Source organism: Ischnura elegans, chromosome 1 (assembly GCF_921293095.1).
Source record: "Ischnura elegans chromosome 1, ioIscEleg1.1, whole genome shotgun sequence".
In the NCBI taxonomy this organism is placed as follows: domain Eukaryota; kingdom Metazoa; phylum Arthropoda; class Insecta; order Odonata; family Coenagrionidae; genus Ischnura; species Ischnura elegans.
The window spans coordinates 159,378,306-159,594,879 of record NC_060246.1 but is presented as its reverse complement, the minus strand read 5'-3'; the positions used below and the strand labels follow the sequence as shown (position 1 = coordinate 159,594,879).

At 38.9% G+C, this 216,574-nt stretch overlaps 2 protein-coding genes and 1 long non-coding RNA gene across 3 annotated transcripts; 2 read left to right on the top strand and 1 right to left on the bottom strand.

The window, feature by feature from the left end:
• Positions 1 to 11,356: 11,356 nt before the first annotated feature.
• On the bottom strand, positions 11,357 to 60,666 carry LOC124172686. Its single transcript, XM_046552148.1, has 6 exons — positions 60,339 to 60,666; positions 44,336 to 44,518; positions 33,679 to 33,778; positions 31,483 to 31,590; positions 26,940 to 27,216; positions 11,357 to 11,868 (listed from the first exon to the last, which is right to left on the bottom strand). The coding sequence occupies exons 1-6, from the start codon at positions 60,532 to 60,534 to the stop codon at positions 11,695 to 11,697; spliced, it is 1,038 nt and encodes a 345-aa protein (XP_046408104.1). The 5' UTR covers positions 60,535 to 60,666; the 3' UTR covers positions 11,357 to 11,694.
• Positions 60,667 to 81,016: 20,350 nt separating this feature from the next.
• LOC124172678 (glutamate [NMDA] receptor subunit 1) lies at positions 81,017 to 147,518 on the top strand. Its single transcript, XM_046552138.1, has 22 exons — positions 81,017 to 81,129; positions 95,862 to 96,042; positions 101,249 to 101,371; positions 102,223 to 102,351; positions 104,485 to 104,793; positions 106,870 to 106,970; positions 108,213 to 108,386; positions 110,947 to 111,060; positions 113,489 to 113,636; positions 114,389 to 114,490; positions 118,096 to 118,333; positions 119,814 to 119,957; positions 128,497 to 128,654; positions 131,956 to 132,133; positions 132,519 to 132,665; positions 133,941 to 134,089; positions 136,380 to 136,537; positions 138,785 to 138,957; positions 141,072 to 141,196; positions 143,297 to 143,452; positions 143,832 to 143,981; positions 147,018 to 147,518. The coding sequence occupies exons 2-22, from the start codon at positions 95,878 to 95,880 to the stop codon at positions 147,195 to 147,197; spliced, it is 3,321 nt and encodes a 1,106-aa protein (XP_046408094.1). The 5' UTR covers positions 81,017 to 81,129; positions 95,862 to 95,877; the 3' UTR covers positions 147,198 to 147,518.
• A 12,807-nt stretch (positions 147,519 to 160,325) lies between these two features.
• Positions 160,326 to 168,813, top strand: LOC124172673. The gene is made up of 4 exons (XR_006868242.1): positions 160,326 to 160,720; positions 163,793 to 164,046; positions 164,132 to 164,323; positions 165,728 to 168,813. It is a non-coding gene; the product is annotated as an uncharacterized LOC124172673 (long non-coding RNA).
• The last annotated feature ends 47,761 nt before the right edge of the window (positions 168,814 to 216,574 follow it).

Here is a 216,574-nt window from a genome sequence, read left to right as displayed (position 1 = left end):
AAGTATACAGGGACTAGCCACAGTGATAACTTATATGGGAGTCACCCGCAATGCACAATCGTGTGAAGACTCAACCGGAAATCGGGGGATCCGGGTTCGTATCCCGGTCAAGGCAGGTGATTTTTTCTCTGTGGATCTTCGTGCGATTGTGAATTGTGGGTGACTCCCGTAAAAGTTATCACCGTGGCTAGTCCCGGTATACTTTAAATGAGAAGACCATTTGCCTATCAGTCCACCCCCTCTAGAAAAAATCCTGGATCCGCCCTTGTGCATAGTACTGCAATCCTAAGATTGATAAATGTACTGCAGACCTCTATTTCTCCCTATCTATCCCAAGATAGTTCTTTTACCTACCTATCCTTTTACCTACCTGAATATCGTATTCCTATTCTCCATTTATTTATTCTGTGGTTCTCTTTTAAATGGTAGGTAATGAAATGATATTTTGTAATTTGTAATCAACGTAGAACCGTGAAATAAAATGTTATTATTAAACATGGAGAACACAGCTATCGCTACTCAATCATTTTAATCCTTCCAAAGCATCATGTTTCATGAAGTATGAATTATTTATGTATACTATGAATGTTTAAACATTGTTAAGCTTTCAAAATACAAAATTATATTGTTCCTCAAAATAGTGCTAAACTTATGAAAATCCGATGACGAGATACACTCGCCATTGCGCGGTTTGGCATCGAAAGTTCATGATGAGCTAGACTTGTAATTACAGCACAAGGGGTTAAGAGAAAACAAAATATTGAAAAATCATGATTTTTGCTAAAGATTTCTTTGACAAATGAAGTTTTTTTGGAAATAAAGGAATAAAACTTTGTATGTACTGTTACATTAATATGGAAGGTAGCAGTGTCTCTGAAGGTAGCTCTCGTCTCCTCACCCACTTTAACCCTGCCCTCCCCTCGCTGGTCAGATACCTATCCTCACAGGAAACACCCTCGTCCCAAATCAAGGATGCCCCTTCCCTCCCTTCCATTCCCTGCTTAACCCCCACCCTATCAACCAGTCGATTCCCTTCCGATAGATGTCCTCACTGTCATGTGTGTGTAGTAATCTAACGATTTGATCGTTGGATCATTCTTCCTCATAGAATGATCCTCCAAAGTCGTTAGAACATTAATGGTTTTGCCTGGTTTCGCTGGTGGTAGGACCCGCCTGCCTCTGTGACAGTGCAGGATTCCTCGTCCCTTCCCTTCCTCCCCTATCCTGACCCAGGAGGTGCCGTCGGGCTCCTATCGTGGCGGTGCCTCCTTCCTTTCTCCTTCCAGTCCTCCCCCTCCTGCAGTGCAGAGGTGATAAGCTTATAGCTTGAGACCTCGGCTGAGGTTGTAACCCCACGAGCCCGCCCTAGGGTTTCGTATCCATAGTCATGTGTGTGTATAAATATAAGATGCATGTAAGATCAGTCACCTGACGATGTAACTACGTTACGATACCCATATTAATATAATATAATAGTAATATTAATAAAATATAATAGTGAACCTTATAACAATTATAAGGTTCACTATTATATACCTTATAATAATAATTATTATTCCTTTATTTCCAATATGGAGAGGTTTCACAAAGTCAAGCCTTCAGTTATCAGTTAGAAGTTTTTTTTGATTGTGAAAAGTGTTAAAACCCTCTATTTAGAACAAAGTTTTTCAAAAATTTTCCCCCTGATTTTGAACGCCCCCTTCAAACAAAATTCCTTGCTACCCTACTGCTCCGTGATTATGGTACTGTTGCTCAATTGAAAAAAACTGTACAATAGAAGGAAAACTATCAGAAGGCAGTGAATTACAGTCAACACAATTCTTTGATAGTTAACTATCGTGTCTTGGTTAGCTAGATTTTAAACTTAAGGTAGTACAATAGATTTAGTGGACTCAAATAATATTTGAAGCAATTGAAAGTAAGATTATTTTTATCATGAATTAAAATTTTTGTTCAATATGAGAATATGTCGTGAAATTAATTCCTGGAGGCTTATAACTTGACGTTAACATTTGATACTACATATGATAGCTTTTGAGGGTGGCAATAATGGTTGGCAAATTGTTCACCATTGTTGATGTTGGAGTTGAAAATGCTGATGTAATTCTGATCCAAGTTATCTGGTGAAGTCAATGTCTGATCTGAAAAAATGCTGATGAAATTCTGATCCACGTTATCTGGTGAAGTCCAATGTCCTTATAAATATATACATATTTTTAAAGAGTCATGACTCAATTAAATGAAATAGTCTACATACACTTCATTTGAGAAAACATGGGAAAAAATTTTTTGATCTTAGGTTTTCCCAGCATATCAGCTGCAGAAAAGTTTCTTGGGTTTTTAACCAGTTGATGTTTTCCATGTCTCCAGACGTTTCAAGCAGCAACTTGTTGGTCATCCTTATGGGATCTTCTGAAGATCCCCTAAGGATGAACAGCAAGTTGCTGCGGGAAACGTCTGGAGGCATGGAAAACATCAATCGGTGGAAAACCCGAGAAAATTTTCTTCATGGGAAAAAATCTTGACAAGCAGCCCAAATTGTTAGACGAAGAAATGAACAATGCTTTAAAATTAGACTTCTAGAAAAGAAAAAAAATTCTTGAGAAATAAAATTATCAGCTGAATCTCCATTATCAAACTAGATTCTCTTAACTTGTGGCTCTCATCTTGGAAGAGTGGAACTTGCTTGGAAAATTGGCTACCAACAGAATTCTGTAACTAGGGTAGATTTCTGAGAAAGATTTGGATTTATTTGAGAGATTAAAAAAAAAAACTACTTTTACAAATGCCAGGTTTAGAATCAATATAATTGTTCATCTCATGATAGAAACCATTTGGAAGTCATACTCAACTGAAATCTGCTTCAAGTTGAAATCACCGTACTTTGTAAATAATGACAGACTATGCTCCATCAGCTCTTACTATTGAAGAAATTGCAATAAAGATTTTTATTAGGCTATTGGGATATATGTTAATCCAATGGTTTCTTTACTATGAGGTGATGCACACTACAAGAGGGTGGTTTCCTATTTTTTTTAATTGCCTAAATCAAAAGATTGTATGTATGACACGCTTTTAAGATTTTTAAATGACGATATTTTTTTTTGCTGTTGAATGAAAAGTGAAAATTTTCAAGCGCATGCATACGCGACGGCTAAGTATGTATGAATGCTGGGAAAAGCCCGTGTGACGTCATTCTGGTTCCAGCTGCCTCCGTGTGAGATGACTTTGGGGCGAGGATATGTGCGCCGCTGCAATGCAGGCTGCTAGCAGGTAGGAGAGTATCCTACTAGCTGGTACCGCTTGGCTTAAATAAGGATTATTAATACCTTATCAAATGAAGGAAACTTTCCGACCGTAGGCAGTTTTAATAGGTGATTATTGAGAAATGTTTCCCTGAGCTCTGTGCCTCATGCATGCATTGGTAATCTCAGACGATGTACAACTCCTATCTACTCGTACAGAAACTAGGTCCGTTTGACGTCACATGGAGTGGCATCGCATGGGTGCCAATCTGGCCTTTTTCAAATGAGGTTAAAATTGACCATTAAGATTCGTCTAAACTGGGATTTCTAAAGCCAAATAATTTGTATGTTATGGGTATACTAATTTTTGGTAATGAATCGCAATCAATGCCTTTTGTTTTCTTTGATGAGGGAAACTACCCTATTGAAACGATTAGGTCTTAAAGGAAGAAAATAGCATGGAAAAGGGTAATAAAACAAATAAATCTGTCACTTACAGCTCTAAAACTGAAAACAAAACATCAGATTTAGGAAAAGTGAGTGCAGTGAAACACTCAAGTGCTAATAGGCCATAAAATATTGAGATGCCAAGTAGTAATTTTTTTAAGGGTAAACTTATTTGGGAGCAGTCACTCTGAGGAATATTTTATTTTAATCACCTCGCACTAGTGATGTGTATTTGTAAGAAGAACTCAAAGATAATGCCAAAATAGTTATCATTTCATATCTTACTCAATTTCAAAATGCAATGCACAATAGCAAGATAAAATTTACAAAATAGAAAAAAACAGAGCAAATGGGCCATAGCCAACATCAAACATGGTCGAATGACAAGTGGCAAGTTGGAAACAGATAAAAACATGATGCAAGTTGGATCCAACTTGTTTCAGCTTGAATTTTATGCAGGATCAAGGACTGAATGGAATGAATCAGTCATGCAGTAAATGCAGATCTAAATGCAGCTTTCAGAATCTGGTGTTACAGAAGAGTGATGAGGAACAAATGAATGATCTGCTTGAGTAGTTTGGAAGTTCTAAGATGAGTAGGAGAGAAGAGAAATCTCTTGGGTAGGAGATAGGACAGTTTAATCGGCCTCATTATACAACACAAGGGTGTAAGGTGAGGTGGGGTAAGTGCAACTTCGGGGTAAGTGCGACCTTCCATAAGGAAAAAGGTATTTCCGTTCTCGAAGTAGGTGGCGGTCGTGCAACATATTCCATACATTTTAATGGAAACAGAGCCAATGACTTTGTTATACATATCCCTTAAGTTCTCATTCCACATGCTTAGGAAATACCCGTCCATTCATCTCGTAGTCTTATTTGGTTGTGAGGAGAGGGTACACCGCATTTCCCTCTGAATCAACGCGTCGGAGGTGTTAGATAAGAACTTTATCTTGTTTTCTCTTCTTCATAGATTGGTTTTTCTTGCTTTACTTTAAATTTTGGAACTCGGGTAATTATATTTAGTTTAAATGGGGGGTCGCACTTTCCCCGTCATAACCATTCATTCCTACCTTCCGGGGCAAGTGCGACCCCGTTGCCTGGGGTAAGTGCGATCCCCTGTCACACTTACCACAGGCAACGGGTTAGTAGTATGGATTAAATTTTTAGTTTCTGTCTAACAGTTCTTGCGTTAAACTTTTAGTTTCTGTCTGGCAGTTCTTGCGTTAACTTTCTTGAATAAATATTGCAAAACACCGAGGTTTATAAAACTGGGTATTTTAATTCTCCACCTCACATCAACTTTTATTTTGAAGGTTTATTAGATAAAGATAGCTTTAGATTGTTGATTGATTATAATAGGGCATTGGATATCATATCTTCTGACGAGGAGGATGTAGATGACATGGTATTAATGCCTGAAACAAGTTAGCATGAGTCAAAAAAGCCTAACAAATTTGGTGACTAACATTCAAAGTGGAGATTGGATTCTGGCTACATTCAGCAGCAAAAAGTCAGTTGCTCATTATGTAGGGAAAATTCTGGAGATTAATGAATCAGGTGATCCCGTGGTTTGCTTTCTTTTCTTTCTGTTTTGGTACTGAAATAAGTTTCACCTATCCACAAAATGAAGATGCTAGCGAAATACCTAGGGAACATGTTGTAAAAATATTACCCAAGCCCTCTGTCGTCCGTCGAGGAAAGTTAATGTTTTGCTGATGCACAAAGGCTAAGAAAAAGACTTCGCTGTTTCACAAAATAAAATATATTTGCGACCGGTTTCGATACAGCGTATCATCATCTGCCGTATCGAAACCGGTCACAAATATATTTTATTTTGTGAAACAGCGAAGTCTTTTTCTTAACCTTTGTGCATCATGAAGGAGTTTCACCATGTTATGCCAACCACCATCGCATTTAATGTTTTGCCTATCTTTCTCAGGGTACAACTTAAAATACACAAATAAATATTCAATGTTCAATTGGTTGAAGACCATGAGTGTTCCTTCATTTTGCTTTTTTATATTAATAACGTAAGTTAGATTAGAGAAGCAGTTATTTGTTCACTGCAATCAAGTTTCTATTCAGATTTGTTGTCATGTGCAAGATTTATACTATTTTTATTATTATTTATTCCACTTTTATGCACACTAGCTATTTTGAATACACCTTTGAATTAATGTGTAACAGCCGAATACTGTTACTCTCATTAAAAAACACATTTAACAACAATTCCATATTGTGTCATAATTATAAAAAAATCTACTTACATAATCTAAGATAAAAGTTGATTTCTCAAGAATGGTTAAACATAATTTGGTAATTTAAAAAGCAATGTACAGCTGAATTTCTGGGCAAATCGTACTTACCCCATGTGCTGCGTAATGTGGAAATATATTGCACATCAGCCATGGGACGCACTTGTCCCTTGACAAGATTGTAAAAAAAAATTATAAAAATTACCACTTTACAGAGAGAGGATTTTTAATCTAATTATCTTTTTCAGTGATTCACATGTAAACTATACTTACATTGAATTTCATGTTTTTAGCAAGCCTAGAAAATTTTCCTAAGCTAGTTAAAATTGATATATGCTATTTAGGGGTCGCACTTACCCCACCTTACATTAATTAAAGTTATCATTGAAGGGCAGGTAAAAGTTAGGAATGGAAGAGCAGGTAAGTCTTGGATGAGTTAGTGATTGGGTATATAAAGCTGAGGAATCATGAAGGTATTAAAAGATTAACCAAGGGGAGAATAGGGTAGTTTCCTTCATCTAAGAAAACGAAATGCATTGAATTTGATTCCTTACCCACCATTAGAGTATTTATAATATACAAATTGTTTGGTTTTAGAAATACCTGTTTCGACGAATGGCAATGGTCAATTTTAACCTCATTTGAAAAAGGCCAGATTGGTGCCTATGCGATTCCACTCCACGTGACGTTACAGGGACCTAGTTTCTATACGAAAGGATAGGAGTTTTACATCGTCTGAGGTTACCAATGCATGCATGAGTCACAGAGCTCAGGGAAACATCTCTTAATAATCACTTATTAAAATTGTCTAAGGTCGGAAAGTTTCCTTCGTTTGATAAGGTATTAATAATCCTTATTTAAGCTAAGCGCTACCTGCTAGCAGCCTGTGTCATATCAGCACTCGAGCCTCACCCCAAGGTCACCTCACACGCCGACAGCTGGAACCAGAAATACGTCACACGGACTTTTCCCATCGTTCCTACTTAGCAGTCGCGTTTTCGCGCACTTGAAAATTTTCACTTTTCAAGTGCACGAAAATTTTCACTTTTCACAGAAAAATAGATATCGTCATTCGAAAATCTAAGAGCGTGAAGTGCGCACTCCAGGAGTAATAATTTTTCAATTTAGGCAATAAAAAATAATAGGAAACCACCGTATTGAGTGGAGGCCTGCATCAAACCAATCCTAGGATTGTTGACCTGTGATGACGATGATTATTTTACCATTTAACTGAATACCTTAAGTGGACCCACGCTACTGTGTGTCATTGTCGCAAGGAGGTGCTTCTGGTCATCTGCCAAGGCATTGGGGCATAGCCACGGGGGGGTTTTCTGGATTACAACCCTCCTTTTCCCTCTGGTGTTTTCCATACACCCTGGAAAGGCCCTGAAATCTCCGGCAAATCCCCCCCTATTTCAAAATCCTGGCCTGCCACTGATTGGGGCCAAGGCCTGATTGGAGGGCAGGGGCTGCTCAGGCGGACAATGAAGTGGATACCACTTCATGGGATACGATCACGGAATAATCAAAGTTATCATGGAAGGCCAGGTGGAAGGGAAGAATGAAAGAGAGAGGAGACATGGGAGTGCTAAAAGTATTGCAGATGGAAGAATTGAGTGCTTATGCATCATAGTAATCGGTTGAATCTTCCATGCAAGGATAAAATCAACTCTCAAGTCCATGGAATCAACATCATTCTATCAAATATGCATTTGAATCCCAGCCCAATTTACTAAAACTGGTACCAATGAGGATGTTCTCAATGATATTCTAGGACTATGACTATGGATTTATTAGAACTTAGAAGTCAGCATACAACATTGCATTGGTGTGGTTTACTTTCCAGCCTTGATTTCTGCACTGATGATGTGTTATATTTAAATATAAAGGAATAATAATAAAATTTTGAATGACAGAGACAGGGCATTAATGAATGCTGTGGCCATCCCCATCTGCTTGACTCATTAACACATTCAATGCGGGCCCCATTTTCATTAAAGTATTCAAAATCGGCCATTAAAACAAGAAAGAAAAATAGATGGAGGTTTTCACGCCATAACTTCCGTTCAAATACTGCTTTTTACAAATGGCGCACATGGTTTGAAAGAGGGAAGCTTGCTGCAGGCCATGCACACAATCGGAAGACTCGGAAGTGGATTCTAGTGATGTACAGAGGCGGAGAAAGTGCTCCTGGCCCGACTGGCAGTGCACGTCAATTGACATGCTCAGCAGTGAGTGTGTTAAACTACATAATTCAGGTGGCGGTATTTAAATTTGTCTTTGGTTTCTGCATTTTTGGAGGACACTTTCCCCTCAGCCCCCTTTTATTTGAACATTAAAAATATGAATATAATTTTGTATAATAACAAACTATATAACCTCGTAAAACATAAAAGGTATGTCTTATCAATTTTCTTAATTTGCATTTTAATGAACTCCCCTCGTATTTATTGTGCCTCTCATCCTGTCATATGTGAGGGTTGCACCATAGCTGTAAGGTTCCCAATGAGCTACAATGTTGCAGAGGGAGGGTGCTCGGCTAAATCCTACAACAGTACTCAGTGGTTCCCCTTCCCTCGAGTCCATCAGTCCACAATTCACTATGTCGCTCAGTATTGGCTTCGCAACCATCAACAATGGAAGAGCGAAAGATCCACAGAGAAAAAATCATCTGCCTTGAGCGGGATTCGAACCCGGATTCCCCCGATTTCCGGTCGAGTCCTTTAGCCAGTTAAGCTACCGAGGCGTCATTCTTCCCTGTGGATATTTGTGGACACTACCGGACAAGGTTTTGCTGGACTGCTGAGCATATGATGCCACAAGCAGTCGTCAAATCGTGCGCACAGCGCCACAGCCGGAGAGCAGGCCCGGGCATAGAACACACAGAGGTGTTCGCTCTTGACTAATTTAAAGCATACCGGGACTAGCCACGGTGATAACTTATTACGGGAGTCACCCGCAATGCACAATCGTGCGTAAGATCCACAGAGAAAAAATCATCCGCCTTGACCGGTAGTGTTCAAAACCATCCACAGGGATTAGTTCGTGCCAAGTGTGAGGTTCGAGCAGATTTCTCCAAACAAGGAAGTTACTGCCCGTGGAGATTCATCGGCAACTGGCTGAAGTTTATGGGGAAGAGCGCATGCCCGTTCAGCACATCCGAAAATGGTGCATGGCTTTTGCTTAGGGTCGCATGGAATTTCACAATGAAGAATGGAGTGGAACAGAGGCGCAGTGAGGGGGGGGGGGTTTTGGGGGATAAAACTCCCCCAGAGCTCGGAGAATTTTGTAATTCTAATCCATTTTACTTAATGGATTTGTATTACTTATAGAATAGTGTTAGGATTAATAAAATATCCCTCAGAAAGCCGTAACACTCGCCATTTTGAACCATTAATCTTAAAATTTTTCTGGTGGAGGGCCCCCGCAACTCCCACTTACCCTGGCAGGTATGCAATACCCCCGCACCGATAAGTATTCGTTTCACCTAAAACCCCCACTAGCCTTCATTCTTAGCTGCGCCCCTGGAGTGGAAGATTGCCGGTTTCAGATGCGATTGTCCAGATGATCAACAGTGAGTCGCTCAAAGATCGGAGGGTCATTGTCCGTGAACTTGTTGAACGAATTCCTGAAGCTTCCCGTGACACAATTGAAAGAACTTTAACAGAAACGTTGAGTTATCAGAAGGTGTGTGCTCGCTGAGTCCCTTGGATGCTGACTGACGGACACAAGGAGCAACGCCTTGACTGTGCTCACATATTTCTGCAACAAAGTGAGCAGGGAGGCAACCAGGAGAAGTTTGACGAAGGCACGGGATATGAAACGTGGGTGTTTCATTAGACTCCTGAAATAAAACACTTAGGTGGTAAATACTTCAAGAGTGACGATGAAGTCCGAGCAGAGGTCACATGCTTCCTCAACACGAGACTTCTTCAACTTAAGGATAGAAAAGCTGGAGTCTTCAAAAGTGTGTCAGTTGAAATACGTTAAAAAATGGGCAAAAGTGTATTTTTGCATGTTTTTCCTACTTTTTCAATGTATGCGATTGAAAAAACATCTTGGTTAATAAATGTGTAATTACAATGGAATGGGTGTTTAATTTTTTTTCCTTTTTCAAATCTTTGGGAGGGGTGGCATCCAAGAGTCCTTATTGGCAAGCCGACACTGGTTTCCAGGTGTTGCAGAGGGAGTAACCGCCATCTCTATTGGTATTATTGTCTGCTAGCCGAATCTATTTTTCCTCCTTTGTAATCCTTTCCCAGTATTTTTCATCCCAGGAGATTATCTTCACATCTTTCCAATGGATGGTTTTCTTTGATGATCTGTTCGGGCACAGCAGATTTTTGAGGTTGACATAGCCTGAAATGCTTTGATTATTGTGGCAGTCGGCAGCCATGGAGGAGATTACCCCGTGGAGTACCCAAGCAGCCTTATATGCCAGGGAAAGCATCAGATCTTTTTTCACTGAGGTCATGTTGATTTATTGCTGAAAATCCTGTTAGCATTCCTAAAGTAAGTCATCGTGCCTTAGTCTGCTGGCTAGTTTCAACAGGTTTTTTTTCCTATCTTCAGGCCATAAATTAATTGCAAAATTTTTGATAGCATTTGATAAACAAGGAGGGTGAGGAAGGGCCATGATACGGTCATGCCCTGTCAACAATTTTACTCATTAATTCATATATGACTCACTCATTTTCATCACAATGTCAAATGCTTGTTAATAGTGTGTCCAAGATCAACGAATTAATGTTTGTTTCTGCTTGGAGAGCAGTCATTGTTTTTTGTAAAAAGCATGTGTCTTTTGTTAAGCAAGTATAATGCAGTAAGTTTTCTCCTGTCGTATTAAGAGCTAGTTGTTATCTTGCTTTTGTGTGCTAAGTCGTAATAAGGGTGTGCATAAGTACCATTCAGAAGTTGTCATTGTGTAAGGACAGAGCCATGCTCACATGCAACATGCATGATAATTTCTGGAGAAAGAATCCAAATCCTGAAGCACTTATTAGTTATAAAATCTGTTCACTGAATAGAAACATATTTTAATATTTACAAGTCAATATATGTACATACATACTTTATACTTCAACAATACATATTTTCAAATATTAACCTTATAAATACTGTATATGGTGTTATGATATCCCTCAATTAGCACTATGGATATGTTACCAAAAAGTGTGGTGATAAGCAATTTTGTGCTTATTGTTAGTGAGAGGTGTGCTTAATGCAGTATAATGTACACTTTCTGTATCTTCTTCTGCTGACTCTTCTATTTAACATACATGGGCATCAATACAATTAATATGGCAACAGAGATTGAAAAATCAAAGTGATTCCTATCTTTTGTAGAGCCAATCGCCTACTTCATGAATAAATTAGGATAAGTCATGTTCTTCTTTGTTTTTCCCATGCCTATAAAAGGAACAGATATGAGAGTTTTTGGCAAGTTTCTTAGTTGAGGTACACCATAAAGATTGCTTGAACAAATAGAGGGAAATCTTGCGACTCAGTCATGTTATAGCAAAAACCATGTTGACTGAATTCGTGTTAAGTGAGAGCTACCTGTATGATCTTGTGGGGAGCTATTTACATATTATACTCATTACATATAATATCTGTGTCTATAACTTAGAAAAGGAAGAATATTTAAATAGTTAGAACATTGGCATATATTATTTACAAGTATTTTCTTCATACGATCAATTTGTGAATGCTGGCTGCATCCAGTCTCCTGAAGACTTTTGAGCAAATTCACAAGTGAAGTTCATAAATTTCACGGACAAATGCTGAATTGTCTATCCCCTCAGATTCATCATCAGGAATTGTTCTGCTAGGAGCAGAAGCACCGCCTGATGCTGAGCATTGTGAATCAGTTACCGCAGCAACTGTTTGTTCTGGAATATCACTGGCATTTCTTCCACTAGCCTGTAAAGAAACATGATAGGTATTAACGTTCCACATAGAGAGTACCTATTTTAAACACATTCATCACAAAATGTAATGCACCCATAGTCTGTTAACTGGAAACTGTATTTTTATGAGCCATTTTATATTATATGTATCTACCATTTGTATCAGAAGACTTTTGAGTAAATTCACAAGTGAAGTTACATAAGTGTGATGTAACTTAAGTTGTGACACCTGGGTCGTGCCTGTTTCAGTGCATATTCAAAGTATCATTCATCATATATCTTGTATGATGTGAGGCACAATGTGGTGGAAGTTCTTAATATCAGTAAAATTGGACATTGCAATATTTTAAAATGTCATAAACCTAGTCCAACAAATTTCCTCACCTCACTTACAATCTCTCCTCTTACCTTGCTCAAAGCCATACATTGATTTGCATGACCATGAACAGAAGTTCAAAAATGCATGTACTAATTGGATTTAAAAGATATGCTAGGTGAATCATCAAGAAACAGCTAGATTGAGAAGAAGTGGCTATGTAAGGGCTGCAGTGGCGGTACTCTCTTTCCCAAGTTGCACTCAGCCTCCTTTCTCTTGGGAGCATTGGCCTTTCTGAGTGCCACTCAATCAGGGCCGGCCCTAGCAGGTGCGGGGCTAGGGGCGAACCTTCAGTGGGGGGCCCTTCACTTAAAATATTAAACTCTATACCCCATCTACAAACTCGAGCATTTTGAATCCCTACCACTCTCTGGCTAAGTATGTGTTCCCCTCCCAAATTCAGACTTCGTAATTACGCCGTTATGATACCATCATGCAGTTGAGTTCAAAATAGTATAATACAAATAAAATTTATAATTATATTTTTGGGTTAGGAACTTCGGAACTGTTGACTTTGTCAATGTCAGTATCACTTATCGTCTTCATTTTCGTACTCATGCTCAACTGTTATTTTTGAAGATGAAGGTTGAAGATATTTTTCGAAAGCACCTTTTTGTGCATTATTATTCCTTACTTGAAATTACTGCATTATTATTCCTTTTTCAAAATATTATTTTTTGTCTTGCACGGACTTAACAATACAGTAATAGTTGAAATTGCTTTTTCAAAACTATCGTATATTTTAATTTTTTTTTCACGAACACGGGGCCCCCCAAAGTGCGGGGCCCGGGGCGGTCGCCCTGGTCGCCCCGCCCTAAGGCCGGCCCTGCACTCAATAATCATGCGCAAAGCAGTTGCGCAGCTAGGAATTAAGGCTGGGGGGGTTTAGGTGCAACTAATACTGGGGTGTGTGGGGGTATGGTATACCCACCAGGATAAGCAGTAGGTGCGAGAATAATAAATTTTAAGATAAATGGTTCAAAACGGTGAGTTTTACGGCTTTCTGAGGGATACATATTTTATTAATCATTACACTATTCTATGAGCAATATCTATCCCATTAAGTAAAATGGATTAAGCTTAAAAATTTCTCTGTGCTCTGGGGGGGGGGGGTTTATCCCCCAAAACCCCCCTTGCTGCGCCACTGGCGCAAAGTACATACTAAAATCTTCTAGTCATTGATATGGTCCAGGGACTCAGGGAGAAGGTAACTCCCCTTTTAACAGTGGATGTTATCTAACATCTACATGATACCCTGCGGACCACCTCTAGGGTGTTAGGCAGGGGGTGACCAATCACCAGAATGCAAGTTAATTCCCACATACACATCGCATGATCATAGAAATATTCCGCATAGTAACAAAAAATACGTGCACCTTCTTGCAAAGGCAAAACTTGCCAACAGTTAGTAATTCTGATCAGTGCAGGCACAGCGAGGGGGGGGGGGGGGTTTGGGGGATAAAACCCTTCCCCAGAGCTCAGAGAAATTTTTAAGTTTAATCCATTTTACTTAATTGGATTGATATTACTAATAGAAATGTGTAATTATTAATAAAATATCCCTCAGAAAGCCGTAAAGCTCACCATTTTGAACTACTTATCTTAAAATTTTGCAATTTATTAATGTCGCACGTAGCTCTTATCCTGGAGGGTATTCCATACCTCCACACACCCCGATATTAGTTGCACCTAAACCCCCCTCAGCCTTAATTCCTATTTGCACCCCTGATTATGATTGCAAATCCATGCAAGGCTAGAACAATGAAAAAATACAAACATGCAAGGAGTTGTCCCTGCGAGTAAAACCACCAACCATATTAAATCAAGACACTCTCACCATCCCTAATACTACAAGGAGAGAATAAAATCCCTCGTCTGCTCAGTGGTGGTGCTAGGGGTGGGCCAGGGAGGGTATTACGATACATTCATGTACAATATCAACCAGCCCCACCAAAATTTTTTTTGGCGCACCTTCTGGCCCACCCAAATATGACGGACAAATTTCTAAAATCAAAGTCCAGAGTTAAACTTTATTTTATGAAATTAAAATAAATTGTATACAGTTATAGGCATATATGGAAAACCACTCTGTTAATATACTGAACAATTTTGCTTTGTCCATATTAACTCCATGAAATAAGAGAAATACAATCTGATTCGATTTTATGATGACAAGGCCCAGAGGCGCAGCAAGGAATTAAAGTTGGGGGGAGTTTAGGTGCAACTAATACCGGGGTGTATGGGGGTGTGAAATACCCACCAGGATAGTTGGTTAGTGTGAGATTAATACAAGGCGGAATTGTAAGATAAATGATTCATAATGGTGAGTTTTACGGCTTTCTGAGGATTTTATTAATCCTTACACTATTCTATAAGTAACACTGATCCAATTAAGTAAAATGGATTAAACTTAAAAATTTCTCTGAGCTCTGGGGGGGTTATGTTCTCTTATGTTTTAACTCCCAAAACCCCCCCTTACTGTTCCACTGACAAGGCCCACCCATTTTATAATAGTGTCCCACCCATGTGATGCGTGTTAGAGCTACTGCTAAATCTGCTGCTTTCCCTTTATTTTCCTCTCATGCCACTCCCTTCTGACAGCAAATGAATTGGTTTAATATGCAATGCATTCCTGTATGATTTCACCTGGTGTTGTAACTAATTGTAAGTTGTGACACTCAGGTCGGGCCTGTTAACCCTTTCCTGCCAGTGCCTACTTGGAAAACGTTTTCGTGCTACGAGTAGCATAAGAATATTTTAAACCTCTCTGTACAGAGCTCTTTTTTGGGGGTGAGTTGCCTGGGTATTTTCATCCCTTAGATTTGGGGCTCTTTGGGGCGCCCGTCCCTTATCCCGGCCACTGGACTTCACCCTCCAACCCTATCATAGCACGAATCCACAGTCAACTTATTGCGTTACCAGTGTTTTTTTCAACCAATGTTTTTTTTAAGCATTGTGGAATTTTAAACAGGTTTATAGCGTTAATAACAACAAAGTTAGTAAATATGAGGTAATAAGACTATTAAGTCAGGAAGTCCGTTATTTTTAATGCTAAAATTCCATTTAAAAATTGCTTGGGCACAGAACAAAATGAAGAATTCATTTCAAAGTATAAAAACATAGTACATAGTATGCAATAAAACACATCACTGAAAAAACTATTGAAAACGTAACTACTATGCAACGGAGTCCTGCAGTGAGGATGGTCTTAAATGAGTGGGAGGGTCGGGCTTTATTGCCTACGAGTGCCCCTAAGGACTCGCTAAGCTGGGTCTCAGGCCGGGCCTGAATGCATCGGACAATTGCTACCTCAGCAGTCACTTCCCTTCTCTCATGTCGGCCAGAGTCGACGTATCAGTCGTCTGCATTGAAAAATCTGCGACAGCTATACACGACGTCAGTTGTTATGTGTATGAAAATGCTCATCGGCTCCACCCGACGTCTGGTGCGAAAGGGTTAAATTTCAGTACATTTTCAAAGTATCATTCTTCAATTTCAATTGTACTAATTTTCACTAGAATTTCATGTGGGTCCCACTCAGTGACATCATGGCAAAATTAGCTGTGCCGGAACGCTCTTTCCTGGACTTTCTTTAGAAGTGAAATAGGTGTTACTCCGTCTTTTTTTTTTCATTACCAGTCATTATATTTACCTTTTATTACCAAATTTTTTTGTTTTGGTTAGGAATGCATAAATTAGAAATTTAGAGGCAACAAAATTGATCAAAGTGTTACTTGACTACTATGTATTTTGTAAACCCATGCCGGAACAGCGTTCCGGCACCATGACACCTCTAGTCCCACATCAACTCTGGCTTTGCTTCTCCACTTAAAGGCTTTTTATGAGACGATTCCCACACAGAAAATAGATACCTATATATTGTCTATTTTCATTATGAATAGATATATATCTAATAGAGGCCTATCAGACATCTATTAGATATATCTCTCTCTGTTAGACATCTATTAGATGCACAGGTGAAGAGGGGCGGTTTTGGGAAGTCCTCCAAAAGTGTCTTTTAAAATGCAATTCATGAGCTATGGAACTGATTAAACGTTTGATTAAGGGACAAATTTTTCGGTTCCTTACTCGAGCGATGGCGGACTTAAAAAATTTTGCTACGCATCAAACGAAGCCTGGCGACATGACAGTGGCAAAGCCAGGAATTTCGTTCGAGAAGGGCTCCAAAAACAAGGGGGAAAATTTTTGGAAAACCGGGCGCCAAGTAATGGGTTTTAAACTAATTTCATCACTTTTCATAATCGAAAAAACTTAATTTTTGAAAGAAACATTTCGTAAATTCCTGATTTCTCAATATTTTGTTTTCTTTAATGAAGGACAATAATTGCGTTTTTATATTTTGGGGGGATGGGGGGGCATCCGGACCCCCTAAAACCCCCTGGCTATGCAACTGCCTGGCGACTATGCCAACTATATCTGTATATTGTCTATTTTCATCTATGAATGGATGTATATCTAATAGATGTCTATAACACATCTATTAGATGTGCTGTTGACGAGGGGCTGTTTTGGATACATCTCCGAAAGTGTCTTTTAAAATGCGATTCATGAGATATGGAAGAGATTTAACATTTGATTAAGGGACAAATTTTTTTGGTTCCTTACTCGAGTGATGGCAGACTTAAAAAATTATGTCACGCGTCGAACGATGCCAACTGCATGACGTCAGCAATCATCCGTTCCCCCTAGCTGCCATTCCCTTCGCTGCCGTTCCCCCTATTAGAATTATGGTGATTAGTACTAAAACCATAATTATTATAATTACATAAGATTGTTCCTCCCTTAACTGACAAGGGGAGACCACGTACCTTGCTCCGCCTTTTTCAATGCCGTATTTTTAATGGCATTCGGAATGGCGAACACATCTCTGAACTGATAGTGGTTCCATTGAATGGGCCTTAGTTTGGCTGTAATTTATCAATTTCCGAGCGGTATTTTTAACAAGCATTACATAGTTCCTAAATAGCTCCCTCTCCAAATCAGGATCAGTTGGTCTAGTGATGGGTGCGTGCGGCTATCACATGGGGGGCCCGGGTTTTATACAGTGTTATATGGCATTTTGCAGTTTTCATTTTGATCATACGGCGACAAGTTTTTCACTAATGTTAATTGCAGCAAGCATAGGCAAGAGGAAAAATTTTTATAGACACAGATAAGTATAAAACATATGGATAAGTAGTTATCTAATAGACATCTACCGTAGATATCTATTAGACATGCTGCTGTTTTGACAATAATATATCTAATAGATATCTATGATAGATGTCTATTAGATAACTATTTATCTATCTGTAGATATCTATTAGATATCTAATAGATGTTTATTTTCTGTGTGGGTTGTATTGGTCTTCATCAAATGCGTATGTATCCAGTTATGTAGAGACAAATAAAAACCACCTTGTATTTCCAACAAAATCTTCTCCAGGTACTGTCGGTGAAGACTCCATCAACTTGTTCTTACAGGAATACAGTCATGCATTGAAATTTTAAATGAGAGATTGGAGGCCATGATGATTCAAATGAGAAATGTGTACATGTCATTTCTATACTGCAAGTCATTATGATTGCCTTGTGGTAGTTTTCTTAATGTGATGAAAACTTTTGTTTCGGGCATTTAATGTTTATTTTGTCTACTTAATGCTCTAGTATTATTCAAAAAGACACGCATGCTTTGAGAAAGAGTGCTTCTACTTGATTATTGAAATTTCTTTATCTTCACGTTTGAAATGGGGTCAATCAATCAGACTGCAAATCACAATTAATCCATTGAAATGATTTTGAAGATGCATGGGTAAGGTGAATGAAGACGAAAGAAATCGTCACCATCATGACATTTTATCATAATTTTTAAATGAAAAATATGAAGTTGCAGCAGCCCACTTTTCACGAGTTAGCGAAGTAATTACTCAAGCAGCAATCAGTGGGTATCCCAACAATATGCAGACAACATATTCGGCATTAACATATAACATCCACGCAATATCCATGTTAATCCAATCAATATTGCATGGATATCTGTCTTATATCCAAAGGACCAAGCAAACAACATTGCAGCGATGTCCAACAGTTGACATGGATGGACAGTGTACATATCACAATATCTCTAAGATAAATTCACAATATCTAATGACAAGGGCGTACCCGGGATCATAACTAGGGGGGGACAAGCCAAGTTGTGACATTAGTTTATGTGATTGTTTCCTTGAAAAAATAGTTTTATTTTAGTTACATATCATTTTTCATGGGTTTAAAGAAAGTTTGTTGTATAATTTTGTTCCTATTCAGTACTGATTTTTCTTTAAGACTTTTGCAATTTCTGCTTCTAGGGGGAGGGGCGGCTGCCCCTCGCTGGGTACGCCCATGCCTAATGAGTAGGTGATTAGTGTTGTTATTATGATTTTTGGTACTCCCCAGGCAGTGGAGTAGCCAGGGAGGGAGGGTTTGGGGGATCCAAATCCCCCCAAAACATAAAAACAATAATTTTCCTTCATAAAAAAAAACAAAATATTTTGTTAACAAATGAAGTTTTTTCGACAATGAAAAGTGTTAAAATTAGTTTCAAACCCTCTACTCAGTACCCAGTTTTTTCAAAAAATTTTCCCCCTGGTTTTGGACCCCCCGCCCTGAACAAAATGCCTGGCTATGCCACTGTCCCGAGGCATGCAAACAAAGCATTTGTACCTCCAATTCTATACAGAACATATGCTACCTGTGGATGCTAATTGGAATAACAATTTTTTTATATCACGGATATTACAACTTGGATATTTGCGTAATGTTATTTTTGCTACTAACTGTGGCTGTTAAAAATAGGATATCCATGCAACGTTGTCAAAATATCCATGGTGTAATGGCAATGTCTTTTAGATATTTGCATCAACCTCATTTAAATATGCGATGGATATCATCTGGAGCTTGGGTATATATTTGGCTCACTCACTCATTCTGAGAAAATGGCTCATTGAAGGGAGGAAACCTTCAGAAGAGCAGAAGCAACTACAGGAGGTTGATGAACGCAGACCAGATGGAGCTGAGGTGAGGTGGCAGGACATCATCAAAGAAAACGAAAGGCATTGATTGCGATTCGTTACCCACTATTAGTGTATTCATAATATGCAAATTATTTGGTTTTAGAACTACCGGTTTAGATGAATGGCAATGGTCAATTTTAACTGCATTTGAAAAAGGCCAGATTCGCGCCCATGCGATGCCACTCCACGTGACGTCACAGGGACCTAGTTTCTATATGGGTGGATGGGAGTTTTACATCGTCTGAGATTGCCAACGCATGCATGAGGCACAGAGCTCAGGGAAACATGTCTTAATAATCACTTATTAGAACTGGCTAAGGTCGGAAAGTTTTCTCCGTTTGATAAGGTATTAATAATCCTTATTTAAGCCAAGCGCTACCAGCTAGCAGGGTACTCTGCTACCTGATAGCATCCTGCGTCGTATCAGCACTCAAAGCCTTGCCTCAAGGTCACCTCACACGCCGACAGCGGGAACCAGAATGACGTCCCACGGCGTTTTACCAGCATTCATACCCAGCCGTCGCGTTTTAGTGTGCTTGAAATTTTTCACTTTTCATTTGATCGCAAAAAAAATATATCGTCATTTAAAAATCTATAAGCGTGAAATACGTACTCCAGGAGTAATAATCCTTCGATTTAGGCAATAAAAAAATAAAAGGAAACCACCCTATTATGCACAATGGGATGTGGGCCACAGGGATTGGTTTGGAGTGCTGGCAAGAATGCTGCCTTCACACCCTGTGGGTTTAGGGTTCAAATCCCCCTGCTGGTGGCTGAGAATTTTCAGAGGTTACCTGATCCCTACTTTAGTTGTATACAACAAGTTAAAATTTTGCCACGAAAAAATCATTTGTCTCATCCGAGATTCGAACCCAGACTTCCCGATTGCCGGTCAATTATGTTAACAGTTACACCACCAAGCTATTTCCTTCCAGGGTGAATCTGAGGCTGGGTTTGCCGAAGATGGTGTTGATTTCATAAGTCCACACTAAGGCACAGGATACGGAGGTAGTGCTTACAAAGCCAGTGTCGGATAAAAACCCAATTTAGTAGCTATTCCACGGAGGACCTGTGTTACCCAGATGTTAAGACTGTGTTACCCAGATGTTAAGCGAATTAGGCTGGGAGCCGCTGGTGACTTGGAAGTTGCACGCTAGGCTTAGATTGCTTGAACAATTGAGAATAGATTTCTTTAAGATCGACACAGAGAACATAATATTAGAGCCCCACTATATTTCCAGGTCCAATGGAAGTGATAAATTAAGAGAGATGTTTTGCTGAACGGATAGATATACGAATTCCTTTTTCCCCCGAACCATAAAAGACTTTAATAAACGCTAGTCCCAACTTCGTTAGAGCACTTCATTTTTTTTTAAAGCTGTAAATGGCTGGTGTCCTAGCACCCCCTGCCACACGCCTTTTAGGCGGCTTGCGGGGTATTATGTTGATGTAGACCTTTTCCAAAGCACTGCAAAGAACAAGTAATATGATGTGCTAGGGTGCACCAAGGATGTAATTCACCATGAAAAAAAATCATTTTGCTTAGCTGGGATTCGAATGTGGATCTCCCAATTGCTGGCCAGGTATGCTACCAGTTACGCCACCAAGGCGAATTTCAGACTGGGATTAACGGAAGGAGGCGTTGATGTCCCAAGTCCACACAAAGGAACAGGAGACGGAGGCCGTGCTTACTAAGCCTCTGTCAGAGAATAAAGACCAATTTGTTGCTATCCATGAAGGGTTTGCACCCATACTGAAGTAACTGTACTGAAATTCACCCTCTGACAAAATGGCTTGGAGGTGTAACATTTAAAGTTTTTAGGTGCTAACATTCCCGACCGGTAAGTGGAAGATCTGGGTTCCAAGCCTGGCCGAACCAAATGATTTTTTCATGGAAAATTTCATTCTTGGTGTAAATGTATAATTTTGCAACCACGCACGGGACTACATACAAAGTCACTTTTTCTATGTAGTGCTTTGGCCCTGCTGGAGTGTTATCTACATCTACATGATACCCTGCAAGCCACCTAAAAGGCGTGTGGCAGGGGGTGTTAGGACACCAGCCATTAAGACACAGATAAAAAAAATGAAGCGAAGTTGGGACTAGCGTTTATTGAAGTGCTTTATGGTTTGGGAGAAAAACGAATTCCCACATCTCTCTGTTTGACATAAAATCTCTCTGATTTTATCGCTTCTATTGGACCTGAAAATATAGTGTGGCTCAAATATTATGTTATCTGTGTCGCTCTTAAAGATATCCATTCTCAATCGTTCGAGCAATCTAAGCCTAGTGTGCAGCCTCCGAGTCTCCAGTGGCTCCCAGCCTAATTCGTATAACATCTGAGTAACGCTGACTGTATGCCTGTAACGGTTTTTGAGAAACTGTGCAACATTTCTTTGTATTTCATTCAGTTTGTGGATTAAGTCTTTCTGCACCAGATCCCATACGCTCGCTGCATATTCAAGGTGCGGTCGGACGAGTCTGAAATAGCACCTTTCTTTTACTTGCTCATCTGAAAATCTTCCCACAATAAGCTTGTAAAACTCCTATCTACTCGTATAGAAACTAGGTCCCTGTGACGTCACGTGGAATGGCATCGCATGGGCGTCAATCTGGCCTTTTTCAAATGAGGTTAACATTGACCATTAACATTCGTCTAAACTGGGATTTCTAAAACCAAATAATTTGTATATTATGAATAGGTACACTAATGATGGGTAACGAATCGCAACCAATGCATTTCGTTTTCTTTGATGAAGGGAACTACCCTACTACAAGCACATATAGTGTCTTATGTGACAAGAAAAAATTGATTTGCTCAATTTCATTGCAATAACTTGTTTATTATTATTATTACTTGTGCCTTTCCTGAATGCCTTGTCGCTCCCCTTCCTTCACATCCCTACTTAAATCCTCCACTTCTACTCACCGATTCCCGATGATGAAAGGATAACACTTGCAACAAGTGCATTATGGACACCAAGTAAATATCCTGAGGGAATCACACCCTTCTCCCAATTCCCTTTTTCTCATCTTCCCTCTTCCGTGTGCAAATGGAAGGATTCCTACCCTGACCCTTCTCACATTGGCACCCAAAATTCCATTTTATTTTTCTCCACTTACATCTAATCAAAACACCAATGAGAAGGACGATCAGACGGAAGCAAGGGCACTTGCAGTAATTCTGTTTGCATCGGGCACCTCAGAGATGATTGCTAGGATACTACGTCAGCACAACGTCCTAACAAGATTCACTTGTGTCACCATGACTGGAGATGTCCTACTGGGTTCAAAAGACGTTTTGCCGCACGACATTCAAGAAGGTGTCTACAAAGTGCCATGTTCATGCGGCAAAGACTACGTAGGAGAGACGTGTAAATCAATGAAAGTGCACATCAAGGAACACAGAAGAGCCACAAGAAATAAGCAATTTCAGCTCTCCGCCATTACGGAGCATGCATGGAGTGACCTCGGACACCAGATATTGTTTGACGAGGCAACAGTTGTATCAAAAGAAAATAGATATTATCCCAGGCTAATAAAGGAGGCTATCGAAATATTCAAGACACCTTAAAACATGAATAGAGAAGACGATTACCCTCTCCACAACTCGTGGAAGAGGGTCATACGAGAAAAAAGGCGACCAATCAGCCGCCAGCATGAAAAATTGGCGCCAAGAATGTACTATATAAGTCACCAAAAATTGAATCCCGACATCGACCTGAAGACGCCAGTTGGAACACCGGAGATACTGTCGTCGCAAAGAAAATGCACGCAGTGAAACCCAGAAGCATGGAGACATTTTCTCTACTTACATATACCCATAGCTCAGGCTACCCTTATGGAAGGGATACTTTCAATCTCCATTGTAATGGCCGTGGGAGTACCCGCTAAGTTGACGTCTACACAGGCAGGCCCAGGAGTGATTCAATGTGACAAACCTGGGCATGATTTTCATGCATCTATCCATTCCAGTTGCCGCATTGCAAGATTGGGAGCAGGATCAAAAGAGATAGGATGAGGAATGAGATAGTAAGGGATAGTAAGGGTAGGAGTGGTTGAGATCTCATAGGGAAGGTGCGAGAGGGATCGGTTACTGGGGTGCTGACTTGTGAAAAATATTGGGGGGCCCATATTGGGGGTCTTGTACCGGGAAATTTTATAAATATGTAGTTAGTTTTAAAGTTTTTTCTAAGTACTTTAGAAGAGTCATATGATCAACATTAGAACCCTGAAAACTCGATTCTCGATGACTCGACACTCTTGAGGAAAATTGACAAGCCTGACACATCTTTTCCTTCCCCTATAAAAAATGCTTTGAGGGGGCTCGGGCCTCAAATGGAGATGGCGCCACAGTTCAGTCGTTAAGAAGGGATGAGGATTATGTGGGGAAGTGATTTCGAAATTTGCTGATAGATGGGAAGGGAATGGGGGAAATACTAAAGGGAAGACTGGAGTGGACTTTGCAGAGAATGATTTAAGGGATAAGGGTTTCACTTAAATGTATACCGTGGTTCAAGTGACTTGGAAGCGACTATGTAGTTAACCCTTTCTAACCCAGAGCTATTTCTGGAAGAAATCAAATTTCAAGACTTTTCATTTTGAAAATTGAAAATTTTGGACCCAATCATAATTATTGTGGCAGCTGAATATTTCGTCATTACAATTTTCACCACAAAATAATGCGTAGTTTTGATATTTCCTGAATAGATCAAAAAACTTATACTTTTTTGATGTTGCTTAGAGGCAACATTGGTTTATAATGGTTTAAGAACAGCGTCCCCTAACGGGAACAGCTGCAGAGAAGGAAGAAGATCCATTCCATAAGGAGTGCACTGACGGGAATTAAGGGAATTTGTTAAAAAATTGGGGATCAAGAGGTCATTAAAAAAATTTCTTTCGGAAAATAAGGGACAGACTATAATGTAGATGAGTGAAGGGTCAGATGGCTAGGTCAATAAGAAATCGAGTCTAGGCTATCAAGGCCACAGTGAGAGATATTTTTTTGGGGAAGGGGACTTTACTTGGGTGGGGGAAATAAAGGGTTTGAGGGGGGAGTTTGAACCCCTAGGCCCCCCTATGGCCTGGTAGGCAATGAATGAGTTTATCAGGCAGTGGGTCATTACATCACAGAGTTGGTTTCACCACATTTTTATTAAGTCACTTTTTTGTCTGCTTGTTAGTCCTTCCGGACAAATTGTTACAACACAAATTCAATCCACTTCCTTATTGGCCATTGACTAAAAATTTTCAGGAACAAACGATAAAGCAGTGAAAATGCAATCACACCCAGGGCCGGCCTTAGGGCGGGGCGACCGCCCCGGGCCCCTCGCTTTGGGGGGCCCCACGTTCGTGAAAAAAATTAAAATATACGATAGTTTTGAAAATGCAATTTCAACTGTTACTGTATTGTTAAGTCCGTGCTAGACAAAGAATAATATTATGAAAAAGGAATAATAATGCCGTAATTTTTATTGTGCAATTGCGTTTGTCACATACTTAGCCAGAGAGTGGTAGGGATTCAAAATGCTTGAGTTTGTAGATGGGTCATAGAGTTTAATATTTTAAGTGAAGGGCCCCGCAATGAAGGTTCGCCCCTAGCCCCGCACCTGCTAGGGCCGGCCCTGATCATACCCATATTTATAGTTTTTTAGAAGCAGAGTATGAGGCACCAATTTCAACAGTTAACATTTGCATTAATCATTCAGCAAAAGTTTTAATGATTTCTGATTATTCATATTATATACTCCTCTATGATATGAATTATCGGACTTATATAATGTATTCAAATTATATGTTAAGTTTGTAGCGTGTCAGTCTGTCTGCATTTTGCACAGTCACTCTTTAGGGTCTACCTCAGCCTTATCAAGTGCTATGGGGATGCGGTTTGGTGCGTCCGATGCAGGATTTCAACACACCCATTATTGACTTGGTCCCAGCCTATAGTAGCTCAGCATTGTATAAAGTTGTGGGCAAACAAACTCGCAAAAACGGACAAAAAACAGCCTGGTCACAAAACGGGAGACAAAACAGTGGCAAGCCACAATTAATTCCTGTCTCCCCACTCCAGTGGTTCTCCTTTTCAAAACTCTAGTTGACTCAGGAGAGGGCAAAATGTAACGTTAGAAGGCACGCGGGGTGGCTCTCCAAAGAAAATCTTTTTTTTTCTCTTTACTTGGAATGATGCTGCTACGTTGGGTTCTTTATTAAAATGAGTCCACCAAATTAGACTGATAATAAATATTTACTTTTATACTATTTTTGACACTCAGCAACATATTTGATATTAACTTTACAACTTTGGGTTTCAAGGCATGAAATATCTTATTAAGCATGCTGAATGTAATGTTCTACTTGGTAAAAGAGAAAAAAAAATAATTAGCTCTCATGGAAGGAAAAAGCTCAGAGGAAGTCCTATGGCTTGGAGGTGGAATGTGGAAGGGCTCGTGGGGAGTAGGTGACACCCCAAAAACCCTTTAACTCGTTCCGATCCCGAAGTGGAATGAAAATTTTATGGGATACTGGCAGTATTTTGTCAAAATGTATGAGACTTGAAGGTGTAAGAACTAACAACGCTGTAGATACCACGATGTACGTTACAATATGGGTCAAAGAAGAACCATGGCGTGTCATTCACAACCTGCGTGCCCTTTCCCACGTTAAAGAGAGCCAGGCACTGGCATGCCACAAGGAATTCCATGTTTTCCCAAGCCCCCCGTGACCATTTCTCAATATTGGCCTATGATTCTCGCCAGTGGCATAACTATGGTGGGATGAGAGGGATATATCCCCCCCAAAGCCTCGGAGAAATAAAAATAATATTCAAAACTATTGTCTAGTTTGGACACAGTAAATTTTAACGTAACATTTTAATGAAACACAAATTTTAAGTGCCAAAATTATGTAAAATGTATTTGCAGGCATGTCATTTTTACGAAATTTTCCCAAACGGAGGGGGGGGGGGTTCGCCCTTCCTCATCCCCCCTCTTCTCACCCCCCAAAGCATATTCCTAGTTACTCCACTAATTATCGCGACTGGGTCGTGACAAGCAACAAGGTAACAACCGGAGCCCAGCAAGGTCAACCTGGAGCCCTATCCACTAAGCCAATCTCTCGGATAGTTCGTGGTCGGTTTTCGATTTTCGGAAAGACGTCATAATATCGGAATGAGCTATCAACTAACAATAAGATCTATCCGAACTTTCCGTCACGGAAACTCGTCCGAGAGCGGTCGAAATGACGGAGGGTCTCGGAAAATGATTTTCCGTTTCTCGGAATCGGAAAGTGATATGCCAGCCGGGAATTTAGAATATTTTTAACGCGAATGTGGTGTTGCAGAAACTGGTAAGAAGTCACAAGTAATTTTCGCGGTATGTGTACTAAAAATTATGGGGAATGAATGATTATGTACGGAGTTTTGAATTACATAAAGTTAGAGGCAAAACCAGTAGCTATCAAAGGCATTAACGCTTTTCAACAATATTGTAAATTTAGCCGAGTGACGGAAAGTTCGATTCCGAAATCTCGGAAACGAGGATATGTATTTACTGGATAGGGCTCCTGGGCGGAAAGCACTCAGGTGAGGTTGATGGTTGAGGGTAGTGGTGTTGGTTATTTTGTTAGCCTGAGTTCCTATTAGATCCACCCACACCCACCTGTGCGCTGTCGTCGTACGGAGGTGCTTCTCCCGTCGTCCGCCAGAGCGGCGCAGGCGTCGGGGCCGAGGCTTGCTCGTAGGGTGGCGGCTGTTCGGGCGGAGCGTCTTCGTACCTGGGGGGGCGGTCGCGCATCTTGCTGATCACGAAGTTCTGGATGCTGTTGGTGGTGCTCCCGTCGTCCGCGCTGCCCCTGGCCCCTGCCCCCCGCCCCAGGAAGGGCCGGCCCCCGTCGCCGCCCCTGCGCCGCACGCCCCACAAGCTGCTTCCGACGCCCCTGGGCCCCACCGAAATAAAATATTCTCATCAATGCTCTCATAAGAATGGGGTCGTTCGCCCATTTTCTCCTCGTTCTCAAATTTATTTATTTATTTATCAAATTGCCCTCATACAGCATAGTTTGCCATTTTATTGTGGCACAGTATAACAAACTTAAAAAGCACAAACACAATCAAACATTATAATTTAAAATAAATAACAACACATTGAAAGTAAACTTATTGACCTTAAGAGTTTCTATTAAGGTAGGAAAGAGCGCGGTTTGTAAAGGAGTGGTTTGGAGAGGAGAACGGGTCAATGTGATGTGGAAGGGAATTTATGAGGGAAGAGAGGCGGGAGAGGGCGGTAGGTTTGGTTAGTGACAATATGGGAATGGGCGAATATATGGAGAAGCGAATGCGTACGAGTGGGTCTGCATGGAACTTTAAAAGTTAGAGTGGATACGAGGTCGGGACAGTCTATGGCAGAGTTTAGAAGGCTATGTATTAGTTTTAAATCGGATTTGAGGATTTAATTTGGAATATTAGATATAGATAGAGTGTGCAAAACAGTATCAGCGGACATATTACGAAGATGAGGGACTCTGCACTTAACTATATTAGTGAAAATATTTGTCACCCTTTTAAGAGCCAGAATATTGGATGGGGCTGAGATTTTCCAAATGGGGGAGCAATACATTATAACGGGAATGACAATAGTTGAAAAATATGCGCGTAATGCTATCGGGTCTGCAATTTTTGAGAAGCGGTAGAGGAGGCCAAGGAGAGACATAGCTTTGTTTTTAATTTTTGTAATATGCTCACAGTAATTTAATTTTTGATCCATTAAAACGCCTAAGTCTTTGATGATGGAGACTCGTCTGAGGGAAAGGGAGTTTAAACAATACCTGATATCATAAGGGGACTTTTTTTAGCGAAATGGAAATTATGTTGCGTTGATTAGCGTTTAGGGGGAGTTTCCAGGTGTTGCACCACTCTGATACCTTGTTCAATGCATCCTCTAGGTTATGGCAGTCTGCGACGTTGTTGATTTGCTTAAAAATTATGTGATGAAGGAGGCTGGTTTATAAGAAGAGATAGGTTGGATGCCATAAAGATAAGTTACCGGTTTCAGTTGGAGTTACTTTAAAAAAATTAGTAATCAGTTACAAGTACTCGTTACAATTTCAAAAAGTAACTAGTTACAGTAACAAGAATAGTTGTAGTCACTTTAATCTACGGAAAATCGTAGTGTTTCTCTTCCTCATCTTTTCTTCTTGTAGAAACAGCAAATCGTGGTTTTGCTCGTAGTAGTGGGACCCGCCGCCCCAATGACTGGCTGGCTGGAGAAACTGGCTTCGCCGCTAAAAAGGACTACGCGGAGGAACACCCTAAAGCCGTTACCAGTGTGGAGAAACGCCGCGTAAACCTCAGATTCAATTAACAGAGGAAGCCTGTTTGCGTGTTCACTATGAGTTTCCATACGGCCGCATGACTAGGGACCAAAGTTATCCATGGATAAAACACAAATGGCAATTTCCAGACTATATTTAATTTAACACATAACGACCGACCATGGTTTCGACTCCTTGTGTCATTTTCAAGGTAATCCAACAAAAACTCTCTCGGTATATATACCCAGGCCAAAGGTAGGAGGTGGGGGGCATATGGAATTGGAGTGTGGGGAGTGGGAGGGGGAAACAGTTTAGGTGAACAAATGAGTGAAGGCCGAAACCAGAAGACATATCTACAACAAGAGGAGCGTGAGTGAAGGTCAGAGTTTTGACGTCTGAAACGATTTTATGCGACCAAAGTTAGTTCACTGGGGCATCTAATGGTCGCGAAGCCGGTAGTTCTACTTCTGGTTGCGACCTTTGCGTCGTTTTCTTATTACCTTTCGTTAAATCAGGTAATAGAACTTCTGCGGCAGTACATCCTGCAAGTTAGGCATACCTCTTGACACTGTCAAAGTGAAAACATAACTCAAAGGATACTACATTTAACTATTAGGGTGCCTTCACAGTTCGGCGTTGCGTTGACGCCGCGGCTAGCGAGCCAATCAGACCCCGTCTTTGAGAATTGATGACGTCACGTCTCCAGCTCGTTGCGTCGTCGCAGAAAAACTGAACCTGTCGGATTTTCTCTGCGTGAAGGCGGCAGGAAATTCGTTCGTTCGGTACACCGACGATTTCGAATTGGTGTTTGTTTATGGGAAGCTTAGGTATACAAATATGCAAGATTAGCTCTAATGGGAGTGACAAATGCTGTTTATTTCATTATTTACTATTATTTTGAAGTGTTAAGCTTAGATATTTCGTACTTTTCCTAAACATAGGATAAATGTTAACCCTGAATTAGATTACAATCACCGAGGAGCGTAGATTAACATTAACATACCCGTCATTGGTATCAAAAGCTAAATACAGCGTGAGAGCTTCTTGTTGGTGACTACGGTCGTTTAAATTCCAATTGATATCTAATTATTGTTCCCTCATGATCTACTCAGTTAGAGCTATTTAGATAACGTGACTAGGACAATCTGTTTGAACAACAGTTATCATTAATAAATATACCTGATAACATTCCACGTTACTCATGTTCACTGAGTGTATGTAATTTGTTATTTTTTTAATATTATTCCGAGTTAGGAAATAAAATATAAAGGTCATAATAATGCATAGGCAAGGGCCATCATTAAATGCATGATTATCGACATTATGGTCGCCATATTAACTTCAAATGCTATTTATAGTTAAGAAGAATATTTTAAGAAATGAAATTGCGTAAAAATACACAAAACAACACATGTATTGTGCGTTTGGCTCGAAATCATACGATGATATGCTCCCAGGCCGATTTTTAGGAGGCAACGCTTTTTGCCTTTCATTTGTTTTCGCAACGCAGAGCTGTGAAGGGCTCCAACTTGCTGCGATGAGTTAGCTCCGCCCCCAAGTATGCAACGCCGAGCTATGAAGGCACCCTTAACCGGTGAAAACTATTACTTAACTAACTAATGAACAAACCTTCGGTTCAAACCTTTTTGCTGGGGTACGTGTTCACAAGACGTTTTCGGTCTATACGCAGCCAGTCTCTCCACCCACGCCGTCGTTGGGGCTATTGGTTCCCACTACTACGAGAAAAACCACGATTTACTGTTTCTACTGAAAGGAAATATTCACCTAAGAGGAAGAGAAACACTGCGACTTTCCGTAGATTAAAGTGACTGCAACTGTGCTTGTTACAGTATCTATAATTAATTTTTGAAATCGTAACGATAAATGGTGTGTAGCGGGGTATGAGCTGATCCCGTGCGCGGTAAACGGAAATCGTTTTTCCATTGTTTTCTGCTCAGGGTCTTCCGCTCACCGTCATTAGTGATGAGCGATATATCGCTAACTGTGATTGAATAACCGTTACTGAAAAGTAGCAATCACCGCTGGTGACTTGATACTCGAAATCACCGTGACTGAGATTCGGTGAAGATAGCCCTGCTGGTGATAGACTGCTACCTAGTGATCAGCGATGCATCGCTACCTGTGATTGAAGAGAAGTAGCCGATCACTGCTGGTGACTAACTCACTGAATACCTACTATAAATCACTGCGACTGCGAATGCGGTGGAGATAGCTTAGGCTGCTACCACTGCTACCAACATTATAATAAGGATGTCTTATTCATCTTTTATGATGAATAAGATATACTTTACGAAATATCGCTAACGGTTTGAATATATGATATGTTTAAAAAATGCCGACGGGATTTCAATGATTGCCCCTTCTCATTTCCTCTACCAGATCAAATTTACTCAATTATCGTAATATAAACTCAGAATCAGATATTTTCCCTCAAATAAAATATTATGCCTAATTTTCCAATTTTCAATAAGTTTATTCGTTCATTCCTTGGAATTGGACAAAGTAGCAGGAAAGCAGCGCCACAAATCACCGCTGACTTTTAAGAGTGATTCTCGTCGGTGATCGCAATCACAGTTAAGAATCACCGTTACTGATGAGTAGCAGTCACAGGTAACGAAGTGATTGGAAAATCACAGTTCCGCTCATCACAAACAGTCATACTTCTCCTTTGGAGCCAATCGTGGGACACATTTGGCGGGTTGGGAGGGGGGTGTCGCGATTAATATAGAACCATATCACCATACCTGCTTTGCTCTTTTACCTAAAAATCCTGCCATGAATTTCAAGTTTATTTCTGCATGTATCTTTTGACAATGTGAATTGTGATTTACATCATTTAAGGACAAAAAAACTGATTGATTCATTTCTCACCTGTAACACATTTTCCAGACGAGCACGGCTAGCGCCATGACAGCGACCACTAGCGCCGCCCCAAGCGCAATCTGCGCCGCCGTCATGAACTGCATCCGAATTTCCTCCCTGTACGGAAAGCATGATAAAAAGTGACATCACTGTGGCATTTTTTAGTGTCTCCCCCCCCCCCCAAAATTTCTGGTAACCCCCCCCCCCCCCCAGAAATTCCTCGGACTTCCTCCGAACTTATCCGCAGAACTTAGCGCGATAAGTCCTTAGCGGGAAAAGTCCGCGCGCATTCCGCATTGCAAAATTGAAAGGGAGGAAATAATCCTGTCTTTGTATTCTGTGCTGTAAGGTTTTCGATGATTCAGTCGTCTTAAATCCCTTCTCAAACATTATGATGCCAATGCCGATGGGACTGAATGCAATAGGGTAGCTTCCTTCATCAAAGAAAACGAAAGGCATTGATTGCGATTCGTTACCCACCATTACTGTATTCATAACATACAAATTATTTGGCTTTAGAATTCCCAGTTTAGACGAATGGCAATGGTCAATTTTATTCTCATTTGAAAAAGGCCAGATTGGCGCCCATGCGATGCCACTCCACGTGACGTCACACGGACCTAGTTTCTGTACGAGTAGATAGGAGTTTTACATCGTCTGAGATTACCAATGCATGCATGAGGCACAGAGCTCAGGGAAACATGTCTTAATAATCACCTATTAAAACTAGCTAAGGTCGGAAAGTCGGTCGGTTCGTTTGATAAGGTATTAAATAATCCTTATTTAAGCCAAGCGCTACCAGCTAGCAGGGTACTCTGCTACCTGCTAGCATCCTGAGTCGTATCAGCGCTCAAAGCCTCGCCCCAAGGTCACCTCACTTGCGGCAGCGGGTACCAGAACGACGTCACACGGGATTTAACCCAGCATTCATATTTAGCCGTCGCGTTTTCGCACGCTTGAAAATTTTCACATTTCATTTGATCGTGAAAAATAGATATCGTCATTTAAAAATCTAAGAGCGTGAAATGCGTACTCCAGGAATAATAATCTTTCGATTTAGGCAATAAAAACTAATAATAAACCACCCTATTCCAGCATCATGTATACCGACCTCAACAAGTCATTCTGGTATGAGTATATCCTATGTGTTTACTTCTTACAATTTTAAGAAACGTATGTTTAAAAAAACTCACGTTTGCAATAGGCTCACACGAGAATCATAAATAAATAAATTAAACTTCTTCTTGCTCTAGTGTGGGAACACAGAAACACCTAGTCATACAGGAAAAATAAACGTTCTAGCTTGAGAAAGATGTGCTGCGTCCCATGGAAAATTCGAAGTAACTGTTCCCCGTAGGTTCCCTCCTTTTATTTTTCTTTTTTTTCCTGCAAAACTAAGTGTTTCTGTGTACCCACCCTAGGGCAAGAAGAAGTTTAATTTATTTATTCAAATAAAAAATACAAAATATAAAAATTGTGAGAACAAAAATTGTGAAAATAATATTTAATTATAAAATTACTTTTATTAGGTTTGTGGAAATATGCATAAAAATACAAAATATGAAAAAAATAAGAAAAATAACATTGCTTAATAGAATTGCTCTTTCGAAGAGAAAAAAGCCTTGAAATGTAAAAATTGGAAAATTGCATATAATTACTTTTTCTCCGAATCAAAGTTTTATAATAAACGTAATCGTTTAGTTTATAAGTTTCTGCGATCACAAACAACACACTGCCCATGCGACACAAACAGATGAGTGCAAATATTTGTTTACTGGCTGTTTTACCGGTACAGTGGTAATCCGCCTACAGATAATGTGTGTAATTAAGCGATGGTAAAAGGGACGATGGAAATGAATCAGAAAATGATTTATCGAGCGATCACTCTTTGGAAGCCCTGGAAACCTCTGGAAAGAGCTATCACTCTTAAGGCCGTTTTACACGGTACACGGAATTGTGCAATCTGACGCACGTGCGAAGGCGCAATCAAAATTGCGTCGTTTAAAGCGGTGAATTGCTAGAACACATGCGAGAATGCGTGGATGCGAGACGGCAAAATAGCCCCTGTTCTAATTTCGTTCATGCATTCGCGCAATTCCACGCCATTTTAGAAATTAATGCAGCTCTAACCTGCGCAATTCCGTGCCCCGTGTGAAACGGCCTTTAGAAACGGAAATAAATGATGTTGTGATTACATTGGCTCACCCGCAATAGCTGCCTCCATCTTGCGAGCTGCACGAGCAGTGTCCATCGGAGCAGTAGAGGCCGAACTCGCCGCAGTCGAATCGGCAATATTTGGCAATACCTTCGAAGCAAAACGAGCGCAATTTAGAAAAGCGATGAGAAAAAACCAGCGATTTGGATCCTCACTTTTGATTGGGAATATTTAGGCACCTCGGTAGGGGGCCAGAAGCCGATGAGTAGCTAAACCAGCGTGGATGATGGTTCGTTTAATCGCACTAACGGGACAAATGGCACAACGAGTGTAAAGGGACCAGTGTCATTGGCGCAGCGAGGGGGTGTTTTAGGGGTTAAACCTCCCCCCCACAGCTCAGAGAAATGCTTAAATTTAATCCATTTTACTTAATTGGATTGATATTACTAATAGAATAGTGTAAGGATTAATAAAATATCCATCAGAAAGCCGTAAAACTCACCGTTTTGAACCATTTATCTTAAAAATCTGGAATTTATTAATCTCGCACCTACCGCTTATCCTGGTGGGTATTCCACACCCCAAACACCCCGGATTTAGTTGCATCTAACCCCCCCCCCCCCCCTCCCCAGCCTTAATTCCTGACTGCGCCCATGACCAGTGTAGCCACTCCAGCGTAAAGACCTGGTTTCGCGGTACCCGTATGAATTGATGTCTGTCTGCGTGAATGACTTCTGTGGATCGGAACGGGACATTTACGAATACATGAACAAAATTAAAACAGGCTCCATTTTCCGTTCATGCATTCGCTCAAGTTGGGTTGGTTGCACACGGCGCATTTTCTTGCTCATTCACGCGTTCATACATTTAGACATTAACTCGTACGGAGGGGCGGTCATGCCAGATCGGCTGGTCGGCGATCGCCGAGGGCCCCGAGCTCAGGGGGCCCCCAGAGTAGCCTGGATTGTCGATAATACACTACATAGTTCATTACCCTCGTAATCCCATGAGGGAGTAGCGTAGAGAACAGCCATTCAGATGACTGTGGGGGCCACGAGCTTCGGGGGCCCCCCACAACGCTCGCGTATGTCATGAAGCGGCCGGCATGCGCTGGGGCGCTTATCGCGTCTCATCTCTCTCTCTCTCTCACTCTCTCTCCTGTCCCACGCTCAGACCAAATACGACGACGAATTCGTGTGAAACTCGCTCGTGAGAAGAGACCACGGTGGCAACCGCAAGTGCGACCGTGCACACATCAATATAATTTTGGGAACTGATACGGATCATGTGACATTCCATTTTCGCCTCCGTCCACTCTTCCCAAAGTCTCGAGTTCCGTAGCGAAACCCGATATCCCCGCAGGTGTTTCTGGGTAGTCGATACTTCCAATCCATTCATTAAGAAAAAATATCAGATTACAATGTCTGGGTTTAGTTACTCATCTCACTCCTCTGAGCTTTTGACCAAGGGGTGTCTATTACCGTGGGACTCAGTGCCACGGACTGGAAGTAGAGATGGAAGCGTTGTTGGAGGGGGAAAGTTGCCTCGTGCAGCACAATACATATTCTCTATTTTTCCTCAAACAGATCGCGAAATCCTAAGTAGTTCAGTGAATGCTGGTTTGGTTAGTGAGAGACTTTCATCCTCTTTAAAGTGTTTATGTGAAACGTGCTTACAAAAGCGGAGAGCAGAAAAGAAATGAGAGGAAGAAAAAACTCTTTTATGTTAATAATATCTCAAAAAACTTCACTGCTTGGCTGAACAAGAACAGTGGTTCCTATATCGATTTACTACACAATGAGAGTCTACATACTTCAGATACATTGGGATATTCGTATTTTCATTTTAATAGTTTAAAAAATACCGTCTTGTGACGTGCTTCGAGTCAACTTGCAGTGCGGTTCTTCCTTATCTCCATATTCACGTTTATTTTTTAGTTCGTTTTGTGCATATATTTTTATTTTTTTGTGCGATTAGTTTCTATTTTCAACATATTGCGCCAAACGCAAGGAATAGAAAGAAACGATCTACTTTTGCAAAACCTGCAGTGATACGCCTGATGCCAGAGGCGAATCTAAATTTGGACCAAAGGGAATTCTCTCCTGCCGAAAGGGGATTCGGGGATACAGGATATTTGGGATTTTCAAGACTCAAAAACGGCTGTTTTTGACTAATTCTTTGATAAATATAGACACTACTGCGCGCACGTAGAAGGTCGTTTTGTTAGTGAAAGTTTTAAGGTGGTCATCTACATCTACACACTACCCCGCAAGCTGCCTCAATAGGCGTGTGGCGGGGGATGTCACGACACCCGCCCGCGCCGCATTCATATAAAAAGAAATGTTCTAACGAAATTACGCCTAGCATTTATCAAAGTCCTTCGTCGTGCGCGGGAGATCTAGATCCGCGCCTATCCGTTCGCCTGAATATCTCTCTTATTTTATCGTTTTTGTCGTTCCTGGAAATGTAGCGGGGTTCTAATAAGATGATCTCAGTTTCGCTCTCAAAGATATCCATTCTCCGAGTTTCTAGCGGCTCCCAACCCAATTCATTTTACACCTTTATAACGCTTTCTGTTCGCCTCGTAGCAGTTCTTGACGAATCACGAATCTTGATAGGTTGGAGGGAATGAGGCCTTCAAGAGGAAGGACTCCACGGAAACCTCTGCTATCTATCTAATATCTATCTCTGAAATATAATGATCCAAAAAAGGTAAGACATTCATCTCCTGAAATATTCTTCTGGATTGTCAGCAGGCGCATTGCTTCCGTTTCTTTGACGTAGGTATGCATGTTCTCTGTGTTGATATTTCAAACCCCATCTGCTCAAGCTCATCTGCCACTCGAGGGAAGTTTTCGGTAACACTGCTGAATTCCAGTTCGGCTTCGAGTCAAATATAGGCGATAATTAATGAACTTCAATAGTTTAGAGTTGACCTTAATTGCTTATTTTGTATTTGTTACCTTAAGTGCGTAGATGCTGGGAGTATTACATAGTATAGTATACAGTTTTCATAATATATTTTCATATACTTAATACAGTATTTTTTACGAGTCCCTGAACACATAATCACTTCGAAGGAAAGCACAAAAATAATTGAATTATTGATTGGGTTTAATAATATTTGGCAGTTACTGATAAAACTACATTTTTAATTACAGCTTCTCTAATATAAAGAACAAAATCAATATAAATATAAATATTTCCTAATATTTTACCTGATATTTTCTTCTCTATCCGACATTTTTAATTGGTGAGCTAATTTATATGGACGAAACGAATTGTCAAACTTGATCCTTAAAAAATAGTTTGAGATATGCTAGTTAATTCAGGCTTAAATTTTTGTACAAAATTAGTAAGTACTTACTTCATTTTTTGCTCGAGTTTTTATCTACACTTTAAAACAATAACCAGCGAGCATGGATAAAAGCTACGTACTCGTGACTTTACCTATTAGCCATGCAAATATTAATTAGACATAGTTATTACATATCAACCAAAAGTCTTTATCTGGCCCCAAAATGTGTTTCGTAATATTTTGCATTTTTACTTTTGCTTTTTAAATGGGTTATTTGAAAAGGTTATTTTGGAGGTTTATTAAATTTCAGAGCATTTTCAGGGAACAAATTCACTACATAGATAGTAGATCCATGATGCATAATCAAATGTTATAAGCTGTTAAGTTCTCACTTACAGAATTCTTACAGAATTTTATTATTTTTATTTTATCACTTTTTTTTAAGAGCCAAAATAGCGTCAAAATCCATTTCCGAGCATGCCCATTGCACATTCCTATAATTTTACGATTGGGGGGTGGGGCGGATCGTCCGTTGAGGGGGGATCCATCATGAGCTCCAGCCGAGGGCCCCCAATCTACAGTGCTGTGCGAGAGTCTCCCCTTAGTGGTCGAGACGAGAATTTCATTTCTCGGCATTGTCGGGACGAGACTCTCGGCGCGGCGAGAGTCTTTAAATGATCGACCGACTGCAGGACTTCTTAAGAATACTGAATCAGTAAACTCTGAATCAGCTGTAGTCAAGGGGGATGGCTCGTCAAATTCAATTTCATGTTCTGCTTGCCAGATGAATTTGCATTATTCAGTAGTTTTGTCGGGGACATGTCTTGCACTTGCAAAGAGCAAGTCAGGAACGTTCATTCCTATTCGTGCTCTAATTGATCCTGCTTCTCAAGCAAGCTTCATTGCAACGGACTGTCAGCAACGACTAGGTATTCCTCGCAGATCATCGCTGGTCAATTGTTTTGGTTTAGCCGCTACTCCGATTACGTCCACCAAGGGCACTGCCTCTGTTGTTATTCGACCGCGTCAACGGGGTCCTGAGCTTCAAGTAAATGCCATTGTTATACCAAAGATAAGCTCAACACAACCCACGGAGCAAGTCCCGGATAGAGTACGCCATCATTTTGAATTCTTAGAATTGGCCGATCCGGAGTATTATAAATCAGGGCCAGTTGATATTTTGCTCGGCGCAGATATGTATTCCGATATTATGTTGGATAAGCCAGTGATTCGTTACGACTTTTACGGATTTATTCAAATTATAAATTTTTTAAGGATTAATGGCATTAAATAAAAGTAAAAAGAGTAAAGAGTTGATAATTCTATTAGAGGTGCTAGTTGCCTTCGTCGGGGGGAGGAAAGGGACGGGCGAACGGACCCGACAGCTACCTGTGTCTGTCGGTCCCATCATCATCATCATCATTGGTCAACAATCCTACGATTGGTTTGACGCAGCTCTCCACTCTATTCTCCTATCACCTAATCTTTTCACACCCACGTATTTCTTCTCTTTCACATCTCTCTTTACAGTCGGTCCAAACAGCTTTTTTTTGGCGGTCCTTTCCTCCCCTCTTTTGCTCGCGGCTCAGGTACTTCGCGGGTCCTTGCGCCAACTTACGGTATACACACTATAAGCCTGGCTTCACGGCAGAGAATTCATGCCCCCTCCATTCACCTAAATGCGATTCACGGTGTTATTCTGTGCTTCCACCCTTCGCGGTACAATTTCCTTCAAGATACGTACAATCCAGTGGCGGCTCGTGAGTCAAATGCTGGGAGGGGCACACTCCACCGCGGGGTCAAAATTTTTGAATATTTTGTGTATTTTAGTGAGTTTTTTTAGGCAATCTAGAGACCACTAATACACAAAACAATCGCTAACACTAACTCGATTAACTCAACTACAACTAGGCCTATTTACATTAAAACAATTTATACATAATAAGTGAAATGGTCACAGAAACAAGGTATTCTGCAACACTGCAACACCAAGATTATACGGACACCGGGTGGCGCGGCGATGTCAACTCACTAGATAAGTCGTTCTGCGCATGCTCGGGCTGCGCACAGTGGTCCCATATCGAAAAAAGCTGGCCAAAAGTCATTTTTTCGACTTTTTACGGGGAAGTTTTCAATTGTGTATTCGGATTCAGGATATGGCCTACAATATTTCATACCTGATAGGTCTGTGTGATTATTATGTTGATCTGTATAACCCGTCAAACATGGGCATGTTCAGCCAAAAACGCCCGACGCGTAGAAATAGTCGATTTTAGGGAAATTCAACTTAATAAATGACTATTTTAATTTCATTAGATTCATCTGTCAATTTTAATTCAGTAATTTTGTATATTTTTGCACAATATCATGGTAAGTTTTGTTCGTTTCAGAATTTCTTATAACAATATTTAATTATTTATAATGATAGGCTTCGCTGAGGGCGGCTGGCCGGCGGCCGGCGGAAGACCGAATGGCATTATCGCTCAAATATTCCTGTATCGGTAGTCGAACTCGCATGGTGTATACTTAGCATAATTCTATATCCTATGAGATTACATACATCAAGTGTTTCACGCCTATCGTATGCAAACTTTACGTTTGTGCACTCACCTTCAAATATTCATGAAACCGATGAGGGCCGGTTTTCATGCTCTTAATGAGAAACATTATGAGTGATCAAAAGCGACTAGTTAAGTCCTTATGCGAGAACCTTACAGTTATCACTAGATGCTTTTCTCTGTAAAACTTTCCTCATATTTTTATAGAGAAGAGATCCCTTACATGCTGTACAGCGTTGTCAGCACGTTATTCCGGAATAAGGTCTTGGCTCCAAGAAAAATAAATGCTCCCTAACCCTCCCTTGCCGACCCAGTTCCGCCAAGAATTGTTCACAGGATCATTTCAACAGCCCGTAGACATAGCTAGGATGGAATGCGGAGGGAAAAACTCGTCTGAACCCACCAAGGGTGCGTGCATCTTGCAAGTGAATTTTTTCCTCATATAATAATGGAATGAGGATATCGGCCTCCCTCACTCTGACCATAGCATGGAATTGGTGACTATTTCCCACTCAGTTTTATTTAATGATTTTCTTAGTATACAAGTGCTGTGCTCCGAACTGTGTTAACACTGCTAACTCGAGAATCCTCTCATGTCCAGATAATTAAAGCACTTGGTTTGCCAATGTTTGGCATTCAAATTTCAGGATTCGGCGGAAACTCAGAGGCAAGTCTATATAAGCTTGAATGTCTTTTATTCAATGTCAAATCATAATTTCCGGTTTTTTATTGGTTAAAAAAAGACACTTTTAAAAATCTCATTCATAGTTTCAGCCGTAAATGCACCTGTTAAATGTGAATTATGGGTGCAGCAAATTTTTCGTACCTTCCGGTGTACAATAAAAATACAGAGAGAAAAGAATATTCATAAGAGAAGAAGAAATATGTCGTGGAATATTTGGAAACAGGATTTCGACTGAATGAAATCAAGCATGCCAAAAATATTCTGACGCGCTTTATGCGAAGAATTTTTTTCCCGAAATACGTGAGAAAGTGGAATCTAAGCTCGAGGACAGATGAGCATTTCAGAGAGACGTTCAAAAGCTGGTTGGAGAAGGAATTGAAATTCCCTCTAGAAGTATATCAATATCTCCCTCTCACATCTAGTGAGTGAAAATGATTACCGTGCATGCACAGTCGGCGAATAATGAGAAACTTGCATGGGTCGTAAATTGCTCTAAAAACTATTTTGAATAAGTCAAATGGATACATTAGCTCGCAAAAATACCTTCAGTTTCTCCATTCAACATCAAAAGAAATAAAAAAATTGCATTCAAAATCGAGAAAAATTTCTGAGCCGACCACTGCGCGAAGACACCCGAGCGTTGCCGAGGCCAGGCGAGACGTCATAGGTGCCTAAACAACCGTAGGGAGTTGGGAAATACGCTGAGCGCATGGTGTAAAATTTGTTTTGAGGGAGTATTTAGCCGCTCATCGTCACTTTATTTTGTTCTGTTATTGTTGGGCAAGTTTTCCTATTGCTATTGTGCCTAGATTATTACTTGGGATATTAATAATGCGGCATCGGGATGATGAAGTACAAGCGTTTCACTTCGTATGTTTTAGTTATCAGAAAAATGGATGATAACGTTGCCACTCGTTCGAAAAGTACACCTGAAATACATCTACATAATACCCTGCAAGCCGCCTAAAAGGCGTGTGGCATGGGGTGTTAGGACACCAGCCTTTTTTTAGGACACCAAAAATTGATGCCACGACCCTCATGGAATTTGTTAAGACAAATTATTGCTATACGTCGGCGGCAAATCGAGATGTAAAAGAAACTTGTAATACTAGAGGATAACGATCGTAAGCTGTGCTGTTGACATTAGAGTATGCTGTGCTGTTGAATTTTGCAACGCCGAATTAGCGGAGAAGGTAGTCCTATCCGTCCTACGGTACGAATTCACAGCAAAACAGTCTGCACACAATCCACATGTGAGATCGCGAATCGGTTCCGCTGCCAACACACACACAAGCTACAACCTATTTCAATAATATTGGTAAATCCATAAACAACATACTAGCATATACCATAAAAATATAGTGGGAAATAGGCAAATACTCTTATCAAAACTGGAAGTCACTGTCACATTCTTATATTCATCACGTACAACTTACAATAACAGAACTCGTTATGATGAAAACAACTATTTATTCACTGATTTAAACCCTTAAATTAGCCCACACAAGTGACACAGGTGACTTTTCTCACTACTCTTTGTTGGAATAATGGAATAACAAACTTCACACACAGTTTTTATTTCAATAGCGTGATCGTGAAATGTCATATCTACGGTGAACAACGGAGACTAGCACGCCACTGACAATTGTTACACCACTGTTAGACATTTATCGATAGCGTAATAGCACTTTTTACAATTCAATCACGATGGAGCACTGATATCTCTTGGCCGATATTTTTCAACCTTGTCAAACTTTGTGCATTACAACCACTGGCACTGTGATTATTAGCAGTAGCTTAACGGGAGATGTCACGTTGAAAATAACACTATTTTGGCGCAAAAATGTTCCTAGATGTCTCCAATCAGCGAGCAAAAGTTGCATTGACTGAACTCTACCCCATAATACAAGCACAGAGAGTCCTAAATGACGAATTCTCCTGTACCTACGAATAAATGGATTAAGTTATTGTATATAAAAGCTAAGCGGACATTAGTAGACTTCAAATACGTTCTAATTACATACTTAAATGAATGATATGCCGTCGATAACATCAACTTACAATTAACGTATCCCCCTTCCAATGGTCGTGGCTCAGACTCCTACAACGATGTTATTTAGGTATTATAAAATTTTTGGTTTAACTGCTCCAGTTTTATATGTTATGCCCTTACTCAGATATTAATATTATAAATAATGCAAAATATGAGGGCTTCGAAGCCTCTATCGTCGGATATTTATCTTAAAAGATAAAATAATCAACACGTCTAACAAACGAAGCTCTCACAACTGCAGGCAACTATTACAAACAATCACAACGATAGCTTCGCGTGATGTTTAGGCACCTTTGACGTCATCGAGGCTTCGTCGGCAGTGGCTTGGGGGGTGGGGGAGTTTTTCCCGCGCTTTAAAATTCGTTATATTTATCATTAAATATCTCGAGAAGGAAAACTCAGATAAACATGCGGTTTTCTTTGTTGTATTCAGAGAATAATTTTCTGTCCGCCTGTGAAATTAAAAAAAATCATGCAAGTTCCCCATTGCAGTATGTAAAAATACTCATTCATTAATTTGAATCATCATATTTTAAAAAGTGGAGGTTTAATTCAGGATTTCATTTCAGATAAGATGAAATTACATGTCAATATAAAATTATAATCAATAAGTAAGAAATATTGGACCCGTTTCCATAATTTTGAAAAATCTACGAACAGATGCTTTATATTCATGAAATGTTATAATTAATGTGAGTTGCAATTTTCATGACAGGTATCGATGAAAGACTTATCCATCGACTTTCAGCGATGTTAAAATCCCTATCCTGCGGCTATGAAATAAACAACGAAGGCTTCAGCCAATGTTGCATTAAAATAGCTGAGCTGTACATTGGGCTTTATGGTTGGTATTACATGCTGCTCATGGTACATAAAGTGCTGATACATGGAACAGCAATTGCTGAAGAATCCTTTCTTACAATTGAATCTTTAACGGAGGAAGCATTGGAGGCCAGGAACATAAACATGAGGAAATTCCGAGAGCAGCTTACAAGAAAATCCTCAAGACTGTTAAATTATGACGATATCTTTCGAAGACTCCTTTTAATACATGAATCATACATTTTTATTACACCAGGAGTTCCAAAAAAACGAGGTCAGCCTATCAGTTGAGGTGAAAATTTGCTAATTTTAAGTGATTCGCAGAGCGGCAATGAGTCCGATGGGGTGACATCGGACGACGAGTGTTATAAAATTCGTTTTTTGTGATACATGAATGCAATTCTATTGAAATTCAAACATATTCTCCTCAATGTTCTTAATATCAGTTATATTATTTCATCTAATGTGACTTATCAAATACATGGAAGCCAAAAATGAATGTGTGAGTATTTTTTCCGATTTTGGTATCTTACCGACTATGCTGATGGTCGCGGGTTCGAATCTTACCAATTTCATGTCGTAAATTCTATAATGGGTTTTAACTACAATTTATACATATTTTACCTTTAAATTATACTATTTTAAGCTCTCCATGAACATCAAGTTATCGCCAATCGCAATGACATAAATATCGAGATTTTCCAAAAAATTGTTTAAATAATAACAGCTCAAAAAAGCTCAAATGAAGAGATAGCGTAAAAATAATGCCAAAATCAGATTCAGACGATCAAAATCAGTGAGTGACTCCCACTTTTGTTGCTATTTTAGGTAAAATTACGACGCTATTAATGTTGGCCAGCTTTTTTCGATTTGGGACCACTGCGCGGCGTCCCAAGACTTACATAGGGCACAAGCTTAGACGCGTCATACCACCAGCAGCCCCCACCACTACCACCCTTCACATAACTGCATGGTGATGGATTGGGACGTTCTGGCCAGCGCCCCACGGCTACAGATACGAACTTCTCGCGCTATTTTTGCGTGTTTTTTCCTACATTTTCGATGCATGCGATTGAAAAAAACACTTTGGTTAATTAGATGCATTATTATATTTGAATGGGTATTTCATTTTTTTTCATTTTTCAAATCTTTGGGAGGGGCGGCGTCCGAGAGTCCTTTCGGGCAAGCCGCCACTGGTATAATCATTACTTTTTGAACAGCCTTCGTACATTTTCATACGTATTCGTCTCTCTTGGAAACAGTGGACGGTATGACTTGGAAGATGACTCACTTAAGCACTGGTTGTAATCAGCGGCGACTGTTTCGAGATCGCCATTATTCCACCACTGAAGTTCTTCTTGAGAGTCCTGAGAGCAAGTGCAGTTCCTTCCGTTCGGCGCCTCAGCCTCGCTGCAGTGGATCGCCTCTTTCCTGTATATCGGACATGGGCACGTAACCTTACTGCCTGCCTCGCCTGGAATGGAAAAGAGTCAGATAAAAATTTACTTTCCAGTGGCGTAACTAGGAATATGCTTTGGGGGTGATGTGGGGGCTTTTGTGATAAAAAAGTTAAGGAGGGCACAGGGAAATGAAACAGGTCTGTTCATGTTGCGAGCAGGAGAAAGACTGACTTTTATTACTGAGTCAGACGAACATCAAAAATACAAAACAAAAGAACTGCGTAATTAACAAAAATATTCTTAATCTTAACACACCCCCTTTAATTCAGCAGTTATTGCATTCCCAATAATTCTACCAAAGACTTAAAGCGTGATCCCACAAGTGGCTTAGTAAAAATGTCCGCAATCATGTTTTCACCTGGAACATGCTCTATTAACACCCTTTTTCTTTCCACCAAGTCTCTCACAACATGATAACTCAAATCTATTTGTTTTGTCCTCCTTTTGTAGGCAGCATTCATAGACAAAAATACAGCTGACTTATTATCACAAAACATAGTCACAACAAAATCCTTTTTAACAAGTTCTTTTAACAAGTTTTGCAGGTATATGGCCTCATTGGAGGCCTGACTGAGTGCAATGTATTCAGCTTCTGTTGTTGATTGTGCTACCACAGACTGCTTTTTGCACTGCCAAGAAATTGGTCCACCAGAAAATGCAAAGAAGTACCCTGAGTAGGATTTTCTATCAACAGTGTCACTTCCCCAATCTGCATCACTGTAACCACACAATTCATTGTTACCCTTTTTAAATATTAAACCCAATTCTTTGGTTCCTTGCAAGTATCGAAGTAGTCTTTTAGCACAATTCCAATGTTGAGCCCCATAATAAGCATTAAATTGACTTAGGTAATTTACTGCTTGCACAATATCTGGCCTAGTCCATACACTTAAGTACATTAACGAACCTATTAGAGATTGATAGGGTACATTTGGTTTAGGACCAGCATTTCTTTCCAGACAAATGCCCTTTTCCATTGGTGTTCTAACAGGATTACAGTCCTTCATATTAAACCTTTCTAGGATCTTATTTAAATAAGATCTTTGAGAAAGCTTGACTTTCCCATCTTCACAATATTCCACTTCAATACCTAGAAAATTTGAAAGTTTTCCCAAATATCTGCAATCAAAATTCTTTTGAAATGTCAATTTTACAGTTTTCGCTTCATCCTGATCATTAGAAATAATAAATACATCATCCACATGCACAGCAATAATAGTTATAACATGATGAGTCTTATGCTTCATGTAAACACAAGGGTCACCCTTTGATCTGACATAGTTTAAACACATTAATATCTCATGTAACTTGGCATTCCAACATCTAGATGACTGTTTCAATCCATAGATAGCCTTTTTTAATAAACATACCTTTTCCTGATTGTCAAGATCAACATAACCCTCTGGCTGTTCCATGTACACTTTTTCTTCTAATTCACCATTTAGAAAAGCCGTACATACATCAATATGTTTTATAAATAAATTCATATTTACAGCTAAAGACAGAATTAACCTTAAGCTTTCAGCTCTAACAACAGGAGAGAATGTGTCGATATAATCTAAGCCCTGCATCTGAGTATATCCTTTTGCCACCAAACGAGCCTTATATCTATCAATTGTACCGTCAGGACCAGTTTTTAATTTGAATACCCACCTATTTTGTACAACATTCACATTTGTAGGTCTAGGAACTAAAGTAAATACCTAATTCTTTGTTAAGGACGACATTTCCTCATCCATTGCATTTTTCCAATGAGCTTTATCCCATTTAGCTAACGCTTGTTCTCGCGTTTCGGGTTCATCATTCATGCTCTCCAGTTCAGCTTTGTACACCAAATAGTCAGAGTAATCACAGGGTTTTCTGTCTCTTAATGGATATCTACGTTCTCTTAATTCCACAGAATTTTCAGTATTGTCATTAGAGGTCTGTGATCCCCCCGAATTGTCATCTTCGAGGTCTCTCTGGATTTCTATATCTATCTCTTTAGGCTTAGTTGGGACATGAATTAATATCTCCGAGGTATCAGGAGACCCAACAGCACCCTCATTATCGCCTAGTAGATTTTTCATTGGAAATCTTTTTTCGTGAAACAATACACTTCTTTCCAACACTATTTGATAAGGATTTTTGGGATCAATTAAACGGTATCCTTTCTTCTCACTATCGTACCCCACAAATATACACTCTCTACTTCTATCACCAAGTTTCTTACTTTTTTCTTTTGGAATATGAACATAAGCACTGCATCCAAAAACTTTAAGATGACCAACATTGACTTTCCTTCCTGTCCATGCTTCAAATGGAACCTTTCCTTTTAATGCCACTGTAGGAGACAGATTTTTAAGATAAACTGCAGTATTAACTGCTTCCCCCCAGTACCTGTTATCAAGACCAGCTTGTTTTAGCATAGCCCTACTCTTTTCTAAAATTGTTCTGTTAGCCCTCTCCGCTACTCCATTCTGCTCAGGTGTTCCAGGGATAGTAGACTGCCGTTGGATGCCTTCATTGTTTAGAAATTCAGAAAACACTTTGGAAAAGTATTCCCCTCCATTATCAGACCTTAAATATTTGATAGCTTTTCCTGTTTGCTTCTCCACCAGTTTTTTATACAACTTAAATTTTTCAAATACCTCACCTTTCGTTTTAAGTAAGGCTACAAATGTGAATCGTGTCTTATCGTCAATGAAGGTTGAAAAATATCGATGCCCTCCAAAGGATGTTTGGTCTAGTGGGCCACAAACATCTGAGTGTATAAGGTCTAAAGTGTTTTTTGCTCTTTGAGCCCTTCCCCTTAGAAATGGAGCTCTTATTTGTTTGGCCCTTATGCAGCTATCACATTCAATGTCTATGCACTCTGGATTCAGGACAAGACCATTTACTAGACCCTTTGACATGCGGATCATGTTACTCCTACTTAAATGAGCTAACCTTTGATGCCACAGATTAAAATCACAATTTTTGCATCTTCTACTAGCATGGCTACTGGATTTACATCGAAATCTATTTTGTAAGTTCCACCCGATTCAGGGACTTTAAGCAGGGGGACACCCTTGATATAGACATCATGTTTATTATATACACTACAACTATCTGGAGAGAAAACAGGAATCAGGCCATTCTTAACCATTGCACTAACAGACAGTAAGTTAGTTGAAAGTTTGGGGACATAAACAACATCTTTAATGGCACCTAAGCCGTTGATACCCTTAACACTAATACTACCAATACCAGCTGTTTTCAGTGTTTCATTGCCAGCGCAACTCACAGCTTTACTATCTGTTTCAATATACCAATTGAACCAACTTTTATTGCCACTCATATGCGTTGAAGCACCCGAGTCAATGTACCAGCAATTTTTGTTACTCACAGCACTCATAGCAGCTATAAGGCTCCAGGGTGATGTGCCTGAACCCTCTTCTCCACCACCATCATTACTGCATCCTCTCTTATCTTCTCCTTTAAACCAGCACCTGGCAGCTATGTGGCCAGGTCTCTTACAACGATAGCAGGTCACACCATGTTGGCTGCCACGATGATACTGGTTCTGGTGCCGTTTTGTCGCCTGCTGGGCCGCTCCTGGTGAAGTTGCCATTGCACTCCCGCATGCTACTTCACCTCTTCCACTGAACTTTACTCTGGATGACGAACCGCGACGCTGGTTCCTACTTGTGCCGGCTAGGAGCGCCTGATTGGTTGCACCCCCTGTCTCCGCCGCTTCTTTCTGTCCTTCTCGCACAAGCTCATTGCAAACCGCTATTGGCGTCAAGTCCTCTTCTTTCTGAACACTCTTTTCTATAAGCTGACGAAGCCATTTGTAGTCAGGCCTCAAATTTTTTAACATTACGAAGGCCGCAAACTCATCATCAACAGGTTTCCCGGTTTCGGCAATTTTATAGATGATATTCTTCATGGCCATAGCACAATCTAAGAGTGAACTAAAATTGTCGTGTTTAGTGTCCAACAATTCATCAAACAGACAAATGCGCCTGAATGCCCCTCTGTTCTCAAACACGTCACACAGGTTATTCCATGCTTCGTAGGCGGTTTTGGCCGACCTCACGTGAATTATGAGATGAGGTTGCACCATGAGAGAGATTTTCGAGCGGGCTCTATTGTCTTTCTTCATTTCAGGAGATGAGGGATTATTTCTGACTGATTCGGGTGGCTGCTTCAACACGCACTCGTAAAGATCGTCCAATCCCAAGTAAAGCTCCATTAAATATTTCCAATTTTCCCAATTTTTCTCTCCTTCAAGTTTGTCTATTGGAGGCAGGTGGTTGGAAGCCACGGTTAACACATTTGTCCCCTGATCGCTCGCCATTCTTAACTCGTTAAGTTTAAAATTTAAACTATCGTATCTGGGCCCATAACCTGATAAAAAAGTTAAAGAGGGCACAGGGAAATGAAACAGGTCTGTTCATGTTGCGAGCAGAAGAAAGACTGACTTTTATTACTGAGTCAGACGAACATCAAAAATACAAAACAAAAGAACTGCGTAATTAACAAAAATGTTCTTAATCTTAACATTTTGGGGGGGGGGATGAGGGGATTAGTGGAGGCAACCCCCCTTGGAAACGGGGATTCAAGGAAAAATTTTTAAAAATAACATGACTGAAAATGCATTTTACATCATTTTGGCGCTTAAAATTTAGCTTTAAGCAGACGCAGTTAGTATATATCAAATCCAGACAAGAAATTTTAATTATTTTTTTATTTCTCTGAGGCTTTTTTGGGGGGGGGATACATCCCCTCACCCCCCCCCCCCTTTGTTACGCCATTGTTACTTTCGCTCGCTATGTGTTTCAAACCAAAGATTGGTTGGGTAATGTGAGAGCAGAGCTTATACCCGCTCAAGGCGCAGGCAAGTGATTATGGCAGACAATCAGAAAATCAAACAATGGAGTCCTTCCCAAAACCCAATGCATTCCAAGAATCCACCCAATGTGTGGGAAGCCGAAAAAAACGTTACACCTCACTCGCAGGACAAAAAACGGTGCACCCATTCACTCGTGGGTTTAAAACTAAATATTTATTTAAAAAAAACGGAGGTTGCTACTCACTTGTCGCGAGTTGGTGACGTGGGCTGATATCGAATAGAAAATTGAACAAATTTATGTATCGATGTTTTGCGACGTATGTGCCTGAAACTTCGCCACAATATTACGAAATAAACGGTTGGAAATCAATGAGATGGATGCCAATCGCCATGTAAACATGTCATTGTCTATGAAGTAAAATCTGATGCTTTCCCGGCGAATAGGTTCAAAAAAGGCTATTCGGGCTTCCAGCCGGGTGGTCTCCCTCCATTCTGCCGACGTTTCGGAACACGAGTCGGGTTCCATCCTCAGGGCTAATGGTGAGTGGATGCCATTGTCTAGTTTCAGGCCTGCGGACGTGACCAAAACACGAATGTTAAATAAGAGGATTCTCAAGTCTGACGCTAGAATTGTTGTCGTTCCGCGCGCATTTAAATCAGATATCAAAATCGCCACTCGCGGCGCCACCAGTCATCGATATCCACTTTTTACGAGGAACTTCAAGGCCAACTGAGCAACAACCATAAGTATGTAACTGAACCATTATATTATATAAACCACACATTAGGGCGGATCGGAAAAATCGATTTGTTTTCACCATCTGGCCCATTGAAAAAAGTTGTGGGAGTGATCAAAAATAAGGCCTAAAAAGTTTGAGACATCTAGGTGAACCCCTGACCCTTACTCAAATGCCGTTTAGGGGGGGGGGGATTGTCAACAATCAAATAAATTAATATTTTACGGTCATTCCCTACAGATTTTGCCGAGTTACTGCCTAAGAGAACAAATATTTCGTGCTTTTTAACGTATCTGCCACCGTTAAGCCACAAAATGCCAAATTTGAGTCCGTGGCCGCGAAGAAAATATTCCAACGCCCACGCAGCGTCGCGGATAGAGGAGCGGCAGGCCGCTCCCGTCCCCTCCCCGTACGTCTATCCCCTTCCCACGCCTCGAATACAGCAAAATTCATCCTGCGTGTGCTGCTAGGAAGGCGCTAATCTTTGTTAATATAAATCGGAATATGGTAGAAGGTAAAAAGGGATGCGTAGCGAGACGACTTGTCCCATTTTTGGCGCCTCGTCGGCGTTAAACAAATCGACGTTTCCAACTTTTAGAGAAGTGATGAAATATTCTTGTAATTTTGGCGATATTTTTAGATCCGAGAACGCACGCAAGGAACCTATGGTCTATGAAGAGGCCTCTCGAGTCGCTATAAATGTATGCGAGCTTTGGAGACGCGCTTCTCGTCCATAATGTCTGTGACTAAATGAATTTTGCGGTACCGTACGAAGTACTACGGGAAAAATGTGAATATGCCAAAAGAAGGATAATATCGAAAAACAATACTCAAACACTTTTAAAGGAAAAATTGAAGCGATTGGGTTATGAAAAAGGCTTTTTCAGCCAATGAAATGCCTTCTAGGCGAATGGCCGCTACATCGTACCAATACGTAAACAATAGCCATCATGTCTTCTCCGTATTCAAGGAGAGGGAAACAGAATAGGAATGAATAGCAAATCTCCTTCCCACACTCAAACGGGCTGTTTCAAACCCAAGAATTCAGTATGACTTTCAGATAACAAGTCGTTGAGTTCTCTGTATTTTTGTGCACCAAAGTTATGTTCTTTAAGTTCGGAGGATTTTTAGTGTGATAGCAGCACTGAAGTTGTTAAAACTTTAGCGGTCCATTTGTTGTCAATTAATTACAACTTTCGGGTTGGCCCGCGTCTTGTGGTTTAAAAGTCGACGTTTCTTCCCCTCTACCGGGGACCTTCTTCAGGACTAATGTGGTTTGGAAAGGTTGTGCATCTGTTTATATATCGTCACGGTGGGGGGATGGAAGGGGGCGCGGAACATTCTGGTATTTTCTTCTTTATTTCGATATATTAGTGGGAGCCATGCATTGCTAATCGCCTGTCCTTGGTCCCTGTGGAAATAAAGGAAGGAAATGTCAGAATATTCCATTCCAATTCCCCTATACTGCAGCTGGGACGCCATAGATGTATATACTTTCGTCATTGAAGCGCGTGTAACCGTGTTGCTTTGCGCTTTGCTCGAGTTATCAATCTTAAGGCACGAGTGGCTAACTTTATAATGTTGTAGCATATATTTTGCCAATAACGGGCCACCGAAATCTTTTTAGGTACAACGGTTATGGCGGCGCACGTGTACTGTTGTGGGTGTATTGTGTTGTCTGTGTGAAATAGAAACTTATAACTAATATTTACAACAGGAAAATTGGCTTTTTGATAGCCATCACATTGTTAACAATCAATTTAATTAAATTATAACTATTATTTTTAATATTTTTTTTGGTTGTTTATTAGTGTATATTATTTATTATTATTTTATACTAGCTGACCCGGCGAACTTCGTACCGCCTAACAATCAATGAACTTACAGTTTAGTTACACCATTTATAAATCAAGAGCGGCTATATCGTTTTTAATCAAGTTTAATTTATTATAATAAAATAAGGATACAAATTCAATAGAACTACGCAAATGAGTACCAATATTGCTTGTCAGAAAGACATTTTCTTTATTGAATCTACATAGGGTGGATCGGAGCACGTTTACGCGGATTTTTTTCAACAAATTTTATAACGTTTTAGCTTAAGAAATTTTGGGCATTGTGGTTTAATAAAGCAGTTCATGAAATAAAAATTATACACATTCAGTTGTTGGTTATTTGCGTTATTAGCTGTAAAAAAATGTTTTTTGGTCGAAGTCTGTTGCATACACTTGGCCTATTCAGGGGGCAGGTTGACACAACCCTAGACCGACGCTTGACTGATGCTCAAAATCGTGCAAGAAAAGCCCCTATGAAGCAGCATTCGCATTAAAGGACTTAAGGCGCGCCAGTTTTAGTATCTCTGTTTGGAAAAAATGCACTGCGTACACGCACGCACGCACGAATAAACGCACCACGGTGAGCCCTATACATTCGGGTTTAATGTCTTGCGTCAAGCACATTCTGAGAAACAACAGTTTGTGTTTTGTTATCAGGCGCAAGATGAAGCGGATGAAGCTAAATAAATATAGCGAAGCAAAGCAGTGACGCAGCGAGGGGAGGTTTTGGGGGATAAACCCCCCCCAAGAGCTTAGAGAATTTTTTATGAAAGATTTTGTTATTAATATTAGGGGGACGGATGACTAACAAACAAAACATACTTAACTATTCACACAGCAACAAAACCCACTATTTTGAACCATTTATCTTAAAAAAATGTCTGGGGAAAGTGCCCCCACACTTCCCGCTTACCTTAGCGAGTTTTCTATACCCTACAGACCCGTGGTATTAGCTGCGCCCAAAACCCCCTATCCTACGCACTTGAAGCGAAGCAAGAAATACAGAGGTTGGTTTATCGACTCGTGAACATAGCACGCTAAATTGACCATGAGAAAATCATGGGTTTTCATTAGCACATGAGCACAAACAACACAAAAACTGAAAGAATGACCATGCGATTTTTTAATCGTTATCACGAATGCAACACTAATTGTAAATCGAATACGTTTAAGCTCAAAAGGGCATATGAGTTGAGATCATGGAATCTACGGAATGAGAACTTCCTAACCTTTGAATTTTCCTTTGAGTAAAGTTGCGTGAATCACATTCATCACCAATTTTTTAATGATCAAACACGTTCCGTTGTATAGTTATGGTTGGTTTAGGCTTCGAAAGATCATGAGCACAGAAACTACATTTTTCTGTAAATCGTGCCTTGGTAAGCCAGGTACGTCCAAGGACTTAAAATATTCAGATAGATAGTTGGTGATTTCGTCTTCGTTTGTTACACATTTAAAAGATTCGTATCCATGCAGAGTACGAACTATTTGAATTTACCTCGTTTTAGTCATCCACATCTTCGTTCTTGCTCGCTAAATCAACCATCTTTGATTCTTTTGGTGATCAATCATATGCTGGAACTCTTTGTTGATGAGCTCACTGAAACTAATTTGCAATCATTCCAAGGAAATGAGTTAAAACTACTCGATTCCTCGACAGGAACACGGACATTACCGTTTGTCAACAATTGCTTGGAGATTTGTTTTCAAACACGGTAGTGAAGGGTCAACTCGAGCTGGGCCACGGCTGGGCTTACAATCAGCTCGAATTAAATTTAAAAAATGTAATTTCAATTTAATTAATATTTTGAGTATATTTAGTAATTAAAATGTTATATTGTTACTAAATTCAGTTATTAAAGTGGTAAAAACAAAACAAATTATTTAATTTGTAGTTATGACCGAATTATCAATTGTTGTGTTACTATAACTCCTAAAAGCATGTTCATAGGAAAGAGATGAATTTTTTTGTGAAGTTATCCTTTTTTAATGGCCTATATGTTAACCCCGCCTGAGACGAATCCAAAGAACCAAATCTCATTGAAATCGGTGCTGCCGTTCTCGAGTTCTAAGTGTTCTAACTAACACGATTTTCGACTTTCTTTTATATATATAGATTAATCATTTTTCATAAATATTTTATTATTTTTTTGCCAATTCTTTTTGGTCTTTTTTAAGTATTTTTTTAATTTTTTAAAATTTCAAAATTTTTAAATTAAATGCATTAGCAAAGGGATTTTCAATTTTTTTAATTAAATCTTTTATTCAAACAAATATAAACCCTTGAAAAGTGAATTTATGAATATTAAAACCTATGATTAGAAGGAGGTCAAGACATAGTAAAGACTCATAGAAGAGTAACTTGATGAGGCAGTGTATGTGGCAGGTTTGAATGATGAGGCTAAAGAATATCCGTCCTCCATATTAAAGTTCTTTTGATGACTCGCTATTTCTATCGCCTCCCTTATCAGCCGAGGGAAATATTTATTTTCCCTGGCGATGATTTTTGATTCTTTGAAAAGTATGACGTGCCCAGGTTCCGACCATGCATGCTCTGCAACCGCAGAAAGACGGAAATTTTTCTTTTCGGTTGCCTGAAGATGTTCATTTATTCTGCATTTGAGGGATCTAGATGTTTGCCCGATGTATGATAGACCACAGGGACACGCTACTCCATACACTCCTTCATAAATATCGGATGGGTGACGATCTTTTTCACTCCAGAGGAGGTCAGAGGTCTCCTTCAAACTTTTAAATCTCGCCAAAACGTCATATTTGGCGAGAACTCTAGCGATTCTCTCCGAAGTCCCTGCAACGTATGGCAAGAGAGCATGTGCCTTTGCCTTTTGCTGGTCTTGCCTTGCAGTGTCCAAGGCCACGTCCCGTTTCTCTTCTTCCTTAAGCGCGATTTTCCGAATCAGCTCTCGATCGTAGCCATTCTCTTGGAGTGTGGTGAGGAGGTGTTGTTTCTCTCTAGCGAGCGAATCTGCATCCGAGACGGCATATGCCCTATGATATAGGATTTTGATGACTGATGCTTTTTCCCTACGATGATGGTGTGATTTGGCATTCAAATAGCGATCAGTATGCTTTTTCTTACGATAAACTGAATGTCCCAACGAGCCATCTGATTTCTTCTTGACGAGAACGTCCAAGAATGGAAGCTGGTTATTTTCTTCCATTTCCATAGTGAACTGAATGGAAAGAGTTTCAGCTTCGTAGGGAAGGAATCCATGGCTTTTCGTTCAAATTCTTCCATGTAAAGATCTGCGAAGACAGGTGAAAAATGTTTCCCTAGAAACGTTACGAAGCGATTGCCAGAATAGGGTACTATCATAACAAAAACTGCCCCGATGAAGCGAAACGTTTCAAAGGATATAGTTTAAGAAATAGTGTATACAATAATAGCCAAATGCCGAGAATCAAGGTCGTACATTATCCAGTATGATCACGGGGGCAAATACCGAAGAAATATAACCTCTCTATAATATAATATCTCTCCTAACCGAAGCAAACCAGTCCTTAAAACTAATTAATCAGCGCATGGCCTTTGAATTTTACATGTGTTTGAATGCATTGCACTGTGTGCGGTTAGAATAATTGTATATTTTATGTATTTTGTTTAGCGCGAATACTTTGCGTAAATTAAGAATTGAAGATAGATGAATAATTTGCTCGTTTGTGCTTAAAACAGGAATTTGGCATGAATTTGAACTGTAATTTGGAGTTTAATTTGGTTCACGCTATTTGATTTGTTGAAGTTTTTTCAAACTTTTTTATAGAGTCGCTTTCTTGTTCATCATCTTGTCCGGGTAAAATCTTGCAATCACAATTTTAACCCACTTTCCGATTAGCTATCAAGCTGAAATGTTCAGAATAACCTAGAGCCAGATGACAATGCAATATTCTAAAATTTTATCATGATTTTAACTGTATCTTGATTGTCATTCAGAATTTTAAATGAAATATTAAGAAAAGTTCAAGAAAATGGCTACCAAAATCCGATGGCGGCGCTGCGATAATTTAAAGGAACGAGAATGATGGAGATAGATAGAGAATAATAACAACAGTTATGTTTGCATAAAAGCTCGTTGAAAAACTGGTGGAAGAAAATTTTATTAACAAGAGAGTAAGATGAAACTAAAACATATAGAGGAGACGGATACGATAGGAAGTTACATTTTAACTTTTGAAGAATCAAATTTTTCATCGCCTGTGCACACATGAACGCTGAAATTTTTTTGTTGAAATCACTTTAAACGCTATATTCCTTTTGTTTCGCAATCATTACTTACTGAAACTATACTCCCGTACACACTCCGTCGGCAGCTATCTAAATTAAGCAGCTATAAGATGGATAAATAACGTGTATTTCTCGGAGGGTTTATTTGCCAAAACCTCACCCACTTACATCTCTCGGTTACGAATGATTTTTTCTAGAGCGTTTCTATCTTTACCGTAATTTGAAATATACGATACAACGTTTGAAAAGTTAAATTCTTCATGGATTGTTTGCATATGATCAATTGCACGCTGAAACTGTTGTTGTTGCAATCCCTTCAATTTTGATATTATCTTTTTATCGCATTTAAATTAGTGAAACTATACTAGCGTATACATTTCGCTTAATACTGTCTAAATTTAGCAGCTGAATGGATAAATGATGTGTTTTTCTGTAGATATTTATGAATCAAGACCATTTTCACCCTTATCGAAAATTGTCAAACAAAAAAATCAATATTTCTTATCAATGACTCACGTTGAAATATCTGCTTTAATTATCATTAGTCTTTAGACTATTGCATTGTATATTATGCCTCCCTTATGTTCTGTATATTAGAAATTGATCGTTTACAAGATTTTATCTAAATATAAAAAGGATTAGAATAAAAAATACAAAATAAAGTAATGTTTTTTATAAACAGCGACGCTTTATAGCAAACTTTAAAGAAAACAATAAATTTTCTGTCAACCTGGCCGAGTAAAATATAGTTAGCTGTAGTTCACTGTATTTCGCACTTCCATTATGCTATGATGCAAAGCATTAAGTGACTGTGGAACATGCACCCAGCGTTTTTCGTTGTATATGAAGCATAATTATTTTTAGAGACTCTGTCAGGCTCATAAAAAATCTATTGTATTCTTTTGTGATCGTCTTGAGAGACGAGTCGCAAAACATTGGTCGCGTTCAGGCGAGTATTGCGGTGAGTCACCGGTGCCTCACTGGTAAGCGGTGCGCGCTACTATCGGCTGAACGGGAAAATCAGCAACCGGTACAAATTCTGGCTGACGTGACTTGTAGCAGACGGGCATCCGAAAATGGGCGCCAACGATGTAGTGAGAGATTTGGCTCTATTTATCACCGTCGACGACGATTTCATGCCAAATATATTAAACATGATTCAGCATGAAGTTTCTGGGCTATCTTCAAGTGAATGGTCAACCAATTGTAAATATAAACATAAGTTATATTTTCACCAGAAGAAGTCATGGGCGCAGCCATATTGATTCTCAACATGTTACCAATTCGCACCGGAGATGAATCCCGGCGGAAAAAATGGCGTCTGATCTGCAACATGTTGACTCACCGGTGGCTAACCGGTGAGCGTTCAGGAGATAATTTCCACCGGTGCCGCAACTGTTGAGTCGCCTGAACGCGACCATTAATTAGTGTCTTATTACGGAGGTTTCCGCAGTGATTAAATTGATAATTATTTTTCGGATTAATTCCAGCTCCCGTCTTCGGAACGCGCCCGAAACTGTCGTCCGCAAAAAATGAGTCGACGCGGTATTAACCCGGATAATAATTATCCTTAATTAGTGTCTATTTATGCAAACTAAGCAGGCAGTGTTAGGTATTTGAGTAGAATTAATTATTACATTTTACAATCATGAATGTATTCAACTCTTCAAGGAATGCTTAGTTAACCACTTGAACGTCCCCTAATGCCGAGAATTTGTTTCGATGGCAAGGTTAATAAAAGCGCACTTAAACTTATACTCCCGAGATATTAGAGCTGTCTGAAGGGCAAATTAATGCGAATAATAATGTCATTCTCTCCCGGTGTTGTCGACGTGAAGGAGAGGGCGCCAAGGGGAACTTAGGGTAATAGGGTAGTTTCCTTCATCAAAGAAAATGAAAGGCATTAATTGCGATTCGTTACCCACCATTAATGTATTCATAACATACAAATTATTTGGTTTTAGAAATCCTAGTTTAGACGAATGTTTATGTCCAATTTTAACCTCATTCGAAAAAGGCCAGATTGGCGCCCATGCAATGCCACTCGACGTGACGTCACAGGGACCTAGTTTCTTTACGAGTAGATAGACATCGTCTGAGATTACCAATGCATGCATGCGCTTGAAAATTTCCACTTTTCTTTTAATCGCTAAAAATATATATCGTCTTTTAAAAATCTAAAAGCGTGAATTACGTACCTACTCGAGGAGGAATAATCTTTCGATTCAGGCAATAGAAAAATAACAGGAAACCACCCTATTGGTATAGTGAAATTTAACATGTTTGTCACATTCTAAGATTTTTTTTTCGAGTTGTCAAAATTAATTTTTCTCAAATATTAATTTTTAACAATCAACCTTATTTATTAAGAATATGGATTGCATTCCATGCTGTAGCATGTTTTGGGAGGTTGAAATTCGAGCAATTTACAAGAATAGTCCTCATCCTAACGTAAGTGCGAGTCGCAAACGTAATTCCCATCAACAATAAATATGGGATTACCGTACACTACCACGTGACAGCTTATTTTTCACAATTCAGAATATTTTTATTTTCTTAACTGTAATTGAACATATCATAACATTAGGCTAATTAAAAATAACGGCAACCCACCCTTCAAAGGTCCTAAATACCGTGAGCCCAAAATTGGAATATTTAGGAGCTAACATGATTCTATTTACGTGAAAAACGTGGATAAACTATAAGGTTGGTTTCAAAGGCGAGGATGGAGTTTTCACTCCGTTCTAAGCCAAAGGCGTATCTGTAAATATTACGCACTCCAGCTAGATGGGCACAGTTCCTCTCTTTCGATCACCTCGCGCTTGGAAGATTTTTTTAGAGGTGTCCGAAATCTTCACCCGGGATTTGAATCCAGGACCAACCGAAAAGTGCTCGACCCGCAGGACTAACACTCTCTCCTGTATTTTTTCTTCTACATACAATATCAGTTGATATCATAAAAAATCTATTGTATTTTAGATAAGACATTTGTTTTATTTTCACCGATTATACTTCTTATCCGAGCTAGATTGCGACAATATGCACCGTCATTATCAAGGTAAGGAAATGTTAGTGGTTCTCCAAATCCGCTCAAAACATGTTGATAAATGTAAGCAGGTTGATTTTCGTGAGATTTTGCCTTGATAATGACAGAGTATATTGTCGGAAGCTAGGTCGGTTAAAAATTAAATATGCAGAAAAAAAGAAATGTTTTATCTTAATCATGGCATCGATTCTCGATTTCCATAAGGTATCGCTTAAGACGTTCAAAATATTAGTATTTAAAATTTCGCAGAAATATCAAAATACGCAATAATTGTACATGTGTTTCGCGAAATTAGCCACCCATTCGAAGAAACCTTGAGATGGAGTTTTCATCAATTGAATGTTCAGTGCTCGATATTAATTTTTTTATGGGTACTAATAGTGAGGTACTCCATCTGCTAGGCTACCGCGCTCCCTTCGTGCCATGACTACAGCCTGTGAATATTCCCGCTGTTGTTCGACCGCACAAGAGTTTAGTCAACCGCAATCAACTAACCCATTACTGCCCACAATAGCCATATGGATACATTCCACCATTCTGAACATATGAGGCTCTTAATGAAAACCCGGACTCCTATTTGCTGTCTTAATGTCTCAAATATGCTGTCGAAGGCTGCAATAACTTATCCATTTATTAGTTCATTATTGAAGCCGGTCGAAATAAGCCAACATAAAGAAAGAGACAGGTGCAAAACGAAACTTCAATATGGACACCGACTGCTTGTAAATAACATGCAAGTATCACGAAAATAAAAAGGAATGACATTGTATGCATATTATTTTAACTGTCCTTTATCCAAAAATATGCCTGCCCTGAAGATTCATCCTTTCGTATCAAGGCCACCCGCAGAAATTGAGCATTTCTTATCAATTCAATTCAATTGAACAATCAAATAGATTCTGACCTCGTTCACCCGCCTAGTGTAGCTGTAATGACTACGGGTCATCCCGATGAAAAAAGCTGATGGATAGCCAAAATATTTCACTGGATTACATAAGAAGACCAAAGAAGTATATAGACAAAGAAGACCTAAGTATATTATGTCATAAGTTTTCTGGGGGGATATGAATTAATGGAATGTAGCCATTGTAGCATTGGATGTTGCAAAATGTGGCCGTTCACCATTTCCCACGACTGCAATGGATCTGATTGCTCACCCGCTGTGCTCCTGGTGTCCACGGCGACCACCCTCCAAGGGTCCCTCTGGGGGCCGATGGGGCCCTCCACCACCACGGAGGCGCACTGCCCCCACACGAGGGCCAACGCCAGCAGCGCCCAAGGGGCGAGCAGTGGCCAGGATCGAGGCCCGGCACTCGGAGAGTAGGCCCCGGGTTCGATGTTCGGCCTGATCATTTGGCAGGTATTACAGTGGTTAGCCCACGACCAGTTCGACTGGCCTCCGAGCAAAACTTCCTATCGCCTTATCTCGCGGTATCTTGCATCCCACCTCCGCCGATCACCTGGGCGACGCTGATACTGAAGGGAGGACACGGAACCGTTATCTTGGCAGACAGATTACGAGAAGTAGGGGAAGAAGGTTTTTTAAGGGAGTGGGATTATCCGTCAATTGCTTTCTGCGCCTGGCCACAGTCATTCTGAGCTGGCGGCTACCCAAGCCACAGTGATTTCAAGAAAAGGCTATACCTCTATATACCTCTTACCATACCTATACCTCTTACAATAGTGAAGAGAGGGGACTCCATGCTATTCTAACTCGGGGAGGAGCCAGGGGCGCAGCTAGGAAGGCTGGGGGGGTTTAGGTGCAACTATACTCTGTTCATTTTATCTCTGCGGGTGAGCTGGTGTGGCCAAAGCAACTAGAGATGAGGGGAGGGAAAGTTCCTCGACACGTGACTTTCCCTTCGCCAATCAGCAAACAGTAGGCGTGGCCTCAGTGAGTCGCTCTCAGACCTCCGCCGAGTGAACATCGTTAACCTGCTCGTGGAGCAGTGTTGCCAAACCTCACGCGTTCTTCTTGTATTTGACTAAGTGTGCCTTTCACCAATGGGGCCTCATTTAGCCCGGTAGCTTACAATGCCATGGGCTTTTGTAATAGGATTATCCCCAATGCCTTCCAAATGAGTAGGTATATTGTCTCGGCCAATATACCTGTGGCCACCTATGACTCGCACGTTTTCAGTGACAAAGTATGGCGGCTATGTACATTTGGCAACGTTACGTTCGCTCCTCCTCTCTCTCTCGGTACTACCCCTCCCCTATCAGCGAAGCCATCCGATAGTGTCCGGGCTCTCGCGAAAGCTCACCCGCAGACATAAAGTGAATAGACAATAATACCGGGCTGTGTGAGGGGTATGGTATACCCACCAGGAGAAGCGGTAGGTGCGAGATTAATAAATTGCGGAATTTTAACACCTCGCGTGCCATGGGCGTAATATTACGTCCTGTTAATCTTTCTGAAGGGGTCCATGGACGTAATGTTACATCTTTCTATTTTATGCACTTTGTTTGCGTGAAGCTGTAATATTTTGCCCATATTACTTTTCCAGTTTACTGCTTAGTGGTTCTGTTATTTCAAAAATCAACGGCTCGGTGGAAAAAGAGTTTTTTTAATGTCTGGAAGACGAAAAGTCCTCTGTAGCTACCGGCGCCCTTTTCTCAGCCTACTTTGTATGAAAATTCTTTGGAGGAAAGAACGGTTCGTTGAGGGTATCTTTTTGTCATCCAGGATTTGGAATGATTAGCTTGGAACAATGCTTTTGTATGATTTACATGGTTTGAATAGTTCAAATAATAATAATAAATAATAATGTAATAAAAAATATTATGCATTTTATGGTGGTACATCATTTGTTGCAACTTTTTTATTTTTTTAAATCAGTACGTTTGAATTATTAAGATACATATTTTAAAGAAAGCATGAATGTTATTCAACTCATTCATAAAGAAGAGAAAAGTTCATTTTTATTGAAATACACATCGATATAAATATATTGTTGATGCTAATATTTAAAAAAATTGCGAATTCTCAATTTCCAACGACTGTGGCTGTTGGAATATTCTATGATCTTCTTTTCTATTTCGTTTTTTATTGATTTAAAGTGTTTCTGTATTTTAAATGGTTTATTTGAGTTAGAATCAATCCTGTAGGAGGAGGGAGAACAGTAGTTGGAAATTGAGAACGGGACGCGACGCGTCACTGCTCACGACGAGTATTGCGCATTAATATAACTGTGAAAAAATGTAATTACATTTTAACTTGTGGAACTCCCACGGTATTTTGCCTGAATCGGTTGAATTTCAGTCGCTTTTCGAAACTTGGACGTTATAAGTAAGTTTCACCCGGTGGGAAGCCCGTAATAAATCACCCGATTATACAGAAATGCACTTTACATACGAATTTGTGGCACAAAATATAGGGTGGAGGTTTTGGACTAAACTCACTTTCGTGGAATGTCGCAAATTTTTGACATTGCATTATATAGGAAGGGATTTTCCGTAATTATGCACTTTAACTGTCTCTTTCCTCCTGACAACATAACCTAACCTATTCCCACCATTCTTCCGCCCCCACTGACCTAGTTCACTTAAAACAGTTGGCATTTCCTGTATTTATACCAGCTGATGTCGCACCGTTAAGAAATCGGTCATCTAAAATTAAATATCTTTGAAATGCACCAATTCGTTTATATTCTTAATCAAAAAATATAGCTGATAAGTTCAGGCTTGGCTTTGTGAAACCTCTCCATATTGGAAATAAAGGAGTAAATTTTTTTCTGGTTCACTATTAGGTATATTAAAATGGGCACGATCTGGGTTTCGTAACGTAGTTACCTAATGTAGTTACCAGATTTGCGGATTTTCAGTACCTGAAATGTCGCAAATCTGTGACATTGTAAAATAGGAAGCGACTTTCCGTAACTATGCACTTTAACTGCCTCTTTCCTCCTGAAAACAGTTCAGTACCTGAAGATGTAACTACGTTACGAAACCCGGATCTTGCCCATATTAATATAATAGTGAACCTGAAAAAGTTTTACTCCTTTATTTCCATTAATTGAACAAGTAATCAAAGAGTCGTCTCAAACCATTTATTTATCGATTCTCAATTTGTTTCGTATATCCGTCAAACTTTCGACGCTTCTCTATAAATAAGCCTCCTTATCGAAACAAGCATTTCCTTTCAATCGACGATGATTTCTATTGTAATTGGAGATAAGATAGCATTCCATTGGATTGTGCGCATTGCTACGTGACTCATTCGCACATTCTTATCAGCAGTAAACGATCATGATTAGTGATTTTTAGCGACCGTTTTGATCGTCAGTTGTCTATTTTTCACCATGGCGATCACAACATGACCTTAAAATGTTTCCATCGAACGTGGTTCGTTCGGCATTGCATGAAAATATTAATACCTCTTGGTTAAATAAAAGTGCAATGTATAATACAGTTAACGTTCACAACTAAAGATTTACTATTTACCTGTAAAAGTTCACGTGTGAGTGTTTGAGAAAATTTAATTGACTATTACTTTAAAATTAAAAGGTTTTTAAGAAATGGAATTTTTATCAGTTTCATAGATATATAAAATATTTTAAGAAAAATCGCCGTGAACAGGAGTAACTAGGTGCGTAAGCATGGCACTACGATCATTTGGGGAGGAGAAAGGAATATTTATAGGAATAAGGACATTTTTTGCGTACCCCAAAATCGCCCTTTTTTACGCAAACAGTTCGTTGAGACTGAATATTTTGAGCTGAATTTTAGACTCATACAGACATTTTGATCAAAAACCTTAGTTTGCTATTAGGATTTTCCTGAATTGAGAAGGAATCAATGACCCGTGTGAAAGAAGAAATACTTGCAACCAAATGGATCTTTTAATTTGTCGGATGGCAACATCCTTTCCTGATTTTCTTTTCTGAGAGTTAGTTTTTAACGCGCGAAAGATATTCTTATTTTCATAATATTTTGTCTTTCCTACCGTAACTTGGTAACAACAACTAATTAGGAAATTTAAAGAAAAATTATCATTTTTGCAACCAATAATCATAAGATAAAATATCTGGCAACATCCTTTCACGAGTTTCTGATAATTGGTTTCAACGTGCAAAGTATATTACTATTTTTACGCTAGAATGAATTTTGGTTTTTAATTTTTGTACTGAGATATTCAACTTCTGCTGAAATCCCGTGCTTACTGTACGATATATCTATGCGAAGGGAAATATTTGAAGCATGAAGTTATGGCATTTTTAAAAGAATACGTAGTAAGTATGCAAAACTTACAAAACATTCCTTAAAAAATAATCATTAAGAATTTTCCTTCTATTAAGCCATCGCGCGGAAAATATGAAATTTCCATCAAGCAAGACCTTTCTAAATTATAGTTAAACACCAAATTTCATTAATGAGCAGATGGAATGCTGTATGATTGAATGTGAATATATATAATGATTTTTCTCATAAAAGTAAAAAAAATATAATTTTACGCGAAATATTTTTTACATTACGCCTTGTACAACACAAATTATAACTAGACACCAAATTTCCTTCATAATTTAATGCTGAGAGTTATCAAAACTTTTTATTCTGAAAATTAAAATTATAATAATCTAATCAAAAAAATCAAATATATCGGTTAGCATCGGTCCTTCGCAAGGAAACACGAAATTTCCTCCAAAGTAAAAGCATTGTAAAATATAATAGCACAATAATTTTCATTGATTATCATATACATTGTTAGAAGTTCATTCAAAATTCTTCGTATAAAATGAAAATTTTTAATAATTCATGTTTCTAAAACTATAATTATCATATCTTTCGCTCGAAAACCCAAGAAATTCCAGACGAAGAAATATCTCTTTAAATTATAATTAGAAATCTAATATTTTTGATGACCAAAAAAAATGAGTAGGTGCTATTAAAAATTTTTCCCCATGGAAAAAATACCTAGATTCAAATATTGAAGTTTGATTAAAATTCAAAGATTAAACTCGAAAGTCTCAAAAATTTCAAGTTTCGCTGTTAATAAATTCACTTACAATTCAAAACCATCCCACGGAAACTCGCAAAATGTTCACCGAAGTAAGAACTCTCAATAATTAAGAATAATTAAATTATAAATAAACACCGAATTTACTTGATGAGCATATAATGTGATAGAGATAATTTAATCAATTTCCCCGTGGAAATCATAAATCAACTCCCGCTATAAAAATTTAATTATTCATAGAACCGTCACACGGCAACACATTAACCCTTAATAACCTAATTTTGCTTCTAAGCAACATTAAAAATGTATAAAGTTTCAGCCCTATTTGGGGAATATCAAAAGTACACATTATTTTGTGGTTTAAATTTTAACTACGAAATATTTAGCTACCATAATGTAATGATTTATTGGAAAATTTTCAAGTTTTCAAAATGAAAAGTCTTGAAATTTGATTTCTCCGTGAGGTATCTCTGGGTTAGAAAGGGTTAAATGTGCACAGAGATAAGGAATGTATAACCTATAATTATATTCCAAAACTTTATTGATATCCAGGTAAAATGTTAGAAACTATTCAAATATCTCTCAAGTGGAAGTCAAAAGATAAGTGACCCCAGGCATGAAAATGTTTCACTTCATGTGGAACCATTTGACAGCAGCCGAGAAGTCAAGAGTGGAAGCATTCGAAATGTAGTGCTACCGAAGAATGATGAAGGATCTCTCCTAATGGATCGACCGTGTATGTAGCGAGGAAGTGCTAAGAAGAGTGGGGAAAAGAGAAGTCTTGTAAAAACCTTTAGTGGAAGACGGGACAGCTTTGTCGCCCGCATTATGAGGCATGATGGCCTGATGAAGACAATCGTAGAAGGACTGGTGGAAGGGAAGAAGGGCAAGGGACGGCCACGAATGAGTGACATAGGACAGAGATTTTGAATTTTAAGCAAGCATATATACTCCTCCATAAAATTCAAACTTTCGTACTTGAAAATTGGATGGAAAACTTGAAAAATGGATCGAAACATGTCGTGCCAAGAAAATAAATCATGAAATACGTAGCTATGAAAAGGTTTGGGGATAGGATAGAGGAATAATTTCTTGTGTCTCTTTGCTCAGAGACACAAGAAATGCTAAGCATAGCAAGAGTCTCCATATTATAACTAAACACCAATTTTTATTGATAAGCACTGAAGTTTCTTGATTTTATTCAATTTTCTTCCTATGGAAATAAAATTTTTTAATTATTCACCTTTCAAGCGTTTCATTCAATATAGAACACATGCGAAGTTACACACGAAATTCCTACCACCATTCTCCTAATTTTGTAAAGGACACCAAATTTTATCGATGAGCACTTAATACGTTACAAGTAATTCAGACAGTCATCCCAAGGAAAACAAAGGTTTTAATTACCTCACGTTTCAAATGGCACAAAAATTTCCAACGAAAGTTCGAACGAAAATTCTAACAGTGGAAATAAAAAAATTACTCAAAATTAATAAAGTTTACTCCACGTTGAAACTTCGCATGGAAATGCGCGAAGTTTTTTTTAGAGAAATAGAGGCTCTAAAAACTATAAATCAATAGGAATCATTTTGATGGAATAGTAATTTGATAGAAGCTATTGAAACGTTTCCCCTGGAAATCAAGCATTTTAAGATAAAGAATTTCGATCGAAGATTAGCTTTGATAATACAATTTTACCAAGGGAATTTGTTTGTAAAACACATGTGCATCAAAACACATCATGTCCTTCGTTGAAACATCCCTCTAAGTTTTAATAAAACACCAACTTTCACTGTTGAGCAAGTTATATAATTCGTTGTCTCGGGCGTGACTTCACGTGCCTTCGATGCTTACCTTCAAAAACTGATGGCGTTCCACGTCAAAACCTAGTTAATACAATATTAAATTTATGTGGATTCATTAATTTCTCATTTAATCTCAATCATATTATATATTAGAATTTATTTAAAGATTATTCAGGTGAAAATGAGATATAATTGAAAATCTGTGATAATGAGTGTTGTCAAAGCATAAAAATTACGCACGAAAACACAGGAAACTTTTATCGTAGAGAGAGAGCACTCTCTAAATTATGAATGAAAGCCAAATTAAATGATGGGTACGTACCATGGTAGAATGGTTTTCAAAAATTCTTGCCATGGAGACTATAATTTGACTACATCGTCTGAGATTACCAATGCATGCATGAGGCACAAAGCTCAGGGAAACATGTCTTGGAAATCTACTTTTAAAACTGCCTAAGGTCGGAAAGTTCCTTCGTTTGATAAGGTATTAATAATCCTAATTAAAGCCAAGTGCTACCTGCTAGCAGGGTACTCCGCTACCTGATAGCAGCTTGCATCGCCGCGGCTCACACATACTCGCCCCAAGGTCACCTCGCAAGGCGGAAGCGGGAACCAGAATGACGTCACACGGTGTTTTCACAGCATTCATACTTAGCCGTCGCGTTTTCGCGCGCTTGAAAATTTTCACTTTTCATTTAATCGCGAAAAATAGATATTGTCATTCAAAATCTAAGAGCGTGAAATACGTACTCCAGGAGTCTTTCGATTTAGGCAATAAAAAAATAATAGGATCACACCCTGTTGGATCGAGCATATTTTGCACTGAATAGTAGAGGCCTTCACGTTGTAGAAATCCATCTTACTGATTTGTGAATGAAAAACTTTGCTGTTTCTACAATTTGGAACTATATTGTAGAAACAGCAAAGTTTTTCATTCACAAATCAGCCAGCATATTTTACGAGGGAAGGGAATTCTAAATACAGCAGTCGAGGGAACAGAGGAAGGAGAAAAGAGAAGAGAAAGAATAAGGCTGAAGATGACAGACTTGACTTGCCTTTTGTTTTATTTTACCTGGCTCGGGTGAGGCCACAATCCGGCCCCCTCTGCCCCCGAGCCAGGGCTCTTTTACATAGGTATTTCAGTTCATTCTTAAACCATATGTTATCCGTATGGATTAATTTTCTTCTTTTAGTTCATTTGGTTCAGCTTCGTGGACATTCAATGGTCATTGGATGTCGGGCTGGTCAAGTCTTTTCTTTGCTTCATTCGAGTTCATCTCAGGAAATCCAGCATGTACGATATGTATATAAAAAAATAAAAAATTAATTGAAGCAATATAAAAAATATATACCTTGAAAATACGTAAAAGTATAGGCTGCATTCTCACCAATCAGTGAAGGACATGAACAAAAATCAGATGTTTAAAAGTTGGAATAAAAACGTTAAAACATTATAACATTCTGGTAATCAGGATGAAAATTTAAAAGTCAAAAAAGGAAATATGGAAATAAATTGATTCTAACAATATAAAGTTTTGTTAGATGAAATAACATAATTAAAGACATGTTGCAATAAAATAAATACTCAGGTACATAAAACTGATTTGAAATACAAAAAAAATATAAAAATGTAGGTGTATAAAAATGTTGGTACTGCGACAATTTCATATGGAATCGGTGTGTAGAGCCGTCAAAACATAAAAAATTAAAGAAACTTATAATAAATTACTTTGCAAGTGTATAATAGAATACATGTAATAATTAAAAGGGTGAATAAATAGGTTAAAAATATGTGAATAAATACGTGATTAAATGCATAAATAAATAGGTGAATAGATGTATGATTTTATAACTGCATAAATGTCTAAAAATATAGAGAAATTGACGCAGTGATGTTAGGAAGAAGGGAAACCAAAGTGGAGTCCTTGGACAGAATGAGTTGGAGGGGACTTTGTTGCTGTTTGGGAGCTTCCAGTGAAAGTCAGAAAATCAGCTGATGATGATGAAGGTAATCTTCAAACGGAAACTCTCGAAATTTAAAACGGTGGGAGAACTCTCTAAATTGCAATCTAGCGATTTGATCGATGGATTTTTCTTCCTCATAGGAAAACCCACTAAAATCGCTGGCACATTATTTGCATACACTTGGTTTCGCTTATAGTAGTCTCTTCGCTTCTATAGCGTTGGGGTGTTTTTCCCTCGTCCCGTCCCCTCCGTCCCTTTCCCTACCCCAGAGGCGTCGACGGGCTCCTATTGCGGCGGCGCCTCTTTCCTTTTTCCTTCCTCTCTCCCCCCTCCCCGGGTGATCGGACGTATAAGCCAAGGGCTTGGGTCCCGGCCCCGGTGTGTTGTATCCTTAAGAGGATTCACCTGGAACCCTCATATTCTCTAAATTGAATGAAAAAACTCCTAATTTCATCGATAAGTATATAATAACACATTACAAGTTATTCAACCAGTTTTTCCATGAAAACGAAATCATTTAAAACCTCACACTTCAAAATTTTCTCTCACAAAATAACATTCGCACGGAAATAAACAAAACCTCCCACGCGGTAAAAACTCTCCGAAATATGGATAAAAACCAAATTATATGTAACAACAGCTAGAGTATCCGAAATTATGAATTGTTCCTTCTGTTGTAATCAAAACTTTTAATAAACGCTTCACAAACTTCTCTTAACATAAAACCTGGTGATATTCAACGTGCGAAATTTATACCGGGGTAAGAAAGCTCCACATTTTAAATAGACGATGAAATTCATCCATGAACATGTAATGAGTAATATGCAATAAATAAATCTTCCCGTGAAAATCAAAATATGTAAAATCTCAAGCTGCAAAAATGTCACTACACTAAGAACCGTCGAAGGGTTGAAAATACGAACCAAAGTATATGGTGCGCGATACATTTTATGTGTGAGGTTTGGAAATTCTATTTTTTCCACGGAAAAGAAGGGAATATAATGTGTTAAGTTAAACTATTTATAAAATTAATTCTATTACGTCGTCATGAGATGCAAATTTGATTTTATTTCGTAAAAATATTCGTTTTTAATCAAAGTATTTCATTTTTGCGATTTTGAAATTCTGGAATTCCTGGGAAATATGGTGTTCATAAAATCCTATGTACTGTCCTCTCATCAATGAAATTTATGCATGAATTTCACAACGGTGAGTTCATATTACTGTGATAAACGAGGGAAGTTCAACAAGTAATGCAACGCATTTTTTCTGAGACAGGGGTTGTTTTATTCGGCATTCAAATAGACCATTTTATTCTCCAATCTTTTAGCTGGACAATATTATTTTTCAATGTAATCTCCATTCAGTATTACGGCTTGACGACACCTCTAAGGGAGGCCCTACATGCCTCCACGGTACCATTCCACTGGTCCATGTCTTGACCCAACGTCGCGTCGTACTGCATCAATAATGTCTTATTCATCCCATTAGTAAAAAACATGTAAATTAAATATTGTAACTTAACTGATTATTATTCTAATGCTAAAGTTAACTAATTATTATGCTGATGCTAAATTCAATAAAATCAGATGTATTTATGAGTTCATACGTTTGTCGTGCTGATAATTATATATACATATGTATTTTTTGTTCTACTCTGTCGTATATTTAGTCGCATTCTGTGAAATCGATGTATAATGTAAAGCTACTTATTCTTGTAATATTTCTGACACCATTATATTTATAACCATATATGTTCCTAAGGGACAAACTTGTCCCGGAATAATAAATTTCATTTTCATTTTCTATTAGTGGCAATGATGAAACACGCATTTTCCTTCCGAAATTTGTATTCTATTTTTGTTTAGCATCCCCGTGATTTTGGCCGCTGCCAGATCACTGTAGACATACTGCAAATCGCCCATGAATATCTAAGATACCCTGCTTTTCTGCCAAAAGAAACTCAATCACTTGGTTTTGAACGAACCTCAGTTGCAGACGCCATTTTAACAGTTGGAAACATTTTTCAATCATTTTTCTTTACACATTACATATTATTTCCCCTTCTTTTCCGTGGAAAACTAGAATTTTCAAACCTCACACATAGGAAACATAGTAAAGTTGTATGTTCAACATAAGTTTTAATAACCGACCCAGGTTTCGACAATACACTATGTCATTTTCAAAGGTGAATATACACAAAGGGTTAAGCAGGTTACCAAAGCAAATATCCTCCTGGAATGCATAGATGCAAATGGCGCAAAGCAGTTATTCGTGTTTTTGACCCTGTTTCTCCCCCTTAATTTTTAATGTTTACATAGAGAAAGTCATCAACGAAATCAAGCAGAAAGCTTCGGGTGTCAATATCCACGGAGAAAAAATTAGTATGCTGCGATTTGCTGACGACATAGCAGTCATAGCCGAGACAGAGAAGGATTTGAAGAAGACGTTGACAAACATGGAAAGGACAATGGCCAGATATCAGCTGAAAATCAACAAAAAGAAGACTAAGATATTAGTTTGCAGTAAAAGAGAGGAGGCTAAAACAAACATCAACCTAGGAAAGCATAAGCTTGAAGAGGTGAACGAGTTCTCTTACCTGGGAAGCCGAATTACCAGCGATGGACGGAGCAAGAAAGAAATACACAGTAGAATAGCGCAGGCGAAGAAGGCTTTCTACAAAAAGAAGAATCTTCTTGCAGCTGAAAATACCAGCATAGAAGTAAGGAAACAATTCATCAGATGCCACATATGGAGTATGTTTCTCTATGGAAGCGAGGCTTGGACGTTGACAGCAGCAGGGAAGTCAAGAGTGGAAGCATTGGAAATGTGGTGCTACCGAAGAATGATGAAGATAAAATGGATTGACCGTGTGAGTAACCAGGAAGTGCCAAGGAGAGTAGGAGAAAAGAGAAGCCTCCTAAAAACATTAAGCAGAAGAAGGGACAACTTAGTTGGCCACATTTTGAGGCACGATGGTCTGATGAAGACAATCGTTGAAGGACAAGTGGAAGGGAAAAAGGGCAAGGGACGGCCCTGAATGAGTTATATCGGACAGGTTATAAAGGATGTAAAAGAGAATAAATATGTAGCTATGAAGAGATTAGCGGATAGGAGAGAGAAATGGAGAGCTGCGTCAAACCAATCTTAGGATTGTTGACTAATGATGATGATGATGACCCTGTTTCATTAATTTTAAAAATCTGAAAATAATTAGGATTATACTTTAAGGTAGGGGTAACAACATATATTTTTTTCGGCGTGTATATTGTTTCCAAAAATTTAAATTTAATTTTTAAAATTTCAAACTTATGCAAAAGTTTAGTTTCCGGTTCATAATTTTTGAAAAAAATCAGAATGGTAGACCATAATAGTATACACAATTTAAAATCAAGAAAATGATTTTACAAAAATAAAAACTGGAGATATGGTTAAAAAACTAAAAATCGTGTTTCAATTTATTCTGGGTTTATTTTCCATTTTTGAGGCCTGAAACATTGAGTAAACTCATAATTCTGGATGCACTTTAAGCGTATATTTTTTATTTCTCAAAATATCGGGGGGGCAATTTTCACCATTTTAACCTGTGGGTATAGTATACCCTTTGCGAGATTATATGTACCAGATCTTATATGCATAAATTTGTGTATATTCACCTTTGTAAATGACGTAGTGTATTGTCGAAACCTGGGTCGGTTATTAAAACTTCTGTGGAACACACAACTCAGTATATCTTTCATTATGTTTCCTGTCACCAAGTTCCACCAAATATCGCCATCCAGCCTACGTTGATCAGTGATGCTAGCTCGTTATAGTGCTGTTACCAATCAGAAATCAATGCAATTTACACGAGACGGAGCAGGACTAGTTGAAAATGTTTCACAAGAAATTCCAAATTTATTCAACCAAAATTGGCCGCCAAAAAAATGTGTTGCATTACTTACTGAACTCACCTCGTAGATTCGGCACTTGTCGAAAATTGCTTTCACGCGATAGTTTCAGTGTGTTAGGATTCGAAATTCTGGCCCTAAAATACCCTACCAACGGAAGTATTTTACGAGTGATATTTTGAAATTGTGGATATTCCAGGAGGAATAGCGAGGATATAACCTAAGGTATTATCATAAATGAAATTTGTATTCCATTTTCATATAGTTGAGTTCCTATTATGGTACTAACTTGATCAAATTTCGAGGATAAATACCGTACTAACGTTATTATTTCAGGTGTAGGATTTTGAAATACTTTAAGATTCCGGGGTAGGCATGTAGGCTTAAAAATCATTGGGAATTTGCCGCTGTTCACCAAAGTATTTTTACAAATATTACTTCGGTTACTTCATACCGTAGTTCAAATTTGAAAAGTAGCGTGATAAACTGTAATGTTTCGCGATATTTTTGAATAGTGAAAATTTGAAATTCTGGATTTCAATGGAAATGAAGTTGGAATAATTGTGCTTATTTCTCACGCATAAAATTTCTTCACAAATATTACTTCAGTGAGTTTTTAAATGTCGTCCAAATTTGATGTCATTTTAATTTAAAGCACTATCTTCACAGCGGTATATTATGCGTGAGATTTTGATACTCATGATTTCCGGAGTAACATTGTGTGGATATGGTCCTTGTCCATAATTTTTTGATAGACCTCATCTGTCACTGAGCTTGCAATCATTGACTTTGCATATCTGTTCGCCTTACGGTACAAATCAGACTTTATCTTGTGTTCCTTGATTTGTTTATCCGTCGCATCTTCAGCCAACGCACCTGGTTTCTCTAACCTTTTTTCAATGACGTCGAGAGCACCTCCATGGTAATCTAGCAAATCACGAACTTTCCTCTTCCATAGTGGCCAGTCTCTCTCACCCGCCAGCGGCTTGATATGTTTTGCTAAATCCATATTTTTCACTTTTGACGAAGTGCCTGCAGGCCATAATCTAATGTAACTCAATTATTCTTCTTAATTATACACGATGTTGTTGTCTCTTTTAACTTATTTATTCAAATGCTCTGGTAACTAGTCAACAACTTTTTCTTACCCTTGACAACCCTTTGCTTATTTATTAACTTCAACACTTAAGGAGGAACCTGTGCTTCGAAATACTGCTTTCATTAGTTAGATAAACTCGACAACAACGAGTTATAATGGATAAATTTGTCATTCATAACAATTAAAAGTAATGTTAAATCAATCAAAGTAGCTGTACAATGCATGAATTTTACTAAAAATGGAATAATCCTGTGATATGAAGAATGGCTGTTATATTGACTCTTAGGTATCGGAAGAATTTAAAAACTTTCTCTGAAAATACAGTAAAGCTTTATAACTGTATCCTTTGTGATGAATAAAAATAACTTAACTAGTGAGAGCTATTGCTCTGTTAATTTCAACCTAGTTTGGAAAAATTATTTATATATATTTGCTGACCACCAACTCGACAACGCTGTCAACATATCGTAGTTTCACACAGGTTGAGCACCTTTGTTTGTTTACGCTACCTCGTTGAGTTACGTTGCATTGTGACAATATTAATCGTTTTATTATCCAATTTACTTAGCCTTAAGTTATTAATTATACCTTTGGGCTGAAGTGATGGCTTCATTATACCGATTTAAAGGCAAATTTGTGTCTGAAGGTGAAGGTAAGAGCTTGGATAATTTGAGGAAACGAAATGTGGCCGAAAGTTAATCCATCAATTCCATCGAAGTGATTCCAACGAGTGCATTTGTTCTTCAATTTTATCATTATCAACTTCAGATTAATTTAATTTTGATAATGTTATCTTCTATCTTTGCCATGATTTAATTTGCTTAATCCCATATTAATCCAGGTTCATGAATATATTAGTTTTTAGCACATGATAAAATTGAAGACTATAATGAAAATTCAAATTTTTTCGTCAAACTTACTTAAATTAGGTCTCATTATCATTGGTTTTTGAAGATAAAAACATGTCAATAGCAATAAAATTTCAAATCTTAAAAGATACGATAAGCTACTGATTTTTAATTTCTTAAGAAATATTTGCAATATTTCCCGACATAAAGTGTCCATAATTGTTTAAATAATCAATGTTTACATCTCGATTTAAGAAGATTAAAGTCCCTGTCGAATGACTGGCACAAAGCTCTTTAATGTTTATTTCTTTGTAGATTTTCCATTTGATAGCCTCATCCATACTATTAATAAGGAGTTGAATAGTGAAAATTAGAAACTAATGTTTAATTTATAACCCAAATGCAATTCGAATCATTACTATCAGGATAATATATAATCCTTGTACCTAGTGCCGAAGTTTCAGTAAATTTGGAAGGCTGGCATTGCAACTTCTACAGACTCACTTATGTTAGCTGTCACCGATTGTTCAAGAATGCATCCTAATTTTAATCCTCCTCAAATGACTTCATGAATTCGCTGTTTTTGCTGTTTTTGTTTTCAAATTATGCTAATTAGACCTTTGGAAAACGTATCAAAGTAAATTGGTTGGGCTGTGAAAAAAACTACTAAAAAAGTACTCTTTTCTATTCTATTTTTTACTTTCGAAGAATTACATGGGTGAATATTCGATTAATTAGTACGTTCGCGAAGTTGTATTTCCAAATACTACATAATCGATACCCAACAGCAATATGCTTGTCTCGTGGTATATTCACTTACCTGTAGACCTTATTCTAGCATTTTAATATCAATTAAATTGATGATTAAATACATAATGCGCTAGATAATGAACTTCTATTTAAATAAGTATTTTCTACAAGTTGAAAACGATGCATATTTTTCGAAATAAACGTAAAACAATTTGAAGTTGTATTCTGAAGAACAGATAAACTATCGCAAGTCTCAATAAATTCTATCATATTCGCTTTTGAAGCGATACGCCTACAATTTCAAGGGATGTATTGTATTCCGGTCATGATTATTCGCATGTTTAATAAATTTAGGCGCTTATAGGAATTACTTTAACAACCAGCACTAATAAATTACATATTTCGGTGTATAGCACGTTTCGAGATGAACTGAAGATTCATTTAATGAATTCGTAGAAAAATGACTCCAAAAAATCCAATTCACTGGAATTACGCAGCAGTCGACTCTTTCGACATTACTCCGTATACTTTGCAACGTTTCCACTATCTCCGCAGCATAATGGCTGCTCGCTCTGCAGAAAACCGGAAGTATGTTTTTTAAACTTAAATACTGGCGCTAACATATCGGTAACCCCTTCTAAAATAAATAAATATATATATATATATATATTATATGCCCAATATATATATATATATATATATATTGGGCATCGATGTCTATTCTATGCTGTGCTAATTTTTCAACGACATATTTCGGGCCAAATTTGAGATAAAAAATGTTTTACAAGGGAAGGTCATCATTCTCCCATTGAGACAATGTATTTCAAGGCGGAAATCCGTCATTTTCAAATCCATAAATCTTTTTAAATGGCCGATGACATAGTAATATTTTTTCACTATTTGATAGAAAAAATAATGAGCAAAAACATGTGTCAAAATAAGGGGAGGGTTTCGGGCATGTTTGAAACGATGGTTCCTCCTTAATGTTGATGATTTAAATTAACATTTCGTTAAAATAATTACTATTAACTTCAACACAAGTCATCTGTTCGCCATTGATTCACTCTAAACAAATTTTGAATAGCATTTCTCGTTAAAGGCTATGTTACGCGATTTGATTCATGCGTCAGATTTTGAAATTCTAGTTTTTCATGAACATGGAGTGAGATTTACATATAATGCACTGTCTTCTTATTAATGTACATGGTATATTTCTACGAGTGGTCATCATCAAAGAGAGTACCCCTCCATAATAAATTATAACACAAATTTCCTTAATGAGCATATAATACTTACTACGTGTTATTCGCTCTCTGCCTTCCCATTGAAATCAAGAATATCACAATTTCATGTTTTTTTACCACGAACGCTCACCAAATTTGCACCAAACTATGAACTGTAGAATGAAAAAAAATATTAAAAATTTCACTATCTTCTTATGCTATTCACGCACTCTTACAGTGTAATTAAAAATTTCAAAATTCACGCATTAATAATTTCACTTATGTTTGCATTTTTCCTTGAATGCTCACCATATTTGAACCTATGTTAAAACTCGACGAAATACAATTTCATAGCAAAAGTCATTGATGAGTTCAAAGTGCTATTCTATGCTATTCACACTCTGTCTTCCCGTGGAAATCAAGAATTTAAATACTCTCGTGAATAATTTCATAAAACATAATGCTGTACCGCAAACGCTCAATAAATATTGCTTCAAATTCAGAAAACTCCGAAATAAAAGTTTATAAAAATTTCCGTTGATAAACACGCAATTGAAATCGAAGAAAAGGCATTGGGAGTGAATATCCATGGAGAAAAAATTAGCATGGTAAGATTTGCCGATGACATAGCCGTTATAGCAGAAACAGAGACGGATTTGAAAAATATTCTGGTTAATATGAGTAGGGTAATGGGTAGATATCAACTGAAAATAAGCACGAAGAAAACCAAGATCTTAGTATGCAGCAGAAGAGAAGAAGTCAAGACCAACATTAAAATAGGGAAGCATAAACTGATAGAGGTGGATGAATTCGGTTATTTGGGAAGCAAGATAGCTAGTGACGGGAGAAGTAAGAAAGAAATTATCAGCACAATAGCCCAGGCAAAGAGAGCATTCCACCAAAAGAGAGACCTGCATACAGCGGGAAACTTAAATATGGAAGTAAAGAAACAATTTATTAGAACCTACATTTGGAGTATGCTCCTATACGGAAGTGAGGCATGGACAATGACGGAAGCGGAGAAGGCAAGGATAGAGGCCTTCGACATGTGGTGCTACAGAAGAATGATGAAAAACAAATGGATCGACCGAATTAGTAACGAGGAAGTCCTAAGAAGAGTGGGAGAGAAGAGAAGCCTCATGAAAACCTTAATAAGAAGACGGAACAACCTAATAGGCCACATCTTGAGACATGATGGCCTGATGAAGACAATCGTCGAGGGACAAGTGGAAGGCAAGAACGGAAAAGGAAGACCCCGAACAAAATATATGGAGCAAGTAAAGAGAGATGTGAAAGAGAAGAATTACGTAGGTGTGAAAAGATTAGCTGATAGGAGAACTGAGTGGGGAGCTGCGTCAAAACATTCCTAGGATTGTTGACCAGTGGTAATGATGAAGCATGCAGTAACTAACATTTTTTCACACTCCGTTCTCTCGTTAACCCAAATTGTCAAAATATCGTGCATGAAACCATTTCGTTAATATTTCAAACAACGCTCAAAAAGTCCCCACAAAATCAAAAACTTCCCCGTTTTATATTTTTAACTAATTTCATTGATAGGACCGCAATACGTTAGATATCATTCTGTTTCTCTTCCACTGAAAATTCAGGATATTAAAATCTCACACACAAAACGCTTATATGAAAATGATATTTTTTTGGCGAATATTACCAGATTTGCACCGAAGTAAGAACCCAGCGATAGGTATAAATATGCATAGCAACTTTTATTGATGTCTATGCAATTCATTTGATGCTAATCACGATATCTACCAACGGAAAACTATATTTTTTATTTCCATTGCGTGGAACATTTCAATTAACAATGCACAATTCCAAGAATGCTTACCAAATTCCCACAAAATTAATGAATTCCTAAAATTGAATTTTCAAACAAGTTTCATCAATGACCACACGATATTGATGAAATCCCACCCTTCTATCTCGTGGAAATCCAGAATTCAAAAAACCTCATGCATACAACTATTCAATTAACATCGTTTTTCACCACGAAATTTTACTAGATTTACGATATTTATTGTAAGTTGTAAAATTCATCGTATTTTTTAATCCAACACAGGACCCGATTATATCGTTCGCTTCTCAATGCACCAGCAAAGTTAATAATTTGGTGTGCCACAAAGTCTCTCTTATTTATTTCTTATTGACCTAGTATGGTGAACTCTTTTTAATTTCACTGTCTAAATTAAAAACAAGATAAGTTATGAAAACTTTTCATGATATACTAACCAGAAAAAAATTGAGTTAACTACAAAATTCCTTATAGAAATTTAATTTTGCCATGAGATTATTGAATATTGCTATCGCATAAATTTAAATTGCTTAAGTTAGTACTTAGGCCTAAGTTTTAGAACGCCCACCGTTAACATTAAAAAAAGAAAACGTATTTTAAAAGTCCCGCCTTGCATTTATTAAAGTCCTTTATTGTTCAGAAAAAACGAATTCCTACACCCCTTCGTTCGGCAAAATTTCTCTCCTATTTTGTAGTTTCTGTAGACATAGATTCATCAAAAGGCTTTATGATGTTCTCTGCGTCGCTCCTAAAGATATCTGTTTTTTTATGGCTCCAGCTATCCGAGTCTAGAACGTGGCCGCAGAGTAGACTTACTAGAGTTTTTAATAAGTTTTTTGTTCAATTTGGTTATGTTTGGTAATTTTTTTCATTTTGCAATATTTTATCCATTGATTCTTTCTTTTTGCAATTTTAATTATATTTTTCAACAAATTAATTGCCAGAGGTGCAGCGTCTCCCAGCCTAATTCGTTAAACATTTGTGTAACATGGGTCATATCGCATGAACGCGATAGTGCTAAGCAAGGCAATAGGCGACATAATATAGATAAAATCGATTGTTTCTGGCTTAACTTTGTGAAAATCCATTGTAAACAATAAATAGTTATGGCACTTTTTCACACGATGTATTCAATACGACCGGTTTCGTCGCGGAGGCGACATCATCAGGTACAGAAATCGTTATTTTTACAGTTATTTTGTTGTTGTTTATATGGTTGCTATTACGCGTTGGGGTTGGAGCGTTATTCAACTTCAGGGGAATTTACAAGAGATGGGAATAGTTGGCAAAAATATTCTCATTTGTTAAAATTCCATTCCTGATGTGCATCCTAATCTCCAACTCCTCCAAGCAGTCCATCCTTCTTCCCTTTTTCTCAAGGTGGAGAATTTCCGGAACAAAATCGCTCCTGTGGTCACTCTCCCATAGGTGCTACGCGAAATGCGATTTGTCTATCTCCCCGTTTCTCAAATTTCTTCCGTGTTCCTCTGTTCTTAATCGGAACGAACGTCCAGTCTGGCCTATGTAACAGGTCTCACAGTCACTGCACTTGAGTCTGACATAATATAGTTTGGAAGTCGGGTGTGGTGCCATCCGGCAAAGGGTACTCCAAATAGATATCAGTAAGATTTTGTCCCGAGGTGTAAACATCCCTGGAAAAAAAATCTTCAAAGAGTGGAGGAAAACTGTAACGCTTGGCATTTAAATACTGTGGATGCTAAATGAACATACTGATATAAAGTGAGCTTATGGAGTTGTTGATGGAAGGAAAGGGGAAGAAGAGAAAGAGAGGGAGAGTTGATCGAAAGAGTGAGGCAAAAAAAGAAAACTGTAATTTGAAGAAAATCAAGAGTATTTGAAAAATAACAAACTTCTCACCTTGCACATCAGGAAGAGTCCAAGCGCACAAAAAAACAGTAAATTCCACGCATTTTTATGAGTTCTTGATTTTTACAGCTTTTATGACTTACTAGAGTTTTTAATAATTATTATTTTGTTCTATTCGGTTATCTCTGGTATTTTTTTCATTTTGCAATATTTTGTCCATTTTTTATTCTTTTTATATATTTTTCATTATGTTTTTTCTGTAAATTAATTGCCAGCCGTGGCTGAGGTCCAGCCGCCTACACAATGGCACGATACAGCAAAGAGCGTGATCAATGTAAACAATATAAGTAATAATTTTTGAAATCAGAGACGTAGGAAAGAATTCGATAATACCGAAATAGTAATACTTCTTTTGTTTGTCTGTAGCACATGGCAAAGTAATAGTTTCCATAGCAGCGTACCAAAGCAATTTTTTTGGTACGGGAGTCTCTTCTTTCCCGACCATTCAGAGCGACGCTTCGAGGGGTCGCCGTGTCCTTCAGGAATTCAACACCCTCCCTTACCTCACCCCCTCTCCCCTCCATCCCCCCCCCTTGAATGCTGGCGCCTCCGAGCGGTCGTCCGTGGAATCAAGGCGCCATTCGTGGGACTCCCGTGGAGCTAAGCGGTCGCACAAACATCATCCATCCATCTGTCCGCTCCCCTCGTCACTCCAGGCGGGGTGCGGCCCCGTCCCGCGCCCAGGAGCAGCACGAAGCCGCGCTCCGAAGAGGTAAGTCGCGGCATCATCAAAGCGCCTCCCTCACCGCTGTTATAGCCGTTACCCCGGGTAACACCTACACCCCTGACACACTTGATCCGTTTTTCTCGCGAGCACATATAAGTTGAAATTCTCAAGTTGATATATTGTAAGTTGATATTCGCATCACCCCCAAAAATGCTGATGACGTATTTTCACCCCCGCAAAATGCAACAGCCTCACGATGGCATGTCGTAATCATTCTAAAAATTCGGTGGCGATGGGATAAAGTCCTCGTCTGCCAAATTGAAGGTCGCGGGTTCGACTCCCGCACGGGCGACAGCCCGTAGAGCTGCAGCCCGTAGCCAGTAGAGCTTGTAGCCCTCGCACGTTGTTGTTCGTTAGATTTCCTCGCTGTGAAAGATCTTAAATGCGCTGCTCTCGGGCCAGAGAAGATAAATAGAAAGTATAATAAATCCCCTCTAGTATTTGATGCACGCCCAAAATGTTTACAATGGTAGCGCCATTATTTACACCCATGTAGACGGCCCGGAATCAGCAAATTTCACAGCAGGCAAGCAAACAAAAGAATTATCTGCGTTTGCCATTTGCAAAAAAATCGTTGGAATTGCATCGGTCTGGACGTCATCAGAAAAAGTATTTTCTAATCTTGCCATCGAAAAATCATGTTTACTTTCTCCGGAAACACACTTTTTTACCTTTAAGTGTATCTTACATATTGAAAAAATTATTAATTTGTCACTGAATTTCGTAGTAATTTATGACATGCTCTAAACTCCACCCACTAAATTAGACGATGAATCGATTTAGTTTTATCTTTTAACCTTGAGATACAGGAAAATCAAAAATTGTAACTTAGTATCGCGTAAATTCATTTGTATTCGACAAACCTATCCGGCAACCCATATCCTGAATCACACGATCTTTACTCGGGTCCTTTTCGAGGAATTCATTCGATGCTGGATAAAATATCGCTTACGACGGTCCGCGAACTTAACCAGAAATTGCACTCGGAGATACACATCGCATTGCCTCTCATGTTGATGGGGCGATGCCGAGGGCGTGTACAGTTCTACTGTTCCGGTGAGACCTTACTCACCTTAACCAGTCATTTAACAATATCAATATTAAATGGCGCATATGCACCGTGGTGGTATTTGATGCTGTTTGTGAGAAAAGGAAGCTTAAAACTAACCATTTGGCACTGCACAAGAACAGAAAATAAAATTTGAGACAAAGATAACAATTTTTTAATTTTTAGAATTTATTTATTTTTTACTATTACTGACTATTAATTTTTTATTAAATTTTCATGTTTTCTATCATTATTTAATATTAAATTCACTAATGCGAATGTAATGACTATTTTTTAATTTTTTTACGTTCTATCGACCAGGAGCTTATTCTCCTTCCTTGATTTAATTTCAAAATAATTACTTGATGTAGCCAATCACAGCGGTCAGCCGTGAGGAGAGGTTTAAAGTCATGCTCTGGGCTCAATAGGATGAGAGGTTGTACAATGCATGAGACAAGAAATGATCGGACAAGGGGTGGCGGAAGTGATTGGTACTAAACGAAAGGCCGCGCATGTTAAGGGGATGACACAATACGTAAAAGGTTGGCCTCTTTAAACCCTCTGACATCGGAAAGGAACAGGGTAGTTTCCTCAATCAAAGAAAACGAAAGGCATTGATGGAGATTCGTTACCCACCATTAAGGTATTCATAATATACAAATTATTTGGTTTTAGAAATCCCAGTTCAGACGAATGGCAATGGTCATTTTTAACCGCATTTGAAAAGGGCCAGATTGGCGCCCATGCGATGCCACTCCACGTGACGTCACAGGGACCTAGTTTCTATACGAGTAGATAGAAGTTTTACATCGTCTGAAATCACCAATGCATGCATGAGGCACAGAGCTCAGGGAAACATGTCTTAATAATCACCTATTAAAACTGCCTATGGTCGGAAAGTTTCCTTTTTTTGATAAGGTATAATCCTTATTTAAGCGCTACCTGCTAGCAGGGTACTCTGCTACCTGTTAGCAGCCTGCGTCGTATCAGCACTCAAGCCTCGCCTCAAGGTCACCTCACTTGCGGCAGCGGGAACCAGAACGACGTCACACGGAGTTTTCCCACTATTCATACTTATTGTTAGCCGGCGCGTTTTCGCGCGCTTGAAAATGTTCACTTTTCATTTAATCGCGAAAAATAGTTATCGTCATTTAAAAAATCTAAAAGTGTGAAAAGTGTACTCCAGGAGCAATAATATTTTGTTTTAGGCAATAAAAAAAATTAAAGGCAACCACCCTACGCTAAGGACGTGTAGCCCCATCATATGCATCACGAGACGTGGGAAATTTAAACATCAATGAATCAGAAAGGAAAATTTATGCATACATCAAAATTAAAAACAACATATTAAAGTATTCTTAACTTTGGTCCCCGTAGAAATGTTACTGAACTTCCCACGGGTGGTTTTTTTGGCCGCAAAATGCACAGAATTAGTATGCCATTTCGATAATCGTGCTGAAATCACGTGACACAATGCCCACGTTACCATGGAGACTCTCGTGGTACGTAGGGACCAATGTGGTGAGGTCACCTGCCCCCATCCGCTCCTTGCCCTAACAATAAGACTGCTTCAAACTTTTTACTTCGGTTACGAAAATTAGGGCCTTGAAAAGTAAACAAAAAGTTTACGAATCATTTTGAACTACATTATGCAAATCCAAAGAAAGTATCCAGCCAAAGATTTCCTTTTTTGGGGCAATTATAGCTGAAACCACCTAAAACGTTTCTTCGTCACGTGTCTTGTATATTTGCCGTCATGCCTTCGATAACAAACGCAAACATTCAAACAGGGACTGTGACATTAGGCCACTTTTTTCCCCTTCAACATTGATTCGAGGATAGTTGCTACTCAAACGTATTGTGTACTATTTACAATTGAAAATAAAACACTTTTTGCTCCGGTAGGTATTTATTCTCTATCAAGACGTGAAGAATCGCTGAAAAGATCTTCATCGCTCTAATCTTGAAAATAATTTATTGGCCAATGAGTTCTTTTCCCCTATGTTCCATCACTGTTTGTCAGGAACGTATGTTCTTCCACGGAGTTCACGGAAATCAGATCATTGGCCATTTACCATTCACGTAACTATATCGCAACGGAGGCTTTCTACATACGATTTCGTGAGTACCAATTGTTATTGCATGCCACCGATTTAAAATTAAGTAAAGTTATGATTACTTATTTTTCTCTTTAAGTTTTTCATTGATTATTCAACCATGCGAGCAATAAAAACCACACTTTTGCTTTTGACAACAGTCAATTTTTAGATGCATGATTTCATTTGTAAAAAATATGATTTAAAGATGTGGTTTATGCATGCAAACACGCAAAAGGTTTCAATGAAAGAACGGGCATTGATAGCTTACGGAAAAAATATTGAAATCTAGTTAACAACAAAAGTTTTTGTACATATATTATTGTATACATAGCAACTTAAAAGCAAACTGAACAACTAAATGAAAGGTATTTCCTTTCATTTAGTTGTATAAAGGTATATCTCTATTTTCTTTTTTTTTTTGGCAATATTAACTTTATTTAAAAAAATATTTTATTAGATTTTTTTTGCCCCGAAAAAATATTTTTTTAACGCTTGAATACTTTTTGTTTATAGCACCTATCGTTTTTTCACCTAGTGAGCCTTGAAAATAGAAACTAAATGTTAAAAACGTCCGTAAATACGTTTTTCATGAATGACCTAAACTTCAGGAGCCCACATTTAAATTTAAAAATTTTGGAATTGTTTTTCAACGCAAGCATATCGTGTTTCGATGACCGCACGTCATTTGTCTAAAGTCATCCTTCACTTGAAAGTCGCGTTTGCCATCAATATTTCGATGTTATTATGCATTTGTTTTCAAATTCCGAGCGATGTGTGAGGAACTTAAAAGTTTTTTTTATTTATTCGGGATCCAGGTTGAAGTGTATACCAGCAATTAGCAATTAGCATCTTTTTATTAGAGGAAATAACATAGGTACTTAAAAATAAATCCTTTTGACGGAAATATGCAAAAGATAACTTTTTATGCACAGCAGCATAATTGACCTCATGAGGTCAAGGTTTATCTGAAATTTTCATAAAAATATGTAGAAATTCCTTATGAACGAAAATATTGGACGATGACGCCGCTGTAACGTATTTGCATTGACGGATTTTCAAATTCCAATCGAGTGATAATTATTATCATGATTGTTGAGCGTGTTTAGGTCATTACTGCAGGGGCTTGCTTTCAGTAGATGTCTGGTGTGCCAGGTCACCGCCGAAAATTTGGGTTAGCCTCAAAATTTCGGCAAAACAAAATACTTGGAATTGAGACATTTTGTTATGGTATTCAGCCATGTATATATATATATATATATATATATATATATATATATATATATATATATATATATATATATGTATGTATTCGCCTATATACAGGGTGTCCCATTTATCTTGACCACCTAAAATAACTTTTTGTCCAGATGGAAATTCAAAAATGTGTCAAGCAAATGTTCATTAGCCGTCAGTGGGACATTAATCAGCACGATTGCCTTCCTTGTATTACCCTATAGTTTTTATTCGGCAATTCATTTCCTCTCCTAAAGACTTATTCAAAAATGTGGACCATTCAAATTGAATTTACCACTTAAATGACCACTTATTCAAATTGAACAGTGGACCATTAACTCACTGTTATGAAAAATGACTGACTCTCTCGCGCTTAGTGCAGGTACGCGGGCATTGGAACTACTTCACTTGCTGACGTTGACGGTGAACAAATGAAAACATAGTAAAATGCTCATAATGTTGTGTTTGTGGCTGAATATCATATAACGCGGCATACAGCACAATATAGAGGGCACCTATCAGCTCCTTCACATTGATCCTCATTGAATTTTAATCGATTAGAGACGTCTATTTAAGAATAAAAAAAAACTTCTCGGTTTTTATACCCATGAAATCGTTCATTTTTCCGTTATTAGATATCGAATACATCGAGTCAAGTATTCACTAAAATCATTTCCCTACCGCTACCTATATTTTGTAGTATCGAAAAAATAATTTCCCTTTATTTAATTATAACCTGCCTATTTATTTATTAAATTTATAATATTAGACATAGTTTTTGAGATATTCATGAACAACCAGTTGAAAACGTGTTTTTACATTATAATTGTAACACTTCGATCATGAATACTCAATGCATCTACGGCGTCAAAAAAACTTTATTCCACATATTTTGCTCCAAAGTTGGTCCTTTATCGATTTTCCGAGTTGATTTGAGCAAAAAAATACCTCCACCCCGAGAAGGGGTGGAAACTAACCACCCCAAGGGTGAAGGCGTCAATCGGCGCTTTGTCGCACTAATGTTTGTTGACATATTCTCAAACTATGAGCATAATTTCAAAATTTTGTCAAAAAAATCGGAGGTGAATAGCTTCAATGACTAGTCTATTTGTATTTTTATTCCTCCCTCTCAGAATATATTGAACTGAACTTGGACTAACATCCATACTCTAGGAGCAGGACGCATCGTGTCATATCCTATTTATCTGTCGCTAACTCCTGTTAGCGACGTTACACATTAGCTAATCTCTTACTTCGGATTTTTTATCGTCCTCTTCTAGCTAGGAAACGTTGGCTACAGCAAGTAATAGCGACGATAAACCATGAATAAATGACCTGCAATGCCCTCCGATGAAATGAGGGCACACCGATTCGTAGGAAGATCAGACCGTTCGACCGCTGCCCTGTCGCGTCGCTCTTTCTTCTATGTCTCTCTCTGTATTAATGTACCCATTGTCGACTTCAAGCGTCTATAAGTTTTTTGCATGAAGCACTTGAGGAAGCTTCTGAAATCAGCTGTTCTGCACGCAATATTTAATACTTTCGTCTCAGAAGAATCAGGCGATTTCCTTGGCGGGTTTGATGTTCTCCGATGGCTGTCCGCTTTATCAACCGCTTTTAGAAATCCTAAGCTGTCCATTTCAGCCTCTTCATATCGTTTGAAATCCGGAGACGTTGAATAAATCAATTGAGGTCATTTCCATGAAGTGATTGTATTCCAGACCGAAGCCAGGCTATTCGGTCATTTTATGCGGAATTGGTGAAAATTTAGGGAGTTCCATGGATGTGGCATCCCACGAACATTGTTGTTACTTGTTAGATTGCGCTGAGGACACTGTAGGACTTACAGCAGTGATGGCATGTCAGGGGAGGGGGGGGGGTTGAAGGGGGCGCGGTGTGTAGCACAGTCGTCTTGTGCCAACGGGATGCTGGGAAGGGCGCCCCGGATCAATAACGAAGAGAGGAGAGGGGAAGGGGAGGGGGGAGGGGAGGAGAGGCGGACGGGACACGCCCCCCTCCCTCTCACGCAGAAAACACTTGAGCATCAGACACAGGGACGGCGACTATTTCCTTCGGTCGGCTCTCTCCGACGATGGTCAATTACTGCCCCTGCCTCCAACCTCACTTAGGTGCTTCTACGATTCGCGGTGGATCGCACCAAGTCTCCTTAAAAGGGGTTGGTCCAGAATCACCGTGAATCCCTTATTCGGGGCATCAATAGCATCACAGGGGGATGGGGTAAGATCTCCCACTCCCTATGTGGAAAATTAAAAAAAATATTAACGGCCAAAATCTAATTAACAATACGCTTACTTATTTAACAATTATCAGTTAATGCATATATAAACATCAAAATATTTTATATATTTAATTAATAAAGGAATGGCTGTGGCGTGCAGTGAAACGATTGTATTTCCTAAATATCTTTTTTATTTTACATTTATTTAAAACTAGGTGACCCGGCGAACTTCGTACCGCCTAACAATCAATGAACTTACGGTTTAGTTACATCTTATAAATCAAGAGCCTGTATTTTTTTAATCATGTTTAATTTATTATAATAAAATAAGGATACAAATTCAATAAAACTACGTAAATGAGTATCAAAATTGCTTGTCAGAAAGATATTTTCTTTATTGAATCTACATAGAGAGGATCGGAGCACGTTTACGTGGATTTTTTTCAATTAATTTTCTTGAATTTTCTTAATTTCAATAAATTTTGGGCATTTTGGTCTTATAAAGCAGTTAATGAAATAAAAATTATACGGATTCAGTCGTTGGCTATTTGTGTTATTAACCGTAAAAAATGTTTTTAGGTCCAAGTCTGTTGCGTAAACTTGGCCCCTTTACGGGGCAGGTTAACACAACGCCAGACCGACGCTTGACTGATGCTCAAAATCGTGTAAGAAAAGCCCCTATGAAGCAGCATTTGTATCAAATGACTTTAGGCGCGCCAGTATATAGTATCTCTGTTTGGAAAAAATGCACTGCGTAAACGTGCTGCATGCATAAACGCACCACGGTGTGCCCTACACATTCGGGTTTAATGTTTTGCGTCAAGCACCTCCTGATAAACAACAGTTTTTGTGTTGTTATCAGGCGCAAAATAAAGCCGATGAAGCTAAATAAATATAGCGAAGCGAAGCAGTGACGCAGCGAGGGGATTTTTGGGGGTTTAAACCCCCCCAAAAGCTCAGACAACTTTTTTATAAAAACTTTTGTTACTAATATTAGGGGGATGGATGAGTAACAAACGAAACATATTTAACTACTCACACAGCCGCAAAGCCCACTATTTTGAACCATTTATTTAAAAAAATGTTTACATTTATTCAAACTTTATACTTCACGACCCCTTATTATATATATATATTTTTTTTTACAGCAACTATAAACTCATATATTCTAAACTTAAGTCAAATACCCCTATGCAGCTTAGAAGCAATATCATTTATTCAATTCCATGTAAAGACTGTGATAAAAATTATATAGGCCAAACATGTCAATATTTAAAAAATAGGATCTCACAACATAAAGCATCAATTAAGACCAAAATTCAAATTTGTGCATTAGCAGATCATGCAATTACAAACAGTCACTCATTTCGTTTCGAAGAGGCCAAAATTTTAGATACAGAACCAGTTTTATCAAAAAGATTATTCAAAGAAATGTACCACAGATCAATTCCTTGCCTTCCCTCTCCCCTCTGTGTCGGAAATTTCTTGCACAACAAAAAACATTGTATATATACTGTTGTGCCAGAAATGCCCCGCTTTTTATATCGGCTTATCCACCACTCCCCTTTGCATCCGAATGAACGGGCATCGCTCTTCATGCAATAGCGTTTCTTCTGTTTCTGCTTCCCTTCCAGTCGCCGTTCATGCTTCCTCCCACAAAGCTCTGTTTGACCAATGCTATAAAGTGGGAATATTAGCCTCCCTCCCCCCGTCTACCACCCCCCTAGAACTGAAGGACTTGGAACAGGCATGCATATGGGCTTTCCGTGCGTTTTCTGGTCCAGGAATCAACCGCGCCCATTAGAAAGAACAACCAATCCCCGTCCACCGTTTTTCCTCCCTCCATCTTAGCCCTCTGCCCTGCACCCTTCCTTATGCCCTTTCCTCACTTTCCCTCCTCTTCTCACTTGAGAAAGATGGGCTGCGTCCCATCGAAAATTTGTAAAAACAACCTTTCCCCGTAAGTTCCTCACTTTTATTTTATTTTTCGTTTTTCTGTCAATTTCTAAGTTTTTTTGTGTGCCCACCCCAGGGCAAGAAGAAGTTCCTTTACATTATTTATAATGCTCGTGTGAGTTTATTTCAAACGTGTGTATATATATATTTACATTTATTTAAAATATAAAATACCATGGCGTGACCTCATTGGAAATAACTCGACCAGGAATTACATCAGGCGCATTCAGAGGTAGTGAGCGACTAGAGCGCCTAGAGGCTTAATTCGTACCACGGGAGCAAACCATTTCCTATAATAATTATCTCAGCCATTATGAATGTAAAAAAAGATTAGTAGGCGCCACGTAGGGGCATGCGCCGGCGATTAGTCGGCGCCCATGCGATGTCACTACGTGACGTCACATGGACCTAGATTCTATACGAGTAGATAGGAGTTTTACATCGCCAGAGATTAGCAATGCATGCATGAGGCACAGAGCTCAGGGAAACATCTATTAATCATCACCTATTAAAACTGCCTATGGTCGGAAAGTTTCCTTTTTTTGATAAGGTATTAATAATCCTTATTTAAGCCAAGGGCTACCTGATAGCAGGGTACTTTGCTACCTGCTAGCAGCCTGCATCGCAGTGGTGCACATATCCTTGCCCCAATGTCACTTCACACGGCGACAGCGGGAACTAGAATGACGTCACACGGGCTTTTCCCAGCATTCATACTTAGACGTAGCGTTTTCGCGGGCTTGAAAATTTCACTTTTCAATTAATCGCGAAAAATAGATATCGTCATTAAAAAATCTAACAGCGTGAATTGCGTACTCCAGGGGTAATGATCTTTCGATTTACGCAATAAAAAAATAATAGGAAACCACCTTGTTAGAGCAAATATTTTGGCTCCCGTCTGTTATCGACGAGTGCACATGTACTTAGCGACCGGAAACGAAAATCCAAACCTGAAAGTAACTGGTGTCTACCGCATACGATGTGAGGGGGCACAGTGGCGCAACCGAGGGGGGCTTAAGGTGGATAAAACCCCCACATGATCTGACAGAAATTTTTAAGTTAAATCTATTTTACTTAATTGGATTAAAATTGCTTATAGAATAGTGTGAGGATTAATAAAATATCCCTCATAAGGCCCTTAAAATCACCATTTTGAACCATTTATCTTATTTTTTCTCACCTCCCGCTTTTCGCACCTCCCGCTTACCCTGGCGGGTATGCAATACCTCCAAGCCCCCAAGTATTAGTTGCGCCTAAAACTAGCCTTAATTCCTGGCTGCGCCCCTGAGTGGGTAGAAGTGTATATTATATGAACAAGTAGAACTATAGAATCAAGGATAAAGGAGCCCCATTGATACCTCCGATCAGGTCAACTTAATAAATCGGCGGTCGCCAAGCATTCCATCAAACTCTACCATGCCATTCAATGGAAGGAAACGGCACTTCAGGGCCAATCCAAAGGATATTGGGACCGACTCAAAAAGGAGGCATTCAAGATCCTGAACGAGAGAAAGAAATTCAATAAGGGATAAAGGAATTTACTTGGGTAGGACCTGAAACCCTGCCCTAAAAATGCCTGGAAAAAAAAACAAAACTGTTTACGTCAGCCAAGCTCAAGGTTTCCAAAATAACATCTCAACCAATAAAACCGAAGCTACCTATTAAGTTTTTAATCGCCTTCTATCTAATATGATGCTAGTTCATTTTGCTTTCGTCAACTCAAGACTTGGTTCGACCTTAGCCATTTTTAATAGGTGATTATTTAGAGATGTTTCCCTGATCTCTGTGACTCATACATGCCTCGGTAATCTCAGACGATGTAAAACTCCTATCCTCTCGTGTAGAAACTAGGTCCCTGTGACGTCACGTGGAGTGGAATCGCATGGGCGCCTATCTGGCATTTTTCAAATGAGGATATAATTGACCATTGCCATTCGTTTAAACCGGGATTTCTAGAACCAAATAATTTTTATGTTATGAATACACGAATGGTGGGTAACGAATCGCAATCAATGCCTTTTGTTTTCTTTGATGTAGGAAACTACCCTATTTTCGCACTAATTTCAGAGCAGCGATCACGGATTTATCCTTCCAGTCATATTTACAGTTGAATTTTTCACCACTTCCACACCTATTTGTCCGATAAGCTCTCCCTGGTCATTTTTAATACCGAAGAGGTCAATTTAAAGAAATAGGGCTGATATTAATGTTACGAGACCATACGTCGAATCATTAAATATCTTACGCCTTTATATTGCATCCAAAATATTTGTCCAGCTACCAAGATAAATACTTTCCGTAGGGAGCGAAGTAAAAATTCTAACCTTGTTAAGAAATTGATTTCTTGCGCGAAAAGGTATCAAGAATATCCTGCATTGTGCACCATCCAACCAATCATAAGCCTTTCTCGCATTTTTCTGTATTGAATCGTTTTTGTATACACGTATCAAATTTCATATACTTCTCCGCTTTTCTTTCCATGGCGTTTTATTGAAATTAATCTATGTGTCTTTTTATGCATGATTTTTGCATATTTGCTTTTTTTAGTGCGCCTGAACTCGATTCGTTTGACTTAAAACACAAATTTTGGTCCATTAGCTGTCACCTGACTTTCTGCATAAACTTATTACTGAATATACAATAGATGGCAGCTCCAACAAAATGTTTCTTCTGATGAATGCTAATTCAACGAAACAAATGTTCATCATTCGTGTATGTTAATGTTTTAGTAAAGTATAAGTATTATTATTATTTGTATTATACTCGGAATAAAAGTATTCTAACATGATCCGACATGACTTTCAGGAGTCCATTGACATTCAATTTTGTTACTGCTGTGGTCCATGAGATTTTCAGACGATTTTCACGTCGCTATCGATACGCTGCGCTGTCAAGTCGGTTTCTTCTTTTATTGTAATTTTGCAGAGTGAGCGTATGATGTGCGAGGCCATGAATTCAAATAAAATAGAATAAATTCTGGAAAAGAACTTTTAACTTCACCATGGTAAATATATTCCACCGATTATGGTAGGTTTCCATGGAGTATTTTCGAAGTGTTCTACCAGCCTCCACTCCTCTCGTAGATTTCCCTCTCCAATAGGGTAGTTTCCTTCATCAAAGAAAACGAAATGCATTGATTGCCATTCGTTACCCACTATTAGGGTTTTCATAATATACAAATTATTTGGTTTTAGAAATACCAGTTTAAACGAATGGCAATAGTGAATTTTAACCTCATTTGAAAAAGGCCAGATTGGCGCCCATGCGATTCCACTCCACGTGACGTCACAGGGACCTAGTCTCTATACGAGAGGATAGGAGTTTTACATCGTCTGAGATCACCAATGCATGCATGAGTCACAGTCCTCAGGGAAACATCTCTTAATAATCACTTATTAAAATTGTCTAAGGTCGGAAAGTTTCCTTCGTTTGATAAGGTATTAATAATCCATATTTAAGCCAAGCGCTACCCGCTAGCATGGTACTCTGCTACCTGCTAGCAGCCTGTGTCGTACCAGCGCTCAAAGCCTCGCCCCAAGGTCACCTCACTTGCGGCAGCGGGAACCAGAACGACGTCACACGGAGTTTTCCCATCATTCCTACTTAGCCGTCGCGTTTTCGCGCTCTTGAAAATTTTCACTTTTCGTTTAATCGCGAAAAATAGATATCGCCATTCGAAAATCTAAGAACGTGAAATGCGTACTCCAGGAGTAATAATCTTTCGATTTAGGCAATAAAAAATAATAGGAAACCACCCTATTCACAATAAGACCTAGGCACTCCCTTTCATTTAATCTAAAAATTCTAATCTTTTCCTTCATCTACCCCGTTTACCTACCATTCTTCCTTTTAACGCTGTCTTCAACATCCCCTCCCCACTGAGTACTCGCTACATCCGGACCTTCTCTCCTTACTCCCGAATCAACAACTTCCTGCAGTGCAAACAAGGGCTCGTACAGTGCAAGTTAGCACACTGGGACTTGATTAAATAATTACTGTAACAATTATTATAGTTTAAACTATTAAAATTACATTAAAATTATATTTAGAATGAATATTACTTAAAAATAGAAGTATTTGGCATGATCTGCATCGTGATCGCCATCTGTTGTAACCACAATGCACTTGCGGGAGTATGCAGCAGTACAAAATGTTTACAACAGATGGCGGTCACGATGCCGAAAATGCAAACTATTTCTATATTTAAATAAAATTTCATTATAAATGTAATTTTAGTTTAAACAATACTTACTGTTACAGTGATTATTTAATCAATCTCCTGTGTGCTAACTTGCACTGCACGAGCCCTTGTTTGCACTACAGGAGCATGAAAAGTGGTTGCATTTTTATTGAAATTCACTGCTTCACTACTCTAAATGTAGTGGAGCCTCAGTCATAATTTGTGTGTGAGATATTTATATGTGTATAAAGAACATTCTGTAAAAGTTTCACTTGTTTTCATTCCGTCCCTTTTTAGATATTAACCTGCGAAAATCGACCTTAAAAAGCTTTCCGCATTGTTTGGCAAGCTCTAGAAAAAAAAGGTGTGCATTATCAGTGCTAAAACTTATACTGCAAGTAGTTTTTTTAAGTTTTCAACTCAGAAATAATATTTTATTAGTGAGTCTCGTTTCCTTCATAAAAATGTATGGCGTTAAAAAGTTAGTATTGACAAATTTTTCCCGAGTTTTTACGGAAAGATTTAGACAGACTGTCTTTTATCATAGCAAAATTTAAAAAAATGGTTTTCAAAAGCTCTTTTCATTATAAACACACTGCTTTTCAAATTATCCTGATACCTTTCAAAATAGCTTCGAAATTAAGCTTTTTGCAAAACACGTTTTTCATCCAAATTTGCCCAGCAGCCCTTTTAAAAATTGCTGCCAATAAAAGTATGGCTTCTAAATTTTTTCAAATGGTGTTTTGTGATTGTCTACATGTGGGGAACCAATGATAAAAAATAAGGATGATTAAAAATTTCGAGCAACAAATTTTCTTGATATTAGGTGTTTTGAAATGGAATGACCCCCCCTACGATTGTTTTCATCAGACCATCATGTCTCATAATGTGGCAAAGTAATTTGGCTCGTCTTCTGCTCAAGGTGTTTAGAATACTAGTCTTTACTCCCACCCTTCTAAGTACTTCCTCATACACGGTCAATCCATTTTATTTTCATCATTTTTCGGTAGCACCACATTTCAAATGCCTCCACTCTTGAATTCTCTGCTGCTGTCATCGTCCAAACCTCGCTCGAATAGAGAAACATGTTCCACATGTAGCATCTGATGAATAGGGTAGTTTCCTTCATCAAGGAAAACGAAAGGCATTGATTGTGATTCGTTACCCACCATTAGTGTATTCAAAATAAACAAATTATTTTGCTTTAGAAATCCCAGTTTAACGAATGGCAAGGGTCAATTTTAACCGCATTTGAAAAAGGCCAGATTGGCGCCACACTCAAAGTGACGTCACAGGGACCTAGTTTCTATACGAGTAGATAGGAATTTTACATCGTCTGAGATGTAAATGCATGCATGAGGCACAGAGCTCAAGGAAACAGGTCTTAATAATTACCTATTAAAAATGGCTATGGTCGGATAGTTTCCTTCGTTTGATAAGGTATTAATAATAATCCTTAATTAATCCGAGCGCTACCTGCTAGCTGGGTACTCTGCTACCTGCTAGCAGCCAGCGTCAGCAGCCTGCGCCTGGCTGCGCAAATGTCCTCGCCCCAAGGTCACCTCACTTGCGGCAGCGGGAACCAGAATGACGTCACACGGACTTTTCCCAGCATTCAGACTTAGCCGTCGCGTTTTCGCGGGCTTGAAAATTTTCACTTTTCATTTTATCGCGAAAATTAGAATTCGTCATTTAAAAATGTAAGTGTGAAATGCGTACTCCAGGAGTAATAATCTTACGAATTAGACAATTAAAAAAATAAAAAGAAACCACCCAATTGTTTCCTTACTTCTATGCTTGCATTTTCAGCTGTAAGAAGATTCTTCTTTTTGTAGAAAGCCCTCTTCGTTTTTCTCCTGACTATTTTCACTTTACCATTGCTCGGAGAAAAAAGCACGAGTGGTTATTTTCATAAAGATCTGTTCCCCAATAGCAATAATGCTTTTTTTTATTCATTTGCAGGAGGCATAGAGGCGCCATGGGTGGGCAAGGGGGGCGACTGTACTTGCTGCTGGCGCTAGCCGCAGCCTCCGGCCTCTATTCGTCGCGAATGGGCGCCGAGTCGCGCAATCCCACTTACTACAACATCGGAGGCGTGCTCAGCAATAACGACTCAGAGTTCCACTTCCAGGAAATCATTGCGGTGAGTAATGTCTGCGTGCGGTGAGAAATCTAAATTTATACGCTCATTTTTTAAGTGTAAGTAATTTTAGGCTAAATTTAAATTTCATAAGCATGTTTCAACGTTGAAATGTTAAACATATAAATATTTTATTTGACCATTTTGCAATCAAGACACGGGTAAAACCAAAATATTATAAATTTTTTTTCACCTTATGCAGCGAAGTAAATACCTATCTTGACAGTGTACGATAATAGAATCAATTTTGACAGTCTACGACGATGATATCGACTTGGATATCTCATAACTCGAAAAACAATCGCACAATTGAGGCCTTGCTAGACAAACATCTTTTTTACAAATACATCAAAGATATTTCTCTCAGAGAAAAAGGAGTGATACTTAGTGATAAAAGTGAGCTTTTAAGCACTATATAATAAAACAAAGGTTTTTTATTTTATTACATAATGAAGCAATTCCACAAAGTAACGCCTGAGACTGTGTCTTATTTTAAGCACAATTTTAATATTTAATGACTGATATTCATACATTAACGAAAAGGGGGATCACTTCAGGAGTTTCTTGTAGGTTAGAGGCAAACAATTCTCGCTAGTTAATAGTACCCTCTTGGCTGGGTGCTGTCCTCATATTTCTCAAAGGGCGGAGCCGCCTTTCTTCAGTGCATTGGTGGGCGTTCCATACACGTGCATAAGAATGCGGTGAGGTTAAATGAATAACGATGCTACTGAGATCAACATTTGACTTCCCCTCAATCTTGATACGTCGATATTTTGCAAAAGTTATAACAGCTCATTTTCAATTACAGCTTAAGGTAGTCAACGGACCAGGTCGAAATACAGGGTGTCCCATTTATCTTGACCCCCCGAAATAACTTTTTGTCCAGATGCAAATTCAAAAATGTGTCAAGCAAATGTTCATTAGCCGTCAGGGGGACATTCATCAGCACGATTGCCTTCCTTGTAGCTTTGTTATTTACAAAGATATGAACAGCGTTTTGTCTTTTTTAAATGGCACACTATATTTTTTATTCGGCAATTGATTTCCTCTCCTAAAGACTTATTCAAAAATGTTGCACAGTGGGCCATTAGCATAAACTCAGTGTTATGAAAAATGACTGACTATCTAGCGCTCAGTGCAGGTGCGCGGGTATTGGAACTACTCCACTTGCTGACGTTGACGGTGAACAAATGAAAACATAGTAAAACGCACACCAGTCATAAGAAACTCGTCCACAGTAAGTGGACGAGTTTCTTATGTTTTCATAACGTTGTGTTTGTGTTAATGGTCCACTGTGCTACATTTTTGAATAAGTCTTTAGGAGAGGAAATGAATTGCCAAATAAAAATTTAGGGTGCCCTTAAAATAAGACATAGCGCTATTCATATCTTTGTAAATAACAAAGATTCAAGGAATACAATCATGCTGATTAACGTCCCCCTGACGGCTAATGAACATTTGCTTGTCACGTTTTTGAATTTGCATCTAGAAAAAAAGTTATTTCGGGTGGTCAAGATAAATGGGACACCCTGTATATGACGTATCTGCAAGTTTATCTAGCTGATTAGTAAAAATAAAACAGGAATAATAATATGCCATCGGTACCAGGAAGTTCAAAGAAGAGCGAAAGAAATATGGATATTTATTTTGATAATGAGGGAATAGAACATTTAAAAGATAAGAAAGATATCTGGGAGGTCTAATGGCACACAACGGAACAAGCAAAGGAGGATACGCAGCGGAATTATTCATTCAAAAAAGAAAGAAAGAAACATCTGTTAACATGAAGGAATATAGACCTCAACATAAGGGCATCAATTGAAGACGTAAGTTTGGAACGTGGTTTTGCATGGAAGTGAAATGTGGATAATCGGAAAGATGGAAGAGGAAAAGTTGATGGCTTTGTAGGCTTGGTGCTGGAGGAGTGCGCTTAACATTTGTTGGGTAGATCATGTTACAATTGAGGAAGTGTTCAGAAGAGCTGGAGAAAGGATATGCTTTATGGATGGTCTACGAAAAAGAAGAGCAAATACGAAAGTATATGCTCTCAGGCATAATATTCCACTAAATAAAAGTTATTGAAGGGACGATAGAAAGAAGGAACAAAAGATGAAGTCCATCTCTTGCATAATACGTCAATCAGATCATGAGAGATATGCACACAATGCAAGCAGAAGAGAATGATAGAGAATAGGGCGAATTTCTGCCAACAAGCCCCTTGGCTGCTAACTAAAGAAAAAGAATGTGCTCATTATGAGTTGCAATGGAACAAGTTTGTCTGAGAAATGCCTCAAGGAAATAAATACTTTACTGTGACAGCATCCATTGGCAGATTTACGGGGGAGGGACACGGGGGTTCATGCCCCCCCCTAAAACCGCCTAAAAAAATTGACAAGATTTTTAATACAAATAATAATAAAATTTATATGTTAATATAAAATTTATAAATATTTACATATTAATAACTTTTATAATAAAATTAAGAGTATATTTCTTAAATTAATTGTGACATGTAGTTTTTGAATCCCAAATATGAAAGGACCGCTTGCCAGTCAGACTCTGGTGCCACCCCAGAAAAAGTTGCTTCCCCAATGATTTTTCCTTTCCGCGATTTTCTAATCAATGCACTGGAAAAATTAAAGTGATCATTTTGGTAAAATCGCAATTTTACCCCCTTGCTGGATCTCTGTATCTCTTCTGCTATTGGTCGTATAAGAAAAAAAGGAATGACTCTCGCAGTGAATTCTATCCGCTACAAAAAATAAGGTAACTCCGATGAGCTACACTGTACACGAGATTTAAGAAAAAACCTGGATAAATTGCCGATCCTTTGCTGTTTGTTTTCAAAATCGCGGAAAAATTCTGGGGGTGCCGTTGACGAAAACCCAGGCTTATCATCCTTAAACCATATAATACAATTTATAAAAATTAGAATCACCTGATTAAATGTGGGGTTGGATACTTTTGTATCACCTGTAACGGCTGGACTGACTAGAGAATGCGGATGAAGTTATAAGGGCATCAGGATGGGAATTGTGTTCGCAAAAAAGATGCTCATGGTCATGAAAGACCTGATGTGAGATGAGGTTGTTTGAGAATTTAAAGAAAAGGTTAGTGAAGAGTCTGATCTGGAATGTTTCGCGCTGCGGTGCGGAAACGTGGACACATAGGAAGGAGGAAGAAGGAGGCGCCCGTAATTTACTATTGACCGTGCTCGGCATTTTAAATGATACCAATGGCCTTGAATCGGGCTGTGCGGTTCAGGAAATTCTGAACTGGTTCGCGGTTCTGAAAAATACTTTTTCCGATTTCGGAGCATCGATTCAATATACTGAAACGGTTTCTTCCTCTGAACCGTTATATCTGTTGCAAGGATTTCTTATATGTAGAATATGAAACGGGTTTTATTTTAAACGTTATTTCTTTATTCTACATCTTTTTTTCCAATACGTGACTCAGAATCCTATCATAGAGAGCAGAATATTCCTCCTAAACGTGCAGTGGCGCCGACTCCATGGGGCCTGAGGGGGTCGAGCCCCCTCAAAGATTCGTTTGGGGCGGCGGAGCCCCCTCAATAATTCAAGAAAATAATTAAGTTATATTATGCTTTGTGAAATCACAAAAATATATTGGTGATTTTTATTTCCCATGCTTGACGATAGTTACCTTTTAAAATATATTCAACAATGAGTGTTGAAAGAAATAATTACAAGGTTAAGCAGATGAACTGAATCAAGTGGTGTGAATCATGGTAATGTTTCGGTGCTGCGACACACTTTCAATTTAACCTCTTCCTGGGGCAAGACCTCCGATATGGGCCTCCCCCAATATTTTTTATAAGTCGGCCCCTCTATAAACGTGGTAATATCGAACTACTGACGACAAGAGATATGAGAATTTCGGTTCATGTCCCCCGCGAGAATTTTCACGACATTTTTGGGGAAAAACTCAATACGATAGTTCGAACCAAAGCACCAGTAGAATGATCTTTTGGTGGAAAAAATAACGGTTCACCTGTTCGAACCGGTGCACCGATTTACTTCGAAAGGAAAACTGGTCTACCCATTCTGGAAAAAAAACTAAAACTGTGAATCCGTACATCAGAAAACCGTACAATCATAGTCGTGGAAGGCATCTTAAAACTAGATAGGTACTTCGTGATTGCAAAATTTTCCTGAATTGAATTGAGCTGTTATAGGAATCATGGCTTCGATTTCTTAACTGGAAGATTTAGTTAACATAATTCTGACTGAGACAGGCGAGATGTATTGGAAAGATTTCATATTGGTTGAAGAAAACAAGACAGCACATTTCCACGAGGTTTACAGGGGCACGGCGCGTTTCAACCACTAGGTCATGATTAGGCACATAATCACACATTAGTTATCTACATCTACATAATACCCTGCGAGCCACCTCTAGGGTGTTTGGCAGGGGGTGATCAATCACCAGCATGCAGCATGCATTTGGACTCCAACATGCACACCACACCGTCCAAAAAACGTCCCGTATACTAATAAACTATACTACTATATGCTGTTAGAAATAATAATTGAATGCAGGAACATGCATTAATTTTTACATAGGTTAATAGGCTACACTACAAGTCATGCAATCTATTTACGAGTTCTATTGCTGCCGTTATAATCTCTTATTGATCGTGGAAAAAAAGACATTCGGAATCTGTCTGTTCTACAATCTATCTCTCTTATTTTATTTATATGATCTGATCCTCCGTAGTATGTTGGCGTCCGTAAGATATGGTTAACTTCGTTAGAAAAGACACTGCTCTTGAATTTATCTAAAAGGTTTAGTCTATTTTTCAATCTACGGTCCCACAGAGATTCCCGTCCGAGTTTATCTAAGAGGTCAGTTACACTAACAAGACTATCGTAACGGCCTTTCACATACCTGGCAGCTCTTCTTTGCACGCGTTCTAACTCTGTTATTAAGCCTTTTTCATGAGGTCCCAGACACTGGCAGCGTATTCTAAATGTCGTATAACGAGGGAAAATCAGCTAATTTCTCTTACTTTGTCGTCGCTTACTTACTTATTCTTGTAAATATTTAGTTATGTGTCTGATGGTGACCTAGAGGTAAAACCGCGTGGTACTTGTGAAGTAAAACTTGTGGAAAATGGTCCGCCTCGTTTTCTTCAACAGAACATAATTCTCTTCTTTAATGAAACCTTCCTTGCTTTGCTGCACAGCACTTGAACTTCGAGAGCCAGTATGTTCCTCGTGGAGTCACGTACTACGCACGAGCCATCCGAATGGACCAGAACCCAATTCGAACGGCCCTCAACGTCTGCAAGTACCTCATTGCCCAAAGGGTGAGTGAAAAACTCTATCCAACAAACCCACTATAGTAGTCTTGTTTGTTTTTATCGTGGACCTTAGCGCAAAATCTCTCTTTTTTTGGCCTTTCAATTTTCGTGAACGCGGGGTTTTTGATGGAAGTTTTCCTTCCTCTGCCTCTTCATTCTCATTCTCACAGTTCTCTCTCAATTCGCTTGCTCTCCCTGCCAACCTACCCTTCCGCTGTAGCTGTTATTACCGATTCTAGTTGACGGGTGGGATCTCGCGAAATGTCTTTCACTTCCGCGACTTGAGAAGTATGAAGGGTGGCACTCCTTCTCCCAATGCCGTTATAATCTGCCATATGATCGACCATGCTCCCTCTCCCTTCCCTTTGAAATTTCCTCCCTCAAGTGCACCCTCCCCAGAACTCATCACCAGTTCGTGCAATCAGGAGCCACGAAAAAAAACAAATAATTCGAAGAGGCTTTTCCATCAAATAGGTACCCATTAAAGTCTAATCTTTAAAGTCTAAACGCTTTATCTAATTGATGACGAAATTCGGACTGAATTTTCGGAGGACATGGCCAGTTGTTATGCAATGGATGTTTTTGAATTAATACTGAAAACCCCTATCATAACTAGTTAAAAACTGTACCTACTGGGTGAATGCTAATATTTTTCAGTGGAGAACTCCCTTCAATAATATTTTTGTTTAATTAGTTTAACATTAAATCTAACGCCAAACCTTGAAATAAACACAATTTGGAGTAAACGCTCTTGTGTCCATCCCTGGACATCCGCTGAGACGACCCCCGCCCCGTTGCAAATCACCTTCGAGTGGATTGTCATTTGTTTTTTCTACTTTTGCGATGGTGGTACGCAGGTGTACGCGGTGGTGGTGTCCCATCCGCAGACTGGCGATCTCTCTCCAGCGGCCGTCTCCTACACCAGCGGCTTCTACCACATCCCAGTCATCGGAATCTCATCCAGGGACTCGGCATTCTCTGATAAGGTGAGCAATTAATCTCATCCAGACAACCGCCTAATTCCATAGGGTAGTGTCCTTCATCAAGGAAAACGAAAGGCAATGATTGCGATTCGTTACCCAGCATTAGTGTATTCATAATATACAAATTATTTGGTTTTAGAAATACCGGTTTAGACGAATGACAATGGCCAATTTTTATCCTCATTTGAAAAAGGCCAGCTTGGCGCCCATACGATGTCACTCCACGTGACGTCACAGGGACCTAGTTTCTATCGAGTAGATAGGAGTTTTACATCGTCTGAGATTACCAATGCATGCATGAGGCACAGAGCACAGGGAAACATGTCTTAATAATCACTTATTAAAACTGGCTAAAGTCGGAAAGTTTTCTTCGTTTGATAAGGTATTAATAATCTTTATTTAAGCCAAGCGCTACCTTCTAGCAGGGTACTCTTCTACCTGCTAGCATCCTGCGTCGTAGCAGCGCTCAAAGCCTCGCCCCAAGGTCACCGACCACGGCGGCAGCGGGAACCATAATGACGTTACATGGGCTTTTCCCAGCATTCATACTTAGCCGTCGCGTTTTCGCGCGCTTGAATTTTTCACTCTTCATTTAATCGTGAAAAAATATATCGTCTTATAAAAATCTAAAAGCGTGAAATGCGTACTCCAGGAGAAATAATATTTCGATTTAGGCAATAAAAAAATAACAGGAAACCACCCTATTGCAGATCAAGCCCCATCCCACAGCTTTAAAGTAGTTTTATGTCACTTTCCTTATTTTCTGCATTTTATATGCAATCAATATATTCAATGAAATATTTGTGCGACAAGGTGTGGACTCATTACGTCAAAAAAAACTCTGTATGAAGACGTGTGTGGCCTGCACGACATTGAGCAACAGCAAGAAGTGTACTTATTTAAATACATATTGAATGGGAAATCATCTCATAGCAACCATAAGTTTACCTTTTATAATGCATCAAATGGCTTAATAATTCTGGAGGGAAGTGACAAACGAATTTTGACATGTGTTTTGAGCCTTTGCATTTAATGTCATCGTGGAGAGTACCCACGAAAACGCGGATTTCAGCCTCTCCTGAAAAATATATAATTCTGCCAAATCTGCTATCTCTTTCACCATAAATGTGCCCCAGAAAAACTTCACAAAAATAATATATTCTATTTATTAAATACCCCTATACTTTTGTCTCTGCAACATATTTATTTCAGTTTCAGCTTATTGCTAATAATCAAAATTTTCACATGAATTATTACGTGAACATGTTCAGCTGAAACTTTGCCATCAGCATTTGTTGACCATTTGGGAGCTCATAGGGGACTTCCTCGGATAAAAAAAGAGAATTGATTTTTCATGACCACTCTAATGCATGAATTCGTCTCAGGTATTACACCGGGTCAGATGTTCCATGCTAACAGACATTTCCCAAGAATTATTTTATAGCATCCTCCGGCAAGGGCGTACCCAGGATCATAACTAGGGGGGGCATGCCATGGTCTGGGTGTGAGGGGCAAGTCATGGTTTAGGGGGGGTCAAACCAGCTGGTGACATTAGTTTATGAGATTATTTCCTTAAAAAAATTATTTTTATTTTAGTTACATATCTTATGCTAATATGCTTATGCATTTATCGTGGGCTTAAAGAAAATTTGTTGAATGCTTTCGTTTCAATTCAGTACTGATTTTGCTTAAAGACTTTTGCGATCTGCCCTCCCGCCTGCCCCCCTCGCTAGGTACGCCCATATCCTCCGGGATGAGGTATGATGGCGCAGGTCACATCAGATCCACTAGTCTCTATTTATATGCTTCTGCATAAACTGGGTCCACATTGATAGGTGGTGCCTCGAACAGCTAGTTTTACCCTCTTTTCTATCGGGTTCCAAATATCGCGAAGGGTCACGGACTTTGGTCTCCCATTATGATTTTGTTGTAAATACAGATCTCCACTGTCCTGGTGAGCCGGTCCCAATATACTAAGGATTCGCCCATCACTGCGATGCCCTGAGCATGTGAGAAAAGAATTATAGCGAAAGGTCGTTCAACAAGAACCATCCGCCTCGATGATTTTATCCAATCCGTGAAATCCTGAACTATTTCATCATCCAAATGAGTGTACGTGCTGTTGTTTCCTTGCAGAACATCCACGTGTCTTTCCTTCGCACCGTCCCCCCGTACTCGCACCAGGCTGACGTGTGGGTGCAGCTTCTGCGTCACGTGGGCTACACGCGTGTCCTCTTCGTGCACGGCTCCGACACGGACGGCCGCGCCCTCCTCGGCCGGTTCCAGACCGCCTCGTCGCAGCTGCCCCCGGGGGTCACGCTGCCCGGGCACCTGGGCCCCGCCGGCATCACCATCATCGGAGGTGCGGCCAAGGCCTCCGGGGGCGGGGGAGGTGCCGCCCCCGAAGCCTCCTCGTCCGTCGACGACCTCGACGTCAAAGTGCAGGTCAGTCTCATCTTGATAACAGTGGAAATGTCACTAATGTAAAAAAGGAACAAAAGTGGACCTATAACACTTCCTTGGGGTACACCTGAGTTATTGATTGATTGCAAAAGAAGTGGGGTAACCAGGCTCTCAAGGCACTTAGTCCTAAGGGTCCATTTTGCTAACTCAATGACTTAACACCCATGGAAGCCTTTGTCCTTAGTTAAAAGGCCATGAGGTACCCCAAGGGAGGATCTCTTACTCCCCTGGGCACTGTAAAAGGTGAGCCCAAGTGTATATATCGAGTCCTCATGATTAGGGGGCACTCGCATATTAGATGGTTGGATGTTTCTTCTTCCATCTCACACCATCTACACTTCAGGTAATTTTAATAATATTCGAGTTAACTCCATCCAAAACAACCCTCTGTTCGCAACCGTTTAAGAAATACTTGATCCAACCAATTATGTGCTAATCTATCATCGAATACTTTTCTGAAGTCTAAAAAGATTGATAATCACGAGAAGCTATTATAAGCTCAGATTCCAATTTATTAACGTTTAATTTCCTGTTATAAAGTGTTTCCTGTTATAAAGTTTAAACCAGGGTGTATTACATGATCAATATTCTCAATTGTTTTGCACTTTATGCAAGCACTTCCTTTTGATGACAGTCAATGAGGGCATCTGTAACAATTGTCATTTGATGGCGCAAGTATACTTTTCAAGCGAAGCAACATATACTTAGATTTTACACTCAGAGCAAAGTTATTGCACCAGGAACAATTATTGATGCAATTCTAATCATTTTACTTCTGTGATTCAACATCGCAGACATTACACAAATAATAGCATAGTGTCAAGTCATGGGTAAAAGAATAAAATTTTCCACAATAAGAACCGTGTTATCTGAACCCTAGGCGTTATTCGAATTCAATCCTTTGGTTGTATTTTGAACCTCTTTAGTCGATGTCGTTGAAATGTATGAGCTTAGAGAATGCTATAAAGGAAACCAAAGAATTTAATTTGGAGGTAAAGTCTGGTTTACAGCAATGATACGGGCATTATTTTGCTCGAAGGCATAAATTGAAAAATTTACTTAATTTATTGGCAACACCTTGCGAGTTAGTTGTAAATTCACCACCGTCAAAGGATTTGATTTCGTCAATGGTATTTCTCGCCATTTTTGCACCCATAATTTCATCCACGAATCTCCATTCCTTGGCTATATTATTACGATTGGCTTTGAAAGAAATAGTTTTATTTTTGCTTGCGAATATCTGCATCTAGTCTCGTCGTATAAGATTTGTAATACCGGACCTAAATCTCATTAAACGGCTGTTTCTCCATATTTCTATGTGACCAGTTTTTTTCCTAAATACTTGCACAAACGTTCATGAAAAAAAGGGGCTTCTGAAAGGTTCGCTATGTAAGAAGTTAAAGAAAAGGTTAGTGAAGAGTCTGATCTGGAGTGTAGCGCTTTATGGTGCAGAAGCGTGGACATTTAGGAGGGAGGACGAGAAAAGACTGGAGGCATTCGAGATGTGGGTGTGGAGAAGAATGGAGAAGGTGAAGTGGACGGAGAGGAGGACGAACGATGAAGTGCTGGACATGGTGGGTGAGGAGAGGCAGCTTTTAGATGAGATACGGAGGAGACAGAAGGTATGGATGGAGCGAGTACTTAGCGGGGATGGGATGTTGAAAACAGTGTTAGAGGGTAGAATGTTAGGTAAACAAGGGAGAGGAAGGAAAAGAATAGGATTTTTAAATAGAATGAAAGGGAGTAGGTCTTACAGATGAATTGAAGAGGGAAGTGCATGATGGAAGGGGAGGCTCCCGGAATTCTTATTAATCACTCCATGGAAACCTACCTTAATCGGTAGAATACTTTAATAAATAACTTGAACAAAGATAGTAAGTAATCCACGATTTCATTATTCTGTGGCTATTTTGTAGGTCAAATTTTACAGTGGAAGTATCAATATATACGAACTAAGTGTTTACTTAGAAATATCTCGTAAGTTAATTAGGTACATTTTTTACGATATACCGCATTACAATGCAAATACATGAATATGGATTTTTCTCTCCGTTCCAGGTGGAGGCCGTGATTGAATTCGAACCAGGACTTGAGAGCTTCACGGAGCAATTGACCGAGATGAAGACAGCGCAGGCGAGGGTTTACTTGCTTTACGCCAGGTTAGTTTAACGCCCAAAAAATTGTGTCATACATTGTGATTTTAACCTTTCTCTGTTCCCTAAACGCGTATCTAAAGAAAAATCTGTGGCTCATTCTAATCATAGTCCAATTGTAAATATTATCGATTGCCGAATTTTCAAATTTTGGTTGCCAACCTTTCTCTGAGTTGCCATGCAAGATATTTATATCTGCGGTGTCCACGCAGTAGTAACTTCGGTGTCCACAAAGACATTGATGGGGCTTGAATGATTTTGATCCTTTAGAATTTATGTTGCTATGGTGATGGGGGTGAATTACCTTGTGTCTTTGCAGTCGTCTTTTCTCCCTTCGACCTCACACCACGCACGCAGTATTTACGAAATCCTTAAAAGACAATGGAAGTCTTGAACCGGCTGCAGTAGAATTATGTTAAGAATGCCATGGGGTAGTAAGAAAACTACTTGACTTGACTTTACTTGTGGTTTACTTAACCAGGCCCGGGTGAGGCCACAATCCGGCCCCCTCTTCCCCTGGGCCTGGGCTCTTTTACAGAGTTAATGCAATCAGGCTGTGAATTGATATGTGGCACGCAGGCCTGCAAAAATCAAAGATGGTATAATCAGCCGCGTCAAGCCTGGAGGTCCGCAAGGCGTCGTTTCCATCCTCCTTCGCCTAACATGGTGTTTTATGATCTCCATGGAAATAAATAAAGAAATGGCAGTAAAATGTCTAAATTCAACGGGTTGAAGGAAAAAAAAATCTTTGAAGGAATGCAGAAAGGCACAATCAATGAAGGATTGAAAACTGAGATAACTTATGATAAAACTTAAGATTGATGAATTGATTGATCAGCAACAATGGCAAAAGAATCTACATGGAAATCAGCATTGGAAACTCTTGGCGTAGATGTTGCTTAAGACAAGGGTATTGAACGTTGCGTTTTGAAAGTCGTTTCTCATGGGGTATAAAATGAATAATACGTTTAAGCGTCTTATATAAAGGCACAGGATCAATGTCTGCAATCTCAAACTTGAGTTAAGTCAAGATTTCTGGTATGATGAGCACCTCCTTTTTAAAGATTAATTTTTTATTATTTTTGGATTTATTATTCATAAGAAGCTTGATGTTTTGTCCGATTGAACTTAAGTTTAAGTTTACCTCTTGGATACCCATCTCAAATATAATAATAACTAGTAGCTACTAATTATTAATTGACTCACCTCTTATTTATTTAATCCTTGCACCCTTCGCCCCGTCTGCAGTCGCACGGACGCCGAGGTGATCTTCCGCGACGCGGCGCTGCTGAACATGACGGAGGCCGGATACGTGTGGTTGGTGACGGAGCAGGCGCTGGACGCCGAGAACGTACCCGTGGGCACTTTGGGGCTGAGGCTCGTCAACGCAACCAAGGAGAGGGCGCACGTCCAGGACAGCATGTGAGGCGACATTAATGCCCCTCTTCGCAATTAACACGTTGCGTACGGATCACGAAAATATTCGTTTTTCCTGAGCCATGCGTTAAGGACGGATAATGATAATAGGGTGGTTTCCTATTATTTTTTATTGCCTAAATCGAAAGATTATTACTCCTGGAGTACGTATTACACGCTTTTAGATTTTTAAATGACGATATCTATTTTTTACACTGGTGTATTCATAATATTCAAATTATTTGGCTTTAGAATTCCCAGTTTAGGCGAATGGCAATGGTCAATTTTAACATCATTTGAAAAAGGCCAGATTGGCGCCCACGCGATGCCACTTCACGTGACGTCACAGGGACCCAGATGCTATACGAGTAGATATGAGTTTTACATCGTCTGAGATTACCAATGCATACATGAAGCACAGAGCTCAGGGAAACATGTCTTAATATTCACCTATTAAAACTGCCTATAGTCGGAAAGCTCTACCTGCTAGCAGGGTACTCTGCTACCTGCTAGCAGCCAGCATCGCAGCAGCGCACAATATCCTCGCCCCAAGGTCACCTCACTTGCGGCAGCGGGAACCAGAACGACGTCACACGGAGTTTTCCCAGCATTCATATTTAGCCGTCGCGTTTTCGCGCGCTTGAGAATTTTCACTTTTCATTTTATCGCGAAAAAATATATATCGTCATTTAAAAATCTAAAAGCGTGAAATACGTACTCCAGGAGTAATAATCTTTCGATTTAGGCAATAAAAAGATAATAGGAAACCACCTTATTGCAATGTTGATAGTACTCCTGAGAAAAATCCACAGAGAAAAAAATCATTCACCCTGACCGGGATTCGAGTCCGGATCCCCCAATTACCGCTCGAGTGCTTTAGCCAGTTAACCTACCGAATCGTCAGTTCTCCTTTCATATTTGTGATTCAGGTTCGCACGATTGGGACTACTTGTAGCATCATTTGCTCAACAGTCCATACCACCTTGTCCGGCTGTGTCCACAAATATTCCCTGGGACGAATGGTGTCTCGGTAGCTTAACTGACTAAAGCACCCGAGCGGAAATCGGGGAATCCGGGTTCGAATACCGGTCAGGGCGAATGATTTCTTTCTGTGTGGATTTTTAGCACAATTGTGCACTGCGGGTGACTCTAGTAAAGATGTCTCCGTGTCTAGTCCCGGCATACTCAAATCATAATTCTTCTGCTATACATCTCTCATCACCTACTCCACGTGCATCATCCATGACCTACCTCTTTCCTTCTTTTCCACCTGTTTTGATGAAATAATTTACATTTCATACTTTGCTAAAAAAATCAATCTTTTTGGAAAAAATGTATTGTTACACGTAACACCCATATACCGAAGTGCCTAGTTACGCGGTACATGAACCAGTGTGAGTTAAAGTTTGATTGGATGAAGGATTTTGGTGGACCGGAACGGACCATGTAGGAATGCATGAACCAAATTAGGACAGGTTCTGTTTTCTTTTCTTGCATTCGCACAGTTATGCGTAGACTCGTATGAGGTAACGTCCCGTGTAACCAGGCCTTCGAAAGAACAAGATAGATCAAATTACGGGTTCATGCTGGGTATTGATAGGATAATCGAGTGAAGACCTGCGTCAAACCAATCTTAAGATTGATGTTTGTCGTCGATGATGAAATATGTGGCTAGATTTGAAAGAAAATACATTCCCCAAGGTCGTACTCTAAGCAAAGATTACGGCCTTGGGGAATTTATCCTGTTTCAACTGCTCAACGGCCGTAGATCGTTCTGCCACCTATATGTGGCAGGATTTTATTTCTCGTGCCAGACTCACACAAGAGCATCATTTTTTATATAAAATGTGTCTTCCGTTTAATGGGTCCACCGGTTAGTTGCGGCAGCCGCTTAATTAGGGCAGATCTTGGAGAACAGAACCCAATAGAGGAATATCCCAGAATATTCTCCGCCTTATTGGGACAGCATGCCGCTTCATTGGGCCATGAGTCGGCGACATAGACTCTATACTCGCGACGGAATTAAAATTTTTTGATTTCAGAATACTATCTTTTTATATTTTCCTCCTTTGATTTACTCTTATTTTACACAAATGTTCCTATTCTTACCCTATTTTGAAAGTTCTTGTTGTTATACTATCCGCTGGAGGATCGGACTTTTCTTTAATAGGACTTAGTATAAGACATTCATTCAGTGTCGCCCGAGGCTGTAAAAAATATTTTTATCTGAATTGTTATAATTCTTAAAAATCATAATAAATTAACTAAACTCGCTGATTTATTAATCAAATTAGTAGTCTAATAAACCTATGTTGCATTATAAACATTCTTTTTTCTTCTTTCTATCATTTCAACGTTTGCTTATGCCCATACACAGGATAGTTCGCCTAATTTGGACAGCCGCTTAATTGGGGAAAAGTGCACAAGTCCCGATATGTCCCAATTAACCGGAATCTATTGAATTAAAATATATCAATTTGAAAGCATGTAAATTATGATAAATATTTGCTTTTCTTTGAATGTCTTGAATCACTCTTTCCATTTAATGCAATATGATGCTTTTCAGTTACATATTGGCGTCTGCCCTTCGCGACATGAACGCCAAGGAGAACATCACCGAGGCGCCGAATGACTGCGACAACTCTGGATCCATCTGGGAGACGGGCAAGATGCTCTTCGAGTGAGTATTAGCTCCAATCTCATCTCCATCTCACCTCTGTAAGTACTAAGAGGCTATTTATTGATGGGCCAAGTCGGCCTTTTGAGCGATGCTGATCACCGTTCAACATTCAATTTAGTTTAAATAAATAAAAGATCGTAGCACTTTTCCACAAAATGTTTTACTACGTGCAACGCGTTTTGGCTCACTGAGCCATCATCTGATACAAGGTCTTGTACCATATGATGGCTGTGTGAGCCAGGGGCGCAGCTAGGAATTAATAGTGTAAGGATTAATAAAATATCCCACAGAAAGCCGTAAAACTCACCATTTTGAACCATTTATCTTAAAATTCCGCATTTTGTTAATCTCGCACCTACCGCTTATGCTGGTGGGTATTCCATACCCCCACACACCCCGGTATTAGTTGCACCTAAACCAGGGGCGCAGCTAGGAATAGATGCTAGGGGTGGGTTTTAGGCACAACCAATACTGGGGAGTTATGGGGTATAGAATACCCACCAGGGGAAGCGGGAGGTGCGGAGGCCCTCCCCCAGAAAAATTTAAGGTAAATGGTTCAAAATGGTAAGTTTTACGGCCTTCTGAGGGATATTTTTATAATCCTTACGTTATTTTATAAGTAATATTAGTCCAATTATGTAAAATGGATTAAATTTTATTAATTCTCTGAGCTCTGGGGGGGGGGGGTTTTATCCCCCAAAAGCCCCCCTCGCTGCGCCACTGACCTAAACCCCTCCCCCAAGCCTTAATTCCTAGCTGCGCCCCTGGTTAGTGGTCCTCGTTGCTGATTACAATGTTTAGTAACAATAATGCTGTCTTAGTTAAGCCCTATCACATTTTTTAATATACAACTTCCCCGTAAAGAGCACATTTCTACCTTTGGAATGGGTGTTTCCACATTAAAAATGCACAACGCAAGTATCCATGGTCCCAGGAACCCAGGCGGGAATGAAACCCACGACCTTCGGTTTGGCAGGCGAGGACCTTACCCCACTGCCACCGAAGCTGGCACTTACTATTAAAAGTAGCTATTTTTTTGGGTTAATTAGTTCATTTTTTAAATGTATCAGTGGTTTTGATGATGCTTCTGTCATCCGATAACAATTTTTCGGTACTTATCGGTCTCTGTTGATAAAAATGTTGAACTACTCCTGTAACCATGATAAATATAAACTACAAATGGTAATTTCCGCACCTTAATATATAATTTCACTGCTAACCATGTTTTCAACACTCTATGACGTTTTCAAGGTGAAAATGACGTAAAAATGATGCCTTGAAAATGACGTAGTGTGTCGAAACCACGGTCGGCAGTGAATTTACACATTAAAGTGTGGAGATTTCTATTCGTTGTTTATATTTTATCATTGATATATATATCGCATTTCCACCTCGTCAACCCTAAAACGGTTTCGTGCTCATGTAAATTTTGGATCAAAAGCAGATATTATCTCTGGCAAGTATTTTCTGCCTATTCCATTGTCTCCCGTGAAATTTGAAAGGAAAAATCTCTCCGTGATTTTTCGTGATCTTGTGTGAGACTCGCAAGTGATCAAATGGAGGGCTGAGAAACATATTGAAGTAAGTTTAAACCGTTTAAGAAGAAATTTTAGTTGATTTTGAGATATCCATGGCATCTAACTCCAAAATAGTCCATCTACCTAGAAACACAATAGTGTAAGACATAAGTACACTTGGGATCGTCAGGTAAGAGCACATACCCTCAGCACAGTTCTGACTTCTTTGCGAATCATAATAGTGGTGAGTTTGACCGAGGAATTTCTCCTCTCTGGTTTGACTCACACCACTGTGTACCAAGGCAGCTGACACTGATTTCTGAATCAGAACATTGCATAATGAAACCCAATTGTGAGGAAATGTTAAACCAATTGATTGATGTAAAAAGGAAAATACCCAGATGGTCGTATAATTTTCCCACGGCTCGTCCACCTTGAAAGTCAAAAATGTCACTGTGTTGGTGTGCGGGAAGGGGAAGCTCAAAAGTGGTGTAGCCAGGAATTTCGTTCTGGGGGGGGGGGGGGTCCAAAACGAGGGCTGGGGGGGAAATATTTGAAAAATAGGGTACTAAGTTATGGGTTTAAACTAATTTTAACACTTTTCACAATCGAAAAAATTTCATTTGTTAAAAAAATACTTTGTACATTCATGATTTTTCAATAATTTGTGTTCTTTAATTAAGGAAAATGATTGTGATTTCATACTTCGGGGGGGGGGGTGCCCGGACACCCCCCTGGCTACGCCACTGAAGCTCAACCCCCAGTTTTGCAATTGATTGATAGTGATGATACCGATGAAGATAAGGATTATCCTGAGATCAATGACAACCGCAAAGGCTTCGTCATTGAAAAACTTTGATTTTTCGGCTTAATTGCAAGCCTTTCATTAATCATCTCGTCGGTGAATTCAGGTACATTCGGCGTCAGGTGCTGCTCAACGGGAAGACGGGCAAGGTGGCTTTTGACGACAACGGCGACCGGATAAACGCCGAGTATGACGTGGTCAACGTGCAGGACAGGGGTGAGCAGATCTCCGTGGGACAGCACTACTACTGCGCGGCAAGTACCAACACCCACATTTATCCCAGCTTCTTAATCTCTTCCACAGCATAACAGCAGGTGACGCGGGAATGTAGAAATAGCAAATTTTTGAACGTTTAATTTTTTTAAATCGGCCGGGAAAAGAACGTGAAAAAAAACAATTGTCAAAAACTTGATAGCATTAGAATTTTTTCTGCATGTACATGGGGAAAAAGTTAATATTTCCGCCGAGTGACTTATGGCATGCTATCACACTAAGCTTGTTGAAGTTTATTCGGGATTGCCACCGGATAAGGTTCTCCATCTCTGCCGACGTTTCGATGGCCGAGTCATCCATCGTCATCAGGGCTTGTCTTTGCGTTGCGTGATCCCAGTTTGACCCAACGCAAAGACAAGCCCTGATGACGATGGACGACTCGGCCATCGAAACGTCGGCAGAGATGGAGAACCTTATCCGGTGGCAATCCCGAATAAACTTCAACAACATCATACGCCGGGAAAACCTTAGATCTTTCTATCACACTAAGCTTTTGTCTTCGAAACCTAAAGTAAAATCCTGCTCATACTTGCGACAGCGAATTTGACCGTATAGGCGACTGAAAGGGCATTGTTGACGCAGATATGTTTAATTTTGTGCTCCGTGCAATACAGGCTTCACAAACGGCGTGTTAACCTAGTGAAATTTCAATTGAATTCACCTTTTTCAGTTTATAACTGAAATGTTGGGATTATAGTGAATGAATGTCTTGAACCATTTTTTGTCATTTCAGGAAACGGACAAGATGGCTCTTAAACTAGACGAGGGAGCAATTTTGTGGCCTGGGAGACTTCGCAACAAACCGGAGGGTTTCATGATCCCTACGCACCTTAAGGTAAGGGGTAGTTATTCATCGGTCCGCGCCTGTGTCAGAGTATAATAAAGTGCATAGCACTTAGATTCGAAGGAATATTTGTCGATTAAAAAACTAATGTAAACACGACCTCAAAAGACAAGTCTAAATATGCTCTCTTACAAGGGGAGACCACGAACCTTGCTCCGGCTTTTTCAATGCCGTATTTTTTATGGCCTTCGGAATGGTGAACACGCATCCCTGAACTAGTAGTGGTTCCGTTGAATGGGCCTTAGTTTGGTTGTAATTAATTAATTTTCATGCGGTACCTTTCTCAAGCCTTGGCTTTATCTAGAGAAAAGGATGGGATTCCCATCCCTGGAGCCATCGCAGAAAATGATTGCGTGGAAGGTTCATTTTTCCGCAATCATTGGAGCTATCGCTTTAAAGGGACAGAAAAAATGGCCGTATGAATCAGGCCCAATTGTCTGGGTAGAAATGTCTACGGGAGAGAATTAATTATGAAGAGTTAGAGGAGAAGAAAAGCGGATGTTGTTTGAGTTTCGAGAGGATCGTGTTCATTTTCGATGAGGAGCGGCCCACCAAAAGACTGAACTCGACTGGAAAGAGTGACTTTGTGGACGGTGTGTGTGTTCTTGGGCAGGCGTCGCGCCCCCCACACGAGGCCACGAGCCATGCCTATGTCTCCTAGACATTAATAGAGAGAAAGACGTCCGGAAAAGTCTCTGTTATAGTTTCTTCACTTTATGTCTGCGGGTGAACTTTCGTGAGAGCCCGGACGCAGTCGGATGGCTTCGCTGATAGGGGAGGGGTAGTACCGAGAGAGAGAGGAGGAGCGAACATAATGTTGCCAAATGTACATAGCCGCCATACTTTGTCACTGAAAACGTGTGAGTCATAGGTGGCCACAGGTATTTTGGCCCCGGCGCCGAGACAACATACCTACTCACTTGGAAGGCATTGGGGACAATCCTTTCTCAGAAGCCCATGACATTGTCAGCTACCGCGCTAAATGAGGCACCGCGGTGCATCGTTGGTGGAAGGCATACTTAGTTACATACATGTTCACTCGGCGGAGGTCTGAGAGCGACTGACTGAGGCCACGCCTACTGATTGCTGATTGGCAAAGGCAAAGTCACATGTCGAGAAACTTTCCCTCCCCTCATCTCCACTTGCTTTGGCCACACCAGCTCACCCGCAAAGATAAAATGAACAGAGTATAGCACCCACCACCCACAAATTGATGTTCAATAAAGGCGACACGGTCGTTAGTCCTGATCAGATCTTCGGCATACGAGACGAAACGTTGGCCATTTTAAAACTTTGACACTGATTGCTTCAAAAATCCTATTAATGTAGACAGACATCGAACGCGACATTTTTTAATCATTTGACGATGCGTTCACAGCTTTCACAAATATCAATGGCTCCGTGATGCTGTGACACTCTGTCACTTAAGAGATAAATTGCTATATATAACCAAGTGCGCTACAGAAAATTCATAGTCGTAAATGTTTTATGTTTAAAAACTGAAACAGTTAAATATAGAGAAGTTTACAGCGGTGAAAAAATAAAACATTTTACTTTGAAATGTCAAATATTAAATATTTTTTCAAAGGTACAAAATATTAATTCCTGGTTTACGTATTACTTTTTTCAAAAGCTCATGAGGAAAGAAATACAAATGTGGCACACGCATTCTCTTGTGATTCCGTAATTTAGAAACGAATATTTGCACGAAAAATTGCGAAATGCACTGTTTTTCTTCCCATTCCGTAGAGGTTCAAACGGTATAGTATATTATAAAAATTTTAACTAAAAATGTTGTGATTCAGAAAAATCGAAACATAAACAGCAAAAAAATCACTTGCATTGTTTTCCTATCTCTTTCAACGCGAAAAAACGTAAAAATTTTCAAAAACTTTACGTTTATGACAACAATTAGTTGCAAATGGTAGTTCAACATTTTAAAATAATTTTTAGTAAAAAAAAGGAATTATTGGAAAACTTCGGATCGTTGAAATTTTCAATGAGATACAAAAATTTTAAAATTGGATCTTAAGTTAACATTCGAATATATTTAAGTACAAATTATTGAGAGCTTTCCTTGTACGAAATGAGTAGTCTAGTCACTGTAGCTTTTCATCGCCGAATTCTTTGAAACTCGACCAATTAATGAGAGATTTTGCTCATAATTAGATAATATTTAAACAAAGAGTAATATCACCATCGGCTCTTACACCCTTGTAGTGATGGTTTCCACTCCTTCTCAGGGCTAGAAATATTTTCATAGTAACTTTTTCTATAAAAAACTATATTTATTTGCTTGAAAGTATTTGCGTACCGTTTGTAGTTTTAGAGTTAATTTGAAAAAAGTTGTTTTTAAAAATTATCAGACATGATTTGCTGAAATTTATCGTGCTTGGTTAAAACAGCACGCACTCTAGATCAGTGCAACTGTATCATCATGATAAAGTGATTTTTAAAGGCATATGATTAATTATAACTCTGGTGGAAATGGTGCTGCTTTAACTGCAAATGTTTTCTTTGTAAACATGTGGGGCTCCTCTGTTTTTAACGATAACACCGTCAATTTCACATTAATGAACGTTCGCCAGTGCTCATTTGAAGGGAAATATCAAGCATCACAAAAGACTTTCATTAGTTGTCACAGGCGCGATCGCCATGTGCAAAAATTAAGATCCTTATTTTTTGGGTTTACCCGTGTCACAAATTAAAATTCCAACATTTTCGTCCCCGCTGCTGGAGACTTCATCAGCGAGCATCATGATGAAGTCTCCAGCAGCGGGGACGAAACTGTTGGAATTTTAATTTGTGACATGGGTAAACCCAAAAAATAAGGATCTTAATACCATGGACCGTGAAAGTTTTAACCAATATGCAAAAATGTTGAAAAAAGTCTCAAAAAATTAATTTCGTTTTAAATACGATGATATGGTATGGTATTTGGAGGAGGCGACCGACCGCTGAGGTCATTTGCACCATGAGGGAAGGGTATGGAAGGAATGGTGGAGAGAAACCTGGCGTCGGCGTTAGCCTGCTCTTAACGAAAGGCGCCAAGGGGACCACGGCTTAACGTCCCATCCGACGGACGGAGTGTTGCGCTTGAAATATCCTCCACATAGTATTCAAGCAGGGATCGGGCAGTCTCTGAAAATTCTCTGCCACCGCCGGGATTTGAACCTGAGCCCGCTGGTTGGGAAGCCAACACTCCAACCACACCAACCCGATCCCCTTTTAAATATGATAATCATCATTTTTGATACCAGAAGGCACTGCGGAAAAGTCTCATTCACCTCCTTCTGTTCCCGCTGAAAAGCATAAATTAAAAAAAGTGAAAAATTTTTGAAAAAAAAACGTTTTTCCCGAAAAAGTCTAAAATCCAATAAAAAGTAAAACATTAGCTTTTTATCACCCGGAGAATAAAGCGTGGGTGGCAATCCTTAATCACCAATCAGGCTCTTTTCTAAACACATTTCTGTAAACTTAATCTAATTTGGTGCATTTTATACTCTCTTTGGTAAAACGAGTTTTTTTCAAAAATCTTTGCCTTATTTATTTTATTTATTGTTCCTCTTTCCGTTCCCTCTCTCTTCGACTTGCAGGTTCTCACCATCGAGGAGAAACCCTTCGTGTACGTTCGCGAGGTCAAATGGGGCACTCGCGCGCAGGGCGGTGGGCTCCATTCGACCCGCAACCCAGAGGAGGCGGCGTTCGGCTCTTCGCTGGGGGCCAGCATGTCGCCTTCGGGCCTAGAGGACGGCGCGGACGGCCCTCCACCGCAGATCGAGGGCTGCAACGTGGACGAGGTGCCCTGCCCGCACTTCAACGCATCAGACGACGGCAAGTTACATCCTTTCATCATAAACACAAGGCAAATCATTATGACGCGATCATTTTCTCGTCACTTTCCAGTGCTCACTCCAGCGATCACTCGAGTGGTCATTGGAAAATGATCGTCTCGCGAGATTGTTTTTCCCGATGGCTCCAATAGGGTGGTTTCCCATAACTTTTTTAATGCCTAAATCGAAAGATTATTACTCCGGGAGTACGCATTTCACGCTTTTAGATTTTCAAATGACGATACCCTGCTAGCAGGTAGCGCTTGGCTTAAATGAGGATTATTAATCCCATATCAAACGAAGAAAACTTTCCGACTTCGTTGAGAGGATATGTATTATTCCAAAGCGTATAGTGTCTTATTTTGGATTGCTGTTAGATGTGTAAGTGTACATTCGCTATTGATCCCCTGTCGTGATCAAAGATATCTTTCCTTTATCTTTGAAAAAAATAAAGTCCACTACGAGATTTTGTCGGAATACCAGTTTTGGCTACGTTATAAAAAATTAAACGATCAAAAATTAATTTAATTTAGGCATAATGTAACAGTTAAATTCACAATCTACTTGTGGAAAAAATTCAGGGTTATGATAAAATTAGTTAATTTTTAATTAATGTTCCGCTTGATTTCATGATTAACTTAACTTAATTACAATGATTAACAGAAAAAAAAGATTAAGGCTAACTCATCTTTCAAAACTTTGATACTTTTCCATCACTTAAAAAAATAATCATGAAAGACAAAATTCATGACGTCTAATTTTCTTTTCCGAAGTTAAATATGTAAGAAATTAGTGAAAACAAGTTCAAGAACAATCAATGTAACAGTAAATGAAAAAGTCTCTTTTCAAACTTGATATATGACATTCGTCCTCTCCTGTATACAGAATGATTTTCTGCTGCGCTAAACAATCTTTGACATTGTGTTGATCAAGGAACATCAGTATAACACTTGATGAAGACATTTATAGTTCATGTTGAGAGTTTGCCGTCAGTGCTACACTCCTGAAAATATCTTACTGCTTCCGCGTATGAGTGCTTCCTGGCTGATAGAAGTCCCTTAAGGCTTAAATTTCGATTAATAAATGCATCCATCTTAAAAAAAAACATGTTATAAATCCATCACATAAAACCTTCCGTTTTTCGTCTCACTGTTCGGTGGAGGTAAACTTTCGTTAGTTGAACTTTTATTTCCCTCTTTGTCTGTCGGACAATCTTGAGCAACACCAAATTGAACAGATGCTTTCAAATACAACGAATAAAATTAACCGATGACAGTTTTGAATCAGTTAATGCAAAATTTTATCTAACGAGAGTTAAAAAGTTAACTTTCATTGAGAGTAATGATGAATTTCATTCCTTATTTAATTTATTCCTTAAGTTAACCCCAACTGCTGATGAGTGTTTAGGGTTGGTGATTGGGCATTAGCCCGCTGTGCAACAAGGAATAATTGGATTGAATGCTTTCTTTTTTTATTTTCAGGGGACGAAGGGGGCACGATGTACTGCTGCAAGGGTTTCTGCGTGGACTTGCTGAAGGAATTGGCCAAGACCATCAACTTCACGTACAGCATGGCACTTTCTCCGGATGGACAGTTCGGGTCCTACGTGGCGAAAAACACAACTGGTGAGGATGACATTTTTTTAATCTAGAGGTGCTGAGGATGTGGTCCTACGACTGGTGATATGTTACACGGTAACACTGTTGGTAAGTGCTACACACCAAAAAAGTAGAACTACACCCAGCTGCACAATAGACAAGAATAGGGGTTGGGAAAGTTAGAGAGAGAGAGGGGGGTGGAATTTGATTGAGAAAAAAGTGAGTGGATTTTCCCTTTGGCAGAACGAGGGATTATACTCTGTTCATTTTATCTCTGCGGGTGAGCTAGTGTGGCGAAAGCAAGTGGAGATGAGGGGAGGGAAAGTTTCTCGACGCGTGACTTTGCCTTTGCCAATCAGCAAGCAGTAGGCGTGTCCTCAGTGGGTAGCTCTCAGACTTCCACCGAGTAAACATCGTGAATCTGCTCGTGGAGCAGTGTTGCCAAACCTCACGCGTTCTCCTTGTATGTGACTAAGTAAGCCTTCCACCAACGGCGCCTCATTCACCGCGGTAGCTGACAATGCCAAGGGCTTCTGTGAAAGGATTATTCCCAATGCCTTCCAAATGAGTAGGTATATTGTATCGGCGCCAGGGCCAAAACACCTGTGGCCACCTATGACTCACACATTTTCAGCGACAAAGTAAGGCGGCTATGTACATTTGGCAACGTTACGTTCGCTCCTCCTCTCTCTCTCTCGGTACTACCCATTCCATATCAGCGAAATCATCCGAGAGTGTCCGAACTCTCACGAAAGCTCACCCGCAGACATAAAGTGAACAGACTATAGAAAAAGAAAAAAATATATCTAGGAAGAGAAACGGAAGATATGAAAGAAGAAATGGGATACGAGAAAGGAAATGGAGAACCTGAGGTTACAGTGGCGTAACTAGGAATATGTTTTGGGGGGATCGGGGGGCCTTCGGGGGTATGAGAGGGGTTAGTGGGGGCTAACCCCTCCAGGAAACGGAGAGTTCAGGAAAAATAGCATGCCTGAAAATGCATTTTACATAATTTTGGCATTAAAATTTTAACTTTAAGCAGATTCAGTGGTTATATATCCAGACTAGATTTTAAAATATTTTTTTGATTTCTCTGACGCTTTGTGGGTGGGGGGTGAAACATCCCCCAGTAACAGTATGTAGTGATAAGATACTTAATTCTATCGCTACAATACGATAATGTATGTTACTTTTCCATCACTTAAAAAAATAATCATGAAAGACAAAATTCATGACGTCTAATTTTCTTTTCCGAAGTTAAATATGTAAGAAATTAGTGAAAACAAGTTCAAGAACAATCAATGTAACAGTAAATGAAAAAGTCTCTTTTCAAACTTGATATATGACATTCGTCCTCTCCTGTATACAGAATGATTTTCTGCTGCGCTAAACAATCTTTGACATTGTGTTGATCAAGGAACATCAGTATAACACTTGATGAAGACATTTATAGTTCATGTTGAGAGTTTGCCGTCAGTGCTACACTCCTGAAAATATCTTACTGCTTCCGCGTATGAGTGCTTCCTGGCTGATAGAAGTCCCTTAAGGCTTAAATTTCGATTAATAAATGCATCCATCTTAAAAAAAACATGTTATAAATCCATCACATAAAACCTTCCGTTTTTCGTCTCACTGTTCGGTGGAGGTAAACTTTCGTTAGTTGAACTTTTATTTCCCTCTTTGTCTGTCGGACAATCTTGAGCAACACCAAATTGAACAGATGCTTTCAAATACAACGAATAAAATTAACCGATGACAGTTTTGAATCAGTTAATGCTGGTGCTTCGCTCGAGACAGGCAGGTGCCTTAGTGATGTGTTCAGTTGCGTCCAGAGTATAAGTGCATTCAATTACGAGGATAACTTCCTACTCAATTTAGAAGCTCGAGTTACTAATATTAAGTGGAAACCGCAGTTTAAAATGGCTAATTGCAGTGTATGTAATGTGAATGTTCTTAAGCGCCAGCTAAGGATTACCTGCAGTGAATGTCAAACTCAGTGTCACGCTACTTGTGTTCACTTGTCCAAAGAGGATATCGAGTATATTGGCGCTGAAAAGCAAAGTTGGCGTTGTCCTACCTGTGCTGCGGAAAAACGTAAGAGCATGTCAGTAGTTCCACATGCGGATACGGACACTGCTAGTATCTCTCATATCATAAACCTTCTAGAAGAAGCTAAAGAGGACAGGAAACGCATGGAATTGGACTTGAACAAGGCTATTGAGTTTGTGCACAATAGATTAGATGAAAATACTAAAGTGCTTCAAGAAAACTCAACGCAGATTGCTGAATATTTAGCGACAATAGACTTACTTAGGCAAGAAAATGTTGGCTTAAAATCTCGAGTGAGTGAATTAGAAAAGAGGTTAGACGACCAAGAGCAATATTCTCGCGTTAATGACCTTGAAATACACGGCATTCCCCAGCAACCAAATGAAAATACCTTAGAAATCGTGAAAAGTGTGGGGGACGCCCTTGGTGTTAAAATAACCGACGATATGGTGAACACATGCCACCGATTGGGAAAGAAGGGACACGAAGGCGGAACGAGAGGTATCATAGTCAAATTCGTCCGTAGGTATACAAAAGAAGAAATTCTTCAAAAGAGGCGAGTGAAAAGGACCTTCTCCACACGGCACCTGGGCTTGGCGACCGATACTCCGGTGTACATAAACGAGAGCCTGAGTCCAGGTCGGAGGAGACTCTTCGCTGCTGCGCGTCTTGCGAAGAAAGAAAAGGGATACAAATATTTATGGCTAAGGCATGGGACAATACTCATGAGGAAGAAGGAGAATGATCAAGTAATCACTCTGAAATCCTCTGATGACCTGGAGAAACTGTAAGCATTCTGTGAGTGAGTTATGTATGTCTTCAACCTATCTTTACTAACAAAATGCAGAGTACTGTTAATGATAGTGGATTTAATGGTGGCAGGTTCCTTGTCTTGCACCAAAATATAAGAAGTCTAAGAGCTAATTTTGATAAATTTGTATTTCAACTAATTAATCTCGATATAAAACCCGCTGTAATTGTTTTGACAGAAATTTGGGTCAATGACACTGAAGTATCTATGTATCAAATAACTGGCTATCGGAGTTTTGATGTGTGTAACAATAACTATAGGGCTGGAGGAGTTATTGCATATGTAGCAGATACTTATGAGTGTTCTTCTATTGATCTGGGTGAATTAAAAACTGCTGATATGGTTAAAATATCAGTAGGGATAAATGATTCTTCTTGGATAAGCATTATTGGTGTATATAGACTTAATTTTAATCCTGTTGAACATTTTTTGAGTGAATTGGAGAATGTATTAACCATCTCTAGTGAGAGGAATTTAATTGTAATTGGTGATATTAATTTATGTATATTACAACCCAACGATATTTCCTTTGAATATCAAACCCTTATGGCTAGTCATGGACTGGACCAGCTTATTCGAGTACCAACTAGAATTAGCAAAACGGGTAGTACATGTATAGATCACATTTTTTGCAGAAGTAGAGATAACTATAAGTATGAGGGAAGAGCGGACGATTGGGGTTTAACAGACCATCATGCTGTATCATGTTCTTTAAATATTAATGTACCCATTAATATATACGAACGAGTTTATCGAAGCCATTGCCGGATAAACTTTGACCATCTAAATAATAGTTTGCTAAGATGTGACTGGAATGATGTTTATTCACAACAAAATGTCAATGAAGCCTATGAAATATTTATAAATAAATTGAAATGCTGCATTGAAAAAGCTGAATACGTGTCAGACAGTAACAGATCGGGAGGAATGAAGAGGCCATGGATGACTTACGCTTTGTGCGGGAGAATTTCTAGGCGAAATTTTCTGTATAAAAAAATGAGGAAACACCCTGAAAATGAAAAGCTAAATAGGTACTACGTATCGTACACGCAAAGATTAGAATATGATATTAAAAAGCGCAAAGAAAAGTATTACAGGGACCTATTTGATAGTAATGTCAATAATACCGCTGCTCAATGGCGCATTTTAGATTCACTCACGGGAGGAAAGCAAGGAAATGAGAATTGTGTAAAAATTAGAACTAGTAATGGTATCGTTGTCACTAAGTGCCAGGACACTGTAAACGAATTTAGTTCACATTATGGTAAAGTAATTCAAGAATTGACCCAGAACAATTATTTTGAAAGTAATACGAATAAATACAAAGAAATATTCCCAACCTCCAATTCAATTGACTCACTGTTTTTTGTTCCTACTGATGCGAAAGAAATTAGCAGCATTATTAAGGAATTAAAGTCTAAAAAATCTAAAGGTGTTGATAATATTTCCACACAAGTTATAAAAGAAGTAAATGCAAATATTTCGGAGGTCCTTGCCCATATTGCTAATCTAAGTATGTATACTGGAATATTTCCTAAACAATTAAAAACTGCAATAGTGATACCAATTTTTTAAAAAGGTGATAAAATGAACGTAAATAATTACAGACCAATATCCCAATTATCTGTATTTGCTAAAATAATAGAAAAAGTTGTTAAAGTCAGACTTCTTAAATTTCTAAATCAGCATAGTTTTTTCAATAAAAACCAATTTGGATTTATGAGTGGTAAGAGTACAGAGGATGCATTATTAAAATTCTGTTCAGAGCTGAACGACGGACTGAATAAGAACTGTAGAGTTGCTGGCTTATTTGTAGACATTACCAAAGCCTTCGACTCCATTAATCATAACATACTAATGAATCGATTATGGGAAGCGGGTATACGTGGAACCGCATATGATTGGTTTCAAAGTTATCTTTGTGATCGAGATCAGTGTGTGCGTCTCAAAAATTGCTACAGTGAAAAGATTCGACTCACCTGTGGTGTCCCACAGGGTTCTGTGTTGGGACCCATACTGTTTTTAATATATGTAAACAATTTATGTGCTGGCAGGTTTAAAGGTCAATTAACGTCATTCGCAGATGACACTGCACTAAGTTACTCTGTTAATAGTGTTGATGATCTATATGAACATATACAAAGTGATCTATTAACACTCAATATGTGGTTTTCGGCTAATTATATGTTGTTAAGTGAAAAAACGAAATATATTATGTTTAGCATGAGTAAATCTACCTCAAACAAAAGTAAACTATACTATCAATGTGCAAATTGTATAAAAGATAATGTTACTTCCTGTGATAAATGTATTTTGATCGAACAGGTTAGTCACATAAAATATTTAGGTATATATTTTGACCAAAATTGTAAATGGAAGTCTCACATAAATAAATTAAAATCAGAAATGATTACTATTGTAAGAAAATTCTACTTCCTCAGATACATATGCCCTGAATCAGTGTTAAAAATGGTATATTATGCTCTCGTTAATTCAAGATTGCAATACGGAATAGCCTGCTGGGGTGGAGCATATTTTATCAACATTAAACCATTGATAGTGGCGCAAAAAAGGGTTATCAGGGTTATAACACGATCGTATAGGAAAAGCCACTCATTTCCTCTATTCAAAAAATTAGATGTCCTCCCACTAAGGCATTTATTCATTTATAAAGTCCTTAGAATATTCTATAACCGTAGTGGTGAAAAGGCCCGACCACAAAACTATGACATTAGAGCTTGGAGAAACTTCCATATACCTAGGCCGACGACCGAAATTTATCGACAGTCATACAATTACTTAGGGCCTAAATTGTTTAGCATGTTGCCGAGTAATGTAGCAAACTCGGAAAAAAGATGGGGATTTAAATCCGCAGTTAAAAAATGGCTTATGATGTGTGAGGAAGTAGAGTTTCTACTAAGAAAGGTGGGTTAAAAAGTTTACAATAAAAGGTATATTGTATATTCTATGTATGTAATTATGCGTTTATATAAGAAAAATAAGAAAAATAGTTATCCTTGTCCAAATATTTGAAATACGTTTTGTAATAATGAATGCAATCGGCAATAGAACAAATAACTGAATACAAAGAAATTTTACTTCTCATGTGTGCTAGCACCAGACCTATGTAAAAAGTTTATGATGGTAGCCCCAAAACTACTAAAAGGGGTACCTATATATTCCAAAATATTTAAGTATGTTCTAAAATGTAATATTTGATTGTAAATGGAATAAATTATATATTATTATTTTGACTTTCCTTCATCCAAAAATATGCTTGTCCCGGAGATTCAATCTTTCTTATCAAGGTCACGCGTAGAAATTGAACAACATTAGATTTTGAACTTATTCACTCGACTAGTGCAGCTATATGACCACTGGTCATTTTATAAAATACAAGAATAATAATAATTATATGCCTTTATTCGGGCGAGGTCTAGACTAAGAAGTCCCCTCTTCCACCTAACCCCTCCATAGCGTCAATGCAAACATATTAAAAATGGTATTTAAACCTTTACAATACAAAAGATATACAATATACACTATTAATGACTTGCCAAAAAAGATAAGCAAACAGAGTAGCTGAAAATATGTTTATCACCAAATATTTCACTGAAGTACTAAAGATGACCATAGGAGCAATGTTCCGGAATACCTTCTAAATTCGAAGCAGAGTGCAGGAGGAAAGCAGAGACGAGGATGCTGGTCTGCTTGGCAAAATCCAGAGGCTGGCATGGACATGTATGCCGATAACCATTACATGATGCAGATAATTTTTTCGTTCCATCTGAGCGATATCTCCAATGATTGCGGAGAAATTAGTAAATCACGCAATTAATTTCCGCGATGGCTCCAGGGGTGGGAACACCATCCCTTTCTCTATAGCTGAAACCATCGCTGGTGTCGTCTTTCTTCCAATCAAAACGCACGGCCTCTAGCAGCGAATTTAAGCCTTTTTTGGGGTTTTAATTGAATGGCAGTCGTAAACACGGAAAGTAACGGAAGAAGCGATGGAAAAAGGGATGGTGGGAATGACATTGTGTGATTCAGAAAGGATGGACCGAGCGATCATTTTTGGAAAGCAGCTGTCGTTCAAAACCTATCGTTGGAGCTATGACTTAACCCATTAGTGCATGAAGTTATTTTTGTCAAATATTCATTTCAAAAGTAATTATTCTGGTTAATAAGGTTCATTTTAACTTATTTCTGCAATTTTTTAAACTTTAATAATCAATAGTTGAAATAATACAGCCCTTCCGATACATCGGACGGTCAGTTTTCATTGTTGAATACAAATTCAAAATAGTACGGACAAACTTGATAATATAGAAAATAAAATGATCAACCTTTAGAAGAAAAACGAGATAAAAGTTATCAACATAATGAGCAAAATACTACAGTAAAAAATAATTTAATTACCCCGTGCGGGTGACTGAAAATTCTTTCAATGCCATGCCTCAAATAAATGCTTCTCAAGTCGATAAATTTAAGGAGTCAACTAAAATATTAGCGGGACGGCGAAGACAGAGATAGAAGATAGAGGAAAAGTATGGCCTAGATATGGTTGTAAGTTGTAAGCAGTAAGCAGAGTAAATTACTCAAGGTGGAGAGTTGTATGGACATGAATTAGTTAAGGGAGTATAAGGAAGGAATATTTGAGGGTAAAAAGGCTTCTCCGCCTTCCATGACAAAACTAGATCATCAGCAGCGAGTTTTTGATCGTCCTGACAATGTTTCAGCCAGTCATTATAAATGTCTGAATTGATGAATACCGAATCTGTCGTTTGCAAAAGAGTTCCTGGAGGTGCTCCAACAGAAAAGCTTATTTTCAAACGCTTTCTTGGAAAAATAAGGACTGGGGGAATGTACACCCATGCCTGTTCAAGGGTAGTGCGGACAACAACAGGCAGTGTGATGCATATCTGCGAATAAAACGCATCTAAAATGCTGGAAATAAGTAATATTTTTCGAATTTCCGAAAATTGCATGCTATACGTTCTATTGCACATACCGCCTTAAGACGTGTACGCAGAGACAATCTCCAAAATTCGTTATCCTAATGCTTCCCAATCGGTTTTTCTCTTACAGTTTCCACATTTTCTTTCAATACAATTATTAAAAAAGTAAATATAACATTCATGGCAGAAACTATGAGGTCATAGAAAAAGCAATCCTATAAAGTGGGGCAGGAGTTAGCGCCCGTGGGGCAAGAGTGCGCATGTGGTCACTTGCCCCAGGACTCTTGCCCCAACAGCACTTGCTACACCAAACACTTAGAGAGCTGCGAACCTGCTAACTGCATGAATTTTTGAGGCAAAGAATGCATATAAAGGAATGCTAGACAAAGGTAGCAATTAAAAAAACGCCCAAAGCCCATATAAAAATTACGCGGCCCTACAAAGTAGATAAGCGTTGCGTAAAAATAAGAAAAACTAACGTTCTGTCGTTCGTTGTCTTCCACTAAACGCACCCCTGTGTTACATTTGGTCACGTTAATGAAACCGATTGACTACAAGTGGCATCATTCAGGTATTTAGAAAAATATTTCGGAAAAGAAATCTTGCCCCATGCGGACTCTTGCCCCTCACTACCCTATATGAGCTGCTTATTGCTCTAAAGGTCATGCGTGTGAGTTGCGTGATGAACATCGATCAATTACTCTCTGGATAATGAGCTTCCCATGGTGATGTTGATGTTGTTTCGCAGTTGGCGGGAAGAAGGAGTGGACGGGGTTGATCGGGGAGTTGGTGGCCGAGAGGGCGGACATGATAGTGGCGCCGCTCACCATCAACCCGGAGAGGGCGGAGTTCATCGAGTTCAGCAAGCCATTCAAGTACCAGGGCATCACCATCCTGGAAAAGAAGGTACGTACCCATTTGCAATCACCACCCGACACGAATACCTACCGGTCGTCAATATATTTAACCCTTAACTAGTGACGTGAAATTCTTGTTACACGTCTTATTGTCTGGGAGACCGCAATATTATAACAGAAATTCATAAACCGTTGCAAAGTCATTTTTATTGCTTAGTTTAATGTTTCTTTGACTTCTCAACTGTTATAAAACACAAAGCTAATAATATGCATTCCCAATACGAACCAACTTTTTCAGTAAAAATTGTTATTTGAAACAGGATTAAAAAAATGATATAAAAAACACTTGTGTTGTTATTATTTTCGTACTTTTTTAATTAAGTACTTAATTATCCACGTTATGCAACTAAAAGGCTTCCTTACAAATTATTAATTATTTTTATTCTTGAAAAAACACTAGGAATTATTTTAACAACTTTTTGAATCATTTCTACCAACATCACGTTTATTGGATTTACAAATTTAGTGACGGGAGGTCTCACAGATCAATACTCAAATTCAGTTACGAATTTTCAGAAATAAATAATAAGAGCGTTAAATTTTAAGAGAGCCATATCCTTTTTATACAAAATTAAGACGCTCCCGAGGATTATAGATATTTTGAAATAGCAATTTTGAAAATATTCATAATTTTAGAAACGCAGCGGTCTCTCAGGCCGCACGTCGGGGGTTAAGGGTCAGCCAGATATAATCTAGCCAAATAAATTAAGCCAGATATAGTCTAGCCAAGGTAATTATATTCATTATTTTAGTCTAAGATATCTATTTAGGATATAAGTTCCAATTTCAATTTTCTATAGAACAAAATTCTACTTTTAACCGATTACTTGGTCAAAAACTACCTTCACCCAATGCGTAGCACTTGTTCATTCCTCTACATCCACTTTACCTTTTCCATTCTCGTATATATTCTCGCAAGTCTCCATCTCACATCATGCTCTTCCCTCACAGCGGGATTTACAATTTTTACATTGGTGCAATCTATGCACATTTATACGTTGTTGCATTTGACTCCATGGTGATTCACAACTTGTGTACACAACGGATGGCACGGTTTTTTTTCTTAATCCATCGTTAAAAATCATCAATATCGGGATTGGTTTGAAGAAGCTCTCCAACCAATCGACTAATCTAATAACACCTACTTAATTCTTCTGCTTCTTCATTACCTGTTCTGTGTATCTATTTTCGTAAATAATTACACAGATGTGTCCTAATTAAAATCTTACAAATAATTATTAAAATACAATTTTTTTTATAATTTTGTCTTGTTTGTGCTCACTGTTTTCAATTAAGTATACCAAAAAAAGCCAGATATAGTCTAGCCAAAGTAATTACATTAATTATTTTAGTCTAAGATATCTATTTAGGATATAAGTTCCAATTTCAATTTTCTATAGAACAAAATTCTACTTTTAACCGATTACTTGGTCAAAAACTACCTTCACCCAATGCGTAGCACTTGTTCATTCCTCTACATCCACTTTACCTTTTCCATTCTAGTATATATTCTCGCAAGTCTCCATCTCACATCATCCTCTTCCCTCACACCGGGATTTACAATTTTTACATTGGTGCAATCTATGCACCCGACGTCTCCAGGAAATCCCCTCATTTCCATGAATCTGTGGTATGAATAAAACCTTGAAGCAAAATTGAGAACATTTAGGATAGATATTCACAATGCTTCCTTGCAGTGGGGCAGCGAGGGGGGGCTTTTGGGGGATAACCCCCCCCCCCAGAAATCAGAGAAATGTTTCAGATTAACCCATTTTACTTAATTTGATTGATATTACTAATGGAATATTGTAAGGATTGATAAAATATCCCTCAGAAAGCCGTAAAACTCGCCATTTTGAACCATTTATCTATAAAGTTCCGCAATTTATTGATCTCGTACCTACTGTGCCCCTGCTTCCTTGAAAGCATAGTAAATCATAATATTAACTCCATCGTAGGTTTCAGTCATTCAATTACTTTTTTTGATGCTTTGCCTCTGCTGGCAGGTTTCAGGGATGAGGATATTTTTGCAAATATTTCTATTGTAGCATTGCTCAACATAGCTATGCTACTACTGACTGACGGCTGCCCCATGGATGTGGTCGATGGTCATTTCCTACCCAACCCTGTTGGTTGGTTGGACCTTGTGGCATAAAAACCTAATCAAGAACAGCGTCTAAAAAAGGAAATTAGACCTTGTACGATTCACTGAAGGGCTTCAATGGGTGATTAATGTTTGTTTCCCTTAGCATATCTGAACATGCCCACCGCCACCGTGGCCAGAAACTCAGTAATAACCGCTGAAGGGCGTAAATACCGAAATATTCAGGCTACAAACAATATACAACTACGTTAAAAGTAGAAAAATTTCCGTAAGCTAGGGTAAATCTTCTCGGGTTTTCCGTCAGGTGAGTTGCTTGTTGGCCGAGGTTTCGATGCCTGCCTATGCCATCGTCCTCGCATGTGATCGCCCTCGTCTTCATGTCCTTTGGACGGTGGTAGAGGCAGCCATCGAAAAGTCGGCCTACAAGCAACTAACTCGGTGGCAAAAACCGAGAAGATTTCACCAGTGTCATCCGCCGGGAAAGAAGAAAATCATGTTTCTGTAGGTCTGATTTGAGAGCGCCTTCTTGTCAATTACACAGGCCAGCAAAAAAAAATTTGTTTGAAAACTTTCTTATTTTAATAGCTGATCTTTATAGATTTTGATGTGCCGAATCCAAACCTGGCCTTAGTTTTTTTTTGTATCACCCATAATTTCAAAGCAATATGTATTAATATTTAGTCTAATACCCCTATACGGTATACAGGGAATCAATGAAACACTGTTACATCATAAAATTGTTTGTATTTATTGTTCACTACATCGTGATAAAATTGTTTGTATTTACTACAGCGTGACAATACAGGGCTCACTTGTCAACTGGAATTGGTCTACATTTTCTTTCCCTTTTTACTTGAAGCTTCTTGTGTAGCTATTTCTGCGATGAATCGCTTGCTGAACTTCTCGGTGAAGTACCAACAGTTATCCCCCATTATCTTCGTTCATTAGACCTACTTTTTCAATTTTATTATAGCTATGAAAAAGCTGTTAAATTCTAAAAATATTGCTTGATTTCGTAAATTTAACTGTAAAATGTGAATAAATGGTGGGTGATGCAACTTTTAAACCATCACATTTTGATTCAGCAACTTTAAAAACATAAGAATAAGGTATTTTCAGTAAAAACGTTTTTTCATTGTTGGCCTATGTTATTAATGTATGCCATTTCTCCCTCTTGAATCAACAGCCTTCTAGGTCGTCCACGCTCGTATCTTTCCTCCAGCCGTTCAGCAACACCCTGTGGATCTTGGTGATGGTGTCCGTGCACGTGGTCGCATTGGTGCTCTACCTGCTCGATCGCTTCTCTCCCTTCGGCCGATTCCGACTCGTGGCGCCACCTGGACCCCCTGGTGCCACACCCTCAGGTACCACCACCACCCCCACCCACCATCAACAATAAGGTCGCCATCCTCCATCCCTCCAAACCATAGGAGGAGTTATAGGAGAGGAAATGAATTGCCGAATAAAAAATACAGGGTGCCATTTAAAAAAGACCTACCGCTGTTCATATAATTCTAAATAACAAAGCTACAAGGGAGGCAATCATGCTGATCAATGTCCCCTTGACGGCTAATGAACATTCGCTTGACACATTTTTGAATTTTCATCAGGACAAAAGGTTATTTCGGGTGGTCAAGATAAATGGGACACCCTGTATAGCTGAAATGTGTTTGAAAAGTGTTCCACAAGAACACGTTCAATTGAAATGTGTTCTATATTTTTGTTCCCTCTCGAAATGTAAAATTGCAGACGCGAGGGGTCCCCCAGGCATGGTGGGCAGCTATTGTCCCTCCACGGCGTCTTCGGCTGCCGCCACCACCGAGGAAGACGCGCTCAACCTCTCCAGTGCCATCTGGTTTGCCTGGGGCGTACTACTCAACAGTGGCATCGGAGAAGGTACGCATTTAGGCAATAGTTTTAGACTTGATTCTATGCTGATTATTTTTGGGGTGATTAGGAAAGTTGATTCTAATTAGGAAAAAGTTTTAATTTGGAAACGAAGCGAAACATAAACTTCCAAAATGAATTAATATTAAACTACGTTTTTCCACATAAAATAATTATTATATCACTACCATAGTTTAATGGTTTTGTTTAATGTGGAAGAACATCGTTTAATTTTCATTCAATATGAATAAATTCCACAAAGTAACGCCTCTAACCATCAACTTCCAAATTGCTTAAAAAAACCTCAAAATATTATTAACTTTGACTTTTACAGCCACGACAAGTGATATAAGAATAAAAATGAGCTTGATCTGTACTTTCCATGCTAATGGCAACACAAGTTTTCAATGCCTGATGTGATTCTGATTTTTTATTTATCACTTATGAAATTATGAAAAAAGAACTTTTGGTATAAGAAGCGATTTCTCAAAAAAAACATCTTTTGAGAAATCACAAAACTGCGCTTAAGTATAATGATAATTACAAGCAAATCTACGTCTACCGTATGATTACCCTTTGAGCCATTAGGGAGGTGTTTGGCAGGGGGTGATCAATCACCAGTATTCAAGAGGATCGCCACATGCACACACATAAAAATATTACGCATAACAACGAAAAATACGTGCATATAAATGAAGAGGCAAAAATTTCCAACAGTTATTTATTCTCTATAGTAAAACCCTGATAGATTAGAACAATGGAAAAATAAAAACATGCAGTAAGTCGTCCTTTGCGAGAGGCGTGATTAATTGCACTTGATACAGTTGCTATCCCCTTAGCGAAAAAACTGTTTATATTTCAATAGTTAATTGGGACCATTGTTGAATCCAACTGTAATTGTTGAATTCAGCAGTAAATTGGGACCACTGTTAAAAATAACAATAACCGTTAAAAATAAAAGTAACTATTAAAACTAACAGTAACTGTTTAATCTAACAGTAACCGTCAAAACTAACCATAACTGTAAACTCTGACGGTAACTAATAAATCCAAAAGTTATTGATGAATTCAGAAATTAATTTTGGATTCAACAGTTATTGTTAGATTTAACAGTGGTCCCAATTAATTGTTGAAATTTCAACAGTTTTTTCGCTAAGGATCCTAAGTAGTGCGTAGAAAAGGAATCACTATCAATAGAATATAAAATAGATTTTTTTCAATGCCGAGAATTCTCTCCGGGATTTACTTACTATCGAGTGTGTTGATTTTTTCTGTTGGGTGCAGGCACTCCGAGGAGCTTCTCGGCGCGTGTGCTGGGCATGGTGTGGGCTGGCTTCGCCATGATCATCGTCGCCTCGTACACGGCCAACCTGGCCGCTTTCCTCGTGCTCGAACGGCCCAAGACCAAGCTGACGGGAATCAACGACGCCAGGGTGAGTGCCAGAGAGATCGGTGGTGAAAAAATCGATTTCCATCAAAATCGAAAATCCAGCATTTAAGTTCTACATCTACATCTACTTAATACCCTGCGAGCCACCTCTAGGGTGTTTGGCAGGGGGTGATCAATCACCAGCCTGCGGCATACAATTGGACTCCCACATGCACACCGCACCGTCCAAAAAACGTCCCGTATACTAACAAACTATGCTACTATATGCTGTTAGAAATAATAATTGAATTAAGAAACATGCATAATTTTTATATAGGTTGGTATGCTACACTAAAAGTCATGCAATCTATTTACGAGCTCTATTGCTGCCTTTATAATCTCTTATTGATCGTGGAAAAAATGACATTCGGAATCTGTCTGTTCTACAATCTATCTCCCTTATTTTATTTATATGATCTGATCTTCCGTAGTATGTTGGCGTCCGTAAGATATGGTTAACTTCGTCAGAAAAGACACTGCTCTTGAATTTATCTAAAAGGTTTAGTCTATTTTTCAATCTACGGTCCGACAGAGATTCCCATCCGAGTTTATCTAAGAGGTTAGTTACACTAACAAGACTATCGTAACGACCTTTCACATACCTGGCAGCTGTTGTTGCAACAGCTGCTACATCTACAGATCTAGGGAGATCATCTAAGATTGAGGGAACCTAGATCGATTCTTGATCATCGAGTTTCGATCCAAACTCGATTTTTCAAACTTCGATCCTGGCCAATTCGCTGGATCTCTACTGCGTCACTACATGCCTAAGGCAACGTCATCCGTCCCATACGAAAGACTTTTTTTGCTGGTAAATTTGGACAGGCACGCCCTCAATCGTCAAGAAAAAGCATCTCAAGTTATTGATATTTATTAAAAATTATAGTGAAGAAAATTGTTCCAAGCGGTGATCCCAATACTAATAATTGTGTGATTTTGTAAATTATTACAAGCAATAATGAACGTAGGTATTATGAGTAGATTGTGGGGAGTTTTTCGTCATCTCAAATGTGAATTTTGAGACTTTTATGAGTGCATAATAAGCATTGTTTTAGTATTAACTGTCCGTTTTTAAAGAATCGTCGATTTTGTTTCGATTATTCGGTTTTCTTATCTTTCGGTTCGGATTTGAGATTTTCGCTTAAAATTCGAGATTTTCATTTCGATTAAAAGTTGATTTTCAAGGACATTTTACATTCACTATATACCCACATGCAACGGATTGAGTTGGAGGCGTTAATTTTAACGCTAAGGGGTCGAATGTTTTACAATATAGCCCGTTTGTTCATCTGCAAATGTGGATGTGTACATAATAGTAAAATAGGGTAGTTTCCTCCATCAAAGAAAACGAAAGGCATTGTTTGCTATTCGTAACCCACCATTAGTGTGTTCTAAAACCAAATAATTTGTGAATTATTTGATTTTAGAAATCCCAGTTTAGACGAAAATTAATGGTCAATTTTAACCTCATTTGAAAAAGGCCAGATTCGCGCCCATGCGAATCCACTCCACGTGACGCCACAGGGACCTAGATGCTATACGAGTAGATAGGAGTTTTACATCGTCTGAGATTACCAATGCATGCATGAAGCACAGAGCTCAGGGAAACATCTCTCAATAATCACCTATTAAAATTGCCTATGGTCGGAAAGTTTCCTTCGTTTGATAAGGCATTAATAATCCTTATTTAAGCCATCGCTACCTGCTAGCAGGATACTCTACGCTACCGCCATGCTCGGCAGCAAGCAGCCTGCATCCTAGCGGCGATCTACGCTCCTGTAAAGATTCCCATCCTAACTCGTGTAACATACTGGAAACGCTGCACTTTTTGTCGTAACAACTCATCACAAATCTGGCCGCCATGCCCTGTACTCGATTGATTTCAGCTATTAGTCCTACCTCGCAAGGGTCCCACACGCTAGCAGCATATTCCAAGTGAGTCCTTACTAGAGTCAGATAGCTTATTTCTTTCACCTTTTTTGAGCATTTACCAAGAATTCTTTTTACAAATCCCAGTTTACGGTTAGCTCTCCCGCCTACTTCACGTATGTGTGTACCCCACGAAAGATCCCGGCTAATGGTGACCCCCAAGTATTTCACGAATTCGGTATTTGGTAGTGGAATCCCGTTAGCGGTGTAGCTCCTTCTCGAAGATGTATCCTTTTCCCATAAATTCATCACTATACACTTTTCAAGATTTAACTCTAACTCGCAAGTACTGCATCAGTCATTTATGGCAACGATTTAATTTGTTTAATTTGTGTGACTGCATGTTTTTTTCCTTCCTTCCGCAGCTGCGAAACACAATGGAGAATCTGACGTGCGCAACGGTGAAAGGCTCCGCGGTGGACATGTACTTCAGGCGCCAGGTGGAGCTGTCCAATATGTATCGCACCATGGAGGGGAATAACTACGACACCGCCGAGGACGCCATCAGAGACGTCAAGGCCGGGTGAGGATAATCTCACGACCCCTGCATCAACCCATAACCGGTGACGTGCGGTCTGAGAGACTGCTGGGTCTCTAATATTATGAATGTCTTCCAAATTGCTATTTCAAAATATCTATAATCTTCGTGAGCGTCATAATGTTACGTAATAAGGACAAAGCACTCTTAAAATTTAACGTTCTTATTATTTATTTCTGAAAATTTGCAACTGAATTTTAGTAGCGGTAGGGTATTTTTAGGAATTGAGACCTTAATCCCGTCACTAAAGTGGAAAAACCAATAAACGTAATGCTGGTGGAAATCATTCAAAAAGTTGTTAAAACAATTCCTAGTGATTTTTCGAGTATATAATAATAATAATAATAGTAATACTCAATAGTAATTATTATTAATAATTACTAATTATTATTAATAATTTGTAAGGAAGTATTTTTAGTTTCATAACGTGGATAATTAAGTACTTAATTAAAAAGTTCGTTAATAATAACAACTCAAGTGTTTTTTATATCAGTTCTTTGATCCTGTTTCAAATAACAATTTTTACTGAAAAATTTGGTCAAATTGGAAATGCATTATATTAAATTTAAGTTTTATAACAGTTGAGAAGTCAAAGAAAAATTAAACATAACAACAAAAATGCCGTTGCAACGTTTTATGAATTTTTGATTTATTGCGGTCTCCCAGACCGCACGTCACTGGTAGGGTAGCAAGAATTGCACGTCACTGTTCAAGGGTTAATATCCTTCTCGCTCATACCCCACGCGCGGAAAATTACTCAACTCGCGCTGGCCCCGTTTCTAAGTGGAGGGGGAGTGAGGGATCCGGGTTCAAATCCCGGCCAGAATACTTTAGAAATCCTCAGACGAAAAGAAGAAAACTTCGGGAAGAGAGAGGTGGGCCGAGGGAAAGTAACTATGCCCCCCAACCCTACATGAGTGATAATCAATCGCCTGTAGTCTAGTCCTGGGTGAGCTCTACCCTCACCTAACAAAGCCAACCTCAATCCAATCTCAGTGAGTGATGTGCGACAATTAAGTAAAGCCTAATAATAATAATAATCACGTTAAAGTACCACAAAAATGTGAAATCGCTCACTCCCAGTGTTCAGAAGACAGAAAAACATTCCCTTCATAGGTTTATCCATGTATGTACAAGAGGTCAAGGTTGGTTGGTTGCGCGAACATTTAAGAAAAATATTTTTTGAGGCTCCTGATTTTTCAGCTACCCAAAATTAGTGTTAGTTAATGTATAACTTCCATAGTAACGATAAGGCGGCCATTTGTCCAATGTTTATGTGGAGCTTATCCTCCATTTGCAAGCTTTAAAATAAAATAATTATATTACAAATTGTAACTAATCATATAAAGTGTTTGAGTGATATAGCTTGATGCTTTGTAAAACAGACGTATCTATTATTTTTGTAAAACATGGCATAAATGAAATGGTTCTTATTTGTATACCTGCATATATGTTCGATCACTTCACTTCATAAAATTTCGATCATTTCACAACAACTCCAGCAATGGCAAATAATTTTTATGGAAGGCAGTCTCGTTACAGGTGCTTGTACCTTTGAGGATGCTTAAAGCTACGAGTTATTTGTTCTTAAAATCTATTTTTTCTCGGCTTCCATGAATCATGTGAAATTTAATCGAAGTTATTTACGTTATACATAAAAAGTTTTCCCTTAATATTCCAGCGCGGTATAAATATGCGCCATTACGATATTTTATGTAGTCAATTAAATGTTTATTTAACATGAAAGAATTTCTCAGAAAATAGTAAAATTGGTAATTTTCCATATTTATCTAAAATGATACCGAGTCATTTTCGAATTAGTTACATTTATCTATATCATTATTGAAGGTTCTTTGGCAAAATGGATGTTGGGAATTATATCTGGGATAGTTACTCCATAGTTACCAAGTAATAATTTTCTATGGTTATAAAATAAGTTATACGGTTACAAAATAAGTTGTTTTGCTTTGAAATTCGTCCATATTTTCACCGAAGTACTTAAAGAGTGCCTTTGGATCAATGCATTAAACCCATAAAATGCTTAAACTTTGGCTTGAAATCCCCAGGAAAGACAAAAAAAAATTAGAAACAGAAATTGCAGATCTGGTTTTATTATTTTTCTTGTTATCCCTTTTTGAAACTAATCTTTGCGGAAAGAAATGTTTCTCAACACAGCGTCCAAGTGTGGAGATTATCTCTCAGCAATGCCACAATCGTTTCCTCACTTTGCAGGAAGTTGATGGCGTTCATATGGGACAGTTCCCGATTGGAGTTCGAGGCGGCCATGGACTGTGAGCTGGTCACCGCCGGTGAGCTGTTCGGAAGATCCGGTTACGGAGTCGGTCTGCAGAAGGGCTCTCCGTGGGCGGACGCCGTCACTCTCGCCATCTTAGACTTCCACGAAAGTGAGTGAGAGTGATTGGCTGCCCCTCATCACCATCGGCATCATCATACGACAGATCTAAATCTAAATTCCAATAGGGTGGTTTCCTATTATTTTTTTATTGCCTAAATCGAAAGTTTATTACTCCTGGAGTACGCATTTCACGCGTTTGGATTTTAAAGTGGCGATATCTATTTTTCGCGATTAAACGAAAAGTAAATTTTCAAGCGCGCGAAAACGCGACGGCTAAGTAGGAATGATGGGAAAAGTCCGTGTGACGTATTTCTGGTTCCCGCTGCCGCCCTGTGAGGTGACCTTGAGGCGAGGTTTGAGCGCTGATACGACGCAGGCTGCTCCAAGTTTGAGAGCTCACGCACGCACCAGCAACTAAAAAATACATGATAACTTTTACATATAAGGCTTTTGAACATAAGTGCATTCAGTTTAAAAACCGTTTTAGCCTTATATTGTAGCTTCAATTGATGAAATTATATTTAAGAGGTTTGTGGAAGAAGAGGCGCTCGGAAGATAGAGATCCTCAAATTTGGGTGCCTTGCCTTTTTAAGACGGAATGCCTAAAGCTGAGTTCCAACTCGTTAGGCATTAGGGAGCATGGATTTGGGAGGCTAAATTTTCGGTGGCCAACCCAAGAAGGAGCATGAATTGGGATTGGGACATCCTAAAGCAGGAGTTGCATTCTCCTGTGCACGAAACCCACGGAAAATAAATGCTTAACAAGATAAATATGGAAACCAAAACAGTGTTGACCGAAATGATTTTGTTTTAGATTTGGATGTCGGAGAAAAGCATTCTCTCATCCTGTCAGTAAATTAGGCAAATTTTTTGTTTTCATAGTAGATAAAAATATATGGAAGTAGTTTTTTTATTCGTAGCTTTAGTTCAGTATTTAGTTTTTTACGTTTCTATAGTAGGTAGTCGCTCATTTTGCTGCAAAAGTTTAGTGTACATTCCTTTTTCTGTGTTTGATATTATTTCAACCGCTCTCTTCATGGAAATCGTTCTCTTTCGAGAATTTCGGCTTCCGTCGAATACTGCCGCCTTCTCTTTTCTAGTTTTTAAGAATTCCTCCGTCATTTTAATAATCCCTGTAACCATATTTCATGATAAACGAAACTAAAATTATCAAGCGCTCGAATTCTAAAAATATCGAGGCTACTTTCAAACAAAGTACTTTCCCTCGTTGGCAGCCATATTGCACTTCCTGTTCATCTCTTCCCATAGACGCTTTGAATCATGGGAAGAGGATGCTCTCGTCGATGCCCGAATCTGGCGGCCAATAAAGGTAACTAAATTCGCTCCTTTACGAAGCCTAACGAGTTGGAACACCCTTCCGAGACGGCCTCCTACCCAAATCCTGGGATTTAGGTATCTAAAAGGCAAATAGGGTGGTTTCCTATTATTTTTTTATTGCCTAAATCGAAAGATTATTACTCCTGGAGTGCACAATTCACGCTCTTAGATTTTCGAATGACGATATCTATTTTTCGCGACTAAACGAATAGTGAACATTTCCAAGCGCGCGAAAACACGACGGCTAAGTATGAATTCTGGGAAAACGCCGTGTTGCGTCATTCTGGATCCCGCTGTCGGCGTGTGAGGTGACCTTGGGGGGGGGGCTTTGAGGGCTGATACGATACGGGCTGCTAGTTGGTAGCAGAGTACCCAGCTAGCAGGTAGCGCTTGGCTTAAATAAGGATTATTAATACCCTATCAAACGAAGAAAACTTTCCGACCTTAGGCAGTTTTAACAGGTGATTATTAAGACATGTTTCCCTGAGCTCTGTGCCTCATGCATGTATTGGTAACCTCAGACGATGTAAAACTCCTATCTACTCGTATAGAAACTAGGTCCCTGTGACGTCACGTGGAGTGGCATCGCATGGGCGCCAATCCGGCCTTTTTCAAATGCGGTAAAAAATTGACCATTGCCATTCGTCTGAACTGGGATATCTAAAACCCAATGATTTGTATATTATGAATACAATAATGGTGGTTAAGGCATCCCAATCAATGCCTTCCGTTTTCTTTGGTGAAGGGAACCACCCTATTGGGGCACAGCTTGAGTGTATGAGAGCAGGTCTCCTTCACATGATCCCTTTTTTCTTTTAAAACAAGGTGGCTTCATGGAGCGTCTGGACAACAAGTGGGTGTTGCAGCAGGGAGATGGCTTGGGTCCGATGGGAAGTCACTGCGATGGAGCCAACACCAGCGAGAAGACTCCGAACACGTTAGGACTCAAGGTAAAGCGGGTGACTGCGATTTGATGCGTGGGAAAGGAATTTAAATATCTGCTTATCTCGAACAATCACCCTCGGCCATTGCCAGAATTTCATGAAAATACGAAGAAATAAAACAGTATTTAAACCGCGGACACTGATTAAATAAATACCTTAGAGTGGGAATTAGCAGATGGGGGGTGACGTCACCGCCGTGGTCCCAACGTCCCTCGAGTGTCTCATTGTCAATGGTTACGTGGCATTGTACCTACCGCGTGACTTGCATGAGGGAAATAGTGCACTATTGATGTCAATTTGGGTGTCTTCTCGTTCGTACGGGATTGGCTACGCTTACACGGGATAGATATTCGACCCGGCGAAATAATCATCATTGCGCATTCGGCCATCTTGAGAAAGACCCATTTGAATAAATAACTTCATAATCACGCAACTTTGATATTTTTTTCTGAGCTTATGTCATTCGAATGGGGAAGGGACTTGATAGAAACCTAAATTAATTTTTCCCCATACGATAATTTCTCACCTCTAAATTCTCCAGCCTCATATTCGAATTATTCAGATTTTTCGATTAAATATATTAGCATGGGAGTCGTCCTATCTTGGATGGCCCCTGATTCAACTTAATTTAGTGAATAGCAGGTGACGTCACTACCTATTTCTCAAAATACCTCGAGCGTCTCTACGGTAACACGGATTTCTGTCACGTGAATTGCATAACATTAGCGAAATGGAGCTTTGTTGATGTGATTTCAACGGTTAGTTGGGTAAAAAATATTTTAATATACATCGTATTTCATTTTGATGTAGTAGTAGTATTTCCTTCCGAGCTCATTGATGTGCAAATTTCTCACGTCACGTAATACATATGATGAGTTCACGTGTTTACTCAAGAGACTAACCTGCCATCCACCAATCTTTACTCTTATGTTAGTTAAAGATTGAGAGGGCAGAGGGCACTAAAAGCGTTTATCACTCGATGCGAAATTGGCCATGTCTGTTAAAATGTCTAAGTTAAAATGTTGCTCGGGTGTTCATACTTTCGAGCACAATGATAGTTCAGGAATGAAACTTTAAAACTTAAATATAATACTTAATTTTATCACGCCTGATATGCATTGCTTGGCGAAGACAAGGTCTACTGACGAAAAAGGAATGTTTCTCTAGAGCTCACAGAGATTAAAATCAAATGAATTCCACATCATCGTATTACATTGCAAATAAGAAATTACACATGTTCTATACTAGAAATTCTACATCTAAGCATGCTTTTAATCTTATCTAGGTAATCATTACCTACCTAAGATATCATTAAGTAGGTAATCTATATCGTAGTATGATTGATTCCATTTTTCTGCGTTGCAATAGCGATTTCTGTTGCTTAGTGTGATGAAGGGTAAACTGGTTTTCTACAATAATGACTTGATGTATTTCTCCTGTTTTAAACCAGGGGATTTTTTCTTATGTTACCGATGATACGATGTCCTGATCACCGCCTACCTTCCTCTCTTCCAAATTATTTCGCGTATTCTGTGGGAAATAATCAGGATCCATTGCATGAGTGTGGAACATTGCATTCTGAAGCAGAGGAAAGAGAGACGAAAGAGGAAGCATGTAGTTATATCCTCTCTCTGGTTCTCAACCCGGTGCAATGGCGCAGCTAGGAATTAAGGCTAGGGGGGGTTTTAGGCGCAACTAATACTGGGGGGCTTGGGGTATTGCATACCCGCCAGGGTAAGCGGGAGATGTGGAAATCTTCCGTCGGAAAAAAATTAAGATAAATGGTTCAAAATGATGATTTTTACGGCCTTCTGAGGGATATTTTATTAATCCTCACACATAAGCAATATTAATCCAATTAAGTAAAATAGATTTAACTTAAAATTTCTGTGAGCTCTGGGGGGGAGGGGGGCTTTATCCCCCCCTCGCTGCGCCACTGACCCGGTGAGTTATTTAATTCCACCCTTCAGGGCCATTTTAGGGCGAAAGGCCTTAAAGACGAGGAGAAATGGCCTCGCCAATTTAATGCAGCAACTCACCGAGTCTAATACCGAAGAGAATACATATTTCATTTTCCTCGCACCCAATCAAAAATGTCCATTTCAGAACATGGCGGGCGTGTTTATCCTGGTGGCCGCGGGCATCGTGGGTGGAGTGGCGCTGATAGTCATTGAGGTGGCCTACAAGAAGCACCACGCGCGACGTCAGAAGAGATTGGAGCTGGCCAGACACGCCGCAGACAAGTGGAGGGGAGCCGTCGAGGTTAACCCTTATTATTATTATTATTCTCAGATAAGTTTATGGAGAAACAGGGAATTTAATTTGAGTTTATTTTCTCAGTTTTATCACTAAAGAAGTCTTTATTTGGTATTAAAACTCTTTCTCCATCAATCAACCTTACCTTATAGGCCACACATATTCTATTTATGTTTTTCCTTACTTTCCAATCCATCCCAAGAAACCTAGCATAGCTGTGGCACGGTCCCCCTTTTATTCTTCCCAATTGAATACAACTGGCTGCCCTCCTTTTGACTTTTTTTTATTATAGTTTTATTATAAGTATCTGTTTTACAAGTCATTTCCCCTCGGTTTACTACTTACGGATCGTTGTTAATGCTTCCTTTTCTCTCCGTCCGAGAAGAAGCGGCGCAACCTGCGCGCCACCATCGCCGCCCAGCAACAGCAGATGCAACAACGTCGCATCAAATCGAACGGAATCAACGAGAACATGGCGGGCTGCGCATCCCGCTCACCCATCGGCAACCCACTTGGGCTGGCTCCCACATCCGTGGTAAGACTTTCTATTCGTCTCTCTCGCTTATCTTAAACCATCATTCGCACGATCAAGTTTTTCCGTCCCTATTGAGTGATAGCTACAGCGATAGCTTTTCAGGGACAAAGAAAGCGATCGCTTGACCAATTATTTTTCTTAGTACGCATATGGACATTCCGCCGTTATCTCTTTTTTTATCGCGTCTGTAATTACATCTGTCATTCCATACCAGTAGCGGATGGAGAAAATACTCAAGGGGGAGGGGCGCAAAAGAAATCTTGAGCTACCCTAACTTTTATCGTCATACAAAATAATCATGTAGCATGAGAAGTTTAAGAAAGTTTTAATGAAAGTGGTTGTACACATATACAAGACAATGCCATCTCATGATATAAAATAGTTACAATTATGGTTCCACAATGATTGGCAAATACGGGCAGCCCCGCAAGAGGGGGGCGCGCCCCCCCTGCGCCCCACATATGTATCCGCCACTGTTCCATACAGAGCCAAACATGGCGTGAAATCATTGTTAAAGGTCGTGCGCTCTGATTGGCCAAATGACGGTGACAGCGATGGCTTCGGCAACGGAAAAGGGGGCGAATGATAGAAAAAGGGATGGGATTTACATCTCTGAAGCCATCGCGAATAATGAAAGTGTTAAACGGTCATGTTTCCGCCATTATTCGAGCGATCGCTGCAACTGTCGCGTGAAAGTGACGGAAAAAAATTATCGTGTGATTCAAATTTTTAGTGTGTGCTCAGCGGAGAGGATTACGAGATGTGCATTGCGTGCGTCCATCTTGATAGACAACGGTTTAGCTGGCATTGCAAGTCGCTTCTCTAGGTCGATGAAGAAACCAGACCTGAATATTTACCACACCTAACTACAAAAAAAATTAAAAATTCCACAAAAGGATTTTAAAGTCCGTTCTGTCCCGTGAAATTCCTCCTCAATGCTGTCTTTCTTTCTCAGCTGAGCATAATGACACAGCGGAAATTACTTTCTTTGTCAAATATCCGATGGAACCCATGCACGCAAAGGCAAGGATACTGTGCTGCAGAGGACGTCCAGCGCCCTCTTTTAATCGCTTAACTAGTGCTGTCACTAAGCTAGCTAACCAGTCACCAAAAATTAAAAATAAGAACTTTGTGCTTTCACATTAATATTTATTCACAAATTTACGACCATGGTTTCAACGTTAGACGTCATCATCAGGTGACATCTAACGTTGAAACCATGGTCGTAAATGTGTGAATAAATATTAATGTGAAAGCACAAAGTTCTTATTTTTAATTTTAATAATGAATGGCTTTCACCAAGTTACGCCTCAACAATCAAGTCACCAAAAAGTTTGGTAACTCGTTAAAAATAGCGAGCTAAGTGGTCAATTTATTTACAAGTGTTTGCAATCCTGAGCAGGGGCCTAGCTAGGAATTAAGGCTAGGGGGGGTTTTGGGCGCAACTAATACTTACGGGTGTGGGGTATTGCATATCCACCAGGGTAAGCAGGAGTTGCGGGGGCCCTCCCCCAGAAAAAAATGGAGAATAATGGTTCAAAATGGCGAGTTTTACGGCTTTCTGAGGGATATTTGATAAATTCTAACACTATTCTATAAGTAAAACTGATCCAAATAAGTAAAATGGATTAAACTCTGGGGAAGGGTTTTATCCCCCGAACCCTCCCCCCTCGCTGCGCCACTGATTCTGAGTAGCTAACTCTCAAAGATTGGCAAATGCAAGCCATGAATTCGTTACATATGGAAGAATAGATATGGGTAAACTGCTCCAGGTTTAGTTTAATTCCCAAAGAAATTCGGATCGCCCCACCACCAGCGCCGTTAGTTAGGGGCGAATTCTGTGAATCCATTTTATTTCGTGATATTTTGCAGTATCAAGGGTGGATCCTCGTATTTTGTGGACACCTAAAGAATCCTTTATTTGGTAACATTTGTGGGTAAATTATTCGCAGGCGGTCTGAAAATGCGAATATATACTACGCAGATCTTTTCTATTTCATAGATTGGACTTCGGGGTAATTTTTTTTAAGTAGTGAAAATCAAAGATGAGGTGATCAAGGTGTTACATTTTACAGAAAAAATACAACATGTTCGAAACTAAAAAAGTGGTGCGCATAAATTTCAACTTCTTAAATAAACTCTTTGAATATTATTTTGGATATTCATTGCAGTGCTATAAATGAAATCTCAAATGTATACGAATTAAGAAGATGAATTTGCACCATTACAGTGAAAAATGTATAGCGAAAGAGCGCCACGTTTTGGGTATTAAATATTTTTCTCTCTTTTTTAGTTGGAAAAAAATGAAACGTATTTTTCTAATTTTTGATGATATTTTTCTTTATTTTTTAAATTAATTATTGTGATATTTTTTCTGGTTAGGATTAACACTAGAATGCCCGGCTGGGTCAATTTGACCCGAAAGGGAATATTTGTGTTGATTATTTTGAAAGGAAGACAAATTTTAGACTCATTTCATGACTTTTAAGTATTTAGTTTGGTTTACCACTGTGCAGAATTTAGGCCTGTTAGTATTATTTTTTCCATTTTTTCTCATCAATTGTACCTGCCATGCCCGGATGGCTCATTTTGACCCATACTATCAAATCCATTTGAAGCCTTTCTACTTCTCCTTTGTCTTCAATGCAACGGTGTGTTTTACACTGATTTTTTATCAAAATGCTGCTGTAATTTTTATAACCTGATACCAATGAAATTCATTGTACCTCCCTAACCCATCAGAGGAAAAGTGATAGGTATTCACAAATTTGTGGAAGCTAGTTTTTCATAGCACCATAGAAATTGTTGAACGACTACAATTTTCATATTTTTCGTCCAATTAAATTTTCTACTACCCTCCCGAATAATTTCTAAACAATATTAATAAATAAACTGGGAAGGAATTAAATATTTTGAGTAAAATATGCTAACATGGTCATATTGGGTCAAATTGACCCACTCGGACATAGGGTGTAAGGATTGGTCTGGCATGCTAGTGTTACGTCAGTGAGTGTGTGTTTCTCGTTTTCGCCGCAGGGAGGCGTGGGCTCCGCGGCGGCGGCGGCAGCGGCGGCGGCCGACTTGCTACGGCAGCGCTCTCCGCGCGCGGCGGGCGGCATGCGAGTCTCTGCGATCACGGGCTCCGATGATGGCAGTCCACTCTTCTCCAACCCATCGCCTCGACGGCTTCCGTCGCCCACAGATCTCATCGTCTGAACTGATGCTGCATCTCCGCTCTTTCACCCGCCAATCCATGTTGTCTTTGTCTCTTTGTTGTGTTGTTAGCCAAGGGATCGTCGCTACGGCTTCATGATTAATTCATGAAATTCATGATTGATTCATGAACCTATTAATTTAATACTTACGTTGTTAAATGGCCGTTTCTGGCAAATGCTGTTGGATAATTAATTACTGCCAACTGGTAATTTGTGTGATACGTTCTGGTTTGGTTTTTGAAAGTGTAAAAACTAGGAATGGACGGATCCAGGATTTTTTCGGATCCGGATTCGGATCGGATCCTTAATTTTCGGAGCCGGATCTTTCGGATCGGATATTTTCGGATCCAAATGCATTTTCAAATTCCTGACGCTGATTGTGAGATTCCCCGATGATTGTTCAATCTCTTGGGAAGAGTCACACTATTTGCCAGTAGTATTTTGCTATTTTTATTTTCCGCGGCTGAAATTCTCCTGTGTAACCTCTGCGAGAGCTTTCAAACAAAACGGTTCATGAGTAGGACAAGAATCGCATGCGACGGCGCATTCGAAGAGAGAATCGGAACTCTTTCCACCATTATTGTTGCGTTGCATTCACTGAAGCTATTATTCAAAATTTCGGATCCAGATCCGATGTCTTCCGCGACTTTGGATCCGATGTATCCCATGAAGGGCAATGTCCGCGGATATTTGGATCCGAGGAATCCGATCAAACCATCCCTAGTAAAAAGAAAAACATTTAATAAAAGATGACCACGTGAAAAATCACGTTAATCTAAAAGTTCGTATCAACAGATATATGGAGAAAATAATCCAGAATAAAACCAACTATGTTATAATCATATTTTTTTGTTAACCAACAGTAATATACATCCACAATTGTTAATAAATGAGTTGGTAACACTCACTCCAAAATGAGAAACGGTCAATGATTCTGTCTGTGACATTGGTTACTGCTTTGGGTCTTCTGGGTATACCAGTCGTATTAGCATTAGCACAGAATATGAATGAAAGTAATTTTATCCTACCTCTGGCACTGAAAATGAATGAAAAAGCTGTATACGTGCTTGGATTCCCATTAACTTGAGAATTAATTGGGGAAAATATTTTAAAAATTTCGAGTCCCTGAAGGATCCTTGAAAGACACAATCAGACGAAAGGCGCCAAGAGGACCACCGCTTAAAGTCCCGACGGACGGAGTGGTGTAGCGCTCCAGCAGGGAGGGATAGGGCAGGCAGTCTCTGAATAATCTGCGCCATTGCCGGGATTCGAACCAGGACCGACTAGGTGGTAAACGAACGCTACCAACCCAATACCCCCGTGTTCTTCATTATGTTTAAAGTCCGTATCAATGTTCTGAGAAGGTGCTAACCTAACTTCATTTTTCTCATCTTAATTTTTATTAGTCGCTCATGATTTCAATTGGAAATTTTACGAGCACTACATTAGACGATCACATAGAAGATGGAGTACCAGAAATTCGATGTAATCCAACTAAAAGTACTACTTCGCCATGTTTCTCCGTTTCCACCTTAATAATTTCTCACCTGTTCTGCACTGTGGTCTCAGCCTATGATTGCAGCCCGTATGACGCGATTATTTTTCACGCACAAGTTCAGGGATGGCGTCAATGACAGCTCAAATGATGACTCTCGGGCGTCAATACTTTCATGGATGGTATTAACGATCGTTCTAATAGCTATAGTTTCCCATCACTGAATTCGCACGCGTTCAGTGCGTTAAAAATCAAGCGGCAGCAATCCAGCGCGCGATACCAAAATGCATATGTAGGCGACGCCGAAGATGTTTATGATAACGAACATAATAAACATCAGGGACAACTCAAATCACCGCGTGATTAAGCATTCATTTTTACATGACCACTGGGCTTGTACGTGAAGAGTACTGGAACTACGTGGAGTACTGGAGTACTGTTATTCAAGCTGATGTTCACTCAGAGATATGAACAGGAGAAATTTCCGTCTCACGAGGAAACAACATTTTAGATTTCCCTTGAACCTGCTAGGTGGTCGACAAAGTTGAATGTCCCCTATCCTTGAGTTGATTATAAAATGTGCGCTTGAACTAGAAACGGAACGTGTTTCCAACAGAGGCATTTGATTGTGCATGAAACGCAGTTTAATTATTTTCATATCTTGTTAATGTTTGATGTTTAATGAGTGTGTGCTAATAATGTTGTAAATATTTGAATGTCTCTAGTTTTGGCATCGGTGATGATCACTGAAAATATTCGTTTCGTTATTTTAAGCATGAAATCCTTTACTCACTTCTAATTATGAAGTGACGAAAGTGTTCAAAATCGATCACTGGATCATCATGGAAATTATGATCAATAAGTGATTAAACTTTTCAAATAAATCGAAGAATTAAACTTAATTCACTTCCTTGTGTAAATATTTCGGGACCGCAATTAAAAATAAAACGCAACAGTTCATTCAAGCGCTGTTTGGTTTGAACCTCAGCCTTCTAACCATGTATCATTCGAGGAGAATATTCCAGCCTCCATACCAGGGTAGTATAAAAAAATTAAGCATTTTAAAATTGTCAAAAAATAAAAAGATTCAATTAATGCCTAATTCCACAAAATTAAAAAAAATAACATTAAAGAAAATTTGTGCTAAGGAGGATCATAAGTAACCATATATTAATTATGACGGTTATTATATGGATACGGATAAAATTTTATGTAAACAGAACTAAATAAAATATAAATCTATTGCCTTGAATAAGATTGTTTCATTTTTGCGTCTTCCGTAGTATAAATAATATTTTAAGTATTTCGTCGCCTCTTAATCTACTGTGGTAGACAGAATCGACTTGTTTTCAGTAATTTCCACATCCCCTCTGACGTCCATTTCAAACCGACCAGAATTTTAAAGATATTACTGATATCCATAATCGTAAGTTTTTTTTGTAAATTCAAAATATCCATATTTTAGTCTTTTTTTATCCTAAAAAATCCAAGCAACAACTGAGAAACTCGGAAAAAACATATTTCTTGAACATCAGTCATTTATGAATGTTTGGAAGGATTTTTAAAGTATTACCAAAAAATGTATGTTTGGGCTAACATACATGATATCCGAAATTTCACTCACTTTTTCAAGGCTTCTTGTCACGCGCGAAGATTAATTTATGCATCTAAAATTTTAAATCAAGATTTCATTGCTAAAAGGAAAAAGAATGACTAATAATTTGTTTTATGCAAAGAAATAGAGACGTTTTACATTTCACCAGAATAAAAAATGAGAAAGGGGCATAGCCGAATAAGAGGGTGAAAAGTCCCCCCTCCGGGATTTTTCCCGGACTTGGGGCATAGGATTTGGGATCATATAGGACTAACCTCCACACACTTCCAGCCCGCTAGAGGCACACCAGGGCCGGCTTGCTCGAAAATTCGATTTCCACTCTTTATTAAATATCTCTGAATAGAAAGCATATTTTTCAATGCTATTTGCGCCATTTGATGGCTTTTTTAATGCAGCAGATGCTCAATTTTTTCACAACTTTTCAGTAGCATAAGGAGAAATAGCGTCGATTTGAAAATTTCAAACACTAGTTTTCATAAAATATTTTTGAGATGGCCACAAAGAAAAAATGTGTTTCGAAGGAGTATATGAATACCTTTAAAAAAAAAACAGTGGAAATCGAATTTTCGAGCTAGCCGGCCCTGGTGGGCCTCTAGCGGGCTGTAAGTGTGAGGAGGTTAGTCCTTTTTGATCCCAAATCCTATGCTCCAAGTCCGAGAAAAATCCCGGAGGGGGGACTTTTCATCCTCTTATTCGGCTATGCCCTTTACCAGGTAGACCATTCAAGTAGTTAATTGTTTAAGTTTTTTCTGCGATTGTGTGGCTTTAGTAGTGATCCTACTCCATTACAAGGGCAAAAATAATTGCTTTTCTTTGGCATGCTCCAATTTACTTTGAAATCGTTTACAGTGGAAATATGGACGTTTATCCTGGCAAACAGAAATAAATATATTACTGATATGTGGAGGAATATATTACTGATATATCCCTTCATAACGTCTCCCAAAACTCACCAACTTTCACTCGATTGGCTGCGGGATCGATCGGGAGTTAACCGCCGCATGTAGGACTTCACTTTTTCCCGCCGAATGGTTGCAGTTATTCTTCTCGGGATGTCATCCGGGTAAGCTCCTCGATCTCCATCGCTGCCGCGACGTTTCGACGGAATTCTTTTCCATCATCATCAGGACCACTTGTGCCTGTGCTCCACCGTGTCGAGGGAGCATGAACAGACAGGTGCATAGTGGGCTGAAATCGAAAAAAAAGCCGGACAAAACCTCAAAAACGGTTTTTTTGAGTGCGGAAATTGAAACTTTGCAAAGTTGTTGTCAATACATTAGTGCATTTTTTACGCAAACCGTTTTTCATAGGTAAATTTTTTAAACAAATTACTTGACCTCGAAGTTGAAAAAATTTCGCAAAAATTGCCCTCATTGATTCTTTTTTTCGCAATTCAGCATCTTAAAGCGAATGCCACACATTCCGTAGTAATTCAATAGAAACCAAAATTTACAATATTTTTATGCGGTTCATCATTGTTGTTAATTCTTGGCAACTTTCACGACTCAGTTGTATTATTTGCGGCCGAGACGATACAAAACGGTGGACCCTGTTTTTCGTGGACATTTTGTGTTCATGGGAGCGTTCTGATGAGCTGCGAATATGGAGAAAAAATTTCTCTGGCGCCACAGTGGGGCCAACCCCACTTTAAGTGGACAAAAGTCAAAAAATGAAAGTTTGAAATGGGGTTTTTTAAATATTAGGTTGGGTAGTAGGATGTTTGAACTGCATAACAGTGTATTTCACGGGTTGGTATGTGTGCACCTTCGCGTAGAAATAAGTGTCAAAGTGAGAGAAAAGCGAAGCACTGGTCTCGGAGTCGCAGACGCCTAAATGGACGGTCGATTTTAAACTATGATTACAGTACACTGGTTCCTTTGATTTTATTTTTTTTAACTTTCAATCAATCTAAATAAGTATTGAAAATATAAATTTGCTTTTACTATTTATATTTTGGAGAAAATAGCCCTGGAGAAATTAATTATCACGAATGGAACGTCGTTGATTTTTCACGATGAAAAGTTTTATTTAATTAGAGAAAAGTTATATAATCGGACGGAATCGTAACGCGATTTTTAGATATATTATTAATTGAAGAATGAGCTAAGTAATGTAAAAGGAATCAACTGCCATCGAGTAGCAAAAAGAGTTTTATGATAAAAGCCTAGCTATGCATGACAAGCCGAAAGGGAATCCATCCGGCCGTAATGGCCGCATAGCAACGGGTAAACTATGATATTAACAGTGTCCATTAAGATATTATTATTTTGTAATAAATGAAATTTGCATGAATTATATATTTTGTCTACTCATAGATACAAGCAATGAAGTTTTCTACACAAGAGCTGAGATTTTTGAAATGTAGAGAGGCCATACCCGAAGCTCCCACCCTGTCGTGAATGACGTGCTCGAAAATGTTATTTCCGTTCAACTGAGGTGTACTTATTCGATTCCGGAATGCCAAAGTATTTCTTTTTCACTCTCTACGCGCAATAAACCATATTCTATTGTATTTTATTTTTGAAAGTTAAAACTACCTCTTCAATGCAGTATTTTCTTTCTTTGTGTATCGGAAAATGGAACATACAAACTTAAGAGCAAATCTTTATTTTTCTATTAAGCATGAAGACTTTTTCAAATATAATGCTAAAATAATTTTGCATATTTTATGTCAGATTTTTTCTGACCATTAGAATTATTAACGTAAACTTTTTTATTTTTAATGTTTCAAATTTTCATATATAATCTATTTTTACAACTAATCAAGTTACTTTTCAAATTCTAAAAGTAATAAAATTGAAAAAAAAATAAAAAATCGGAAATATTGAAAACTTAATATTGCATTTCATTAAAGCGGTCTCTAAAACATATATATGAATATTTTAGGGATTTTGTTAATAAAAGTTTTTGACTTTTGTCCGTCTAAAGTGGGGTTTTGCCCCACTGTGCGCCAGGGCGAGTGTGGCTGTACTCGTGGCTGTGCTGTGAAGATTCGTCTTCGAGCGTAGACGTACTCGGCCAATGTGAACGAAGCGTTTTCCATTAAACTTTATCCCGAACATTGTACTAGCATCACAAATAACTTGATCATCAATAGGGTAGCTTCCTTCATCAAAGAAAAAGAAATGCATTGATTGCTATTCGTTACCCACCATTAGGGTTTTCATAATATACAAATTATTTGGTATTAGAAATACCGGTTTATACGAATGGCAAGGGTCAATTTTATCCTCATTTGAAAAAGGCCAGATTGGCGCCCATGCGATGCCACTCCACGTGACGTCACAGGGACCTAGTTTCTATACGAGTAGATAGGAGTTTTACATCGTCTGAGATTACCAATGCATGCAATAGGCACAGAGCTCAGGGAAAAATCTCTTAATAATCACATATTAAAATTACCTAAGTTCGGAAAGTTCCCTTCGTTTGATAGGGGAATAATAATCCTTATTTAAGGCAAGCGCTACCTGCTAGCAGGGTACTCAGCTACATACTAGCATCCTGCGTCGTATCAGCGCTCAGAGCATCGCCCCAAGATCACCTCACTTGCGGCAGCGGGAACCAGAACGACGTCACTCGGAGTTTTACCAGCATTCATACTTAGCCGTCGCGTTTTCGCGCGCTTGAAAATTTTCACTTTTCATTTAATCGCGAAAAATAGATATCATCATTCGAAAATCTAAGAGCGTGAAATGCGTACTCCAGGAGTAATAATCTTTCGATTTAATCAATAGAAAAATAATAGGAAACTACCCTATTGCGTTCCACTTACCCCTAAATTTTGTGAATAAACGAAGATAGATATGGATTCACTGGCATAAATAACATTTTTAAATACCTCTCATGTTAAAATGTGGTATTTTCACAATGCACGTGCACGCAAATATGAACAGGGTCACAAATTCCCATTTGAAATTTGCTTTCAATCGGCATTCTAAGTGCTTCACGCATGTTAGGGGTTGAGCTAAGACGTAAAAATGATACTTACAGTTAATAAATGAATTTTGAAAGTCCTCCTTTTTCTCCGTAATGAACATGAAAACTTGAAAGTTTCAGAAGTATATGCGAACAAGCATTATCACTCATGCTTTCTTAACTACTCGTGAACCGTCCATACAGCAAAAATTATAATCGCATTTTTACGTGGATAAATGAAAAATGGAGTGTTTATTCCTGGCATATCTAACACCTTCTTCAAATTAATAGCGGCAATATTTATTTAGGATAACTAAGTTATCAGGTTTAGATAACTGTAATAGAGAGCTTAGTGAGGTCTAGCAATTAAGAAGGTGATTTCTTCAGTGAATCGTTCCTTTCCCATCATGTTCTAATTCGGTGTAGATTCAATTTTCGTTTCATCCGCAGAAACAATATAAAAGCGTTTCTCATTATGACGTCAAAAGCTGAAAATTCTAAAATTTTATTCGCTCAAAACATGCCAACTTTTCTGAACTCTATGGCCGTTTTCCAATCCACGTAGTATGCACTCATTCCCTTGATCCCTTTCACCCTGTTCCCTTACTAATGCTCTACTGGCGCCATAAAGTGTGAACGGAAATAATGCGAACTATTGGCAGTAACGAAATGTGACGCACGGGGTAGTGTTAGAATATCTGGTGGTTGATTTAAGAATCAATTTCACCTTTATAATTATATTTTTGCATGCGAAGAGCAAGAATTCACAATGCCGATATAATATAACGTAGAAGAGCTCACATAATAAACACAAAATTACTTAAAACTCCAGTTCAAGATTTCTGAGTTTTCCATTGCCGCCATTTTGACGTCCACTTCCTACGAGGGGAAGGGAGCGAGGGAGCATCCCCGTTCCCTAGTTCACTTACCCTTCGTTCCCTTGCGCCCTCAACCGATTGGATCCACCCTTGCTGTCGTCACATCCGTAAGTTGACGATCGAAAAGTGCACGAAGGGTGAATAATTGCGAATTGGAAAACGGCCTATGCCAAATTTCGTTCAAGATCGCAGAGTTTCAGTGCCTAAAATTATTGTTGAAAATGACGAGCGATGTGATTTAAGCAGTCACAAAAAGCCAATGTTCAATATCTGTATCCGGAAGACCCCCCTGGATTCACTTCCTTCGAAAGATAAAGGCCGTGTCCCAATCCAGAAGGGTGCACCCTGCGCCCTGTGCCCTACCCGCCCTTGGGGTATCTTGCGCCCTTCGTGCTCTTCGAACCGACGCCAGCGCCAAAGATGGAATTGGTTATTTTGGGAATCATAAACAAATGAGCCACGGTTTCCAAAAATTCTGATTTTATGCTAGCATAACCATAATAAATGGTTTTTATTGTAATAATTGTTACAAATTGGTTCTTATCAAAGTAAGAATATAATTATTAAATAAAAAATAGCAAGAAGCCTGCATGTGCTGCTTCATTAGTTTTAAGATTAAGTCGTGTATATAAAATATTTACTATGTTTATCACGTGAAAAGAATTCCTAAGTGTAATAGAAAGATTGTTTAGGTGTCGTTTAGGTTATATACATCTGATTTTTTGGACCATGGTGAGGTTAAAGAGTACTGGTACAACCACTTAATTACGGCTAGACGGGAATTCTGTGATATAATGATATAACTTTCCATGAACCAGTACCACAGTTGTTGTACCACTACCTCCAGAAACCACTCCACTTGATTGAATTAGTTTTAATATAATGATCAGCTGAATACAAAAAGTAATCTTTATCTTAAGCTAGGCATACTCAAGTACCTACTAATACCATGCCAATGCCTCGTACCACAAACCCTGCATCGACACAAGCTGATGTGTTATGGAACAAAATGAGAATACACGCTACGGAGGGATTAGGTGAATGCATGCTTCATCCACATTCACGAAAAACTTGTTTAAACATATTCACACACATTTACGATTACAATCTTCACTTACGATTCTTTTTATTACGATAAATAGTTTAATCTATGTCGACTTGAATGAAGAGAGAACACGTTTCGGAGGTACTGAAAGAAAACCTTCTTAAATATCGAATTTGTGGAATTAATTCCTTCTGGTAACAATTTATTTGAGCTGCAATTGCCAACAGACTAAAATTAAAAAGCTTAATAACCTTCCCGTTCACAAAATGGATGCATATGATACGGAAGAACTAATATTACCTGCACATACGTAAGTAACCTAAGCAACCATTATGCAAGAATCCTAATGTCAATACCGAGGTTGATGCAAAATTGAGTCGGACAAACATTTGCAATATAATAGCACATGGTTCGGAGATGGGGATTTAAGAAAACGGGAAATAATATGATGTTGAGGTTGCACTTCACATCATGCCGATAAATATTGCTTATTTTTGCCAAATACGTACCTTATACACAGCGGCGTGAAACCTATGCTTTGAAGCAATAAAACAGCAACCTAACCTTCAATAGCACGAAAGCGAGAGCACATGGGACGTAAGACACATTTAAGGATTGTAGCTTCATTTATTATTTGTGCAACTCAGGCTTCGAATTACAATTATCCCTTTAAATTATACAAGAGGGCCATGGAATTTAAATTATACAAGAGGGCCATGGAACAAACCATTCCCTTGACGCCAACCTTTATGGAACTGACACTTGTCCACATATTACGCTTTCATCCACATAATTATCACGAAAACTTCCGTTCATTTGTTTAAACAACATGCACTTAAACAGGCATGAACAATCGTAAGTGGTTAATCCATTCCGCCGGCGTGGTTATCTCCGATCCTTCCGTCGCGTCCACCGCTGAAGGGCACGTAGGTACCTTTCTCGTACCCTTCGTGCACTTCACTCCACACGCCCTTCAAACCCTTGCACTGCGCGTATTGGGACGACCCTTACCTGACGTCACATCCTGAACGTGACGTCAGCAAGGGCACGAAGGGCGCATAACCGTGGATTGGGACACGGCCAAAATGCTAACCGCAAATCTACTTCCTTTTCCGAGATATTTCTTTGTTTTTGAGTTAAGTTTTCCTTGAGTGACATTATATCCCATTATGGCTTACACGCCAAAGTTAACGCTAAACTGGATATTTATACCATACCAATAGTACGATATCAGCTTTAAATAATTCATAGGTGCATAAGAAAACATTTTCTTGCTTTTTACTTTGTGAAAAAAGTGAGATTTCGTGGTATGATATTCAATTAGTTTTCAAGAAATGAGGTTCCGTTGAAGAGGGTGCTTGGCATTTATGGGAATTGACTAATTCACTTGCAAGCATGTGGTATTCCACAAAAGGGTTTCTTGGATGTATAACTATTAATTACACCACTTCTATGTTTTAAATAAAGCGATCCGGGTTTCGATGAATAATCATCAAATGGCGAAAATTATTATCTATTTACATTACCATTGTAGCCTTAATTACGTGACGAAAGAAGATATAAATTTTAAAACTGACGCGAGAATACATGAAAAAATAGTTAAATTAATTCATTTGTGAGAGTTTTTCCCTGGTAGTCAAATATTTTTAAAATTTCTAACTGCTCTTTAGAATCCAACTCTCGGCGCGCCGCGCCGGTCGTAGTATTCATTTTAAAATCACTCTTACGACAGTTGCATAAACGTACATAAATACATATGTATATAGATACATGCTAGAACAAATAATTAACAGTGCACAATTACCTGGTTGTTGCTGACAGGGGAATGAGACAGACTAAAAACAATCACAGTATTTCTTCGACAAACATGAATCCAACAATTTTGATACTTGTCAAAATGGCCACTTGTGGAGTCACAGCTTCAGAGCACAAGCCATACAACAGCAATTCCCTCCCAAACACCACTAACAATAAATGAAGATTCTTTTTCTTCGAGCGGGAAATTCAAATGTGAACAGGGGAATGATATTTCCCTGTTTAGAGGATTTTTTAGTGATTAAAAAATATGTTAACAAAAAATTGGGAATATGAAATTAGTAATACTTATTAGTTATAAATCATAAATAAAATATACTAAAAATGCAAAAAGGCTACACATTCAATTTTTTTGGACTTAAATCTGATTATGTGATATAGGGACATGGCAGGGGAATGAGAATCAATGTAGGTATATATATGTATTTTAACAAATCAGTATATGATAAAATTAAGTAATAACTGCATAAGTGTTAAACAAATGTACATAAAAAAAGAAGTTTAAAGAATTTGGTTGGACTGAAGCAATTTCAACACAGAGCTAGAGGGACTTGAAATTGACACGTTCTGGTAGAATCGCCCTTATGAATTGCTGAGAAGAATTATTTTTATCATCTTTGCTGTTTCTGTAAGCAGTTAAATATATTCTCTTCCTCACATCGAAGCTTCTTCCTGTCTGCCCGCGTAGACACCATTGCAATCATTGCATTTTAATGAAAAGCTCTTAATATGTGAAATCCCAAAATTGAGAGAAGTTTGAGTTGTAATTATCTCAGAGCGTATAACAATTTCGACGAAATATTTTACGTGTGATAATGCCACTTTATATGTGGCCATATTCATGCTATTTTTAGCCTATTTTTTCGGTATTTCTTCTACGCTAGACAAGTTTTGGTCTGCAATATCTTGGATTATCACTCAAGGAAAAATAGAGCATTAAGTCGCAGTTGGTTCTAGCTCATCAACGCATTGATATAAAACGGAAAAGGATGTCGGTACGCGGTCAAATTTTATCTATCTGTCGAAGGAAGAAGATAAGATATTGGTTCATTTATGGACGCTTATTCATGAAGGGAGGGGGACAATGTACAGGAAGAACAGGAAAACGATAAAGAAGGAGGATATTCATCAAGCCAAGACTCTCATTCGTAAATTATTAATTTTCGATTTATTGTTAATATAATTAGTGCAGCAAGGTAATTTTTGGAATCGAAAGGATATTTATGATTTTAACGCATTTGTACAGTGCATCCTATCACATCACTAGAATAAAAGGTGCCTGATAGATTTTATATATTTAATAAAATTTCTGATAGCATTTCAAATCCATGTGAAATTTGTTTTTGAAGAACATGGACTTAAAACCAGTAACATTGAATTGGGACGCAATTCCACTTCCTATTTATTAGTAATAGAAAAAGTGTTATTTTTACGGAGTTTAAGCATATTATTTCAAGAATACAGAAACAAATTCATGCAAAATCATCCCGTGACATATATCCTTAGGAATCTATTTGATGTTAATTGTGATTTAAGGCGATTTTGCAGTGACTTCATGTCCAATCAGCTTGAGATGGGCTAATATTCATCAATATAATGACCCTTCAGGCCTACTCTAGAATTTTTGGCAGGGGGTGATCAGTAACCAGCGTGCAGGAGCAATAAAATTCCCACACCACATGGTCATAGAAATACTAACAAATTATACTTCCACATATATTATAGGCAAAAATTGCCAACTACTTACAAAGGCAATCTGGTTATGAAGTTAAAGCATACAAAATATGCTGCTAGGAAAATGCAGAAACATGCATTAAGGAATAAATAAGTTAGTAGGCTACTATGCAAGTCAATTAACCTATTTATAAGTCCTATCACTGCCGCTATAGTCTCAAAAAAAAACATTCTGAATCGGTCTGTTCTAAAGTCTATCCCTCTTATTTTATTTTAATGATCTGATCTACACTGGTATGTTGGCGTTCGTAAGATATGGCTAACTTCGTCGGAAAATAAACACCTCTCGAATTTACATAATAGGTTTAATCTAGTTTTCAGTCGATGGTCTAACAGTGATTCCCATCCGAGTTGATCTAAATGGTCAGTAACATTAACAAGACGTGTCGTCTGTCGTAACGTCTTTTCACGTACCTGGCAGCTCTTCTTAGAAGGTACGCGTTCTAACTCTTGTCTTTAAGCCTATTTAATTAGGATCCCAAAAACTGGCAACGTACAATAGGGTGAAACGAGGGAGAAGTAGCTAATTTCTGTCACATCGTCGTCTTACTTTCTCAGTTGAAATAATTGTAAGGAATTATTTATACATGTTGCTTTCAAAGGTAAAATATTATGAATAACAGTGAAAACTTTTTGCTTTTCGTAACTCATTTCAAATACGTGATGGCGTCGAAATGTTGAAATTATTCAGTGACTAGACTCAAGGAAGGAAGTAGCATCAAACGGTCGAAGCAAACTTGTTATCGCCATGAGGATGCAGGAAAGTAACGACGGATGCAGTCCACAATATAAGAGGACGTTCGGACAGAATATCGGCTCATTTACGGACGTGAATCCTCTGAGGGAAACGGTGGCATTCAGTTGAGATCAGGACATCGGCAAAGATGCGGAAAAGCAAGATGAAAAGCAAGCCACCATTCAAAAGCCTGGAGACCAGCACGGAATGCATTCCTGTGATCTTTTCTTGACCGACAGCAACGAGCGTTTGAATGGTGGCCACCCTGTTGTCGACCATTGGACCAAGCAGGTAAGTAATTTAGTGTTGCACGAATGAAGTGAGTTTTTTTGGGTCCCTCCGCATGCTACGAGAACCGAATCTTAAGAATTTGAGATATACAGTAATGCAACTTAATTATTCTTCTTAATTAAACACGGTGTTGTTGTCTCTTTTAGCTTATTTATTCAACTGCGTTGGTAACTAGTAAACAACTTTTTCTTACCCTTGACAACCCTTTCAGGCACGCCGACTTACAAAAAATATTGGGGGGGCCCAAACCGGGGATCTTTTCCCGGGAAATTTTATAAGTAGTGAATTGTAAGTCTTTTATGCATTTTATAAGAGTCATATGATCAAAGTTAGAACCCTGATAACTCTAATCTCGATATCTGGACACTCCAGGGAAAATCGACAAGCCTGACACTTTTTTCCTCACACCCATAACGAATTATTGGGGGGGCTCGGGCCCCCTCAAGCCCCATGGAGTCGGCGCCACTGAAACCTTTGCTTATTTATAAACTTCAACACTTAGGGCCCCCGCGCACTGGCAATTTTTGCAAAGCAACCATTTAGTTGCTTTGAGGAAGTCCCTATGAAACACACGGCAGTTGCGGCAACTAAAAAGTCGCCCGTGCGCGGGGCCACAGTCAATGCCGTGTGTTTCATTTGCACTTCCACAAAGCAACTAAATAGTTGCTTTGTAAAAGTTGCCAGTGCGCGAGGGTCCTTAATGTTGTTGATTCAAATTAATATTTCGTTAAAATAATTACTATTAACTTCAACAAACAGTAACTCAGAGCACTGTATAAATATAAATAACAGCGGTTTTCTTCTTCATTACACTTAGTAGTAATGAACATTCAAATAGTATCAATCAAAAGATTAGTCGCCTACCTGCCTTGTCTGAGGGAGGTACTAAATATGGCGGACCGTTGTGGATGATCGAATAATCCGATTTTATTTGTGTACCCTTATGTATTTTACATCCATTCTTGCCAAAATGGTGCACGAAAATTCATTCTTCAAGTAACGCAGATAGCGTATGAAGTGTAATTATTGACAAGAATTGATTTTTTTTATAACTGCAAGGAAACTACGACGTGAAGTGCACTTGTCTCCTTCCCTCCACCACCAAGGCCGTAAGCAGGATCAAAACTAGGGGGTGGGGGGGCAAGCCATGGTTGTTCAAGTTGTAGGTAAGATTTAAGCATGGTAAAGGTGAATGAATTTTAAGGAACATTTTTCAACATTTTAAATTTTAAGGAAAGTGTAACAGCTCTTTATCAGTTTTTAAAATTATTTGCTTGAAAAAATACTATTTTCCCTGAAGAGCTTAACGATTTTTGCTTCTAGAGGGGGGGCTCTGGATACGCCTATGTCCCCCACTACTAACATCTTAAACATCCGTAAGCTATTTTTGAGATACAGCCGTTGAAATTACACACCGCAAATTTTATTTATATAATTTTTAGTTTGTGTAAGTACTAGGAATTATGAGTACTGTAAAGTATGTTTCTCTTTTTTTATCTGCCGCCATTATTCGAGTGAAATATTTCTGGAAAATATGTTTACGGCTAGAATTCATTGAACGTTTTCCTGGATATCAGACAATTACTTTTACCACTTATTTTTTTATCAGAGCGCGACCCGGGTTTCAATGAAATATCATCATCTTCAGGCGCAAATTCGAGCTCTGATGAAAAATAAGTGGTATAAATAATAATTGTCTGATATCCAGGAAAACTTATAATGGAATACCACAAAGCAAATCAAGAGTTATTGAATTTTATTAGAATTCATTGGATTGTCACGTTACAGATCTGGGTGTAGTAAATAAGTTTGGCAGATATTTCTTCCGTTGCTGTTTAAATTATTACCTCCATGTTATCTCCTCGTCTTCGTATTCAATGATAAGATTTCCATCATTGCCGCTTATGGTGCGCATGTTGTATTCCATTCCTTTAAAAGGTTCCTCATTTTTGTATACATGTATTTCACTTTCACCATTTACGAGTTAATTTTGTACAACTTTGCACAAGGCCCTCATACCAGCTTCTCTACCCTTCCTCCCCTTGTGGGAAATCTTTTCTTTCATTGTCGTGCTGCAAGGCTGTTCTCCACACGTATTTACGTTTCTCTACTTTCTCCATTAATTTCGATTAGGTCTAGGACCTCATCTGTATTCCATAGCTTCTTCTTAATAGCCTTTCTTTTCCCTATTACCCCTTTTGCGAACACCTTTATTCCCTTTTCTTTATTTTTCCACCGTCAACCCACTGGTCTATTAATCACACATACTCCTGTCTTGTAATTACTCCTCTATAATATCCTGTGATACTGTTGAAAATGAAATATGAATCAAGCGCATTGTTCTAGAGCTATCGGATCATTCTACATTCAAGCTTTTCCCCATCACGCTAGATGTAAGAGCAACTTTGCTATTGTGGTCGATGAATTGTTTCCTGGCATTGAACGAAATGAAATTTATTTTTCGAAATTATTAATTTCTTTGGCACAGCGTAGGTCAATAGTAGTCAAATTTGCAACGCATTAAAATGCTACAAAAATCATAAATGAAGTCAAGAATGCCCTTTTCCTGATTCCATGAAATTACCAAAAGGTTTTTGCAAGTAGAAACTATTATTTTTGGGGATTGCCAATAGATATCACTGCAATTAGTATATTTATCTTTGTGTGAATCTATTCATTCCTGTAAGCGATATGTATATATCTCACCACAACTCTTCGGCCCCCAACTAAAGCGATCTCTCCTCAACACCTGGTATCTAAAATATTAATCACGAGTTAATGTAACATAGATCATTCATGAGTTTGATTCCTTGAGTTTGAAATCATCCTTCTTGCTGTGTTTGATTTTCCTAAAAAATGACGACCAGCATTTATTTTTAACCATACATGCCCAAATGTTTTAAAAAATCCGGTTGGAATTTTGAAAGAAATATTACATGATTCATGAAATTTTTTATTCTTATTTTCATGCGTAGAATAATGACGAGAAAAATTAAATCGCTAAAATATCACTTATTCCAACTTCTAATATTTTGAAAGTACATAAATTGCTTTTATGTCAATCATTTTCAGCTGCCGCTCTCTTGAAAATTGTTAGATAGCACCTCTTCCTATCGGATCCAAATGTCAACTTCATTCGCTATGGGAGACACAGTCTAGGAAGAGTGTGGCTGCGAATAGGAGAGAATGGATGGACACATTTGCTGACCTTGAGGCTCGAACAACCGACTGCAGTCGAGGGAGTTGAAGACCAGCTGAAGTGGAGTTTGTGCGAGTTGAAGCCTTTTCCTTCGAGTTTTTCAGCTCAATTTCACCAGCATTGAAAGGTGCATGTTAGCGTTACAGAACCCTTCAACTTGATAATTGTACTCAGTTACCTACATCATTAAATTAACCATTATTTATCCACAGGTTTTGAAAATGTCAGTGTATTGAAAGATGGATGTGTATGAATGTCGAATATTCCGTTTTGGATTCAAGCATTTGCCATTGAATATGAAGAAGCCATTTAAAATGATAATGGCCATCTGAATGTATATCTTACGCCACGAACGCCTATCTGAGAATTTCAACTGGAGAGAATGGGAATGAAGCTGGAAAAAGGTAAGCCTTAGATGTTGGTAATAGTAAATACCATACATTTCTGGAGCATGTATTTGTGCGGGAGTGACTCTTGAAATTCAGAAAAAATTATTAACTCGTATTCAAAATGTAGATTTAACAAACACAATAATAGTTTCAAATATATTTTTCCAAATATAATTGGATTTTTTTCCAAATATGATAATGTTTTCTATTTAAATGCACCGCCCCAAAGTTTTGAAATTCCAGGAATAACGTCTAATGCAGGATCTAAATTTTTCGGTCGTATCAATTTTCAGCCAGGTTAATGTCAAATATGTGGAGACTATGTTTAAAAAAATTCCGATACACGACAATAATATTTCAGGACAGAAAAGGTTGCCCATTCAAATCTAAGGGGTAGTAAAACTGAAATAATATTATTATTATAGTATTCTACCGATTAAGGTAGGTTTCCATGGAGTACTAAAGAGGTGATCTGGGAGCCTCCCTTTCCTTCCAGCACTGCCTTCTTTAATTCACTGTAAGGCCTACTCTCTTTCAATCTATCTAAAAATCCTATTCTTTTCCTTCCCCTCCCTCGTTTCCCTAACATTCTACCCTCCAACACCATTTTCAGCATCCCTTCACCGCTAAGCCCTAACTCCATCCAAACCTTCTGTCTCCTGCGTATCTCATCTAAAAGCTGCCTCTCCTCGCCAACCATATCCAGCACTTCGTCGTTCCTTTTCCTCTCCGTCCATTTCACCCTCTCCATTCTTCTCCATACCCACATCTCCAATGCCTCCATTCTTCTCTCGTCTTCTTTCCTCAGTGTCCACGTTTCCGCACCGTAGAGAGCTACGCTCCAAATTAGAGTATAAAAATATTTTTTTTATAAAAACACGTTTCATTAAAAAGAAAAAATAACGGCCTACGACACCTTAAATTTTTGAAAATTTCAAATGCGATTGATGAGAAAGTCAAAATAAGTTTTAGAAGAGCATTTCAAACGTCAAAAACGAACAACATGGCGCGCATTTAAGGTTATATTCGCTTTCTCTGGTAGACAGAGGTGATATATATTGACCGGCGAGTTTTAATATGATAATGTTAATATTAATAGCCTTAAATGGCTAATTTATATATGTTAAAATAGGAACGGGCCTCTGATAGAGCCTTGTGGAACACCGGCATTTATGTGCGCAATTTCACCAATATGGTCATCTTAAATTTTCACCCTGGTACTTCTGCTCTTCAAGTAGCTGGTGAACCTCTGAAATACTGCTTCTCTTTTACCCAAATTATGTAGCTTTTGCACGAGTATATTACGGTCGACTGTATCGAACGCTTTTTTGGGATAAAAATTATATTACGCTCAATCTCTTTCCTAATGACTATTTTGCAGCTAATGATAAATTTTCCATTGCCCGATTTTTTTTGCAGGCATGAAGCTGAGGGAGGCAAGGCTGTCCGTGGATAAACTACTTGGGCCGATGGAAAGTGAGGATCTCAGCATCATCTACACTCTCCAGTCATCCCTAGGCAAGAAGCACTCGGGGATCAACGCGAGCATCCCACTGGTCCATTGAAAAGATCTCCGCCATCCGAACATCGTCCATTCATAGCTAGTAGGCTTCACACTGGACGCCAGCTTGTGAAAGGTCCCTAACCTCAGGGCCCTTGGCGACTGCCGACTATACGAAAAAGCCAGACTGCCCCTTATGGCTATCATTGAAGAGATCTTGCACACAAAAATGGACTTTTTCAACTGTGTGACAGAAAGGTGATGGACAATATGAACCTCAATTACACCTCAATTTGAGCCCTATTATAGGGCTAACCACAGTAAAATTGGTAAACTGCTTTCCGTGTGCCTTAGCGTAATAAGTATGGCTAGAGACAGGGAAAATTCAAAATTAATGACAATATTTGCTGGAAAATGATAGAAATAACTTAGTTAGGTTCACTAACATATTTGAAAAAGTGCGACACGTATTTTCTAGCATGGCTACATCGTCAGGCGCATCTATCACATCAGATCAGGTGCATACACTTCTGGTGTATTCCCTCCGTTGCTATGGGTATTGGCAGTCTTCGTTTCCCGAAAATAATGCGAGGCATTTCATTGTAGGATGCATCCCATCGTCAAGGTTTTGTGTATCTTTCAAAGGGCTTCCTGACACCATAGGTATATAAATTTAGGGTTAGAATGAAGTTGCTTCTTGTGCGCGATTTCAACGAGGAAACTCAGTTATTACGCATGTAACTTTTATATCCAGAGATAGACACACCCTCAGAAACACACACTCGAACGTTCTTGGGAGGTTACTAAGATAAATAAAGGAACTAACATGAAATTTACGATATTTTCTCCTCTAATACTGTTGATCACAAATAATCATTTCGTACTTCAGTTTTTGGAAATTGCATTACGACTGCCGAAATCGTTTCATAGGATGCTGTAGCGATGGTGCCGTTGGGGTAAAAAAAATAGATCACAAATGGAGTTTCGAAACTGTTTTTACAAGGAATAATTCCGGACAGATGTTCCCTATATGCGTCCATATTTTTGGCCATTTTCAAACAGCCATTTAAGGTTATCTCGCAGAATTTTCACGTTTTATTTTCAGAATTTTGGAAAGTGATAAAAAAGAGCTAGTTATTTTTTTCCCTCAAAATATCAATAATTTTAGTCAATGAGACAACAGTAATTATTACAAATGTCTTTACAATGCACCTGGTTTTTTTCAAGTTTTCACAGTTAAACTAAAAGTTATGTGTTGGTGTTTCACGGAGTCATAATTGCAGACAGTATGCCAAACCTGTAGAATATCTCTTCCTTTCTTCCCTTTTTTATGTTAAGAAGCAACTAAAGCCGCACTTTTTAAGCGGTTTAAAACTAAGTAATTAAGTAGGGCTCCATATAATAAGTGGCTTTGTACCCTGTCATGCGCACCGGTGCAAATTTATGTACACCAAGGATAAAGTTCGCCACAAAAACAATATTTTATTCGCCCTGGATCCTAGCTAACAAGCCACATATAGTAAGCAAAATATTTTTTCACGGTGAGCATCATCCATAGATTCAGTGGTGTTTTTGTTTTCAAAATATTCTGGAGATAGGGTTAAGAAACTAACTCGATGACCCGTCGTTCAATTTTTTTCAGTTTTTAATTTACCTCAGATTTCAACGGACATCCTTTACCGCACTGGAATCCTATTTCCGCATATCGGATTTTTTCCATGATCTCCACGTGTTTGACAGCAAACGGGCTGAAAACAAACATGACCGAATAATGTACGTCATAGATTTGACGTTTTTTTCCGAAATTTTTGAGGCAATACATTCCAATACCAAATATTTGAAAAAGCATCTGGAAAAAAATCAAATGTGCCTTATGAATAAGAGTTGATACTTTCTCCGGCATTAATGAGCGATTCCCATGCGAGAAAAGATGAAATTTATGATATTTACTCAGGCTTACCTTTTTCCAGGTTCATTTCAACTCTCTCCAGTGGAAATTCCCAGATAGGCGTTCGTGGCTTAAGGTATACAATTAGATGGCCATTATCAATTTAAATGGCTTCTTCATATTCAATGGCAAATGCTTGAATCCAAAACGGAATACTCGACATTCATACACATCCATCTTTCCATACACTGACATTTTCAAAACCTGTGCATAAAAAATGTTTTTTTTTAATCAAGTACCTGAGTGCATTTATCAGGGTGAATATCGGCTAAATCGTTCTAGTAAAAAAACTTTCAGGAATGCTCAAATGTGTTCTGAACCCAAATAATATCTCCTGCAAAAAAAACAGGAGTCTCTGTAAGTAAAAATGGACCTTTCGGCATCTTTAAGGAATCAGAAAAATGTATTCCTGATTTCCTTTCGGATTTTTGCATTAATTGGCCACTTCGCACTTCGAACTTCGTATTTTTGTTTGCATGCGTCCATGCCCGGGTTCGGTAACCCTCAGCAGGCAATAACTGTTATCTTCTCTTCACCGTTATTGTGGAAAGAAACTCATTTTGTCAGTATTACGTGACAAAGCAGAGCGTGAATATCAATTTACATACTTTTCATTCATTTACTGTCGATTTCAAGGGCAAGAGAATGATTCTAATGCACCATTGGTAATGGTGGTGAAATTCTGCCGAAGAACTCTGAAAGCAAAAGACTTCAACTCATACAAACTCCACATCAGTTGGTCTTCAATTCCCTCGATTGCAGTCGGTTGCTCGAGTCTCAAGGTCAGCGAAAGTGTCCATCCATTCTCTCCTGTTTACAACCACACTCTTCCTAGACTGTGTCCCATAGCGAATGAAGTTAACATTTGGATCCGATAGGAAGAGGTGTAATCTAACAATTTTCAAGAGAGCGGCAGCTGGAAACGATTGGCATAAAAGCATACCAACTTTCAAAATATTAGAAGCTGGAAAAAAGTGAACTTCATATGGATATATTTAGCTATTTATGTTCCTTGCCATTTTTATACTTGTGTCAATAAAAAAAACTTTCCTGAAACATGTCTTTATTTTAAAATTACATCCTAATTCTTAAAAGATTGGGCATATATGGCTAAAAATAAGTGTTGATGGTCAGCAGTAGGAAACATAAAAAGAAGGATGATTTCACACTCATGGCATCAAACTCATGAACGCGTGATGTTATATTAACTCGTGATTTTAATTTGAGATACCAGGCGCTGAGAAATTATCGCTCTAGTCGAGGACCGCAGAGCTGTGGTGAGACATTTACGAATCGCTTTCAGGAATGAATAGATTAACATAAAGATAAATACGCAAATTGCAGTGATATCTATTGGAAATCCTCAAAAATAATAGCTTATAATTGCAAAAATCCGTTGTATTTTTATTAAATTCTTTTACGAATTTTCGTAGCATAGACGATCAAAAAACGCCCGTATTTCTGGTGTGATCAAAGAGACGATAAAGCACTAAAAGAATTGTAAAATGCAAAATGTACTACACGTGGCCCAGATGGGTGGGGCCCCTCCCGCTGTTTTGGGTCCGTCCCTCGCGAGCTCGGGTCCTCCGGAAAGGGTCCGACTAGGCTCAGAGTCGAGGGTGAACCCTCATTAGAGCGACTGACCATCGAGAGTCCCTCACGAGAGCGACATTAACCACATTAATTGTCGAAATTCAGTTAACTTAACAGCTATAATTTCTTACGTCGGGTTATAGTTTTAAACTTAAATTATCCAATGAAGTAATTGTTTAACAGGCAAGGGCGTACCCACGATCATAACTAGGGGGAGAGGAGGGGAGCCATGGTCTAGGCCGAACCAAGTTGTGACATTAGTTTATAAGATAATTTCCTTGAAAAATAGTTTTATTTTAGTTACACGTCTTATGCTAATACATATCATTTTTCGTGGGTTTGAAGAAATTTTTTTGAATGCTTTAGTTTCAATTCAGTACAGAATTTCCTTAAAGACTTTTGCGATTTTTGCTTTTGTGGAGGGGGGCAGAATAATCGAGCGTGTATATTCAAGGATTCAACAGTCGTCGATGGAAGAATATCGGCAACTTTTATTTCCATGAAGAAAAAAATAATATACACGCTAACTTACACTAATTTCCCCCTTATTTTATTTTGTTCTTCATGGAAATATATTACGACACATTATAAAAACAGTAAATGAATCCACTACTAAAATGATACTCATCAGTTTTCTCCATCATTTATTATTCTTTTCCAAATCGACCGGTGCGTTCTTTAGCAGATTCTTGTTTATTTATGGTGACTATTTATCGTTTATTAGTTACCGTAGTTAGGCACTGCTTCTTAATGCTACCTGATGCTACCGAACGAATTAATCTAGGCATGTGATTGGTTGAAAATTCTAGCCTCACTCGCAGGCGCCGACGGTGTATTGTTTGCTATCGACGAGCCGAGGTCTTGTTTTGCAACGACGAGCTGTCGTTAAGGTGAGATACAGAAACACACTTTCGATAAGAGGGTGTCGTTGCAAGAGAGGACTTTCGTTAACAACAAAACGTTAACGAGTTAGAGAAAGCCACTACTGGCAGCTCTTCTTTGCACGCGTTCTAACTCTGTCATCAAGCCTTTTTCATGAGGGTACCAAACACTAGCAGCGTATTCTACATGGGGTCTAACGCGGGAAAAGTAGTTAATTTCTCTCATTTTGTCGTTGCACTTTCCTAATATTCTTTTAACAAAACCCAATTTGCGATTGGCTCGACCTGTTATTTCCTGAATACGTTTATTTCACGATAGATCTTCTTGAGTGTAACACAGATTTAACGGATTCAACAGTCTCTAATTGGGTACCCCGAATGATATAGCTATGTTGCGGAAGTTATTCTTTTTCCTGAAATTCGTTGCTACATATTTTTTCAAATTTAATTCTAACTGCCACGTATCGACCCACGCTTGGATAGCAGCAAGCTCGTTCGTTAGTCCATCCCTATCTTTACTGGAACAGATTTCCCCGTAAACTTCAGCGTCGTCTGCAAATAATCGTAGCTTAATGTACTATTTCACCAATGTCGTTTATATAAAGAAGGAATAGGAGTGGGCCAATGGCAATACCCTGAGTGACGCCAGAACTGACTAACCTCGTTGGAAACTGCACCGTCTAATACTATTCTTTGCACGCGGTCACTCCAAAGTCCTCTTATCCAGGAAATTTCAGTTTTATTATTAAATTTCTGTGGGGTACTTTACCAAATGCTTTTTTGAAATAAAAAAATCGCGTCTACTAGAATGATGTCTTCTCCGGAAACTAAAATATCGTGGGGGGTAAAGCGCTAACTAGGTTTCGCAAGCTCTATTTTTCCTGAAATTATGTTGAGTTCTCATCAACAAGTTTTGCACGCCTAGGTGTTTCATTATTGAGCTGACAACGATTTGTTCGAGGACTTTGCATGAGATGGACTGTAATTAGATGGCTGTTCCTTGTCTCCACTATTGAATGTTGGCGTTACATTAGCAACTTTCCGGTCATTAGGTACTTTGCGTTGCTTGATGGATTTACTGAATATTAACTGCAAGAAGGGGGCAATTTCTGAGGTAAGTTCTGTGTACAAGCGAGAAGGGATTTCGTCTGGACCTGGTGATTTATTTGGACAGAGCGAATTCAATATATTTTCTATTCCGTGCGCACTATGTCAATTGGCGACATCTTTCGTATGCAGATTGTCAACTGTCTCGGATGAACACGCTCTTATAGTAGGAATTTAATTAATTTTCTTCATCGGAATTGTCGTTTCTCAGCGAACATACGGTAGATCGTTTACCTTGAACTTCCCTAACATAAGACCAAAATGCTTTTGGGTTATCCCGAAAGTACTCTACTTGTATTTTTCTTTTAAAGTTCGCGAATGCATTCCTGAACACTTCCTTCGTGGTGCCTTAAGACAACCTATATTCTATAATTATTAATTACCGTTCATTAGCGGATAAATCCCAGCTGACTTTTTTTCATTTTAGAATGCCACTCTCTTTATCGCCTCAATGATTTTTCTCACTTCCGCGTCGTACCATCTCGGTTCGCTGCCTTCTGTTACTGTTTTACTAGGGATGTAGCTATTTATTAAGGATGTTACGAGCGAAAGAAAGGCTTTCCAAGTACCCTCTACATTTTACTTTATTATTTATTCTTGAAACAGGGGGAATGCATTTTTCAGATGACTCTTAAACCCATCAAAATCAGCTCTTTTAAAAACGAAAACTTTACGCTCTTTTTTAAAGTTTACAGCGGTATTTAGAGAAAACTTTGCAATCACTATCCTATGGTCACTTATTCCTTCGACGGTGCTCACGTTTATTACCTGATGAGGTATATTTGCCGCTTATAAATCAAGAATACTTTCTCCTCTGTTAGGTACGGATGTTGTTTGAAACAATGAATTTGATGTAAATGTGTGTAATAAAGCCTCGCAAATCACTTTACCCTCCCACCAGGACTGAAGCTATCCGTCTCCCAATAGGGTAGTTTCCTTCATAAAAAAAAACGAAAGGCATTGATTGCGATTCGTTACCCACCATTAGTGTATTCATAATATACAAATTATTTGGTTTTAGAAATACCGGTTTAGACGAATGGCAAGGGTCAATTTTATCTTCATTTGAAAAAGGCCAGATTGGTGCCCATGCGATGCCACTCCACGTGACGTCACTGGGACCTAGTTTCTACACGAGTGTATAGGAGTTTTACATCGTCTGAGGTTACCAATGCATGCATGAGGCACAGAGCTCAGGGAAACATGTCTTAATAATCGCCTATTTAAACTGGCGAAGGTCGGAAAATTTTTCTCGTTTGATAAGGTATTAATAATTCTTATTTAAGCCAAGCGCTACCTGCTAGCATCCTGCGTCGTATCAGCGCTCAAAGCCTCGCCCCAAGGTCACCTGACTTGCAGCAGCGGGAACCAAAACGACGTCACACGGGAGTTTTCCCGGCATTCATACTTACCCGTCGCGTTTTCGCGCGCTTGAAAATTTTCACTTTTCATTTAAGCACGAGAAATAGATATCGTCATTTAAAAATCTAAAAGCGAAAAATGCGTACTCAAGGAGTAATAATATTTCGATTTAGGCAATAAAAAAATAATGGGAAACCACCCTATTTTTATAAGGTACGTTGAAATCTCCAACGACAATCAATTTTTTCGGTGTACTGGATGATATGTTATTTATTTGGGTTTCAAATCCGACATTGATGTTATATCAGAGTTAGGTGGTTTGTAATACGAGCATAATAGTATAGTTTTGGATTTTGGACATTTAATTGAACACCACACAGATTCAACGCTGGTCTCAGTAACGGTTACTGGTTGGCTGACGGCTGAATTCTTTACAGCTATAAATACTTCACCTCCAGCTATTACGGCCTGATCAGCATGGATTTCGACGAAAAATGTCCGCCATTCATCAAATGGAAATCACCTTGTTGGAAAAATCAGCCGTTTCTTTAACGGCCATTTCTCGACGGATGCGGTGTTTCTCGACGTGGCTCGGGCTCTTGACAGTGTTTGGCACAGCGGACTAATTTACTTACTCCACCTCCGAAATATCTCCCCTATGATATTAACTTTTTAATATCGCTTAATAATATCTCAACAACAGACAATTATCTACATTATTTGTCGCCGAAGGACCAATTTTGTCATCTCTTAGGCCCATGGAGGCAGGCGTTCCGCAGGGCTCTTTGCTAAGTCCGTTATTATTCACACTTTTTGTAAACGACATGCCATCTACATCTAAAACCACTTTACACACATACGCTGACGATACTGCTCTCGGAGCTACATCACTGAAGAGAGACCCAACATTAAAAAACTAAACACACAATGAAAACTTTTACTCAAATGGACTCTTAATTGGAAAATTCACATTAACTCAGCGAAAAGCACACATGTACGTTTTTTCATGTCGTAAAAAACACAACATGGAACATGCAAGCCATCTCTTGTCTCTCCTCCCCTGCAACTCCACTTTCCCACAGCTTCCGCATCCGACTTTATAAAAGCCTCATACGACCGGTGGTACTCTATACATGCGAAGTTTTTGCCAAAAACCGATGCATCCGTCGCAACTGGAAATCTTTCAAAATAAATCAATAAGATCCCTCCTCCACATTATCCGCCTTGTCAAAATCTCCGATATCTTGTCAATTCAAAAACTCCCCACCATGAATGATTTCATCTCTCACCCAGTCCGTAACTTTAAGTCCAGGCAGACGGGCACTAATAACACTTTACTTACAGACATCTGGAATTACGAACATAGTATTCCAACGACACATACACTGCCTCACCAAATTACTCTTCTAAGAGTCTTTTCTATGTCTTAAACTCCTTCTAATCATAGGTTTCTTCATCAAATTTTGATTCAAATAATTTAAATAAAAATTATACATTTGTAATATGAAGAAAAACTGGAAATAAAAAGAAGATCTATTGCTGATTCTTGTATATTAGCAAACTTAAAAAGAAAAGTAAGAAAATGATAATATTTAAAGGAAAAATAATGAACATATGACATATTAAAAAAAAGGTTATTCCAACTTCTGGGAAAAAATACTAATCTTATGCTATTATCAACCTTTATTTTTGTATTATGAAATTCTAGTTAAAAGTTTCCGTTTCTCACAAACAACATTATACACCTACAACAGAACACGTGCGCCATTGTAAATAATTATTATAAACTAGCTGGTTGGGTTGGGTTTAGGCATTCGTGGACGCTTCCTTCGTGGTGCCTTAAGACAACCTATATTCTATAATTATTAATTAGCGTTCATTGGCGGATAAATTCCAGCTGACTTTTTTTAATTTTAGATAGCCACTCTCTTTATCGCCTCAGTGATTTTCTCTCTTCCGCGTCGTACCATCTTGGTTCGTTGCCTTCTTTTACTGTTACCGAAGTTACGAGCGAAAGAAAGGCTTTCCAAGTACCCTCTACATTTAACTTTATTATTGATTCTTGAAACGCGGGGAAAGCATTTTTTCAGATGACTCTTAAACACATCAAAACCAGCTCTTTAAAAATTAAAACTTTATGCTCTTTTTTAAAGTTTGCAGCGGTATTTAGAGAAAACTTTGCAGTTACTACCCTATGGTCACTTATTCCTTCGACAGTGCTAACTTTTATTACCTGATGAGGTATATAAGTCGCTAATAAATCAAGAATCAATAAATCATCTAGCGATTTGATCGTTGGATTTTTATTCCTCATAGGCTAATCCTCCAAAATCGCTAGAATAATATTGGCTTTGCCTGATTTCGCTATTTAGTTGGGCCCTTTTCGCTTCTATAGCGTTATATTATATTATATAACGCTTCTATATTATATTTCGCTTCTATAGCGTTAAGGTGTTTTTCCCCGTTCCACCCCTTCCAACCCTATCCTACCCCAGAGGCGTCGACGGGCTCCTATGGCGGCGGCGCACAGTGGGCAAGAATCGAAAAAAGCTGGCCAAAACCTCAAAAACGATTTTTTTGAGATAGGAAGTTGAAACTTCGACATATTCTCAAATAAATTGTGCATAATTTTCCAGATTATTTCTTTCCTGTGTTATCACGTTTACAATATATGTGCGGTCAAAGTTGAACAAATTTAGCGAAAAACGACCACCCTGGATTTTTTCTGAAAATTGCCAACTTTATCCTCGTGCAGTGGTTTCATGGATGGTTTTATCGACAAACCTGTTATATAATCTTAATTGACACTTCTTTTTCTTTCATTTGAAGGGTTTTAATGATTTTGTTTCGTCAATAACCATAGATATATATTAAAATGGCGGAGCCTGTTTTCAACCCTTTTTTTACATAAAGAGGTGGCAAATTTACATAAGTTGTGGGTGGCACATTAAACCCCCTCCTTTTGAATAAATTGCCAAAATCATTCATCATTCAAAATCATTGGTCAGTCCCGCTAATGAGGTTTCAACCTCGACTCCGCACCTAATCCGAACCTTTCCCGAGTACCCGAGCTCGCGAGGGACGGACCCAAAACACCGGGAGGGTCAACGCCCATCTGGACCACGTGTAGTACATTTTGCATTTTACAATAGGAGGGAACACTCAAAATTAGAAATTGGATTTCGTTATTTTAAACCAAAAAGATATGAATGAAAAACACACACGCCAAATTTCAGAGCTCAAATTCGATTTTTAACCGAGATACGTAGCTTTAAAAGTCCGCTAGGAGCTTTGGCCACGCCCACGACGCGAAACGTATTTCTATTGGCTGACGCCGTGTGACGTGTGAACCTCATGAATGCCGCGGGAGTAACTCTTGAAGAAGCCGTAAACACATTCGGTTCGTGGAAATAGTGGCCAAAAGTTTATCATCATGGTGAAACAAAACATTAATTTTGTTCCGGCTGATTCTCGACGTGTACTGACATTATCAACCGAGGCTCTGAACAATTTTTTTGTCCCAAAACGAAACATTTCATTGAAATGAAACTTCTTAAGATGAAATGTTTACAGTTTTGAGCGAGACAGTAATCACGGAAATTATAGCGGATGCCTTAATTTGTGGACATAAAATCATAAAATCATAACATCGTAAAATCCTCTACTTATTAATGGTTTTTAGTTTCCGGATTTAAATTATGAAATAAATTTTAAAAATGTGCTATATTTATAGCTGTTTTCTTGCTCTCTGAAGTGAGGAAGTTCGGGGTTCTCTCCGTTTCTTTTAGGATTATCATTCAAATTTCGTTGGAACAGCATTTTTAAAGCAGAGGCCTCGCTTGGTCAACTGTGCTCATGATAATTCTTCAAGTCAGTTTCGTACGATAGAAAATGGTAAACAGTTGTCATCAAAATGATAGAGGAACTCAGAGATCGGGATTTTTACGTGAAAATATCCCTTAGTTCCCTTATATTTACATCTGAGTTACACGTACAGTCACTTTCAAAAGTTTTAGGACAAAGTATGTTGCCTAACTTATGCTTCTAAAGGAAATTTAGCATTCTATACTCCTTTCGTAGTTTTCTGCTGTGCTCCACTAACATTCCGCTTGTGAGTTAATATATATATGCTCTCAAAGGGATAAATTATTTTATACTGCAAATTTATCATTCCGCATCTATTTATGCAGGATGTAATGATTATTTAGTATGCATTTACTGCATACTTGAACCGGTTTACACCTTTCCTTTTTATAATACTTATTTTTTGAGTAATTTTATGTTACCGAGGCGGCCATGTGGCCATCGATTTGAGCTGTGATAGTGAAGGTTGAAGGATCGGTACTGTCTTTTATAATTTTTTCAGCTTTTTGTCTCGTTTTCTTTCTTATTTACAGGTTTTTTGTATTCGTAATTTCGCTGTCATTGCTAATATGATTTCATTGAAGCTAATGCAAATTTTTTAAATTAAGAAAAAAAATGGTGGATAAAATCATGACGTCGGCGTTAACCTACAGTTTGAAGTCTGGCGAGCGTAGTCGCACATTACATTGTATAATTTGACACTTATTCTTTTTCGATTGATGAGAGTTCAAACTATTTGCTAGTATTCATTCAGTAGGCATCTGCCTTTGGTATCTCTGTTTTGTTGTAAGATTGTAAAAGTTAAAAAAGAAAGAGAAGTTATTATTTACTATTTGTGCTTCTATATTTATAAATCTGGAGGCAACGTGACTCAAATGTGCTTATTTCTGCTTGTTGTAAATAACACGATATCGTAGTATTTCCTGGAGTACAAATTTGTGATTATGATGCATTACTTAGTACTATTTGACTCATCACCAGGTTAGCGTCGAAGACCTTTTGCGTTACAGTAGTTGGCTTTTAATGTGCAAGATAGAAACAAAGAGTGAAAACCGGGGCAAATATGTAGTAAATGCACACGAAATAATCATTAAATCCGACATAAATTGAAACATAACGATATACTAGCAATTAAAAAGTAAAATTTCCCGTTGAGCGCGTATGTATTTTAGCAAATACGAAATTTTGCTTTTATTGCTATCAACAATTTATTGACTTTTTCTGAAACATGAATTAAGGAATACAAAGTCAATTGGATACTACGTACCAAAATCAACAAACCTATTAGTAAGTTCTTAATCTACATCTATGTAATACCATGCGAGCCATCTCTAGGGTGTTTGGCAGGGGGTGACCAATCTTCAACATGCAGCATGCAAGATGACCGCCGCATTTCACGACGCAATTTCATAGAAATATTCTACACATCCATGCAAAGACATAACTTGCCAATGGTTAGTGATTCCTGTGGCGAATCCATTCAAGTTTATAACTAAAAGGAAAAACAAAACATCCAGTGAGTCGTCCAAGCGAGTGACGACAATAATTCTACTAATTGAAACACCGTTGCTATCCTTAATAGCACGAGGGAAGAATGGCGTTCTAAATCTCTCTGCTTTGCAGTCTATTTCTTTTAGTTTCTTCTCGTGATCACGTCATAGTACGTCGGTAAACGTAAGATTTGTTACACGTCGTCTGAGAAAACATTTTCTCCGAATTTACTAATGAAATTTTGAAATAAGAAGTAAAACACTTTGCACTTTCCACATAAAATATTTTTATTACACACGAGTCAACATGTTTCACTGCACTGCAGCATTTTCAAGACTAACCAAGAAATTAACCGTACCAATATATATATACACAATTGCACACTCGCAACATTTGAGAAATGGGGGTGGAAGGTGGGGTGGAAAGGAGGGTCGGGAATTTAAACCGACCGTTGGTCTGGGTTGCGGTAGGGGAGGGGGGGAAGGTGACTGTTTTCAGGTGCTCGGAGGGTTTTTTTTCCCCGATTAGCTGAGGGAGGTCAAGGATCGGAGAATGGAAGGGAAAAACATGGTCATTAGTAATAACATCTTTCCTACTAATGGCAGAAACGATGTACAACTGTTCCCAGATATCCATTTTTTTCCCTTTATTAACTCGTTGCAGCATTTCTGGGATGAAGTCAGCCCGGTGTCCATCTTCTAGGAGGTGTGCCGCGAACTGGGATTTTCCTTCCCTGTTTTCAAAGTCCCTCTTATGCTCCTCTGCTCTGACCTTCAGACTTCTCCCCGTCTGTCCAATGTATGACGCCGTACAATCCCCACACTTAAGCCTATAAATTCCACTTTGGTCCCTGATATCCACACGGTCTTTTACACTGGGAAGCAAACATTTTAGGTTTTTTCTATTGTGGAAGGCTGGTTTGATGCCAAGGTGATTAAGAAATTTACCTACTCTTAGGGAAGCACTTCCAATATAATTTATTTTTCTCCAGCGTTGAGCTTCTCTAGGGTCCAACGAATATATCTGCCTAAGGGAAATTTCTTTTTTCTTTTTCGCTACCATGTTGTCTATCATAGCAGCCGTGAAACCATTAGCTGTAGCTATAGCTTTAATGATGTTTAACTCCTTATGGTATTCCTCATTTGTTAGGGGAATAACAATGGCTCTGTGGACCATATTGCGGAAGGCTGCTAGCTTCTGACTAGGAGGATGTTTTGAATTTGCATGGATCACATGGTCAGTGCATGTTGGTTTGCGATAGATCCCATGGATATCAGGGACCAAAGTGGAATTTATAGGCTTAAGTGTGGGGATTGTACGGCGTCATACATTGGACAGACGGGGAGAAGTCTGAAGGTCAGAGCAGAGGAGCATAAGAGGGACTTTGAAAACAGGGAAGGAAAATCCCAGTTCGCGGCACACCTCCTAGAAGATGGACACCGGGCTGACTTCATCCCAGAAATGCTGCAACGAGTTAATAAAGGGAAAAAAATGGATATCTGGGAACAATTGTACATCGTTTCTGCCATTAGTAGGATAGAGGTTATTACTAATGACCATGTTTTTCCCTTCCATTCTCCGATCCTTGACCTCCCTCAGCTAATCGGGGAAAAAACCCTCCGAGCACCTGAAAACAGTCACCTTCCCCCCCTCCCCTACCGCAACCCAGACCAACGGTCGGTTTAAATTCCCGACCCTCCTTTCCACCCCACCTTCCACCCCCATTTCTCAAATGTTGCGAGTGTGCAATTGTGTATATATATATTGGTACGGTTAATTTCTTGGTTAGTCTTGAAAATGCTGCAGTGCAGTGAAACATGTTGACTCGTGTGTAATAAAAATATTTTATGTGGAAAGTGCAAAGTGTTTTACTTCATATTTCATAATGGATCTCCACAAAGTATCTGCCTCATCCATCCAATTAATGAAATTTTGCATATAATTCGATCTACGCTCCCGTAAAGAATGGGTTACCCTTTTAAGACTTGAGATTTTGCATCTATTGGCAGCGATGAAGCACGGAAGAATTGCACTTTCGTGAATGTAAAACAAAAGCATTCCTGCACCCTCATACGCATGAATTGAGCTGCAGATTAACATTACAGTGCTTATTTTACTCTAATAAGAGAAAATCGAGGAATAGTAAAGGAAACAAATTACTATTTTGACACCAGGACCAAAACCGTAATTGAAGGCTGTCGAAAGAAGGCGGATGATTGGATAATAATATACAGTATACAAAGAACACCAATGCATTTTCTTTGGTTGCTGAGATGCAGAATGCAGAAGTCATCTGATCAAGTCCGCGAAAATTTCCCATAGGAAAAGAAATTAGAAAAGATTGATTCATCATCAGCGCTAAATTGGCCACAACTTTGTGGAATTCCGTATTTTTTGCCAATGATGCACTTGCAGGATCAGCGATCATTTCAATTACATTGCGCATCCTTTGCTTATTCTGATTGTATTTATCCTCTTTTCCAGCAAAACTGCCTAGTTTTTGGGCATACTTAATCTACATAATGTCCTGCAGACTCCCTTCACAGTGTATGTCAGGCGATGAGTGCTCATGCAGGTGCACTCCATAGAATGAAACATAGGAGTTGTTATGTGAACGTCAAGACAAGGGCGTGTTGACGTTCACACGACTGTAATTAATTTTTGTACTTTGAGTTGTGAAAATCATATGATATTTCTGTGGCCTTAGTGTGAATGTGATTATAAATTTTGAGTTTGTATTTATAGCGAAAAATTACCGAGATTAATATTTTATTTCTTATGCCAGCAATAACACATGAAAATTTTCGTTTCACACTTTCTATTCAGCGTTCATATTGATCATTAGTCTCACTTTAAGCCTATGGTAGTCCTAAAATCCCCATGCTTAAATACAGCAAAACATATCTACGATATAACATGCCAATGCAAATAAAATAAAAAAAAGCTATCAAAACGGTATACTTGGATTTATATCAGAAACCTTAAACGCGGGACGGCTGTATTTATTCCACTCGGCCACCTTCCCCGTGAAGCAAAATGCGCATCTCATGACACTTAATGCACCTGAGTTAATTACTTCATAGCATGGTGTGATCTTATAATAATGGGCTGAATCATTTATTATTTAAACGACCGTGAGCAAAGGTTTGTTTTCAACGGCGTCAGCTAACCTCCATATTAGAACCGTTGAGTACTTTTTAGTCGGCTATCATTGATACATTGATATGCTTGGCCACTGATTGAAAGCAAAGCCTTTACCCTCTTATGGTGAACAATGAACAAAAGAAAAACAAAATGCACCACTCGGCGGCAAATACGAAAGGAAGTTTACCGAATACATACATTCACGAATTTTAAAGGAATAACACTTGTAGAGCAGTTACGGGATGACCCAAAAGTATTTTGGTCTTATTTTGAAGAAGTTCACGGTAAAAGATCTACCGTGTGTTCGCTAAAAAACGATAATGGAGGTGTGTTGAAAAATAGTTCCGATACAGCGAATTTATTAAGTTAATACTTCAAGAGCATGTTCACCGAGCCCTCTGAGAACTCATCCAAGACAGTTGACAATCTCTGCATCTCGAAAGATAGCTCATCTCGACATTCGTGCGCACGGAATGGAAAATGTATTGAAATCCAAATACGAGGGCGTCATTTTCAACCTTAAGGTGGGTACTGCGAATCTAGGGCAATCGCGTGCCCTCCGTACCACACGCTCAAGTCACGAGCCACAAGCTGACCGTAAGTCGTTAGTTTAAGGTTAGTGGCCATCTCCTTAACTACACTTCCTCAATTGATTCTCCAGCCAAGATTGCACTGCGGAGAGACGGTCAGAAAACCCGCCCAATGGCTTCAGAATTGACATGTCTTGACTTTAATGCCAATGAAATAAATTTATTTTAATGACTATATTGTGAAACAACGTGAAATATTACGTCCATTCCTATTCATAACAAAAGAAGAGACATACTGACTTCTGGAAGTGTTCTGATCCATGATAACGCCCGTCATCTCATGTCAGTGCTGATGCAGTGCAGCCCAAACAGCTGCTTGAGCAATTTCAATGGGACATTTTTGGTCAACAGCCGTCTCCCATTTTTACGCTGACACGAAGAAGTTGCTAGGAGGAAACCGCTTTAAAACGGGCTATGAGCTTCAAGGCTAAGACAAAATTCGTAGTAAGTCATTGGCGGCAACATCCTATGAAAAAGTATAGTAAAGCTTGTCCACAGGCTTGACCAATTCCTCAATCGCCGAGGCGATTATGTCGAAAGGACACCACAACTGTACTCAAGATTCAGAAATGAAATAATTTTTAATTAATCATTTCGTCTTCTGTTCCTGGCCCATCGGAGTTTGAAAAAAAACGTCCCTCGTAAACACCTTTAGCTACGTTGTAGGGAGTTATTCTTCTTCCAGAAATTCATTGCTTCACATTTTTTCAAATTTGATTATAACTGCCATGCATCGCACCACGCTTGGATAGCAGCAAAATGGAGTACAAACTATAGGAATTATACACGACGTTATTGAGGCATTTTTCAGTCACCCAAATTCATTATTTTTAAAATTCTTGATGTTATTAGCGATTCTAAGTCGAACTAAGAGACAGTTCCATACTCGACAGACGGTTACTGAGAACGGTTTATTCATATGAAGCATGCGATGTTGTGGGATATGGTATGTTTTCGGGTGGGTATGTTGTGTTCTTCAACTTTTCTTACAAATTAGTTATACAGGTAAGGCGAGTAACCGGTCGAAATATATTTCTACTAGTCAATAACCCTTCTCGTAATCATGTAGAATGCACATGAAGGACGAGAACAGGAGGAGGAGTAGCTCAAGTAGGAGGAGGACAGGGCCAACTTGTATGAATAACAAGTGGGGCCAATAATTTTGCATATAGTGTATTGGAAGGTGTTTGGAGCTCAATCGAGTGCTCAGCTAATTATAAGAGATTCAATTTACGCGAATATCATTTACCACCATATTCAATCCTAAATTCAGTTTTAGAGTTAAACAGTCGGAGAAGGCGTTTAAATTAGCAGAGATATTGTAAGAGTGTCATAATTGGCGGCCATTTCAATGTTTCATCGATCGATTAAGAAAAAAATTGCTTTGAAAATGTAAGTAAAGACGAGGACCTATGAGAAACTTATCATTTATCAAACATATCCGATATTAAACCTGTGTCGAGAAGAAGGGTCTATTTATTTCATAAGGCGGGTTTTGATGGGTTAAAGCAGAACTTTTCGAACTCATTCACTGTTTTCAAAAACGCCACTCTCAACCTTTGGGTAAACGAAGCATGGAACAACTTTATAAGTATTATAGAAGAGGCCGTGGATAATACAATCCCGAGTAAGTTAAAATTTTTGAAAGCTGAACCGAAATTCTACAATTCTTATGTCCATCTACATCTACAAATTACCCTGCGAGCCACCTCTAGGGTGTTTGGCAGGGGGTGATCAATCACCAGCATGCAGCATGCATTTGGACTCCCACATGCACACCACACCGTCCAAGAAACGTCCCGTATAATAACAAACTATACTACTATATGCTGTTAGAAATAGAATATAGAATAGAAATTCAGAAACATGCAGTAAGTTTTACATAGGTTAGTAGGCTACACTACAAGTCATGCAATCTATTTACGCGTTCTATTGCTGCCGTTATAATCTCTTATTGATCGTGGAAAAAATGACATTCGGAATCTGTCTGTTCTGCAATCTATCTCTCTTATTTTATTTATATGATCTGATCTTCCGTAGTACGTTGGCGTCCGCAAGATATGGTTAACTTCGTCAGAAAAGACACTGCTCTTGAATTTATCTAAAAGGTTTAGTCTATTTTTCAGACAGAGATTCCCATCCGAATTTATCTAAGAGGTCTGTTACACTAACAAGACTATCGTAACGACCTTTCACATACCTGGCAGCTCTTCTTTGCACGCGTTCTAACTCTGTTATTAAGCCTTTTTCATGAGGGTCCCAAACACTGGCAGCGTATTCCAAATGTGGTCTAACGAGGGAAAAGTAGCTAATTTCTCTCACTTTGTCGTCGCACTTTCCTAATATTCTTTTAACAAAACCCATTTTACGATTAGCTTGACCGGTTATTTCTCGAATATGTTTATTCCACGATAGATCATTATTGAGTCTAACCCCTAGATATTTCACAGATTCAACTGCCTTTAACTGCGTGCCCCGAATGACATAGTTACGCTGTAGGGTCTCGAGATCCATAAAGGTCTCGATAAAGACAAAGACTCTCCATAAAGACAAAGACCAATCGCTAAAATGAAAAAGATACATACCGGTCTTACTGGTTATAAAAAACAAAAAACAGGTGAAATTTCAAAAATCGAAAAAACAGACAAAGATACACTTTGGGAGGCATTCAGTGGATTCAAAATAACATAATTGGGAGAATATTTATACGACATTTCTAAGGCTTTCTGGTCATACGAAAGGGAGGTACAGGAAAATAGCTCTAAAGTCTCTTTTCTTGTAAACGAAGGAGGCGATAGAGTGACGAATAATCGAGATGAGCCAATTTCTTAAATTACTTTTTTCATTGTGTCCTCACTAATTTCACGACGAATATATTAAACCATTTACCTCGACTTACCATACTTCCATTCCTTTAAACATATTGGAACGTATTACTTTCTATTCGATTATGGGACATCTAAACACAAAAAAAACTGTTATTAAAAGAAAAGAACGTATTAGGAAAAGGGTGATCTGTGAAACTAATCTCATTCTTACGGGAGCGTAGATCGAAGTATATGCAAAATTTTATTAGTAAATTCGGAGAAAATGTTTTCTCAGACGACGTGTAACATTTGCTTTGATTTTGATACGTAGTATCCTATTGACTTTGTATTCCTTAATTCATGTTTCAGAAATTTTCCTTTTTTCTTATGCCTTCTCATCATGCCTGCATGAGCAGTTGGCAAATTTTTCCTTTGCATGAATGTGGAAGTATAATTTGTCAGAGCCCCCCTGCCAAACACCCTAGAGGTGGCTCGCAGGGTATTATGTAGATGTATATGATGTAGATGTTAGTATGCATAACTTTTTCCAATTTCCAGGTCAGAACAGGGTTTGTCATCCTTGGGCGTCAAGCGCCTTGCGCCCGAGAGAACTTTCACTACCCAGTCCAGAGTTGACTGCCGCACTGTAGGGTAATATGTAGGGGGCTTTTATCGGAGATTGGACAAAATTCTTAAAAATCATCGTAGAAAGACGATCAAAAAACGCCCGTATTTCTGGTGTGATCAAAAAGACGATTAAGTCAATAAATTGTTGATAGCAATAAAAGAATTGTAAAATGCAAAATGTACTACACGTGGTCCAGATGGGCGTGGGCCCTCCCGGTGTTTTGGGTCCGTCCCTCGCGAGCTCGGGTACTCGGGAAAGGTTCGGATTAGGTGCGGAGTCGAGGTTGAACCCTCATTAGCGGGACTGACCATCGGTCGTCTCCATGAGAGCGACATTAACACGAAAGCCTTCACCAGGGCGTTAGACACGGAGTAGTTCCACAACATGCAGCACTCACATTAGCCTTATGTTAGTTAAGCCTGATTAATCAAAAACGCGCTTGATGCCGGACACAGGACAACGACATTTATTTATTTATTTATTTCATCACCAAAAACGGCGCAAAGGCCTTTACATTGGCTGTTCCTAAATAAATAATATATAAAAGATAACAAACAATAGCACAGTAAATGAAAAGTAACAGTAAACAAAATTTTTAAACGTGAGAAGGGGCACTATGGATTAGACAATGGTGAATTATTGAGATGGTATTTTAAGGTGGCTTTGTAACTAGTAGCAGAGGAAAATAGGTCCAGGGAAGGGATTTTCGAAGCGATGGAGTTAAACAAGGAGGGGATTCGGAAGAACAGAGAGCGTTGAGAGATGGAGAGACGGAATCGCGGAATCTGAAGCAGAGAGTTGTTTCGTAAGGGGCGACGAGGAATATGAAATCGGAAAAGAGGGAGAATTTCGTTTATCCGTAGAGAACCACTAAAGACTTTATGTAGAAACATGAGATCTGATAAGAAACGGCGGCTTGTTATGTTAGGTATCCTGAGGGAGGAAAGGATAGCGTCACGGGCGTAATATCAGAGTGTGGGGATTCGATGGCGGACTACTGCAAGAAAGAAGTTTAAAGGACGGTTGAGCAAGCTTAGAGTAGTGGGGCAGGCGGTAGACCAGACTGGTGAGCAGTATTCAAGTATGGGGAGAATAAAACCGAAAAAAACTGTTCTTAATGCGGTAGGGTCGTGAAGGTCTGTTAGTCTATAAAGCATACCAACAATGGCCATTGCTCTCCTCACGATCAGCGAAATATGATCATGAAATTTTAATTTATCGTCAAAAATCACACCTAGGTCGCAGTGGGAGGTTACAAGGGGGATAGGCTTATTTAAAAGGCAGTAGGAGTGCTTCAGGGGATTGTTTTTCAACGTGAATGTCATCATCACCGATTTGGAGGGGTTGACCCGCATCAGCCAAGTCGAGCACCAATCGGAGATAAAATTGAGTGCCGATTGAAGGGAATGTGAGTCGGTGGGGCGATCCACTCTTTTAAAAATCTTGCAATCGTCCGCGTACAACAGAACATTGCAGCCAAAAGGGCTGATACCATCCGTAATATCGTCAATGAAGAGTGCGAATAGGAGGGGACCGAGGACGCTTCCCTGCGGTACACCAGATTTAACTCGTAAGTAAGAGGATGAGATGCCGTCAATCAATACCCGTTGGTAACGTGAGCTGAGGAAGCTGTTGATCAGAGATAGAAACTTCGAATGTATATTGTAACGGTGTTTAAATTTATGTATTAGTAATGTGTGGTTAACGGTGTCGAAAGCTTTGGAGAAGTCTACGTAGCAAACATGCGGTCAGACCAGAAACTAGGGGAGTGCTAAGGATACGAACTTTGATACCATGCAAATAAAACTATTACCTAGTGATAGAAAACGAAAATTTAGCGCAGTAAGAAACAAGTATTGTTAAGTTGCGCGAATATTCTTTCATGGAAGCTTTAGGTGCAGTACCGAACAAAATAATAAAGTACTACTTGTGGGGAAATGGAGATATTTAAATCTTCCAGAATTTATAGGCAATAGGATAGTAATGATAAATTTCAATATCGATCACACTACTTCACAAATATGGCTATTTGATATTATCGGTCCATTCGTGAAATTGAATTATATAATTCGAGGCATTTAGCGTTAAGCATTAAAATTATATTCTCCACGGATAAGGTATCAAAAGTGCCACTTCATTTAAAAAAGAATGACATTTAGAAATTCCTCACCCCGGAATACTCTACGGGATTTCCCGTACGTCTGGTAGCCTGGGTTTTCCCCGATCCTTCTCCCTCAGTTCCCTTCCCATCCCCTCACCCTCCTTCCACCACCAAAAACCTTCCCCAACCCTAACAAGGGTCAACAACTCTGGGCACACTTGTTTGCCGACAAAAGACCCACGCCTCGTTATCCCTGACCAACAACCCCCACCCCTAGGACAGACAATTGCCTCCACGGGGCTGGCTACCACACATAGGGGCTATGCCACCCACTGGTAGTACCCTATCCTTTCCTTTCTTCAATTCTGGGAATCTTCACAAGGGCTACACATGCACTCACTGTCGACAATGCCCCATGGAATGAAAGGAGAAATGGCCAAGGCGTGTGTTTGCGATGTCGCACAGTCCAGTGGCCACGGCCAACCACAGACCTTGTAATCTCATCGCGTCTTTCCCCGAAGGATTTAAAAAGAGAAGTCCCTTATCTCCCCAAACCAAAGAGGGCTAAAATAATCCATGCGAGTTTCCAAGAATATTATGCATTTAATGTGACGTTCCCATGGTGCACGTTGCACGTTACGATGTTGACCGTGGGAGAGGGCGTTTTTCATGAGCATGAGAATTTGTGTAAAGTTTCGAAAATGAGATTTATTTTCTGATATTCTACGGTGACGGTGAATAAATGCAGTTCACTCATTAGTTACTCAACAAATGAACGAGTTGAAAATGCCTTGAATTTTAAATGTAGAATTTAATTTTAAAGGAAAATTTCTCTGATATGATGTAATATGGAAAATATCATTAGAAATGTAAAAAATAAACGAAATATCTGAACCCAAGAGTAAAAAAATGCTAAAAATATAATTTTTGTTGAAATCACACGCTGGCCGTAATTACGCTTATGCTTAAGTCAAATGAATTGCTAGAAGTGCAAAAATGAAAACGTTAGAATTAGGTGTGCCTTCCATTATTCAACTTTGAGTCTCTCAACATGTAGATACATATCTGTCATCTGACCCAGACCATGTTTCTTATTGACTCAAATATATAAAAAATTAATTACTTGGTATGCCCGAGGCTAACGGAAAAATTCGAGAATGAAGCGTCATGCGCATGATCATTCAGTGAACATTAAAACGTTCAATTTTGCTCGCACGATGCTGTGAATGATCACGTGATCACGCAGCACGCACAAACGTGGATTATTTCACGTTCTCAGCAGCGTGTAATATTACAGAAAGGCTGAAGGCTTCACCTTGCGCTCAGAGAGAGAGAGGATTTGCGCCATTCCAGTTATTTACTGCTAAAATGGTCGACGTATCGCCAATGTATAATAAATTGGATATGATTAGATTAAGAAATTAATTGCAACCGCGGGAACTTAGTTTTTAGGGTTGAAAGAGGGAGTACGTTTTCCTTGATTCAAGAATTCTTGGAGCGGCAAATAATGAATAATACCAGCCTTCATAGGCGGATCCAGGGGGGGGGGGGGCACGGGGGCACGTGCCCCCCCCCCCCCAGACCCTCAAAAATATGCAAGATTTTTAATACGGTCCCATTATCATTGCGTTCGTTTTGTATTACGAGGTATCCTTGTGCCCCATCCAGAACAAAATCCTGGATACGGCCTTGCTTGTGCCCCTCCCAGAAAAAAATCCTGGATCCGCCCCTGCCAGCCTTAATACTTTGCGTACGTCCACAGTACGTGCGAGGATAAGGTCATTTAAAGAAAATAAGAGAGATATACAGTAGAGCAGACAGATTCAGAATGTCTTTTTTTCCACGATCAACAAGAGATTATAACGGCAGCGATAAAACTCATAAATAGATTAGATGACTTGTAGTGTGGCATACTAACCTATGTAAAACTTAATGCATGTCTCTTAATTTTATTATTACTTCTAACAGCATATGGCAGTATAATTTTTTAGTATGCGTGAAGTTTTTTTTGGACTGTGTGGTGTGCGTGTGGGAGTCCAATTGCATGTTGTTGATTGATCACCCCCTGCCAAACACCCTAGAGGTGGCTCGCAGGGGTATTATGTAGATGTAGACGAGTGATTTTCATAATCATTGAATGGCAGTTGAATTAGTGATTTATCGCAAATGTAACGTTTATTCACCTTTACAAATGAGGTGCTGGTGATTGATCACCCCCTGCCAAACACCCTAGAGGTGGCTCGCAGGGTATTATGTAGATTGTAACATGCATAATTTTGAAGTACGTAGACATGCACTGGCTACGCATCTCTGCAATTTTTTTAAAAGTATTAATTCCAAATGTGGGAAAACATTATTCCTCTCTCAACGCACCGGGCAAGGAAGACAGCAAGGAATAATTCCCGCGTTTTCTTTGCCCCCCCCTTCCTGGAGGAATCAGGGAGTTGTCCTGCTGCTATTGCTGCTTCTCTCCCCTCCTCTTCGCCCTAGGCGAATCCTCAACCTCTCTCCCGGGACAGCGGAAGGGGGAGAAAGATCTCGCTATCCCCCCACCCCCGCTTTCTTCTACCCCTTCCATTAGTCCCTAAAGAAAGAGAAGCGTGCACAGCCGAATGTGGAGGAACGCGGAGAAGAACCGGGAGACTGCAGCACATGATCTTGGAGGATTCGAACCAATTATCGCTCACCAGGGTTAGCAGAAACGTAATTATTTAGGGAGTGGACGAAGTTGTCTCCGTGATGGTCACACAAGGCATTGATTAGCATCAAAAGTTAGCGGTTCGATGTAGTTCATTTCAGCGCATTTCGTAGTCCTCCGTGTTGCATGTGACATGCCGTGACACGTTGACTCTTGATGATTCCTGAAGAGAAGTTGAAGACACGGGCTTCCAAGAAGATTCAGATTTTCAAGGTGTGTTTTGTGAGTTCTAGGTGTACTGGCAGATACCCTTAATGACTATACGGCAAGTTTTGCCTTTGCATGAATGTGGTATAATTTGTTAGTATGCGTAACGTTTCTTGGACCGTGAGAGACTCAAATGTGCTTGTTTCAATGCCTCTTAGCGCATTTTTTTCTGACCTTTCACCCTTGCGGGATTTAAGTCAGCGAGGCCACAATATGCGCCAATCCAGCGCTGGCACGTCAGTGCTCGAACGTGTGATGTGCATGTTGGTGGAATTCTATTGCATGCTGGTGATGTATCACCCCCTGCCATACACCCCAGAGGTGGCTCGCAGGGTTGTAGATGTCGATTGCGGTGAATAAAGACATTAATTGTCATCGAAATGTAATTGGTGCAGGAGAAGATACGAAATGTCTGGATTGTGAACGTACATTTTTTTGGCTTGGTGTTACCCTCTACAATAATATTGTGTTTGAACCAGCCAGCAAGTTCTTCAAATGATTTTATTAGTATCCGCGTTGAACCCTAATACTTGGTGTGGCATCAGTGTCGAATCACATTTATTTGTGTGTTATTTTTTTTGCAGATAGTTGTCACTGTTTCGTCTTTACGGAATGGAGAGGAGCAACAGGACTTCAATAGCAGCGAAATTGGCGTTTCATTCTTGCAGGATGTTTTTCTTTGTGTCAGGTGAGTTTCAGTGGAAATTTAAAGAAATGTATTCCTGTCGCCTTTTTGTACATCTACATCTACATATACATAATACCCTATAGGCCACCTCTAGGGTGTTTGGCAGGGGGTGATCAATCACCAGCATGCAGCATGCATTTGGACTCCCACATGCACACCACACCGTCCAAAAAACGTCCCGTATACTAACAAACTATACTACTATATATGCTGTTAGAAATAATAATTGAATTAAGAAACATGCATTAATTTTTACATAGGTTAGTAGGTTACACTACAAGTCAAGCAATCTATTTACGAGTTCTATTGCTGCCGTTATAATCTCTTATTGATCGTGGAAAAAAAGACATTCGGAATCTGTCTATTCTACACTCTATCTCTCTTATTTTATTTATATGATCTGATCTTCTGTAGTATGTTGGCGTCCGTAAGATATGGTTAACTTCGTCAGAAAAGACACTGCTCTTGAATTTATCTAAAAGGTTTAGTCTATTTTTCAATCTACGGTCCGACAGAGATTCCCATCCGAGTTTATCTAAGAGGTCAGTTACACTAACAAGACTATCGTAACGACCTTTCACACACCTGGCAGCTCTTCTTTGCACGCGTTCTAACTCTGTCATCAGGCCTTTTTCATGAGGGTCCCAAACACTGGCAGCGGATTCCAAATGTGGTCTAACGAGGGAAAAGTAGCTAATTTCTCACACTTTGTCGTCGCACTTTCCTAATATTCTTTAACAAAACCCATTTTACGATTAGCATGACCGGTTATTTCTCGAATATTTTTATTCCACGATAGATCATTATTGAGTCTAACTCCTAGATATTTCACGGATTCAACAGTGTCTAATTGGGTACTCCGAATTATATAGCTACATTGTAGGGAGTTGTTCTTCTTCCAGAAATTCATTACGACGCATTTTTTCAAATTTAATTCTCACTGCCAAGCATCGCACCAGGCTTGGATAGCAGCAAGGTCATTCGTTAGTTCATCTATATCTTTGCTGGAACGGATTTCTCTGTAAACTACAGCGTCGTCCGCAAATAATCGTGACTTACTGTGTACTACACCGCCAATGTCGTTTATATAAAGAAGGAAAAGGAGTGGGCCTATGACACTACCCTGAGGATCGCCAGAAGTGACTCTAACCTCATTGGAGACTGCACCGTCTAATACTAATCTTTGGATGCGGTCTCTCAAAAATTCGTCAAAAAAAGTCAGCTGATAAATCCTTGCTGACTTTTTTCATTTCAGCATGACACGCTCTCTGTCACCTCAATGATTTTCTCACTTCCGCGTCGTACCATCTCGGTTCGCTGCCTTCTTTTACTGTTTTGCTAGGGATGTAGCTATTTATTCCCGAAGTTACGAGTGAAAGAAAGGCTTTCCAAGTATTCTCTACATTTAACTTTAATATTGATTCTTGAAACACGGGGAATGCATTTTTCAGATGACTCTTAAACCCATCAAAATCAGCTCTTTTAAAAACGAAAACTTTACACTCTTTTTTTAAGTTTACAGTGGTATTTAGAGAAAACTTTGCTGTTACTACCCAATGGTCACTTATTCCTTCGACAGTGCCAACGTTTATTACCTGATGAGGTATATTTGTCGCTAATAAATCAAGAATACTTTCTCCTCTGTTTGGTGCGGATGCTATTTGAAACAATGAATTAGATGTAAAAGTGTGTAATAAAGCCTCGCAGATCACTTTATCCCTCCCACCAGGAATGAAGCTATAAGTCTCCCAATCTATAGAAGGTACGTTGAAATCTCCACCTACAATCAAGTTTCTTTCAGGATACTTGGATGCTACGCCGTTTATTTGATTTTGAAAATCCAACATTGACGTTATATCTAAGTTAGGTGGTCTGTAATACGAACATAATAAAATAGGTTTGAATTTTGGACATTTAATTAAACACCACACAGATTCAATACTGGTCTCAGTTACGGTTATCGCTTGGCTCGGCTTATAGTCGCAAATTAGTTGTGAGGGTTGTTGCATTGATGAAATACGTTAATTGGCCCATGTTCCTCAAATGCTTTTGTGACCGCGATAATTTTGCACAAAAATAAAAATTCTTGTAATTATTAGCAGTGGATTAGGGAATAGAGACACGATGTGCGAATTCATGCAAATTAGTTTTGAATTAACACCAGTGACGTCATGGCAAAATTATCAGTGCCGGAACGCACTTTCCCTCTCTTTTTTTAGTAGTGAAATATTCCTCTGTCTGTTTTTTTTATTACAATTTTTTTGCTTTGGTTACGTATATATTAGACAATTTGAGGAAACAAAATTGTGTATTTTCAGTGGCGTATCAAGAGATACTTGGGTGGGGGGGGGATTAAGGGGATGAATGAGGTAGATTAGTGGATGCAACCCTCCTCCAGGAAATGGGGAATTCAGGAAAAAGTTTTGAAAAATAAAATTCCTGAAAATGCATGTTACATCCTTTTGGAGCTGATAATTTAACTTTAAACAGAGGCAGTCATTATGTATCAAATCCAGACATGATTTTTAAATAAATTTTTGATTTCTCTAAGGCTTTGGGGGGGGGGATACATCCCCTCATCTCTACACTGCATACTCCCTGTCTAAGGAAAGGCGGCAGTGGCGTAGCCAGGAATTTTGTTTGGGGGGAGTCCAATACCTGGGGATCATTTTTGAAAAACAGGGAACAAACTAGTAGTAGTGGGTTTTAAACTAATTTTAGCACTTTTCATAATCGAACAAACTTAATTTGTTAAGGTAATGTATTTGGTAAATGCATGATTTTTCAATATTTTGTTTTCTTTTGTGAAGGAAAATGATTGTGCTTTATATTTTGGGGTGGGTCCGGACCCCCCAGACTCCACCCCTGGCTACGCCACTGAAGGGCGGGGATCAGGTTGGTGTGATGAGTTAGAGTGTTGGCTTTCCACCCCGTGGGCTTGGGTTCAAATCCTGGGGGTGGCAGAGAATTTTCAGAGACTGCCCGAACCCTGCTTGAGTGTTACGTGGAGGACATTTCATGTGCAACACTCCGTTCGTAGAATATTATGCCGAACAGGTAGATATGGGAATTGGTTTATATAACCAAACCATAAGGAAATTTAATAAATGATAGTTGTACTTTTGTTTGTGGCACCTTTTTAGGTGGCTTGCAGGGTTTTAACACTAGAAGGACGGCAGGGGTCATTTGACCCATTTTCAGAATTCAAATTTATTTTTCTCTTATTAATATATATTTTTAAATTTTGAAACTTTTTGACTTGTTCATTTTGGTCTATATTTTGATAAATTAGTGAAAATTCAACAATAATGTTTTATTTAAATTTTTATGACGTGTTATACCTAGAAGGACGGCTAGGGGTCATTTGACCCACAACTGGTTTTCGCACTATTTTCTTGCCCGTGGGCACTTTTGTGCCATGTATATCACATAATCAGCAAGACGCAAGTGTGGTAGATGATTTGTTTCATTTTGAATCTGGAAGTACACCGGTTCAATGCCAGTTTCGTCCCAAGGGCCCCTATCTGTATTCGAAAACCTAGGCATAGCAACTTGTTGTGCACAATCTTTCGATATTTTTTGGGCAGCAAAGGGAAATAAAACCTTTTCAATCCTTGATTTGCGTAAATTCATGTAATTATGATATTTTAATTTTGTTTTATTTATTTTTCAATGATTATTGTATTGCCCACACCGGAAAATGGTCACGTATCCCAAGAATTTTTTTCCGTCGTCCAAGATTCAGAGCTCTTAGAGACATTATTTTCAATACCGACTCATCAGGTTTACGAAAAACTTTCATTTTTCTGGCCTGACAGCACTGTCACTTGACCTAGCCCCTTTGCCGTGTGTCCAGCATTAGTGCCGCCTGACCTCGTCAGGGTTTGGGGCGGGTTGACTGCACGCTGCGTCCTGGGGAAAAATCCTGTCTCTTTTTGAGAGAGCGGAGGAATTGGGTGGACTGTAAAATTTTACTGTAAATCCTACCTTTGGAATCCGCACGTAGGTCGGAGAAGAAGCATTACTGCAAGTTCCTGGAAGATACGATTCAGGATACGGTTGGTGGTTGAGTCCCTGCCTTTCGAACGTTAATTAGCGTTACTTCTGAAAATTTTGTCCTTTTGTATGAATTTCTAATGCTCTCCAGCTCTCTATACCTTCAATGCAACTAGAGAAGATTCTACCATAATGCACTTTCGTTTGTAGATTTTTTTGCATGCATATCAGTAGCGAGTTGAGGAAGAAAGTAAGAAGTCGAGAAATATATCAAGAGAAGAGAATCGTCGCGATTAAAATAGCTGTAGGGAATATTGAAGATCAGTCTGGAAGTGAATCGTAAACATCAGTTCAAGGACATTCTGACCAATCCATCAACATCTGCGTGTGATGGAAGCGACGAAGTCCAAGATAGTGAATCCGATGGCGACTTTGGCGTGATAGCAAATGCACAGCTCTATCCAAAAAATGCAGCTGTCCTTTTATGAGGTAAATTCCAAATAAACCAGACAAATTTGGAATCGAGTACTGGGTTTTGACAGATGTGAAATGAAAATACAGCCTAATTGAATTTCCATATTGTGGCAAAGATGATGATTGGCCATCAAATCAAGCGTTGGGGAAATAAATAGTTACTAGAGTGACCGTAACATAGAAAGAATTCTGGAATAAATGTAACTTGTAACAATTATTTTCATTTAAGAATATACAATTATTTTCCATCCATCCAGCTGGCAGGAAGTCATAAAAAAATGGAAAACTTCTCTTGTATGGACGATCCGAAAAAAACAATTTTAAAGTAGGACCCTGTTTCATGCATTTTGACGTATCTGCCACCGTTTAGCCACAAAATGCCTAATTTGAGTCCGCGTCCGCGAAGAAAATATTCCAACGCCCATGCAGCGTCGCGGATACCAGAGCCGCAGGCCGATCCCATCCCCTCCACGCTCGCTTCTCCCCCTCCCACGCCTCTAACACAGCAAAATTCATCCTGCGCATGCTGCTAGGAGGTCGTTTATCTTTCATAATATAAATCAGAAGATGGTAGACGGTAAAAAACGATGCGTAGGGAGACGACTTGTCCCTTATTTGGCGCCTCGTCGGCGTTAAACAAATCGATGCTACCAACTTTTAGAGAAGTGATGAAATAATTTTAGACCTGCGCGCGCAGGAAAGGAGACTACGGTCTTGAAGACGCCTCTCGAGTGGCTATGAAGGTTTGGGAACTTAGGTTATGAACTTCTATTCCGGTATTGTCCGACAGCTGTGACTAAATGGATGAATAAGGGTGAAGGCAGCCGGCGTACCCTCCCCGCTCCCCTCTCGAACGCCCCAGATGCAGCAGAATTTTTACCAAGTGCGTCTTTCTTCGTTAGTCTTACTAATATTTGATTTATCAGCATCATCCAGTGAGGAACAATCACGAAGGAATTATTCAATTACCTGCTTTCCAGTCTGTATTTCTTATGTTATTGTCATTCCTTGTCTTTTGCTGCTGTCAACAAAGTTTTGGTAAATTCTTTCGCGAATCTCTCGTCCGTATGTATAATAAAAGGAATATTGAAATTTAAATTTGAACTTTCATTGATAGATTTTTAAATTCCACAGCGCTAAGCTCGGATATAGAGTCTCTCCGGAGTCTCTCTCCAACATATCATCAGCAGGTAGTACTTTACATCGATATTAAAATCCAGCAATTAAAAAAATCTCGGATTGGTCGCCAAACGCATCCTTGCGGAAACGCATAACGCATAAACGCATCCTTGCGGTCCCTAGATTACCCTCCCAACGTTAGGACCCTCCTCCTAAGGACCGAATTTGCGTTGTTGCAAGTATGTGTTTGGCGGCCGATCCGAGTTTTTTTTAACTGCTGGATTTTAATATCAACTTTAAGGACTACTCGCTGATGACATATTGGAGAGACACCACAGTACCTCCGGCTACATCTGACCTTAGTACTGTGGATTTTCAAAAATCTATTGATGAACTTTCAACTTTGAAGTTAAATATTTCTTTTTATCATAGATACGGACGAGAGATTCGTGAAGAAATTCACCAAAACTTTGTTGACAACAGCGAAAGACGAGGAATGACACTGACATAAGAAATACAGATTGGAAAGCAGGTGATTGAAAAATTCTTTCGTGATTGTTCCTCCACAGACGATACTGAAACATTAAATTAGACTAACGAAGTAAGATGCAGTTGGTGTGAGTTTTGGTGCATTTGGCGCGTGGGAGAAGCTTGCGGGGAGGGGACGCGAGCGGCTTTCGCCCAAAATCCATTTAATCACATCTGTCGGACAAAGGGCAGGAGAGCATATCCGAAGTTAGCACACCTTTATAGCCACTCGAGAGGCCTTTTTATGGACCGTAGGCTCCTTTCCTGCATTCTCGGATCTAAAAATATTTCATCACTTCTCTAAAAGTTGGTAACATCGATTTGTTTAACCCCGACGATGCGCCTAATAAGGGACAAGTCGTCTCACTAAGCTTCCTTTATTACCTTCTACCATCTTCCGATTTATATTATCAAAGATAAACGACCTCCTAGCAGCATAGGCGGGATGAATTTTGCTGTATTGGTGGCGTGGGAGGGGTAGAAGCGAGCGGGGAGGGGAGGGGATCGGCCTGCGGCTCTTGTATCTGCGACGCTGCTTGGGCGTTGGAATATTTTCTTCACGGGCGCGGAGTCAAATTAGGCATTTTGTGGCTAAACAATGTCAGATACGTCAAAATGCACGAAAGTTTTGCCCTAGAAGGGCAGTAACTCGGCAAAATCTATAGGAAATGACCATAAAATACTATATTTTTCGAATTTCGACCTTCCCCCCCTAAATTGCATTTGAGCGAGGGTCAGGGGTTCACTTAGAGGTCTCAAATTTTTCAGGCCTTATTTTTGATCAGTCCCACAACTTTTTTTTCATTGGGCCAGATGGATTTGAAAAAAATCGATTTTTCCGATCCGCCCTATTGTACAATCCAATCGCGATATTTACATGACCTAGTGGTTATGATTAACATTGAAGATATAAACTCCTAAATTGATTGAAAATATTGAATTTATAAAAATAAGACATCCATCTCCGTGCAGTGGATATATTGGCTTTGGTAATCACTTCAACACATCAATTTGTACCGTCACTACAAAGTCATTGCAACATTAATAATAACCACTGAATCAGAGTTTTGTCTTCTCACTAGTAATTACTTCATGCAAAATAAGATTTCACATGAAATAAAATGATCAAAAGCAACATTTTTCTTTTCTAAATAATGAAATGAACAAGTTAATGAGATCGATAGTTCACTCCGAAACATAAATGTTCAGTCACAAAATTTATCACTCATTACAACTACTTAGTTAAGAATAAAATAATTGAAGGCTTCAAATAATTTACGCAGCATTCCCACCTCATTAAAGAATATAATTATGGAAAACAACAAAAATAGTCAACACCTTCCTTGTTTACTATCCATCGCTAGCAATCCCAAGAAAAATACTGATGGGATAGAACAAAAGATTAGCGACATGCGCCACTTGGTTTACGGCGGTTCATATGAATATATTTTGATGGTAGCTAGCTGAAGTCCGAAGTCCCAAGGGTGCGCTTCATGAAGGGCGATTGATGCTTTTACAGATGCTGGTAATGAGCTGGAATGACTTTTCCTTTGTGTGGAAAAATCCTGTGAATTCCTCTGGAAGATATGTACAAGTTCAATGCTTGTTTAAAATTCTCAATAACCCTTGAATGATACCAAATGAGGAGAGAACAAGTTTGATGACCAATTTTCTGTCAAACTTCGGTAGCTTTCTCCGTTAAAACTACACAGGATTAAATGAACACGCCATGACTCTGTGAGGCCACAAGGAGAACCGCTTCACTTTATTCATAGGCAGCAGCACAGTACATAAAAACAAAATACTCACTGAATGCCATTTGAACTGAATATTTGTATTACTAATACCTCCCCTCATTCAGGGATTACTTTAACAAAACTATCTTTCTTAAAATACAAAAGACACAAAGTATGTTCATAAAGACTCAATGGCATGCATAAAACAAATGTCTATGAACAATACAATAAACTGAGTATGATCCACAATACTGAAATTCTCTGCACACCTTTTAACCTAGGCTCCTGAAATGCTCTTTGTCAAAAAATCTGCAGTATAGTCCTCTGATGGTACATACTGGAGAGAAATTTCACCTTTCTTAGCAGCTTCCCCAACATAATTTAATATTACTACAAAATGCTTGCTTCTTTCGTTTACCATATCATTCTTAGAAATATATTCCCCTGGTTGTCACAAAAAAATCTTATAATTCTAAGAGATAAGCCTGTCTTGTTTTACCTCACAAAAGAAAGATTTCATTCACTGAATCTCTCACAAGCATTCATAGACAGCAATATACTCAGCATGAGTGCTTGAAATTGCAACACATTTCTGCTTCCGGCTTTTCCATGATATTGCACCTCCTCCCATGGTAATAACATACCCTGTGATGGATCTAGAATCAGATCTATTCCCGGCCCAGTCCGAATCACAATAGCATGAGAACCTTCCCCCCTTTCTAAAAACAAGTTGGTAATGACATGTTTTATTCAAATATTTCATGACATGTTTCACTCCATTCCAATTCTGTTGGGTTTCCACAGCATTGACTAAACTTACTCACCGTATTTGCTATATCAGGGCGGGTATTAGTACTTAAATACAATAGGCAACCAATAGCACTTTGAAATGTTTCCTTGCAGAAACTTTCACCGTCCCCTTTCAACACAAAATTTGCTCCTACTTGCAATGGGCAAGTACCACCTTTACATTCAGACAAAAAAATCATTTAGTACTGATTTTATAAAGCCCTTCTGACTGATAATTATGGTGTCACCTTTCGGTCTCTGAAACTGAATAGATAAAAGAATTAACAGCACCAAGGTCCTTCACTTGGACAAGTTTTGAAATTTTTTCTTTAAAGATGGAAATTTCTTCCTTCTCACCAGTAATCAAAAAGTCATCTACATATGTACCAACAATGCTTCCTTTCCTTACATAAACACAAGGGTCACTCATACACTTCATAAACCCCAAAGATATCAGAGTTCCACTGAGAAATTCGTACCCATTCTTCCTGGCTGTTTTATCTCACAAAGGCTTTTCTTTAATTTGCAAACATATATGCCTCTATCTATGTCAATACCTTCAGGCATAAATATGTACACAATCTCATCTAGTTTACTACTCAGGTAGGTACCTACAATATCCAAATGTTCAAGCTCCCAGCAGTTTTCCACAGCAATGTAAATTAATATTATTACAGACTTTCTTTCTCGAACTGGACTTGAAGTTTCATGGTAATTGGTACCATACACTTATTTATAGCCTTGCACCACTAACCTGGCTTTAAATTTCATGGTCTTACCTTCACTCCTTTTTCAGGGAAAAAACCCACTTACTCCCGATTACCTTCACCTCTGTTGGCTTTCTTACAATATCCCATGTCCCTTGTTTGTCAATATTCCGAAGTTCTTCTTCAGGGTTCCCACTCTAACTACATTCTAAAATTCACGGTTTTTTCCAGGTTTTCACGGTCTAAATATAATCAAATTCACGGTTTGTACGTATGGCATTTTAGGCAGAAATATTGATCAAGTAACAATCATCGGCCGCAAGTTAACTAAAAATGTAACAAACGCCTCAGATGCCTTGAATGCAAACGCAACAATGACAGTGTTATCTCTAATGACGTCACCTACCGTTAGAAAAATTCATGTCCGGCTAAAAGGATGTGAGTGGGAAAATGGAGAGAGCAGGGTGGCAGGGAAGTGAAGAAGTGCCTGATTTTTTGCCTGGATTAACGTCTTCCGATCGCAGGCTTAAGGTCAATGTGCTGTCATGGCACACACTGACAAATTAATAGTTGCGCTTTCGAATACACATGTGCAGATAAATGCGTGGACATTGCCTGCACGTGAATGACCTTGAAACATGATTGAAATATCGATTTTTTTTTAAACCCGTCCATCGTTGTTCTAAAATCAAGTTTGAGAGATTTTTAAGGTTTTATGACGAAATTCACGGCTATTTCCAGGTTTTTTCACGGTAGAAGAAATTCACGGCTTATTCACGGTTTAGTGGGAACCCTGTTCTTCCACCGCCATTCTACACTCTCGTGCTCGAGGTCCCTGTGTAGCCTCATGAAAGCTGGTTGGGACATCGTGCTCTCCTTGGACATATTGCGTTAGGTTGCAACATTCACATGGTTTCCTTGGCACTCTATTCCGGCACGACCGCCTTGGGACATCATCATGGTACTGCATCTGGGTATCACCTTCCTCCCCTGGCCTGTGATCATCCCTCTCTCTGGTCTAATTCGCACCATTCCCGGGCGCCCACTTACTCCTGATTACCTTCACCCCTGGTGGCTGTGACTCTGCACGCCTTCATGCTTCTCCTCTTATTTCAGGGATACTAACACTACCTACCTTGAGTGGTTACATAATACAAGAAACCCTTAAATAAAGTCACCTTGCCTTGTGAAATTGTTGCCGTACTCCTTCTTCTTATGATGGTCACACCCATATTTTCCAATTTTCCTTCTGACTTCAGATTATCCTGGAGATCAGGAATGTATAACACTTCAGTCAATTTTATTTTCCATCTGCCGCATTCCACGGATATTTTGATGTCTACTGATCCCTTACCTTCTATGTTCAGTGCTTTCCCATCGCCCACTATAACTTCTCCGTGGAATGGTTTCATATCATAAAATAAATCCTTTCTTGAGCTCGTGTGCTCAGAGGCAGCTGAGTCAAGGATCCAGACACCGCTGTTGACGTGGTTTGGATTCTCTGCATCCACAAAACTTTGTACCCTCTTGAAACCACTGAAATTGCTGCTTTCGCTTCTTCCCTGTTGTGCGAGCCTCCTGAGACGGCTGTACAATTACGTCCTAAATGTCCCTCTTTACCACAAGTGACACAAATGTATTTCTTTACCGTATTCTTACTAGGCTTCCGTTTGGCGTCTTCTTCACTGCAATTTACTTTCTTCTTGGTCACCTTCAAAACTCTGTGTTCTTTTTCATTTGTCTCATTCTTCATTCTTTTCTCTTCCAATAATAGTTGCGACTTGACAAACTTAGATGTTATTTCCCTGTCATCAGTCCTGTATACACTTCTGATAAATTCTGCGTATCGTGTACATGGAAGACCCAGAAGGAAAATCGCTGCAATAGCTCTGTCTGGAAGTACAAGTTTCCATCTTTGTGATCGTCTTGTTGTAATTTTGAATCCTTCCCATGTATTCCATCATTGAAATTGTTAGGAAGTATGGCAGAGGAAATGACGACTAGCAAAATCACTATTTAAGGTGTTAACAAGTGTATTTAAGGCTTAATACATAAAACTTGACATGTGGTCAAAGAGACCGATGCCACACGCACACCAGCCATTGGATACAATACGTACAATGTACAAAAGAATGTCTAAATATAGATTTAGGATTCAGCCGCTGTGGCACTGCTCTGTGGCGCCCAATACAAATCACTGGCAGCTGTTGGATTACACCACCACTAAAAAAACAACACACCCACTTAAGCCAATAGCTGCTCAAAAAATAACACAGACAAAGCAATCAAAATCACCATAAATATTACAAATCACCTTGAATTAACACAATCCCATTCCTTGGGTACATTAAACAAGTTTAGGCTTTGGTACGGATTTTACGAGAACATCTGCTATCATTTCCTGAGACGACATATAGTGAAGACAAATTACCTTTTCTTGCACCTTTTCCCTTATAAAATGATGTTTGTTGTTGATATGTTTGGTACGCTTTGGTACACAGGATTACAGTGGAACTTGGTTAGTACGTTCCTCCTTAGTACGTTTTCCTCCTTAGTACGGCGATTTCCCTCGGTCCCGGTACCATCCGAACAAAATACAGGTAAAAGAATTTGGTTAGTACGTTTGAAAAAATTGCGCTTTCCTGGTTAGTACGCTCAATTGCTTGCCGTGACGCAACCCGCAATTCGTTCTCTAGTGTCTTCTTAAGGGTCGCAAACGTCTGAATTCATGATTTAATTTATTATTATTAGCCATTAACATTCTTCCATTCATTCCACATCTCTTTCTTCTACCGTAATTTATCCAAATGCATTTCTGAATTCTTGTGACGTGATGAAAAATAAAATGCGCCCATTTTTCGGGAATGTCTGACTACGAAAAACTACAGCCAATAAGAAGCCCCAATTTTCCCCACCCCGAGCTCCTCACCTTCTGTTGCCTTTGGAGCGCCTGGGAGTGCCCACTGCTGCGCACAAAGTTCGTGAGTGGGCAATTGTTGCTATTGCACGAGTTATCATGATGAAGAAATGAGTCTTAACGGTATTAGACAATTCCCACATTATCTAAAGCAGTACTGCTCCATAAACTCGACGTCGTGCGTATTTACTTGACTACTGTTGCGGGAGCAGACGGTCCTCTGGATCTCCACGCGAAGCTTAGCTTAAAAATACTTGATCTCGGAACGAAAGCAGACGACATTAGACAAGTTTTGAAAGTAAATTTCAACTGTCTAATATAAAATTTTCTTGTAATTACGTCGTAATCTAATAATCTTGCGTGTCATCAGTCGATATATCGATCGATTTTACAATCGAAATGGTATCATTCCAGAAGCGAATGTCTACGGCTGTTGCCGTAATTGAAAGTCAATATAATTTTGCCCAATTTTTATGATGTTTAAAAAAGAGATTTTTAGAAGTTTGTAGCTTGGCTCTTTTTGAGTGATCTTAGCTCTTTTCAGAGAGCTGGAAATCACGAGTCGCTCACTGTGAACATGGCGGACTTTTGTTTACATCTATTGACTCGAGTTGATGTTTTTAATACAATATCTACGACATAAGATACGAGGCAGCTTTGATATTCCAAATGTTTCATCATATAAATATCTGAGCAAATGCGAAAAATTGAAATTAGTGAAGCTGATGGGCATTAATTGTTGTGTAAATAACAACAGAGTTCTCCGAGGTCCGTCAATCGGTAAAGATGTATTCAAGGTATGACAAGGAAAGCTTAATACCTGCTAAAAGTGTCTTTTTCAATGATTTTCGGATTTCAAAAGGTATTGTTTGCTAGTAAGCTCCGCTGCTAAATAAGTGTGAACGCGTATAATAATTCTAAGCTGCTGTATCGTTGATGAAGTTATCATATTTAGCTGCAATCTTTTAAATAATGCTCTGATGAATTGGGGATAAATTAGGATACTTACTTAGCATCATTATACCATTTTTCCGAACTGATGGCGGCTGGGTGGAAAATAGCAAGTAGCCAATCAGAAGCGCTGCCCCTTCCACCTCTCCATTCCCCTCCATCCCCTCCCTTTTTCTCCTCCACTCGCCTCCATCTGGCTGACCGGCGTTGCCTGCCTTGAGAATAACGGTACTTTCGGGGGCGGCGGAAGATTCTCCGACGAACGCTGAGCGATTCGGCTTGGAAACACTGCTACTTGTTAAAGTTGTGAGTACGCCTACCACTCTGATCTACAGACAGAGTAGGCACTTAAATTATATTTCTACCTACTACCTCCACATTTGAAACAGAGGGAGTGCCCCGTATGGGTTTAATGCTGCGCCAATGTTGGTCCAGCATATTGTTAGAAACTAGAAATTTTGTCTACAGGAATATCTGCAAATTTTATTCTCTTGCTGTTTTTAATACACACTTGCACAAGGCTAGTGGCACTCAATATAGCACTACCCGACTTAGAAGCTACCCAGGCTTTAGTTTTGGCTATGCTCCCAACTGCATCAACAGCACCCTTGCTATGATATGATTTAAAAAATTCCATTGCATGGAAATTCCGAATATTTCGGACCGATACGTTACGTTAAACAGGGCGTACATATTTCATTTTAAATAGGCTTGAAGAGCCATCTGAGTAAATTACTCTTCCATGCCGTGTTTTGCCACCATTGTCTCTCCAAGTAGATATTTTAATGCAGAGTCCATATCTTACTTATCTTGATCAATTTTATGACGTGCCAGAGCGTAAGATATTTTTCGAGGGATCCGTTTTGTACCATAATACGTCTGTGATTTTTAAAACTTTTTATGACTCCAGTGAGCTCTGTGAACCTCATACCGGTGCTGACACTAATTTCTGCTCCCGTCTTTGCCATCTTGACCAATCTTGACGTACGAGTATGCCACGTGTTACGATCGCAGATAAAAACAATCATTCCACTAATATGTCCCTTGTTCACAACAAACGTAATGACGCGACGTTCTAACCCTGCGTGCCTTCCAACGACAATGAAGTCGAAGTCAACAATTAACAAACAAAATACAATGATCCACTGTGTAAACAAAGAATTTATCAAAGATAATAATACTGACATAAGATAATTCTAGGAATTTAGTGTGCCAGTCAGGAGCAGTGAAGCGCACGCTCAGAAATTTCTAACTTGAGGGAATTTGAGCGCTACGAAAAATTAAAATGCTTAGTCACTTAGGAACAAAAACTGTGAACATTGGGGAATGTTTTGTAATCAATCCTTCGTCATTTGGATGGACTTGATTTGGATATGAAACGATTTATCTCCATCGATTTCTATGAATGGAACAAAATGTACGTCAATCGTCACTGACTGAAACGAAAACAACGCACTATTGCGTTACATTTCTCTCCGTGAACATGCAACATCTAAGTATCGATTAAATCAGGGGTTCCCAAACTTTTTTGTACCATGCCCACCCGCTACACATATCAGCTTTCCATTTTGCAATACCCTATTTCCACGGTGCCGTACATACCAACTCCTACTTGTACAAGTACTTGTACTCGTACAAGTATGTGCCCACTTGATACGGTGAGTAGGTAGATTTTCTTGTTGACTGTTGAATGCGGTAACGCAGAATGGAAAGATTCAATAATTGTACATATGATGAAAATTAAAACAAGTATTACATGATATACAAATATAATTACTGATACTGCGAGCTCCGCTCTCATCGGCGCGAGGGGCGGCGGTTGTTTGAAACGTGCAGGGGAACGATATTGAGAAATTTATAACGGAAACTTTTTTATCAATAAATTTTTGAAGATTTCTCCATTTTTTTCGAAACTTGAAAACATAAAAATAAACAACAGCAATTGATAGTGCAATAGGAGTGTGATACTTACCGTGATAGATCATATTCATTGTAAGATAAAAAGATCTTTTTATTTTCAATACATCTGCTTACAAAAATGAAGCATCTTCGAAAATGTATTGATAAAAAAAGTTTTCATAATTAATTTCTCGATATCATTCCCCTGCACGTTTCAAACAACGCGGCGTCCCTTGCACCAATGAGAAGGGAGGTTGCACTGCGCGTGCGCGAGAAGTATACGGATATCGCAACCCAGATCGGTACACACACCCGTTGCGTCTGACAGTAACTGCTATGGAGGGGGACGGTTTTGAGAACCTTGAACTCTTGTGTGTTTTGTAGTCTTAAAAACTGTAACCTTCTTTGATAAAGTTTACAACTTCATTGAAACTTTACAAAAACAATTATGAAAACTTAGAAAGACTTTGTTTCAAAGATCTGAGGAAATTATTTTTTTAATTTTTTTATTTATTTCATTTGGGTGTCATGCCCCCCCTGGACTTTCTCCACGCCCCCCAGTTTGGGAACCCCTGGATTAAATGGATATGTAAGGCACAGTGATGATTGAGGAGGATGGTTAACTGAAAAATTTTAATAGAAAAAACGTATCTTAGCTGCGAAACCTGCAGTATTAGAATGACACTCTAAACGGAATCATTTGCACGTATTAAACGAGAGCTCACTTCCATGACGTTTTCATAAAAAATTGTTATAGTATAGGAAGAAACAAGTGCGGAATTCTAAAATTTGGAATATTTACTCCATGTTAGGTCTTTGAACCGTCCATTTATCTCAGTTGAATTCTTGAACCCTAGTACGACAGTCATGTATAAACGCTCATATAGCTTTTTAATATTAAATTTTACCCATTCTTTGATTTTTTAAAGGGCCGAAAGGTATATTTAAATTTTCGAGGTGTAGAATAGTTCATGAATAATGTAGTTACCTTTGCTACGTAGAAAAAATATTTTCCAAACTTTTCTCGTAAGGAAATGTTGGTATTGTTCCTCTTACTTCAACCACAGCAAGGACGAAACTCGCCATTTTGGTAGTGTGCATTACTGGGAAATTGCCCAATGTCCGCGAAAGTTCAGCGTACCTTTCAGTTCTACCTTTTTTGTGCTGATGATTGGCAATTATCACGATAATTGATCGGAATTGCGTGTTTTTTAAACGATACCATAGTGTAAATTTAAAATGCTGAGGATACGGGCCTGGGCCATTCATTGGGTGCAAGGAATAATTTTCATGGAATTTTACAATATATACTGCAATCAAAAAATATATTCTACCCTAAGCCAATAACTTTTTTCCGAATTACATGCTTTGTACTCGGAGATCCCACTGAGCACCACATATTTTTAAATTTGATATTTCTATTATTTTTCTCAGCTCTCAATACTTAAGTGAAACCTCCCTGTTTAACTTCCCGTATTTCCTTCTATAAAGAATAATTGCTACGAGCGGGAAAAAATCCACTTTGAAAGATGTAAGTCGTATTTGGCGAATTGCCGTGAAGAAATTGTAAATGTTGAAAGGTATGAAACACGTTTAAACGAATACTTGAAATTTGGAACACAACAGACAGTAATGCATCATTTATTTTTTAATCTAAAAATTAAATCTTTGCCATTATCATTGAAATGGTTGAGGACAATGGACATATTGACGAAAATGGGTACAATTTAGAGGGTAATTATTATACTAAGAATCCGATATTTCTTTTTATAGTGACATATTCCAAATATAAACACAAAAACACGGTAAGCATATAAGCACGAGGTGAATTGCAATTAAATCTCGCATTACAATTACATGAGGAAATCCTCAATTATATATGAGATTAATTATGGGAAACGCCTATTGGAAAATATGCACTTTCGAGTGGCAATAGAATTTCTGGAACAAAGTCAACCTCATAGAAACTCCGAAATACGGGAGCAGATTCGTTACCCACCATTAGTGTATTCATTATAGACAAAATATTTGCTTTTACATTTCCCAGTTTAGGAGAATGGCAATGGTAGAAATAAACCTTAGTTGAAAAAGGCCAGATTGGTGGCAATGTGATATGCCACGTCACAAGGACCTAGTTTCTATATGAGTAGATACATAGGAGTTTTAAATCGTCTGAGTTTTTAATAATTTCATTTCATGTGAAATCATATTCTGCATGAACTAAAAACTCCTGTGAAGACAAAACTCAGATTCAGTCAATATATCCATTGCACGGAGATGGATGACTTACATGTGCGAGTGACGATACATTTATAGTTAATTTTCCCATGCATTCTCAGTAAGAGTCTTTCTAAAGCAATCTTTGTTGTGAAAAAAGTTATTAGTGCTCCATACGTACAGACCATTGTAGAAATGGATAATCTGATGCACTCTAATGCAATGTAAGGTGTTCATGATATATGTGAATAAATTTCTTCCTAATCCAATGAATGAATGTGTTTATGATCTCATTTCTACTTATGTTTGTACGTCTTTGGCCTTATTTACGCATGTAATTTCAGTATTGAAGTCTGTGTGTTTGATTTGGATTTTGAAAAAAATGTAGTCATTGATATTCCTGAAGTCCGTGGAAGTGGTCAGCATAAAGACAAGAGTAGTACATGACATTCACTCAATTACAGTGGAATCCTGATTTAACGTTTTTCATGGGGGACAAAATTTAAAACACTAAATGAGGACCAGCCATTTTTTTCAGGTTTTAAGGCCGTTTTACACGGAGCACAGAATTGCGCAGGTTAGAGCTGCATTTATTTCTAAAAGGGCGTGGAATTGCGCGAATGCATGAAAGAAATTAGAACAGGGGCTATTTTGCTGTCTCGCATCCACGCATTCTCGCATGTGTTCTTGCAATTCACCGCTTTACACAATGCAATTTTGACTGCGCCTTCGCACGTACGTCAGATTGTGCAATCTCACGTACCATATAAAACAGCCTTTAGGGTCTGTAATGATTGGAATGGCGTTCTATTAATGAGTACATAATATATTTTTAAGTCACTAAAAGGTGCCACACAGTAGAGTAGTCAGTAATGTCGTTTGGGGGATCCAAAACCAGGGGAGTGGGGGAAAATTAAAAAAGGTTAGAAAATTGGAGGGTTTTCAACTGCTTTCAACACATTTTATAATGGGAACAACTCAATTTTTCAACAATTTTGTAAATAAATGAAATTTAAAAATTTTGTTTTCTTTAATGAAGAAGCAACGTAATAGGGTGGTTTCCTATTATTTTTTTATTGCCTAAATCGAAAGATTATTACTCCTGGAGTACGTATTTCACGCTTTTAGATTTTTAAATGACGATATCTATTTTTCGCGATCAAATGAAAAGTGAAAAATTTCAAGCGCGCGAAAACGCGACGCGTAAGTAGGAATGAGGGGAAAAAGTCCGTACGACGCATTTCTGGTTCCCCCTCCCGTCTGGTAGGTGACCTTGATCGAGGCTCTGAGCACTGATAGGACGCAGGATGCTAGCGGGTAGCTGAGTACCTTCCTGTCTGGTAGCGCATGGCTTAAAAAAGGTTTATTAATACCTTATCAATCGAAGAAAACTTTCCGACCTTAGCCAGTTTTAATAGGTGATTATTAAGACATGTTTCCCTGAGCTCTGTGACTCATGCATGCATTGGTAGCCTCTGACGATGCATAACTCCTATCCTCTCGTGTAGAAACTAGGTCCCTGTGACGTCACGTGGAGTGGAATCGCATGGGCGCCAATCTGGCCTTTTTCAAATGAGGATAAAATTTGACCCTTGCCATTCGTCTAAACCGGTATTTCAAAAACCAAATAATTTGTGTATTATGAATACACTAATGGTGGGTAACGAATCGCCATCAATGCCTTTTGTTTTCTTTGATGAAGGAAACTACCCTATTGAGTTTTCATATTTTGGGGGGAGGGGGGGGGGAATTCCAAACCCCACCCCCTTGCTATGCCACTGGTGCCATATGCAGCAAAAATTCATTGATTAAATGTTCTGAGACGGTTTCATTACAATTTTCAGGAAATAGCTTGGAAAATTTGGGAAATAAAATAAAGCAATGAGTGGATTATATTTTAAGAAAATTATAATATACACGAGGTATAGGCACGTTTCTAATTTTAAAATGTAGAAAAAAAAGGCAGGGTCTTATGTACAAATTTAATTGGAATGTTCATGCACAAATTGAGGACCTTTTTAAGCACAACATTGGAAGTAATTACACTATCCTCTCTTAACCCTTATCCGGGCACCACAAATTTCGAAAGCAACCGGGCAAGCAGGGCCCAATGGACCGTCTTTGTTAATTTTTTCTTTTTGTTCAAGTGGGCCAACCGGCTAGCATAGTTATCATTGTTTTTTTCAAATAGTGAAAATTTTTACAAAATCAATGATTTCAAAATATTTTTTAATGTTCATAAATGAAAATTTTGAAATTGGAAATAATTTGAATTTAGAATCAATTAACATAAGAGATAATTGAATATTATTTACTTATGAAACGAGACACTGTACAACATCAACTTATTGTTGTACTAATTGTTTCAGGGAAAAACAAAATTTTATCAACGTGTCCAGGATAGGCTACCCCTCAAAGCTTCTTTCACTTTTGATTTACACGTTTTACGTCACTATGCTCATTGAACATCGATTGCTCACAGTTGTTGCACATTTGTTTTTGTTCACAATGACTTTATTATGGGCATATATATTATCTCATTTTTTGTTATACTATAATTTGATGAATATCTTGCCTCAGAGATTCCTTCATCATAAAGTCCTTAGCCTGGTTCCAAGACAAACCCAAGTTGGATCGTCATTCAATGTGGACTTCAACCAGAATCTCGGATACACATTGAATTAATAGTCTTCTTGAATAATGTTACCAAAATTTCAATTTAGATAAGTATTCATCCACACCACATACGCTGCTACTCTACTCACATCCAAGTCACTCATGAAAAACGCAAAAGGCCAACTATTTCTGCATCTTTTACTCATGAGCGTATTTACCAACTGGTCAAGGAAATCGACTTCACCTTTGATGCAGTTGTAGTGACTGATAATTTCAGGTTTAGCATTGACGTCTTCCATAATTTTATTACGATGCATGATTCATAGAAGAACTACCGGCCAACTTTTCATCTTGGGCAATGACACAAACATACCTTTTTTGGTGAAACCAAACAATGAAGACTGCTGCACATGATCTTGGAGGATTCGAACCAATTATCGCTGACCAGGGTCTTCATAGACTGTAGTCTCCTTTCCTGCATGCGCAGGTCTAAAATTATTTCATGACTTCTCTAAAAGTTGGTAACATCGATTTGTTTAACGCCGACGAGGCGCCAAATAAGGGACAAGTCGTCTCACTACGCATCGTTTTTTACTGTCTACCATCTTCTGATTTATGTTATGAAAGATAAACGACCTCCTAGCAGTATGCGCGGGATGAATTTTGCTGTGTTAGAGGCGTGGGAGGGGGAGAAGCGAGCGTGGAGGGGAAGGGATCGGCCTGCGGCTCTGGTATCCGCGATGCTGCGTGGGCGTTGGAATATTTTCTTCGCGGACTCAAATTAGGCATTTTGTGGCTAAACGGTGGCAGATACGTCAAAATGCATGAAACAGGGTCCCACTTTTAGGTTTGCCTCCCCCGTCGGAGGATTAGCAAAAGTTATAAAATCTGCGATTCTCGATTCTTTTCCGAGTGAAAATTAGATACACAAAAATAAAAAGGATTTGAATGCGATGGTGAATACCGCCCATCATCCCTATGCTACAAGCATAATTCCAACATCCCTTGCTATGTGAGTAAACTCTTCTCGGGATTCCCACCGGGTTAATTTTTCCATAATGGCAAACGTTTCAAGCTCCAACTCGGGGCTCATCATCAGGGATAAATTTCGTTGAATCCCGAGAAGAGTTTACCCACATCATTCGCCGGGAAAGCATCAAATCATATTTCATCCCTTACAGAGGTCTATTTGCTAATTGCACTAAGTTGACTTACAATTAGATTTGCGGCATAAACATTGGGAGGGCAATCTAAGGACCGAATTTGCGTTGTTGCAAGTATGTGTTTGGCGACCGATCCGAGATTTTTTTAAAGTGCTGGATTTTAATATCAACTTTAAGGACTACTCGCTGATGACATATTGGAGAGACACCACAGTACCTCCGGCTACATCTGACCTTAGTACTGTGGATTTTCAAAAATCTATTGATGAACTTTCAAATTTGAAGTTAAATATTTCTTTTTATCATAGATACGGACGAGAGATTCGTGAAGAAATTCACCAAAACTTTGTTGACAACAGCGAAAGACGAGGAATGACACTGACATAAGAAATACAGATTGGAAAGCAGGTGATTGAAAAATTCTTTCGTGATTGTTCCTCCACAGACGATACTGAAACATTAAATTAGACTAACGAAGTAAGATGCAGTTGGTGTCGGTTTTGGTGCATTTGGCGCGTGGGAGAAGCTTGCGGGGAGGGGACGCGAGCGGCTTTCGCCCAAAATCCATTTAATCACATCTGTCGGACAAAGGGCAGGAGAGCATATCCGAAGTTAGCACACCTTTATAGCCACTCGAGAGGCCTTTTGATGGACCGTAGGCTCCTTTCCTGCGTTCTCGGATCTAAAAATATTTCATCACTTCTCTAAAAGTTGGTAACATCGATTTGTTTAACCCCGACGATGCGCCTAATAAGGGACAAGTCGTCTCACTAAGCTTCCTTTATTACCTTCTACCATCTTCCGATTTATATTATCAAAGATAAACGACCTCCTAGCAGCATACGCGGGATGAATTTTGCTGTATTGGAGGCGTGGGAGGGGTAGAAGCGAGCGGGGAGGGGAGGGGATCGGCCTGCGGCTCTTGTATCTGCGATGCTGCTTGGGCGTTGGAATATTTTCTTCACGGGCGCGGAGTCAAATTAGGCATTTTGTGGCTAAACAATGTCAGATACGTCAAAATGCACGAAAGTTTTGTTCTAGAAGGGCAGTAACTCGGCAAAATCTATAGGAAATGACCATAAAATACTATATTTTTCGAATTTCGACCTTCCCCCCCTATATTGCATTTGAGCGAGGGTCAGGGGTTCACCTAGAGGTCTCAAATTTTTCAGGCCTTATTTTTGATCAGTCCCACGACTTTTTTTTCATTGGGCCAGATGGATTTGAAAAAAATCGATTTTTCCGATCCGCCCTATTGTAAAATCCAATCGCGATATTTACATGACCTAGTGGTTATGATTAACATTGAAGATATAAACTCCTAAATTGATTGAAAATATTGAATTTATAAAAATAAGACATCCATCTCCGTGCAGTGGATATATTGGCTTTGGTAATCACTTCAACGCATCAATTTGTACCGTCACTACAAAGTCATTGCAACATTAATAATAACCACTGAATCAGAGTTTTGTCTTCTCACTAGTAATTACTTCATGCAAAATAAGATTTCACATGAAATAAAATGATCAAAAGCAACATTTTTCTTTTCTAAATAATGAAATGAACAAGTTAATGAGATCGATAGTTCACTCCGAAACATAAATGTTCAGTCACAAAATTTATCACTCATTACAACTACTTAGTTAAGAATAAAATAATTGAAGGCTTCAAATAATTTACGCAGCATTCCCACCTCATTAAAGAATATAATTATGGAAAACAACAAAAATAGTCAACACCTTCCTTGTTTACTATCCATCGCTAGCAATCCCAAGAAAAATACTGATGGGATAGAACAAAAGATTAGCGACATGCGCCACTTGGTTTACGGCGGTTCATATGAATATATTTTGATGGTAGCTAGCTGAAGTCCGAAGTCCCAAGGGTGCGCTTCATGAAGGGCGATTGATGCTTTTACAGATGCTGGTAATGAGCTGGAATGACTTTTCCTTTGTGTGGAAAAATCCTGTGAATTCCTCTGGAAGATATGTACAAGTTCAATGCTTGTTTAAAATTCTCAATAACCCTTGAATGATACCAAATGAGGAGAGAACAAGTTTGATGACCAATTTTCTGTCAAACTTCGGTAGCTTTCTCCGTTAAAACTACACAGGATTAAATGAACACGCCATGACTCTGTGAGGCCACAAGGAGAACCGCTTCACTTTATTCATAGGCAGCAGCACAGTACATAAAAACAAAATACTCACTGAATGCCATTTGAACTGAATATTTGTATTACTAATACCTCCCCTCATTCAGGGATTACTTTAACAAAACTATCTTTCTTAAAATACAAAAGACACAAAGTATGTTCATAAAGACTCAATGGCATGCATAAAACAAATGTCTATGAACAATACAATAAACTGAGTATGATCCACAATACTGAAATTCTCTGCACACCTTTTAACCTAGGCTCCTGAAATGCTCTTAGTCAAAAAATCTGCAGTATAGTCCTCTGATGGTACATACTGGAGAGAAATTTCACCTTTCTTAGCAGCTTCCCCAACATAATTTAATATTACTACAAAATGCTTGCTTCTTTCGTTTACCATATCATTCTTAGAATTATATTCCCCTGGTTGTCACAAAAAAATCTTATAATTCTTAGAGATAAGCCTGTCTTGTTTTACCTCACAAAAGAAAGATTTCATTCACTGAATCTCTCACAAGCATTCATAGACAGCAATATACTCAGCATGAGTGCTTGAACTTGCAACACATTTCTGCTTCCGGCTTTTCCATGATATTGCACCTCCTCCCATGGTAATAACATACCCTGTGATGGATCTAGAATCAGATCTATTCCCGGCCCAGTCCGAATCACAATAGCATGAGAACCTTCCCCCCTTTCTAAAAACAAGTTGGTAATGACATGTTTTATTAAAATATTTCATGACATGTTTCACTCCATTCCAATTCTGGACTGTTGGGTTTCCACAGCATTGACTAAACTTACACACCGTATTTGCTATATCAGGGCGGGTATTAGTACTGAAATATAATAGGCTACCAATAGCACTTTGAAATGTTTCCTTGCAGAAACTTTCACCGTCCCCTTTCAACTCAAAATTTGCTCCTACTTGCAATGGGCAAGTACCACCTTTACATTCAGACAAAAAAATCATTTAGTACTGATTTTATAAAGCCCTTCTGACTGATAATTATGGCGTCACCTTTCGGTCTCTGAATAGATAAAAGAATTAACAGCACCAAGGTCCTTCACTTGGACAAGTTTTGAAATTTTTTCTTTAAAGATGGAAATTTCTTCCTTCTCACCAGTAATCAAAAAGTCATCTACATATGTACCAACAATGCTTCCTTTCCTTACATAAACACAAGGGTCACTCATACACTTCATAAACCCCAAAGATATCAGAGTTCCACTGAGAAATTCGTACCCATTTCTTCCTGGCTGTTTTATCCCATAAAGGCTTTTCTTTAATTTGCAAACATATATGCCTCTATCTACGTCAATACCTTCAGGCATAAATATGTACACAATCTCATCTAGTTTACTACTCAGGTAGGTACCTACAATATCCAAATGTTCAAGCTCCCAACAGTTTTCCACAGCAATGTAAATTAATATTATTACAGACTTTCTTTCTCGAACTGGACTTGAAGTTTCATGGTAATTGGTACCATACACTTATTTATAGCCTTGCACCACTAACCTGGCTTTAAATTTCATGGTCTTACCTTCACTCCTTTTTCAGGGAAAAAACCCACTTACTCCCGATTACCTTCACCACTGTTGGCTTTCTTACAATATCCCATGTCCCTTGTTTTTCAATATTCCGAAGTTCTTCTTCAGGGTTCCCACTCTAACTACATTCTAAAATTCACGGATTTTTCCAGGTTTTCACGGTCTAAATATAATCAAATTCACGGTTTGTACGTATTGCATTTTAGGCAGAAATATTGATCAAGTAACAATCATCAGCCGCAAGTTAACTAAAAATGTAACAAACGCCTCAGATACCTTGAATGCAAACACAACAATGACAGTGTTATCTCTAATGACGTCACCTACCGTTAGAAAAATTCAGGTCCGGCTAAAAGGATGTGAGTGGGAAAATGAAGAGAGTAGGGTGGCAGGGAAGTGAAGAAGTGCCTGATTTTTTGCCTGGATTAACGTCTTCCAATCGCAGGCTTAAGGTCAATGTGCTGTCATGGCACACACGGACAAATTAATAGTTGCGCTTTCGAATACACGTGTGCAGATAAATACGTGGACATTGCCTGCACGTGAATGACCTTGAAACATGATTGAAATATCGATTTTTTTTTAAACCCGTCCATCGTTGTTCTAAAATCAAGTTTGAGAGATTTTTAAGGTTTTATGACGAAATTCACGGCTATTTCCAGGTTTTTTCACGGTAGAAGAAATTCACGGCTTATTCACGGTTTAGTGGGAACCCTGTTCTTCCACCGCCATTCTACACTCTCGTGCTCGAGGTCCCTGTGTAGCCTCATGAAAGCTGGTTGGGACATCGTGCTCTCCTTGGACATATTGCGTTAGGTTGCAACATTCA

Coding starts and splice junctions, on each gene's coding strand:
- LOC124172678 (XM_046552138.1), top strand. CDS start 95,878: ATGGGTGGGCAAGGGGGGCGACTGTACTTGCTGCTGGCGCTAGCCGCA. Junction 132,666..133,940: donor CAACAGTGGCATCGGAGAAG/GTACGCATTTAG, acceptor TGTTGGGTGCAG/GCACTCCGAGGAGCTTCTCG. Junction 143,982..147,017: donor GGCTGGCTCCCACATCCGTG/GTAAGACTTTCT, acceptor TTTTCGCCGCAG/GGAGGCGTGGGCTCCGCGGC.
- LOC124172686 (XM_046552148.1), bottom strand. CDS start 60,534: ATGATCAGGCCGAACATCGAACCCGGGGCCTACTCTCCGAGTGCCGGG. Junction 44,519..60,338: donor GGACACCAGGAGCACAGCGG/GTGAGCAATCAG, acceptor TTTCCATTCCAG/GCGAGGCAGGCAGTAAGGTT. Junction 11,869..26,939: donor CGTACGACGACAGCGCACAG/GTGGGTGTGGGT, acceptor GTTTCTTTACAG/GCTAGTGGAAGAAATGCCAG.